The 288,358-nt window shown below is 42.7% G+C and overlaps 1 protein-coding gene across 5 annotated transcripts; it reads right to left on the minus strand.

Annotated features, from left to right (window-relative positions):
• Positions 1-589: 589 nt before the first annotated feature.
• CDC42BPB (CDC42 binding protein kinase beta) lies at positions 590-162,104 on the minus strand. Of its 5 annotated transcripts, none has more exons than XM_061612226.1 (38): positions 161,205-162,096; positions 118,246-118,337; positions 105,741-105,824; positions 102,865-102,960; positions 99,766-99,914; positions 84,404-84,497; positions 78,543-78,743; positions 74,545-74,793; positions 72,106-72,185; positions 69,785-69,951; positions 69,563-69,682; positions 62,431-62,564; positions 59,342-59,584; positions 58,479-58,589; positions 56,086-56,333; positions 55,809-55,914; positions 55,230-55,354; positions 53,264-53,369; positions 46,473-46,621; positions 44,459-44,553; positions 42,083-42,162; positions 35,946-35,996; positions 31,303-31,395; positions 30,797-30,871; positions 28,950-29,055; positions 26,737-26,873; positions 22,480-22,619; positions 21,672-21,753; positions 20,400-20,616; positions 19,388-19,450; positions 13,075-13,674; positions 9,497-9,594; positions 9,301-9,385; positions 8,179-8,296; positions 7,958-8,075; positions 6,309-6,414; positions 6,153-6,223; positions 590-2,485 (listed from the first exon to the last, which is right to left on the minus strand). In XM_061612226.1, exons 1-38 carry the CDS (start codon positions 161,380-161,382, stop codon positions 2,354-2,356), a joined length of 5,199 nt encoding a protein of 1,732 aa, XP_061468210.1. In that variant the 5' UTR covers positions 161,383-162,096; the 3' UTR covers positions 590-2,353. The 5 variants fall into 5 exon arrangements, 4 of the variants coding, with proteins under 4 accessions (XP_061468210.1, XP_061468209.1, XP_061468212.1 ...); XM_061612225.1 differs by having other exon boundaries at positions 8,179-8,299; XM_061612228.1 differs by lacking the exon at positions 35,946-35,996 and having other exon boundaries at positions 161,205-162,095.
• Positions 162,105-288,358: the final 126,254 nt, after the last annotated feature.

Raw genomic sequence — 288,358 nt, forward strand, 5'->3', positions numbered from 1 at the left:
TTCTTCCATCCACCCACCCTACACCTCGCACCACCTTGATTTTTCTGGACCACTTAAAATATATTACAACAAATCAGTCAAGAAAAAAGAGTAAGCAGTCCTTAAAAGCTGCTACAATTCCAGGGCAAAATTCTATAAATATTTTTTCTGTGGTCTACTCAAAGCAAGAACGCATAATACTGACAATGCCACAATGCCCCCAAACTTGAAAAGAGTTTTTCATTTGCACTGGGGAAAACAAAAAGGTTAATCAGGACTAATATTTCCAAGAAACTGCCTGTGGGTTTACTGCACTGGCTTGCCCTGTTCCATTGGAAGACCCTTGGCTCCATGCCACAGGAAGCAACATACCACATTTCTCCAACTTCAGCTGCTGATACATTTCTCCTCCTCCAAAGAGCCACTTACGAGTTGCTGGTTGTATTCAGGTTATGCACTTGGTTGTTTGAAAACAAACTTAGAACACATGAATATGCAGTTATTCTTCTCTTTTTCAGAGGGGAGATCAAATCATGTACTGATGACTTTCAAATGAACCAGGCAAGTTTCAGAGACTAAGGCGTGCCTAAGACAGGACAAGACCACTGGGTTCACTTTTTAAAACCTTCCTCTTCCGCTTTATTGACAATTAAATCGTTCAAAAATGTTCTCACAATTCAATAATTACAAAGACTTTAGACTTACATTAAAAAAAGAGTAAAAACCAGAAAACCCCCAAAGCAGTAGTGTCCAGCTCAAATTGAGCTTCATTGATCAAGAATCTGAGAAAGAGCAAATATTGTCAAACACTTAATGTAACAGGATTAAATGTTGACAAGAGACACTTGGTTCAAACTAGAGATAAGTGCATGTCCTATACAGTGTTTCAGGAAAGAGTATTAGCCATTGGTATAGCATTAGCCCATAGAAACCAGATTTTTAAAACAACTGACATCCAACTGTCATCAAATTGGCACAGAAGGCACACTAGTGTGACAATGACAAACTGGATATGCCAGCCACAGAATTAATTACACACGCTTTTAAATGAAACATGATCACAATTTTGGGGGGGTGGTAGTGGTGGTTGGGGGGGAGAGGGAAAATTACTAAATGTATAATACATGGAAGCATGAGATTAAATATACACACAATATGTCACCGCTGCACATGGGCCGTAGCAAAATATACAGGAGTGTGCTGTGCATTTCTCTCTCTCTACACAATCAATACTTTTGATTAGCAATCATGGGGTCTTCATGCAGGTGAGAATACAATGAAGTGGGGAAAGAGAGGAAAAGAAGACGAGGCACCCTCATATACACATCCTTCAATGTTTCCACTTTGGTTAGCAATAAAGATAGACTGATGGTTTAAGTACTACACAACCCCTTCGTACAAGCAGCCTTCAAGGGAGCGATCCCAAGAGAACGCTAGTTAGCATTTGTTTTTTAATGTAGTGTATCTTTTACACTGAAAAGGAACAAAACAAAACAAAAAGAGAAATTAACAAGAATGTCCAAGAAAATGTTTGCAGGAAAATAAGAGTAAAACCTGTTTCACAGCAGTTTTTATATATATATATATATAAAAGCCCTGCCCTGGCTAATGACTGAAGAGATCTTAAAAAGCAGGGTAAGAATAAAATGTTAACGGTAATAGTTTTATGTACATGACTAAAAAGTTGGGAGAAGAACATTTACAAAGCTGAGAATGTATGTAATGGCTAAATAAGTTAAAAGGCCACAAACTAGAACCTCAATTTTCAACTTCCTGACATATTCTACAGATGCTGGGAATGGCCCTACAGCTTCCTATCATTCTCCTAATGTGGAAAAAAACAGAATATATATAGAATATATTTAGCCAAAATGCAACTAGCCTGCTTTCATAGCCTGCTTTTACTTCCCACTCAAAGGACTCATTTTTTTCCTAAAAGGATTTCCTGCTAACGAGACATTACATCATCCTATAGAAAAATAATATTCCTGACACAGTGTAGTAGTAAAAACTACTATCACCTCTTTTCTATTTCCCCCCCAGCTTAAGTATGAAGACCATTTACCGAAAGCCTATAGTGTATGCCACGTTAATATCATATATGTGCAGAAATTGATCCATCATAGGGTTAAGGACAAACAGTTTTGCATAAAAAAATAACTTGATCACTGTAGTAATAAAGAATTCTCTCATCTTTTTTTATCCCCCCCCCCAAATCTACAATCTAGCTATAGAATTTACTTTTGTGCAACACTAGAAATTCAGTATCAGTCTTGGCACTGTTGGAGACGTCCTGTTCTTGAATACTCCGTGGAGTAGCTGCTCCAGCTGTGGATGATCACAAATGAGAAGGGGGAGAGGGGGAACTGTAGTATTATGCATCACAGGTTGATTGGTCCAATCCATCTAGTGTCAGCTGATTCCTATGGGGAGAGTTGGGACTTGGGGGGCCACTTGGGTTTGAGCTGTTGGAAGGAGTAGAGTGCTTGGTAGAATCTGAATCAGGCTGCAAAAAAGAAAAAGAAAAGAATATCTTCAAGCCAGACTGCACTTCAAGCTCCAAACCCCTCCAATTATGATACATTTGATAGGAGACACAAGGCCTGAAAGAATTACACCTCCCAGAGTGCACTGTGCCCCCTTTGTGAACAACTGCCTTGCAGCATGATGGGGTAATAGAGGGAAGGGGGAGAGAGAAGGGGTTGGAAAGATGAGAAAAGTCTGCCTTTCTTCTCAGTGTACTGCTGCTGCAGCAGCTCCAGCCAAGGGTGGGTGGATGCTTTCAGGGGTTGCAGGGATGACTTAGGGCAAACCTTCCAAACAATTTAGGTAGTCTGGGGAAAAAAATTCCAGAGTTTCAAGATTTGTTGAGGAGGGGGGGGAAAGCCTGAGAAAACCCCAATCCAATCCAAGGAGAGCTTTGAAAGGTTAGCTCATCTCTAGCTGAAGTAGGTGCTTAGTAGGTTTCTATTCAGGACTGGACCTCATCTGTTCCCAAGTTCTTAAAAAGAGAGCAATCAGCTTGTTGTCTTTATAAACATGAAACCCAACCTGGAGAAAAGCATCTAAAGAAGTGGGTGCAGAGGGAAAGACAAATGATGGGGTGAAGTGTGTTCAGCACACACACACCCTCCACAGCCCTTTAATGCTTTACTTTTGCAGCCTTCCTATTTCCGACAAATTTGGAGCAACCCCACTTGAAGATCTTAGATCCTAAGAAAAATTAACTCAAGGAAGTTCATAGAAGGAACATTTTCTGCCCGCTCCTGCCTCAGCAGCTCCCCCCACTTCAGCTCATGTTGTTCAGGAGGGTGCCTTGACCCTCCAGAGAGGCTTTTCAGGGGTCACAGATGGCTGCAGAGGGGAGGATGGGAGGTCTTCCTTCTGTGAATTTCACTTGGGGCCTAGGCCATACAGTTGCCACCATCACATGTAACTTGGGTCTCAGCTTATTATGGAACTGGGATGAGCGTGCGTTCCTTTGTAGTGCAGTAGGAACTTTTCCATCCACAGGGAAAAAGATACCAGGCATATCCCACCCCCTACCCCGGGTGGGAAAGCAGCAGTCAGACAGGATGGGAATGTATTAAAAGCAGCGTCTCCACTCCTCTCCCTTGTAGCCACAGAAGGATGCTTTCCATTAAAAAGAGAATACAACTGCCATCGCCACAAATCCCAGCTGGTGGAAAGGATTGCTCAGTTGTGCATGATGAGTAGTTCAGAACTCAAGTATGATGGAAAAGCAGAGGCAAGCACTGCTATATAAAGCAGATGATTAATTTGTACACTGATTATTTATATTACATCCTTGATAGCACAGAAGAAACTGAAGATTTCTGACTGCAAGATAAACAATCAAATGTTGTCAGGGAAGACAGGAATGTAGTCACAAAATGAAGGATTCACTGGACATCCAGTTAAGTCTATGCAGCCACAGTTATCTTCTAGATATGCTGCTGTTGGCATTGGATGTACAGCCCTTCTCTTTCCTCTTTAGCTGGTTGCTTGGACAGTTTGCCAGTATTTTGGAATGCATTTAACTCTTCATAAAGTACAGCTCCACAGCAGAACTGCTACTGTGCCCGTCCATTTAATTGCGGGAGGAAGAATATATATTTAGCCAACAGATTAAAAGGCGATATCACTGACAGATATGATTGGCAGGATTTTGCTGTGGGTGTGAACAGCAAGTATAGACAATTATTTAGACAAGATCAGCTAAGGAAGAGCTGTGATAAGGTAAGAAGTTACCAAGCAGAAGACCCTAGAGTTTTACTGTGCACTGTTGATATAAACAAAAGCAACAGTTAAGAGGAGAGCATGTAAACTATGTAAGTATAGCAAACTGAAAAGACTACCTAAAAACCTGGCACTGATGATGGATTTGCTGGGCAATTCTCAGGGCTACAGCTGCAGCCTAAGGTTCTTGTTTAGGTGGTCTGGGTGCAGCCTGCAGCCCTGTGATGTTTGCAGTCATCAGGGTCAAAATCCTCGCCTCAGTTATTCACGCTCTGGTAACCTCTAGATTGGATTACTGTAATGCACTCTATGTAGGGTTACCTTTGAAGACGATTCGGAAACTTCAGCTGGTGCAGAATGCTGCGGACAGAGTTCTTACTGGGACGAAGAAATTCGACCATATAACACCTATTCTGGCCCAACTGCACTGGCTACCTATATGTTTCCGGGCCAGATTCAAAGTGTTGGTTCTTACCTATAAAGCCCTTAACGGCATCGGACCGCAATATCTGATGGAACGCCTCTCTCGCTATGTACCTACCCGTTCACTGCGCTCGACATCTAAGGCCCTTCTCCGGGTCCCAACTCATAGGGAGGCCCGGAGAACAACAATTAGATCTAGGGCCTTTTCAGTGGTGGCCCCTGAATTATGGAATGCCCTCCCAGATGAGATACGCCTGGCGCCTTCTTTGTTATCTTTTCGGCTCCAGGTAAAAACCTACCTCTTCGCCCAGGCATTTTAAACTTTTAAACTTAAATTTAATTTTATTTTAAACTTAACTGTAATTGTATTTTTATTTTATTCGCATTTTAATTTTGTTTTTAAATATGTTTTATATTGTATGTTTTAATCCACACTTGTTCGTTTTTTAAATGTGGTTTTATTTTGCTGTACACCGCCCTGAGAGCTCGTTGCTATAGGGCGGTTTAAAAGCGTAATTAAATAAATAAAATAAATAAATAAAATAAAAACAAGACAGAGTGTGTTCTTATGAAATGTTGGTCTGCTGACCACTGTGCAAATGACAGCACTTTAACACACACACACACACACACACACCTGTGACACCACAAAGCCCAAAGGTACTGGATCTTTTCATAGGTGTGGCTCTCTGTAGGCTATCAGTATTCACTGGGAAAGTAACAAGGGCCAATAGAGACTTTGGAAGTTCTCAGTAGTGATGCTTTGATGCCTATCGTTGTTATTGAGTTTTGAGAAAGCATCTAATGCTCACTTTCACAGGCATCTTCCTTGCACATCCTCCCTTCTTCCAATACATCTACCAGTCCTTACTGGTTTAAATATATTTTTATTCCACTTCTCTCAAACCTAAAGTGGCTCATATCTAAAGGACAGTATACTAAAATATTGTAAGAAAAATAAACATAGTAAAACCACATTCACCTCCATTAAGGGAAGGGACAGTTGGGAAGAAATAGGAGAAGGGAGGGAGACAGGCAGGCAAAGACAACCCCAGAGCTTGCTCCAACTGGAATGCTTCTTCCATCAAAGGCCAACACCTACCAACTGGAACATCAAATGCCAGCTCTTGCTCCAGTAGAGCTGGCTGTTTTGTTTCAAGTGTGTCATTCTTGGTGTATCCTGCAGTATATACATACCACTTTGATGACTATAGTTGAAAGCTGATGTATAACTGTACTGAATTAAAAAAATACTATTGGTAGTCCCTGATGGGCTGCCCTTCACTCACAAACAGGATATATTTGCTTCTATGTTTTGTAGTGATGGACACTTGCAGAATCAAGATTCCTGGAGGGCAGGGAATCCTGAGATTTGGCATTCAAGTTATGCAGAGATAAATTCACACAATCAAATAGTTGCTGTGTACATTGATGGATCTTCCCAGACTACATACAGAACTATGCATGAGTATGTGGAAACCAAACTATGTAGATAGATAGACAGATCTCACCTCTTTGTCAAACTCCTGGTCTGGATCAGACATACTTCGCAAGGGCATGGCTGCTGCCAGGTCACTGCCACCTGCAAAGCAAAGATGTTTGAGAATCTCCATTCTTGAGAAGTTTATAAAACTACAGGCTATAAATAGATCCATTTCTGTCCTTACCTGAAGATGGCCATGAAATGTAGCTTTTGTTTCTCTGAGGTGCTTGGCGTGAAATGTTGGCCGTGGGAGGACAAGCCTTTTCATCTTGTGTAGAAGGTAAGACACTCTGCAGCAGAAATGTAGCCACAGTCAATTAGACAAGAAAGTGAAACTTCTAGCAGAGGTTTTAAAAACAGTGAAAGGAATACTGCTTTCAGTGCTATTATATGGTGGTGGTATTTTTTTTTTTACAAACTTGCTTCGCTTAACTAATGAGAGCCATTTCATAAAAAGATGTATCATTTGAAGATTCAGTAAAAGGATAATCCATCCATTTCTCCCCATAGAAAGGCAAGAAAAAAACTGGGTAAGCCTAAGTTCATTCCAACTGCTGGAGGAAGAATAACTGAACTCCTCAGCAAAACAGGGTATCCATGTAAAAGAAAAGAATGGAATTTAAGCGCAGATCATGCCTCCAAGTTTTCCCAGTTACAATAAACTGAGAATTGTTTGTTTTTCAGTGATGGTATATTGGGTACATGTGGCAGTAACCACTGGCAGTTCAGTTACAATGAAAAATGTCAGGGTATTCTCCAATGAGCTCTCCCTTAGTCTCCTGCTGTTGGAAGGACTCACAAACTCTTTTTCTACTCTGGGTAGGGCTTACTAGAGAAGGCATGATTTACGTTTAGCAGCGACAACCTGCTATCTTAAGCGCTGGATTCAGAGCAGCAAGCAGTAGTTTATATATACACAGGTTAGTAATTCCCGGCAAACTATTTGCACCCCTCCCAACTTTTCTTTAATGTTGGCAGAGAGGCACAACGCACACCATCATCATCCAGTTCCTAAAGAGCTGCTCCTACCCTTGCTACAGAAGCAGAGGAGGGACAGGAAGAGAAGGAGGAAAACTGTGAGGAAGAATGGTCACTCTGGAGAAAGATTTCAGCAGAGATAGGGCTCATGTGATAGACGTGCTCAAAGGCTGTTGGAGGTGATATCAGAGCAGAGTGTCGGGAGAATGAAGGGGAAGGAAATTCATTCTGTTATTTTAGACAAGACAAAGAAGAAAAAGGAAGGAGGAGAAAATGGTTATTTAGAAAACACGATTGCACTCTTGGCAGTGATGCTTCCTGACTGTCAGCATCTCGTGTGTGTGTGTGTGTGTGTGTGTGTGTGTGTGTGTGAGTGTGTGAGAGAGAGAGAGAGAGAGAGAGAGAGAGAGAGAGAGAGATGACATTCTTAAGGTAGCTTTTACACAAACTGTTCAGATTTCTTTTCTCTCTCTCTCCCCTGCCACCCAGGATAAGAATAATCACAGGGATTGGATTTGCAGGTTCCTCCCCTACTACCAGCACTGTGCAGAGACCCAGATGGAAAATAAAAGCCCCTTTAAAAGGGTCAGAAGAAATTCTATGTTTGAATAACTGTTTTGTCATTCACTTTACCTCACAGTGAGGGTACAGAAGTGTGCAAGACCAAGGCCTACTCTTGAACTCTTCCTAAAGACATTTTTGACTTGATTAAACACTGCAATTGCCCCTTAGAAAATGAAAAACAATTCTATTCAAACTTTAAAGCTCTTCTGCTCGGTAGTTCCCCAGAATCTGTGGGATGTGGACGAACATAAACCTGCACAACCCTTTCCCCAAGGAACGAAGAAGTTTTACCAATGGGAGATCCATCAGCACTTGCATTCCATCTCCTGGTCCCATATGAGCCACATGGTTGAAATTGGTTGGATTAGAAATCATTTTGGATCTGAGCTCAGGGTCTCGAAGCATCTCTCTAAATCAACAAAGGCATAAAAGAATGGAGTTGCATAAGCAGAGTTTCTTTTACCACCAATTGTGTGGCAGGGGGGAGGGGGAGAGAGAAATGAAAGCCTTACCGTCTTTGTTGTAATCTTTCTTCTTCAGGGACTTTAAAGACAAATCTTCTTTTGCTTCTAGTGCGAAGCATTTGCTTTTTGCTGTTGTCGGACGTTTCTGGCACACTAAGGGCAGCTCCTGCTGTAACAATACATAACGCAGTTACACAGACTTGACATGACCCACCAGAAGGTCTGCACAAGCCCTGCCAAAATGAAGGAGACTCGTGCAGGAAGAGTTCTTTGTGGATTATTTAAACTCTTGACACTGAGGATCTATGAATTTGCAATGCCTAGGGGCATCATGAATCACAGAATGCATCTCCTAACTCTCAACTTCCATTTCTTTTCTACTTGTTTTACTTTCTTTCACAGCTCTTACCTGACTTTAAAATCTGCATCTACAGATTCTAATAAAGTATCTTTTTGTGAAGGTAAAATTAAATGAGCAAAAGCTACCACTTACTTTTATAGAAGGAAAGACCTTCTTCAATGTTTTTCTTTTTACTCCCTGTTAAAGTCTCATGCCAGGATCAAAATAGCCTCAAACAAAAAACCCAAGCAGAACAAAAAGAAATCGGTGGCCTTAACAAGAAGTCCTACCAACTACAACTGGCTGTCCCCCAAAAATCAGTGAAAGCTATTGGTCAACCTACAGTTTAAAGCAGACTTGGTTAATCCCTGGCTGGGGGTGTGCATGATGTGGGCCCCTAATCAATTCTTCCCTCCCCAAACCCCACTGATTTGATGGTGCCCCAAAGAAAAAAAAAGTAGATGCAGTGCCGAGTGGGCAGAGAGTTTCTGTCCCCATGGGGATGCAAACTGCCCCCTCATCTGTCAGCAGATTGATCTTTTGATGAGTGCACAGGTGTGTCCTGTGGGTGTACATGCAAGAGTGTGGGCTAGTCACATCCACTACCGGCATACAGACCCTGAAGGGAAAGCCAAGGGTGAGTGTTAACCTTGGAGCAAAAGAGGTTAGCAAAAGAGAGTTAAAACATGCAGCCCTAATTTTACTCAGACTCTTCTTCTCTTCCCCTCATCCCACATTAGGACACCGGTGCGAAGTGCGTTAGAATGAAATTGCAACTCTCACCCTTCTTTATGCCTTTTTCCTTCTTGCCTCCCCACAAACACACTGACCTGAAAATTTGTTCTTGAAATAGATTAATCGAGGAGGTTCACAGTTAAGGAGATTCAGTGTGCCCATCACATTTAGGGGTCTGATCTGTTACGGATGCAAAGTAAAGGAAACTTAAAATCCATCTTCAACACTCTGCAGGAAATTTTCAGTAAATGGATAAGCCATTATATTTGACACTTCAGGCAAGCTACCTACCTTTCTTAAGCCAATTGTCTGAACCCATTCCATAGTGTTAACGTTAAATACATCAACACCATATTCACTGTAGACCGTTAAATAGAATGGATTGCAACCTAGAGAGAAAGTACAAAATCTGTCATGGCTGCATACATTTGAGATAAAACTGAGTGCCATTATCTCAACTGTTAACTGTTCCTCAAGCCATCTCTTAGGCCTAAGTTCCCACTGATATAGGAAACGAAAAGGCATTGATTCCTACACTCAGACGATTAAGAACTCTTCTCCTTGACATCTAGTTTTTTGTGTGAGAGAAACCTATTGCAAGGGGGGCATTCCATCATGTAAGCCCCCTCCCCTCCTGCAGTGGTACAGCCCAAACAAAGTATCCAAGTATTTGAATTTGAAACTTTTTTTAATACCACCCTCTATTCAATTTAGATTGTACACAATGGTGAAAATCAGTTATATCCAACACAAATACAATAATAAAATAGATAAAACCCTAAATAATAATAATGTTTTAAAAAAAACAATGACAAGTTAAAACAATGTTTTAACTTGGTGCCAAAAGGATTGGAATGTGGGTGCCAGATGAGCCTCTGTAGTTGGCGTGGCCCTGCTGAGAAAGCTCTTTGCTTTGCTGTCGCATACCATGACTCAGACAAAAGCACCTGAAGAAAGGCCTTGAACCAGGCTGTAGACCAGGCCACTAAGGAGTAAACAATTCTGTTGCAGACTTCATTATAGATCATCAGAACTTTTAATGTGCAATGTCCTTGTGTGGGGTGAGGAGAAAAACAAGCGGGGGGAAGAAGAGGAGGAGAGAGTGGCACAATCTCTTGCACTGGCCTTGGAAGTGGGGAAATAGAAGGGTTACGCCACTCAAGTCTCTGAATGGAAAGGATGCGAACTCCAGAAGCAGTGGATTTTTTTCCAAAGGGAAGTGTAGTGTGCTATGGTCCTAGGACAGCCTTTCCCAACTAGTGGGCCACCAGATGTTGTTGGACCACAGTTCCATTCTTTCCTGACCATTGGCAATGCTGGCTGAGGCTGATGGGAGTTGTGGTCCAACAACATCTGGTGGCCCACTAGTTGGGAAAGACTGGCCTAGGAAGTTGCCTACACAAGAAAATCCCTTTCCAACATAGTTTAGAGGAAAAACAGCAGCCAATATCTCCCAACATATGGTTGGAACCCCCGTGGAACAGAACCACCTAAATGGTTCTAATGTGCAAAGGTCTTTACCCACTGTGGTTTTGGAAGGTCTCAAGATCTGGTGCGCCCCATTAAACAAACAAATCAATCAAGCAAATAAAAAAGGTCATGCCAGATCAGACCTTTGGTACATTTTCTTGGCCAGCCTGAGAGCCACAGACCTCCTGTTTCTCCTCTGCATCTGCCTGGTAGTCAGAGCTGTACCGCCTCTGAACATGGAACTTCCATTAGCAATCGCTCCTAATAGCTACTGTAGGGATGCCACTTTTGTTAAGGACAAGTTCCTGTACCTTAAATAGTTGCATGAGAGACACATGCACTAGTTGAAGCAGTTCCCATCACTGAAAAAGGTTCAATTGTTGCAGTTGTATTTGTTATGTAGCTGCTTAAGGCACAGATGCCTGTTGGTTGGACATTCAAAGAAGCTGAATGTTGGAAGATTCAGGACAGACAAAAGGAAGTACTTCTTTACTCAGCGCATAGTTAAACTATGGAATTTGCTCCCACAAGACGCAGTAATGGCCACCAGCTTGGATGGCTTTAAAAGAAGATTAGACAAATTCATGGAGGACAGGGCTATCAATGGCTACTAGCCGTGATGGCTGTGCTCTGCCACCCTAGTCAGAGGCAGCATGCTCTGAAAACCAGTTGCCGGAAGCCTCAGGAGGGGAGAGTGTTCTTGCACTCGGGTCCTGCTTGCGGGCTTCCCCCAGGCCCCTGGTTGGCCACTGTGAGAACAGGATGCTGGACTAGATGGGCCACTGGCCTGATCCAGCAGGCTCTTCTTATGTTCTTAAGAGCATAAAAGAAAGCCAGTGTTAACTCTCTTTCCAAAGCTATCTAAAACTAGTGGCCTTCATATCACTCTATGGCAATGAGTTCCAAAAGTACCTCCTAAGGAAACCCTCAGTATGGGCTCTGAGAAGCACACAACTAGGTACTCACATTTCTTGAAAATGTTTCAGCATTTTGAGTGTTCAAATTTCTCCTGGCATAACTTACATGAAGTTATGCAAGACCAACTACTTTCTTGGAAGTGGTCACTACAGCCCACAGCTGGGAGGGCAAGCAAAACTGCAAGAGAGCAAGCCCAGACAAGACTAAGCATGCTTTGAAAAGGACAAGAGACTCAAGGTTAGCAAAGGTTTGCAAAAAAGGGGGGGAGGGCAGGGAGAACCCCTTCTGTGCATTAGCAATATCAACCAGCCCAATAGGGAAGGGACACAAATTCACACAGTTGGAACAGCGATTAGGAGAAGATGGGTTAACACTTCACCTTTTAGCCCAAGTAAAGGCCAATAGGATTCTCCATCCAGGGAGCCTGGAATTGCACCTTGTTTGAAGCTGACTGAACTAAACAACTGGTCATCAAACTGTGAAGTACGCTGTTTCAGGAGGGTGGCTCAGATCTTACAGCTGCTACACAAGGAGGCAGCACGACTGACTAGGCACTGGTTGTCAGTGCTGAGAGCTTAAGAGCCATCATCTATTCCCCCCTGCCCACCTCCACCCCCCCACTAAAGTATTTTGTTCCAGCTTGTTAAAGCCATATATTTGAACCCCAGAATCTTGCCCCATTCCTTTTCTTTTCATTGGCTTTGTGCCTAAACTGAGAAGCATGGACAATGCAAGCTGAACACACCTACTGCTTATATTTGGTTTGTGGCAGTCACCTTGGGCACCTTTGGGGAGGAAGTGTAGGATATAAATATAATTATAAATATAATAATAAATAAAAATGTTTAAGGTGACTTAGACAATCTGGGGTGGTTTATAATAGCCAAATCATAAAGTTTTACTAGTCTGTTGAAAGGACATGATCTACATGAAGAAAGGGAAGAAAAGCAGATAGAGCTTCCTGTATTTTAAAAGTCAATCTATTGTATCCTGTCGCTTGTACTCACCTTCCTCTAAAAGCTCACGGCTCACTTGCAAGATTCTCAGTATGAAACTAACATAATGAGATAAAGCAAACCTGCAGCCTGGGGAATTGATATGATTAAAACCAAGCAGTGCATGAGAACCAAAGAGCATTCCTGCTGGGTCAAACCGAAGGATCACCTAGCCCACCACAATGGCACGTCAAGATGCTTCTAGGATGCCCACAAGCAGGGCTTGAAGGCCATAAGTTTCCCCCACTGTTGCCCTCCCGCAAAGCCCAGCAACTGGTATGTTAGAGGCATATAGGCTCCATTTAGTGGTCATAACTAGAAGCCATTGAAAGACCGATTAAAGGTGAATATATCTATATTTGCCTCATCAAAAATATTAAATTATGTTGGTATAATGAGATTTAAATCATGATTGTTAAAACACAAAGTTATTTGCCGATTATTTTTCAGACAAGTGAAGCAGCAACAGAAAACATATATACATACTACAGGCAGCAGGAGTTGCAGGCCACATTAATTCTTGCATGCGCGACCTTCGACCTTGTGCATCAACGTACACTCCCAAATGGCTGAAGCAAAGCAGATATTCCTCATTGCTGAGCTCCACAGCACAAAGGGCATCAAAAGGCTGTTGCGAGAGGAATGCAAGCGATGGATCATTGGAATTTACCAGGTTTATAGATTGTCCATCCCCCTGGATGTTCAACAGAGAGTAACCAGATGGATAGCCAACACAAAGCCTGTTGTCTTTAAACACTTCCATCCACTGTATATTGCCAGGAGCCTGGATTTCACTGAACTTTTTATGGTAAGGTTTAGTCCTATGAATCTCATAGCACAGAACCTGCCGTTTGACTGCCACAAACAAACTTGTTGAAGAGCTCTTCTTCAGTGTCCCAGTTGCAATGAACTGGCAGCCTTTAGTTTCAGGAAGCTTTACATCAAAACTGCCTTCAGATCCATCCAGAGAGGACCATGGATACAAGTGAACATGATGATTCCGACCACAAATAAGGATAATGATTTTCTCTTTGGGAGCCAGCTCTATCTGGTAGACCTTCTTGCAGTCAGCAGCTCGGACAATCACTGTGAGAACAACAGGTCAATTTTAGTAAGTAATAGGAGTGCAGACAGGCTGGGTCATATTAAGTGTTAGCAATATGATTACTTAGAATTTATGCATATTTCCATAGTCACAGCAGCCTTCCCCAATCTGGCACCTGACTACTACCCCCATCAGTCCCAGGCAGCATGGCCAATGGTCAGGGATGATGGAAGTTATAGATCACAGCATCTGGAGGGCTACAGGTTGGAAAGGGCTGGCAGTAGTAACAGGCATAGTTTTGATTCAGGAATATTACTAGGGTATCACTCTGAACCATCTCTTAGGGCTATACACAAATACAGCAACAGAACTGAAATTAGGTATTACTAAACTGATATTTGCCTTACTGGATTAGTCCAGCAGTTTTTGTAGGAATCACAGTACTAGGTTATCCACCATAAATTGGTCAGTGGCCTACTGATGGACCACCTGCCCATTCATGCTGCAGAGTGAACAAATGTTTAAGGCAAAACCTTCCTATTTCCTCATACTTGAGGAAAAGCAAGTACATTTTACATTATATTTCAAAGATCCACACAGACCAGGGCTATTATTCTCTATCTTTATAAAGAGTTTTCATTAAATGGAACAGGGAGGAAAGATACTGGAAAATGGTAAGACAGGTGAAAATTATGCCACCTCGTGATAGCAGGTCTGATGGCAGAACACAATACATTCAGTGCAGAAACATTGAATATTGAAAGGTGGATTCTACTAAGAATTTAGGATTACACTGTGCTTTAATTAAAATGAAATAGTCTGCCATGACAATATACAAAATATTAAAGCTGGCCAGATGCAATGAGAATGTGTGAATACAGCACCTTAGGTCTAAACTATTCGTGTAATTCTGAACTCATTTCAACCAGTCTTAACACACTGGGTGTTGTGTATCAGATCAATGCAAACAAGGAAAGCATGTAGCCAAATTGTTCATATGTGGGCAAGTCGTCCCATTTTACAGACTATGGGCATCAACGATATATTGTAAGTGCTATACATGCACACAAAGGATTGTGTATACCCCCCCCAATCCCTGTGCCTATGCAGACAGCATGACCGGTGATGGCGGAATGGTAGGTGCTCCATTTCTACATCCAGTTCTCCGTCTTCCCAATTCACGTTGCTCATGCTTGCTGTATTGGGCATAGCGGAAGGACTGTAGCTGGGCAGGTGGTAAGGAACACAGAGTTCTACTGAGCCCTGAGGAAGTCTTCCACTTGTGGGTGCTACACTCACAGTGCAGGTGGACTGTGCCCTAAGATGGTTGATGTCCGACCTGCCCTAGATGGGGTTACACTCCCCCTAAAGGAGCAGGTCTGTAGTTTGGGGGTCTTATTAGATCCGCTCCTGTCACTGGAGGCGCAAGTAGCCTCGGTGGCACGGAATGCGTTCTACCAGCTTCGGCTGGTAGCCCAACTACGACCCTATCTGGACAGGGAGAACCTCGCCACAGTTATCCATGCTCTGGTAACCTCTAGATTGGACTACTGTAATGCACTCTACGTAGGGCTACCTTTGAAGACGGTTCGGCAACTTCAGCTGGTGCAGAATGCTGTGGCCAGAGTTCTTACTTGGTCTAAAAAATCTGACCATATAACACCTGTCCTGGCCCAGCTGCACTGGCTACCAATATGTTTCCGGGCCAGATTCAAAGTGTTGGTTCTTACCTATAAAGGCCTTAACGGCATCGGACCGCAATACCTGACGGAACGCCTCTCCCGCTATGTACCTACCTGGTCGCTGCGCTCGACGTCGAAGGCCCTTCTCCGGGTTCCAACGCATAGGGAGGCCCGGAGAGCAATAACTAGAGCTAGGGCCTTCTCAGTGGTGGCCCCCGAATTATGGAACGCCCTCCCTGACGAGATACACCTGGCGCCTTCCTTATTATCTTTTCGGCGCCAGGTAAAGACCTACCTCTTTGCCCAGGCATTTTAAATGTTAAATTTTAAATTCTAAATTTAATCTATTTTAATTTTAATTTTTTGTCTTAATTTTGTTTTTAAATATGTTTTCATATTGTATTGTACCCACACCTGTATTTTAATCTGTTTTTATCTTGTTGTACACCGCCCTGAGAGCTTGTCGCTAAAGGGCGGTCTAAAAGTGCAATAAATAAATAAAATAAATAAATAAGAATTCAGGACACAGGTAAACAACTTCATGGATCTGATTAAAAACAACAACAGAATCTCCTGTCAGTACAAAGCAACATGTTGCAGCTTCAGATTCCAGCAAGATGGCTTTTCTCATAAAGATTCTGGAATGTTTGGCTGCCTCAGACATTAACCTCCTTTGTTAACAATTAACAAAATTATAACCACTTCTTCAGTGACTGGACTAAAAGATAACTCTCTCTGGTTTATCTAATTTCTATGTGTAACAGTATAAATACTCCCACAAATTTTCTTCTGCTCTTCTTTGTGCATCTCATTTCCTTGATAACAGACATAAGCCTATACAATTCTATTCCAGCAGCAGCATGACACCATTATTGTTCAATTTAATCACATGTAGAGACGCTAGGAAAGTTCTTCCAGGCTAGGCTCAGAAAAGTATTCTACTTTTCATTGGTAAAGAGAAAAAGGTGATACTGTTTATACTTTGCTACTAATTAGCTTGCTAGAAAACATGGTGTATATGGGATCATGCAATTATTTCCTTCAGGGGCATGTAAGATGCTTACATAGTCATTCTCTTGCAAATAATTCTACAATTCTTAACAAGACTGTTAAAATAAAGACATATGTTGACATGCAGAATGTTACCACAGGATGTGCCAAAAAATAGCCTCTAACCAGAGAAAAATAGGTTCTGATGTCTATTTTTAGTCTATAGAGCAGTTATTCATTTGAGTTTTCTGAAAGCTTGTTGACAACCCATAAAGATTTTTCATTTCCAATGAAATAAATGAGAGCATCAGAAGAGAAATATTTTTCTGAAATCATCACTGCCTTCTAGACAGCCAAGCAAGAGCAAAGATTAATTCCTGTAACCAGGAGAAAATTGTACCTGATTCCAATTACTCAAGTCTATCAAGAGTGTACATGGAGCAAAGGGCCAACAAATTTCCCTGCTCACATTAACATGCTTTCAGAACTCAACGTTTACTCCATGGTGCTAGCAATCAACACTGAGTGTACTCAGCAGAGGAGGCCTGGACAACTTGTGACTTACAAAAACCAACACATAGCTGACATCCATGGTCTCATAAATGGCTCAATAAATCTGGTTTTGCTGCCTGCCTGGGGTTACAAAACAGTGTGTGCATATGTGGTGTGTCTCCGTGAAAAAGAAATACCTGTCAGGCCACAATATGTAGCTGGTAGGTGGTGTTGGGCATGGTTAAAGCCTATTATCACCATCACTTCATTCCCATTCACCAGTGATGCGTGTGTACTCTATTTCCTGTACTAAGCAGTAAAAATGCAGGTCTGCAGACTTTTAAAACTTTCTGTTTCACACACAATAAAACCCTGCATGGCAAACAATACCAGTGGTAGCACAAGACTCAATCACAACTATATACTTAACTTAAACCATATTACACATGGTAGATTCCTGCAGAATTATGTTTTAGTGCCAAAAGGAACATTGAAGTGCAGAGCAAGTCGAAGTAATAGATACCTTTTCTGTCCCTTCTGGATGGTAACTCTTATAGGGTGTCAATTGTCAGGGACAAAGAGTGCTAGTGTCATAGCAGCACCTCTGAGTTTGTGGGGTTTGGAAATGCACTAAAAAGAACTTCTAAGGTCTCTATGGTAAACTGTCCTAAACAGATCTCACTTGAACACCAAAGAGATAATTTAGTAATTAATAATTTAATAATTTAGTAGGGAGTGATGCAAATGTCACACACACACAGAGAGAGAGAGAGAGAGACAGACAGACAGACAGACAGACGTACAGAGACTGTGCATATAAACTGCTTTTTAATCCGGGAGGTAAGAAATGGGATCCTGTGCAAGTTTGCTGAGAATGGATTGATCATTTGCATGCTTACTAAGTTCAGTGGGATTTACTCCCCTGCAATCATGCTTAGGATAGGTGAAACAACCATTGGGGGGGGGAGTGCAGGCCAGAGTGGGCAGAAGAGGAGGATGAAGGGAGGAAAAAGAGAGGAGGAAGGGAGGTCTGATCATTTGCATGCTTATTGAGTTCAATGGGATTTACTCCCATGCAATCATGGTTAGGATAGATAAAACTGACCGGGGGGGGGAGGGGAGGAGGAAGGGAGAGGAAAGGAGGAAGGGAGAGGAAAGGAGGAAGGGAGGGAGAGGAGAGGGAAGTGGGAGGAGGTTGGAAGGGGTGGGAAGGGGCAAAAGGGAGGTGATGGGAGGGAGGAGGAGGGGAGGGCAGGTTTGATCATTTGCATGCTTACTGAGTTCAGTGGGATTTACTCCCGTGCAATCATGCTTAAAATAGGTAAAACTGACCATTGGGGTGGAGGAGGGGGGGATGAGAGGGTGGAGGAGATTGGAAGGGGATGGGGGAGGGCGAGGGTGGGGCAAAGGAAGGAGGAGGGGAGGGAGGGAATAGGGAGGAGGAGGAGGGGAGGGCAGGTTTGATCATTTGCATGCTTTTTGAGTTCATGGGATTTACTCCTGTGCAATCATGCTTAGGATGGGTGAAACTGACCTGGGGGAGGAGGAGGGAGGGGAGGAAGCGGGAGGGCAGGAGGGCAGGAAGGGGAAGCCCCTTTCCTTTCCAAAAGGAAAACACTGTGAACAATATTGTTTTTCAGCATTTCCCCCACCTTTTGATTCTACAGCAGGCATATGTAGCCTCCCACCCACATTTAAACCAAAGCTGTCCCTGGCCACATCCACACCAGGCCTTTATTTCACTTTAGATAGTCATGGCTTCTCCCAAAGGATCCTGGGAAGTGTAGTTAGTGAAGGGTGCTGAGAGTTGCTAGGAGAGGCCCTGTTCCCTTCACAGAGCTTCAATCAGAGTGTCTGACTGTTCAACCACTCTGGCCACTGGAGCTGTCAGGGAAATAGAAGTCTCCTCTCAGCACCCTTCACCATCAACACTTCCCAGGATTCTTTGAGGGAAGTCATGACTGTCTGAAGTGAAATAAAGGTCTGGCACAGTGAATCTGGTCTAGAAGCAAATTAGTGAATAGGTGCTATATGATATCTGCAGCTGGAAGAACCGCTATATTTTGGACCATCTGAATCTTGGAGTGTCTTCAAGAGCAGCTCCACATAGTGCACATTACAGCTGTCAAGTTGATGGTTTATCAGAGGAACCACAATAGCAACAAGGCCCTGAGTCTTCAAGAAAGAGTCACAGCTAACATAACCTATTATGTGCTAGTGTCTTGATTACTGAAGTTACGCACTCTAGAAATTTCAGAGACTGTCATTCTTCCCCATATTGGCAGATAAAAGACAAGATAAAAATCTGGTTGGCCTTGAATGCTTGGGTATTCAATGTCACATGGACAAGTATAGTGCTCCTTACTTGCCTTCAATGGCGAGAGCTTTGTCATTTACAATGCCCAATGAGATGGCTGTTTAATTTCAGACACTCAACTGAACGGAAAGGCAACTGAGAGTGTCCAGCTTTTGTCCGACAAACAAGTTTTCTGTATGGGATGGATTGCTATGTTGCCAACTTTAAAAATAGGACTTTTAAAGTGATGAGGTTCAGTATACAAGTGCTGATTGTAGCAAGAATTTCACTTACCATCACGGGTCACCTCTATGACATAGAGGCCTTCTTCAGAACCAATTGCTATTCTATCTCGATCTAATGGTAGTGGGGATAGAAAAAGAGCTATTAAGCATGGTTGCAAACTGTGAGCTTTTATTGTTCTAAAGGAAGGCACCCATTTGACTCAGAGAGTTGAGCAGGAGGGACCATGCAACTGTACTGGCTCACAATTTATTTCTGGGCACCAACTAAAATGATTCTAACTTTTATAAGCATCAATGGGCCTGGGCCCAGGTTATCCAATTGAACACCTACTTCTGTGTCAGACTCCATGGACATAAGAGATCCCTGGAGGATGTTCTGGTTGCTCTGGTCTAAGTTTTGTTTCTTTAGAAATTGGATGGGTGGGAATAAAGGGCAGTGGGTTTTTTTTTTTAGCAGTAGTGCCCACCCTTTAGAACTTCCCACCAGGCTAATACTCACTTCCTGAAATGGGGAAGTGGTTTCTATTCCCATCAGGCATTCTGAGGATGAAGAGGATTGCTATTTTAATTAACCTGGTAATTTAATTGCTAAAAACATTGTGGTTTTAAACTGCTCTAAATATTGCATTTTATTTATTGTTTTAACATTGTTTTTAATGTGGTGCTATTGTGATAAATTTGGTAGCTGCCCTGAGGGCCATTGTCCATGAGGCAGGCAATAAATATGAAAACAAATAATCCTCCCAAATGAGAAGGCCTGTCAGGAAAATATTCACAATTATATTCTAAAGCATTATTAGCATATGAGCGAGCTATTTTTCCTTAAGCCATAAAGCAATGGGCATAAGAACATTGATTCAAGCAATGCAGATGCCTGCTGCAACTAGAGTTAATCATAATCAGCTTTTAAAAAAATCAATTAGTGAATTTCACACTGCTAAGCTTCTCTGGGCACAGATGCAGATGAGGAAAACACATGAGGATGGCAGTGAAGGCAACATATGCGCTCCATTTGCAGCTGTAATAGCACAGGTTCAAAGGTCTCATTATAGTTAACATACCTATAATAGCAGCAGCTAAACTGGTTTTAATGAGAGGCAGTGTGCTGTCATAGGCTTCTTGTGGAATATGTACAACTTGGTTTTTGAGTTTATTTTTGTGCAGAATAGATTGCAGCCCCTCTAGGATTCCAACCCACTTTCTCTTTTCATTCTCAGTTTCTGTTAGGATCAGCAAAGAGCAGGTCTTTGATGGCAAGCCTAAGAGAGAAGCTGTCACCTTGACAGCAAGAGGAAGCAAAATGAGAACAGTCAAGTGAAATTTGCTCTCTTGCGTGCTATTATAGGAGAAACACATTGGCTAAAGCATTTGGCAAATATATCATTTGCAATAGCTTGGTAAAAGTGACAACTTCAATATGTGCAAACTTTTCCTGTTCCCCTTAAAGCCTTATATGTAAAACACAGTTTCATGAAACCCTCAGTTATCCTAACACTTTTCTTAGTAAATGACTTGGCAATTATTATAGCATCTATTTTAACTAAATTCTCACACTTAAACATTCTTGCAGGTGGATGTTGTCTGCTCACAATGCATTACTTTCAGTGGGATGTGCATCTGGGTGAGTATCCACATTTTGATAATCTCCAACAGGGTTTGAGGAACATGCATATCTCTATAGCTTTTAAGACAGAAATTTAAGTTTGTGGGATGTTAGAAATGTTCTGATATTGAATGAAAGATGAATTCACATTCTCTGACACCACTTCAAAAGCTATGCACATTGCCAATGTCATTTCTTGGCACTGCAATCCAAACCCTGGCAAGGGTGCAGCAGGTCTTAATGGACTAGCAAGGGCATATCTACAGCCAGGCTAGCTGGGGCAAAAACGGAGGCAGGCAAATCGGTTTGGGGTGAGCCAGCCCCACTGCTATCATATGATGGCATCAAGCTGCTCATCTGACTGGGGAACAGCTGTGAGTGGTGAAAAGGAGACTGAACTGCCTTACCCCTTCACCTCTGTCCCATCACCCCCCTTTTTTTGCCAGATGAGAACACTTCAATTTGAGTATCTGAAAGCACAAATTATGCATAAAAATCAAATTGTAAACATTCAAGCTGTCCTTCACAGAGCAGGTGCAGAAAATTTATTCATCTTTAAAAAGCTTCCCTCTACGTGCATGTTAAAGTGATGCTTTTAAACTGTGATTTAGACTAGAGATAGGCAATACAATCATTCGCCAGTCATTCATTGAAGTAAGGCATGAGAATAATAAGTTACAGCACAGTAAAATTCAAACCGTATATGCACAAACAGATGAAATAGTCGTACCCTGAATATACAAGGAATATCTTTGCGGGTTGCGTGTATAACATCCGATGCTAGGACAGAGCTCACACAAAAATCTTCATCTCTGGTAAGGAACCAAATAATTCAAGTCACTGGACTTATTTATTTATTTATTTTATTTGTATCCCGCCCTTCCTCCCAGCAGGAGCCCAGGGCAGCAAACGAAGCACTAAAACACTTTAAAACTTCATAAAAACAGATCTTAAAATATATTAACAAAACAGCATTAAAAACATTTTTTTAAAAAAACTTTAAAAAAGGGTTAAAAACATTAAAAAACACATTAAACTATTCTGACACCGATGCAGGCTGGGATAGGTCTCAACTTAAAAGGCTTGTTGAAAGAGGAAAGTCTTCGAAAGGCGCTAAAAAGATAGCAGAGATGGTGCCTGCCTAATATTCAAAGGGAGAGAATTCCACAGGGTAGGTGCCACCACACTAAAGGTCCGTTTCCTATATTGTGCAGAACGAACCTCCTGATAAGATGGTATCTGCAGGAGGCCCTCACCTGCAGAGCGCAGTGATCGGCTGGGTATATAAGGGGTAAGACGGTCTTTCAGGTATCCTGGTCCCGAGCTGTATAGGGCTCTGTACACCAAAACTAGAACCTTGGACAAATGGTCTTTACATCTATTTAAAAGTATAGCTACAGCACAAGTTATCAGCCTCACACAAGGGGTTGTGTGCCATTTTTGTTTGCCTTAAATGCATCAAGAAGAAAGCCAGCATAAATGTATAATGCAAAGGAAAAATTGTGGTTTATCACTGAAATAGCCATGCCAATACAAACCTCAGATCTAGGACCTGACTTGCCACAACTCCTGGCTGGGTGGATTTCCCTTCAGGTACATCATAGAGGAACAGCTTACAGTCACAGACAACTGCATAGGCCCGCTGCCATCCTTTCTTAACTCCTGTTGGCTTTGGAACCTGTAAATAACACACAGACACTAGTTTCATATTTGCAGATAAAGCAGGAGAAGCACCCAATAAACAATAATTCAACACATTTTCCATCCTACTTTGGATTCTGATTTTTAGCGCTACAATTTCTATGACATACAGTGAACTTCTTGATCTTAGATGCATGTGAAAATGTATCAAGCATCATGTTATGAACATGATGTACTTCCTGAAGGACCCATGACCTTCAAGTTGAGCTCTGGAGTGCTAAGGATCATGGATTTATAAGAAACCAAACTACATGTGACACTCATTCACTCAGTGTAGTCAAATGTGTAGTCAAGCATGGAAGTTCTAGTGTCTCTGAAAAAAACAGAGGAACTCCTTTAAAGAAGAAAATCCTACTGAAGATAGATTCTAAACAAAAACGATCATTTCCCCTTTAAAAAAAAATTAACTTCAGGATTTGCTCACTTCAGCCTTGCAACTCGAAAATCCAAGGGAGTGTAAGATGGAAAGAGCATTGATCTCTACCATTTAAGCATGGCTACAAACAGAATCTCTTTCATCTTTCCACAAATTATCTTCCAATTTGCAGTCTACAACAATTCAATTGCCAGTTTTCAGAACTCCCTATCAAACTACCCACCATGCTCACTAGTATAAGGATTAGCACTAAAGGGATTACTATGAATTGTAAACAAAGCCTTAGGGCTTTTGATTGTATGATTGATAGCAGAAGATGGAGAAGTACCATACTTTCTGCAAAAACAAGACAAGGAGCAGATTGCGGTACAGATCATGAACTGGTAATATCGAAAATCAGAGTAAAGCTAAAGAAGAAGAACAACACAATCATAACGCCAAAATACAATTTAAATAACATCCCAGAAGAATATAAAGATCAAAAATGGAACAGATTTGAGGCTTTAAACTTACTTGTCAGAGAACTAGAAGCACTATGGAATGAAGTCAGACACATTATCAGGGAAGAATGCAAAAAGACAATACCTCTAGTTAAAAAGAGAAAGACCTCCATGGATGACTGAAGAAACTCTTAAAAGGGTTCAAGATATAAGGAAAGCAAAAGCAAAAGGAGAGAGAAACACGGTTAGAACCCTAAATGCAACAATACAGCGACTAGCATGTAGGGACATAGAGAACTATTACAATAGCTATTGTATAGAAATAGAAGACGACAACAAAAAGGGTAGAACAAGAGCCCTATTCCAAAAGATTAGAGAAATGAAAGGGAAATTTAAACCAAGAGTAGGGATACTGAATAACCAACAGGGGAATACACTGACTGACTGAGATAAAATAAAAGATGGAAGCAATACACTGAAGAACTCTATAAAAGAGATACAAAGATGGCAAATTCATTCATGGAGGAACCGTATGATGAAGAACCAGAAATTTTAGAATGTGAGGTGGAAGCTGCTCTTAAAATACTTGGAAGAAATCAAACACCAGGAACAGATGGAATACCAACAGAGTTGCTGCAAGCTACTGAGACTGAATCTGTCCAAATTTTGACAGAAAATGTCAACAAATATGGAAAAGAAAACAATGGCCTACAGACTGGAAGAGTTCAATATACATCCCAATTCCAAAGAAAGGGGATCCCAGGGAATGCAGTAATTATCAAACTATTGCCTTAATATCCCACGCAAGTAAAGTAATGCTCAAAAATCTACAACAATTATTAAATTGTTTTTTTGTCTTTTAAAATTTGTATATTTGTTTTTAATGTTTTTAATTGCTGTAAACCGCCCAGAGAGCTTCGGCTATGGGGTGGTAGATAAATGTAATAAACAAACAAACAAACAAAAGCTGTTACCATATATGAAGCAAGAAGTGGCAGATCTCCAAGCCGGATTTAGAAAGGGAAGAGGCACCAGGGATCATATCACAAACATACTTTGGATAATGGAATGGACCAAGGAATTTCAGAAGAAAATTACCCTGTGCTTTATAGATTACAGCAAAGCCTTTGACTGTGTAGATCATGAAAAACTATGCAATGCTTGAAAAGAAATGGGGGTGCCACAGCATCTGTTTGTCCTGATGCACAACCTATACTCTGGACAAGAGGCTATTGTAAGGACAGAATATGGAGAAAACGATTGGTTCCCAATCGGAAAGGGTGTGAGACAGGGGTGTATTTTGTCACCCTATCTAAACGCAAAACATAACATACAGAAAGCGGGACTGGACCAAGATGAAGGAGGTGTGAAAACTGGAGGGAGAAATACCAATAATTTAAGATATGCAGATGATACCATACTACAAGCAGAAACCAGTAATGATGTGAAATGAAAGTTAAAGAGGAAAGCACAAAAGCAGGACTACAGCTGAATGTGAAGAAGACTAAAGTAATGACAACAGAAGATTTATGTAACTTTGAAGTTGAAAACGACGACATTGAACTTGTCAAGGATTATCAATACCTTGGCACAGTCATTAACCAAAATGGAGACAATAGTCAAGAAATTAGAAGAAGACTAGGACTGGGGAAGGCAGCTACGGGAGAACTAGAAAATGTCCTCAAATGCAAAGATGCATCACTGAACACTACAGTCAGGATCACTCAGACCATGGTATTCCCAATCTCTATGTATGGATGTGAAAGTTGGACAGTGAAAAAAGTGGGTAAGAGAAAAATCAACTCCTTTGAAATGTGGTACCACAGACTGCGAAAAAGACAAATAATTGGGTGTTAGAAAAATTAAACCAGAACTGTCACTAGAAGCTAAAATGATGAAACTGAGGTTATCATACTTTGGACACATCATGAGAAGGCATGATTGACTAGAAAAGACAATAATGCTGGGAAAAACAGAAGGGAGTAGAAAAAGAGGAAGGCCAAACTAGAGATGGATTGATTCCATAAAGGAAGCCACAGAGCTGAACTTACAAAATCTTAACAGGGTGGTTCACAACAGATGCTCTTGGAGGTCACTGATTCATAGGGATGCCATTAGTCATAATTGACTTTAAGGCATATAACAACAAAAAAAGAGTACCGGATGGTGGTGTGATAGAAACCAAGCCCCGTGCAGTGGGAAAAATATTTTTGTAATATATTGAGATAATCAAATGCCTTCCAGCTACTGCAGCTGTAAGAAAGTAGTACACGAAAATGACAGAAGGAAAGCATTTTGTTTCCTCGCTTTTGTCCATTTAGCTTCTGCAAAAAAATTGTATTTTCAGCTAGGCTATTTAACTTGGAATTCTGGAACCCCATTTTACATGATACCAAAAGTAAAACAAAATCCTTTTTCATGTCTCTCTGTCTTGCTTATTCCATGGCTTAACACATATACAAAAAAAAAAAGGTAAATTCAAAAGCAACAACCTTGCAACAGATGCTGCAAACCCCACCTCATCACATTTTCATTTTAGCCTACCTGCTCTGTTTCTCACCAATTCTTTCTAAAATGCTGCTGCATCTACCCTTTCCTGTTTCTGTGATCATGCTAAGGGACATATTATGCTCAAGCTTTCTGCACATCTGCCCTTGCGGCTTTCTATACAGTCTCCATGCCTGTTAAGCCATGATGGCTCAGTCAGTGTGTGCAGCAACAACTATTTTTATGCTAGCCTGCTGCTGTTGTGGCAAAACTATTTACATTTTTGCAACTTTCCCTTTAACTCCAATGCAGGGTAGGGATCTGGGTCCATGGAATGCACCACAATTATAGAATATTTTAGGAGATAAAACAGGAACCAGAAGCCTACCTGTCTGCACAAATAAATTTGGCTCACAGTGTTCTGGTACCCTGGCTTCCTGTTTAACTAAACCAAGTCCTTTTTCTAATCTCTGTATCTTGCTGAGTTGGGAGTATGAAACATGAAAAGAGGGGATTTTTTTAAGCAGTTAAGAAAAAATCATTCTGTATTTATGACACAAAGTGCATAGAACAATGACAGTGAAGAATCATTGCACTTAATATACTTTTTAGTGTACACTTCTATGATTGAATATTATTTGATATAGCAGAAAACCAAATTATTTATGTATTTAATAATCTCTACCAATAAAAATACTGGATTTGGGGGTATCAATCAAATCCTGACCAAAAGCACTACTCAGGGGGGTCATAATTCCACCCCACCCCCGCCAGAAGCACCATATTCCTACCTTGACATAGCCTTTGTAGGCTGTTCCTATGCCTCTTTGAACATCTACTCCAAGGGGTCTCTTGGCTTGCTCTGGAGGTATAGGGCAGACCTGTGGTGCGCTGTCCTTGCAGGAAACATGGCATGCAAATGAACACACTAAGAAAGAAAAGGTGAACTTGTCAAAGCTTTTTGCTGTTACATAATGAAGCCTTAAGACTGGTGAGAAACTGATCTTACAAGTGCACTCAGCTTCTCTGTTGTCTACAGTTAATGTGAATATTGGTGAACAGTGAGCAATTTTTTAACTTATTAATGAATGATCTGAAAATAGGAGTCAGCAGGGAGATGGCCAAGTTGGCAGACGGCATCAAATTGTTCAGGGTGGTAAGAGGGCCTGTGAGGATCTCCTAGTGAACAGTGATGCACACTGGGGCAAAAACCCCTAACTTCACATATACACTGATGGGGTATGAGGTGGTGGTGAATGACCGGGGGGGGGGAGGTTGTGGTGGATAGCTTGATGAAATAATCAACCCAGCATGTACCAACTGTGAAAAAGTGAATTCCATGTTGAGGATCATTAGAAAAGGAAGTTACATAGACCATGACTTTTTTGTGTGCGTGTGTGTATATACACACACACACACACATATATGTACCCCAGTGGTGAAACTGTACTTGGAATACTGTGTACAGTTCTGGTCACCACACCTCAAAAAGGATATTGTGGAGTTGGAGAAGGTCAAAAAAGAGCAATCAAAATATCCATGAGGCTGGTGCAACTCCCCACAAGGAAAAGTTACAACATTTGGGGCTTTTTAGTTTAGAAAAAAATGGGAGTACATGATAGACAGGTATAAAATTATGCATGGTGTAGACAAAGCAGACAGAAAGGTTTCTCTTCCCCCCCCCCCACTGATGCTAAAATCTCAGATCCAGAATCCAGTGAAGCTGAAGGGTGGGAGATTCAGGACAGATAAAAGGAAATACTTCTTCGCGTACTTCATGCTCAACTATGGAATTCGCTCCCACAAGTTGTAGTGATGGACGCCAACTTGGATGGCTATATATTACCTTCAGTACTGCAGGCAGAATACTTCTGATTACCAGTTGCTGGGGAGCTTGCGGGCTTTCCATGGGCATCACGCTGGCCAATGAGGGAATGGAATGCTGGACTACGTATGCCTTTGCTCTGATCCAGCTGGGCTCTTCTTTTTATTTATTTGTTTTTCTTAATTTCATTGCTCATAAAATTATACTGCCAATCATGGGGTGGGGGTGGAGTGGAAGTTTTATCAGTCTGTATCAGCAAGTATAACAAAGAGTCTTGTGGTACTAACAAATATATCTTGGCATAAACTTGTGTCAGCAGGAGCCCACTTTATTATATGGTTTATGCCACAATATATTTGTGCAGCCCACCATGTTTTGCTGGATTACAACTGCCACAATGCCTGTTGAATGATGGGACTTGGGAGTCCAACAATATCTGAGGGTCACAGACTCCCCACCCCTACTTTAGACTCTTCATTGTTTTTAAAATGAAGCTATTTTTAAATGAGCAGAGAAATGCCACCTACCTGTCTGCAATTCCAGGTACTTAAGTGTTCTAAACAGCTGTCACTATGGACCATTTTGACCAACTACTTAAATTGTTAACTTCTTTAACAGCTTGTTAAAGATGTCTTTTTCTAACAAGAGGGGAAATTGAACCCATATAGGAGGGCAACATGCTACAGATGACAAAATGCTTTTGTATCATTTTAAGTTAGATCGAATAAGGCTCAGTTTTTTTAAAAAAACCCAGTTTATTTGCTTATGAAATGCTTTTTGAAAACTTTAAAAACGTGAGTCCCACTAATTTTGCCTAGTCAGCCAAAATGTGCGCTTGCTACCAACTTTGCTCTTCACCAAAGTGAGGGAAAGGTAGGGTCTCGTCACTGACATGCTCAGATCTGGAGCCCAGCACAACTGCAGGGACAGGCCCCCACTACCACCCTCAGCCATGAAGGCCCCTAAAGCGTGACTGCAAGGCTGACCCATGCACTCTTCCTCAGCTCCAAGCTGGATTTGACTTCATGCTTGCTAGACGGGGAAAGAGATGCTCACCATGGAGAATGTGGCATGCTAATTTGTATATCCCTATTTAAAAGTATTACTTGAAACCTACAGACATAGGAAGATGCTTGTGTATTAGATCTCTGACTGTTTAGAAGACTTAAATCAACTTACCATCACACGAGTAGCCTTGTCTAATCAATCCCACCATGAGGGATGTGCAATGGCTGCACTGAGTAGGGCTTGAAAAGGATTTGATACTGAGTTGATGAGCTTTAGGCTGAAATATAAATGCAGGGTAAATAACGTTTTTAAAAATTTTAAAAATGGACACAACTAACAATAAAAGTGCCTAAGTTGCCACTTCAATGGATCTTGATTTGAAGTGCAGTAGGTGCCCTGGTGCAATCCTTATTTACTTGCAATGGGACTTGGTCAGGAGCTATTCTTAGAGGTACGTGTACCCAATATAGCCATCATTATTAAGATTACTTAGATATCTTCTCAAAATAATACTCAATGTGTCGTATAAAACATTTAAAATATACAGAAATGTAGAAATCTAAATTCTCCCTTGATGCTAAAACACTTCTAGGAAGTAGCTCGCTGGCTGTGCTAGCAGTACAAAAAGGCACCTACACAGTACAAAAGAACTGTGTGCAAGGAAATTTTCAGGTGGAGAAGAAAAGTATAAAAAGTCAAGCAGTAAATATTTTCCCTACTGTAACTACTTAGAGTAAAGTTCATTTTTGACAGGACTGAAATAAATCCAGTGGTTAAAAAGGTTTGTTTGGCTCCCTCTCTTTCCAGCTTTCAGTGAGCTATTAAGACGATTATTTAGCTGAGCTTTTGGTTTCATGATTTGTTTGGGGGTGGGGAAAGGTCATCCTCTAATAATTTTATTTTTCTCCTTGTTTTTATATTGGCCTGTGTAACACATAATGCTATGCCAAACCATGGCTAAACATGAATGCAAGCGCATGTGGAGACTCACAGTCAAAATCGTGGCTGCTTCGAACCTCCCCCAGTCCTGCTGCCCCTGAGGTACCCAGAGCCAAGCCATGGCTTGGCTTAGGGTTACATCTGAACCTGGGCTTGAGGTTTGGATGCAACACTAAGCAATACCGTGCTTAAGTAAAAACATAATAATAGCCCTGCTGAATCAGGACAAGGGCCGATCTAGCCCAGCATCCTGTTCTCACAGTGGCCAACATGATGCCTAAGAGAAGTCCTATAGGAAGCTCCAGGTTGTGTGGTGACAGAAGGCCTGGGGAAGGAGTGAAGCTGCTGCAATTTTTACTGAGAGTACCCACACAGCCAGATGTAGCCATGGTTTTACATAGTGTTACATACGAATTGAACCACTGTGTTGAAATTGGCTGTATTACGTTTTACTTATTTTACAGGCCCTTTTCAGAGCTGAAAAAGAGTGCGTGTATGTTTGTGTATGTATATTGTTTCTTTAAAAGATTTGTTACCCACTCTTCATTGTTACAAAATAGTCCCAGAGCAAGGTACATAACTATTTTAAAATACAACACCTAAAATAAAAGACAGAAAATATATTATATTAGCATAGAATAAGGCTGCCCATCAAGACTAATTTTAGGTATAGTTTGCCCAAACAGGCAAGAACTGTAATCTAAAGCACTACCCCAACAAAACGAAAGCAATGAATAAGGACATCACATGTAGGAGTGTTTAATGAGACAAGCCTGCACAACTTGCAATCCACCAAGTCAAACGCAGACTATCTACACTATACTGGCCTGCTGAACGCTTAATAACCCCCTTGTTTTTAGTCCCAGGCAGACAGCAGACCTGCCGGCTGCTACACTTGGCAAATGGGTTGCGTTCAGCTTTGTGAACAAGTTGTGCAGGCCCAATTTAAAACAATCCTAAGAAATCAAAATGACAAACTGAGACAAAACCAAACAAACAGATGGCTTATGTTTGGGCTACAATCCTTTTAACCCCCCCAAAAAAGTTCTAAGCAAAACAAGTCAACAAGTCCCCCCTACCTTTGGTACAGCTAGAGAAATGGACTGAATGGTGGGGGAGGGAGCAGCAGGCATCCTCTGAAGTCGAATTGGTTCCTGAATTGCAAAAAACTACAGTTGAGCAATTAAGACTTCCAGGTTCCCATATACATTTGATCTGGCAACATTTGCTGAATATCTTTTAAAAGGTGAATTAAGGGCTGATATTACAAAATGCAGTGTTGTTCCCGATTTACTAGAAGCGGGTTTGGAGATCAGAAAGACTCATAGGAAAGCCTGCACTCTAGCAAGCAGTGCCAGGTAAATGAGAAAATGGAGCTCAGCAATACACAGGGACCCAGAGAAAGGCGAGCAAACTAAAGGGGATTCACAAACCATGTACATTTAAACAGTGACACAGATCAACAAAGAAACATGCTGCGAGGAAAGGAAACCTTTTCTTGAAGACAGAGGATTGTAACATACATTTTTGAACTTAGGGCTCCCCAAAGTGGTCTAATCTGGATAATAAAACATCAACGACTTACTTCTTGCTGCTGTTGCTCTGCAGTCACAACAGACGTTGATGGCGACACCTCTGCTTTAGGACCTTGCACCTCCTGCTCACTAACTGAATTTGTCTGCAGAGCAGGGGCAGGGGAAAGAGACAGTAAAACAAGTTAGCTTCCAGCAACAGATCTTAAGTAGCAGAACAAGATCAAGTTCACCTGGGGCACAAGAGGACTTCCTGCTCAGAAAATGCTCTGCAGAGAGCACTCTTCTGAGCTCAGTAATGTCGAGCTAGTTAACATCTACAGTATAAAGCACCCCCCCAAAGCCATAGCTAAATTATATAGATGGAGCTAGCTGCTGTTGAAAACCCTCACATTGTGAAGTATCAGTTCTTTCTGAGATTAAGTTAAAGCCTTTATACTTGGCCTTCAAAGATTCTTTGAAGGTTACTTCTAATTGACTGCAGAAATAGACAAAATGAAGCTAGATCTGCCTCCATAATGTAGGGATGTGTGTGTGTGTGCTTTCCCCTGCCCTCTCATATATAACGCATCACATCACAAAATGGGACTTGAGAGTATTTATTTTATCCCTTAGTATTAAATACTCTTTAAGGAGCCTCTGAGGTCTTTAATGTAAAAGTTCACAACACAGGTCTTGGGATATGGAGATAATAGTAATAATGTCTATATTTTAAGGCAAAGTTTTAAAATATGACTATTTCTAAATATAAAATAAATAAAAATTGAAGACTTGGGGGGGAAGGGATATATGCAGACACTGACTTGTTTCCCTTAAGTAAAGGAAATAAAATGTTGGAAAATGATTGTTTTGCTTATCTAAATGGCATGCTGGTTTAAGAATTAGAACTGTGTTAGGTAATTCATTTAACGCACAAAACACTCTTCAGTAGATATATGAAATAATACGCAAATTTTATTCAAATTACAAACGGCAAAATAATAGGTATTAGTAGGCACAGAGCTAAGGGGTATTTAGGAATGTCTTTTTGGCATCTTGGATTATGGGTCTTTAGAAAATGTGAATATTGTTAACAAAACAAAATTACATACTTTGGAACTCTGAAATATTACATACACAGACCTGGCCTTTAATAAGAAAGAAAGAAAATAGATATGTTACAATAGAGTACCTGTGCTGTTCATCTTATACAAAGTTTCAATGAAAACAGTAATTTTTTGGTCCTTTAAGTGTATTCTGTCAATGTGTAAACTGCTTTACAAAGCATATAGGGCCTTCAATACACATTGTAATTGAACAGAAAAAATGTTGCTTTTAAATTCATACTATTCATTTTATGTTTGTTGGTTTATTTATTGACTGATCAAAATTAACATTGAAGTTTTCCCAACAGGGGTGAGGAAGCACTTCCTTCCAACAATTTTCATTGCCTCAATTAGGACATCAGGTGCTGGTTTTAACCTATAAAGCCCTACACGGCTTGGGACCACAATACCTGTTGGAACGCCTCTCCTGATATGAACCTACCCGGACACTTTGTTCAACATCGAAGGCCCTCCTCCGGGTGCCTACTCAGAGGGAAGCTCGGAGGATGGCAACAAGAAAAAGGGCCTTCTCAGTGGTGGCCCCCGAACTGTGGAACGATCTCCCTGTTGAGGTACGCCTGGCGCCAACATTACTATCTTTTCGGCGCCAGGTTAAAACCTTCCTCTTCTCCCAGGCATTTTAACATTTTAACATCTATGTTTTAACTTTTTAACATTTTAATTCAGCATTTTAGTATACCAGTATTTTCGTAGTTTAGTATGTTTAAATAGTTTTCTTTGTGCTTATTGTATATTGAAGTTTTACTGTTGTGAACCGCCCAGAGAGCTTCGGCTATGGGGCTGTATAGAAATTTAATAAATAAATAAATAAATAAATAAATAAAATCATGCTAAACCATTTGAGTTCCAGTAGGTAAATCAGGTAAAAACCATGGTTTATAGCTGCCTGCCTTCATTTTTCATCCTCTCAATATCCAGCTTTGTCAGTTCACACCCATTTTCATGGTGTAGCAGTCTTTGGAGGCAAACTGGTGGCTACAATTGTAGTTTAACCATTGAGGCATCAATTCCAAACCACAGTTAGCAAAAACCATGGGTTGCAAATCAATTTCAAACCAAGGTCTCCAATTTTGGTTTTTTGGCCGATTGGGAATCATGGTTCATCAATTCAAACATCGTGCCAAACTACAGTTAAGCTTTTGCAATCATGATTTGATACAATGTCAACTGAATCTTCCTTATCCTGATACTCTGCATTATGGGCAAAGGGTTCTTACCTAATTTAGAACACAATAAGCTGGGAACCACTACTAAAGGCAATTTCTAAACTCATGAAACTCCTTTGACAGAACTATAACATTATAATCTTTTTTCAAAAAATCTAGTTACAAATCTAAGCTACAGATCTGAGAATGTGTATTGGTTGGTCTGGAAGATGCAGCTGGTGCAATATGCAGCAGCACGATGGCTCATTGGGACAGGGTATCACCAACATGTCATACCGCTGCTGAAAGAATTGCACTGGCTGCCAATTAGCTGCTGGACCAATTCAAGGTTCTGGTTTTGGTGTACAAAGCCCAATATAGCTTGGGACCAGGATACCTGAAAGATCATCTTACCCCTTAAATACCCAATTGATCACTATGCTCTGCAAATGAGCACCTCCTGCAGATACCATCTTATGAGGAGGTCCGTTTCACATAAAGGAAGCAGATCTTTAGTGTTGTGGCACCTACCCTTCGGAATTCCCTCCCCTTAAATATTAGACAGGCACCATCTCTGTTATCTTTGCGGCACCTAATGAAAACCTTTCTCTTTCAACAAGCCTTTTAAGTAGAGACCTTATCCCAGTCTGCGCCTCTGTTGGAATTGTTTTTTTAATGTTTTTAAAGCTTTTTTTAAAAAAAGATGTTTAAAGATGTTTTGTTTTAATATGGTTTTAAAGATGTTTTGTTTTAATATATTTTAAAGTCTGTTTTTAAGACTTTAAAATATATGAAAGTAAATGTTAGGACGTTTTAGAGTGCTCTTAGTGTTTTGTTTACCACCCCGGGCTCCTTCTGGGAGGAAGGGTGGAATATAAATTTAATAAATAAATAAAATAAATAAATAGTTTAGTTAATTAATAATCTACCTTGTATCCTATTGCATTTAAAATAAATTTGCACATGCTGTCATTTATTATTTACTTATTTATTACATTTATACCCCGCCGTTCTTTTCATGATTGAAACCCAAGATAAATCCCTCATTAATAGAAGGAACTTTTTTTCTTTTCATTTTGTTATTATCAAAACAGCCTCGTACACAAAGAACCTACTCATTAAAAATTTCCCTTATTAAATCTGCAGCTGACAAATTATTTAGTTAACAGAGCAATCCTGTGCATATTTATTTAGAAATAAGTTTACTCAGAAGTATTATGTTTAGAACTGCAGCCTAAATCTTTATGTGGAATGCACTGTGTGTTTACTTGGAAGTAAGCTGCACAGTGTTTAATGGAGGTTTTTCCAGGAAAGCTAGGACTGCATCTATAGTTGGCAAATTATGCTGCAGGCCCTGATAGTTACTCTTACAAGAGATTAGATAATTGTAAATCATCTAATCATTGCAATTGCAAATATAAAGTTGTATTTGCTACTGCTAAAAACAGCACAAAGTGGTTAGTTACACTTCCACATTAAAGAAGTAGATTGGAGAGGGAAACTACAGGACTATTGCAGGCAAGAGGGTCCTGCAAGAAAGGCTTCAGAAGAGGCTCTTACAAATTTAGTGTGCACCCAAATGGACTCCCTGCTACAATCACCAACAGCATGGTGCAGCATTCAACTGTAGACTATAATAGGGATGGACAAAACTGTCAGTTTTAGTTTCTCTCAATCTGTTCTTAAGATTCGTTCATCCCATTCTGGCATACATTTGCGATTTAAAAAAAAAAACTTAGCAGGAAAATTTGTACATCTTTCTCTCAATATGCAAATATTCACCTACAATTTTGCCTAGTATCTTTGCAAGCAATTTCCCCTTAATTAAATGTATTTTCACTAATATATACATTTGGAAGTACACTTTTCACTACTATATGCATTTTTGTATGCATTCTTTCTATGCAGAAGTGCATCACAAAGTTTGGAGAACTGTGAATTTAGGAGGAGAGCTATGATTTTGATTTGCATATGGATCTGGAAGTATGAATTTGACAGGTTCACATAAAAATGTGAACCAAAAGAATTTCTCCCACATCCTTAAACTGTAATCGTTATCCACAGGGATTGTTACACAAATGGATTTAAGACTTCAGACAGTGCTACATGACTGAAATTAAAGCTTGCTAACACAGGTCAGTTAAACCATGCAATTAGTTTGGTTTCCTGAAATGCAGAGCTGCCCAAAAACGGTAAATTCTGTTTTGGAGACATATAAAATGTATGTTAACCTTCAAATTAAATTTCCTTCTTCACAGCAACTTCTTGTAAGCAGTTTAAAAGAGGACTCTTAGAAAGTAAATTAAGCTACTATTTAGTTGGTTAATCTTCAGTATAATTAAAAAGCATGTATAAAGGAAGCTAAAAAAGGCCACTAGTTTAGGATGGCAATATTACACATACAGGTCACAGATTAGGGAGATAAAGCCATCAGTATAAACTTACTTCTTCCCAAAAGGCTAGCAGAGAAGATGAAGACGAGGAAGAAACATTGTCCTTGTTGTAATAAGATATGAAAGGATACAATTGATCACTTTTACCCAGCAACGTACCATGAGGGGTTATTAGCAAACTAACTAAATAAGTTAGTAGTTGGCAAAGTCTGCAGACAACAAAAGCAACATTCTTCTGATACTCCCAAATCCTACATTACCAAAATTAAGTATTCCTTATAATACACCAGAGTAGTACTTGCTATCAAATACAGCCAGCAAAAGACACCAGTGAAAATAGCAGCTCGGACTGACTGAGTGGCCTTGGGAAAGTTACTACCACTCAACCTCCTTTTGCCATCTGTAATCTTGGAATACAGATCTGTCGCAGAGGCTATGGAGAGGTCAAATGAGGCAAGGAACTTGAGAATAAGTGCAACGTGCAACAATAAACATTTCCTGCAGATGTATGTAAGGAACAGTGATATCTGATCTTCATGAAAAATTCAACTTCTCTCACTATAAAGGGCTTTTAAATCTAATGTAGCAATTATCATTTTACTTCCAAGTTGGTGGTAACACCTAAGACTTTGCAGCAACTTTTTTGCTTTCCATCTAGTTTGTTTTCAAAGAGGCTGCAGCAACAGCAATAAACCAGCACACATTTTCTATGAGAAACAAGCAGCACCAAGTGCTTTTTATACACACAAATACTTGTGACCAATTTATCTTTTCCCTGGCAACCAGCAAACAGTTTAAAAAAGGAAATTAGAAACGCCAGGAAGCGACAAAGAAATGCAGTATGCAAATGCTGCACAGACATACAATGAGAAATGACATCTTTGTATGTTATTTTCACATAGAATCTTTTTTTTTTAACACTCTGCAAGTTTTATAGAACAAGCTCCCAAGTCAATGGAAACCAAGAGGGCTTAAGTGACATGACTAATTCTGTTACTTTGCTTTCCTCAGAGGAAGTATGACTTCTTCACAAGCGCCTAGTCAGTTGCAACTGAAATTCCATAAAGATCAGAGAGGTTCTATGTCACAACCCAGCTAAACCTCCCCCCCGTATCAGTTTATTTTCTAACCGTTCTGCTGAAGCCTCAAATTGGAGCACATAATTTCACATGCAATCACTGTAACTATTTTATCTATTATTATATCTTGCGACCTTCTCGAAGCATTTGGCTTTCAACTGATAATTAGACGATCCCTTGGTCTGACAAAGCAGGGTAATTCTTAGCATTGTTCCTTTATTTGTTTTGTTTGAGATGGCCATTCCATTCCCACTTCAACCAACAGATGAATTTCCATTCCAAATTTTGCCTTACAGTTCACAGTCTAAGTGACCCTAAAACAAACACACTAGATGTTAAATATTGATGGGGATGCTGAATGCAAACCGTGCTCATGTGTGTGTTTGAGGAACAAATTCAGAACTCACTGGTTTAAGTGGAAGCAGTTACCAAGATCAGATTATACTTCTTTTTCATTGTCTAGCTACTGATATTCAGTCACACCATCTAGAAGCTGAACAGAGGACCTCTTTTTTCCTGTCAGGCAAGCCATTACTTTCAGATTTTGCAGTCTGCTTGGGTGTGCTGTATAATCTAGATGAGTAGCATAGCCTTGAGGGTGTGCCTGTGATTTTCTTTGCTCCCTAACCCCTCTGTCTTGTAGTAACACTGTCTTGTATTCCTTTTCCAAAGGAGTGAGAAATAAATGGATACCGTATAGCAGAAGTGGGAAGCATGTGGCCTTCCAGATGTTGTTGGACTAGAACTCTTATTTCTGACCATTGGCTGTGCTGGCTGGGGAGTTGGGAGAAGCAACATTCAGTGGGCTACAGGTTAGCCACCCCTGCTATACTAGATAAAAGATAATGTGGGTCCACCGGTACACAGAAGACAGATATGGGAGGTCAGAATAATGGTCACAGGTGCGCTCTCCTTTTGTGTAGTCATTATAGGAGATGGTTTGGCAGACAATGGTATAAGGAGGATGTGGAAGAATTAAACTAGAAGACAGATGAAGAGAAGGGATCAGAGGCTAACTAAGGACAGAGATCTTAACCCTGGCAGAAGAGATAAGACAGACGAGGGCTACAGAATAGGAAGTTTATCTTAATGGGGAAAATACTTATTCCTTTGTTTCTCTTTTTCCCAGTTGTGCTTTAACTTTAAACAAAAAATAAACTTCCAATTTCTATCATGCTTTATAGTAAAAGGAAAAGAGGCAAGACTCTGCTTTAAGGAACAATCTAGATTGCTTAGAGACAAGGACTTATTTATTAATTATTATTTGATTTATATCCTGTCCTTCCTCCCAGCAGGAGCCCAGCAAACTGCTATTACTTACCTCAGTATCTTAGGATAAGGGAGACGGAGTTGGAAATAGAGAAACCAATTTTCAAATGTAATCAGAAAGACTGCACAAATGCAATTCTGGCTAGCGTAAGAACATAAGATGACTCTGTGGATCAGACCAAAGGCCTACCTAGCCCAGTATCCTGTTCTCATAGTAGCCAACCAGTTGTCAATGGGATGCCTACAAGCAGGACTGAGTGCAACAGCATTTCCTCATATGGGAATTGCTCCATCCCCTTGATAATTTGGCTTACTCTTTTCCAAACCATTTCCAACTCTACAATATCCTTTTGAGGTGAAGCAACCAGAATTATACATTATATTTCAAATGTGGTTGCATCATAGAATTATGTAAAGGCATTATGACATGGGAATTTTATTTTAAATCTCTTTGCTAATGATCCCTAACATGGAATTTGCCTTTTTCACAGCAGCCCCATACTCTGTTGACATTTTCATTGAGCTATCTACCAGCTCATCATCATATATGCAAAATTAGGATTTTTCTCACTACTTGTTTTACACTTGCTAACATTGAATTGGAAGAGCCAGTTTAGCGTAGTGGTTAGAATGTTGGACTATGATCTGAGAGACCAGGGTTCGAATCCCCACACAGCCATGAAGCTCACTGGGTGACTGTCCCGTCCAGAGTCGATACCAGGAACTGAGACGCTGGTGCAAGTAAATCTCGTTTTATTAGAGTAATGGATACATCAAAAGCAGTGCGCTTCATAGAAAACCCTACATTAATTCACTAGGAATCCCTAACTACACTCTTGACATGCTCTGCGACGTAAGAAGAAAGTTGACTCAACACCCCCCTCAATACTCAGCAGACTTATATAGGGAAAGTTTTTGAGCGCAATCTCTCACTCCTTCGCACACCCGCACTCTGCCCAGTACGCTTTTCCTGCCGCCGAGAGCGAGGTGAGGGGGGGCGAGCCTCCATGGGCTCATCAGACGAAACGGGGTCCTTATCAACAGTCCAGGAAGTAGAGGGCTGAGAAGCGTCCGGCGTCTCTAAGTTACTGCGGGACGAAGGGGGGGTTACTGCTAATTCACAGCTTGGTGAAGGAGGAGTTACTGCTTTTTCGGAATCCTCCCCTAACTGATCCGTTGGGATGGTTGAAGGCTGAGCGCTGAAGAAAATAAAAAAGAACACAAACTCTGGCAAAAGAAATGCAAGAAGACAATAAGGGATGCTAAAAAAGAATTTGAGGAGCACATTGCTAAGAACATAAAAACCAACAACAAAAAATTCTATATATACATACAAAGCAGGAGACCATCTAGGGAGATGATTGGACCCTTGGATGATAAGGGAGTCAAAGGTGTACTAAAGAACGATAAGGAGATTGCAGAGAAGCTAAATGAATTCTTTGCATCTGTCTTCACAGTGGAAGATATAGGGCAGATCCCTGAACCTGAACTAACATTTGCAGGAAGGGATTCTGAGGAACTGAGACAAATAGTGGTAATGAGAGAGGAAGTTCTAAGCTTAATGGACAATATAAAAACTGACAAATCACCGGGCCCGGATGGCATCCACCCGAGAGTTCTCAAAGAACTCAAAGGTGAAATTGCTGATCTGCTAACTAAAATATGTAACTTGTCCCTTGGGTCCTCCTCCGTGCCTGAGGACTGGAAAGTGGCAAATGTAATGCCAATATTCAAAAAGGGATCCAGAGGGGATCCCGGAAATTACAGGCCAGTTAGCTTAACTTCTGTCCCTGGAAAACTGGTAGAAAGTAGTATTAAAGCTAGATTAACTAAGCACATAGAAGAACAAGCCTTGCTGAAGCAGAGCCAGCATGGCTTCTGCAAGGGAAAGTCCTGTCTCAGTAACCTATTAGAATTCTTTGAGAGTGTCAACAAGCATACAGATAGAGGTGATCCAGTGGACATAGTGTACTTAGACTTTCAAAAAGCGCTTGACAAGGTACCTCACCAAAGGCTTCTGAGGAAGCTTAGCAGTCATGGAATAAGAGGAGAGGTCCTCTTGTGGATAAGGAATTGGTTAAGAAGCAGAAAGCAGAGAATAGGAATCAACGGACAGTTCTCCCAATGGAGGGCTGTAGAAAGTGGAGTCCCTCAAGGATCGGTATTGGGACCTGTACTTTTCAACTTGTTCATTAATGACCTAGAATTAGGAGTGAGCAGTGAAGTGGCCAAGTTTGCTGACGACACTAAATTGTTCAGGGTTGTTAAAACAAAAAGGGATTGCGAAGAGCTCCAAAAAGACCTCTCCAAACTGAGTGAATGGGCAGAAAAATGGCAAATGCAATTCAATATAAACAAGTGTAAAATTATGCATATTGGAGCAAAAAATCTGAATTTCACATATACGCTCATGGGGTCTGAACTGGCGGTGACCGACCAGGAGAGAGACCTCGGGGTTGTAGTGGACAGCACAATGAAAATGTCGACCCAGTGTGCGGCAGCTGTGAAAAAGGCAAATTCCATGCTAGCGATAATTAGGAAAGGTATTGAAAATAAAACAGCCGATATCATAATGCCGTTGTATAAATCTATGGTGCGGCTGCATTTGGAATACTGTGTACAGTTCTGGTCGCCTCATCTCAAAAAGGATATTCTAGAGTTGGAAAAGGTTCAGAAGAGGGCAACCAGAATGATCAAGGGGATGGAGCGACTCCCTTACGAGGAAAGGTTGCAGCATTTGGGGCTTTTTAGTTTAGAGAAAAGGCGGGTCAGAGGAGACATGATAGAAGTGTATAAAATTATGCATGGCATTGAGAAAGTGGATAGAGAAAAGTTCTCCCTCTCTCATAATACTAGAACTCGTGGACATTCAAAGAAGCTGAATGTTGGAAGATTCAGGACAGACAAAAGGAAGTACTTCTTTACTCAGCGCATAGTTAAACTATGGAATTTGCTCCCACAAGATGCAGTAATGGCCACCAGCTTGGACGGCTTTAAAAGAAGATGAGACAAATTCATGGAGGACAGGGCTATCAATGGCTACTAGCCATGATGGCTGTGCTCTGCCACCCTAGTCAGAGGCAGCATGCTTCTGAAAACCAGTTGCCGGAAGCCTCAGGAGGGGAGAGTGTTCTTGCACTCGGGTCCTGCTTGCGGGCTTCCCCCAGGCACCTGGTTGGCCACTGTGAGAACAGGATGTTGGACTAGATGGGCCACTGGCCTGATCCAGCAGGCTCTTCTTATGTTCTTATGTTCTTATGTCCCCAAGGGGGGCTGGGTCACCCATGGGAATTGGTGGAGCATCTAACACACTCCTTTTCCTAATGTCTGGAATAGACACAACAACAGCTGGATCTTCCGCACCTTCTGGCAGTTGAGGCGTCTGCAACTCATGCCTTCCCCCTCCCTGCCCTTCCACAGAGAGCTGGGGCTCGACAGTGACCTTGGGCCAGTCACCATCTCTCAGCGTCAGAGGAAGGCAATGGTAAACCACCTTTGAATACCGCTTACCATGAAAACTCATTCATAGGGTCGCCATAAGTCGGGATCGACTTGAAGGCAGTCCATTTCCATTTTCAACATTGAATTCCATTTGCCATTTTACTGCCCATTCACTGTGTTTGGAGATATCCTTTTGGAGCTCCTTGCAATTCTTTTTTATTTTAACCACCCTGAACAATTTGGTATCATCAGAAAACCTGGCTACCTCACTGCTCACCCCAACTCAACATCATTTATCATAACTGATCTGTTTGTCCTTAATGGTTCATGTTCATTTGCTACATACCAACTCACTATGTGTAGCCTTAGACAATGTTGTTAACCATACTTGAATACTTACTCTGAAAGTTAGATCGTGAGCAAGAGGTGATGTATTGAAATATTCAAAAATAGAATCTTGGAAGTCTGAAAGTTTGAGACCTGGAAAAAGGAAATCATCATCATCATCATCATACTTTAATGTATTTATTTGCAAAATTTCTTTACTGGCAACATTAAGAAAAGCATCACAGTGTTGAACCCCATAAAATCAATGAAAAAATTACATTTATAAAACAACCACCCGCCACAGATTCATTCACGGAAGAACTGTATGATGAACAAACAAGAAATTTTAGAATGTGAGGTGAAAGCTGCTCTTAAAATACTTGGAAGAAACAAATCACCAGGAACAGATGGCATACCAATAGAGTTGACACAAGTTACTGAGACTGAATCTGTCCAAATTTGACAAAAATTTGTCAACAAATATGGAAAACTAAACAATGGCCCACAGACTGGAAGTGTTCACTATATATCTCAATTCCAAAGAAAGGGGATCCCAGGGAATGCAGTAATTATTGAACTATTGCCTTAATATCCCATGCAAGTAAAGTAATGCTCAAGATTCTACAACAAAGTTTCTAACCATATATGGAGTGAGAAATGCCAGATGTCCAAGCTGGATTTATAAAGGGAAGAGGTACCACAGATCATATCGCAAACATATGTTGGATAATGCAACAGACCAAGGAACTTCAGATGAAAATCACCCTGTGCTTTGTAGATTACAGCAAAGCTTTTGTGTAGATCATGAAAAACTATGGAATGCTTGAAAAGGAATGGGGGTGCCACAGCATCTGATTGTCCTGATGTGCAACCTATAGAGGCTACTGTAAGGACAGAATATGGAGAAACCAATTGGTTCCCAATCCAAAAGGGTGTGAGACAAGGGCATATTTTATCACCCTATTTGTTTAATCTATACGCAGAACATATCATACAGAAAGCGGGATTGGACCAAGATGAAGGAGGTGTGAAAACTAGAGGGAGAAATTCCAATAATTTAAGATATGCAGATGATACCATACCATAGCTAGTACCATAGATTACTAGCAGAAACCAGTAATGATTTGAAACAAATGCTGTTGAAAGTTAAAGAGGAAAGCACAAAAGCAGGATTACAGCTGAATGTCAAGAAGACTAAATTAATGACAACAGAAGAGTTATGTAACTTTAAAGTTGACAATGAGGACATTGAACTTGTCAAGGATTACCAATAGCTTGGCACAGTCATTAACCAAAATGGAGACAACAGTCAAGAAATCAGGAGGTTAGGACTGGGCAGGGCAGCTATGAGAGAACTAGAAAAGGTCCTCAAATGCAAAGGTGTATCACTGAACACCAAAGTCAGGATCATTCAGACCATGGTATTCCTGATCTCTATGTATGGATGTGAAAGTGGGACAGTGAAAGAAGAGGTAAGAGAAAAATCAACTCATTTGAAATGTGGTGTTGGAGGAGAGCTTTGCGGATACCATGGACCATAAAAAAGTTTCATAGGGTCGCCATAAGTCATAATCGACTTGAAGGCACATAATAAAACAACTACAAAATACATCATATCAAAACATCAACATAGCTGGATCACCCTTCAGGAAAAGCCTGGGTGAACAGGTGCGTTTTAAGCAAGCGCTTAAATGCCAATACAGGTCTTAAATGCCTGCAGGTCCTTCCTCACAGGAAGGGTATTCTCAAAGGCAGCCTGCCAGACTAAATGCCCTGGTCTTAGTGGATATAAGACAAAAGTCAGGAGCATACAACACTACTAAGAATCTCTCTTTCTCTAGCATTAAAATGTCCAGGCAGGAATATACTCTGGGGCACTTCCAGAGGTAACCTGTCCCCATGTTGTTTAGGGCTTTGTATGCCAAAAGCAAAACACTGAAATTAGCATGATATATAAAAAACACTTTGAGGATTTAATACAGTCAAGTGGTATATAAATTCTGTTAAATAAAATAAATATGGGCAACTAGTGTAGCTTTTTCAGGGCAGATGTCACACACTATCGATGGGTCACCTCCTTCAATAGAGATGCTGTAGCATTCTGCATGAGGCTGTAGCTTTCAGACCAACCTTATTAGAAGTCATAATAAAGCGCACTACAATATTCCACTGTGGAGGTTACCAGTGCCAAGACTACCACTGCTAAACTATCCCAATCTAGGAACAGTCCTAGCTGTTGCTAGGTGAGAGTGAGATTTCCGCTACCTGTGCTCTAGTTGTCATAGAGCCCATTTCATTGCTGTTTTAGGTCCCCAGAATACCAGGGAACTCCAAAGTGCTGCAGAGGACACTTGGGAGCAACTGTCTCTCTGGCCCTTTGTGCCTCACTATTCCACAGTGGGAATAGGGCCTTGACAGGATTTAGACAGTTATATATTGTCTAAATTACCTGCATCAGTCCTGTATTTTTCTTCCAGCTTCATCTTTAAAGCTTCAACTTCTTCCAAGAGTTCTCGATTTTTTGTTTCGGATTCCTTTAGTTTGCTAAATGGTGAAACAGAAACCTTGAAACATTTGGAACATAACAAAACACATTTCTTTCCCCTGGTTTTTACTTCAGGGGTTCCTCCTTTCAGATTAATTGTATTGTAATCATTTTCATGAAAATGAACTTTTCTAGTGGCCTAGGCTCTATTTATCTAGCATCAAAGTATCTAATGTCTAATTGCGACTTCACACTGCAGGGAAAGATCAGCTGAGATGAGTCTCTACTCTCTTCTGTCTCCGTTTGCCTCATTTAGAAAATCTGATAAGCTTTCAAGAAGTCCCAGAATCCCCCAGAATACAGTTGAACAGAGAACCCTTAGGCAGGATGAAAAACAATATGCACAGAAATGTTAGTTGCCAGTACAAATATTTTGGTCACTTCAGATAACGTGAATATAATCAAGCAATGATCACACCACTCAACAGAACTAGCTAAAAGCACCCTGCAAACGTAAGAATTGGCTAGCTTTATTCTGTACGATTCAAAATGTGCCTATTTGGGTAATCAAAACAAATGACAAGCACCTTTCAAGTTGCTGTTACCTATTTGAGCACGAGGTGTCCCTCAGAAACACTATCTCAGGAAACCGTCTACTGATCACAGTCTTGCACCAATTTTGGCATGCCACAAGGAAAAGCAAATGACATTTCAATAGCCCAAAACATGTTTGAATAAGGGCATATAATTTCTAAATGATCATCAGGAGGCTCCAATAGATGAGGACAGGGATTTATCTAGCCTCTGTAAATTTGTGCTACATTACCCAGTTAGAGGAAGAGAAGTCATGCGTCAAATTTACAAATTCAAATTCAAAAAGGAAGGTCGCCAAAATCCAACACTGAGCATAAAATCATGAAATGTTCTAACAGGACATTTCCAAGTGTGCAGATAATCTTGCACATGATGGAGAGAGGAAGCAACAGACATGTTGCAAGTCTCTACCAAGGACAGAGATGTTCCAGGGCTTGCAGAAAATAAAACTGTGAGCCAATCAACCCTCCACCAATACAAGAGCTCCAGCCTCAGGCTGCCAGAACTGAAACATTTTGGCTCCAGTGGCTAGCCTACAACCTAGGGATATCACGAGGAAGAAAATGACTTTCTGCCTGGCCACCTTTTTCCTCTGTCTCTCACCATCCTGATTCCTCCTCCTTCTCAGGAAATTGGAAGCAGGGCTGCTTCCTCCCTTGATAGAGAAAGCAGCCATTGTGGGGTAGGTGATGATGGAGATGATATGGGAGAGGGGGTTTCAAAATGGCTGACATAAGGTTTAACTACAGAGAGAAGGGCAGGGAGAATTTACTCTGAAGACCACAACTCCACAGACTGCTTTTCAGTTTTGGGTTGTGTGTACACCAGACTTAAGTACATTGGCCAGGTTCCAAAAAATTCATACAAGAGCGTTCCATGCCCAGTGGGATTGTTTTTTACAATGGCTATTTGAGAGGGAGACCACCAATTGTATATCCAAAACTGCATTTCAAAATTTTTCTCAGCTTCGGAAAGTTCCTCAGTTTCCCCTTGGACATGGAGGAATTAGTTGCATGGCTCTTTGGATCTAGGCCAACCTTCCTCAATCTGGTGCCTTCCACATGTTTTGGACTAAAACTCCCATCATCCCTGATGAAAACCACGCTGGCTACAGCTGATGAGAGCTGGTAATCCAAAAAATCTGGAGGATATCAGGCTAGGGAAGGAAAATCCAGGCCATTAAACTTACATTGCAATGCAAAGCAGAGGCTTGGGGTTGTTTATTTGCTTTCTTAGACTCCTAGTATATATTCATACTCTCAAAAATTTCAAAAAATGCACTAAAAAAAGTTTACATAAAAAATTGCTAGTCAGAAATCTACATGTTGTACTCTCGATAAGAACAGCAACGTGAAAGAGGTGAAAGAAAGATATTGAACATTACCTTTCAAAGGACAGGTTGGCATCTTTAACCTTTCTTAATTCTTCCTGGACTAGCTGCTTGGCACGTATTTCAGCATCAAGAGCAGACTGCAACTCCAGCCTTGCTGACATATCCAGCTTCTGACTACGTCTCACTTTCCAGAGTGGGTCCTATTGCAATAAGCAATTATTAATACCACAAATGTTTAAATATTAAAACTACTCAAGAGCTTCACTTGAATTCATCATCATTAGAAAGGTAGGGGAGAGGAAATCTTAAAAGGGAGACTGCATTCAGGAAAGAACATTAGGAACTAAACTCATTCTGACTTGACAATTGGAAAAAAACAAACAGCTGAAACACAAACTGAGCAGAGTTACATTGGAAGTAAAAGGTGACCAAAAAATCCACAGAAGATGAATTGAGGGCCCCTGGTGGGTTGATAGGATGGATGTAAATACAAAAACAAAGCCAAGAAAAACTTTAAAAAAGAATTTGAGGCAAAACTTCTTTCAAAGAGGCAATTATTGATTTGATTATTTGCCAAAATCCGTTTCACTCTGTTACAATCTGCTATTCTTTATAAATAGACAAATCACCACTTTCCCCTTCTAGTCTTACATCTGATACACTTCAGTCATATTCTAATCTTTTACTACAGATTATACTAGAATCTCTAATGAGTAACGGAGGCAGTAAACAACGGCCCTGTCCTAAGACTGTACTAGAAAGGAAACTGGTTTTGGGACTCACCCTTCCCTTGGCTTCCAACAGGAGGAACAATTCCTTTCCCTTGGGCCAATTCAGCTGTAACAATCAGTATGCTGAGAGGAGAGATGGAAATGGGCAAAGGCACCAGCTGTTTAAGCCAATCCATTTCCTGTGAAGGGTTACCTCCTCTCCCTATTGACTGCCAAGGGCACCTCTCTGTCCTCATTTGGGACTTTTCTATGCAGGAATGCCATGCTAGATACAATCCATTCTTGCCTTTCTTCTAGTGTTAGTTGCACATTATGTGATTATTCATTTTCATTCATTCATTTAAATTTTAACATTAAAATTCTTTCCAAATGTTAGCACATATATGGTTCTAAAGCTCCCATCATATATCAAAGACACCGACTTCTTACTTAAAACTGAGTCTTTAAACAAGCAGTATTAATTCCACATTCTGTACTAGTTACTTTAAATGTCACATCTCTGTACAGTAGGGCCCCACTCATATGGCAGGTTACGTTCCAGGCCCCTGCCGAAAAGTGGGGCCCTACCGTATTCCAGCTGCAGCGCTTCAGCTGACAGCGATTAGCTGTAGCACGTGAGCTCCCCGTGCTATAGCTAATCATGCACTCCAGTTGATCAGCTGTAGCACAGGGAGCTCCAGTCACCGCACTCCAGCCGACAGCGATCAGCTGTAGTGTGGGGAGCTGCTATGGGGACTCGCATGGCTCCATTATATGCAAATCTATTTATGGGTAAACTGGAACAAGACATCCTCAAAAAGGTCATTAACAAACTAGTTATATGGTGGCAGTACATTGATGACACCTTTATGGTCTGGACAAATCATAAAGAGAGCTTAGAACAATTTAAAAATTACATCAACTATATCCATCCATCTATTAAGTTTACATTTAATAGTACAAATGATAATATACATATCCCTTTTCTTGATGTCCTTCTCACCAGTGAAAATAGCAAAATAGCCACTGATCTCTACAGCAAACCCACTGATGCCCACACCTATCTAAACTGGAAATCCTGCCATCCTAAGCATATAAAGAACACTGTGTATAGCCTAGCTCTGAGAATCAAACTTAGTTGCAACACTGACAATAAATAACAGAGAAGGATCAATGAACACCTTCTTCTGAGACGATACCCTCCACATATTATCGATTGCACCCTCCACCAAGCCTCCATTCTGTCCAGAGAAAACATCCTCCATTATAATGAGGTGTCAAAGAACAATGGATTCCATTTGTGGTAATTTCCATCCAGCATCTCCTATCACCAAGCAATCAGGGAGAGTTACCCATTGGTAGCAAACTCTGAACACCTTGTTAGAGCCATCAACAAGCCTCCTACATTGCGCAGACTGTTAGTGAGAGCTGTGCTTACGCCACCTATCAGCAATCTTGGGTCTCATCCTTGTCACTACAAATGCTGTATCACCTGTGTGTACCTCATGGAGACAGCTACTTTTAAAAACTTTAGGACAGGTGAAATGAAGACCGCAGGAATAGGGAAAGGTGTACTCCCATGTCTGGAATTGGCAATGTCCAGCTGAAAGGCCAGAAGAGCCTACTAGAGTGATTGGGTATGGTAGCGAGCCCAGGGAACAATGTGAAGGAAGGATAGCAACAGTCCCACTGCTTTGGCTAGGAGCATCACATCCTCCATCCTTCAGGCCATCATATGGCAAGCTGTGGGGATGGTGGCTGCTATCCTCTCTGGGGACAGAAACACCATTGTGCGAGCTGTGTCTAATATGGTGCCAAGGTGCTGAAGATGCTGCATCAGAATAAGGTGGCTCTTCTCTAAGTTTATTTATTTATTTATTATTTGATTTATATTCCCCCTTTCCTCCTGGCAGGAGCCCAGGCCGGTAAGTTCACAAGGAAACAGTGGTCCCTCAAGGTGGTGAGGGTGAGATGTATGTGGGTGGATGCATAAGACATGGAGTGTGCCCGTACAAGCAGATCGCCCAGGTAGGGATAGATGTGGATCCCCTGGAGCTGGAGGTGTACCACTAGAGCAGCAATCGGCTTTGTGAATACTCTCGGAGCTAACGAGAGATCAAACGGTAGAGCCTGGTACTGGAACTGAGCCTGGTTGTATGCGAACCTCAGGAGCCTTCAATGGGATGGCAGGATTGGTACATGCAGGTAAACTTCCTTCAGATTAATAGAAGCCAAAAGGTCCCCTTCCTGAAGTGCCTCCACAATCGATGCCAGAGACTCCATCTTGAAGTGCCGATGCCTGACAAAGGAGGTGACGAATATGAGGTCTAAGATTGTCTTCCACAAATGACCTTTTTGGGGCACTGCGAACAAAATAGAGTAGACACTTGAGTAAAATTCGACAGGATTCACTGGCTGTATTGCACCTATAGAAAGCAAGTGACGTATGGCCTCTGTCATCCCTCTTGCCTCTCAGGAGAGGCGGACAGGGAGGATGGTAGAAACCTGTGAGGAGGAAGCTCCCAGAATTCTATAGAGTAACCATAAATCACAGAATCTTGCACCCAAGCATCCATGGTTACATGCCTCCAAGAGCTGGCAAAGTGAAGAAGTCTGCCACCTATTGGGATGACATCAGTACAGCCACAAAGGCTGAAAGGACTGCTGGTACGGGTAAGATGATGATCTGTGGGAAGCTCTGTGATAATCTCATTTAGTCATGGCTAACACTGGTTTCCTCTTATCCTTGGGATCAACCATCACTGCCTTGAGGGCCTCATCTCCGAACAGCTAGGAGCCCAAAAAGGGGGCTGTGGAAAAGTTGATATAAGCAGTGTTGTCAGCATCCCAAAGGGTCTTGCGAGCTACTACACCTGCGGACCTAGCCCTAGTGGCACACTGTGTTGCATCTAGCGTTGCGTCTGCCACAAACGCTACAATCTTGTGTAGCTTGACCAAGGTCTTCTGGAGTCTAGCTGGGTCTGGCTGAGAATCATCGAGTAACTCATCGAGCCACATCATGGAGGCTCTGGTGATCAATGAGGCAGCGCAAGAGGCTCAGATGGCATATGCTGAGGCATTGTGGTTCTTCGGAGAGTGAAGTCCAGTTTCTGCTCAGATGCTTCTTTGAGAGTCCCCTTCTTTGGGAAGGAGAAACCTGGAAACCAGTCTTGAAACAGGCCCGTCCACTGCAGGCACCTTCAGGAATGTCATGAATTCGGGATCTAATGAATAAAATTTGTTAGCAAAAGCTGTCACATGGCGTGCGTGAAGAGGATGACCCCATTCCTCCTTCGCCATCTTGTCAAGAGGGTCAGGAACTGGGAATGAATGAACTGAAGACCTGGGAGCTTTCAACACCTTAGCCCCCTTGACTAGGGCAGATGAAGGTTCAGACACTGGCATGTCAAGACCCAATGTGGCTAGGAACTTGCGAAATAAGGCGAGATAGTCTGAAGATTGAAACAAACGGTCGTTAGATCAGCCTTAGCCTGTAAAGAGTGTTGAATCCTTCCCCTGGAGAAATCAAAAGGGTTAGGAGACAAGAGCTGTCGCTGCTCCAGACATTCCTCAACCGAGGGTGAAGGTCAGGCCTGACACGCTGAGTCAAGGGAGGGCCTTCACAGCTCAGAGGAGATGGAACCCAGCAGAGCACCTCTGAATTGAGATAGGAAGGTCTGATTCAGAAGAAGATCCTGCAAGGGGGCAAGAGATGTGAGAGGATTTAAGGGCAACTGAGGCTGGGGTGAAGCTACAGATGGTCCAGATTGCTCAGCCAAGGGTAAAGGTGCAGGGGTTGGAGGTTGCATGAAGGAGACCCCCTGGCAAGGAGGTACCACTAGAGGCTGGTCGGGAAAACCCTCAAATTCCTCTTCTGAAGTCTCAGCAGGAGAATGGAAAAGAGCCTCCAGCCTCTGCTGACCCTCTGCGGAATCACCGCGTGAAGAAGGGAGACTGATGTTGCGAACTTGTCTGTTAGCCTTCTGCTTGGCAGAGAGAAGTGACTTCTTAGTAAATTTGGAAGGAATGTGCTTGGAAAGTTTTTGCTTAGACGCCTTGGCTTTAGATGCGGATCAAGATGCCAGTGACTGCAGAGAGGTTTGCAGCTGCATATCACAGATGGGCAGATGTGGCTCTGCCATCAATTCCACGACTGCAGCAAAGGACGGCCTAGCCATGGTAAACATGCACACAATAGAGGAAAGCGGTACCAGGCAAGATATAATGAAGTTCCATATAATAAAGTCCAATCACGCACAGACTGCAGGGTGCGGTGGGGAACCAATCAACACATGCACAGGTAGAGGGGTGCGGTGGATTAAAGGAGGCCAGTAGTAACAACGCACATGGTAGAGGGGAGCAGTTTAATCTCAAATTTAAGTGCCTTTTACGGTTTTAAGGTTGTGCATAGTTTAATTGTATTTTAATTGTATGTTTTTCTATGTTTTTAACTACATGTAGTTCTATTTGTAAGCCGCCCTGAGTTCCAGTTTGGAAAAAGGGCGGGGAAAAAAAAAGTTTCAAAGTTTCAAGTTTCAATTTCAAATGCAGCCAAGGTTCCCCTTCAACTCCTTATTACTTCCCTTTCTTCTCCGCTTGTTCCTATTCCATGTTTCTCCCTTTGGGCAAGACGGGGCATAAGCAATAGGAGACCAGGGACAGATAGGCACTGGTGAGACTGAAGGAGAAAAAGGGTGGGACAAAAGGCAAACCAAAATGGCAGATGGAGGAAAAAGGCAGGAAAAACAGCAACAAAAAATGGTGGACGAAGAAGGACCTAATGATGGGGGTGAAAAAATGGCGGGAACCCCCTAAACGGAGAGAAGCCTGCTCTCCCCAGCCAAGAGAAGGCACAGACGGCAGAGTCGCTAACACCATCGCTACAAACCTCCAGAGACAAGCGGCAGCAGTCAGAGGAGCTCAGGGAACAGAACAGAACAGAGCCGCAACTCTGCAGAGGAGGCAAGAGCAGAGGAACGGAGCCACAGCTGCAAGCTTCAAAAGGCAGCTGGCGGGAGAGAGGATCACAGAGCAGCTCTGAAGCAGAGCAGGAGCTGGGGCCACTTAGGAGCTGGAAACAGGCTACAGTAGTAGACACGTGGCCAGGAGAAGAAAGAACCGGGAGGAGCTTCAGGACCAGAGAAGGCCGCAGTCACAAAAAGCAGAAAAAAGAGGCAGCAGAAGCAAACCTTGGCAAAATGGTGCTTTTTTCAAATAAACACACAAACCACCGAAAGAGAGACAAACAACGAAGAAAACAGAAAGAAATGGTAACAGAATCAACAAGGAACAGAGTCACTGAAAGCGAGCTATGGCTGAAAGGATCCCCCTAGGACAAAGGCAGGAATGGGCTGGGTTCAAGCTGGAAGGAGCTGCTGAAGTCTTGACTCTTGTACATTCCTGTCTTTGGACACCAGGCGGTGCTACTACCCACTTGAAGGCATGCTACCTGGGGAAAACATCACCTGCAGGCCCTGCAATATAATTTATATAATCGAATGCAAAAAACAGGGTATCATATCCAACATGTAGGAAAAACTACAACTGACCTACACACACGCTTCAGAATCCTCAAATCGGCAATCTTGACAAATACAAGTGGAGCAGCCAGTTGCAAAACATTTCAGCGCTGAGGGCCACAGCCTGTTGGACTTTTACATAACAGCTATAGAGATGTGAACAGATCCAGCAGCACTGACTAAGACAGAGAACTTTTGGTTGTACTCTCTGGACACATTGGCACCACATGGCCTTAACCTGGACACCCATTACTACTTAGCTTCTGCAAATGAAGCCCCTCTGAGCATTCCATCCACAAAACTCTATAACTGCCACCTTGGTAGCAGCATTTGTATGTTAGCAGCTGATGAAGGCAGAAGCCAAAATATTTTAATAGTACAATAAAAACCTGTTTTGTTAATCACAAGTGTGTGTGTGTAAGGCTCTTTTTCTGTTCTTATAGAGATGGTGTTTTTTGTATGGTCTGCCTTTTTCATTTTTGAAAGAACTTCTAAGATATACAGATAAGTGAATGACAAAACAGTGCATTGGGGGCACCCTAAATGGGAAAGCTCTCCAATTAATTAATTAAGCTTTTCCAATTAACCAATTATTTAAAACTTGCATGCTTACCAATGTTCTCGATCCCAGACTGGAGCTTCTTAGAGATTCAAGTTCTTCTGTCATCTTAGAAGCTAAAGCCTGAAGATAGCCACGGGCATCTTTCTCATCACTTACCCTAGTATGCAATCATAAAGAGTTACTCCTTTACATAGATAGATACTTGCAAAACTGTCACACACATTCAATAACACGCGAGGCCCAATGTTCAAACGGTGACCTCCCATCTGGACTACTGTAATGCACTGTATGTGGGGCTGCCCTTGTAGATAGTCTGGAGACTGCAGCTAGTGTAGAATGCAGCTGCTCAGCTAGTTCAGTGGGGCAGCCCAGTGGGACCATGTGTCCTGAAAGTGCTGTCCTGACTGCCATGGAGCTACCAGGCCCAATTCAAGGTGTTAGTGATAGCATACAAAGCCCTAAATGGCTTGGGACCCAAGTACTTAAAGAGCACCTTTCCCAATATCAACCATGTTAGACCCTATGATCGGAGATGAGGCCTTGTTGGTGCCGTTAATGATCTGTGACAGAGACTTCTCAGTGGTGTTTCTCATTTATGGAATGCCCTCCTTGGTGGGATGCATTATTGACTTTCAGGAGGAATTAAAAAAATTCCTGCTTACCTAGGCATTTGATGGCTATGAAATACTGTTCCTGGCAATCCTGAAATCATTGGCTGAGAGAATGTGATTGTTTTTAACTGTTTTTAGAATGCAATTAATGTTTTTAAATAACATTTTTAATGATATTGTTACTGATATGTTTACTGCCCTGGGCTCCTTAGGAAGCGTGGTATACAAATTGAAGAAATAATAACAGAATTATTATTACTATTATTGAAAACCATTTGCCCAATTCTGTGGGCCGTTCCAGACTAATTGCTTTCAAGGAGAATAAATGCAATTATCACTCATTTCATCATGTGGGTTCTATACATCAGTTTTCAACTTTATTTCATTTTATAGCCTGCTTTTCTCAGAGCAGCTTACATATAGATACCAAGCAGCTTATAAAGCCAAATTTATGAAGCTTCTGCAGCAGTATCCTATCTTGTGATTTCAGGTCATATTCTGCACTTTTCCTCATGGTTGCACTTCTGATGTGGGGTATTTGCATTTTGACAATACTCAATCAGCTAAGGTTACTGCAAGGAAAATGGGAAGTTTGAACTAACCTGTAAGTTCCCATTTCTATGATTCTAGAGTGGGGCAATTCTGTCTGATGGAAGCAACTCGGTTGACAGACAGGGTCATGAGAAGACCACCGCCAAAGGGAGGGGCTTCCCATTTGACTCATGGGCCATAAGTAAGAACGTGGAAACAGTCCAAAGCAATCATAAAATAACAATTTATAAACTACGAAAGAACTGAACTAAGACTCTGCCAGGCAGGTCTGGTGGGCAAGGGAGAAACTGTTACACTTGATATTCTTTGACAACCAAGGGGAGGAAGCTATTTGCATCAGATATGATTACTTCACCCTTGAACCAAAAGAGAATGCCATTTTTCCGCTCAGTGTGTCTGCTGAGATTGTGTGAAATGTGGTTGTAGGTGCATTACAAACTTCTATTGGAAAGGGATGTGACATCATTTTGACACCCTTCCTGATATATTTGTCATGATGTGATTTAAAAAAAAAAAAAAAACCCTGAAGGACCCACACTGCCTCATGTATAGGTCTAATGTAGAAACCTTCAGGTCACCATTTAAAAAAAAACTGAACAAAGAAATGATGAACAGCCAGCCTGCAACCTTTTCAGCGAACACCAATTAATTTTTAACACATGACTTTGGCATCCTCACTTGGGTGAAATCCGTTGATACAAAAGGATAATAAAGCTCCTGTAATGGTAATAAAAATGAGGGAAGCAGTACATTTCAATCCATATTTGTGGCTGTGTGAGATTTGCGAAGTGTATCATCTGCAAGCTAATAAGGCACCAGTGTTATTTTTCAAAGGATCCTCAAATAGCACATACCACTGAATAATTTCTGCAATCTGAGCTTCCCAGTGGGCAACAGATTCCTTCTTTGCTGCCAAATCCTGAAGTTCATCCTCTAGCTGCCTGTTTTGCGATGTAAGTTTATCCACAAAGGAACAAAGCTGCAATGAGAATATAAGAAGTTTTCAAAAAGTGTAATTTAATGCAAATTTCTGCCCCATGCACCTATGTGCAAGCCTTCCTGCAACAGTTTTGACAAGTAAAGTTAAACGCCCAGATTTTTAGGTTCAGAATCACCCTCCCCCCCCCCCCAAATTAAAACTACTGACCATTTTCAAAAAAATCCTGTAGCCTCTGTTGAGGTGCGGGTGGGGCAGGGTACTCTAAAAACATATTTTAATGATTATAAATAAAACATATTGTATCTCAGGGTAGCCAACATGGTGCCCTATAGACACAATTGGACTATGACTCCCATCACCTCTGACCATTTGCCATGCAGGCTGGAGCTAATGGGAATTGGGAGTCCAAAAATGTCTGGAGGGCACCACATTGGGAATCCATGAGTATCTAATGAAAAAACCTGTACTTCATTCTCAGGTTGTGACAATTTACCTTTTCATTTTCAGTTGTTATTTTCTTGTTATCTTCAAAGAGCATGGTTCGTTCTCGCTCGTATTTCTCTTTCAGAGTTCCCACTGCTTCCTCCATCTCACTGTGTCTACAAGTGAAATAAGATAGTGTAAATGCCATTTCACAGAAGGACAAAGAGAGACTATTGTCACCTTTTTAGGGAGTCAGTATATAAACCTTATTTAGTTCTTGGATTCCACATTCTTTCTGGTAAAAAAATTACAACAGTTTCCAAGAAAGTAGTGCATACAGAACTTACTTCTCCCGTTTTGCCTTATCCAATTTGTCTTTTAATATCATGATCTCTTTCTGCAGTGCTAGCTGATGGCTTTCTAGATCATGAACCTCCTTTTTCACATTTTTTACTTCCAAAACATGGGATGCTTCTCGCCTGACCAGCTCCTCTTCGTAAAACAAGATTTTCTTCTCAAGCTCTGACTTCATTTTGGCCAGTTCCTGCTGATGCTCTTGCATGGCCACGCCGGCAGCACGGCCTCCCTGCTTTACCTGCACAAGAGCAGAAATCAACAGAAAACAGTAACACACATAACAAGACAGTAAAAAATAACATGAGAGACTTGCATATTCTACAGATTAACATACACACATTTCACCTCCCTAATACCAGAATAGTTGATCATGCTCTATAAACACATGTCTATTTCTTGGTCTTTGCATAGCTTAGAGATCACCTCTTTTGCCTCATCATAATCTCTCTGAAAGCCATGAACTGAGAGCAGACTCAAGCATGCAGAAAACATAGTCCACATGAGACTGCAGGAGAGGGAACTGCACATTTCATTTGTTTTGCCTTCATGTAGAAAACTAGTATGCCAAGGAGAAAGGTTTTAATCTAGCCTTCTTTTTTTAAATCGTGGAGAACATACTAACACACACTCTTTGCATTCTGAAGCAGTACAGAGCAAAAACACATACACTATTCCAGAATTTGCCAACCTTTTTGGATCAGAAGGCACGTTTCAATTTTGAGAAAGTGCTGGGGGCACCAGTCACAACATGGCTGCCATGGGGGCATGGTATAACACAAAATGGCTGCCAGGGAGTGTTTAGCGTAACACAATGTTAGAGAGTAGAATGGTGAAGCTTTTCCCATAATTGTATTTCTATACTAGAAAAGGACTGACCTGTTGAATTCCTGTCTAATACACAGCCGCTAAAGGCACAAGAGCCCTGTTCTTCTCCAATGCCAACCCTAAACCAAAGCCTATGCTGCCATACCGTACCCTCTTACCTGGAAATAAGCACTATTAAACACAGACTTACTTCTGAGTAGACATGTATACCATTGTTTTCTAAGTTAACTATACAGTGAATTCTTAATGAGTCCCTGGTCTTTAGCTCCTGCAAAGCAGGAGACATGACTAACACTGCAATCCAACACATGTCTACTCAAATTAAGCTCCACTGGGTTCAATGGGACTTATTCCCAGGTAAGCATTACTGGATTGCAGCTTAAGTCTCTGCAAAGTTTCCACATTTGCCTTTTGGGGGAGAGGATTCTTTAACATTCACCCACACACTTACTGTGTAGCAGTATTTGCAGAAAATAATTTCTAGGCACTACCTGATCTCAGGTGAACCCAACACAGGAAAGACACATCCTAGTTACTATGGAAAAAGGGCAAACTATGGAGATTCCATGGATTAGAAAAAAGACACAACCAGGAAAAGTGCATGGGGGGGGGGAGAACAGCAACTTTTTAGGACCCCAAAGATTCCTACTGCCTGGTGTCCAAACTCTGATTTCGCTCTGTGATGTTGATAGGCAGGAGTAGCTGGCGGGCTCATTTCACAGAAATCACTTGGAAGGATACCTGTACATTTTGCTTACTTTCTAAGAGGGCTAGAGAGTTCTTCTTTTTTTAAATTAAAGCTCACACAGTAGGATACCTGCTGGGGGGTGCCACTGAAGGCCTTCGCAGGTACCATGGTGCCTGCGGGCCATGGGTTGGAGACCCCTATACTATTCAGTCATCATTGTTGCTAGGTGTTCCCCATTTATAGAAATTATTTTCCCCAGTGCCAGCCTTCTGCACAAGTCCCAGTATGAAGATACTCTGAAAGCCAACTTTCTTAGGTGTTTTTTCTTTAAATGCAGTTTTAATTAACATATTGTATCTTGCCCTGCGCTCCTGGGACTGGAAGAAGAAATAGTGAGAATTATCAAGTCTAAGGGAGGAAAACAGTAGAGACCCTGTAGCATCTGAGAATCCATTCATCGTAGTAACAGATATAAGTTCTGGGGGAACAAACCCTGTGTAACAGGATACAGCAAATAAATGTTTGCCTGGGCTCTGTAAGAGACTAATCTGAGATATGCCAATATCAATTGCTGCTTCCCACATCAAAACTTTGAGACGGGGAGCTTTCCTGCCCAGAGTTGAAAACATCTTGTTGGAATGCCCAATACATGCAAGAAGTCGAATGCACATGCTAAGGAACCAATTCTTGGGTCTTTCAATCCACGTCTCGCACTCTGAGCTGCTGACATACATTGAACATTCTGACAAGATGTTTTTAGGGAGGTTGGTAGCTTGCAACTGTATCATGGGACATAATGGTGATCTGAATTTCTTGCCCTTGCCATGAAGTTATTTTCATATGGCTTAGATGTTTTTAAAATACTGTCACCTTTAACGTTTCCAGTTCATTTTCCAGCTGCTTAGAAAAACTCTCACTGTGCTCTCGAAGCTTGCGCTCTTTTGATGCTTCTGCTACTGCATCATCAAGTTGGGCTTCTAGCTATAAAAAGAAAAACAAGCCTGGTTACTGAAACAGCTATAGCTTAGCCATTCTTATTTTTATGTCTAGAGCATCTATAAGAACAAAGTACTGTAAAAAAGAAAGAAAAAAGAAAATAAGACATAGGCCCCATCTTGATAAGACTTGCAGAGAAAGGGCAATGGAAAGTAAAAGTAGATCTGGAAGATCAGATATCATATATTCTCAACCCCAGTAATTTCCAGAACCTTTGAAAGAAAAAACTATGCTTCATTACCTCTCACCCTCATGCTTGTGTGACTTAACCATCTCAAGGAGGCCTAGACTAGAATATTTTTTAGTCCTTCTTTTGAAAAAGTAAATACAGAATCTATGATCAACAAGACCGACCTGGCTTTCTAGGAAATGTCAGTATAAGGAAAGAAAAACAACAGCATTCAGGTATAAAGATAACAACTGACAGAAAAAGGTTAGTGCTTTCGGTGCTTTTCTTGCTTGCTTTCCTTGTCTCCTTTAGACAGAAGAGGGCAAGGAGGGAGAGGAACAGATGAAAAATAGTTAGGCTGCCAAAGTCCAAACTGTGGTCCAGAAAGTGCCACTGTGACAACAAACGCTACAACAAAGTGTATCAACCCCACAGGGCAGAGGGCATCTGGAAGTATTGCATGAAGAAATAAAACAGCTGCTTGTATGTATGGAATCAAGCCACAGTAACTATTTCAGGCTTAAATAGCAGCTGAAATCCATTATCCTCAAGTATCCTGCCGAGCTACCTCTTTTCTCGCTTTCTCAGATTTACGAATTTCCTGTCTCATGGAGTCAATTTTCTGCATGATCACTTCCACTTCTTCCTCTTTGTCACGGAGCTGTCGGGAGAGTTTCTGCTTGTGAGAGCGCAAGTCTGCCATCCTCTCGTTCAGGTCAGAGAACTCTTGCATTGCTAGCTTTCTTTGTTGATGGGCATCCTTTAGTTCTTTGGACTGTGCCTTTAATCTTTCAGATATTTCAATGAGTTGCTGGTGAAAAAGAAAGGCCCAAACAAGTTTTTAGAGCTACACTCTGGTGTTAAATAATATTTACCTACAAGCTCAAACAGAAATTCAGCAAAGTGCGCACACACACACACACTCCAATCACACCTTGGCAATTTATGGGCCCTGTCTCCACCTCTCCACATCCCTGTTCTGAGCACACCAAGGGGCACTTTGAGACAGTATATAAATAGTAGCATTTATACACCACCACCCTGATATCCCAACATGTTTGTTTCCTCTATTCTCTCCCACTTTCTTTCATTCGTTCCCCCTTTCCTCTTGTCTCTTATCTCTCTTCAGTCACTCTTCCAAGCATCATCCCAATACTACTCCTCTTTTTCATCATCTCTCCTTTTCTCCACTTCCCTTCTTTCCTCCTCCTTCCTTTCCTCTCTTTCATGCAATCATACACTCCCTTCTAAAAAAACAAAAGAAAAAAAATCAGGAGAAAAATTGTTTTATTCCTGTTTGTGCTGCTGCTTTTCAGTCTCCTCCTGCATTTCGTGGGGATCCTATCCAATCCAAAGGGCAAACAGGGGTTATAAACTGCTGCTTAAGCTTCTGTTGCAATCCCTGACAGAAAGATACAGTAATTGCTCCTATGAGCCAAAGGGTTAAACACCACAGGGAACAAGAGCTGATTACTGCTGGCGATTACCCTTTCTCTAGAGATTACACCAGAAACTGGAACAGCCCTTTAGGAATTCACTCTTCCTTCAAAAGGAAAAGGACCTAGGAATAGCTTGGGGAACTTGGGTGCATCAGCCATTTGGCCTACTTGCGCAGCACCTAGCCTCTGTGCAGGGTGGAGGAGATAGGGAGAGAGAGATGCTCTTTCCCTCACACCCAATTTTAAAGGAGCCAGAGGTGGCTAGATTATTGCATTCAAAAAAGGGGTCAAAGACCAAGATGCTGGAAAATAGGAACTTTTTAATTTTTGATAAAACCCACCGCGTTTCAGCCTGTTATCTACAGGCCTTCATCAGGGGATAATCGCTTATAAGATTATAAGACAAGCAAATATTGGTACAGTACAGAAAGCGATTTGCTTGTCTTATAATCTTATAAGCGATTATCCCCTGATGAAGGCCTGTAGATAACAGGCTGAAACGCGGTGGGTTTTATCAAAAATTAAAAAGTTCCTATTTTCCAGCATCTTGGTCTTTGACCCCTTTTTTGAATTCTCTTTTGGATGCTAGCCACCCTCTGCTTATTCTAGATTATTGCATTACCAATTCATTATCCAATATAGTTTTTGCCTATGTGAAAGCAGAAGTATGCAAGCAGAAAACATTATATGATGTCTGAATACAGGGTATATATTCAACAGAATGCCCACTGAATCCAAATGGAACTCCAGCACTGACATTCATGGGGGAAGAAAGCAGTGGATGTACTGGTGGAAGCTGGGTGACTGCTTTCACTACATGGTTTGTGCATACACTGCAAATGCACCAAGTACCCTTTTAGCAACACTGGGCCCTTTTGGTTTATACACTGTTTCCTAAGTGACAAATATTAACAGCTTTTCCACTGGACAAGTTTAACATTTTCCTGCCAAATAGCTTTGGGGCAGGGCTGTAGCTCAACGGTAGAACATCAGGTCCCAGGTCCAATCCACAGCATCTCCAGGAGGGGCTGGGAGAATCCTATCTGAAACCCTGAACAGCAGCTGCCAGTCAGTGTATACAATACTGGTCTAGATGAATCAATGGTCTGACTCAGTATAAGACACCTTCCCTATGTTCCTACTACAGCAAGTGATGTGTAGTTGATAAGGAATGTTGGATTTGGATTCTAATTGATTCCATAAAGCTTGGTGGCTCTAACATGTCACTATTTCTGAGGCTAACCTACATCACAAGGTTGATGTAATGATAAAATGGGATAATCCTATGTGTGCTCCACTGAGCTCCATGAAGACAAGATACAAGTATGACAAACTTGAAGGCCCAACTTCTTGTTGTTCAGACTAGAAGACTTAAATCTACAGCAATTGGGAATTGCTGCCAATAAATCGTGTTCTCCATTATTCTATAATAACCCTGCTGATTATGGAATAATCACATTAGCCATTCCAAAGTATAAGAGAGCATTCACTCTTGCTTGCTTTAATGTGCTGTCATCAGCACAGCTAAAAGGACATATAATAAGAGCCTGAGTAATGAACGGATGAGTCTGTGTGGAGCTGCAGCAGTATGGTCTGTCAAACATATTCTTCTACACTATAACCTGTGTAGTGAATGTAGAGGACAGTTATTAATAGCTTTTCCAGAAGGTATTTTGTAAATTCAGTACTGTTTTGTATAAGGATGTGTCATCTTTTGTTACTGAAAGGTTTCAAGTTTTTTTCTGACCTCAATGAAGAAAAAAAACCCCAATTGGTTTCTTGAGTGAAGTAATTGTATAATTTGTACTTGGTTTTTAAGTTGTATTTCCTATTTGTTGTTATGTCGATTACAACGTATGGTGACCCTATGAATCAGTGACCTCCAATAATATAAACAACCCTGTCTAGATCTTGTAAATTCAGGTCTGTGGTTTTCTTTATGGAATCAATCCATCTCTTGTTTGGCCTTCCTCTACTCCCTTCTGTTTTCTATATTTCCTATATTCCTCTATAAATATTCTGTCTCCTGTACTTGTATTGAATTTTGCTGGTCTGTGACAGTAATAAATGACTTGACCTCAGCATGATAAACACCACCTTTCTGTAGTGACCATTCCTATACTGTTCCACATGGCTGTCCATACCACCTGTGTTTTACTCCTATATTCTGTAGCCAACGCACACTTTGTTTGACTGAAGCATCTGCTACACTTAATACCTTATGGAGGTCTTCTCTCTCTTGCCTAAGTATCCTGTATTGTTTTTCAAGGCCTCTTAACTTGTGGGTGGAGTCTTCATGTTCCTGCCGCAGCGTCACTGCATCTTCAAGTTGCCGCTCTAGCCTATTTGAGTCTATAAATTTAAAAAGGGAAGTTTATTTCATAGGGATATTACACAGATTACATATAGAGCAATTCTGCATTCTTTTTTGCTATGAATAACAGTTTAAATGGGCAGTTATCCTTCCCTTTTTCATAACACACAATGGTGAAACCCCGCAAACCCCATTATAGCAGCTCAGTGTACATGGTGTCCATCAATTCAACAAAATCCAAATTCTACCCTAATCCCGGTACCAAAGAATTCCAGATCCTAAAGGCAGAATAAAATATGCAATATAAGCATTTTTGCCATCTGCCTATTTCAACAACACTGATTCTACTTTCAATAACCAAGTTTTCAAAGGATGAGATCCAAAAAACCTACTTTAGATATTCCCCAATATTGTTTTTGCTTGAACAGCAGACCCCATTACCTCTCAAACTGCTTTTGAAAGTCCCCTTACTTTTTGAAAGCAATCTGCTACGTAGCTTAGCGAGTTGCTTTTAAGAGACACAAGTTCAAAGCCCCTTTGTGCATGCAATATTCCAAATATTTCAGTAAGGAAGAGGAAGGGCAAGCATTAAGATTAGGACTGAATGAGCAGTACAGGCCATTTTAAGGAACAAGAAGGTAGGTTAGGCAATGTAGTCATAACCTACTGCTCACACTAGTCCTGCTTTGGTGGTGGTTCCCCATTTGTGCAATGCCCTGCCTAGTGAGGTGTACCAGTCTCCATTATTAATTTTTAGGAGGAATTTAAAAACATTTCTGTTTACCTGGTATTTGATGTCTGGAAAACCTGTCCCTGGCCACCCTGAAATTATTAGTTTTGAGAGTAAATGATTGATTTTAAGAGTTTTTAACTGTTTTTAGAAGTTTTAATTGTATTATTTTAATTGTTGATATGTTGGCAACCCTAGGCTCCTTTGGAGGAAAAGTGGGATGATAATAACAACAACAACAATAAGGCACGTCCCTGTCACAACAAAGATTGCGCCAAACATTGCTTCCTTATTTTCAAACTTGCATGCTAATACAATAGCACTAGAAACTTTACAAGGAAAAAAATTGTAGGGGGGGGGTTAGGGAGAGAGAGAGAATACAAGGTCTTGTGCCAGGAACTCATAGTACAATTCATTTTATCCAGTATAAGAGTGTAGATGGTTTTGGAATAAGCAGAAGCCCTACTGGATTGCTCCTTTGGAAAACAGCTATCTATCCTTGCTCAATTTAAGCTGTTGACTGAAATGAATATTTATTTACATATTTTTTATTTATGTATGTATTCATAATCCACACTTTCATAAGAATAGACTAAGGCTGAATACAACATATAAAAATAAAATCAGTAAAAACAACCATAAAAAATCTTTAAACATCAATAAATACAGATTGGTTAAAAAGAGAAAATTCAAATTGCAAAGTCTTGTAAAAGAATATAGCTTTCAAAAGACATATGAAAGAAGAGAGAGATGGTTCCTGTACTAACAGGAATTCCACAGGAGGGGCTTGATCCCTGGTGAAGGCCAACTGAACCTCAGGGCAGGGGCATGGGGAACCATCCAAAGTACCCCATCGGAAGTTCTCAGTGATTGAGGTGGAACATAAAGAATCAGATGGTCCCTAAGGTACTTTGGGCCCAAGTTGTTTAGGGCTTTGTGAATTAACACAAGTACCTTGAACCTAGCCGGTAGCAAATCAGCAACCAGAGCAGCTCTAGAATAATGGACGGTTGCCAGGTAATCTGCTTCTGTGAACAGTGTGGCTGCTGCATTCTGCATTAGTTTAAGCCTTTGGTCCAGAAGCAAGGGCAGGCCCTCATAAAGCATGTTACAGTAATCAAGTCTTGAAGTTACCAATGCATGGACCACTGAGGTAAGGCTGTTGGGGTATGGTCATAGTTGGCGTACCAGCTGCAGCAGGTAAAAAGTACTCCTGGCCACAGAGGTCACTTGGGCCTCTAGTGACAGAAATGATTCAAGCAGTTCCCCCAGACTGCATACCTGCTCCTTAAGAGGGAGTGCAAACTTATCCAGAACAGACAATTGACCTATCTCCTGTGCAGGGAAACCACCCACTCACAAACTATCCATCTTTCCAAGATTCAAGCTCACATTATTGTCCCTCATCCTGTCCACCATGCATCCAGGCACTGGTCCAGGACTTGCACAGCCTCTCCCGAGTCAGATGTAATGGAGAAAGAGGGTTTGGTACTATCAGTGTACTAATGACACCTTGCTCCTAAACTCCTAATGACTGCTCCAACGGCTTCATATAAATGTTGACTAGCATTGGGGACAGAATAGCATCCTGAGAGAGTCACCACAACACAGTGCTACCAATACCCATCCCGCAGAGTTTGTCCAGAAGGATACCATGGTCGATGGTAAAGAAAGCCACCGAGAGACTGAGCAGAAGGAGGGTTGCACTCCCCACGCTTCTCTCTATAAAGGTTATCCATCAGGGCAACTAAGGCTTGAACCCAGACTGGCATGGATGCAGATAATCAGCCTCATCCAGGAATGTCTGCAGTTGTTCTGTCACAACTCTCTCAATCACCTTTGCCAGAAAGGTAGCATTTGCAACTGGGCAATAGTTGTTACAATCCAAGGGGTCCAGGACTGGTTTTATTCAGTCAGGAACACACCATCATCTTCTTTTAGGCAGCAGGCACCACACCCTAATGCAAGGAAGCTTTCACCATCCCCTGGGCCCACACAATCTATCCCCCTTGGCTCGATTTCACCAGCCATAATGGACAGGAATCAAGAGGACACATAGTTGGACACATGCCCGCAAGTATCCTGTCCACATCATCAGGTACGATCAACTAAAATCAATCCCACAAAGTTGGAGAAGTAGCAGCATTGGACAACTCAGCTGCAATTGTGACCGTGACAGTAGCATCTAAATTGCTGCAGAGTCAAGCAACTTTATCCTCAAAATGATGAACCAGTCACAGCAGCCTCCAGAGGTCCATCCCCACCACAAGGTGAGACCAGATACCAGATGACCCAGAAAAGCTCTGCTAGACGATTACTTGAAGATGCAATAGAGTCCACAAAGTAGGACTTCCTTGCTGCCCTTACTGCCAGAGTAGGTACAATTATGCATTCTAACCAGTGCTCAGTCAGTCTAGGAATGAGATCTATACCACTGGCACTTTAGCAGTCATCCAGCCTGTTTCACTGTACGCAACTCTCTCCAATACCAGGGACCAGAGAGGACACTCAGGAGTGACTGTGTCAATAGCCCTCCACATTCTCATCATTCCACAGGGAGATGAGAGCCACAACAGGATCATCTGCTCTATCCACTGGGAAGTCCCCCAGAGCATTCAGGAATCCATCAGGATCGTCTCCAAAGGCGGACCATCTTAATCAGTCCTCCACCCTTGCAGAGGGGCTGCAGTAAATCCAAACTTCCCCAGGAAGTGGTCTGGCCATGAATAGGGAGTCACAGAGATCTTTGTTTCCAGACAGCTCCTCTCTCAACTTGGAGCAAAGATCAAGTCAAGGGTATACCCTGTTCTGTGTGTTGGACAGATGATAATAATAATAATAATAAATTTTATTTCTAGGCCGCCTATCTGGCCGCACAAGCGGCCACTCTAGGCGGCGTACAAGATCAAGTAAAATACAACATATAATCTGAGATAGTCCCATGGTTGCCATGGAGGTAATGAGATCCTGACTGGGTCCAATGGTAGTCTCGGAATGAATGTTGAAGTGACCCAGAATTATCATCCGGGATTCCTTCAACATGCTCGAGACTACCTCTGCCAGCAATTCCAACACAGACACAAACTGGGATAGGTCTCAACTAAAAAGGCTTGTTGAAAGAGGAAGGTCTTCAAAAGGCGCCGAAAAGATAGCAGAGATGATGCCTGCCTAATATTCAAAGGGAGAGAATTCCATAGGGTAGGTGCTGCCACACTAAAGGTCCGTTTCCTATATTGTACAGAACGAACCTCCTGATAAGATGGTATCTGCAGGAGGCCCTCACCTGCAGAGCGCAGTGATCGACTGGGTATGTAAGGGGTAAGACGGTCTTTCAGGTATCCTGGTCCCGAGCTGTATAGGGCTTTGTACACCAAAACTAGAACCTTGAACTTGGCCCGGTAGCAAATGGGCAGCCAGCCTATCCCTAATCTCTGTTGCTATGACCCAGATGCACACCCTCTGGTCCCATTTCAAGACAGAGAGGTTTCCCAATGAGGGAGAATGAACTCTGGTGAACCATGGCAACCCCACCTCCCTGACCCTCTAGCCTGTGTTGGTGCTGCATCGAGTACTCAGTGGGGCAGAGCTGGGTAAGATATATAAACAAGCTGCAAAGAACAAACACAACACTGGGTCTTGAATAATCAAACTAAAAAGAAAGAGTACAATGGTGCTGGTCCTGCATACAAGTTATTAAAACAAAACTTGCAGGTTTGTGGTAGTTGTAAGAAAACAGTCCCCCCCCCAACCCTCATTTCAAGTAACTGGTGATACTCCAAATTTGAACCATCAGATTTTCACCCAAATTCACAATTATTGCTTTTTCAACACAACCAACTATAAATCAACAAGAAACTGGTTTTTCCCCTCTAAAGTTTAGAGGTATTTTATGGGAACGGAGGGAGATACGTTGAATGCCTCTTTGGAAAAACAAAAACGAATCAGAGAAGCAATAGCTATCCCTTTATTTTCTCAATACCATAATGTAGCTTTTCCAAAAGCAGCTACTTCATGCAGAGAATTCCATGCTGTAAGAAGTCATTTTTACTCCCAGGACAGACTCCTGTTTTTGTGTCCCACTTCCCACACTTTGGAACCAGCACCGGACAGATTCAAAAGAATCTTCTGGGACATCTAGAGTAGTTTGGTACCTAAGAGATAGTTATGGAGCAGGAAGTCCCTGGTATTAACCTTGCCTCTGCTTGCTAGGTGGTTAAGAGGTACACAACTGTCCCTCTGCCTCCCAGTTGCAATATGGAGATGTTATTACAGACAGTACATCAAATATTATATATGCTTAAGTATTATTATAGAAAAAGATAGTGGTAAGTTCTGAGGCAAATTAAGAATGACTGGGGACCTTTAGGATATTGCTGATGAAATTCCAAGTTCTCACTCCTTGCGATAGAATCCTGCTGCTTGCTGCTTGGGTGAGAGGGGGATTAGATAGACAGCCAAAGCAGAGCTTTAAAGCACAACAGCATCTAGGATGGGGATTCACAAACTATGATCTGTGGACCACCAGTGGTCCACGAACTTCATTCAGGTGGCCCGTGGCTTGTCTGTGAAGGACACTTACAATTTGAGTATTACAGAATTCTATGGAATTCAAATTGTAATAAAATGTAAGACATAAAAGTAATAAAAATGCAATTAAAAATCATACAGCATCTAGCACAGCACAAGCAGGAAAAAATCATTAAGTAGTTTGCCAAGACTCTTAGCAGTTTCAAAGCGCTCCAAGGGGAAAAAAGTTTGGGAACCACTCATTTAGGACATACTGCATTGTACACAAGAGGGAGCTGTCGTGTAGGACTTCTGGTGCAAACAATCCTCTTGCTTGCTGCTGCTGCTGCTGCACAAATAGTAGCTGGCCAGAGCCAGAAGTCTCTGATTCTCTGTTCCTCCAACCAGTTAAATTCAAGGACTGGATGAAACTGGCTGTTCAAAAGCAGCAGGACCAAAGCTAATGATAAGGTACAGTGGTGCCACTCTGCCTGGCCAGTGGGTCTGACTAAGCCTGTGAGCAAATTCATATGTAGATTATGACTAAATTATGGCATATTGAACACATCACATACTTTTAATGTGTTGAACAACCTGTGCTCATTTCTGCATCCCTGGTCAGGTTGTGCAGGTTCTCCTACTGCCCCACTCTAGACACACTATTAAAGAGGATTCAAAAGCAAGGGGCTCCATATCTCAAACATGGAACTTTAGATACATAATGTGGATATCTATTTAATAAGACTGCTAAAGGGAGCCACCACTTGCAAAGGCATGACCATATAAGATCAAGGGTTCCCAGAATAGCAAATGTACTCAGGCCCACATAAAATAGCTGTTTTCTCATATTGCCCACATAATTTATGTAGACATCATAAGTGAAATATAATACAGCTTAAAAGTTTTCTTATGAATGACATTTGCAGCAAGTCTTGTAGATGAAGCTTGCTCTTTCCTGGGAAAAAGATTAAGAGAAGAGAATATCCTGGGATTTTTATGGAAAGAAGAGAAGTTAAAAGAATTATCTAAGTGAAGCCATACAAATTGCCTGTATTCTTGGAACCCCAGTGGGAATAATTTGCTATGAAGTAGAGGAAACTTGATAAGAAAGATACGTTTTTGTTCACAAATCTAAATGCTGCTTAAGGTTGCACCCACCACAACTTACCAAAGCTACATTATAATGCAATATTTCATGCATTTACACACTGAACCCTCTTGCTACTCATCAGGGCCGGTCCCTGGCCGAGGGCCCCTGGACCCACAGAGGCCCCTCTCAACAGGATGGGGGAGGAGTAGTGCTCCTTTTCCACAATCCGTGGCAGAGTAGCTGCCATGAATCGCAGAGAGGCAGCATCTTCTGCCCGCCCATCTCTCCTATCTTTTGAGGCTGTGTGGGCAGGACTGCCATTAAGCAAGATGGTGGCCAAGGTTTCCCTAAGGGGATGAAGCCTCCAGCACCATCCTGACTGATGGCAGTGGTGTGCGCACGTAGCAGCCTGCACAGCCAAAAATGACAGGAGAGATGGAGCCAGCGAATGGGCAGGCAGAAGAAGCTCCCTCCCAGAGAGACAGGTGGGTATGCAAGCGTGTGTGCGCCGGGGCCTGGAGCAAGCTGGTACCCAAGGGCCCCAGCATGTCTGGAGCCAGCCCTGCTACTCATACTAACAATCCAGCAGTAAAAAGAATGAGACTCACCTCTAAGAGGGTGCTTTGAGGATAAGAGCTGTACTATGGGAATTATTCTGTCCTTTTTTTCGGGACTAGGAAGAAACATATTAAAATACATCAGACACATACCTGCTATTTTGTTTTTCAAGCGCTCTATTTCCTCATTTAACTTTTTAATTTCTTTATCCCGGTTTGTGTTTGCTGTTATGCGAGAAGAACCATGAAGGGACTGAACAGCCTGGGTAGATTCTTGAAGTTGAAGAAAAGAAAAGAAAAACAATGTTTAGTCCAACTTAATGTATTCTGCTCCTACATCACGAGGCAGCACTAGAGAAAAGCGAAAGTACATACCTTGCAACTTCCTGCTTAGCTCCAGCTTCTCCTGCTCCAATCTTCGTATTCTCCTTTCATATGCCTCTATTTGCAAGCTGTTGTCCAAGTCACGTTGTACATCCTCATCTTTGGTTATGCCACTGGACTGCATTACGCTCTTTAATGAGCCTCTATCAGAAAAACAGCTGGAATCCCAAAACATCAGAACACACATTTTAATCAATTATGTTCAATCCTAAGTAGCATTTTCCTGTTGGAAATTCAACAAAAGCAGAAGTTTGCAAACAGCTGCTAAGATTTTATAACACTGATCCTTACCTATTACTGCTTCAGTATGAGCTGAGCTGGCTTGCCAGTAAAATGGCAGCAATTACACTGAGATCTGCTTTCTCTCACACCAGCCAGCACAGGCAAGCTTATCAGAGAGGAAGCACCAGTAGAAACTTTTAATTCAGCAGGGATTGGAAATGGAACAATGCTGCTTCTGCGACATTTCTTCCTCAAGTTTAAGACTATGGATATGCAGCCTTTCCCAGGAAGGATAGGAGGGCTGCCCTTGGAGGAACCATAGTTCAGAGCACAAGCTTTTCAACCAAAAGTCTCAGGTTCAACTCCCAGAATCTTCTAAGAAAAATATCGCTGCCCCAAACTCTGGAGAGTCACTGCCTTCAGATCAGAGTGCACTGGGCTAGGCAGACTAATTATCTGACTGAGCTTCATATGCCCAGCTTGATAGGCTTATGTGCATCGATGACAGCAACCGGTCAATGCCTTTCACCACTCCATACTCCTTTTGTCCTGGCAAAGAATACACACTCTCCTTAACATTACTTTCACTACAAACACTGGCTTCTTAAAAGTATTCTACATGGCAACTCCAACTATGTGGAAAGCTAGTCTATCACCCTTCCGTCATTATAGCCAGTGTGGTGTAGTGGAAGCAACCCAGACCGGGGAGTCTTGGTTTAAATTCCTGCTTAGCCATGAAGCTCACTTTTAGGTAAGAAGTATGATAATGCTCAATTCACCTTGAAGATGGAGTCTACAGATGATGGGTTCTCTTTGTGGTTAGAGCTACCAGCTGGGGCACTGTTAAGCTGCCACCCTGCATAAGCTGTCAGATGTGTACACCCGATTGCTCAACTCCCTTTGTCTTCATCCCCAATGCAAATGGTGTTTAAATATACATAACAGCACTTACTTTCATTAACCCTTTACCTTGCTTTTCCCATCTTCATTTTCTCCACTGCTAAAGTGTAGATTTCAAGCTCCTTGGCCAAATACCTGTCCCTTTTTTCTCAGGTTGTATTCAGCATAGCACTATGGCAAATGTTCCATCATTGCAAGGATTTATCTTTGTGCAATGGAGCATTCTCCCCGTCTCCTCTCCCTGCACATACCCTAAAATCTGTTCTGGGAGTTCCCCAAGCCTCCAGAGCAGATTTGGGGGCAGTGCAGGGCACGTACAGAGGGAGGAGGCGTGGCAAGTCTGGTTGTTTTCCGGCCCCAATTCAAGCTGTTGGTTCTGACCTTTAAAACCCTATATGGTTTCGGCCCAGTCTATTTGAAAGAGCTCCTCCAGCATCAGCAGCGATGCCGCTCAACAAGTTCAGCCTCAAAAGGCCTTCTCTGTATCCCACCAGTTAAAACAGCTAGACTGGTGAGGACTAGGGAGAGGGCTTTTTCAATTGTGGCCCCACTTTGTGGAATTCTCTCCCAAATTATCTCTGCCATGCCCCCTCTATGATAAGCTTCCGCCGGGCCTTGAAAACGTGGCTCTTCAGGCAGGCTTTTGGGGTGGGCTAGGTTTTATTATTGTTGTTGAGATTTTTAATGTTTTAATGTATTTGTATGTTTTTATTTTGTATGTCGCCCAAAGTGGCTGGACAACCAGCCAGATGGGCGACTAATAAATTTAATAAATAAATAAATAAATATTGCACAAGGAGAACTTGTTCTGCTCGTGCAATTATTTAGCTGGATCTCACCCTCAAATTATTCTGTAAAGCACCATATACAGTGATGGTGCTTGTATAAATAAACCATAAGCAGCAGAAAAGTACAGGATCTCAAGAAACTCATAGTAAGCATTTTAAATTACAATTCAATATATTGCTCTAATGCAGATATGAGGAACCTTTGGCCCTTCAGATGTTGCTGAACTACAACTTCCATCAGTGCTAGCATGCAAAGCCAATGGCCACGGCTGATGGGAGTTGTAGTTCAGCAACATCTGGAGGGCCAAAGGTTCCTCACACCTGCTCTAATAGAAAGGTACGTGTCAAAATCTGAATGCAGCATTTTTCCATATGCCCATACCAGAAAACTTTTTTGTCTACCTTTCAGTTGTGTAAGTAAAGCCAACAAATGGCAAATGCAATCCAGAAAAGCCAGTGTGGGATCCAGGTGGGATCATTTCCTGCACAAAAAGGAGAGCAAGAGGAAAACCAAGTTGAATCAAGAGGGACATGCTGACTTTCCCCCCTTATCTCTAACTCAAATAGAAGATGGATAAAATGAGTATTTCTTCAAGGATTTTGGTTTAAGAAATTGTAGTTTATCAAACTGTATTCTGCATGTATACGTATACACACAATTCATAGTACCCTGATACGGATTCCAAATAACATTATAAGGTAAAAACATAAAACTAAATTCATCTAGACTCAGGTAGCTGTTGAAGATTGGTTCTGATAGCTAATACCTCATAAAGGGGAAACATCTATTTGATTTTTCGAGTGTTTTGGAGAGCACTAAAAAGTGAGCCTTAGGAGCTGCCATACAAAACACCCATCCTCATTGTGAGAAGATGTCTAAAGCTCTTCATATTGTGCATAAAACAAGTGGGGAGGGGACTCAAATACATGTGTTTCCTTATTAAAAGAATATGTGAATCAGCCCTTCAAATCTCTCTGATTGATTGAAACATGGGGCAGTAAAAATTAAAGCTGATCTGCTGCGTAATAAGGTGACAAAATTCTGTACTGTGCAACTTTAGACTGTGGGTTGAGTGTCATACTTTTCAACAGTTCCCCATAAAAACCTTCCCTGGATCAGTTAACCATGCAGCATAACCCTCTCACTGCTACATAAGGTTATTAGAGTGCTGAGAGTATGTACATATTTTTTACTTGGGAGAACACTATATTCCCTTTTATAGTCTGTAGTAGCATAATCCAGAATTCTACTACTTCATTCAAACTACCTCAAATTCATGAGGTATAAAGCTATCAATAGCTACTAGACACATGGCTAAATACTGTCTCCTGTGTTGAAAGCAATATGCTTCTGAATACCAGTCGCTGGGAATCATAAGTGAGGAGAGTGCTGTTGCAGGCAGATCCTGCTTGCAGGCTTCTCATAGGCATGTGGTTGGGCGCTATCAGATCAGGATGTTGGGCTAGATGGGCCTTGGCCTGATCCAGGGCTCTCTCTGTAGAATAACTAAGTCACATTAATGTAATGTATAGAACAATTAAACCACACTTAAATGGGAAGCATTCATAATATACAGGCAAGCAACTTCAACCATAGGTCAACACAGGCTTCCAAACATTACATCTGTCTAAAGATCATGACACTTTGCTTTGTCTGCTCTGTGACATGCAAGCTTCTGACATGCTTGTGTACCTAAAGGACGGAAAGCCACACCCAAGCTCAATGTGACTAAGGGATGGAAGATATCAACAGGCTTTTATGCCTGTCATGATGAAAAAGAGGCCTTTACTGAAATGTACTAGCAAACCTGAAATCCAAAAATTATTCTAAGAAGCAGTGAGCACAACATGGATTGGTATTATTTGAACATCCACAGTCTGGATATAGATTTTCAACAATCTCCCATAAAAATGGTGGTGGTGGGGGATGTTTTATTTTACTCAGAATTCCTAATGCTGCCACTAGGAGCAACAGAAGAAAATTGAGAGAAAATCATCTATCGATTACAGCAGGTGAAGGTTGTGGTTGCTATTAACAAATATGAACACGGAATAGGTAAAAAAATCCAGAATAATTTGAATTCCATTCCCCAATTTTTGCAAGTAACTTTAACCAGGCGAGCCCTATATTCTATATTCACCATGTGTGCAAGATATGCAAAGATAAGGGAGCCCATGTTTGCATCACTGCCCCAGTCCCCTGATGTCTGTGCATTCAACGCAACCCTCCCCAGGAGGGGGCTGTAACAGGGCTAGCAGGACACATGGAGACAGGGCACAGCCCCGCTCTCCTTCATCCGCATTTATTTATTTATTTATTTATTAAATGTGTGTCCTGCTCTTCTTTCAAAATGACCCGAGGGCAGCAAACACATTTATAATTTTTTTTAAAGAAAAATACAATTAAAAATGTACTTTGTCCATCACATGTGAAAAGGTTTACAGTCAGAAGATTAATGATTCAGATTTATTCATTTAAAGTGGGAATACTTCACTCTGGACTTTGTAGCAGTGTTTTTCACTGTGCTCTGAGGAAGCATCAGTGAAAATATCAACAATGGCAGACCAGGTTCTCTGAAACACTACTGATACGTCTCTGAAAATGCACAGCCACAGGAGATTGCTGAAGATGTTCTCAGGGGCACTCAGTTCATGCAGAGCAAAGGAGAGGCCCAAGAAAATTAACTTTCACCTTGTGGAAGCTCAAGTGTGCACACCAGAACTCTCCCCAGAATCCTCTGCAATATACAGGAGTTCTGTGTCAGACATGGAAAGGTTTACTTCTTACAAAGAAGTAAGTTTGAAAATCATTGCCTTAACTAGAAAAAAATGATTACTCACAGGGTTTCTTAAAACATCATCATCTACATCAAAGTTTGATGTATCCGAAGGACTGCTAACTTCTGGAATGTAAGGTGCTTCTAAATTTCGGATATTATCCCAATTTAGCCCAACAAAAAAAGCATGCGCCTTGAAATCTTCTATCCCATTCTGCCCCAGACGACGTTCTCTACTGCAAATAAGCCTCTGGATTAGGTCTTTTGCATCTTCAGACACATCAGTAACATGGGATGGAAACTGGAATCTCTCCTAAACAAAAAATAAAACAGGATTTTTTTTTTACAGATTTCCATAATGAGAAAATGCTAGCTAAGAGACTATTTTTAAATGGGCCTATTGTACATTACACTGCAACATTGCAAAATGTTGTAACAATTTCAACCACCACCATCATCAGGGGTCCACAAATTGTGCCCTAGCTTGGTAGCAAACAATTGTTTATACTTGCTGGCCGGAATAAAACTGTGCCTGAGCACATGCAGTGCACATCCCTTTCAACGGAGGAAATGCAAACTGCCTGTCCCCTCTGGTACAGCTTAGACAGCAGATCAGACAGCAGAAGTCTGTTATAAACATCTCTCTTCAGAAGCTAAACACTCCCTCTACTACCACATTTCTAACATATATTCCATATATCAGGAACAGACAGACCTCAGGCTTGCATGATCTACTTCTGTGTTATTACTAGAACCTAGAGATTCATTAGTCAAAGCAAAACCCAAAGTGATAGCATAGAGGACAGATCAAGACTCAAAATGGTGGCACAGGGGGCAAAGCCAATTACCTACTGCATCCCATAAACCATAGCATAAGAACAAATCTGTGTTACTACAAATAAGGGATTGCAACATGAATTGTCCATCCCTAACAGCCAGCAGATTTGGACAAAGACCAAATGATCTTTGATAGGTGAGGAACATGGGGCTGAAAGATAAGCCCAAGGCTAGCTACTGAGTCCAAGTCAAAGAATTCTCATTTCAGTTGCAGTTTTTAAGGGACAGCAAGTTGTGTCAGCATTCTTAATCATGAAGTCTCATTTCAGAACACCAAGGCTCAGAGATATACAACTTTCCCTAGCAAGTAATTGTGCAAAAAGGATTGCCTCTGAGAAGGGTAATCAATGTGATGCCTCCAGATGTTGTTGGACAACTCCTCCCATCAGTCCCAGTCAGCATGGCCAATGGATAGCCTAAGCAGTTTAAAAAAACCAGCAGTGTTACTGTGAGGCTTCCTATTGTAGATTAAATGTTGCTACCGGCATCACACATCACAATACTCTTATTTTGTTGAAAACGTATTAGTGCTAAGATATTTAAAAACAACAGGAGATCTGACAGAATGGGTGCAAATTTTGTTTCTCTGCCCTTTGGCCAGCAATAAAAATTGGTCAAATTAATTAATTAGAGAGGAAAGAAAATTTAAAACAAAAACAAAATGGTTGCAAAGCAAGATGGAAGAGCAGTGGCAGGAGAACCTTGGGGATGGAAACATACATGGGTTTGGGGGGGGAGCATAAGAGGTAATGGAGAGGAGTAAGGGCTGGAGACAGCCTCAGAGAGATCTGTGTACCCCCAACATTAACAGATGAGAACAAGGATACTCCTGTATATGAGAACCTGTATGGAACTAAGACAGATCAGAGAGTAAGAGAGGCTGAGCATCTTCAGCAGGAAACTACAACCTGCTCCTTCCCCATTCTTAAAATGAAAGAACAGCAGCTCTCTGAACAAATGCAGTGACTTTGACTCCACATATTAGTGAGATTTCCTCCATTGCACATAAAAATCAGGAACAGGGCTAACAAGGTGGCTGCATTCTTACCATACAGATATGCCCCAACACCTCTATTTTTAGAAAGAAGGCACTGCCCCTTCCACCTTTCTGAAACTTTTTTCTGCAACTTTCCCTCTCTCCCACGTGGCTTTCTTGTCACAGGCAACAAACACTTAGAATTAAGGAAAGAGGTGTCTGTCAGCTCAGCCTAGGAATCTGTTTTCAAGGTCATAGCTAAACACATAGTTCTTCCAATCTACAAAAATATCCACTCCTGGCTTTCTGCACAAGTAATTTATAAAGCAAATCTTCTTTCTTAAAAATCGACCAGCAATTGGAATGAAGTGGTAGGGTTGACTAGGAGGTATTTGGAAAATATTCTCGGGCAGGAGCTAGAGGCTGGGGTTGCAAATATTTTTGAGTAACTGCTACTGAGTTCCAGAAGAATATTATTATTGTTGTTGTTGTTATTATTGTTATCTTTATTTATACCCCACCATTTTTCCAAAGCTGGAACTCATGGCGGCTTCCAGATAAAAAATACAAATAATTAAAAACATACAAAGTCTACATTAAAATAAGATTAAACTATTTCCAATATTGCTGAGTGAAGAGCGGGAAAGAAACTAAGCATGATATTGAGTACCTGAATAGAAAAAGAGAAAGTGAAAATGGTGCAGCCAAGCTGTCCCCTCCCTCAGCCCAATCAGATATGTAATGCACTCTACGTAGGGTTACCTCTGAAGACGGTTCGGAAACTTCAGCTAGTGCAGAATGCTGCGGACAGAGTTCTTACTGGGACTAAAAAATATGATCATATAACTCCTGTCCTGGCCCAGCTGCACTGGCTACCAATATGTTTCCGGGCCAGATTCAAAGTGTTGGTTCTTACCTATAAAGCCCTTAACGGCATTGGACCGCAATACCTGGTGGAACGCCTCTCCCGCTATGTACCAGCCCGTTCACTGCGCCTGACGTCGAAGGCCCTTCTCCGGGTTCCAACGTATATGGAGGCCCGGAGAGTAATAACTAGAGCTAGGTCCTTCTCGGTGGTGGCCCCCAAGTTATGGAACGCCCTCCCTGACGAGATACGCCTGGCGCCTTCTTTGTTATCTTTTTGGCACCAGGTAAAGACCTACCTCTTTGCCCAGGCATTTTAAATTCTACTTTAATTTGTCTTTGTCTTAATTTTGTTTATATATTTTTTATACTGTATTGTTTTCATGTTTGTGTTTTAACCTGTTTTTATCTTTTGTACACCGCCCTGAGAGCTTGTTGCTATAGGGCGGTTTAAAAATGTAATTAAATAAATAAAATAATAAATATGCAATATTCCAAGAAAGGGAAGCACAAACCCTTGCTGTTCCCATTAAGAACTACAAAACACAAAAATCCACTTAAGACTTTTTTGACAGCCTGATGTAATGGAACCTGCCTCTGGTCATCTGGCTTCTTGTCATTTCACCAGCCATGATCAAATACTTTAAAAACTATCACCTCTGGTGTGGTTTTTCTTGAGAATAATAATCACCACAATACTTAATCCTTTCAAGTGCTGAAAAAGCTGCACATGCACTATATACCTGTAATCCCTGCAGCAACTCTGTAAAGGCAATTCAGTATATTTCCTATATGGAACATGCGGGGCCTGAGGCTGAGAGCGGCTTGCCCAAAGCCACACAGTGAGCAAGATTCAAACCAGGGACTTCCCAATTCATAGTCTCTAAACTGCTATGCTGAGTGGCTAATGGTAAAATCCAAGAGCCACAAAGCAAAAATCACAGAACTGTAGAGATAACTGAGATTAATGTAAAAAATGCAACTCTAGTTTACTATAACAGCTCTTTAAAGTGTCTATTAAAGTAATTGTGCATTTAAATCAAGAAAAAAAGGATCTACAGAACAGAAGAATTCCCTCATCTCCACTGGTGACATCTGATCATTTCATACCTCCATGTTCTGTAAGGATGGATGCAACAGCTTGAATAAACGGACTTCTGCAATTAAAAAATATTTCCAGTATACTACTGCAAAGCCCTGACAAGACTACATGGATCAATACTGAACATTACTCACTGAATTGTTGGTGACTTGCAAGATTTAACATCCCACTGGGAAATGCACCACCCAAAACCTTCCCAAAACCATGTTTCATATTTTAAAGATTAAATTTCAAACTAAGAGGAATAAGCATTTTAGTAAACGCAGAATTTAATAGCTCTTACTTCATGATTCATAATCTTCCCATAGGTTTCCACCAATGACTCTGCATAAAAAGGTGTTTCACCATACAACATTTCGTACATGCAGACACCCAGAGACCACCAGTCGCATTCTGGTCCGTATTTCCCCATGCCATCCTCCATGGCTTGCAGTATCTCAGGGGAAATATAATCTGGTGTGCCCACTGCAACTGAAGATTGCACCTTCAAAGTAAAACAAAATACTTAAGTCTTAAGGTTAATTCCTCCTCACACACTACATTAACTATTATTGAGATACTAACTATCAGGCTATGCTTTCTCATATGTACATTGCACAAAATGTAATGGATTGAATCCTGAGAACCATGAGAAATCCTCTCCTCCACCCAGCAGGCCCATGTACCTCTGGAAAACTTCTACGATGGATCAGGAACTCTCCTGAGCATTGTGGGATCATGGCTTGGGCAAAGGTACTTTGCATGAGTGCACAGAGGGCTGCAGTGGGGAGGAAGGGATAGGAAATCCCCCTTCTGGGAAATTTCTTTGGTTTGCAGTTTTCAGGATCCAAACCAACGTTTCTGAAGTTCTTACAATGTCATTTTGAGTGAAGATCTTAACACAAATCTCATTGAAATAGAAATTTTACAATTTCTAGTTTTATCAGTTTGGGGTATCAGGTCCCCCCCCAGGAAAATCTGTGGATTGTTTTCAGACCTCTAACCAATATGCAAAACTTGCAGTAACATTATTTTTAAAATTTATTATTAAATCTATTCACTAATAGGCAAAAAACCTTGCGGTTTAAGAACGTATCTAGAGCAAACATATATTTCTATCGAACTTTAAAGGCAGGGAAATTGGGCAGCTAGAGTAAATGCACCGGGGAGCAGGAGACCTGACCTCCTCTCTTGAGATATTGTACTGCCCTACAAAGTTGTCAAAATGCAAACACAATTTGGGTTGGTCTTTCACAGTCCAATCCACTTCCTGTGTAGCTTGGAAGAATTTGGTAACATGTGCCTTTGAGCATATGGTGAATGGTGGCAATACCTACCATCTCCAAAGACGGAGAATTACATTTTTGTATTTTGTTGTTCTTCTTACTTTGCTTCTTTCCTGTGTTACTGTTTCTACAGAGCATCTAACCTAAAAAAATATATTTCTCTCATTATTTATCCTAGAAATCTGTGTCAAATGTATTTTTATTAATTTCAAAGCCTTTTTATTGGTCACTGTCATGTGATGGTGAAGACAGCCTTTTGTGTTTTATATTGGAGGTTATGTTCTACTTCTATTTTGGGTGCATTAACAGTTGAATCTGAAACTGCAGTTTGATATAAAATCAGACTGATTACAATATGTTGCTACTTAAGCAATGAATCTAGCTGTTGGAAAAAATAAAATTGGCCTGCCCAAGGTGCATGTTTTCAGCCTGCTATGCTTAAACCACTCCACTTACAGAAAGGTGGGCATGGTCAATTAAAAACACAGAGCACACCTAGAATTTTGCTAGAATATATTTCACCTCCCACTGTTTCATCTTGTGCAAATTGAGACCTCATGTCCATTGGAAACTATTCTGCAGAAAAGTCAGTACCATTATTCCACAATTGTTTTTGGAGATTTTTTTAGTGCGGCTGCACTTCACATATTCACAGAAACAGAAGCAAAAAGAAAATGATTTACTATAGGAAACGTCTCTAAAATTGCAAAGCTAACACAAAGCTCGCTGTGACGAATTTGCCAACCACTTCCAGAATAAAATCTCTTGCATCCGTCAGGACTTAGACTCCAATGTTATAGCAGTGGAATCAAATGAGGTCTCCGGAGCACAGTCTGGTCATATTTTATTGGATGAGTTTCAATTGGTGCAGATTGAGGACGTTGACAAGGTGCTTGGACAGGTGCGTGCAACCACTTTTGTGTTAGATCCTTGCCCCTCTTGGCTAATAAAAGCTAGCAGGGATGGCACTGCCGGCTGGGCCAGGGAAGTGATTAATGCCTCACTATGTGAGGGAGTGGTCCCGAACTGCCTTAAGGCGGTGGTGGTGAGACCACTTTCGAAGAAATCTTCCCTGGACCCAGATAATTTGAATAACTATAGGCCGGTAGCAAATGTGCCATTCCTGGGCAAGGTTCTGGAAAGGGTGGTTGCATCCCAGCTCCAGGCACTCTTGGATGAGACCGATTATCTGGATCCATTTCAATCGGGTTTCAGACCCGGTTTTGGCACGGAGACGGCCTTGGTCGCCCTGTATGATGACCTTTGTCGGGAGAAAGACAGGGGGAGTGTAACCCTGTTGATTCTCCTTGATCTCTCAGCGGCTTTTGATACCATCGACCATGGCATCCTTCTGGGGAGGCTTGCGGATTTGGGAGTTGGAGGTACTGCTTGGCAGTGGTTCTGCTCCTATCTGGCAGGTCGTCTCCAGAAAGTAGTGCTTGGGGAGCACTACTCGATACCCTGGGCGCTCCAATATGGAGTTCCGCAGGGATCAGTTCTGTCCCCCATGCTCTTTAACATCTATATGAAGCCACTGGGTGCTGTCATCAGGAGTTTTGGAGTGCGTTCTCATCAGTACGCTGATGATACGCAGCTCTACTTCTCCTTTTCATCTTCTTCAGGTGAGGCCGTCAAGGTGCTAAACCGATGCTTGGCCGCGATAATGGACTGGATGAGAGCGAACAAATTGAAGCTCAATCCAGACAAGACTGAGATGCTGTTAGTAAATGGATCCCCTGACCAGATGCTGTTAGTAAATGGATCCCCTGACCAGATGGATGTTCGACCTGTTCTGGATGAGGTTACACTCCCCCTGAAGGAGCAGGTGCGCAGCTTGGGAGTCCTTTTGGACCCGTCCTTGTCACTTGAGGCGCAGGTGGCCTCGGTGGCACGGAGTGCTTTTTACCAACTTAGGCTGGTGGCCCAGCTACGCCCGTATCTGGACAGGGAACATCTTGCTTCAGTTGTTCATGCTCTGGTAACCTCAAAATTGGACTACTGCAATGCACTATACGTGGGGCTGCCCTTGAAGACAGTTCGGAAACTGCAGCTTGTGCAGAATGCAGCAGCCAGATTAATAACTGGGACCAAGCGGTCGGAACATGTGACACCGATTCTGGTCTGCTTGCACTGGCTGCCTATATGTTTCCGGGCTCGATTCAAGGTGCTGGTTTTAACCTATAAAGCCTTACACGGCACGGGCCCGCAATACCTGATGGAACGTCTCTCCCGATATGAACCTACCCATACACTGCGCTCAACATCAAAGGCCCTCCTCAGGGTGCCTACTCAGAAAGACGCCCGGAAGGCGATTACAAGAAAGAGAGCCTTCTCGGTAGCGGCCCCCAAACTATGGAACACTCTTCCTGACGAGGTACGCCTGGCGCCTACATTACTATATTTCGGTGCTAGGTGAAAACCTTCCTCTTTACCCAGGCGTTTTAGTATTTTTAGTATTTTTAGTATTTTAATATTTTAGTATTTTGTATTTAATGTTGTAAAGATAGTTATATGTTCATCTTTTTTTAATTACTTTTTGACTTGTATTTAATGGGTTTAATTATGTTAATCTTAGTTTTTGTTGTATGTTTAAATTGTTGATTTGATGACCAGGTGGTTTTAAATTGAATGTAAAGTGTTTACTTGATGTACACCGCCCAGAGAGCTTTGCTATGGGCGGTATAAAAATTGAATTAAATAAATAAATAAAGCAAATCAAACACATATAAAGTGACTATCTGAACGATATCAACTGTTTTAATATAGTTGCTTCCTTCCTGCTAAAACAAGATCAGCACAACACATGTCTTGTTTCTGTTATTTGGGCTGACTGCATGGTGTTGCCACCACTCACCATATGCTCAGATGCACATGTTATAAGGTTTGATCAGTTGCATGCTTTTTGAATTCAGTGGGATTTACTCTTGTGCAATCATGCTTAGGGTGGATGAAACTGACCTGGGGGAGGAACAGGGAGGGGAGGAGTATGACAGGAGGGGGGAGGGGGAGAGACCTGGTGGGTGGGCACTGGGCAGCCCCTTTCCTTTCCAAAGGGAAAACACTGTGAACATTATTATTGTTTTTCAGTGTTTCCCCCACCTTTTGATTCTACAGCAGGCACATGTAGCCAAATTTAAACCAAAGCTGTCCCAGGCCACATCCACACCAGACCTTTATTTCACTTTAGGCAGGCATGGCTTCCCCCAAAGAATCCTGGGAAGTGTAGTTAGTGAAGAGTGCTGAGAGTTGCTAGGAGACGCCCTGCTCCCCTCACAGAGCTTCAATCAGAGTGGCTGACTGTTAAACCACTCTGGCCACTGGAGCTCTGTCAGGGGAATAGGAGTCTCCTCTCAGAACTCTTCACAAACCACACTTTCCAAATTCTTTGGGGGAAGCCATGACTGTCTAAAGGAAATAAAGGTCTGGTGTGGGTGTGGCCCCGATTAGCCAAGTCAAGCAGCTGTGAGTCTGGCTTTTAGAATACTCACAGTTGGTTCTTAGTGAGCATGCCCGTGCTTATCATTGTCTCCAATGCTAAAATTCTTAAATTAATTAAAAATCAGCCAGGTTTTTTTAAAATTTTTAAACTGCAGAAGATGAAAGTCAGAGTATGAGGCAAGGTCAGTAACAGGATTACAGGTACTCTGACCATGGCTGATTTTTAATGAATTTCAACAAATTATGAGAACTCTGACAGAAAAAAGTCCAACAGGGGTCTGGTTTATCTCTCTCTCTTTTTACACTTCGAACTCTCGATTCTCTCTGACTGTTTTGTGTATCACCATGAAAATGTAGAGGGTTATTAAGCAAGCATTTCTGAGTTGAACTACAAGTTTTGTAAGGTTTTGTTTTGAAATGAGTTTATGGGAAGCATCAGAATGACATGGGGAGGTATTTTCAATTTAACATTGCAGAATGTGAAAAATCCATGCTAGCTATAGTATACAGCCACTCTTGCGGCTGTATAATATCATCTCACCCTTCCTCCCTATTTCATGGTATAGGCTTCCTTGCTCATGAAATGATACAAACACCCATTTTCAGCTGCCCCATTCTGTTATCCCTAGTGAGCTCTATGACTTATTTTGAAACTTGCCAGAAAATAGTGGATACGCTATTATGACACAAACCAGGGTTACAGAGACATGGTTCTGGGCTTCAAGGAAATTGCAAAATTTATAGGGGCGTGAGAAAATAGAAACATAGGGTAAATACCTTCTCCCACTTCCTAGAACAGTGATAACTTACTTAGACAGCATATACTTTGCATGCAAAATTCTAAGTGCAATCCATGACATCAAGTAAGGCTGGGAAACACCCCTAGAGAGTCAGGGTAGACAATAACTGTGCTACATGGATTCAATTCAAAATTGTTTCCTACATTCCTAAAAGACCCAAAGTTCTTCCTTAAGGGTAAATAACTACTAGAGCTCTAGAATAATTTAATTCAAACGAGCAGTTGAAGCAACCCACAGCATTCTATGCTATGCTGATGGACAAGTAAAACTTCAGCTTTAGCGGATGCTACAACAGCCTGCTGTTTGGTGAAGCCAATTCCTTCTTCCAAACACACACACACAGTAATTTCTTATGGGTTTTAACTTGTAAAAGACTAACACAACTACAATAAGATATCTTACATTCCTTGTATACAAAGGCAAGTTGATTTAATTGGCCTGTGAATTGTTTGCATATGAAGAGGAAAGGCATGAGAAGGTTATATGATGCTCTGTTCATAAAGTAACACAAGCTGCTTCTATAGGCCAACAGTACATACTGTATCTTCCACAAATATACAGGTTAACACAAAGCAACTGTGCCACAATAATATAAAAAGCTCCATTTTAAAGAACAAATCTACCACTTTATTGATACGTACAGTGCCGTCTTCGCTCATCTTCAAACACGATCCAAAATCTGCCAGGCGTATATGGCCGTTCACATCCAACAAAACATTATCAGGTTTTATATCTCTGATTTGAAAAGAAATTATATTATTTTCACAGTACACACATTAGGTCAAACCATTGGCTTTACTTAGCCGTTTCTTCACATTTGCTACTCAAAAACAAACCCAGAATAGGTATAAGGGCAAATTGGAGCATTCAGATAGTCAAAAGAATAACATGCCAGCAAAACAGCAAATTAAATTTTCAACACTGATAAAGTACAAAAGATTATGGGAGAAGCATCACCACTCTGACATTAAACTGGTTAAGTAGTTTGTTCCCCATGCATTTATTACTGCTTCTACAGATTTATACTCTGCCCTTCCTTCCAAAGGGAGTCCAGAGCAGCTAACAAATGTATAATTTATTTATTATTTACTTATTTATTTATTTAATATGTATCCCGCCCTTCCTCCCAGCAGGAGCCCAGGGCGGCAAACAAAGCACTAAAACACTTTAAAACATCATAAAAACAGATCTTAAAATACATTAAAACAAAACAGCATTAAAACATTTTAAAAGGGTTTAAAACATTATTAAAAACATTATTAAAAACATATTAAACAATTCTGACACACATGCAGACTGGGATACGTCTCAATTTAAAAGGCTTGTTGAAAGAAGAAAGTCTTCAAAAGGCGCTGAAAAGATAGCAGAGATGGCGCCTGCCTAATATTCAAAGGGAGGGAATTCCACAGGGTAAGTGCTGCCACACTAAAAGTCTGTTTCCTATATTGTTTAGAATGAACCTCCTGATAGGATGGTATCTGCAGGAGGCCCTCACCTGCAGAGCACAGTGATCGACTGTGTATATAAGGGTATCCTGGTCCCAAGCTGTATAGGGCTTTGTACACCAAAACTAGAATACTCTGCCCCAGTGAGCAGTCATGCAGCTGCATTTTGCACCAGCTGCAGCTTCCGGACCAACCTCAAGGGCAGCCCCACATAGAGCGCATTACAGTAATCCAGCCTAGAGGTTACCAGTGCATGGACAACAGTGGTCAGGCTATCCCAATCCAGAAACGGCCACAGCTACCTCACCAGTCGAAACTGGTAAAAGGCACTCCTAGCCACTGAGGTCACCTGGGCCTCTAGCGACAAAGATGGATCCAGGAGCTTTCAGAGGGAGTATGACCTCATCCAAAGCAGGCAACTGACCAATTATTCGAACTTGGGAACCACCAACCCACAGTGCCTCCGTCTTGCTAGGATTCGGATTCAGATTCAGTTTATTGGCCCTCATCCAGCCCACCACTGAGTCCAGGCAGCAGTCCAGGGCTTGCGCGGCCTTTCCTGATTCAGATGTTACCAAGAAATAGAGCTGGGTATCATCAGCATACTGCTGACACCTTGCCCCAAAGCTCCTGATGACCGCTCCCAAGGGCTTCATATAGATGTTAAACAGCATGGGGGACAAGATGGTACCCTGTGGCACCCCACAGCACAGCTGCCAGGGGGCCGAAAGACAGTCACCCAATGCTATTCTCTGAGAACGACCCTGGAGATAGGATTAGAACCACTGTAAAACAGTGCCTCCAATACCCATCTCACCAAGTCGGCCCAGAAGGATACCATGGTCAATGGTATCAAAAGCCACTGAGAGATCAAGTAAGAACAACAGGGTTGCACTACCCCTGTCCTTCTCCCGATAAAGGTCATCCATCAGGGCGACCAAGGCCGATTCAGTCCCATAACCAGGCCTGAACCCAGAATGGAATGGGTCAAGATAATCTGTTTCATCCAAGAGTACTAAGAAGAGGGTATTTGCAACCGGTTGGTAGTTGTCACAAACCAATTGGTCCAGGGTGGCCTTTTTCAGGAGTGGTCGAATCACCACCTCTTTCAAGGTGGCTGGAACCACTCCCTCTCGCAATGATGGGTTGACCACCCCCTGGATCCACTCAGTCAGACCCCCTCAGCAAGCTTTAATAAGCCAAGAAGGGCAAGGGTTGAGAGGACACGCTGCTGGCAGCATTATCGCAAGCACCTTGTCCACATCATCAGGCCGCATCAACTGAAACCGTTCCCAAGAAGTTGCAGCAGACATTGCACTGGACACCTCATTGGGGACTACAGTAGATGTGGAGAGGGCATCAAAACTGCTATGGAGGTGAGCAACTTTAGCCTCAAAGTGCCTTGCAAACAATTCACAGTGGGCCTCCGAAGGGTCTAAGTCTCCATTTCCTGGAGTTGATGTCAACAGACCCCTGACAATACGGAAATGCTCCACCGGACGGCTACTTGAGGATGCGATGGAGGCAGAGAAGTGGGCCTTCTTCATCGCCCTCACAGCCATACAGTAGGCATGGTTATGATGTTTTACTCGTGCCCGATCAGCCTCACAGCACGTCTTTCGCCACTTGCGCTCTAGCCATCATCCAGCCTGTTTCATTGCCCTCAGCTCACTGGTGTACCAAGGTGCAACCTGGGCTCCACAATGCCAGAGAGGGCACTCGGGGGCAACCGTGCTGAGAGCCCGATGCGCCTTGCTGTTCCACAGCGTGACAAGGGCTTCAACAGGGTCACCTGCTCTATCTACTGGGAACTCCTCCAGGGCATTCAGGAATCCAGTGGATTCCATTAGGCTCCGGGGGCGGACCATCTTAATCTGTCCACCACCCCTGCAGGGAAGGATCGGAGCCATAAGTCTAAACTGCACCAGGAAGTGATCTGACCATGACAATGGGGTGACATCCAACCCCGCTATCTCCAGACCACCCCTTCCTCCATCTGGAGCAAAAACCAAGTCGAGGGTGTGCCCTGCCCTATGTGTTGGGCCAGTAACAAGTTGAGACAGCCCCACGGTTGTCATGGAGGCCATGAAATCCCGAGCCAGAACACCGGAGGCAGCCTCAGCATGGACACTGAAATCACCCAGCACTATTGTTCTGGGCTCCTCCAACACCACAGCCGAGATGACCTCCATCAGCTCGGTCAGAGAAGCTGCCGGGCAGCAGGGTGGACGGTACACCAGCAGCATCCCTAGTTTACTGTCTCTTCGGCCCAATACCAGGTGCAGGCCCTCACAGCCAGCTCCAAGACAGAGTGGTTTCCTGGTGACAGAGACGGGAGTTCTGTAGACCACAGCAACTCCTTTTCCCCGTCCCTGCAGCCTGTGCTGGTGCTGCAGCAAGTATCCAGGTGGGCAAAGCTGCGTCATATCAACCTCTCCAAGCTCACCCACCCAGGTCTCGGTAATACACACCAAATCGGCACCTTCATCCACAATCAAGTCATGGATGAGAGTGGTCTTATGTACCGATCTGGCGTTAAACAACACACACAGGCCAGTGGGCACAGCAGATGAGCAACGAGGAACCAATCCATGAGAGGAGTGGCAGCAAGGAACAAGGGGCAGATAGCCTTGCCTTCTTGGGTAATTCACCACTTCCCCATGGCTATATTTCCCTCTGCCCGTAATCACTGAAATTGGGGTGGCATCACCCATGTTCCTCCGTACTAAGACTCCTCCTAAACACATAATATGGGCCCAACACGAGCCCACCAACAAAGCCTGCCAGAGCGAATTATCCCAGTAGGCCTCTGCGAGGATTGGGAACAGTCATACCCATTCAAACGTTTTCACACAGGGCCCATCTACTCCCCCTCCTGTCTCACACCCAGGGAGGGCCAGCCTTCTGCCAGTTACAGACTCTCATTCTGAAGGCATCTGGCGACTTTCTCCTCTCATTCAGTTTACTGCACAGGCTCACACCCTGTGCAGGAACTACACATGCACCACACGCCCTCCCCACCACCAATCTCCTCTAGACTGGTTTAACAGAAAATAAATTTAAACAACAACAAGAAAAAGTAATAGAAAAAGTAATAGAAGGGGTAGCACCCTCGCCGTCGGGACTCCCTAAGGGGCTCCCCAAGGGCAGCTGGGCTTTTATGCCTCGTGGCCCAGCCAGCAGCTGTTGCAAGGTGCTGCGCGATTAACTGCAGCCTCTCTCTGGAGCAAGGGCCAGGCAGGGGGTCCCAGTCCTTGCAGCCCTTACCAGGGACTTCAGCTGTCTGGACAGACAGCAGCCCAAAGGAGCTAGTAGCAGGCACTCAGATGCCAGATACTCACTCCCAGGGCAGGTCTTCCTCAGTCCCCTCGTGCTGCAGGTATTTTAATCATAAAATACAACACCAAAAACTTCCATTAAAATACCAATAAAACATACAAAATTACCATAATAAAACAGAAAAAACAGCAACAACATCAGTGGAAAACTTCTTACATTCCAAAGACCTGGAGGAACAAAAATGTTTTTCACAGTGGTTCCAAAAGTAGCCAGTGTGGGGGACAATTGAACAGAAATCATGAGGGAGAGCCATAATCTTAGGGATTGCTATTAAGAATGCCAAGTCACATGTTATCGCCACTAGCAAAAGCTACTAGTGGGATAGCAAACAAGGTACCCCCAGCTGAGCTTAATAATTCAGGCAGGGCAATACTGGAGAAGGTGTTCCTTCAAGTACTTGGATCCCTGGTCTGTCAGAGATTTGTATACTAACACCAAAAACTTGAACTGGGCCCGGTAGTTCACAGACAGCCAAAGAGATTGAAAGATTGTAGTAATATGTTCCCCCCACTGCCCCTGATAACAAACGGGCAGCATCATTCTGCACCATCTGCAGCTTCCAGACAGGATTCAAGGAAAGCCCCATGTAGAGCACATTGCAGTAACCTATACAGGACATTAGCACATGGGCAACTCCAGCCAGGCTGTCTTGATCCAGGGATGGCTGGTGTATAGCTGCTTTTTGCCAATGAAATCAACTGGGCTTCCAGCAACAACTTGGAATCACAAGTTTGTTGCATCCACAAGGCACAAACCTGCTCCTCCAGGAGGAGTGCTACCCTGTCCAGAATAGGCTGTCTTCCTAATTCCTAAATTTGAGAACCAATGACCCACAGTATCTCCATCACTGGGATCCAGCTTCAGTTTGTTGGGCTTCACTGATTCCAGGCACTGGTCCAACACATCAACAGCCTCTTCTGATTCAGATGGAATGGAGAGATAGAGCTGGGTGTGATCTGCATATTGGTGACACTGCACTCTAAATCTCCAGATGACTCCCCCCAGCAGCTTCATGAAGATATTAAACAGCACTGGGGACAGAGCGAAACCTCCTACACTATTCTCTGGTCAATTATTCTGAATGCTGCGAAGAAGTCAAAGAGACTCAACAAGGTAGCACTCCCCCATCTCTCACATGATAAAAGTCATCAATCAGGGTGACAATCCTGACACCGTGATGCACAATATATATATATATTAAAAAAATAGATAGTAAACTTTTCAAAAGCAAAATATAAAGTTAACCAGCGTCTCACTGGATGAACTTGGGCCAGTCACACTCTCTTGGCCTAACCTACCTCACAGGGTTGTCGTGAGGATAAAATGTTCACTGCATTAAAATCCTTGGAGGAAAGGTAGAATATAAATTTAGTGAATGAATGAATCCTTCACATTCAAGCTATTCCCTAGAGTTGATACCACATGGGAAAAAAATTTCAGGTTTTGGTTTACAATTCTAATGTGCTGTTTGTCACTTAGATTGGCTGAATCACAGCAATGTGCTCTGGTAACCTCACGTTTGGATTACTGTAATGCGCTTTACGTAGGGCTACCTTTGAAGACAGTTCGGAAGCTACAACTAGTGCAAAATGCGGCGGCCAGATTGCTGACAAGAACCAAGCGGTCCGAGCATATAACACCTGTTCTGGCCAGCTTGCACTGGTTGCCAATATGTTTCCGGGCTAGATTCAAAGTGTTGGTATTAACCTATAAAGCCTTATACGGTGCGGGACCACAATACCTTGCGGAACGCCTCTTCCGATATGAACCGGCCCGTGCACTACGTTCTGTTACGAAGGCCCTCCTCCGGGTTCCAACTCACAGGGAGGCCCGGAGGGTGATGACAAGATCTAGGGCCTTCTCAGTGGTGGCCCCCGAACTATAGAACAGTCTCCCCGAGGAAGTACGCCTGGCGCCGACTCTGCTCTCCTTCCGGCGCCAGGTCAAAACCTTCCTATTCTCTGAAGCATTTTAAGTTACACTGATTTACTTTTAAAAATGTTTATTGTATTGGATTGTTGATTGTATTTTAGTATTATTTTGTTATTCATTGTATTTTTATGCTATTTTATGTTCACCGCCCAGAGAGCTATTGCTAGTCGGGCGGTATATAAATAAATAAATAAATAAATAAATAAATAAAGATTCTGTATCAAGTTTTGTTAATTTTCTGTTCTAACTTGGGTTGGAAATATACCCAACTTGCCAATTTCAGGGAAATATGTCAAGAATGTTTAACAAAATATGCAAATATGTAGACTAACTATTATTATATGTTTTTGATACATCTTCAACATTGAAAAAATTGTCTTTCCTGGTCTTAGATGTGTATCCTTGTCCATATTTCATGACTATACATAAGGTAACCATTATTACTGTTGTTCATAGTAATCTGAAGTGGAAGGTCAGAGCAGAAATTACAGTATAAATTTCCTGTATTAAACCACTTTTATTTCAGATTAAAGACACAGCACAATTATAGTGTGGAGAAAAAATAGTGTCACAATGCAAATCTTCAGTTTTCATATTATACTCAGGGGTACATTTATCATGTGTTTCGCCTAACACTTCTGTTTACCAAAGATACTTCTGGAACATGCATTTCTAACAGCAATCCAACAATAAAAGTGTACAACGCGTCCTGTGCCTTCCATTTCCTTCCAACAGGAAGGAAGGTGATTAACTATTGGAGAACATCAAAATAGGAATACTTTTTAAGCTTTGCTTGTACATACATACATTGCCTTTCACAACTATCATGCAAACACAAATTAAGGACCAGTATAAGATTATTTTCAGTAAAATTTAAAACAATCAAGCAACCATAACCTTAGACAGCTGCGCTAATACATCACGCATTTTCCAATGGCATTTTACACTTGTTTACTCAGAAAAGTTGGTTTAAATGCCAATTTTCTAGATAGATCAACCCAAGACAAAGTCCTCAAGTGATTTCCTGAAGTAACAGTAATTTAGAAAGGTCATTCAAAGTCATGTTATGTTTAGCAAGATAAACATTACTTTAAAGAGAAAATTATTGGCATGCTAAATTACAAATAGATGCCAACACAACTGCCAAAAATGATTTTAAAAGAGGATTAGACAAATTCATGGAGGATAAGGCTATCCAATGACTACTAGTCAAGATGACTATTATACTACCAGGATCAGAGGCAATGTGCCTCCAAATGCCATTTGCTGGGAAACTTTATTGGAAGAGGGCATATTCTGCTTCTGGGAAATGGTCCCCATGGTATCCTAAACTGCAATTTAAATCCTTCCAATATATTTGGAATTCAGGATTCTCATAGGCATCTGGTTGACCACTGTGGAAAATAGGATGCTGGAATAGATAGGCCTTTTTTTCTGATCAAGCAGGGCTCTTTCCACATCTTTCACATCCCATGTCAAAGTGATTTTTTGTAATTGCTTCATATAGACAGCAATGTTGAAATCTGTCCTATAAAATTAATCCAAAATGGGGGTAACTATGGAATGGCAGACTAGGGTTTTGATGGCTGCCATTTCACACTGTAACACAGAGACCAATGCATGTTGAGGCACTTCCCAAGAAGAAATTCCATATCCCTACAAATGGTGCAAAAGAATACACAACTGTGTAATCACCCCAAAAACAAAGGTAATTGAAATTAATCCCTATTAATTGGCCTGATATTCTTAAAGTGTAATCAAGCATACTAACATGGAAGCAATCAATGGAGCTTACTTACAGGTAAATATCGCTGGATTTAAGCTATGACGCCATAATGCACAGGAGTGCATATTCTTTGTATAGATGGACAGGCAATTCAGATGAGTTTAACCCTTTAGTTGATTTTGCAGTAATCCCAAATTATGTTTTAAATAATAACACAAGAGGTTTGGGAATTAAATTACATTCAAAAAGCTGACCACAGAGCCTGTGTAGGCTTCTATTAATACAAAATATTTGCAGATCTGTAGTTCTAGGTTTCTTGCTCACTAATTATGTATTGACACACATTAAGAGATTGCTAGATGAGGTCCTCAAATGCAAAGATGTATCACTGAACACTAAAGTCAGGATCATTCAGACCATGGTATTCCCAGTCTCTATGTATGGATGTGAAAGTTGGACAGTGAAAACAGTGGAAAAGAGAAAAATCAACTCATTTGAAATGTGGTGTTGGAGGAGAGCTTTGCGCATACCATGGACTGCGAAAAAGACAAAGAATTGGGTGTTAGAACAAATTAAACCAGAACTATCACTAGAAGCTAAAATGATGAAACTGAGGTTATCATACTTTGGACACATCATGAGAAGACATGATTCACTAGAAAAGACAATAATGCTGGGGAAAACAGAAGGGAGTAGAAAAAGAGGAAGACCAAACAAGAGATGGATTGATTCCATAAAGGAAGCCACAGACCTGAACTTACAAGATCTGAACAGGGTGGTTCATGACAGATGCTCTTGGAGGTCACTGATTCATAATCGTCTTGCTGCAGGAGAGAGAAGGCACCAGACATCCAGTGGCGTATCTGAGTCGCAAGCTGACGCCGAGAGAGAAAAACTATTCGTCGGTCCAAAAGGAGTGCCTAGCGGTCGTGTGGGGACTGAATAAGTTGCGCCCATACGTGTGGGGACGAAGATTCACGGTAACAACGGATCATCGGGCCTTGTTATGGTTACAGACTATGAAAAACCATAATACTATGCTGCAGAGGTGGTCCTGGGCCCTACAAGACTATCAAGTGGACTTCCAGTTCATCAAAGGCAAGGACAATGTATTGGCCGATGGACTGTCAAGGCAGGTGGCTGGGACTGCAGTGATGTGACCACACGGAGGAACAAAGAAAGACATTTTCGTAATCGACTTGACGGCACATAACAACAAAACAAAGATGAGACAACGTGATATTTCTGATGCCACGCTGTTGGATTTCTTTTATTTCTGCATTGATTCTGTTCCTAATGCTATTATTTGCTATTGTAAGCTGTCAAAGTGGATTAACAGTGACATACCAACCAAGTTCAAGAGCACTCTAGCAATCCCTTGTGGTTCACATATTTAAGCTTCTTTCATACTACATGCAATTTAACGTTCAGGGAATGGGCCCATGACTAAAGTTCTTTTCTTATAAGTGCATTTTACAGTTTTATTTATTATTTATTTATTATTTAATTTGTATCCTGCCCTTCCTTCCAGCAGGAGCCCAGGGCGGCAAACAAAGCGCTAAGAACACTTTAAAACGTCATAAAAACAGATCTTAAAATACTTTAAAACAAAACAGTGTTAAAAACATTATTAAAAAACATATTAAGCAATTCTAACACAGATGCAGACTAGGATAGGTCTCAACCTAAAAGGCTTGTTGAAAGAGGAACATTTTCAAAAGGCGCCGAAAAGATAGCAGAGATGATGCCTGCCTAATATTCAAAGGGAGAGAATTCCACAGAAGATGCAATAGAGTCGACTTCCGGGAAGGGTGACTTCGCTTGTGCCTGCTTTTGAGACGGGCTCCCGCCTCAAAAGAAGCTTATTCAGATATAAATCAGTCAGAACAATTTTTTTTTTGACTGATGAAATTTCTCCCGGGCAGGGAGAAACGTAGAGATCAACCTCAAAAGCCTGTTTTTGTTGGGAGGACTGGATTTCATTAATTTATGAGAAAAGGTCCAGCCAGCAATGCCGGACGGACTTCCGAACAAGCTCTATCTGATTAATGCGATACGTTTATCTTTTCTTCAAAGAGAAAACGGACTAACAGGCAAGCACCCTTCTTTCTATTATTTTTTTTACTTGGTTTAAATTGTTGCAGCAAAAAGAGATTTGTCAAATGAATCAGCTTTAAAGAACTTCTGGGTGAGCTATAACTCTTCTCTGTTATTCATGAAATTAACAGCTTATCTCTGTTTCTATTGCAAAAAGCTGTCCTGGAAGTGCATTCTAAAGATATAAACAGAAGAGGGATTTCTATTTCGAGGAACATTATATTGTCTGGGACTATTCTCTTTTTGGTCTATTTTATTTTGACGAATCTGCTCCTTCACGACGCCACTAACTGTTTTGATGCTGGGAACTAAATTTGTTTTGTATTCTTGAACATAGAGAGATAAGGCAGGCTGCTCTGTTTATACTGTGATGTCATCAAGCCTGGAATATTAACCCAATTGTTGCTGAAATAAGAAGTGGTTCTTCTTTATTTTTGTTTTGTTTTGTTTTCGTGGTTTTAAAAATGGCAATCAAGAAAGTGGATGAGAATCTGGAAGTAATTATGTTTCAGAAAATAATGGATGAGATTGAGATAACGAAACAAACCCTGCGACAGGGCAGTAAGGAGCTGAAAATTGAACTGAGCAAAATGACGCAGGAGCTTAAAGAAATAGGGGATCCTGTGAGAGAGGAGAATGAGATCAGAGATGAGAAAAGAAAAAATAAAGGGAAGATACAAGCCCTGGAGATTGGAACAAATGTGGAATTGGAAAAAGATCTGGAGTTTATGGATATTAGAAATAAAATCTACTGTTTGGAATTTAACGTTATCTCTGAAGAAATTAATGAAGATATTAGAGATAAAGTTATCAATGGCTTGGATAATCTTCTGGACTGGAATGACGTGATGGAGCTTGATATAGAGAAAATCTATGGAATTAACTGCAGCCATGTGACAATGGAAAAACTCAAGAGATGAGCCAGTGCATTTTGTAAAAAAGAACAGAGATATGACTTTACAACAATATTTCAGCAACTTATTCAGAATTGATGGCAAGAAAAATTTAGGATAGAGGAAATTCCCATCAGACTCTTATTATATGACTATGGTTATGACAGCAAGATTATTATGTAATACTGATAATGGAAGATTGGACACTGAAATTACTGGACTTAACAGGACTATTGAAGATGGAAGATGGAATTAATATGGATAATGGAATAATGGCTATTGAAATTATTGGACCTAACAGATTTTGATGAGATGGATTAATCGATATGTTTATTTGGACTATGGTTGTGACAATAAGATTATTATTATTATTAACGAGATGGATTAATCGACATGTTTATTAGGAGAAACATTGATAGATATATTTCTTAAAGAATTGAAACCTCTCTTTGACTTTTTGTGGAAAGAATAAAGTAATGTTTATGAGATTTGATGATTAATTAAGATAACTACTGGAGGAAAGTGATTTTATAATATAATTTAAGAGACAGGATTGTTATATATTGTAGACCTATAACTGATTTGATCTGCGACAAATGGGAAGTCAACATTTTATTTTTTTGTTTAATCATTCTTGTTTTGTTTTGTTTTTTGTCTTTGAATGTTTTATGATTTTGTTTTGTATGTTTTATGAAAATTTGAATAAAAATTATTGTAAAAAAAAAGAAGATGCAATAGAGTCCACAAAGTAGGACTTCGTTGCTGCCCTTATTGCCAGAATAGGTACAATTATGCATTCTAACCAGTGCTCAGTCAGTCTAGGAATGAGATCTATACCACTGGCACTTTAGCAGTCATCCAGCTGTTTCACTGTACGCAACTCTCTCCAATACCAGGGACCAGAGAGGACACTCAGGAGTGACTGTGTCAATAGCCCTCCACATTCTCGTCATTCCACAGGGAGATGAGAGCCACAACAGGATCACCTGCTCTATCCACTGGAAAGTCCCCCAGAGCATTCAGGAATCCATCAGGATCGTCTCCAAGGGCGGACCATCTTAATCAGTCCTCCACCCTTGCAGAGGGGCTGCAGTAAATCCAAACTTCCCCAGGAAGTGGTCTGGCCATGACAAGGGAGTCACAGAGATCACCCCCTTATTTCCAGACAGCTCCTCTCTCAACTTGGAGCAAAGATCAAGTCAAGGGTATACGCTGTTCTGTGTGTTGGACAGATGATAATCTGAGATAATCCCATGGTTGCCATGGAGGTAATGAGATCCTGACTGGGTCCAATGGTAGTCTCGGAATGAATGTTGAAGTGACCCAGAATTATCATCCGGGATTCCTTCAACAACATGCTCGAGACTACCTCTGCCAGCAATTCCAACACAGACGCAAACTGGGATAGGTCTCAACTTAAAAGGCTTGTTGAAAGAGGAAGGTCTTCAAAAGGCACCGAAAAGATAGCAGAGATGATGCCTGCCTAATATTCAAAGGGAGAGAATTCCACAGGGTAGGTGCTGCCACACTAAAGGTCCATTTCCTATATTGTGCAGAACGAACCTTCTGTTAAGATGGTATCTGCAGGAGGCCCTCACCTGCAGAGCGCAGTGATCGATTGGGTATATAAGGGTAAGACAGTCTTTCAGGTATCCTCGTCCCAAGCTGTATAGGGCTTTGTACACCAAAACTAGAACCTTGAACTTGGCCCGGCAGCAAATAGGAAGCCAGTGCAATTCTTTCAGCAGCAGGGTGACATGTTGGCGATACCCTGCCCCAGTGAGCAGTCTTGCCGCTGCATTTTGCACCAGCTGCAGCTTCTGGACCAACCTCAAGGGCAGCCCACATAGAGCGCATTACAGTAATCCAGCCTGGAGGTTACCAGTGCGTGGACAGTTGTGACTATGCATGATACTCTCGCACACTGTATTTGTGGCAAGTGCACACTGTTTATACTTCTACACAATGTTATACTTCAACAAAATGCTGGCCCTAGCAATACACTTCTTGATGTTGAGTGCTGCTCTGAGCATGGTGTACATTGGAAAGCAGCATACAACTAAACAATGCTGATATAATTACTTTGCTGCTTATTATTAATCAGGAGTAGAAATATTTATTTAGAGGTACATAAAATGCATACAGAGTTGCAATCTGGAAATGAATATACCATGCTCTAGACAGGCATTTCTAGAATTGTTTTCAGGATCAGAACACCAGTTCTGCTGGATCACAGCAGCTGTGCACACCACTGATTGGCTTGCATCTATATCACATCACAAAGCTCCCTCCTCTGGATAAGTTGTGCACCATTTAAAAATTTGATGGTGTGTATTTTTTTTAAGTAATTTAACAAACTATCTTTTGACTGTTTAAACATACAAGCAATGTTTTAAAAAGCTGAAAACAAAAGAGCATGAAAGGAAAGTCAAGTCTGACAACAGAATCAGTGGTAGAAGCACTGCTATGTATGTCTGGAACAGTTGCTAAGTATATATATATTTGTGATGACAGGAAGGAAACCAAGATCATCCCCCAGGAGGAGGAAAACTCACAGCAATTCCTGTTTTTATGTGCATGCTACCTAAGGTAACCTTTCACTACATTATTCTATTCTATTTCCAACTTTCAGATGAAAGCATCTGCACTCATGTAGCCAGAACAGTCAGGGCCAGATTTATGTACAAGCTAAACAAGCTACAGCTTAGGGCCTCACATTACGAGGGGCCTCGCATTAGAAAGAAAGAAAGAAAGAAAGAAAGAAAGAAAGAAAGAAAGAAAGAAAGAAAGAAAGAAAGAAAGAAAGAAAGAAAGAAAGAAAGAAAGAAAGAAAGAAAGAAAGAAAGAAAGAAAGAAAGAAAGAAAGAAAGAAAGAAAGTTTACAACATTGCTACCGGGAAACCATATACATCATACAAAATGAAGATAATTTTTGGTAGGTATCGCTTGCCAACAACAGTAAACAATTCTATAGAACATCATACACATGCAGCCTTTTGGATTTTTTCAGAAAACAGACCGTGTGTAATTATATTATAGCTAATTTATATATTATAACATATTATATTGTTTACTTGTGTTATGTGTTTGACAACTAGAATATGCACACATATAACTTGCATTTTTAATACCTACATTACATGACTATCAAATTCCATTTAATTGTACAGCCCATATTTTGCATTTAAAAAGTTTATTATTTGTTGAAGAGGAAAGGGCCTCACTCATGTTATAGCTTAGGGCCACAGCAAGTTTTTATCCGGCCCTGAGAACAGTACCACTCAAACACAAGAGGAATGTATCAGCAGACTCTGTATAACTGCAATGTTTGGAGATGAGAACCATTTTCTTTTAGAAAGATTGTCTGCCCCTGGTTGTAAGGGTTTCCTCCACACTCATTATGCTGGGTTGTTTTTTTTGGGGGGGGGGCAGGAAACCCAAGGTATGCCAAAGTAAACATCCTTTTAAAAGAAACCCCCAAATGAAGTAAAACAACAACAACAAAAAGTAGCTGAAGAACATGCATGTGTAGGCTCATATAGGGGAGGAAGCAAACTTACAGCCCAGTGCTACCTGCCCATAAGCCTTACTGGATTTCCAACTCTTCCTCCTCGTCATTATCTATCCATTATCTTTCTCACCCACCCAGCATAACATCCCAATCCCATAACATCCCAATCCCATCCACATCCAGCATAACATCCCAATCTTCTTTCATCCATCCATTCCATGGGTCCTCCCACTTTCCCCTCTCCAGCACTGGCCCTTTGAAGAAGCATTCAAGACATTGCCCTTTTAAGAAACCTGGTTGGTGTGCCAGCTGCTAGATTGAGGAACTGAAGGCAGCTTCAGAGACTGGACCAGTTGCTGCTATCCTGTTCTCCATCATTATCATCTGCATGTTTGCATCTGAAGAGGTGGCTTATGTCTGAGCCACATGTGCATTGTTGTTTCTTACAGTCTAATTATATGCAAAATTATACACACACAAATGTATATTATGCATACAATACATATAAAATATTCAAGGCCCATGCAGTACTATATGTCTCCAGCATAATTCTGTAAGTATTGATACATAAAACATTTTCATGGAGTGATATGGATTATTTCATATATCTGTTTGTGTGCTGGTTACTTTAGGAAACCTGGAGTTATATATCAATACAATATGAATATATTTTACATATAATAATGCATGTAATATGTGAGAATTGTTTGTTATTTTTAGCAGAACCGCCTCACTTCTCGTCAAGAGCAAGGAGCAAGATGGGAATTAGAAAAAATCAGTGCAGATAAGCTAGACATTGAGTTTCAAAAAATCCATCCGCACTTTAGGCCTTCCTTCCCTTGAGATCTCTCCACTGCTCAGCTGCTGCAGGAAAGATGCAGTGAGGCTGAGGCTAAGGAGCCCAGGAAAGGCCTGTTAAGAGAAGTCAGCAGGATGGATAGGGTTTCCCAAAGGGTTGAGATAAACTGCACATTTTGTTGCAGGTCCCACTTGTTTTCACTATTTTCAAAATATGTGCCTTCATTTTATTTACTTACAACCAATAAGACAGAATCCTTACCTGTGCACATAATGTAGCTGATGAATGGAATGTATAGCCAGCACCATTTCACCAATGTAGAACCTTGCCATATCTTCAGGAAGCTTGTCTTCAAACTTGCTAAGTAATGTCAACAGATCACCACCCACATAGTAGTCCATTACCAAGTACTAAAAAAACAAAAACAAAAACAGAAAAGCAGTACAAGTAAGAATTGATGCACAATACAGTTAAATCGTTTAAATACAGCAACTGCAGGACCTTAGAAGAAAAGGTGCAACTGCAAAAAGTGGAGTCAAACAGGTTGGATTTTATGGACCTGATGTCTTTAAATGCACATTTTTTAAAAAAGCTATTAAGTAATTCAGTTATGGTAAAGACGGAAAGATGGCTGCCTTTGAAGACTGTTCGGAAACTTAACCTGGTACAAAGAGCTGCAGCCAGAGTGTTAACAGGGGCTGGTTATAGGGACCATACAACTCCCTTGTTACAACAGCTCCACTGGCTGCCAGTTTGTTTCCGGTCACAATTCAAAGTGCTGGTTTTGACCTTTAAAGCCCTATACGGCCCAGGTCCAGGCTATCTGTCAGACCATATCTCCCTATACGAGCCTGCCCGGGCCCTGAGATCTTCAGGAGAGGCCCTTCTCTCAGTCCCAACACCTTCGCAAGTGCGATTGGTGGGGACGGGAGATAGGGCCTTCTTGGTGGCTGCTACTAGGTTCTGGAACTCCCTTCTTAGAGAGGCACAAATGGCCCCCTCCTTGCCATCCTTCCGTTGGCAAGTAAAGACTTTTTTATTCCGACAGGCTTTTGGGATAGAAGGTGTTTAGGATTGGGCTTTACAAGGCTTGTTTTATTGTTTTATATTATTATTTGTATTATTTTAAATTGTTTTTAGATTTTTAAGTGCCTTTTAAGGTTTTAAGGTTGTGCATAGTTTAACTGTATTTTAATTGTATGTTTTTTTAATGTTTTTAACTACATGTAGTTCTATTTGTAAGCCGCCCTGAGTTCCAGTTTGGAAAAAGGGCGGGGTAAAAATAAAGTTTCAATAAAGTTTCAAAGTTTCAATCAACATTTCTCCTATACAAGTTGCAGTGAAATATGGGGATGTGTGAGTGTCATGGTCTAAAGGCACATGAAGCAGAAACCCTGCTGAAGCCAAGGTAAGCAGCTGTAAATCTGGTCAGTGCTAGAAACCCTATATACATGCTACCTTGAATGCTACAGAAGAAAGGTGAGCTGAATGAAATGCAGCTGAATAAATTGTTCAAGTAATTGAATCATAATGTAAGTGGCTGACTTGACTGCGCTTACTGAATACAGTATCTCCTATTTATTAACTCATTCTAGCTAACTGAATAGCTTGCCGGATTTAATTTTTTTTAGAGCAGTGAAAATTGAGTGGGAATATTTTGCTATGAAAATAGATTCCAAGAGCTATGGTTATATAGTTGTCCTTAGGTTCAAGAAATGATGCCTTTGAGACAATCTGCTAGGTCAGAGGTTTGGTGTCATCAGTTCTTGACAGGAAGTTAACTCAAAAGAAAACTGCTTGAGAATGTAGATCAGTCAACAGTCATGGATACTGACTGCTTGTTGTGGAAGAATTCTGCATCTCCCTTTCAGTCAGTATTGACAAGAATGCTTTCTGGAATTTAAATGATTTTATTTAAATATTCAATTTAAATGCATTATTCCCCCCTGTGCTTTCCTGTCTCCAAGCCATAGGCTGATCAGCAAAGCAAGATATTGAAAAGCTAAACTTACTTTCTATTTATCATCATCATCATCATTAAATTTATATCCTGCCCTTCCTCCTAGAAGAACCCCAGGGTGGAAAACAACCAACAAAACATTAAAAACATCCATGGAGCATCTTAAAAATAAAACATCCTAAAAAAAATTAAAATTTTTGAAAGCATCTTTAAAAATATCTTATACACAATTCCAACACAGCTGCAGGCAGGGACAAGGTTTTTATGGAAAAAGCTCAGTGAAAGAGTAAGGTTTTCAACAGGCGCTGAAAAGATAGAGACAGTGCCTGTCTAATATTTTAAGGGAAGTGAATTCAAAGGGGTGCCACAACACTAAAGACGCACTTCCTAAGTTGTGCAGAATGGACCCCCTGATAGAAGGCCCTCACCTACAGAACACAGTGATTGATTGGGTATATAAGGGATACAATGATCTTTCAGGTATCTTGGTCCCAAGCTATGTATTTATAGACCAGTTACATAATATAAAATTAAAATATTTAGGATTAAAAAGCTAAATTACATCAAAGGAGAGAATGGGTAATCAAATTAATTTGGTCTGGAAAACGTAACTGAAAAAAGTCCAAGAAAACAAAAGCCAATTTTCAGTCATTTGGCTACTGCAACTTTCGCCAAAGTACCTGAGAACTGCATCCATTTCATATGGTTGAAGTCCCCTCTTCCGTGCCTGTCTCTTCCCCAAGAATTCTCTTCAAAGACACAAATCAATCCATATATCCCAAGACACTTCTTGCTGCAATTTCTCTGCAATAGCCCTTACACAGTACAGCTGCCTCCTGTTGGGCCCAAGCCCTTCAGGGACCTCCAAACAATGGCACTGTAGACGTATACCTATTTACTAAGGGGAAATCCCTTTGAAATAAGTGAGGTTTATTCCCAGAGAAACATGCAAATGATTGCATAGTAAAGTTGGTTTCTTTGAATTCTGAGTTCCCATTTTTCTGCAAATAATTCAGAACAGTAACTCAACATTATAGAAGCCACAGGTGGCCCACAAATCAGTCTGGCCACCCCTGGATTTTAGCAGCAGTCTTGGGATCTTGTGTATAAAATGACACATAATGCAACTGTGCCAATGTAAATAACCAGAGAAAAAGCATTTAACTGAACAAAAATCCATTTAATTAAATTCACTCTAGCTCATTACAATTAATGGCAAGATATCAAGAGAGGAAAATAAAGTGAGCAACTTGTATATGAATGATGCTGGGAATTTGTGTTTCCTCCACAATGAAGAAACAAGCAGGCAGGCTGGTAATGCTCTAGATTCAAAAAAGGTATCCAGCTGAGAAACTAAATAACAGGGAATTGACTCCTAAAGGCTTGCAGCTCACACATACCAAATAGTTTTCATCCTGAAAGGCATAGTGCAATGTAGTAATCCACTGGCAGTCTCCATTCACCAAAACGTTTCTCTCTTCTCGAAAACAAGCAGTCTAAAAGGGAATCAGGAGGAGTTTTACATCTTTACAGAAAGCACAGATATAAACATTTTATGTGACTTTTTATTACTTAAACAACATATTTACACTAACACTGCAATAAACCTATATCCAAAGCAAGGAAAAAACAATTTACTTACAATTCATGAAAATAATATTTCAAGCTAATAAATTCAGAATCTCCCATAATATATTTATTTATAAGAACATTTATAAGCCCCTAACTAAAAAAAATACCACATTGGTGTACAATTTAATTTTTTTTTACAAAATCAAATAATCCTTGGATCATTAACGATTCCCAACTGAACAATTTACAGGAATACCCCGCATTAATGTACGCAATGGGTCCAGAGCAAGTACGTAAACCGAAAATGTACTTAAAGTGAAGCACTACCTTTTTTCACTTGAGCCGCCACTGTGCTACCTCTCCTTCACGCAGAGCCTCAACGCCCTGCACTAAAGCCTCTGCTGCTGTGCTGCGGCGCTACTCCCAGCTGATTGCGATCGTGCCTCCCAGCTGATTCGCGGTCGCGTGATCGCGTCTCTTTCCACCCCCCCATGCACCGAAAGAACAGGCCACAACCAAAGGTTAAGTGTCTGTTCTTGTGAAGCAAACGTACATAAACAGGGGAATGGTGCTACTGTAAGTATGTCCATATTCACGAGTGTCCTTAAAGTGAAGGTCCGTATAGCGGGGTATTCCTGTATATAATGGGTCTGATATCTCTTCTAAACTAGCCCTGAAATTACTGCCCCTCAATTGGCATACAAACTCAGTGAAACCATATATTATCAAAAGTGTGGGTTTGGATCCAGACTGACAGTGCAAATCCTATAAGCCTGGGGTGGGCAATTTATAGCACTTGGCCTAATTTCATATGGATGGGGGAGTCTGGAGGAAGAGGGCAGACGGGGAAAACATCAGGTGAGGAAGCAACGTTTATTCAGAAGTAAACTCCACTGAGTTCAATGCGACTTAAACTCAGGTAAGTGTGTATAGGACTATAGCCAGAGCTTGTTCAATTTATTTCCCATGGAAAACACTTAATTTAGGCTGCAATCCCAGCCATGTGTACCTAAATTTAAGTGAATTCAGTGGGGCTACTCTACGGTAAGTGGGATCAGAATTATAGCCTTAGTCTGAATCCAATCCAATAAATTTAGAAGGGGAATTTAGAACGTATCCAAGCATTATGCAAAACAGAAAAACTATTAAGATAGCTCTAGTTTCTCTATATATCAGATCAAATCTGAATCCTGGACTGATTTTATCTGCCTGTCTTATTTCTGCTAAGAAATGCCCCAACCTCTCAAGAGGACAAAATTCCTATGATGCAGCTATCTTGCTGAAGCCACACAGGTCTGGGTCTGATCAGTGCTTGGATGATAAACCTCCTGAGTAACCCATGTTCAAGTTGTTGTTGTCGTTAAGTGCCTTCAAGTCGATTACGACTTATGGCGACCCTATGAATCAGTGACCTCCAAAAGCATCTGTCATGAGCCACCCTGTTCAGATCTTGTAAGTTCAGGTCTGTGGCTTCCTTTACGCAATCAATCCGTCTCTTGTTCGGCCTTTCTCTTTTTCTACCCCCTTCTGTTTTCCCCAGCATTATTGTCTTTTCTAGTGAATCATGTCTTCTCATGATGTGTCCAAAGTATGATAACCTCAGTTTCATCATTTTGGCTAGCCAACACACCTCAACAGAGAGCAAGCCAAGCCATACATAGTAGGGAAGGAAGCTGCAATGTCTTCCTTAGACATCTGAACAAGCCTTGAAGTAGGAAAGGGGTAGACTTTGGTGACACCCAAGCATGCATCTAAGTTTGCGGAATAGAAACTATTTCCTAATTCTTTTTTCATAAGAAAAAATAAAAATGTCTCTAAAGAACTGGAGACCTATAAAACTCTTAGATTAACAGAGGTTGTACTATACTGGAGATTGGCAGATTATATTCATATTGTGCAATTCAGCATCAAGTCAAATATGCCACTGTCCAGTGAAAACTAGGCATTAGGCCAGTGTGTGAACTTCATGTCCAAAATTCCTTTATACTTTTGAGAGTTCTTGCTGAATACCATATATGTTTTGTTATAAATTATCATGATTTCTTTTTGCCAATGCATTCTTCACTGATGCATACCATATTAATATGTTTTCTTCAGCCTATTATGTACTGATCTTTTTAAGGTATATAAAAGGTATTTATAATACTTCTGAACTATCACATTTATTAATGAATCAGCATCACTTTAGTGCTTTCCTAAAATACTTTAATATTCCCTTTCACAATACTTTTTGTCTTTCCCCCCAAAGAGCTAAATTCTCTCTCCTCCTCCTTAATTAACTGTTCCTCTTGAAGACTTGACTTTCCAAATGAACAAACATCTATTCTTTGTCTTGAATAATGTATTTTGCATGTGGCTCTGTATGTCATAGCAACTGAAATCTGAAGCCTCCATGTAGTCTTTAATTTGGTTTTATAGTAAACAAAAATCTGGCCAATATAATTCATAGTAAAAAAAACTAGGGCAGACTGTCTGGTAAACGAATACACAGTATTGCTGAGAACAACAGATGCCTCGAAGGGACTGTCAGACTTGATTGCATTAAAACAGCTGACCTGGGGGTGAGGGAGGCGTACAGAGGGGTGAGGGAAAGGAAGCTTCTATATGCCCATGCAGTAATTCTTTCTAATCTGGCAGAGGTTCGCTGTGATTTTCTTTAATGCCATTAAAAAAAATATCTCTGAATTGGAAAGGCTGAACTTACCTCTGCCCTTTTAAGCATTTCCCATTTATTTAGAATTTTCATTGCATAAATACGCTCTGTGCACTTCATTTTAACAACCGCAACCTAGAATTAAAAAGAAATAAATAAAGTCAATGACATTTTAACATTTTGAATGGATTGCTGGTTGCTGAAACTAAACAGATTTTCTGATGAAGAAAGCATATCACTATATGAATATCAGCTAACATTACACTCTGCTGTAAAATGAACAAATTATTCAATATACTATTGATCATGCATTTTATATTTTAAAAAAGAGTACTAATGAGGGAAATACACATGCAAGCCTGCACATCCTATGGGCGAACAATGGATCATGTGTCTTCAAATATTGATGAACAAAGAAATGGAAAACTTTTATAGGAAGATGTGTGGGGAAATATATATTATTTACTAAGAACACGGCTTAGAAATGTGAATGACCACTTAGAAATGTGAATGATTAAGCAGTACATAAATGCCTTACATAAATAAAATCTGAAATAAAAGAGCAATAGTTGTATACTGTGGGTTGTATATGATTGTGTCCTTCCATTTGTTGAAGAGTCTTTGATTTAGCAGGCGTGCCCACTAAACAGAAGATACAGTTCTGGTTGAAAATTTTTTTTAAAAAAAAATATTTGTAACTGTTCTGTTTTTGTAACTGATTATTATATTGTTGTAATCAGAACTTGGAAAAGTTACTTTTTTGAACTACAGCTCCCATCAGCCTAATCCAGTGGCCATGTTGCCTAGGGATGATGGGAGTTGTAGTTCAAAAAAGTAACTTTTCCAAGCTCTGGTTGTAATCTGCCCTGGGGTCTTACAGTAAAAAGCAGATAAGAAATCTCATAAATATATAATAGGGAGAGTTTTGTTTATTCTCACTTTCCCCCACAACCTTCTACCCTGTTATGGGAAGGTCTTTCGACCTCTGAAGCAGTTTTCAGGGGTGCAGGAGGATGCTATGGCAAGGAGGAACTAGTGAAAATCAACTTCTCCCACTTTTCCATTAGTAGAGGCATCTGCTCAATCAAAAGCCTTTCTTCAAACGGAATGGCACAACTGGATTCAACCTTATGTTTCTAGGCGAAGGGCAGGGAACTGGATCTGGCTGCCAGATCAGATCAGATCAGATCAGTATCTCCATCATCGTCTGTAGGACAGTTGTAAATCACCTGATGCCAAAAAAATATGAAGTGACCCATTTTTGCATGCAGTTTGAAATCAACCCACATGTGCAAAGGCACAGCCCACAAAGCAATGATCAACTGATTATTGGATCTTGTGAAGCCCCGTGAATACATAGCTGTTCCATAAGAGCCAATGATCAGCTGATTGTTGGAGCTTTTGAAGGCAGATGCACAGTGGTTTATACAGGGCTTTATAGCTTGCAAACCTCCCTCTGGCTCAGCTGCATCTTTACCTGTGCCATTCCCGATGTCACATATGACTTCAGGTGTAGGGCAAATGGACATGGCTTGGCCGAAATAGCCTCAGGGCCAAGTGGGGAGGTCTGCCAGACCTAATTAGGCCCACAGGCTGGAGGTTCCACACCGCTGCTCTCACCACTGAGAGCTTTATGCAGAGTAACCATACCAAAAATAAGAACTGAAAGGGACCAAATTAATTGAGATCTGAAAGATATTCATAATGAACTATATGTGGGTATTCAGTAGCAACATTATTTTACTACAAGACTAGTGCAAAAGGTCTGTCCAAGCTTAGGGTGCATACTCTTAATACTGTTTAGCTACCTTATCATACTAACTTCTCTATCAGTGGTTCCCAACTTGCAGGCCATGATCCCCACAGGGGCCGTGAAGTAGTCCAGGGACGGCCACAAACATTACAAAAATGAATTATTTATTATTTTTTTTAAAAAGTCTTCACTTGCTGGATGTTGTCTGCAGCTGCAGACGACACCTCCCCCTTGCTCCAAATGAGAGGGGAGGACTGAAGTGGCAGAATGTCTTTCAGGAGCACCAAGGGCAGGCACCTGCCTATAAAACACATGGCAGATGCCAAAGGAAACTGAGAGCGGAGCTACCAGGAAGAAGAGGGGATTACTATCGCCATTTCCCATCTCCTTGCACTGCCACTGCTGAGGACGACCTTGCTCAGAATGAAAGGGCTTTTTGTGAAGCAAAAAGAAGCAATGATTCAAGGAAAGGCTGCTTTCCTGCTTCCTTCCTGCTAGCCAGCCTACCTGCCTTTCTTGTCTCCTGCTCCACTGCCCCTCCTTTAAAAAATTATTCTTATTTGCAAGGTCTCCCAGATCTTGCCTTTGGCTCAGATGGACCCAAGGAGCAGGGAGAAATCTCAGGACTTGCTCACCCCATGATGCTGGATGTGCCAGCATCCCCCCTTTTCCCACCTACATTGTGCCCCCCAATCTCTCTCTGTCCAAGTTGCTGTGGCAGGTGAAGGCTTCCCCCCTCCCACGTGCCCGAATACATACACACCTGCAGATCCTTGCAGGAGGGGCAGGCGTGTTTGTGTGCACACTGATCTGTCTTTTGCTCCGCTCTCATTCCCAAAGTGCACACTAACCAAGTCATCAGTTCTGATGATCATCCCAAGGCCTAAAAGCATTAAACCCTCTTTAATCTATCCACCTTGTTGTCTGCAGTGCACAATCTGGCAACCCCACCACCACCACCACCACCACCACCACCACCACCACCACCACCACCTCCTCCTCCTCCTCCTCATAGCTCAGCAGGTTGGCTGAGGTTGGGATCCTGGTATTGCAGCCGAAATGTGTTTAATTATTGCAACGAGCTCAAGGTGGTGCACATGGTTCCCCCCCCTTCCATTTTATCCTTACACCAACCCTGTGAGGACGGTCAGAATGAGAGACTGTGACAGGTCCAAGGTCACCCAGTGGGCTTCATGGCTGAGTTGGGATTTGAACTTGGGTCTTAGTCCAACAATGATGTTGGGAAACAGGACTGTACATCTTCAGACTATATGTGTGGGTGCAGAGGGGAGATACCAATTTGACTGGACCCTTACATTAAAAAAAGCAACAACTCCCTGTAAATAGAAGATTAGCACATCAGGGAGTTTCTAATGCAGCTCATGATTCTGGGTTTCTATCCACAGGGAGCTTTTAATGGAAAAGGACATTTGGAGATGTGATTTTGCCATGCACCATCTGAAGGAGTATGCTTCATTTCTACCATTTTACATCTGAACTAAGAACAAAATCATAGTAGAAAACATAAGAAAGACTAAAGAAGAAGGCTCAGTGAATGTAGGATGACTTCAGGAAAAGGCAAGACTGAAAATCAAAAGTGGTAGGAAGTCATAAAGAGGGAAGATAGTCAGGTACAGAGGTAAAAGCACTAACCCCCTTCTCAATCTATCCATCCTTTTGTCTTCACAATCTAGCTTCCTCCCCTACTAACACATTGCTGCTGCTTCATGATGATGATTTTTAAAAAGCTCAGCAGGTTGGCTGAGGCTGGGGTCCACACACTGCAGCTGAAATGTATTTATTTATTTATACTTGCATTTTTATCCCAACTTTCCTCCAAGTTGTTCAAGGTGGTACACATAGTCCCACCCTTTCTATTTTATCCTTACACTAACCCTGTGAAATAAGGTCAGGCTGAGAGTCTCTGTTTGGTCCAAGGTCACCCAGTGGGCTTCATGACTGGGTGGGGATTTGTACCTGGTTCTTAGTCCAACACTGTAACCCCGGGGAGTTTGGAGACAGGACTGTACATCTTCAGACTGTGTGTGGAGGGGAAGGGGATACCAGTTTGATTGGACCTTTGCATTAAGAAAAGAAAGCAACACCTCCCTGTCTGCAGGAAGCTTTTAATGGAAAGGGGTATTTGGAGATGTGATTTTGCCACGCACCATTTTTTCAATTAACAGACACTAAAATTATAATTAGCTTGGGGGTATCACAAAAAAAATTGATCTTACAAAGGGGGTCCCGTACTCGTAAAGGGAATCACTGTTCTATATGCAGTGGCTAAAAGAACTGTAAAGATGATGAGTCTGTCCCCTTCCTTCAGCATATGCAGAATTGGTAAACCATTGCAACTTCCTAGATCCTAGACCAGCAACAAATTTTTAAATGCCCAAGACTTTTCCCCAGCTCCATGTTTGTGTGGAGCATACATGGTATTCAGCACTAATGATTGGAGCACAAACACAGGGAAGTTATCCTATATTAATTCAACTATAAAGTGATCACACACACACACACACACACTCAAAAATGAGCAAAGCAGACAAAAGGATGTGACCCAAGGATTCAAGTTTGACTCTAAGCACAAACCTTGCATGCTCCACATTAAGCATCTTGGTTTCTTTCTAGGATGTCCACCAGCACCATCTTGTGGAACAGCCTCTCCAGAAAAGAATAGTTTTGTTGTTGTTATGTGCCTTCAAGTCGACCATGACTCATGGCGACCCCATGAATCAGTGACCTAACAAGAGCATCTGTCGTGAACCACCCTGTTCAGATCTTGTAAGTTCAGGTCTGTGGCTTCCTTTATGGAATCAATCCTTCTCTTGTTTGGCCTTTGATCTTCCCCAGTAGCTCGGTGAGTACCTTCTGACCTGGGGGTCTCATCCAGCACTATCTCCTGTTGCATTTTGGATACTCTGTTCATAGGGTTTTCTTGGTAAGAGGTATTCAGAGGTGGTTTACCATTGCCTTCCTCTGAGTTTGGATGCATCTTAGCCTGGTGTCTCAGCTTTGACCATTCCGCCTTGGGTGCCCCTGCTAGGAGTCTAGCCTCTTGGTCTAGACTTCTGATGACTTTGCTCTCAGCTTCTTCAACACTCTCAAACCCCCTCACCACGTTAAGATGTGCATCCTAAAGGGGGAGAAGGTCTGGCATTGGCAAGAAGACAGCTTTGGTTGTCATGCTTGATGACCTATGCCAGAAACATTCCCCTGCCCAGTTTCTGGCATAGGTCATCAGGCATGACAACCAAAGCTGTCTCCTTGCCAATGCCAGACCTAAAGCTAGATTGAAATGAGTCCACATGTGACCATGTCTCACTATTTCTCTATTTTATATTCTTTAAACATTTGTTCCTGTTGTGTTGTCATGTTACAGCCAAGTATGGTGTACTGTCTAGCTTGCATCAGTGCATGCAGAGGATTAATAGTGGAATCTTAATTCAATCCTATGGCCAGGCTGTTACACAAATTTCAGCTAAGGAAGCAAGAGGGGAAGCAACAGTAACAAAAAGAGGGGGAAACCCTCAAAAGTGCCAAGTCAGTAAAAAAACCCAGTATATATTCTATAGAGATTGCCCTTGACAAAGGGTGAAAGATTCCACCAACGCTGCCTCCAGAAAATTCTGCAAATTACTTGGGAAGACAGATGGACTAATGTTAACATTTTGGCAGAAGCAAAGACTACCAGTGTTGAAACAATGATCCTTCAACATCAACTTCTCTGGACCAGCCATGTTGTTCAAATGCCTAATCACTGTCTTCCAAAGCAGCTACTTTACTCCCAACTTAAGCATGGAAAACGGAACATCGGTGGACAGTAAAAGAGGTTTAAAGATGTTCTTAAAGCAAATCTAAAAAAAAGTAACATGAACATCGACAACTGGGAAGTCTTGGCCCATGAATGCCCCAAATGGAGGTCGGCTATTATCAAAGGTGCTGTGGACTTTGAAGAAGCATGAATACAGGGTGAACGGGACAAACGAGCTAAGTGGAAGGCATGTCAAACAAATCCTCATCACAACCATCTTCCATCTGGAAGCCTATGTCCTCACTGTGGGAGGCTGTGTGGATCCAGAATTGGCCTCCACAGTCACTTACAGACCCACTGTTAAACACCTTATCTTGGAAGACAATCTTACTCGGCCACGGGTGATCGCCAATGAATGAATGAATGTACCCGAAACGCGTTGGGCATTTATTAAAAACATTCCTGTTTCCACTACTGGTTTTTTTTACTGGTTTGACACTTTGAGGGTTTTCCCCTATACAAATTCCAACCCCAAAAGTTTGGGAGTTGTCCCCAGACAACTCACACACTTTGTTAGGTGACATTATCTACCTGGATAAGGAGGAAATCCATTATATTAAGATTTTTGCTTAAAAACCATCTAAGGAACAGGGGATAATACCCCTCCTCTCTCACACACATATACCACCCTTTGCTTCTTCTGGAAGGAAGGGCAGGATATACATTTAATACATAAATAGTAATAGAATCATTCAATCAGAAGGGGCTTATAAGGTCATCATGTCCAACCCCCTGCTCAATGCAGGAATCCAAATTAAAGCATACATGACAGGTGGCTGTCTAGCTGCCTCTTGAACGCCTCTTGAATGTTGGAGAGCTCACCACCTTCCTAGGGAATTGGTTCCACTGTTGTACCACTCTAACAGTTAGGAAGTTTTTCCTATGGTTTCTTTTTCCTATGTGTAGAACTTTGCACTTACCCTGTTAAATTTCATTCTATTGTTTTCAGCCCAATGCTCCAGCCTATCAAGATCCCTTTGAATTTTGTTCTTCTTCCAAGGTAATAGCTATCCCTCCCAATTTTGTATCATCTGCAAATTTGTTAAGCATTCCCTGCACCTCCTCATCCAAGTCATTAATAAAAATGTTAAAGAGCACTGGGCCCAGGATTGAGCCATCAGTACCCTGCTCATTACCTCCCCCCACTTTGAGAAGGAACCCTCGATAAGCACTCTTTGAGTACAATTCTGGAGCCAACTGTGGATCCACTTGATAGTTGTCTCATCCAGCCCACATTTAGCTAGCTTGCTAATCAGAATATCACGGAGCACTTTATCAAAAGCATTGCTGAAGTAGAGATACATTATGTCCACAGCATTCCCACAGTCTACAAGGGAGGTTACCTGATAAAAACCGAGACAAGATAGTCTGGCAAGATTTGTTCTTAATAAATCCATGTTGGCTTCTAGTAATCACTGCATTGTTTTCAAGGTGTTTACTGATTAACCGCTTTATAGTCTGCTCCAGAATTTTCCCAGGGATCGATGACAGGCTGACTGGTCTGGAGTTCCCAGGTTCCTCCTTTTTGCCCTTTTTGAAGATAGGGACAACATTAGCCCTCCTACAGCACTTCACTCATCCTCCACATTTTCGCAAATATAATAGACAGTGGTTCCGAGAGTTCTTCAGCAAGTTCCTTCAATACTCTAGGATGCAGTTCATCAGGTCCTGGAGATTTGAACTCATTCAAAGTGATTAGGTATTCCTTGACCATTTGTCTAACAATCTCAAGCTGCAATCCTGCCCCTTCAATTTCATGTTTCCCAGGAAGGTCATAGACACTCTTTTGGGAGAAGACTGAGCCAAAGTAGGAATTGAGCACTTCTGCCTTTTGTCATATGTTATCATTTAGCCATCCTTGTTGAGTAGCTTATACCACCATTTATTTTCTCTGTCTTTTACTAGATATACCACACAAGAATAATATATCTCACAAGAAGCTTAAGATATAAAATTTACAGAGGGGAAACAGAAGAAAGGGAAGGAGATGGAAATGAAGAATATGCATTTATTTCAGTAACACATTCTTAGACTTAGTTATTGCAAAGGGCTGGAATAATGGGATTAGGTATTGCAACTAAGAGGTTAAAACAAAACAGCAATTGATAGATGCCCCTATGCTTGCTTCAGCAACAACAATAAGTATAGCACTACATCTTCTATGGCCACTGTCTAGTTCAGCCACTCATTTTGTTTTGATTACATGAGGCATTTTCATTGGCATCTCATCCATTGTTTTTCACATATTCAAGTCATGAAAATTTTAACCTGACAACCAAGCTGCTGCCTGTACTCTGAATCAAATTCACTGTCTAGACTAAAATGTGCAAACTACAGATACTCAGTGCCCTCACTTGCCTACAAAGGATATAAGAGCTTTTTGGGGGAGATGAAGGTCACATTATTCTGCTCTTTGTTCTATGGGGTAAAAATATCAGACTTAAAGTCATCTTTTTTATACTCCTATCCTTTTTGTGTGACACAATGGACTTGCCAATACAAAGTGGGTGTGAATGGGGTTATGACTTCACCTACATCACCAAGCATGTCCAGCAGCACATAATCCAAAACCCAAATCCTCTGCACAGCAGAAAACAATGTTTAGAAATAATGGGACCAATCCCAAATACAAGGTGTAAACTGACCACTCCTGCTTTAACACAAAGATCAGGCTGCATCGTTTAACGTGGTCTAGCAAGGAGAGGGGAGAAGGCTTTGTTACAACAAACTTTTGAGTCATGAAACACTCAACAAATTTATCATGGCATAAACCAGGGGTGGAGAACTTCTAGCCCGTGGGCCAAAAGCTGCCCACCAGGTCTCTCTATCTGGCCTGAGGAACTCTCCCCAGGCCACACCCTCTCCCTCCTGGCCACACTCCTCACTGGCCTTGCTTTGTAATGTACCCTTGAATTCTGATAAAGTCTCTTGCTTGCCTGACAGAGAGGGGTGTGAGCATGTGCGCAGAAACTAGCCTACTGTACAAAGGTAAGATTAACATTCATTGCTCTGTCTACTTTTTTGTCTGGCCCTGTCCACCACTTTCATGTGGCCCTCAAAAGGTTACCCAGAAGAGAGTGTGGCCCTGGGGATGAAAAAGGTTCCCCATCCTGGCATAACAATAAACTGAAAATTCGCTACAGTGTCCTATTTATATAAGATATCCTTCTGAAAGATTTCTTGTGGATGAGGGGTGATTACAGTTTATAACATTAGCAACTGAAAAAGTCAATATGGACACATTAAGCTTTTCATAAAATGCATAGTAATTTTCAGCCTTTTCAAACAAGCTTATTTAATTAACAATGCTAGATAATATATACTAACACTTGCTTAGTCTAAAACTGGTGTCTGTGTTTTCATGTACATGATTTACTGTTCTACTACATTTATTTATTATTAAATTTATATTCAAAAGGAGTCCAGACTTCAGAATACATCTAACTTGTATGCGCTATGTTCCGGCGGGGGGATCTTTAAAATACTTCTCAAGCTGAAGAAATTTCTAACAAACTAAAACTGTTTAAGATTCCATAGATTATAGATGTTAAAACAGCTTTCCAGATTAAAGTACACAAAGTAAGCCCATCTTCCTGTGTTTGTAGACAGAACTTAAGTCCAGGGTGTTACTACACAGAATCTCTTCAAATCAAGGGGAGGGATGGGTTAGAGGGCTGTTTGTCCCCTGGGCTAGGGAAGATACATTAAAATTGTCTATTCTGCTATGAAAAGTAACAAACAACAATGACATACACCCAATTTATTAATGGAAACAAGAAAACACCCATTTTTTAAAAAGAGTAGAACAGAACATTTTTCACCATTCCTATTTCCTTACATGGGAAGTTACTGAGAGAAAACACAAGGAGAAAAAGAATATAATCTGTTGCAGCTACTACCTGGCAAATGAACATATATGCCGTAAACAGGCTAGAAGCTAGTTAAGCTCCAAAATAGGATACAGGGATTCCTTCATATCAGAACGGCCAGCAGTATCAGGTGCAAAAAACTGATCACGTACTTCGATCTTCAACAGTTAAAGAAGCAGGGCAGCTCATTGATGGGCTCCTGTTTAAATGCATATCAGGCAAATCCTCTCTTTCCACGATACATTCTACCATACAGCACTGTAGAAATAGACTATGTGATTGTACGCAGAACTAAAATAAATCTGATAGCATGCATAACCATGATCTCCTCGTAATTTTTTCTCCTTTTTCTACTTCTCTCATCCAAAACCAACAAACTATCACACACTTCCCCTTCTACAGAGGACTCAGTGGGGTCTATTCTAAAAACACTATTCTACAACCCTAAGGTTTAAGTGAACACATGTGCATGGGGCAAACAGAGACCACTTTCTTATTGACCAATCAGAGGTAAAAGCTGCACATCACTACCTGCATCTGTTCCTAAACATGTAGCGGGCATGCACCTGGGAGCTGCACCTAATCAGGGCTTTCAAGAGCCCCACATATTTACAAGATATGCATCTGTCCTTTCCACTTTACATGTTTGATGTGGACAACACCAAAGTAACATCAATGTCACCATAGCAAACATGATTGCTGGGGTAGGATAACATACATACTATGTAATCACACCATATTAAGTATCAACGTTCCACAATCCAGAGTGCAATTTCTAAAAATGCTACAGTGCAGTATGCAATGGTTTTTATTAAGCAAAGGCTGGGCTTCCAGTTGGAAGACTACGTTAACATTTTATCTCATAAAATACAATATGATGGTCTGGATTAACACAAGATAGTAATAGCTTATTCAAAACAATACCACTGCAGCAGGTTAGATGTTCTGTTCTAAATTTGAAAAATCCTGTACAAGAAGGAGATCAAAAATAGTATTTCTAGAATACTAATGCATAGTAGGGCAGGACCTCTGAAAAGTAAAAGGATCCCTCCTCCAGGCCATTAGAAGTAATAGTCCTGGAGGATTGGAAATTTATATTTATAAAAAAAGATCTGATTTGTTGGGAACCAAGACCATACAGTAAACGAAGTCTGTTAACCAAAGACTGGGCTTCAAATACAGGATCTAGGGCTAGAAATATCTGCTATACCGTCCTGTTCACACTGGGCTCCTTAAAGAGGTGAGAGACTCCCCAGCAGAAACATGAATGAAGGCAGAGCACAAGGGCAAAATCTAGAATCAGTCCAAAGTCAGAGCTCAAAGTCTACCTCAAAACCAAGGGAGCCAGGCAAGAATCAGGGTCAGAAGTCGAGCAGTCTGTAAGCAATGCAGGTAAGAGGCAAGGCAAGAGACAGGTCCAGCATCCTCAGGTAATGTTTAGACAGGACAGGTACAGAGCTGGTGTATAGGCATTGTCTCAGAAGCCCTTCCAGCCTAGCACTGGGTTTTTTATGCTGGAGCTGCTGAACCACACCCCAATTCTCAGCTGAGTGCCATTGATCATCTGCAGCCATGTGGCTGTAGCCAGGATCTGCTGATAAATCCATAGAACAACCTGAACTTTTTCACTATGCAACATCTCCTGAGATCCAACACAATTAGATAAGTGCTGTGTCTTTAAAGGCAGAAGTACTGTCTGCTATGAGACAGCCCCTTTACCTAAATACATCTCATAGCATTGTATATGATTGAACAAGCTCTTAAAACATTTATTCCACTCTCATCTATCATTGAAGACTATATTTCTTTGGACTGAACAGGTTTATATCTTCATTATCCAAAAATTCTCCATTACGTCCCTTTAGCATCGTTTGCTACTGTCTTTGGATGTGATATCCAAATTCATGCCCCACATTTTCCACACAATTACACCATCAATAAAAGCTGATATTTTTTCTGTGTCTATGAATTCAGTTTACCAGCCATTATAGACATTGTGCCTCATGCTGGCCTAGCCAGTATTCCTACATATTATGGGTTGTCTTCAATGATGCCCTTCCTTCACCCTATGCCACCTTACATGCCAGCCCTCAACTCTCTAGAGCAGAGTTTTGGGGCTGCAGGGCTAATCAGTGTAAATTGCCTCCCCTTTTCTTCTGTTATTAGAGGCATCCACTGGATTAAAGGCCATCCACAAACTGTAGGGCACAACTGGATTCAGCCCCACATGTATGAACTGTTTATCCCTAGGCTAGGACAACTATTGTTGTTTTTGTTATGTGCCTTCAAGTCAATTACGACTTATGGTGACCCTATGAATCAGCAATTTGTTCTAACACCCAATTATTTGTCCTTTTCGCAGTCCATGGTATCCGCAAAGCTCTACTCCGACACCACATTTCAAATGATTTTTCTCTTATTTGCTTTTTTCACTGTACAACTTTCACATCCATATATAGAGATCGGAAATACCATGGTCTGAATGATCCTGATTTTAGTGTTCAGTGATATATCTTTGCATTTGAGGACCTTTTCTAGTTCTCTCATAGCTGCCCTCCCTAGTCCTAGCCTTCTTCTGATTTTTTGACTATTGTCTCCATTTTGGTTAATGACTGTCTCAAGATATTCATAATCCTTGACAAGTTCAATGTCCTCGTTGTCAACATTAAAGTTACATAAATCTTCTGTTGTCATTACTTTCGTCTTCCTGACGTTCAGCTGTAGTCTTGGTTTTGGGCTTTCCTCTTAAACTTTTATCAGTATTCGTTTCAAATCATTACCGGTTTCTGCTAAAAGTATGGTATCATCTGCATATCTTAAATGATTGATATTTCTCCCTCCAATTTTTACACCTCCTTCAGAGTAATTACAAATTCTAAAAGGGTGGATGTATTAGTTTACTTTAGCAAATAAAATAAAGAATCATGAAGAACCTTAAAACCAAGTCATTTAACTGTGTCATAAGCTTTTATGAACTAGAGTCCACTTGGTCCAATGAACAACGAGCAAGTAAAAAGAAACAGTTTGAAAATAAAGTATGCAGTTCATTTACTAACAGCCTACAATAGACAACAATCTACAATAGATTTCTAAAATCGAGCTCCAAAGGCATCTTACCTCACCAAATGCACCTCTCCCAATTACTTTTATGATTTCAAAGTCATCTCGATGAAGCTGCATTTCCTTCACCAGCTGAGTAAATGGTTTTGCTGTTGAAAAGAAGAGAAAATCACAAATTAAAAGTCTATGTATTATCCCACCCTTGCAAATAAGTACACAGAAGTTACTAGCATGGCATCCCACACTTACCTATATGAGTTACCAATGGCATGTTATCCCCAGGAAAACAGGACATCCATTCTCTTCCTATTTATAAAAGTTCCACACCTGATCATCATATTACCCAATAGAAGTAACCAGCCAAGCAGCTCTTTACAAACTAACATTAGCCACTTTCAAACTACCATTTTTGTTTGGTATCTTACGCTGGAAACAGCAACAGGAGGCTGCAGGGCCAAAACCAGCCCTCTGAAGAATATCGCTTCCCCATCCCACCCCTAGTGGCCAACAGCATGTATTCCGCAAGTGGTCACCACCAAACAGTTTGCTATTAGTTCATGGGGAGTACAGGGAAGGGCAAACCTGACTTCGGCTATGGGGCGGTATACAAATGCAATAAATAAATAAATAAATAAATAAAAATACTATCTTCTTTTACAAAGACAAGTCAGTATCCAGAAAAATAGCCTTAAAGCACTATGTTAATCACATGAAGGAGATTTTTTAGGGCATTTCAGTTTGTCCCTACGGGAAAGGACGTGAGCCTATTCCTATTACAAACATGTAATGTATATTTCAGAGTGCAGTTTCACTCCCCCTACAAAGACACAAAAATAAAGAGCTAACTCAAGTCTCAAAAGTAAGGCAATTAACTACTCCTGGGTGTAACAGAAGTCAGCAGCTTACTCAACAGGCCTAGCATTGTCTGTGTGCCCTGTCAAAGTCCTTAAGACAAAAGCAATCACACCACTGCTAATGACAATTGAACTTTTGCACTAAGTACAGCCCACCGTTTCTACAACAATGGCATCTGCCAAGAATTTTGCAATACAGACAATTAAAAAATAACAGGTGGATGTTAGGACCCAGCAATTGCTGCCACCTGGGAATATTCCTCTCCCTGGCCTAATAGCCTAGAGAGAAATTCTCTCCTAAAGAATGACAGTGAAGTTGAAAACAATATTATACAAATAATACGTTCTCTCTTTCCAATAATCTCTTATTCTTATAACACACTTTTTTTAAAAAAAATCCAACCAAGGAAATAGGGGGCAAAAGCAAAACAGTGGATATACCTCTCCCTGCTTCAAAATCAGGGTGAACATAGCAAGATGGTTCACCCATCACATTAAACCATAGATGATTATGATTACCACCACCACCATCATTTATCACCTTCCTTCACCCATAGGTCCCAGGGCAGGTTACAACAATTTTAAAATACAGCATTAAAATAATTAAAAACAACCTAAAATCACAAAATAGGATGGGTCCTAAAAATATATATGTCTCAGGTGTAAAAGGCAGGGTAAAGAGGTGCGTCTTCAGCATTCATCTAAAACTGTACAATGAAGTTGCCAGATGCACCTTGGTGGGCAGGGAGCTCTATAACTTAGGGACCACCACAGAGACTGCCTCTCCTGAACCACCACCACCTGAATTTCTGAGGATGGTGGAACTATCAAAAAAGCCCCCTCCGCTGATCTCAACACCTCAGAGGGTCTGTAGGGAAGGAGGCAATCTTTCAGATACAAGTCATTGCGGGCTTTAAACACTAGTGTGAGCACCATGAATTGGGCAACCAATGCAGCTGTTTTAAAACAGGGATATATGAGATCTAAAGGCAACCCCAGCCAGTAATCTGGTTGCTGCATTTTGGACCAGTTGAAGTTTCCAAGTTGTACCCAAGGGCAGCCCCACATAGAGTGGACTGTACTAATCTGATCTGGATTAAGCGATGGTTTCAAGCAAATGAGCAGTGTACTAGTGGCTACTGTTTATGGTTTGTATTAAGAGAAACAAACTATGAGCCTCGGTATGAACAACACAAAAAGCCACATTTTTTTATCTGTTGCTCCTGACAGCACAGCCAGGAGTAGGGTACAAGTGAAGTGGGAGTTTTGAACAACATGCACAAGCACACTTCTCATTTGCATTAAACCATAGCTTTGCGTTAACTATTAACATGATGTGAGAACCAGGCCTGTGTATCTCTATCACTTCTGAGATGATTTTGGAGTAAAGGCTTACTTCATAAAAATAAAATTTAAAAACCTTGACTTTGTGTTTAGCTTTTGGGATATGTATGTGTAAAACTTCAGAATTTAGCTACCATTGGAATGCAAAAGGTTTTTTTTACAGTTAGTGTTACTGTTTTGCAATCTAATGATTTTTTATTTTAACCATTTTTATCCCACTTTATTTTATCAAAGATCATTCAAAGGCACTAGTGAACAAAATGCTGAAACAGCCAAACATAAAAAGCACAATGAAAAACAAAAACACTGAAGCAGAACAGTACCCCTCTCACACATACAATTAATACTTATACTTTACTATTATTTGACCACCTAACTGGTCAACTCCTTTTGCCTGGTCAAATACCTAAAACTGTGCTTAACTACAAATCATAATCCAAAATCATGGCTTAATACTGGTTTGAACTAACCACAGTTAGAATAATTCCCTGATAGAAAGCCTGCTGTGGCTCATGGCTTAGCAGTACAGCTGAAGCACATCACTCTGACTTGGTTCGCAGTTAGAAAAATGACTTTTCCTAAAATGATTTTGAGTGCATTCTTAACAATCTAGGACAACACACACCCCTTTCAGCCCAAAACAATTAGTATAAAGGGATGGTCTTCAGACTTACATTTAGAATGGAGGAAAAACTCATGCCTCTCAACATGATTACAACACAATTTCAAAAGGTCAGGTCTTCTTGTGAACCAGAAGAGTGCTACTGAAATCAATTTAATTGCACAGATAAATATGCAGTGCACAATCACTTCCTCTTGCATTAAATATAGCCAGGAACAGCATATTCTCACACAATGTATGACCTATCTTGAGGCTCACACAATAAACGTGGTGTTTGCATCTACCCACACATAGAATTGCTGCATGTAGACTGAACCCCAAATATTCAGTTATCCTAACAAAGAATGGGCTTCCCAGGTAACTTTTTAAACAAGTTTTCCAGCCAGGCTACAGCTACATGCAAGACCTGAGGAACTAGCGTGGGAACATTAAGATTTTCGTTGTGAAAACTATGCTGTAAGAGAAGACTCTGGAGGCCGATAAGAATGCTGAACAGATACGGAGGCAGTGGAATTAATTAATACTGGGAAGAACACCTAACGTTTCAAGAGAGTTCAGGGGAAAGTATGTTCTCCTTTAAAAACCAAAGAACAAAATGCTGCTTTATGCTTTGATTTCTACTATTACTCCTTCAGGATACTTGAAATCATTTGTCAAGCCTCTTATTTACATCATATAGTGAGCTTTCTTTTTTTTAAGGATGTGAAACAGCAACTCACACGATGCAACATTAAATAATTGGGTAGGTCCTAATGGGCCAGCTACCTCTCCAGCAAATCATGCTTACACATCATATTTCAGTGGATGAAGTAATATGGCTGGTTGTAAGAGCTGAGTGTTGAATGACTGTGTTTTGGAGGAGGGGAGGTGTAGATTAGATTTTGTGTACTGTGAATGATTTTTGTGACTTTATTATGATGTGTGTTTCTTACTGTAATGCAATTTTTATAATATCTACTGTATTTATGTTACATTTTGTTGTTGCATCTTCATTTATTTTGATATTTTGTATATGATTTGCTTTTGTGGTTCTTAGTTGTTTAGTGTATGTACATTGTTCAAAGATAACATTTAATTATGTTATATAAAACGTGTAATTAATAATAACAGAAATAGCAGTATTGGTCACTTTTGAATGTAGATTTGTACTGTTTTTAAATATTGATTCTATTTGACAAGGTATGTAAATCACTTAGAGATTTCTGTTGAAATATAAGCAGTATATAAATTAAATAATTAATAAATAAAATAAATATTTGTTTTATTACATTGTAGTTAATAATCTCCACATCTACACATTTCACAGACCCATGAGCCTAAATGTCCCCAAATCCAACTGTACCTTCTTGCATATGCAGTATCTTCGACACAGTAACTGTACAAAAGAACACAGAAAGAGCCTGCACATCATGCCAATTGCCCAACTAGTCCAGCATCCTGTTCTCACAGTGGCCAACCAGATGCTTACGTGAAATGTGCAAGCAGGACCTGAGCACAAGAGCACTGTTACCCCCTGTTGTTTCCAGCAACTGTTATTCAGAAGCAGAACTGCCTCTAATTATCCTAGTCTAAATCTATACATGCAGAAGAGTGAGATGGTAGGCTCCTGAAATTGTAGTACTATATCACTTCAAAGCACAAGATGGAGGCATCATTTTTAATGCATCACAACACAAAAGACTCCCTTCAAGTATTATTATTAAATTTACATCCCACCCTTCCTCCCAGCAGGAGCCCAGAGTGGCAAACAAAACACTAAAACTCTCTAAATGTAAATGTACTGCCTTCAAGACAATTCTGACTTATGGCAACCCTATGAATACAGTTTTCATGAGGCTGAGAGGCAGTGACTGGCCCAAGGTCACCCAGTGAGCTTCAAGGCTATGTGGGGATTCGAACCCTGGTCTCCCAGGTCGTAGTCCAATACCTTAACCACTACACCACACTGGCTCCTAAAACATCTTAAAAACAGACATTAAAATACATTAAAACAAAACATCTTTAAAAACATTTTTAAAAGCTTTAAAAACATCTTAAAAAGCAATTCTGACACACACAGACTAGGATAAGGTCTCAACTTAAAAGGCTTGGTAGTTTCAAGGAAGGTCTTCAGTAGGCACCGAAAAGATTACAGAGATGGCACCTGTCTAATATTTAAGAGGAGTGAATTCCAAAGGATAGGTGCCACAGCACTAAAGATACACTTCCTATGTTGTGCGGAACAGACCTCCTGATAAGATGGTATTTGCAAGAGGTCCTCACCTGCAGAGTGTAGTGATCAACTGAGTATATAAGAGGTACAATGATCTTTCAGATATCCTGGTCCCAAGCTGGCTAGGACTTTGTACACCAAAACTAGAACCTTGAACTTAGCCCGGTAGCTAATGAGCAGCCAGTGCAATTCTTTCAGCAGCAGGGTGACATGCTAGTGATACCCTGCCCAGAGAGCAATTGTGCAGCTGCATTTTGCACCAGCTGCAGCTTCTGGATCAACCTCGAGGCAGCCCCATATAGAGTGCTTTACAGTAATCCATCCTGGAGATTACAAGTGCATGGACAACAGTGGTCGGGCTATCCCAGTTCAGAAACAGCCGTAGCTGTCTCACCAGCCAAAGCTGGTAAAAGGCACTCCTAGCCACTGAGGTCACCTGGGCCTCTAGCGACAAAGACGGATCCAGGAGCACCCCAAGGCTATGGACCTGCTCTTTCAGAGGGAGTACGACCCCGTCCAAAGCAGGCTACTGACCAATTATCCGAACTCGGGAACCACCAACCCACAGTGCCTCCGTCTTGCTAGGATTCAAACTCAGTTTATTGCCCTCATCCAGCCCACCACCAAGTCCAGGCAGAGGTCCAGGGCTTGCATGGCCTCTCCCAATTCAGATGTTACCAAGAAATAGAGCTGGATGTCATCAGCATACTGCTGACACCTCGCCCCGAGTCTCCTGATGACCACTCCCAAGGGCTTCATATAGATGTTAAACAGCACGGGAGACAAGATGGTACCCTGCGGCACCCCACTGCACAACTGCCAGGGGGCTGAAAGACAATCACCCAATGCTATTCTCTGAAAACAACCCTGGAGGTAGGATTGGAACCACAGTAAAACAGTGCCTCCAAAACCCGGCTCAGAAGGATACCATATCAAAAGCCACTGAGAGATCAAGTAAGAATAACAGGGTCACACTCCTCCATCCTTCTTCTGATAAAGGTCATCCATCAGGGACTCAGCCCTATAACCAGGCCTGAATCCAGATTGGAATGGGTCAAGATAATCCGTTTCATCCACGAGAACTTGCAAGTGCTGCACCACAACCCTCTCAATCACCTTCCCTAAGAAGGGGGTATTTGTGACCGGGCGATAGTTGTCACACACCAATGGATCCAGGGTGGGCTTCTTCAGGAGCAGTCAGATCACCGCCTCTTTCAGGGAGGCTGGAGCCACCCCCTCCCGCAAAGACGTGTTGACCACACCCTGGATAAACTTGGTCAAACCCTCTCAGCAAGCTTTAATAAGCCAAGAAGGGCAAGGGTTGAGAGGACACATTGCTGGCCGCATTATCGCAAGCACCTTGTCCACATCATCGGGCCGCATCAACTAAAACCATTCCCAAGAAGTTGCAGCAGACGTTGCACTGGACACTTCACTGGAGCCTATAGTATATGTGGATGAGGCATCAAGATTGCTATGGAGGCAAGCAACTTCACCCTCAAAGTGCCTTGCAAACAATTCACAGTGAGCCTCCAAAGGGTCTAAAACTCCATTTCCTGGAGTTGATATCAACAGACCCCTGATAATATGGAAAACCTCCACTGGACGGCTACTTGAGGATGCGATGGAGGCAGAGAACTGGGCCTTCTTCACCACCCTAACCGCCACACAGTAGATAAAAGATCAAAGTTTTTCAAACTGTTCCGAACTTGATCTGTCTTCCAAATCATACCATTTCTGTTAACTTTGGCACTGTGGTAATATACCACACTTCATTGAATCATTTGTGCTCAGTCAGAATCATGCAAACTCAACATTTAGCTATTATTAAAATCTAAATGTTGATGTTCCAATTGCACATCATTTTTAAGGTAACCCAAAAGAATTTGTAGGGGACTCATTAGCATATAAAAGAGATATTTACTTTTTATTTTTGCTGTTTTAGAAAGAGTGAAATGAGAGCACACTACAGAATGTATGCTATGAGGAAGTATTACGGAAGCTAAATCAGAACAAATGGCCTTTACCTTTCATCCGAGTCTCCGGATAAAAAAAATTCTCTTCATGACAATGTGAAAACTGAACCAGGATTTCCTGGCTCTCTCATTACATCAGTGTTTACCAGTTACGTCCAAGCAACAAACATGCCTACCTTCAACAAACTTCATACTTAAAGCAATACTTCAACAGTAATTGAAAATAAAGTGAGAGATAAGCAACAGAGGACAATATGAACTGTCCATCTGTAATTATAGATACTGCTTAACAACCACTGAATGTCTTCAGTGTAAACCACAGACACGTCCAGTATGTTCAGTTCTCTCTTAGTTGTTTACAGGAAGCTGTGCTATACCAGATAAGGCTAACTGGACAACTATGCTACTACTGTCTATTCTGACTCGCAGAAGTAACTCTGGTTTCTCCTGTCATCTGTTACCTGATCCTTTGAACTGGAGATGCTAGGGGCTGCATGCAGAAGGGCCACGTTTCAAACAAGATGCTCTACCACTGAGCTTTGCACTCTCTCTAATGGGTAACTTTTTAAAACTCACATATCTAAGGAGAAAAATACTTATATTGTGACATCAGAGCTGCCAAACCCTTAAATTAGTTGCATTTTGTAGATATTAGAGGTGTTCCATAATCTGAAAATATGCCTACTGTGTCGTAATTTGCCACAATCTATTTTAGATACCTATCTGACAAGCTGTACATTGATACACATACACTACTAGTAGTTTTCAAAATTGTAGGACAGGCAGCTCTCCCTATGGAGGCACAGAGAGCCACCAAGAAAGGCTTAAGCTCCTATGTATGTCAAAACACAAATCCTTATGTTGATTTACATGCTAGGGTGCAGCAGGACACTCATGTATTTTTAAAAGCTTTCAGTTTAGTTCTTTAAAGCATGTTGTGAGCCTGTATATTTCTTCACTTTTCATGACAAGAGAAAACACTGAAAACTGAACCCTCAGTTGTCTCTAGGCAGGGCTACCTATCACTGTTTGCTTTCTGTGGTGAGTTTCCCACAGGGCTGTGGAGTCAGGGAAGCAATTTTGGGTGGAGTCAGAGTAGGTAGAAATGTACCGACTCCGACTTCAAAATAAATTTTGATTGACAAATTGTTTAAAATATAAATTCAAAATGTCAAAGAAGCTTCCCATGAAGTCAGCTGTAGTTGAGCATTTCACCATAACTAAGGATGGAAAACATTTGTGTCAGTGTATGACACAGGACCCAGATGAAGACAAATGCTGTGATGCCAAGATCAGCGCATATTCAGGCAGCGATAAAAATGCTCCTATGAGAGCTTCCAATTTAAAAAGACATTTACAGCCCTTTCCAGGGCTGTGGAGTTGGAAGCAATTTTGGGTGGAGTCGGAGTCGGACAGTAGAAAAATAGAGGAGTCGGAGTCTAAGCTTTGGCGTACCGAGTCCACAGCCCTGGTTTCCCATCCCTGCAGTTGCATCCTTTAATAAAACCTGCAGTGTGAGTCCTAGCCACCATATAACCAGCTCCCCAGATCAGGTCATTGATGCAGACTGTGAAACTCACTACACAATAGCCCTGGACCACACAGGACGGCAGGGTGGGAAACCTTTCTCTAAAGACTTTGGCGCTGACATTATATGCAGCCCAGGATTTATTTAAAAAATGAATAATATGAAATAAATATTAAGACATCTGGCATTCCTTCTGGACTGAACTGATAAGAAATCTTACATTTTTATATTTTTGTGAAATAAAAATTTAAATGAAAAACAAATTTAAGAATGATTTTTTATAAAGGAAAAAATGAACTAAAAATTGCTAAACACATTTTCTATTATAGTCAATAATACATTACCACTATGCTATGCAGTAAATATAACAGTGATTTTCTGAACAGATACTTTACATTTATAATTCAGTAACATCTGAAAGTAGAAGTAAACATGATTTGAGAAAATTCATCCTTAATGGAGAAGTTTTCTTAAGAATGCCTGTCAAAAGTTAAAGCAGTTTTAAGTTGTGTTTACTGCTGGGACACTGTCTAAAGATTTATACAGAACATATTGCCACCTAAAGATAACTCCCAAAGTTTATGATTAGTGAACACACAGGTGTGGCACACCTTTCTGTTCATTCTACTTCCTCTTAATAAATGGCAATATACAACCTGCCATCTTCAACTCTGTCCCACACCCTGTTTTATTTCCTTAGAGATGGAGCTCTAACTGAAAGGTCAGTGAAAGTCAAACCTTTGCCTTAGGCAAAAATCCATGAAAACACGGGAGAGTTTCTCACTGCTGCTATTAGCTATAATAGTTGCAGTGAGGAAAACTATCCAAAGACTACAACTGAGGACCTTTAAATTTGCAAACAATGTTGGCAAAACAAAAACAAAGAGACTTTTTGTTTGTTTGTTTTGCAAACTGCAAGTTCTGCAAATGATAGTGTCTCTTCCAAAGAGTGCCTGTTTGTCCACCATTCTCTGGCTTTTCATGCTGGCCTATCCTTCAGAAGAATTTGCACACAATTATTGTAGAAGCCAAGAGACATAGTACAAAATACTCCACTAGAAGCAGCAGGTACAAAATGGGCTTGAGACAAGACTCTCAGAAAGCTCAACAAAAAATTCCCCCTATTCCAGTGTTGGCATTCTTTGATGATGCAGCAGATAAAATATTGCGTAACAGTCTAGTGCAGTTGTTCCAAGACCTCCCTCCCCCAGACCACGTGAAAATTGCTGAGGGTCTTGACAGACCACTAAGTGATTTTTCTACCTGTTGTACCCTTTATGATTTCATAAATTCAAAGAGTTTGTTATGTGCCTTCAAGTCAATTATGACTTATGGTGACCCTGTGAATCAGCAACCTCCAATAGCATCTGTCATGGACCACCCTGTTCAGATCTCGTAAGTTCAGGTCTGTGGCTTCCTTTGTGGAATCAATCCATCTCTTGTTGGCCTTCCTCTTTTTCTACTCCCTTCTGTTTTTCCAAGCTTTATTGTCTTTTCTAGTGAATCATGTCTTCTCATGATGTGTCCAAAGTATGATAACCTCAGTTTCATCATTTTAGCTTCTAGTGACAGTTTTGGTTTAATTTGTTCTAACACCCAATTCTTTGTCTTTTTTGCAGTCCATGATATGCACAAAGCTCTCTTCCAACACCACATTTCAAATGAGTTGATTTTTCTCTTACCCGCTTTTTTCACTGTCCAACTTTCACATCCATACATAGAGACAGGGAATACCATGGTCTGAATGATCCTGACTTTAGTGTTCAGTGATACATCTTTGCATTTGAGGCCCTTTTCTAATTCTCTCATAGCAGCCCTCCCCAGTCCTAGCCTTCTTCTGATTAATTAAAAAGTAGCAATAAAAATACAATTAAAAATCAGTATGAATATTTAAATGCAATGGATGTGCCATCCCCATCTCCAACAAATCCAGACATGCCATGGACCACCTAAATGAGGCTTGCAGACCACTGTTTGGGAACTCGTGGTCTTTGTCTTATCAGTGGTGATAGAGACTGCATTGGAAAAATAAATATTTCATGCTATAGGAATGGTATTCCAGAATATAGTGTATTGCCCTTTCACACATACACACACACACCAAAAACCATTACACACTACAGCTGATGGACAAGGGTCTTAGCTAAACAAAACATTTGATTCCCATTCCTGGCTTTTGCCAACAAAAGTAGGGAGAGGGTGAAACTACCATTGACACAAACCTTGTCTTGGAGAGACACTATCTGTTATAAATCGAACTGTACCTTTTTTAACACAACGCTGGAACTCATAACATCAACACAGATGCATGTTGTAAGAAATGTTTATTGAATAAGTTACTCCGTACACTCGAGGGTGTTCTTGGTTCTTATTTATTGTGGGAATGCAATAAAAATATAAATAATAATGTGGAGCCAAACAAACCTTTTTAATGGGCCCATAATGTACATATCTACTCCACTAGCTGATCTCCTCCTGATGAACAAAATTGTCTTAAAAAAAATGAAAGTAGTGATGGCAACTCCAACACATTTCACCACTCACAATCTTTAATGGCTACAGCAGCCATCTGCAAGATTTACTAAATTATCAAGTGATGAAGCAAGCTTAGAAACGCAGCTGCAGTTGTTGCTCATGCATGTTCATGCAGAAGAAAGGAAAGACAGAGAGACTAAGGACCTGATGAGGTGCGCCTGGCGCCAACACTGTTATCGTTTGGGCTCCAGGTCAAGACTTTCCTCTTCTCCCAGGCATTTTAGCATGTGTTTTTAAATTGCTTTTTAAACATGTGTTTTTAAATTTGTATATTTGTTTTTAATGTTTTAATTGTTGTAAACTGTCCAGAGAGTTTCGGCTATGGGGCAGTATACAAATGCAATAAATAAATGAATAAATAAAGGTCCAGTGCAGATATGCTGTTCAGGGTTTGAAGTGATTTGCAAACCCCAGTTAAGAGGGAATCATGGTTAGCACTGGCACAGAATGTTAACAATAAACAATGGTTAAGAAGAAAAAGAGAAGGAACGCTCCTAATCTCTTAACCATGGGGAAGAAATCAAGAATATTGTGTTTTCACTAGTTCTTTGAATGGGTAGCGAAGGGGATTGTTCCATAATATACCTCTTGTGGGAATCTTGCCAAAATTCAAATATTTTCAGGAAACAATGTATGATTTTTCTATTTCAGCAGTTTAATAGCTACGATTAAGCCAGCAAAATGATGTGAGTTCACAAGTTCTAGATTCAGTTGGATTTTGATTGGATTTCAATGGGATATAATTACATGTTTAATCTATTTTAAAATTACAATCAGAGAGGGAGAACCAATAATTTCCTTTTCTTCTCTTTTCTGCAATGCCTTCTCTACACACAATCAGAAGGAAGAAAGGGCATGCAGGTATCATTTGCTCGCACGCACACACACAGTTCTGCACCAGTGTCTTTTAGAGCATCCCAAAGACTAACACTTGGTCTTAGCACACTCAATCCATCCCAGAAAAAGACACTAAGGAACTGGAACACAGCAGAGCCATTCCAAACTTCTTAGCCCTATGTCCTAGAAAAGTGTTCACGTTAAATTGCATTTCTGCACTCCTGTCTATGGCCTTCAAGGAGATAACTGACAAAAGGAACTGACCCACATGCCTAAACAAAATGAGTGCTGCTCCAAGTGCAGAAGCATAGAAAAATGAAAACAGTGTGTCAAAAATCTAGTGCCACTGGAACCAAATGTCAGACAACGAATGAAGAAAATTGAGCACCTGAGGTTTTGTTATGATCAGGAAGTTACCCATCACCAAAAACAGGAATCTAGATTATAACTGAAATGAATAAAGTTTGAAAAGGTTAGATGAACAGACAGATGTTAAAAGTGCTACAACTATTTGCCTACTTAAAACAAATATATCTTCTTACAATGCCGTTTTGAATACAATTTCCAGTGACATCAGACATAGCATTAGTCAACAGGTCAACAACGAGTTAGTTGACATTTCAATAGTGAATTTAATACTCTATGAAAAGAGGAATATGAGCAGTTCACACCTTTGAGCAGTCTAGCTGCTAAGCGAAATAATGGGCAGTTTCTAAATCAGACTTCTTCAGACTGAAATCATAGTACCTATACAGTTCTTACCTACAATTTCAAAAACAAGAAATGAACTTTCCAAAAATTTAATTAAGGATACACGATACTCTTACACTAACGGGGTGTAACAAAATGATAGTGAATATTTGCCCATGGACTTAGTTTCTCATGTCTTTGCTTTAGTGAGTTCATGAAAAGTGCATTACCTAACAAATACCAGGGATTGAAGCTGCAACATTCTGAATGCAAAGCATGTGCTCTACCACTGAGCTGTGGTCAAATGAGTACCTATACTGCTGATAGAAAAAAGGCAGAAAAGAATTTCTGACTAATTAGCTAATCAGCACTTGCAAGAGTAACTGAACAAGAACCTTAAACATTGGTTTCATGGATTTTGCTGCATTTTTCTAAAAATATAAACAATAGGCAGCTTTAGGGAAGATATTCCAGAGAGTGCTATAGTGTCACTCAGTAACAACAACAACAACATCCTGCCCTTCCTCCTAGGAGCCCAGGGAGGCATGTTTCCAATCTCTGTGATAAGCCAATGATATGTTGTCTTGGCTAGTGAATCAATAAGAACTTATTTCCAGGTTGGGCTGAGGAAGACTCCTATCTAAAACTATGCAAAGCTGCAGGCAGCCAATGTAGACAATAATGAGCATGATGGACTAATTGTCTTGACTTGGTGTAAGAAAGGTTCCCACGTTCCTGTTCACATAACCAGTGCTATTCACCTGTCCATTCAAGGAGTTCTTTAGTCTGAGGCTGCACAATGATGGAACAAGCTCTTCCTAGCATTTCTTGCGGAATGGGTAGTACATTAAAAAAGGTAGGAAGAGTATTTTGCATTTATTGGAGGGCAGAATCAGGTGTTGTGTTGGCAGCAGCACAGAGGATATGTGTTATTTGTCTTATGAGCCTTTGTCCAAAATCATCATTAGTTGCTGCCTCCCACACGGTAAATACAAAAGGGTGTCCATATACACTTTGCAGAACCAAAAGCCTTTTGTTGTTATGACTTCTTTAAAATGGACTTTCATTCCAAATACCCACTGGAAAACAAGTGCTGAAGATGTTACAACAAAATTTCCTGTTCTCATGTAATGATATTTTCAAGTTTTTAGTCTAAGGGCTTTGGATTAATGTATTATCTAATTTTATTTCAATTACATTTTTCTTAGAAGAGTGTCCCCAAAAGTTGGCTATACATTTATCACAAAGAAAACAGACGAGTTTCAGTTTTCTGTAAGAGGTAATGAAGCAGCTATATTTCCAAACATAGTATATTAACACTATCTGCAGCATTACAGTCAGTGATAGAAGGCTCAGATGTGGGTGAAAAAAACTATTTTTAGACAATATATATTATTAGAGTAGAATTCACTCAATTTCTCCTTCTGTGAACTGTTATATCTAGTGAATATATCATGTCTATTCATTGTATCTAATGAAGCTTTAAAGAGAAAATTGTATAATTTTTCCATATCTTTCCTGCTTAAGAACCAGGAAGAGTATCTATCCACATGGTTTACAAGAGGCTGAGAGGGAGGAGGCTCAAGTTAAAAAGAGGGCACATCCGCCCCTCTTCCCTCATCTAAGAAATAATCCATTATCTTCTACCAGCTGTCACCCGCTTTAGTCTTCACCAGATCTGCAGCAGCCCCAGAGACCTAAAGGGTGGAATTATAATACCTTTCTCCTCAGTGCTTTCATTTTAACATGTACTTTGCAGGTCTTAAACACACCTCTCAACTTAACACTGGCACTTTGAGAATGAGAGTGCATGCAATTTAGAGATTTATAGTATTAGAAAATGGAATTGACTTTTTGGAATAAAAGCAGCAGGAGAAGTGCTAATAGGCTTACTGTCCTCAAATAACTGTAACCAGAAAGAAACTAAATGTAAGCAAGCTACAAAGTGAATCGTTGTTGTTGTTGTTGTTGTTAAATTTCTTACCTGCTCTCCACTATAAGGTCCCAGGGTGGGTTATAACAATTTAAAAATATAAAATTAATAACAGCTTAAAACAAGCCATCTGAGACAGGGACCCTTGAAAACTCAAGTACAAACAGTATGAAACTGATCTCAAAATTTAAGTGGCATAGCAAGGGATACCACAGCTGGTATAGCACAGTGGGGAGGAGAGCCTGGCTGCGAGTCCAGAGTCTGAGTTCAAATCCCTGCTCGTGTCTCCTGGGTGTCAAGGGGCAGCTAAAGATCACCCCCACAGTGAGTGGCTCAGGGGTTACATGCCCTGCCACCTGTGCAGCCGTGGGCAAGATGCATAGTCCCAAGGAGCCCAGTTGCTCCCCAGCTGGCAGTTGCGGACAAGGAAAGGCTTGTGCAGCTATGGCAAGCTGAGCCGGCCCTAGCCAGCTGGGGAGGACTAGCCTCAGAGGGAGGCAATGGTAAACCCCCTCTGAATACCGCTTACCATGAAAACCCATTTCCATTCAGTAAGGGATACAACCTAATAAATCAAAATAGTCATGAACTTTAACAACATCAAAATATTATAAAATTGAATTATTGGGTTTAATAGATAATTGAATGGCAGAAGGAAAAGGAAAGGTCCTGATTGCTGTTTTATGACCTTGCTCCCCACACACAAGCATGAAAAAACAAGAAGAGCACAGCAACATTAACACCTGCAAGTTCCAACATGACAGGCTATTCTGCACCCATTCCATTTATGGTCTGAAAAAATGATTAAACTGATTTACGCAAATATGGAATTAGACTACTGTGCTTCCTTAAGAGTGCCGAGTTCCACAGGAAAACAACAGAACAGGTACAATGGCAATTAAAACACATGCTTGTATTTTAAATAAGTTGATCAGTACTAGGTTTTAACTTCCTATCTAGAAGAATAGATTATTCCTTTATTTCTGCATGTGTGTAAGAAAGTTTTTTCAAGCCTAATTTAAACATGACAGAGGAAAACACTACTTGTACATGGAAAAATTATCTAAGGGAAAAATGTACTTATGCAGCATTCAATATATCTATCACCTCATTTACTCTGGATTGCCTCATCTGCATCTGCAGTATAGCATACTATAAATTAGTGGCCTAGGAAAGTGTCATACTGAAATGTGAATCCTGGGCCCATAGTCACTGTGTTTGTAATGTAAATGTTAAAACTGGCCACGCTGGAACAGCACCACATACAGTAGGTCAGGTTTTTGTTAGCTCAGCATTACATTTAAAGGGCCAAAAGGGAGCAAGCCACTGTACATATTTGAACAAAAAAGAATAAGCAGTACGAAAATGTCTTTTAGAAGTCTGTATCAGCTGTTAGAAAGAAATAATATAGGGAAGGTGCAGGAAATAAATTGATATAACTGCCTAAATGTAATCATTACATCAAACTATATCAGGGCTTCCTTCACAGAATTCTCATGATAGGTAATCACTACTATTTTACAAGTGGAATTAGCAAATACAAGGAAAAGTGAATACCATTATTTATACTTCTAGTCTTTTAACAAGCCCAACACACAACCTTTGCCTGAATTCAGAAATAAATATTAGTTCTACTTTATTAACAGAAGTTCTACTTTATTAACAGTGGTTTAGATCCAGAGTTTCATGAGTGGGATTTATCCTCCTGGAAGGGGGGGGGAGTAATTTTCACCAATTGACTCCTCTGTTTATTCTCATTGTGTGACAAACTTCTTATTTAACTATTCATCCATTTTAACACTTCAATGTTGAAAGTCTCTTGCCATCAGAGAAATGTTCCTTTATGAACAGCCCATCCACAAATCTGAAATCTCCTACAGACCCATTTTGCTTATTTTAGAGCAAAATTAAATTAAATTAAAAATGTGAAATATAGAAGAATTTAACACTAAGGTTCCACAAGAAAGGATTTGGTAGTATCATGCTTTAATCCATTCACGATATATAATATAATTATGTTTTCTGTAAAAATAAATCAGGTATTTTTAATTAGATCTTTAACATATGATTTAAAATTAAATGTTTATTTTGGAGAATATTATATGGATATATGACTTGATATTCTGAGCTGCTTTATCAGGCATAAGTTTAAGATACTGCTAGTACTATCCTAACGTACCTTCTTTCTGTCCACGTTAGTCCAGGGATTTCCTTCCTTATGGACTACACATGTATTAGGCTCCAAATTCATCATGATTAGGTGATGCTATGCTTTCATTGGTGCCTATTACAAGAATGTTAGATTTCCATAAGACATGGAAGCAACTATTCCTAATGTAGCTTGAAATTAATTTATCATTTTGTTCACATTTACATACCATCACAATAATCATCTTAGCCAGATACAAAAACAAAACTCTGGATAATACTACGGAGACAATAACTAGATTGCTGTATGCAAGTAAGAAAATATTGTCCACCATATTGAGTTACAAGGTAATTTATTTTCAGTTTCCTAAGTTCATTAATAACAATAAGTGGATGCTAAGTGCAAATACAATATAAAGCAAGCTTGGCGGTTTTGAAGTTTTTACTTTGTTTTACTACGTACAAATAAAAACAAATGCTAAATTAGATCATCCTCTAGGTCTAGGACATCGAATTTCTAAGGCAAACTAAGCATTTTCTGATGCAAATATTTTGGGAAAACTCATATCACTGGCAATATGTTTCACCCCGTAATTCGTACCACTTCATTGTTGAAGAAATGTCCTTGAAATTGTATCTAAAACATATACCAATGCAAAGATAGCCATGTACATTTCTGAGCACCTTAAAGAAATTTAATGCAAGGAAGTACAACTGCCCTCATTCATAAAACAACATAGCATAGATTCAAAATCTGGATTTGCAGGGCAGGGCACTTTTCTACCACCTAACATAACTGTTAAGTTCTGGCTGAGCCTCAGGTAATGCAACAAACACCTTACTATGGAAGAGTGAAGGTTTGTGAGAAAAGGGATCTCTGTATAAAAAGAGGTCTAGATTCTTTTTCTGAGAAACAAATCCAGAGTTCCAATTTATGGAACGCTAGAGCCAGTGTGGTATAGTGGTTAAGGTGCTGGACTACAACCTGGGAGACCAGGGTTTGAAACCGCACACAGCCATGAAGCTCACTGGGTGACTTGGGCCAGTCACTGCTTCTCAACCTCAGAGGGAGGCAATGGTAAACCCCCTTTGAATACCGCTTACCATGAAAACCCTATTCATAGGGTCATCGTAAGTCGGAATCGACTTGAAGGCCAACCATTTCCATTTTTACTCAATGAAATATTTCCCACATCATCCAAAAGGATTCCATAAGAGGAAAATGTGCAGTAATGAGACTGTACTAAATGACAACTAAGAAATGTATTAAATTATAACAGATTGACAAAAGAAAATGGAAAGCTAGCAAACTTTACAATACCGGGTCATAAAAGCCTTATTTTTAGTGTTTAGCCACCAAATATTCAAATCAACAACACTGAGGTTTCTGTACTCAGTTTACAGATTTCTATAGTTAAAAATAACCAAAACCTTTACAATACACCATAATTTGTTTCTGCAGCCTCAGCAGTGTGCATTAGGTATCTTTTCAGGCTTGCAAGACACATTACTATTTGATTTATATTGTACATTTCAAGTGTTCCAGGCATATACAGTATCTTAGTAATCCTTATACAAGTAAAGACAGACCAGCATTATTTCCATTTACAGATGGAGCAGGGGGGAGGTGAAGCTGAATGAAACCCAGAAACTTCCTTAAGGCCACCTGGTAACTTTGTGGCCAAAGTGAGACTTGAATCAGTTATGTTCTGACTCACACTCTTAGCCATTGAATGTGATGAATGATATGAAACAGGAACTAAAAAATCCTTCAATTCCCAGACTAAAAAGGACCCCACAAAACAGCTAAGCATCTGCTTAGCCATTAGCTACTACATTACCCACACCCTTGACCTAACATATATTAAGTGGCAACACTGTGTTAGGTTCAGAACAGAGGAAAACATGAGAAACTAATGAGATATAGCCATATTTCATTGCAAATGGTAAACAGTCATAACTTTACATGTTCAGTTTGAATTGTTTATTGTTGCTGATATAAAAAACAATTAAAATGTAACAAAAAAGAAGAAATGACACATTCCTTGTCCTTATGATACACCTGCCTTCTTCAATGTAGCATCCTCCAGTTTGGAAGGAGTGCTCCTGTTCTCTTAAACATGGTGTAGAAATTGCTACATCTATTCTGCATCTTTAGATTGCTGTCCTATAATTTTTGTAACAAGCAAAATAAACAGCAGGCTGATTTGGAGAAGTATATGCTATCCATATCTTTATGGGGCAGCGGGGGGGGGGATAGCCAGGGCCTAGAGAGTGAGTGAGTCATCAGCAGCAGCAGAACAGAAGAAGCAGCAAGGCCATAAGGGTAAGTGGGGATGGGGGTGGCTTGGAGACCCGTGGGAGATGAGGGGGGGCACTGAATTTCTCCCCCCCAAAAATTCTAACATAAATCACAGTGTTCTATCATCCTTTTGTCTTACAGCAGGGGTAGGAAACCCCAGCCTATTGGTCAGATGCAGTGTGCAGCCCAATTTTATCTAGTCCACAGCATCATTTGGCTCTTTATTTATTAGATTTATATCCTGCCCTTCCTCCCAGTAGGAGCCCAGGGCGGCACTATGGGATCTCCCCTCTCTCCATATCACAACTTCCATTTTGTATGTATGATGACAGAGGCAGAAACTGGTCACCCAACAATACGTGTTCCCCTCCAACTAGTCTTTCCCTTGGAGATTCAAAGGGGTGGTGGCAGAGACAAGCCTCTGCCATCCCCTACCAGGTCAGAGATCACTCTGAGCTGGAGGGAGAAAGCAGAGGTGCATACAATAGTGGACAGAGTGGTGGGGCTGTGCCACTCACCCAACCTCCCTCAGGCTGAGTCGCTGCATACTGAGAGGGAGGGGCAAGGTGCAAACTACCAGCAGAACCAATCTAGCATATTTGCACCACACCAACATCACTTTCTCGGCAGCCTCTCCCTCTCTTTGCAGCAGCGACTCAACCAGAGGGAAACTAGGTGAGTGGTGCAACCCACCACGCTGTCAGCTACTGGGTGTACAGAGGCTTGTTTCTGTGTCTACCAGGCAACCGGAGAGCCAACTGCCTGGCAGGAGCAGAGACCAAGCCTCAGCAATTCTCCTTCATTCTGACCCTGGTCCCGTTCTTGGTCAAGGGCCTTCTGCAGTGGTCTCTCTTGCTGCCACCTATGCAGCCTGCCTGCCCCTGTCTCTCCAGGCTGTGGCTGGTACCAGCTCCAGCTCCTCCAAGGAGGTAGATGTAGCCCCAGGCCAGTTCCTCTCACTTCACCAGTTCATGAGGTGGCTTTGGGGGAACTGCTGTCATCAGTTCCACTTCCCAGGCTGAGTTCCAGTTCCTCCTCCTTTCTTAAGCATTGCTGAAGGTAAGCTGAGGATGTGGCAGGAGCTGCTGAGTGAGCCTGCCAGTTCCAGCAGGTGGCCACATGGCAGACAGTCAAACCAAGGGCCCTTGGAGAAAATGTATTATTTAATTTATTTATTTATTGCATTTGTATACCACCCCATAGCCAAAGCTCTCTGGGTGGTTTACAACAATTAAAAAAATTAAAAACAAATATACAAATTTAAAAACACATTTTTTAAAAGCCATTTAAAAACACATGCGAAAACACCTGGGAGAAGAGGAAAGTCTTGACCTGGCGCTGAAAAGATACGTGTTGGCACCAGACACACCTCATCAGGGAAATCATTCCATAATTTGGGGGCCACCACCTCTCCCTTGTTGCCATCCTCCCAGCTTCCCTCACAGTAGGCACCCGGAGGAAGGCCTTGGATGTGGAGCACAGTGTATGGGTGGGTTCGTGTTGGGAGAGGCGTTCCATCAGGTATGGTGGTCCTAAGCCATGTAAGGCTTTATAGGTTAAAACCAGCACCTTGAATCGAGCTCGGAAGCATACAGGCAGCCAGTGCAAGTGGGCCAGAATCTGTTTTATATTTTCGGACTGTCTGGTCCCTGTTACCAATCTGGCCGCTGCATTTTGCACAAGCTGCAGTTTCCAAACCGTCTTCAAAGGCAGCCCCACATAGAGTGCACTGCAGTAATCTAACTTGGAGGTTACCAGAGCATGGACAACTGAAGCCAGGTTATCCCTGTCCAAATAGGAGCATAGCTGGGCCACCAACTGAAGTTGGTAGAAGGCGCTTCGTGCCACCAAGGCTAACTGAGCCTCAAGTGACAGAGATGGTTATAGGAGAACCCCCAAGCTACGAACCTGCTCCTTCAGGGGGAGTGCAACACCATCCAGGACAGGTTGGACATCCACCATCCGGTCAGAAGAACCACCCACTAGCAGCATCTCAGTCTTGTCTAGATTGAGCCTCAGTTTATTAGCCCTCATCCAGTCCATTGTCGCAGCCAGGCACATTGACAGCCTCACCTGAAGAAGATGAAAAGGAGAAACAGAGCTGCGTGTCATCAGCATACTGATGGCAGCGCACTCCAAAGCTCCGGATGACTGCACCCAATGGTTTCATGTAGATGTTGAACAGCATGGGGGACAGAACTGACCCCTGTGGAATCCCATACTGGAGAGTCCAGGGTGCCCAGCAATGTTCATAAGAACATAAGAAGAGCCTGCTGGATCAGGCCAATGGCCCATCTAGTCCAGCATCCTGTTCTCACAGTGGCCAACCAGGTGCCTGGGGGAAGCCCGCAAGCAGGACCCGAGTGCAAGAACACTCTCCCCTCCTGAGGCTTCCGGCAACTGGTTTTCAGAAGCATGCTGCCTCTGACTAGGGTGGCAGAGCACAGCCATCAAGGCTAGTAGCCATTGATAGCCCTGTCCTCCATGAATTTGTCTAATCTTCTTTTAAAGCCGTCCAAGCTGGTGGCCATTACTGCATCTTGTGGGAGCAAATTCCATAGTTTAACTATGCGCTGAGTAAAGAAGTACTTCCTTTTGTCTGTCCTGAATCTTGCAACATTCAGCTTCTTTGAATGTCCACGAGTTCTAGTATTATGAGAGAGGGAGAAGAACTTTTCTCTATCCACTTTCTCAATGCCATGCATAATTTTATACACTTCTATCATGTCTCCTCTGACCCGCCTTTTCTCTAAACTAAAAAGCCCCAAATGCTGCAACCTTTCCTCGTAAGGGAGTCGCTCCATCCCCTTGATCATTCTGGTTGCCCTCTTCTGAACCTTTTCCAACTCTAGAATATCCTTTTTGAGATGAGGCGACCAGAACTGTACACAGTATTCCAAATGCGGCCGCACCATAGATTTATACAACGGCATTATGATATCGGCTGTTTTATTTTCAATACCTTTCCTAATTATTGCTAGCATGGAATTTGCCTTTTTCACAGCTGCCGCACACTGGGTCGACATTTTCATCGTGCTGTCCACTACAACCCGAGGTCTCTCTCCTGGTCGGTCACCGCCAGTTCAGACCCCATGAGCGTATATGTGAAATTCAGATTTTTTGCTCCAATATATGCATAATTTTACACTTGTTTATATTGAATTGCATTTGCCATTTTTCCGCCCATTCACTCAGTTTGGAGAAGTCTTTTTGGAGCTCTTCGCAATCCCTTTTTGTTTTAACAGCCCTGAACAATTTAGTGTTGTCAGCAAACTTGGCCACTTCACTGCTCACTCCTAATTCTAGGTCATTAATGAACAAGTTGAAAAGTACAGGTCCCAATACCGATCCTTGAGGGACTCCACTTTCTACAGCCCTCCATTGGGAGAACTGTCCGTTGATTCCTACTCTCTGCTTTCTGCTTCTTAACCAATTCCTTATCCACAAGAGGACCTCTCCTCTTATTCCATGACTGCTAAGCTTCCTCAGAAGCCTTTGGTGAGGTACCTTGTCAAACGCTTTTTGAAAGTCTAAGTACACTATGTCCACTGGATCACCTCTATCTATATGCTTGTTGACACTCTCAAAGAATTCTAATAGGTTACTGAGACAGGACTTTCCCTTGCAGAAGCCATGCTGGCTCTGCTTCAGCAAGGCTTGTTCTTCTATGTGCTCAGTTAATCTAGCTTTAATAATACTTTCTACCAGTTTTCCAGGGACAGAAGTTAAGCTAACTGGCCTGTAATTTCCGGGATCCCCTCTGGATCCCTTTTTGAAGATTGGCGTTACATTTGCCACTTTCCAGTCCTCAGGCACGGAGGAGGACCCGAGGGACAAATTACATATTTTAGTTAACAGATCAGCAATTTCACCTTTGAGTTCTTTGAGAACTCTCGGGTGGATGCCATCTGGGCCCGGTGATTTGTCAGTTTTTATATTGTCCATTAAGCTTAGAACTTCCTCTCTCGTTACCACTATTTGTCTTAGTTCCTCAGAATCCCTTCCTGCAAATGTTAGTTCAGGTTCAGGGATCTGCCCTATATCTTCCACTGTGAAGACAGATGCAAAGAATTCATTTAGCTTCTCTGCAATCTCCTTATCGTTCTTTAGTACACCTTTGACTCCCTTATCATCCAAGGGTCCAATTGTCTCCCTAGATGGTCTCCTGCTTTGAATGTATTTATAGAATTTTTTGTTGTTGGTTTTTATGTTCTTAGCAATGTGCTCCTCAAATTCTTTTTTAGCATCCCTTATTGTCTTCTTGCATTTCTTTTGCCAGAGTTTGTGTTCTTTTTTATTTTCTTCATTCGGACAAGACTTCCATTTTCTGAAGGAAGACTGTTTGCCTCTAAGAGCTTCCTTGACTTTGCTCGTTAACCATGCTGGCATCTTCTTGGCCCTGGCGGTACCTTTTCTGATCTGCGGTATGCACTCCAGTTGAGCTTCTAATATAGTGTTTTTAAACAACTTCCAAGCATTTTCGAGTGATGTGACCCTCTGGACTTTGTTTTTCAGCTTTCTTTTTACCAATCCCCTCATTTTTGTGAAGTTTCCTCTTTTGAAGTCAAATGTGACCGTGTTGGATTTTCGTGGCAATTGGCCAGTTACATGTATGTTTAATTTAATAGCACTGTGGTCACTGCTCCCAATCGGTTCAACAACACTTACATCTCGCACCAGGTCCCGGTCCCCACTGAGGATTAAGCCCAGGGTTGCCGTCCCTCTGGTCGGTTCCATGACCAACTGATCTAGGGAATAGTCATTTAGAATATCTAGAAACTTTGCTTCTTTGTCATGACTGGAACACATATGCAGCCAGTCTATGTCCGGGTAGTTGAAGTCACCCATTACTACCACCTTTCCTAGTTTGGATGCTTCCTCAATTTCATATCTCATCTCAAGGTCTCCCTGAGCACTTTGATCAGGGGGACGATAGATCGTTCCCAGTATTAAGTCCCTCCTGGGGCACGGTATCACCACCCACAACGATTCTGTGGAGGAGTCTGCCTCTTTTGCGGTTTCGACCTTGCTGGATTCAATGCCTTCTTTCATGTATAGAGCGACTCTGCCACCAATATGTCCTTCCCTGTCCTTCCAATATAGTTTATATCCAGGGATAACCGTATCCCACTGGTTTTCTCCATTCCACCAGGTCTCCGTTATGCTCACTATATCAATGCTCTCCTCTAAGACCAAGCACTCCAGTTCTCCCATCTTGGTTCGCAGGCTCCTAGCATTAGTGTACAGGCACTTGTAAGCAGTGTCTCTCTTCAAGTGTCTTTGGCACTTGTGGTTAGGCCTGTGGTAATTTTGCTCTTCTGAATTTATATCCTGTGCCCCTGCTCTCACAATGCCTACTTCTAGGCCTACTCCTTTTAAAATTTCATCATTTCTTTGGTTCCCCAAGCACCACCTTCTGGAGCCGACCTGCCAAGTAGGAGAGGAACCACTGCCATGCAGTCCCTCCCACTCCCAACTCAGCCAGTCGTCCCAGAAGGATACCATGGTTGATGGTATCGAAAGCCGCTGAGAGATCAAGGAGAATCAACAGAGTCACACTCCCCCTGTCTCTCTCCCAACAGAGGTCATCATACAGGGCGACCAAGGCTGTTTCCCTGCCAAAACCAGGCCTGAAACCCAACTGAAATGGATCCAGACAATCGGTCTCATCCAAGAGTGTCTGGAGCTGGCCTGCCACCACTCGTTCAAGGACCTTGCCCAGGAATGGAACATTTGCTACCGGCCTATAGTTATTAAGATTTTCTGGGTCCTGGGAGGGTCTCTTCAGGAGTGGTCTCACTACCGCCTCTTTCAAGCAGCCAGGGACCACCCCCTCTCGCAGAGGCATTAATCACTTTCCTGGCCCAGCCAGCTGTTCCATCCCTGCTAGCTTTTATTAGCCAAGAAGGGCAAGGATCCAACACAGAATTGGTTGCACAGAAGTGTCCAAGCACCTTGTTAACGTCCTCAAGCTGTACCAACTGAAACTCATCCAAGAAATCGGGACAAGGCTGTGCTCTGGATACCCCGCTTGATTCACCTGCTATAACACTGGATTCTAAGTCCTGGCGGATGCTAAAGGTTTCATCCTGGAAGTGCCTAGCAAATTCATTACAGCAGGCCTCAGATGGTCCTACCATGTCCCTGGGGCCAGCGTGTAATAGCCTCCAGACAATTTTGAAGAGCTCCGCTGGGCGGCAGATTGATGATTTGATAGTGGCAGCAAAATATTGGTTTTTTGCTGCCCTCACTGTCCCTAAATAAAGCTTACCATAGGCACTTACCAGTGTGTAATTGCATCCACCAGGCGTGCCTCTCCATCTACACTCAAGCCGTCTCCTATACAGTTTCATCGCTCTCAGCTCTGCGGTATACCATGGAGCTGTAGAAGCTCTACACAGGAGAGGGCACTCAGGAGCTATCATGTCAACTGCCCAGGTCATTTCTGTATTCCACAGTTCAACCAGGGTTTCAACAGGAGCGCCAGCCCTATCAGCCGGAAAACTCCCCAGAGCCCTTTGGAAATCATCCGGATCCATTAGTCTCTGGGGGCAGACCAACTTAATAGGTCCCCCACCCTTGCAGAGGGGAAGAGCCGCTGTAAATCTAAACTTCAGCAAGCAGTGATCTGTCCATGACAGAGGGACTAATGTAAGGCCCCCCACATTCAGATCACCATCTCCATGTCCCGTTACAAAAACCAAGTCTAGAGTATGCCCTGCTACATGTGTTGGGCCAATGGCATACTGGGACAGTCCCATGGTTGTCATGGAGACCATGAAATCCTGAGCCGCCCCGGAAAGGTGGCCTCGGAATGGATGTTGACAGCTGCTTCTCTTTGAACACTGCTAAGAGGAGAGATGCTCAACTATCCTGGTAACAGGTTGCTGCTTGGTTTTGTTTCCCAGTCATGCTGAGGTCTATATGCTTTTTCCTATTCCAGCACTTAAATCTCTTCTCCTCAATCCAGTAGGTATAACAAAAGCCCTCCCCTGGTCAAGGGAGGGGGGACTGGTTGTTCCATAAAACTTGGGAATGTTCTTGCTATTCCAATAGAGTCAGCATCAAGCAGCATTAACCCGGTGGGAAGAGCGAAAAAAGGTTGGCTGTGCCACCCTGGGTCCAGCCTGATTGACCCACAGGAAAATTATGGTTATTAATTGGATTTCTTACCCGCCTTCACCAAAAGATCCCTGAGCAGGTTACAACAATACAAAAATATAAGTTTAAAATCTGTTAAAAAGTATTTTAAAAAATCAATGGCCCTTCTTAGAAAAAAGGTTCTCCCCCGCAAAAAAAATCTTTGTGGTGAACATCAGAAAGAGTTTGAAAAGCATGAGGTACAAAGTAAGACTTGTTCTCAAATATTTCCTTTCAGCTGAAATTCCTGTGCTTCAGAAAATATTTTGTGGCACTCCTTTGTATAACCTTTCATACCAATGTTCATGTCAGTGGAGAGACAGCAGACTAAGAGTAGCAGCAGAAGAAATGTGTGGTGCTTGGTTACTTTCCCTAATACTTCACCCTGCAAAAGAGCCATTACTTCAGTGACAAGCTAAAACTGCATAATTGTGATGAGGCAGTCACAGAGCAACTGGCCTAAACAAGATAACTGGAAGGTTTGTGCCTTTGACCAGAATCATAAAACAAAACAACTAGAAATTACAAAGTGGAACTCCCAAATCATAACTCTCAGCATCATCCTAATTTCTTAACTACTTGACCGTCCTTTGTATTCTATACTGCAGAGGACCGATTAAACTCTTAACATCATCTCATAACATCAAGATGAGACAACTCCTACAAGCTATGGCCTGGAAGAGTTATAAAATATTCCTCAGAAGTCACTAATATTACAATGAATCTAGTACTTATATAAGCCTTTGGCAAAACGGACAGTACTTCTACTATAGGGACAAACATGTAAGAAGGCGGGAGTTGAAAGATGATTTAAGATGTTATCCAACTATTATAGAGCAAATCATGAACATTATGTCCCTGTGTCAAATACTGTAGTCCTGTGTCTCCCATTTTGATTGTTGCATGTCCTATCTAGCAGTTACTCATAACCAGGAGCAGGTTTACAAATGTTGGCAGTCCTTCAGATACTAAACTTCATTTGATGATTTGGGGTTCTATTTTAAATACAAAGAAACATTTGAGGGACAATATAACAAAGGAGACACTGCCATGTACACAGGAGTGAAGATACAGAATACAATGAAGGGAAATAGCTAAAAGGATGCAGGTTTGATAGACAAAAGTAGGGGATATAAATACAGATCAGCTGAAGCAGTGAGAAACCAGAAAAGGTCTTTAATGTAAACAAATGAAATGTAAGCTAAGTCTCAATGGTTTAACATGATGAATAAAAAAGTCAAAGCATTCAAACTGGATTTTTTTCTTAGTTTTAGGCATGTTAAATGTTCCTTTAAAATAAATGGTTTAAAATGAAACATGAATGTTTCACATTGGGTGAGATCCACTGTTACGATTTACACAAGAAGCGACACATAAGCACATAAGAAGAGTTCTGCTGGATCAGGCCAAAGACCCATCCAGTCCAGCATCCAGTTCTCACAGTGGCCACCCAGATGCCTAATGGAAGCACACAAGGACATGAGTGCATCAGTATTCTCCCCAATTGTTTTCATATGTTTTAAATATGTTGTTTTATTTTTAATGGTACTGTTTTAACGTTGATGTGCTTGCTGCCCTGGGCTCCTTTGGGAGGAAGGACAGGATATATTTCATAAAACATAGCCATTGTGGCTAGTAGCCACCGATACCCCTTATCCTCTATTCATTTGTGTACTCCACTTTTAAAGCCATCCAAGTTGGTGGCCATCACTGCCTCTTGTGAAAGCCAATTCCATAGTTTAACTATGCTCTCTAAGAAGGAATAAATTCTTTTGAACTATGGAATTCACTCTTACAAGAGGCAGTGATGGCCACCAACTTGAATGGATTTAAAAGAGGATTAGACAAATTCATGGAGGAAAAGGCTATCAATGGCTACAAGCCATGATGGCTATGCTCTGCCTCCACAGATGGAGGCAGCATGCTTTCAAATACCAGTTGATGGAAGCCACAGGAGGGGAGACTGCTCTTGGCACTCAGGTCCTGCTTGCGGGCTTCCCACAGGCAACTGGTTGTCCACTGTGAAAACAGGATGCTGGACTAGTTGGGCTATTGGCCTGATCCAGCAGGCTCTTATGTATTTTCATTGCCCAGTAAGAAGTAGTGTAACAGTAAAACACAGTATACAATATGTTAACACTATGCAATACTTCCACTAGCCCAAGCCACCCACCACATTGGAACAAGGGGCAAAAATATGATTTCAGGTCAAGCACTGCAAGTATAACAGATCATTTATTTACTGTTGTAGAAATTATGTTTTATTTACTTATTTATTTAACTAAATATATACTGCTTAGCTGTAAACAAAACTTCTAAGTGTTATATAAAGAATGTTAAAATATATTGTCCTAGCCTACCCTGTTGGAATCAGACTCAGAATCACTGACATATGTTTCTCTGTTGTGTTTAATACTAAAGCAATTCACAGATCAGCTTACAGGTAACATGGGTCTCCACGACATTACAAGGGATTACTAGGCATGGCTACTCAAGTGATGACATTGTTGCAGCAACCTGACACATCCCCTGGACCACTTAAATAGCATCAGGATGAGCTCACTACTTGTGCGGGAACTATCTCTCAGATCAGGACTGGGAAGTGGGAGTTCCATTGCATGGGCAGAGGAGCAACCTGTCTGTTTGCGTAGGTACAACTTCCAGCATGACAACAGGGGAGGAGACACAGTGGCCAGTTTTTCCTCAGTCCCTTCTTCTGGTATTGCGGCCTGTTTCTCTCTCCCTGGAAGCAGAGCCGGAGGCAATTCAGAAGAATGACATGCTGGAAGCATGGTGGGAGGAGGCTGGTAGGCCTGCCCTATCTCTTCAACAGCCTCCAGTGACTCAGGGGTAGAGCTGTCGCAGACCAGACTACTGAAGTCTTCACTGTTTTCAGCCCGCCCCACTGCAATCCCCTAGAGACCCCCCCAGGATCCCAGTCCTCCTCCTCCTCTTGCTCACTTTGCCAGGAGTTCTCTATAGGGCCCATGACATATACATTAAAGTTGTCAATAAAAATTGAAGTTACAAACAAGTTTAAAAAATCAAAATATGAATAAAATGAACTGTTAAAAATATATCTGATAAGCTAAAATTACAGATTAAAATATATGTTAACTTTTCTGTTTAGGCAAGCCTACCCAGACATGTATAAGATCTTCCATGGCGCAGAGTGGTAAGCGGCGGTAACGCAGCCGAAGCTCTGCTCATGGCCGGAGTTCGATTCCAACAGAAGGAGGAAGTCAAATCTCCGGTAAAAGGGGTCGAGGTCCACTCAGCCTTCCATCCATCCGTGGTCAGTAAAATGAGTACCCAGCATATGCTGGGGGGTAAAGAAAGGCCGGGGACAGAACTGGCAATCCCACCCCATATATACGTCTGCCCAGTAAACATCGCAAGACGTCACCCTAAGAGTCGGAAACGACTCGCACTACAAGTGTGGGGACACCTTTACCTTTTTTACCCAGACATGTAAAGTGGATGTGTATTTTAGTACATGCTTTTGGCAGGCACCAAATAGAATACAGTGAAAATGCCTGCCTAATATCAACGGGTAGTGCAGGAGCTGCCACACTAAAAGATTGATTCTGTACAAGTGCAGAACGAACATTATGTGGCATTTGTTAAATTGCCAGTTCTGCAGATCGACATAGTCAAGTGGGCACATAAAAGAGGAAGGCGATCCTTCAAGTAAACTGGTCCCAAACTGTTAAGATCTTTATATATGAACACCTTGAACTTGTCCTAGTAACAAATCAGCAACCAGCACAGATCTCTGAGCAGGAATGTTATATGGTGACAGGAACTTACTCCTGTCAATAACCATTCTGCAGCATTTTGAGCTATCTGCAAGCTGCCATACCAAGCACAAGGGAAGCCCAACAGTGTACATAGTCATTCAATATCAAAGTCATCAATGCACGCAGTACTGTGGTCAGGCTCTCCCAGTCCACAAATGGCTGCAGTTGTCGTAACAGCCAGAGCTGATAGAAGGCACTTCTACCACTAAGGCTATCTGGGCCGCGCCAGGTCCATATGCATTCTCAAAGTGTACCTGTTCCTTCAAGAGGAGTGTAACCCTGTCCAGGACAGGCAACTAGCCACTCACCCACAGCACTTCTGTCTTGCTGGGATTCAAACTCTGCTAATTTTCCCTCAACCATCCCACTGCTGCATTCAGGCACAGAGCCTTTCCTGATTCAGAAGTTATGGAGAAACAGAGCTGAGTATCATCAGCATACTTATGACACCTTGCCCCAAATCTAATGACCACCCCTAGTGGCTTCATATAGATATTAAATAGCACTGAAGATGAAACTGAGCCCTGTGGCATAGCTATTAAAATAGCAACACAGAAACTTAATTTTAAGCTAAGGCCAATAAAATATTTCCAACTGCATGCTTTAAATATTATAAATAGTATTTATTTATATCCAACTTAATAGCCCCAAGAGGCTTTCAAAACAGCTTACAAAAGATTATCAAAATAATATCACACTCAAATCAAATGACATGTATAGCCATATTTATTTAAATTACAAAGGGCATCACAGTGCTCACCTAAGAACAACTGCTGATTGCCATCGGTGAATACTAAATTACAAGGCTATACAAAGAAGCTATAGGACAAAAGGGTGCTTCCTCAGCTGTAAGAATAAATATAAAAGGGGACTTCTAGGTCTATCTTCAACACAGAAAACACTGTTTTAAGACACTTGCCTTGCCAGGAAATCTTCTATGGACATACTTAATACTTGCTTTTATTTGCTTTGCTATGGCTGATAAATTTATTGATGTATTTCCAGTCAAGTATGGAAGAATTTGAAATGGCCATTCAAATTTATACTCTACTTTTTTTAATTATAAGTTTGAAAGCCCAACCCAATGCTTTTGAAGAGTCCAACACTCCAAAACATAATATTCCTACATAAGTTCCAACACAGATACAAGTCTGTATACATCTGAAGGTAAACTTGGCTACATATTTTGCTATGCATTACAGTCAGCCCCCTCCTCTAGGATGCTCACCTTAACGTGGTGAGGGGGCTTGAGAATGTCGAAGAAGCTGAGAGCAATTACGTCAGGAATCTAGACCAAGATACTAGACTCCTAGCTGGGTCACCCAAGGTGGAATGAATGGTCAAAGGTGAGACAACAGACTAAGATGCATCCAGACTCAGAGGAAGGCAACGGTAAACCAATTCTGAACACCTCTTACTATGAAAACCCTATGAACAGAGTATCCAAAATGCATCACGAGATAGTGCCAGAAGATGAGACCCCCAGGTCAGAAGGCACTCAACGAACTACTGGGGAAGAACAAGGGACAAGCATGAGTAGCACTGTAACTAATGATGCAACTGGGTCAAAGCCAAAAGGAAGCCCAGAGGCTGATATGCACAAATGCGAAAGGAGAGTCCAGAGTTGTACAACGTACACAATAGGAACATGGAATATGAGAAGCATGAACCAGGGAAAGTTAGAAATTGTCAAGCAAGAAATGGAACGTTATCAACATTACAATACTTGGTGTGAGTGAATTAAAATGGAAGGGAATGGGACATTTTCAGTCAGGCAACTACAAAATATTTTATACAAGAAATGAGAAATTAAGAAGAAACAGGGTTGCTTTAATAGTGAGAAGTGATGTAGCAAAAGCAATTAGGAGCTATAATGCAAGGTCTGAGGGAGTAATATCAATGAGATTAAACAGGAAATCTATTAATATAACCATCATCCAAGTCTACGCTCCATCAACAAATCCAGAAGAAGAGGAATTGGAGAGATTTTACGCAAAAGTACAGGAAGAAATTGATCACACACCAAAGCAAGATGTGCTGATAATCATGGGGGACTGGAATGCAAAAGTAGGGAACAGAGAAGAACTAGGAATTGTGGGGAAATGGGGCTTAGGAGACAGAAATGAAGTAGGAGAAAGATCACCAAATGGTCAATATAGGAATCAAAGTGATTATATAATTGGTAGCAGAAGATGGAGAAGTTCCATACTTACTGTGTAAACAAGACAAGGAGCAGAGTGCAGTACAGATCATGAACTGGTCATATCAAAAATCGGAGTAAAGCTAAAGAAGAAGAACAAAGCAATCATAATGCCAAAATACAATTTAAATAACAGAAGAATATAAAGATCAAATAAGGAACAGATTTGAGGCTTTAAACTTAGCTGATAAAGAACCAGAAGAACTATGGATTGAAGTCAGAGACATTATCAGGGAAGAATGCAAAAAGACAAGACCTCTAGTTAAAAAGAGAGAAAGACCTCAATGGATGACTGACAAAACTCTTAAAATGGTTCAAGAAAGAAGGAAAGCAAAAGCAAAAGGAGACAGAAACACGGTCAGAACCCTAAATGCAATAATACAGCAACTAGTACATAGGGACAAAGAGAACTATTACAATACTGTAGTTATTGTATGGAAAGGTAGAACAAGAGTCCTATTCCAAAAGATTGGAGAAATTAAAGGGAAATGCAAACCAAGAGTAGGGATGTTGAATAATCAACAGGGGAACACACTGTTTGACCGAGATGAAATAAAAGGAAGATGGAAGCAATACACTGAAGAACTCTATAAAAAAGATGCAAGGATGACAGATTCATTCATGGAGGAACCGTATGATGAAGAACCAGAAATTTTAGAATGTGAGGTGAAAGCTGCTCTTAAAATACTTAGAAGGAACAAATCACCAGGAACAGATGGCATACCAACAGAGTTGCTACAAGTTACTGAGACTGTATCTGTCCAATTTTGACAAAAAAATTGTCAACAATTATGGAAAACTAAACAATGGCCCACAGACTGGAAGGGTTCAATATACATCCCAATACCAAAGAAGCGGGATCCCAGGGAATGCAGTAATTATCAAACTATTGACGTAATACCCCATGATATGATTATTAAATGCATTGGTTACTTATTAATTTCAGAGTGCAGGTACTTATTTTCAAACTATTAAATGGTCCAGAACTAGGTTACCGCTAAGGACTGCCTTCACCTATCTACACCTACCTACCCAAGCCTTAAATATGCCCTGCTCTCTATCCCATCAACTGGCAAACACTGGGGACAGGGCCTTCTTAGTAATGGCACCACAATTCATATCACATTCCTATATTAGGGGCTTCTACCCCTGCATGCTTTGCACACCAAGCTCACCACCCAACCTCAACAACAGGAATTCCAGATAACTCTTTGTACTGCCTTGGGTGCTCATCAAGCCTCACCCACCGGCCTCAACAGAAAAATTATGAAAGAATAGTTTTTTTCCCACCACCCCTTTCCCCCCGCAAAAAACACTGGAAGCTTTTTGACTTAAGATATGTAAAAGGGGCAGAAGCTTGTTTAAATCAATTTTTCAAAGGGAAAGTAAAGGAAGGATGAGATATAAATTTAATAGTAAATATGAAGAATCAGAAACTGATAGTGATAGCTCAGAAATTGAGACTGATTACATTTCATGAAGCATAAATTGAGTCTTGTTCTCCCCCTCCTTTATTTCTCAGTTCTTTCTATGGAAATGAGTGTTGATGCCTGCTTGACACTGTGGTGGACAGAGGAGACATAATAATTTTCAGAATACATAATTTTCTTTTTTAACTATAACTATAATATTAATGGTTTTTCCTGTTTTTGTTTTTTGCCTGCTCCTCTTAAACTAGCAAAATCAAAGAAATGCTAGGTTCCTTACAGTTCTGCAGCTTGTAGCTCCATTTGTAACAAAAAAATTAAATATTAAACTCAATTTGTAACTGTTGCCTGAATAAACTGTACTTTTAATATACCAAACATGATAAAGATAAACCAAGTTATACATAATACATTTTATGTTCCTAAAATAACGAAGTGGCTTTCAATATGCAAAGAGTGCTAAAAAGTGGATTGGACTGTGAAAGACTAACCCAAATTGTGTTTGCTTTTTTACAAATCTGTAGGGCAGCATAATATCTCAGAGAGGAGGTCAGGTCTCCTGCTCCCCTGGTGCATTCACTCTAGCTGCCCAATTTCCCCACTTTTTAAAGTTTGATAGAAATATCTGTTGACTATAGGTACGTTCTTAAACCGCAAGGTTTTTTGCCTATTACTGAATTTCTTTGCTTTTTAATCCAGGAGGTAAGAAATGGGATCCTGTGCAAGTTTGCTGAGAATGGATTGATCATTTGCATGCTTATTGAGTTCAGTGGGATTTACTCCCCTGCGATCATGCTTAGAATAGGTGAAAGACCACAGGGGATGGGGAGGATGGGGATGAGAGCAGGAAGGAGGGGGAGGAGGAAGGCAGGCTTGATCATCTGCATGCTCATGCTTAGGATAGGTAAAACTGACCATGGGGAGGTAAGCCTAGAATGGGCAGGGGAGGAGAAAGAAGGAGAAGGGGAGGAGTTCAATGGGATTTACTCCCATGCAATCATGCTTAGGATAGGTAAAACTGACCACGGGGGAGAAGGGGGAGGGAAGAGTAGAGGGAGAGGGGAGCAGAAGGAGTGGGAGGGGGAAGGAAGGGATTGGAAGGGGATGGGTAAGGAGGGAATTGGAAGAGGAGGGGGAGGGAAGGGGCAAAGGGAGGTGATGGGAGGGAGGAGGTTTGATCATTTGCATACTTATTGAGTTCAATGGGATTTACTCCTGTGCAATCATGCTTGAAAATAAACTGAACTGCCTTCAAGTTGATTCTGACTTATGGCGACCCTATGAATAGGGTTTTCACGCTAAGCACTATTCAGATGTGGTTTACCATTGTCTTCCTCAGAGGGTGAGAGGCACTGACTGGCCCAGGGTCACCCAGTGAGCTTCATGGCTGTGTGGGGATTTGAACCCTGGTCTCCCAGGTCATAGTCCTACGATAGGTAAAACTGGCCATGGGGGGAGGATGAGGGGGGAGGACGCAGCGGAGGGAAAGAAGGAGGGGGAAGGGAGAGGTGAAGGAAGGGGACGGAAGGGGCAAGAGGGAGGAAGAGGGGAGGGCAGGTTTGATTATTTGCATGCTTTTTGAGTTCAGGGGGATTTACTCCTGTGCAATCATGCTTAGGATAGGTGAAACTCACCTGGGGCGGGGGGGAGGGCAGGAAGGGGAGGGAGAGGGAGGAAGGGGAAGTGGGGAGACTGAATGGGTGGGCACTGGGTAGAGAGGAAACATTGTGAACAGCATCATTTTTTTCAGGATTTCCCCCACCTTTTATTCTACAGCAGGCACATGTAGCCTCCCACCCACATTTAAACCAAAACTGTCCCTGGCCACATCCACACCAGACCTTTATTTCACTTTAGACAGTCATGGCTTCTCCCATGGGAAGTGTAGTTAGTGAAGGGTGCTGAGAGTTGCTAGGAGAGACCCTGTTCCCCTTACAGAGCTTCAATCAGAGCTGACTCAAGTGAAATCAAAGTAAGGTGTGGGTGTGGCCCCCTGATTAGGCAAGCCCAGCAGCTGTGAGTCTGACTTTTAGAACACTGACAGCTGGTTCCTACTGAGCATGCCCGACATTATCATTCAGTTCAATGCAAAATTTCTTTAATTAAAAATCAGCCAGGCATTTTTTTTAACTTTTAAACTGCAGAAGATGAAGGTCAGAGAATGGGGCAAGGTCAGCAACAGGATTACAGGTACTCTGTGAACATGGCTGATTTTTAATGAATTTCAACAGATTATGAGAACCGACAGAAAAAAGTCCAAAAGGTGTCTGTTTTTTCTCTCTTTTTACACTTTGAACTCTCTATTCTCTCTGACTGTTTTCTGTATCACCATAAAAATTTAGAGGGCTGTTAAGCAAGCGTTTCTGAGTTCAGGGCTATCTGTTTTGTATGGTTTTGTTTTGAAATGAGCTTATGGGAAGCATCAGAATGGCATGGGGGTATTTTCAATTTCACATTGCAGAATGCGAAAAATTCATGCTGACTATAGTATACAGCCACTCTTGTGGCTGTATAATAATGTGTAAGAGGGAACAAGACAGATGAGGGTGCACGTAAGTGCATAACATACTCCCAATCCTCCAAACCACGGTTGGAAATCAGAATGCAAGGTCAAAACAGGCCAATGTATATGATAACAATAAAATCCCAACATATTTTGTCTTTCCTTGCTTTTTGTAGGTCAGAATTTTGAAAAATAGTCTTTAAATACTTAGCACATAAATTGCTGTTGATTTCTAAATACTCTTAACTGTTATGCTTAAATAGCAGTTGAACTTTCTATGCAAAGCAGAAGCTAAATAATTATGCTACATTGAGCTGTATCTTCACAAAGTAACGGGGTGCAAATAATTCATCCCATCAAACCATTTTCTGTCATCCTACGATCGTCATCCATGAGTATGCCAGTCCTACCTCTTCTTAACTTCCATCAAGCCCTTGTGGGTTTTTTTGCCACAATGGTGGCACTATGATGTGCAATAGTTGGAACATGCTTGGAATTACCTGTAGTAGCCTGAAAGGGCCAAGATCAAATGTAAACTTTATTAATTAATTTTGCTGAGCTTTTTCAGCCTGGCACCCTGACATTCCTTTTTCCAGGTTTACTTCATTACCATGATGAAAGTCTCTAACTCTTGCAAGAGCAACTCCAACCTCAACTGACAAATGCAGAGGAACAATTCAAATACGATCTGATAAAAATAGCTATTCCGAGTTAATACATTTCAGTCATACCTCTGAGTAAATGAAGTTGTCTAATATTGAATTAGACTATTTATTTAGTCCAATATTGACTATTCTAACTAGCAGCAGCTCTTCAAGGTCACAGGAAAAAATCTTTTCCAGTCCTGCTTCCTGAGAACCCTTTAGCTGTAAGATACCAGGGATTGAACCTGGAATCTTCTAAATGTGAAGTATGCATGTTTCCACTAAGCTATAGCCATTCTCGATTTGAAGTATCTTGGCCACACAACAGCAAACATTGGAATTAAACAGGTGAATTAATGTTCAACTAGCTGCTAACTCTGCCAGGGTGCAACTAAAATTATATGCACCATTTAATCATTAAGTAATAGTTTTTCTATTATGTATTTCTTCTTAAAAGGTAGAAGGGATTTTCTAAGGATATGAAGTCTGACACTAATAATTGCCCATCGTTGACAAAGTTCAGGATGTTCAGCAACTTGGCATTTCCTTGTTGTTTCCTTATTAGCACTAATGGCCTAATGGGAAATCACAAGCCACAGAAATGACTTGGGCCTTTAATGGAAGTTTTTGTATAGGTATTAGAAGTACATTTCAGACTATTTTCCTATCTAAATGGCTTTAAACACATCCAGTTATATATCCCCATAGCACCAGATGGTGGTTCACGCATGTATTTCAATTACTATTTTTTAAAAAAAATACTTCGATGCTACAGTCTGCTATACAAGGGAAAAGTAGGTAGAATTAGGTGCCAAGGGTTACAGCATGGTTACAGTCACTGCACTACTTCAGAATTGAATCAGGATGTTGTATCAATGCAACAATTCAAGACCGTGTTAATTACACACTAGAACACCAACTGTGAAAAGCTTTGCACAAGTCATATGTAGACAGAGATACAGTGGTAAGGCCAAGAGTGTTTGTGCACATGCAGTACAGACAGAAAAAGATGGCATTAAGCACATTGTTGCACGTGTCAACAGGGCCAGGACTGATGAACAGGTAGACACGCATACCTCACTGGTATGTAATATGATCTCAAAATGTAAGTATTAATGTCAGGACAGGAGTACTAAGTGTCAAGACTGATAAACATAAAAAGCCTAACACTTTGTAATTATCTAAGTGTTAGTAAAGCAGCATATTTTTTCCTGCAATCACAGGATTCTGTTGCCAATTTTAATAGGGTGACTTGGAAGCCTATAATGTAAATAGTCATTTTAAAATCTGTGTGGAAAGACAGATATAGACATTTTAAATAAATAAAATATTCCACTGCTAGGCTTGGGCATTTGATAGATCAAAAGAAATTTGGTCAACTGAGGCAGCAAATGTTTTTATAGCATTAATTTCATTAGAACAAAGGTACTTCAACCAGTACCTCCAATTCTTTAAACATTTGCTTTCTTTCTAGACTGAAGTTAAATTCCTCACAAAAGCTCTACAGAGCAGCCAGCCAGATTACATAGAGGGGGTTCTTCGTGGTTCCTGCAGCAAGCAAGATGGAGTTAAGGCAGAGTTATGGATGGGTCCTAGGTAGTCCTTATGCTTGTGTTCAGAGATCACTGCAGAAATGGCAGGTGGCAAGTAGGTTTGTTATGCTGCTAGATTTGCTTCAGACTGCTGCAGATTAGGAGGCAAGGAACCCTCACTCCTATCCTTGCTGACAAATGACAACATGATGTAACAAAACACAAATTAAATTGTCACTTAGCATTCTGGGCTTAATGGCTTATTTAACTATCCTTGTATTTAAGCGCTAGCCTGATAGTTATAGGTAACTAGAAATTCCACGCTGATGAGTGAACTGGCAAAGGAGGGAAGCTTCTCTGCAGTCCACCACCACCAGCCAGCTCTGTTTCCATGCTGGCTGTGGAGGAAGGGAAGCCTACCCTTGAGCTCTGTCCCTCCTCCACCAGCCTGTTTGGTAGAAGGCTTTATTTGTTTTAAAAAAACTGCCTGCAAAGAGGCTAATGTCCTGTGTTTGCATGCTGATCATGAAGGAGGAAAGTTCCTTTCCTATCTGGCTAGCTGACATGGGGCTAGTAACTTTTGTGGGCTTAGTTACACAACAGCATTTGACTGCAGTAAAATATGTAGTTAACTGACAGTATTTGACCAGTCAATTGAAGACAGTGCCAATACTAACCATAACAGAATGAAACCACTACAATATTTTGACTCACATTGGCTTTTTGTGGCCTAGAATGGGATTCAATAGGGCAAGATCAGTGTAATTAATGTAACTAGTTTTGTGAATTAACACTTATCATGGTCCCTGAGCCTTTAGAATGTGACAGGCCATGCATGAACTAAAATTAGTTAGCTAACTTTTTATTCAAAAAGTTACTGCTTTTTGAATTGTAATAATTACTTTAAAGATAGTTGCTGTAAGCGTTTTTCTTTTACTTTTAACATTTGTCATTCCTAAAATGATGACATGGAAGTTACTTCACTGCGATCACAATCCAGAAGAGTTTTCTTCCAGAAACACACCTGTCAATTTCCTCCATCAGCCAGTATATAAAAATGGCCTGCACAAACAATACAAACTATACCTTCACGCAACTTCATTACAGCAATTTATCCACATCAGCTGGCTTACACAATACACAGAATCCATTTTGATGGAGGTGTACCATATTTCTGCCACAAAACAAGTAATCAATGCTGTTGGCTTCCAAAGCAGATGCTGGACAGTGTTTAATAATTCAGTTGGCAATTACTGACTTCAATATAGATGACTCCAGGAAGTGAATTGTCTTAGCTGGTTAATGTATAACAAAGAGCAATGGTCCCTGCAGAAATTGAGAGCCGGCTGTTCTCACATTTTAGTACCCTAAAAGCAGGCAAGACATACCTCTCATTAAAAATTACATGCTGCTCTTTATAGGGAAGTTCTGAAACTTTTTAAAAGACATCTTCCAACAAAGAAGCTAAAACAACGACAGCCATTTGGGAGGAAAGGAATACATTTCAAAAGAAGCAAAATGGATACTGATATTCTTAAATGTTGTTTCCTCACCTGACAACTTCATACTCCGTGGATATTAGTTGTCCTTGCCAATAAATCTTGTTAAAAAACAAGCTATTTCAAATTTCCTTTGACCAGTCTATTTTTACAGAAATAGCTAAGTACACCAGGAATCAAGAACGGTAAAAAGACCAGCATTTAAGAATAATATATTAACTGATGTATATTTCCATTTTTATTACTAAGCCATTTAAAAAAATTATCTGAGCCCTTTTTTCCTGTTTCAGTCTATTTAATTGCTGCATGTTTCCCATTGTCTGTATACTTAACACTGCAATCACAAAATGTAATTGTGTATTCTGTAAAAAACTAAAAAAGTTATCACAAAACATCGTGAAAATTGTCTAAAATTGATTTACTCATTTCAACATTTGCTCACAAACATACCCCTAACAAGAGATCTGACAGAATAGGATACTAAGTACTGCTGAAAGAGTGGAACTTGAGTGCCTGCTTCTTCTTTCCTCTCCTCCACCCATTCTAGGTAGAACAGGCTAAGAAAGGTCATGGGATTAACTTGGCATTTCAGTCTAAGCTTAGCCTGGCACCAAGCCAAGAATACTTCAGTGCCATATTTTCTACATACATTTATTTATCTTCATTTTTCTTTTCCACCTGGTATAGAACGTTCTAAGCGCTGTTAAGTGACATACAGTATCATCAAAACAACACACTGTCAAACCACTGAAAAAAGAGCTCATCTGAAAGCATGTCTAAACAGATTTTTTAAAAAATTTCTACAACATCTATAGGTTTGCTGTACAGTGCCTCAGATGAACCTATGCTTTAGAATTGGCTTACAATCAGCACCACCGAGTAACATACCCTGGAAGTTCCCAAGGAACTCTATGAAGTTCTTCTTTCCTTTCCTGCCTAATCCTAGAAAGCAGGCAGGCTCATCCTTGCTTCCAGGCAGGTCAGCTGATGGAAGAAATCATGTGCCATGTGATCATCATAATGCATGGGAGCTCTTCCCATTTGGAGAGTCTGTCATGTACTCCTCCAGATATATAGCCAGTCAACTGCTACTATGCTCCCAGAATTATTCGGAAAACCAGGAAATCACAGAGTATGGCCAGATGTGTTCCAAAACAGCAGACAAGACTGTACACAGTTATGTAAAATGTAAATGTAAAATGTCCACATTGAATCAGAACTGGGCATGTTTAGCCTTGAGAAGAAAAGACTGAGGGGAGATATGACAGCACTGTTCAAGTACTTGAAAGGTTGTCACACAGAGGAGGGCCAGGATCTCTTCTCAATCATCCCAGAGTGCAGGACACCGAATAATGGGCTCAAGTTAGAAGAAGCCAGATTTTGGCTGAACATCAGGAAAAACTTCCTGTTAGAGCAGTTCAACAATGGAAACTAATTGCCTAATGAGGTAGTGGGTTCTCTAGCACTGGAGGCACTCAAGAAACAGCTGTACAGCCACCTGCCTGGTGTGCTTTTAACTTGGATTCCTGCACTGAGCATGGGGGTGGTTTGGACTTGATAGTCTTAAAGGCCCCTTCCAACTCTACTACTGTATTCTATGAAAATTTATAAATACATTGATTACTCAGTAATGCAGCTATTCTATGACTTTACACATATATTGTTAAGAAAAATAATAGAAATGAGTTCCCAAATGTATAGCAACTCTTACTACAACCAGCAGTCAGAGGGATTTTTCTCCCCCAATGCGGGGGAGCAAAACCTTCATCTAGACTACCAATATGAAGGTTAGTCCTGGACTCAGTCTACATTGCTCACAATATCCCTCCCCCACTCTGCTATGACAGAATCAGGTTCCTCCATCCCTCCAACACCGTACTGGCAAGGAAGTAAAAATCTTCCCAGAGCCTTGACTATGAAAAGAAGCCCTTCCTGTACTTCAGTACCACTATAGAACAGAACTATCTTGCCGCTTTGAGCTGCCTCTGCTATGTAATAACATCAATTAGTCCCAATACAACATTAATCCAAATGACCACCAATGTGCAGCATTTTCAAAGTTTCTAACACAAGTCCTCAGAAGACAAGGTTGATCTTCTCCCTTCCTGATCATGGTCTTGGCTAGTCCTTTCTTCTGCCTTATTGTTCCAGATCTGAACATAATTCCAGCCCTCTGCACCCCAGCAAAGTTTCTGTTCTGATCTTGTATAAGCAACTTTATCTTTCTTCCATGTCCTTGCTACTTCTCTTCATGAGTCACTGTTCTGCCTACCCCACCCAACCTTTCACAAAAACCCATTACCAGTCAGCTCACCAACTGAGCTCTATTACTTGGAGGCTCACCCTAACTTACCAATGTTTGCTATATAATATAGTACTTGCCATGTCCTGAATAATGTTGCCTCTCATTTCCCATTCCAATTTGCAGGGGGCTGCTTGTCCCTCAGCTGCTGCTAGCCCCACTTCCACATCGAAGTTTCTTACACTTATTCCCAACCTGCCTACCACCTCAGCTTTCCCTTCCCTTATGTACTCTCAAGCTTTATAACTTGAAACAATCCCTACGTTCTAACCACCATGAACCACTTTTTCCCTCACCCTCATTGTTGCCACCACTCCCAGAGCCTCATAATGGAGCACGATTCAACAAGATGCAACACCCCCTCCACACCAATACCTGTGCTTGGTTCTATCCTAGGCCCTGCAAGAGCAACAGATCTCCCTGCTCAACCACAGGCAACACTTCCTTCATGCAATCACCATACAGGCCCTGTTGTTATACTATGCCATTGCCCCTCAACATCAGCATTAGAGCCCTCTTTCTTCCCACTCCCTAAAAAGTGAAAACTATTCCTGCCAGCAGGCAGGATTATCCACCTCTCACCCCAGTATTATTAAGTCACCTACTTAATGTGCTCCCCTTCACGTCAGCACCCTTAACTATCCTGCAATGCGAGTCTCCTCCAAATACTAGTGATAGCTTGGCCAACCTCTGCTGACAGGTCCACACAAACTCATCTCTAAACAGATTGGGACTACCTGTCCCTCAGTCGAAGGCTCCCATAAGCAAAGCCCCGTTCCCCCTCCCCATCAGAAAAACACACCTATTTTCCCACTCCAGCAGTAGATTCAGTGGCCGGCCCTATCCATGCCTACTCGGAAGCAAGTCCCACTGAGGTTTCCGAGGCTCGCGTGCTACAGGATGCCATCCTCTACCCAGGTGATATCAAGCCGCCTTTCAGCAGCTCCGGCTCCCACCGCCCACTTCTGCCTCCATTCCCGGTCCTCACCCCACTCGAGGAAGTCCGAGACGAGCCTGTCTCTCCGGAGCGGCGAGTCGCGGCTGAACTCGGTATAGAGGCCGACCAGGAGATCCAGCAGCGCCTCCACGCTCAGGACGTTTTCGTTGCGCCGCGGCCCGTCCGCCAGCAGCTGCTCCAGCTTCTTCAGCCGCACCTTGGCCGACATGGTGGCGGTGGCTGAAGAAAGCGAGGGGAGCGCTTAGTCGGTTCACACAGGAGGGAGAGGCCAAGGCTGAGAGAGAGAGAAAGCCGGGGAGGAGGAGGGAAGAGGGCGAGAGAAAGACGGAGGAAAGGGAAGAGGCGCCGCCTCAGGCTCTGGGCAGCGGCGGCGGCTGCATCCGGCTGTCCGGCCGCTCCTCCCTCAGCGCTCTCCGACGGGCGGCGAAGGGCCCCCGGTCCAGGTGGAGGAGCAGCGGTGGCAACAGCGACGTCGGCTCCACGCTACGCCCGCATTTCCACGGGCCTCCCCGAACAACACCAGCAGTTCCTCCGGACTCAGCTCCAGGCCCGGCTGGTCCATGGGCCGGTCCCTCCCCTTCGGACCCGCCCTCTCGCTTCGCCTGGCAACGGCTGAGGAGGGGGGGAGGGGTGTGTATGTATCTGTGGGTGTGGAGGAGGAGGAAAAGAAGCCCCAGTAAGCAGCAATGGTGGCGGTTTGTGGTTGCTGGCGGCGAACGCAGTGAGGACGTCCCTTTCCCACTGGTCAGAGTTGTGCCCGCTGCCACTAATACCGGCAGCGGCAGCGACTGACTAACTGACTCTCTCTCTCTCTCTCTCTCTCTCTCTCTCTGCCCCCTCCCCCCTCTCTCGCGCATGGGCGTCTGGGATCGGGATGGGATGATGGGCGGCCAAGTGGGAGGATTGGAGAGTGGTCTGAGGAGCCCCCGGAAAGGATTGGACCTTGCCGGTTGCCGTAGTAGTTTCTACGGGGGTAGGGGAGGGAAAGCTCGCGCTGGCTGTGACCATCCGGGCAACGGGAAAAAGGGGCTGCAGGGAGGGGGTAGCAAAAGGAAGTCTTCGGCAGATTCGCGAGTTGCGCAACCTGGAAGCGCGGGAGCGGGCGCCAGGAAGGAAGGGGAATGGAGAAGGGAAACCAAGTTATAGCCTTCGTTTCCCAACCACCAAGCACCCTTTCCAAATGGATTAGTAAATCAGGGCGTTGGAATTCCCATCAGCACATTCGTGACTTCCACGCCCCGCATCAGTCAGATTTATTGTTGGAAATAGTGTTCCTCTTACTGCTGCTGTTAATGTTTGAATTGCTTACGTGCCCTTTACCGCAAGGTCCCATAGCGGGTGACAATATAAAATGCAATATTAAAATCGGTTTAAACATTTTAGTGGTAGTAACAATTTACTGCTACTACTTTTAACATTTGCGTACTGCGTTCAAGTGCCCTTTACGTGTGTTATCTTTATTTGTATGATGAAAAAGGCCTCTATTTTATTAAAACGATACATGGTGTAAAGTTGTCACCTCTTTCCCACTTCCTGTGACTTGAACAACTGTTTCAGTGGTGGAAATTTAACTGGTGCAGCCTTTCCCATCATAGGCATATCACTTCCCTGTTGAATATCTGCCTGTCATACAGTTGTTCAAGGCAAAGGGTTTTTCGCCCCTCAGAAATGTGGGCACTTTTGGGGCAACTGCTACATTTACTGGGGATGGATCTTGGAGCACAGTCAGAGATTCAGGCTGCAATCCTATCCACATTTACAAGACCTGTTGAATCTGGTGACATTAACATCTGAATAAGCATGCATATACCAGGTATATCTGTTATTCATATCCAATACCATACTCTTACACTACTTATCAGTCATGGCTTCCCACCTCCTCAAGAATCCTGGGAACTGTAGTTTATTAAGGATGCTGGAAATTGTAGCTCTGTGAGGGGCCTCCTAACAACTCCCAGCATCCTTAACAAACTACAGAGCAAAATAACCCTGATCATTTTCCTTAGTGAAAAGAGCACACCTTGAATTGTTTGAGTAAGCCCCAAATCCCAGGGAATAAAGTATAGTTTGATTTTCAAAAATGTATTCAGAAAAGGAATAATGCCAGAAGAATCTGCATCTAGAATTCTCCACAGGAGCCTAATGCCTCTTGCATCTGTAGTAAGACTAGTACATGGTCTATATGTAACATGTATATCTCTAAAGTGTATTATTTAGAGATTATCTTATTGGAAAATAACTCTTGAACGTGAATCAGCTAAAGTTAAGTACTTTTCAGGGTCGCTGATTTCAGTGGGAGCATGCAGTTAAGGCTGCCGTTTTGTATAAGCACTTACCTGGGAGTTAAGCCCCATTAAATAAGCCCAATGCATTGTGTATATATCCCAATGAAATCAGCAACCTTGAAAAGTGCATAACTGACTAGATTGTTACTAGCTAGGTTAAATGATAAATAGCAGATGGCCAAAGTTAAGCCTTGCAGCAGCATTTCTGGATTTTCATATGGTCAAGAGCTTCTGTTTTTAGTTATTCAGTTATAACTCTTAAAGTTTATATCCACTGTGGCTCAAGACATATAAACAATCCCATAAGACTAAAAAAAAAACCCAACAAATAATAATAATTTTTTTAAATTAAAAATGCTACTGAAAGCTCTTTTGTTATCCCTGGCCACTAGATATATACCAAATCAAAGATTTCTTGCACCACCCCCAAAAAGTGCTCAGGCTTCAGCTGTGATGAACCTCTGGGCTGGGGATATTGGTGTATTACCCATATCTCCTGCTAAGACCCACCATATTGTTCACTGTGTATTTCTTTCCTTCTTCAACAATGAGGGTGCCAGGGCAAGTATATTGCACCCCAAGAACATTCAGGCGGTTTAGTGCCACACTTTGATCATTCTTGTATTGCAGAATGGTCAGGATTTATTTATTTACAGAAAGTAGAGAGACTATCTCAGGCTTTCCACAATAAATAAATGCGTTAAGTATGCTGTAATTAAGAGTCAGCAGCTGGTGATATACCTAGAACAAATGTGGTTCTGTGTGTAGTAGGCTATGATTGGATCTTCTCCATACAATGCATGTGTTGTGCCACCGAACTATGGCCCATCCTGTACTGCCTCAAATGTGAAAGTGCCTGGAATCGTTTAAATAATGTGGCTTTTGGAGGCTCTTCAAAAGGAAAATGGGAGCTGTCATTTTGGGAGAAATTGGAGAACTTGTGAGAATGAGAGTTCCCAGGACTCCTTAGCTGCAAGTTGTGGTTATGAAACAAGTTTTAATTTAAAAGGCGGATGTACCTCTTGTCTTTTATATACTAGGAAAAAAAACAAAGATCCATTTTGCTCATCACACTAACATTGGAAAAGCAGAAGCAGGAGCAAGTCCCCTTCTGTTTCCCCCATTGGTACCATAATGTCCAAAATGGGATGTAAATCTTCCTTTGGCAAGTTCTGTGAGCTCTAGAGTAATAAATGTGAACACAATTTAATTAAAGAAAAGTAACAGAGAAGATATGTTGAAATATGGTTTTAAAATTATGTTCAAGTCTGACAACTCTCCATTAAAAGCTGCAGCAATAGTTGTTCCTTTGCACATCACCAGCATAAGCCACTACTTTGATTCCATCAACATTATAACTGGTAGCACCACCTGATAAGTGGCATATTTGTCATTTACTATTTAAAAGTAGCATAATTTCTGTGTTCCATATAAAGTAGTTATCTGACTAAACATAAGGTCAAGAAATCATTGCCTTGGAGCTATATGTAGGTTGCACGCTAAAACACAATGTAGGGATTAATGGCCATACAGTTGTTGTTGAACTTCAACTCCCATCTTCCCTGACCCCTAGGCATGCTGGAATCCAACAACATCTGGAGGGCCATAGGTTCCGTAGCCCTCAGGTAATGGATCATACCTTGTAGGCCTGACCTTTTACTTATCCAGTCACGTTGGCACACCACGAGGCAGGAGGTAGAAGCTTACGTCAACATCATGCCCAGATCATGCGCTATACTTATGATTATCACCCCATGTATTTGAACCAATCATAATGTTACATGCTTAATTATCAACCAATCATAATGAAGTAAACAAGTGACTTATGTAAGCCTTAATAATAAAAGGAGCGTTTCGGATAACATCGGGACGCCTGGTATGAAACTCTCTGTGTGTTCATGTTATTCCTTCAGCTGGTGACCCCGACGTGATCCGTGTGTGGACGGACCGCACCCTCATCTCACGACCCCGGAGAAAGGTCTGCGCGCTCGCCGTTTCGTTCCAGCGGCTACGTGAGTATGGGGAGTGAACTATCATCGGAACAGAAAAAGCATATTCAGGAGTTATATCAGATAGTTCAACGAATAGGAGGGAAGCATGTTACAAAAACAGAGATTGAGAGTCTTATGAAAGAAATTGCTTGTCAATGCCCATGGTATCCAGAAAAAGGGAAACTAGATAAAGAGGCATGGGAAAAGTTAGGGAGTTTTCTTAAAGAAGAACCCCGGGCTGAGCCACAACACTTGGTTGCCTGGCAAGCAGTATATCAGGCGGTGCAGCAGTTGGGTTCTCAGGTGTCACCCACTGCGCCATCGTTCTCCCTTATGGATACAGAACCTAGGGTAACATACCCTACGATCCTTCCGCCTGCCCCAGAGGTATCTCTTCTGAAAGGTGAGAAGAGCCCACCTGCATATGATCTTAAAGCGCAAAAAGCTTTGGGAGCCGTTCGGGCTGGGATAGAAGAAGCCAGGAAAAAAGGGGAGGATATGTGGGATGATAATCTATGGGAACTTGATCATCATCCTGCTTTATTTCCCGTCACTTATGAGCAAGATAGGAATGGTGATAATCTTGCTACATGGAAGCCTTTACCTTTTTCGCTGATGCGAGAACTACGAAAGGCTATAACTGAGACTGGTATTAAGTCCACTTTTGTAGCTGGCATGTTGGAAGGGATTTCTGGGTATACAATGACACCTATAGATTGGAAAGATTTATTTTGAATGATCTTGTCACCTTCGCAGTATGTGGTATGGGATAGTGAATACCGTAGTGCTGCCCAATTACTTCAGGCTGATGGCATCATACCTGATGCTGTGTATGGCAGTGGTCAATTTGCAGACATTGCCGTTCAAACAGCTCAAGAAGCGCGGGTTTTCCAAGCTATAGCAGTTTGTGTGTTGAGGGCGTTTAAAAGAGTGCCTGAATTAGGCAAACCCACAAAATCATTTTCTACAATTAAACAACAACATTCAGAACCTTATACTCAATTTATAGATAGGTTGAAAGAAGCTATTAACAGACAAATTGATAATGTTGAAGCACAGGTTGAGTTATTAAAGAAAATGGCATTTGAAAATGCTAATTCAGACTGTAAGCGAGCTTTACAAAGCGTAATTCATAAACATGATCATACATTGGCTGATATGATCCAAGCATGTGCAGATGTTGGTAGCCAGACGTATTCTATGAATCTTCTGGCTTCAGCAATTAGACAAACAGGACGACCTACAGGGAATTGTTTTAATTGCCAAAAACCGGGTCATTTTAAGAAAGATTGTAAAGCCCCAGGAGGAGGAGCATATCGTGGTTCAAATAACAATCAGAGAAAGCCTTCGAAAAAATGTCCTAAATGCGGCAAAGGATTTCATTGGGCTAATCAATGTCGTTCGGGAAACTTGTTGATGGGCCAGCCCCAGGCCCAAGCATAAAAAACGGGGAACAATTCCAAACGGTTTCGCCTGCAACTAAAGGCAGTGCTGGCATTGATCTAATTTCTGTGGAAGAAACTTCTCAGATTTTACCTGGGGATGTTCTTATATATGATACCCAATTGCATGGACCTTTACCAATTAACACAATGGGACTCATTTTGCCTCGTTCCTCTGCCAGTAAAAAAGGCATACATGTGATCCCTGGTGTTGTTGATTCAGACTATCAAGGTGTTATAAAGGTACAAGTTTGGAGTTTTCTTCCTCTGAGTATTAAAAAAGGGGATTCATGGGCACAACTAATTACTTTGCCTTATGTTAAACCTCCAACAGCAAGTGCACAGCATCGTACAGGAGGCTTTGGATCAACTCGCTGTGACGCTATTATTTGGCCAACATCGAGCTCTCGACCAGTGGAGAAGTTTTGGATTGGATCGAAGGAGTTTCAGGGTATCATTGACACCGGTGCAGATATTACTGTAATTTCTAATGATCATTGGCCAAAAGAGTGGCCTGTCATTCCCAGTCCTATGGTTCAAGGTGTTGGTGGAACTCAGGAAACATTGCAAAGTGCCACTTATCTGTCCGTTCGTCGACATCAAACTGGGCCAGATTTAGGTCACATTAAGCCTTGTATTTTAGCTCTTCCTTTTAATTTGTGGGGAAGGGATGTTTTGGAATTAGCAGGGGCAAAGTTGGATATTCCTGATTAGATCAATGGCTAAACCCATTTGCTTGTCTTGGAAAACAGATAAGCCAGTGTGGGTGGATCAATGGGCTCTATCTAAAGATAAACTGGAAGCCCTTGAACAGCTGGTAGCTGAACAGGTTGCCCAAGGACATTTGGAGCCAACTGTCAGCCCCTATAATACACCAGTATTTGTCATAAAGAAGAAGTCAGGAAAGTGGCGATTTTTACATGATTTAAGGGAAATTAATAAAATCATAGAACCAATGGGAGCGCTTCAATGTGGTTTGCCTAATCCAAATTTATTGCCATGGGATTATCAATTAGCAGTAATTGATTTAAAAGATTGTTTTTTTTCTATTCCCTTAGTACCCATGGATTGGAAATATTTTGCCTTCACAATTCCAGTTTTACATAATCACAAACCCACTCAAAGGTTTCAATGGACCGTGCTACCCCAAGGAATGCTTAATAGCCCAACCATTTGTCAGACTTATGTTGATACAGCTTTGCATCCTTTTCGGGTTAAATACTCGCACTTATTGGTGTATCATTACATGGATGATATTTTGATTGCAGGGAAAAAATTACCTGATCAATGGTTGTCTAATTTAGCTGACATATTAAAGCAAAGTGGATTGACGATTGCTCCTGAAAAGGTACAGCAAATAGAACCTTTTAATTATCTTGGTCATAAAGTTTATCAAAGCTATTCAGTACCAATGACACCAGAAATTTGTTTATCAGACCCTTTAACATATGTTCAGCTGCAAGAAATCTTGGGTCATCTAAATTGGCTACGACCTTTTGTTCGATTACCAACAGAATTTTTACAGCCATTGTTTTCTGCACTCCGCGGCCATTCCTCCCCAGGAGAGCATGTAACACTTACATCAGAACAAAAACATATTGTGACCTCAGTTAATGAATTGCTTGCTACACATTGGACAGACCGTGTATTAGATCACGTTCAATTACAATTGGCAATTTTAAGTGCTCGTTCAAATAAACGTTTCTCAGCCATTCTTTATCAACCAAAGGATTCTAAATCAATTTGTATTGTAGAGTGGTTATATTTATCTAATTCCATGAGCTCTACCATCACCACTGTTGGACAACAATTGGCTATGATTATTCATAAAGGACGTCAGAGAGCAATTCAGTTAATTGGTTGTGATGTTGGAACAATAATTGTTCCCTTACAATTGACGTCCTGGGAGTTAACGTTAGCAAAGTCCCTAGAATTACAGTTATCTTTAGAAAATTTTGTAGGGTCTATTGACTGTCACCTACCATCAGATTATCGGCTTCGAATTTTCCAGTTGTTACCTATCAAACTTCATTCCATTTTAACAGATACCCCACTTCCTGAGGCCTTGCTTGTATTTACTGATGGAGGACCTTGTCGAGGGGTCGTCATTTGGCAAGAGAGAACTCAATGGAAACTTTATTTGACAACACCTCAAAAAAGTGCTCAAAGGGCTGAATTAGCAGCCATAATTAAAGCCGTTCGTACGTTACCAACCACCCCTTTCAATTTAATTGTTGATAGTCAATATTGTGTTGGTCTTTTAAATCGTATTGAAAACAGCTATGTATCTCCACATATGGATGAGAACTTGTGGGGTTTGCTGTTAACTTTCCAATGTTGTATGCATGCACGAAAGCATCCTTTATATGTTGCACATATGAGAAGCCATCAACCTTTTCCTGGGACGCTATCAGAAGGCAATCAGCGAGCTGATCAAGCTGTTCGTTGTCTAGCCACTTTATACGAGCAGGCTCTTTCTAGCCATGCTTTTCATCATCAAAACACTAAAGCCTTGATGAAACAATTTGCTTTATCTTCAGAGGAAGCTCATGCCATTGTGCAACAATGTCCTTCTTGTTCTCAACAACATTCAGTCCCACAAACAGGGGTTAATCCCCGAGGTTTACAAGCTAATCAGCTTTGGCAAATGGATGTTACTCATTTCCTTCCATTTGGTTGTTGGTCTAAAATACATGTTTGTGTTGATACTTTTTCCGGATACATTTGGGCCACTGCTCAAAAGGGAGAGTGTTTCACCCACTGCCGTAATCATCTGGTTCGAACCTTTGCTGTCATGGGTGTACCTGCTGCTCTCAAAACTGACAATGGTCCTGCTTATTGTTCCACGGACATGGCTCAGTTTTTATTAACGTGGGGTATTACCCATACGTTTGGTATTCCTTACAATTCTACTGGCCAAGCCATCGTTGAACGTGCCAATCGCACATTGAAGGATGCATTAACCCTTCAAAACAAAAAAGGGGGAATTATTTGCCCTTTAGCTGCTAGTCAATGCGATGAATATCTGGCAAAAGCTTTGTATACTCTCAATCATCTTAATCTTATTTTCAACTTTCAGGATCGTCCTCTGTCTGCTACCAGAGTGGAACGTCACTTTCGTACTAGTAAACCATTACCAAGGCCATTGGTAACTTACCGACTTCTTCCAAGTAAAATCTGGAGCCATCCTGTCCCTTTAATCACCTGGGGACGTGGATACGCTGCAGTGCAGACAGAGAAAGGACCGCTTTGGGTTCCAGCTAAACACGTTCGAGTTCATGTCGTGGCACCAAGGACTGAAGAATCCGATACCTGAGTTCAATATGCATCTTCATGATTTTCGCTCAGAAAGGAAGAGAGGTGCTGGGCCAAATCAGCCTGTGACTTGGGGACAGATTAAATCTTTAAGTGCACAAGCCAATCAAACCTTACAAAAAGCTGGAATGGAAAAAACAGATGAAACATTTTTGACCGCTGTAATTGCAGCTTTAAATGCTAATAGTATAACTATTTTGTTAATAATGGGATTATGTTATGGAGTTGTAACGACGCAAGCAAATACAGATTTATCCAAGCGCATGTCATATAATATTTGGATGCATTTAGCAAATATTTTGAATCAATCTGATTTTTGTGTATATAGTAATGACAATTTACAGGATTTAATAGGGACTTGTTTTATACCAGTGTGTAAAGCTCCAGGTAGTATTGGAAATGAGACAGGGTTGTCCAGATTTATAAATGAAACAGAGATTGAATATAAAACTATGCCCAATTGGGGAACTCCTTCATTTTTTTGAAATGGGATGCAGTTCATATGTATACGCCAATAGTAGCGAATCATGAAAATAATACTTGTGCTCGAATGGTTAATTGTACTAAACACAAACCTCCACATGGTTGTTTAAGAACAGGTAAAGTAGGATGGAACTGTACTAATTTTGAAAATGTGACTAGCAATTATGGCCATATTCCTTTGCCATTGGGATGGTTTTTTACTTGTAATGAACATACTTTTAATTATGTTCCTGCTAATATTTCAGAATCTCAATGCTGCCTTAGTCGTCTTGTACCTTTTCTCCCAAGCCGACAAACTTTAGAGTCCCCTCATCGAACGGCGCGTTCAGCGCAGCCATTAACAGAAGACTGTGATGAACATGTAAAATTGCTCTCTAAAGCAGAACATGTCTCATTGGCCACTAGTTTGGTTGGGGTACCTGGATTAGCCGTAGGCCTAGCCCAAAATATGGAAGAATTGGCGTGCTCTTTAGCGAAAACCATCAATAGTACTTCTCATGCAATTGCACTTTTAAATCAGGAACAAAAAGAATTGCGACATGCTATTTTAGATAATAGGGCAGCCATAGATTTTTTACTGTTAGAAAAGCATTTAGGATGTGAAGCCATCAAAGAAATGTGTTGTTTTAATTTAACAGATAATAGTAATCGTATTCAGGAACAGATAAATCAGTTAAAGTCTTATGCAGCTGCCATTCAACAGAATACCGTACCTGACTGGTGGAATAATCTGTGGTCTTGGATTCCCACTGGCTGGCTTAAAACACTGGTGCAATATGTTTTATTATTTATCCTTCTATTGGTTACAATTTGTTGCTTTATACAATGTATTCCTAGCTTGTTGCAGATGATGTGTACTATAATACGGGGGTCAAGAAATGATAAAAGGTATATTAATATAGCATATAAAATGATCAAAACAAAAAAGGGGGAGATGTAGGCCTGACCTTTTACTTATCCAGTCACGTTGGCACACCACGAGGCAGGAGGTAGAAGCTTACGTCAACATCATGCCCAGATCACGCGCTATACTTATGATTATCACCCCATGTATTTGAACCAATCATAATGTTACATGCTTAATTATCAACCAATCATAATGAAGTAACAAGTGACTTATGTAAGCCTTAATAATAAAAGGAGCGTTTCGGATAACATCGGGACGCCTGGTATGAAACTCTCTGTGTGTTCATGTTATTCCTTCATACCTTTTATTACAGATGTTCCACAAATACATAATCTGGCCCCAAGAAGTGTTTTATTGTGATTTCCATCCCATGCAATCTGCACAATTTAAAGCAATAACCAGTTTTGTAAGCAGGGCATTCCTGTACAGTTTGTGACCCACCAATCCAATTATTATTAATTAATTAATTAATTTCTATTCCATCTTTTGGCCAAAAGGCCCTCAAGGCCGCTTACAAAAAACACAAATATAAAAATACATCAATAAAAACAATACAATTTACAATAAGCAATACATAAATAAATAAATGTGAGTGAGAAGAAGGATGGGCACAGGAGAAGTCCGAAGGAATGGATCTTGAGGGGAAAGACCTGGAATAATAATATTCCTGGTTGACTGTGCCCTATGGTTACTTAAAGCATAAATACAGGTTATTATGTAGGACAGCCCATTAATATTTTGCTTTTGCTGCTAGCCTGGGACTGAATAAAATAATGGAGTTCTTAAGCCTCTGGTAGGCCACAAGACATGAACAACTAGTGGCCTGCATTCAACCTGGTGGGTCACAAATTGTGCAGGCCTGGAGTAGGTGTTGTGGGTATTGAGGCACATGCTAAAAATAAAAATGACTTGGCTCTAGAGGAAGAAAACGTGTCCTAACAGTTCCTTTTTCCTGCCGGATGTGGAAAAATACAGACCTATCTTCTGTACTCTAGCCCTATGAAATTGTTTTCAAATCTTGCTTTTGTCAAACCAGTGAAAGTGAATTGGCTCCTTCTGCAGTGTTTTTCCTGAAATGGCCCTTAATGTGCAACATTTATACGAAGTAAATCTGTTAAAGGGGAGGGAATTCTAAACCAAGATACAGGCCCAAGTTTTTTGTTCTTGGCTTTACTCCGAGAAATGGTGTAGATAGCACAAGAGAAATATCCTGTGTTAGATTTTGATGGCAACAGGAAATGACTGTGTCACTGCTTTAGGAAAATCCACCCAGAGAGATCAGGGGTTTTGCACCAAGTGTAAGGTAACCAACAGGAAGACAGAGGAGCACTGATTCTCAAAATGCTGGAAAAGTTTGTGTTGTAGAGGCTGCATGAAGTGTTGCAGTGAATTCACATGGGTCACTGAATCATTCCCAGAATTCAGGAACAATCCTGGTTCCAAGATTTGGGGAGCCTCTGTGAGATCCCCTCACCTGGGAGAGAAGGGGCACGCAAGAATTCTGTTATGTCTGAGCTTCTTGGGTGCTCAGTGCCAAATAGGAATGGTAGCATTATTATGGCAGTGGGCCCTCTGTTTGGCTTGGGGGACCTGGCAAATGCCCAAACTTGCCATCCTCTGGAGCTGCCCCTGCTCGAGTCGGGAATGAGCTCCTGAATGAGACCTGGCAGGGGAAGACACAGGGCTGATTTAAATATGTATCATGAGTAGGGCCTCAACATATAATTCAAGTGGTTCAGTGAATCAGTTTAAAACCTTTTGATCAGCAAAATGGTGATTCACATTAACCAGGCAGTATATTTCTTTAAGAATTGTTGTTTATTGTTATTTGTTTAGTTTTTTATAGCATTTGTGTGTCAACCCCAATAACAGTTTTCTCTGGATGGATCACAACAATATGGATCACTGAAATGCAGTAACAATTGGCAATCAATAAAAAGCAGCATTAAAAAGATCAGTGGCAGCAGGTAAAAGAGTACAATTAGACACACAGCGTCACTAAAAGCAGATCTAAAATTCAGTGGATTAAAAGTGCACAGATCTAAAAAAAGGGGGGGTTGCACCTGCCAAAAAAAAACCATGAGGAAGGTGCCAGGTGAGACTCTCCATGACTAAAGGGCCACCACTGAAAAGGCCATTTCCCCAATTCCCTACCTATTGCATTTCACTTGGTGGAGTCACCCAGAGAAGGGCTTCTAAAATGATTTCAGAGTCCAGGGAGATACATGTGGGAGGAGATGGTCCTTCAGGTAACCCGGTCCCAAGTTGTTAATACAGGTACTTTCCAAAACTATGGGTGACTAACATGGCCCTAGAAGTCACATTCCTAGGGTGGCTGTGAAGTAGAATGTTTGAAGTTACCCTCTATTTGAAAGGTGGGCTAGTCCAAGTCTAGTTTAGATAAATCACTGTAAGAAGGGAGGGGGGGAGGGGCTTTGAAGCAGCTCATCAACAATTGGCTCCTGGACAGCGGACTGAGCAGGCACACAGCTCACCAGATTGCAGTCTTCCCCCACCATGGTGAGATGTACTATATTTCTATTTAAATTATAGTAATCCTGAATAGTGAATTCTTTCACTATTTGCACCTATGGATTGATAGATTTATATATGCACATTTTATGCAAATCTGTACCCTCTTTTGCCCTCCTTTTTGATGATGTGTCAGTGGCCACATTAGGGTTGTAGCCAATGGTAGACCTTCTCAGCGTAGATCCATTGGAATTAATGGATATGAGCCATTTAGGTTCATTAATTTTAGTGGGTCTACTCTGAGCAGGACTGAGTTGCATACATCCCTACAATATTCTCCATGCTATCTCACATGGGAGAGAATGCCTCTTCTCTTATAAGAAGGTGCTTTATGCAATCATCTAAAAATAAAAGATGCTTCTATTGGTATGCAAATGTATGCCCTATCGAATCAGTTAAGACTCTTTCACCTAAAGCCCTTTTCAGTCATTGGACCACATGGAATGAAAGCATGGAGGAAGCAGGCAGAAAACTCTATCCCCAGCCTATGTGCCATGTTGACGCAGCCCTCTGCATGTGTTCATTCCACATGGGAGAATGACGGAAAGGGACTTTAAATTCTTTCTTTCTTTCTTTTTTTTTCTTTCTTTCTTTCAAAGCATTTTGACCAGAAAAGCTCCCCCACCACCACTCGCTACCCCCGAGTGGCTTACAGATCAATAACTTAGCCTTACAATCTAAAAAGCATGACACAAAGAGAAAAAAGGGATGATGAAAGATGAGGGTGGAAAGCAAACTCAGGCACCCAGATCCCCAAGTTACCCAGTTCTTAGAATGACAAGCAGGGGTGGAAACAGTTCAGCCTCCTGGAATAGCTGCTGCGAGGTGGGTGACAGCTGCGAGAGTGGCAGCAAGAGCAGCTGGGCTCTCAGCAGAGCCAACGGAATGGCCCCATTTGCCCTTCTCTCTCTCTGCTTTGCAGCCTCCAATAATGCAACTGAGCGAGAGCTCCAAATAAGGAGAGGGTAAATTCCTCAGCAAGACTACCATCTCGAGTTTGGCTGGAGGTACATTTCATTCAAAGCTCATCTCGAAACCCGTCTTTTTGAATGAAGCCTTTGGCCCATCACCCTAGGTCCCATTCCCTTCTGTAACTACACCTAAGTATGTATAAATGAAATAACCACACACTCTTCTCCTGGGTCAGAGTTTAGATTGTAAGTTCTTCAGGGCAGAGGCCTGCCCTTTCCTACTCCGTAAAATGCCATGCACGCTGACGGTGCTGTATCTGACAAAGTTCATGAAAGTTTATGCCATAATAAATTTGTTAGTTTTGAAGGTGCTACATCAGGCTCCTTGTAGGTTTAGCAAATAAGAGGCTTCAGTTGTCAACACAATTACAATGATACTGGTGATTCCGATGTCATAGTGAGGCACAAGATTTTTCAACAACAGAGTTCCCGGTTGCAGTTCACTGAAGCCTTCTTCGTTGGAAAACAGTGAGAGCCATTTTCTATGGGAGACAGAGAGGGTGGATTGTATGCGGAGACACAAACCCACTGCTCCATCCAGTTGTGGTCACACTGATCTCATGGGCTTTGTGCCATTGTTGCTCACCTCCCCCCACCAAAAAGAGCATATTAGACTGGGCGTTCTGCCCAAGAGGCACACACACATCTGGGATTTTATCTATATGATTAATATGTATTGGTGTGAAACCTCTAATGGGGATGTCTATGAAGTATGAAAGAATGACGTCCTCCTTAGAATGAAGCAATGCTTACTTTAGAACCAAAATGAGGAACAGATATATGAGTACTTCAGTCTTATCATCTCACATGCTTCTTAATCACAATTTTCTGACTTCACGCTGTTAAGTGGCCTTCGGTAAACTACTGACACAGGAGTCATTTTTATATGGAGGTACTTTTGAACCATTCACTCATATGGCACCATCAGCGTGTGTTTTGCTTTGCGGAGCGGTTTGCAGAGTGGACAGTATTGTCTACACCGACTGCTAGCAGCTCTCCAGGGTTTCAGGCAGGAGCCTCTCCTAGCTCTACCAGGGATCGAACCTGGGACCATCTGTAGATGCTCTGCCACTGGGCTAGAGCCCTTCCTTAGCAGATGTTAAACATTTGTCCTGTTCTCACAAAGCTGGCACTGTCATCTCTCAGGAAAGAGCCTGCCTGACTTTGCAGCTGTGATGGAGGCTGAAAGGTTATGTGGCAATACTCTAATCAGCCCAGAGCCCTTGGACTAGAAGTTCAAACAAACACACACACACGATTGTGACAAGGGTATAGGAAGGATGACAGAAACCAAACTGTGCCCTTTTACAGCCTCCATCCCTCCCAACTTTTCTCAGATATTAATTTTAGCAGTGGGGGCTCTCCTGGTAGTTCTGCCATCCTTAGACATGCAGGGAATGGCCACTCAGGAGAGGGCGTTCCCTGTAGCAGCTCCTAAATTGTGCAACGCCCACCCCATAGGGATGCATCTAGCATCTTTGTTGCACAGCATATGCTGAAGATGCGCCTCTTTAACCTGTCCTTTAACAGTTACGGGTTTTTGTTTTGGGGGACCCATCTCTTTTGTTGAATCTGTATTGTTCTCTTCTGGTTGGAACTGTTTTACTGTTTTCTTTGTTTTTATAATTGTATGATTATGTTGTTATAATATGCCCTGGGATCTTATGGTGAACGACTGGTAAGAAATCTTGTAAATAAAATGTATTCCTACAGATTGCATAATCCTGACCTCCTTCTCACAAGTCCAAAATGAACGGATGTAAGATTTTATAGAGGAGACATGGTGGAAGGAGATATGAACCATGTATGTACAATTGCACTCTTGGGAATGTTCACCTTGAGATACGTAATGTAACCTTTTGAAAACTTTGTTAGCATGCAGGCCACCTGATTAAGACACACACTGTACGATACTCTATTCCGCTCCTGAAGCTTTTATTGTAACAGAGGAACCCTAGATAAGCTTTAATTCTAATGATAAGCTTGAATCAGGAAAGGTTCTAGCACATTTAGAAGGTTGCTTTTTTCTTTTCTTTAGTTTCATCCATCTGAGTTGGAGATGGTGGTTGTGGGAAATAAACTATTGTTACTTTAGCCAAAACACACACACACACACAGAGTGGGAGATGCTGTATGGAATCTACTATTGCTTGTTCAATTGGCCGCCTGTTGTGTACTGGCATAGGACCATCCATTGTTGTTGAAAGCGCATAAAACACATTTTGGCGTTAAAGGAAATACTCAGCAATGTAGCAGGCAGCAAGAGGTGACTGTCTTTGACTGTGGTGTTATGCAAGAGCAAATGGATAACATTGTTTTTCCCACACCAGATGAGACTGAGTTCACTTTTAACATGACTATTCAAACAGGCCTGCCAACCTCATTTATTTATTTACTAACATCTGTATCATACCTTTCCTTCAAGGAGCTCAACACAGCATAGATCATTGTCCCTGGCCCATTTTATCCTCACAACAATCCTGTGAGGTAGGTTTGGCTTGAAAGATGGGGACTGGCTCAGGGTTACTCAGTGTGTAGCACAGTTTAGTGGGGATTTGAACCTGGGCCTCTCCGGTCCTAGTCAGGCATGCTAACCATGACACCACACTTGCTATTCTTCTGGCAAATGTGGCATATCAGTCGTGTACTGTGTGTTGCTCTGTAAGGCACTTCATAAGCATAAGAACAATTTAGTTTGCATTAGTACACATGAAGAGCCACTTCTCATGTACAATGAACATGCAAGCAGTGGGGTGTGGAGCGCCACTGCAAGCACTAAGTTTGTATACGGACTCCTCTTTCTTTGTTTTTCTTCCCTTTCCTACAGGGCCAGCCCAAAAGGGCAAAGGGCAAGATGGCACCCCCAATTCCATGTACAGAAGCTGAATGGACTGTCCGTTAATATTCCCTTTATTTATTTATTTATTTATTTATTAAATTTATTAGTCGCCCATCTGGCTGGCAATCCTGCCACTCTGGGTGCTGTACAAAATTAAAACATATAGTTACATTAAAATATTAGGCAGGCACCATCCCTGCTATCTTTTCAGCGCCTTTTGAAGTCTTTCCTCTTTCAACAAGCCTTTTAAGTTGAGACCTATCCCAGTCTGCATCTGTGTCAGAATTGTTTAATATGTTTTTTAATAATGTTTTTAACCCTTTTTAAGGTTTTTTTTTAAATGTTTTTAATGCTGTTTTGTTTTAATGTATTTTAAGATCTGTTTTAATGATGTTTTAAAGTGTTTTGGTGCTTTGTTTGCCACCCTGGGCTCCTGCTGGGAGGAAGGGTGGGATACAAATTAATTAAATAAATAAAATAATATTAAAATCTCAACCAATAATAATAAAACCTAACCCTTCAACACTGGTGACAGGGCAGTATCTTCCATCACACCTTAAGTGAGTGTAGGGCAGGGCATGCACCTCTCTGTCCTCCAGCTCCTCACTGTCACCCTTTAGCATCTGCTCCTGAGGTAGCTGCCTCACTCTGAGTAATGTTAGGGCTGGCTCTGCTTTCCTGGTTAATGCAAACCATTGTTTTCTCTGACAGAATGGGGCAAACTATAGTTACCAATAAGCAGACACTGCTTCCAAAGCACGATTTTGCTCACCGTGGATTGGAGGTTTCTTGGTTAGCAGGGAGCATAGTCTCCCTATTGGACATAATGGCAAACTATATTTAGGCAAACTAGGAAATGGAGGAGGAAATCTGTGTGGGAGTGGACAGGAGGGAGCATATGAGTTCACAGACTGCTCCCAATAGCCTGACCATGGTTTGCCCATGATGTCTGAACGAGGCCGTGTGTTTGTCACAATACAAAACAGCCTTATGTCCTTAAGGACATGAAATCTAAACCCAGACAGCTTCTTGGTATTGCAGTTTCTGTTGGCATCGAAGGGGGAAAAATATGTCTTTTCTGGCTGGATGGCTTTTATTTCTGATTAAGGAGAACAACAACAACAAAAGACACCAAAGAAAAAGCAACCATAAATCTCTAGAAGAAAGGAGAGAAGACAGCAACAAAGACTTCCCTTCCAATGGCCATCTGTGTGCACAAGATTCTCGTAAGAGTTGCCTTCTGCTTGCTCCCACCAGAGTAGCCGCAAAGCAAGTTTTATGATTCCTAAAGGTATTGAATGGAAAAGAGCTGCTCTCCAGTAGTCTCCATTACATTCAGAGTGGTATATATATATATAGTTTGTAGCCTTCACCACAAAGATGGATGGACGGACGGACGGACGGACGGATGGACGGAAAGATAGGTATTGAACAAAGGATTCCAGTATTGTTGGACACCCCTACTCTTAAAGGCTTTCAACATGGGTATTGCTTACTGGAGACTTGTTAAAGGCCAATTGGTATAATCATGTTTATTTATTACATGTTGATCCTGTTTTTCATTCAAGGAGTGTAGGACAATGCACGTCTTTCCCTGCTACTCCCGTTTTACAGGAAGCTGCCTTATACCAAGTCAGACTACTCTAGCTCAATATTGTCTACACTGGCAGCAGCTTCTCCAGGATTTCAGACAGGATTCTACCTGGAGATGGCGGGGTATGAAGCATGGACTTTCTGCATGCAAAGCAGATGCTCTATCACTGAGTTATGGCCCTTCATCACAATAATCCTATAAGGTAGGCTTGGCTGAAAGATAGTCCAAGGTCACCCAGTGACTTTCAGGGCTGCATGTCAAATGTCCAGCTCACCCATAACTTCAGGAAGTCAGAAAGAGGAGTGGGAGTCTGCAGATGTACCCAGTGCCACCAGGGATCCTGAAAAGCCTGCTGTTAGAGTCGAGCAGCCTGAGTTACCAGCTCCAAATACACCGTCTGCCACCCCTGACTATACACGCTGCACCTGGACAGCTGCCTGGACCCACACGCTCCCCCTTCATCGCTACTCCCCCAGGAGTCAAGGCAGAATCAGGGCTAAATAGGCATGGGGGAGAAATTTGATTCAGTTTCTGTTGGAAGGCAAACCTGCCTAAGTGTCAGCTCTACACTGCATCAGCAGTGTCAGGGGGGGCTGGAAATTCCTGGGTCTCTGGCAGGGAAGGAAAGTCCTTAGCCAGCAGTCGGGCTGTAAATCTGCCAGGCCTATCCGAAGCGTACTTGCCGAGTCAGAAGTCCAGAAGCGAGGTCAGTGGAGGTCCGGGATCAATTGCCAAGGAGATCAGTCAAAGAGATGCTGCAGGGAAACTAGGTCTACACAAAGCCACATCTGACATTGCAGTCAGCAACAAGCTGCAGCCAAGGTGTGCCTTATAAAGAGCAGGATGGACAGCAGGTGTGAGCCCTCAGCGTTTGGGCCTTAAGGAGACAGGCCTGCCTCTCTTCTGCCTGACCTTCTGCTGTCTCCGTTCTGCAGGTGAGGGGGGAGTATCCTGTTCACTGTCTGTGTCTGGCTGCAGGGCCTCTGCTGTCCCTGGGGTGCTCTGCAGCTGAGGGGCAGAAGGAGCTGGATTCTCAGGAGGCTCCTCCGTGTCTCCTGCTGCTCCTGAGTCTGCTGCTGTTACTCCCGAGTCATCCTCATCTGAGGAGTCCTCTGACGGGGCCATGACACTAAGTTGCATTGAGCAAGGGATTGGACTCGATGGCTTTATAGGCACTCCCAGCTCTACTATTCTATGAAACACAACCATTTTTCAAAATGTGACATTCTCCATATTTTAAAGTGCAGTTCTCCAGACAAGTAACATGTACAAAAATGCGTATATTGGGGTCAAGAGCGCATAAGAATGCCTATATAAGTGAAGCTAACATACAGAAATACTTTATATTAGGGAAAATTGCTCTGCAATAATGTGTACATCAAGCAAAATAGCATACAAATGTATTTATTAGGAGAAACGTGGATGAACTTTCATGAGGACTTTTTAAAAACAAAAATCACAAAATGATGTAGAAAAGTGACCTTAAAAATGAGTTCATTGAAAAAATGAGAAAAGAAGAGAACCCTAGGCTTAGCCATGGGCACCATCGGAAGGAAGGGCAGGATATAAATTGAATGAATGAATGAATAAGTCCAGAACCAACAGAGGGATGGTAACCTGGCAGCCAGAGGGTTTCAGTGTTAGGGGTCTACTCAGAAGGAGGGAAAAGCTAGAGAAGGACCAGGTGTGCACTGGAACCCATCAGCAGATAATCATGAAGGAGAAGGTGTTACCCAAGAGGAGATAAACTTCCCACATTCTCTTGGGCCTTTACTGCAATTATAGCTCCTGAATGGGCTCCTATAGGTAACGGGGGAGGGGGACTATACAACATCACGTCAAGAAGTTGTTACCCCACACTTTCCAGTACATGTCCCCATTGCTTTCCTTACTGCTTAAAATCTTAATGTTTTTGGAAGCGGGGTTTATTACACAAGCGCTCCCAATCTACTTTAATTCTGCAACCTGAACAATTCCGCAACCTGAAAGTATGTGACTGAACCCTACCCACAAATTAGCAACAAGTCCGGAAGTGGCTGTACTCATTTTAACCCTGTTGATGCCAGAAATTGTTTCCCTGTCCATTGTTTTCCAGAAGGAAGGGGGTTACCTTTTTTACCTCCAGTTATAATTATTATTAGTTATCAGTGGCAATTTTGAAAAGACTAGAGCAGTTTGTAACTTTGCAGGCCCAATGACATTTTAATCCATGCTGCTGTTCCACCCCTTGGCCCTGAATCTGAGTGAATGTTGAATGGAATGGATTAACTGAAGGGGGATGGGGGGGCAATCCCATGACAGATGTGTGAATGGTTAGAATTTTGCCCTAGCCCTGTAAGCATCCAGCAAAGAACAGGCAAAAGGGGGTTCCCACATATTATACTGCTTTTAAACTGGGGGTGGGGGTACTGAGAAGCATACGTTCCGCAGACTGAAAAGGGAGGGATTCTTTTATGTTGTTTCAAGGACAGGGTTGTTTCCGGGGCACTTGAAGCATCTTTGGCTGAGTGCATATAATAAGGCTAATTCACAGAGGGTGGCTTGGGGGGGGGGGTGAAGAAAGAGACAGAAGATAAACACTTTGGCAATGCGATGCCTACTAGTTTGCCTGCTGAAGCCAACAGGACGATTGTACATAATGCAATGTGATGTGACCAACGGAAAATCATTAGGATATTATTATTATTTCATTCCCTCTGAAGGCACTCGTTAACATTTCTTGATGACATTGAAGGAGCTAATTCGATAAATACCAGTGCCAATTAGTGACAATGGCTGGACAGCTGGCATGTGGGGAGAGCAGCTTACAAAGCTCATCATAATTGCCTGGCTGTTACCTTGTGGTCCTCTGAACTCTTTGTTCCGTCCATCTGTTGTCTCTCCTCAGCAACCACAAGGCTTTTGGGGAAGTGACCTCACTTCTATTCATGTACAGTGCCTAGCACAATGGAGACTCTGGCTGGGCCTTTCAGGTGGCAAACACAGGTCAATCTGATCACTCGCCTTTTGGTCCCAAACCGGCAAGGTTGCTCACAACTCATTAGAAAATAAAACATAAAAACAAAAGCAGTCTTTTAACAAGAGGACGTCATACAACCAGCAGATTTTAAAAAAAAGAAGAAAAAGTGCCAAAAACCACAGGTGCCAAAGACACTTGAAGAGAGACACTGCTTACAAGTGCCTGTACGCTAATGCTAGGAGCCTCCGAACCAAGATGGGAGAACTGGAGTGCTTGGTCTTAGAGGAGAGCATTGATATAGTGAGCATAACGGAGACCTGGTGGAATGGAGAAAACCAGTGGGATACGGTTATCCCTGGATATAAACTATATCGGAAAGACAGGGAAGGACGTATTGGTGGCGGAGTCGCTCTATACATGAAAGAAGGCATTGAATCCAGCAAGGTCGAAACCGCAAAAGAGGCAGACTCCTCCACAGAATCGTTGTGGGTGGTGATACTGTGCCCCAGGAGGGACTTAATACTGGGAACGATCTATCGTCCCCCTGATCAAAATGCTCAGGGAGACCTTGAGATGAGATATGAAATTGAGGAAGCATCCAAACTAGGAAAGGTGGTAGTAATGGGTGACTTCAACTACCCGGACATAGACTGGCTGCATATGTGTTCCAGTCATGACAAAGAAGCAAAGTTCCTAGATATTCTAAATGACTATTCCCTAGATCAGTTGGTCATGGAACCGACCAGAGGGACGGCAACCCTGGACTTAATCCTCAGTGGGGACCGGGACCTGGTGTGAGATGTAAGTGTTGTTGAACCGATTGGGAGCAGTGACCACAGTGCTATTAAATTAAACATACATGTAACTGGCCAATTGCCAAGAAAATCCAACACGGTCACATTTGACTTCAAAAGAGGAAACTTCACAAAAATGAGGGGATTGGTAAAAAGAAAGCTGAAAAGCAAAGTCCAGAGGGTCACATCACTCGAAAATGCTTGGAAGTTGTTTAAAAACACTATATTAGAAGCTCAACTGGAGTGCATACCGCACATCAGAAAAGGTACCGCCAGGGCCAAGAAGATGCCAGCATGGTTAACGAGCAAAGTCAAGGAAGCTCTTAGAGGCAAAAAGTCTTCCTTCAGAAAATGGAAGTCTTGTCCGAATGAAGAAAATAAAAAAGAACACAAACTCTGGCAAAAGAAATGCAAGAAGACAATAAGGGATGCTAAAAAAGAATTTGAGGAGCACATTGCTAAGAACATAAAAACCAACAACAAAAAATTCTATAAATACATTCAAAGCAGGAGACCATCTAGGGAGACAATTGGACCCTTGGATGATAAGGGAGTCAAAGGTGTACTAAAGAATGATAAGGAGATTGCAGAGAAGCTAAATGAATTCTTTGCATCTGTCTTCACAGTGGAAGATATAGGGCAGATCCCTGAACCTGAACTAACATTTGCAGGAAGGCATTCTGAGCTACTGAGACAAATAGTGGTAACGAGAGAGGAAGTTCTAAGCTTAATGGACAATATAAAAACTGACAAATCACCGGGCCCGGATGGCATCCACCCGAGAGTTCTCAAAGAACTCAAAGGTGAAATTGCTGATCTGCTAACTAAAATATGTAACTTGTCCCTTGGGTCCTCCTCCGTGCCTGAGGACTAGAAAGTGGCAAATGTAACGCCAATCTTCAAAAAGGGATCCAGAGAGGATCCTGGAAATTACAGGCCAGTTAGCTTAACTTCTGTCCCTGGAAAACTGGTAGAAAGTATTATTAAAGCTAGATTAACTAAGCACATAGAAGAACAAGCCTTGCTGAAGCAGAGCCAGCATGGCTTCTGCAAGGGAAAGTCCTGTCTCAGTAACCTATTAGAATTCTTTGAGAGTGTCAACAAGCATATAGATAGAGGTGATCCAGTGGACATAGTGTACTTAGACTTTCAAAAAGCGTTTGACAAGGTACCTCACCAAAGACTTCTGAGGAAGCTTAGCAGTCATGGAATAAGAGGAGAGGTCCTCTTGTGGATAAGGAATTGGTTAAGAAGCAGAAAGCAGAGAGTAGGAATCAACGGACAGTTCTCCCAATGGAGGGCTGTAGAAAGTGGAGTCCCTCAAGGATCGGTATTGGGACCTGTACTTTTCAACTTGTTCATTAATGACCTAGAATTAGGAGTGAGCAGTGAAGTGGCCAAGTTTGCTGACGACACTAAATTGTTCAGGGTTGTTAAAACAAAAAGGGATTGCGAAGAGCTCCAAAAAGACCTCTCCAAACTGAGTGAATGGGCGGAAAAATGGCAAATGCAATTCAATATAAACACGTGTAAAATTATGCATATTGGAGCAAAAAATCTGAATTTCACATATACGCTCATGGGGTCTGAACTGGCGGTGACCGACCAGGAGAGAGACCTCGGGGTTGTAGTGGACAGCACGATGAAAATGTCGACCCAGTGTGTGGCAGCTGTGAAAAAGGCAAATTCCATGCTAGCGATAATTAGGAAAGGTATTGAAAATAAAACAGCCGATATCATAATGCCGTTGTATAAATCTATGGTGCGGCCGCATTTGGAATACTGTGTACAGTTCTGGTCGCCTCATCTCAAAAAGGATATTCTAGAGTTGGAAAAGGTTCAGAAGAGGGCAACCAGAATGATCAAGGGGATGGAGCGACTCCCTTACGAGGAAAGGTTGCAGCATTTAGGGCTTTTTAGTTTAGAGAAAAGGCGGGTCAGAGGAGACATGATAGAAGTGTATAAAATTATGCATGGCATGGAGAAAGTGGATAGAGAAAAGTTCTTCTCCCTCTCTCATAATACTAGAACTCGTGGACATTCAAAGAAGCTGAATGTTGGAAGATTCAGGACAGACAAAAGGAAGTACTTCTTTACTCAGCGTATAGTTAAACTATGGAATTTGCTCCCACAAGATGCAGTAATGGCCACCAGCTTGGATGGCTTTAAAAGAAGATTAGACAAATTCATGGAGGACAGGGCTATCAATGGCTACTAGCCATGATGGCTGTGCTCTGCCACCCTAGTCAGAGGCAGCATGCTTCTGAAAACCAGTTGCCAGAAGCCTCAGGAGGGGAGAGTGTTCTTGCACTCGGGCAGCTTGCGGGCTTCCCCCAGGCCCCTGGTTGGCCACTGTGAGAACAGGATGCTGGACTAGATGGGCCACTGGCCTGATCCAGCAGGCTCTTCTTATGTTCTTATGTTGTTAAAAAGCCCAGTTAAAAACCTACAGCACAACGAATTGTTCCAAATTATCCAACCAGACCCCAGCAAGGTCCAAAGATTCTCTGAAAGAGAACTGACTGCCTGACACTGGAATATTTATTTTATTTAACAAAATGTATATTTTGTATTGTAAAAAAGACATTAAAATTATTGATAAAACAGTTAAAACAAGCAATTAAAACATTTAAAAAACAATTAAAACAGCAACAGACTAAAAATATTAAAACACATCAACATCTACAGGGGTGTGTCTGGATAGGCTTACCTAAACAAAAAAGTTTTAAGCAGGCCCCAAAAAGAATACAGCAAAAGCACCTGCCTGATGTCATTAGGCAAGGAGTCCCAAAAAGGGAGGTGCTGCCACACTGAAAAAAACAATTTCTTACAAGTGCGGAACGAGTGTTATGTGGCATCTGTAACAGGGCCAGTTCTGCAGATCAAAGTGCTTGAGTGAGCTCATATGGGGTAAGGCAGCCCCACAAGTCAACAGGTCCCAAGCTGTTAAAGGCTTTATATGTTTTGTTTTTATATGTTTTTAAAGATGTTTTGTTTAAATATATTTTTACAGATGTTTTAATATATTTTGACGTCTTTTGTTCTTAAGATGTTTTAAAGAGCATTTCGTGTTTTTGTTTGCCACCCTAGGCTCCCTCTGGAGCTCTATCTGGGGCTACCCTTGAGGTTGGTCCAGAAGCTGCAGCTGGTGCAAAACGCGGTGGCGAGACTGCTCACTGAGACAGAGTTTTGCCAACAAGTCACCCCACTGCTGAAAAAATTGCATTGGCTACCTATTAGCTACCAGGCTAAGTTCAAGGTTCTAGTTTTGGTGTACAAAGCCCTATACAGCTTGGGGCCAGGATACCTGAAAGATTGCCTAAACCCTTATATACCGGGCTGATAATTTCTCTCTGCGGGTAAGGGCCTCCTGCAGATGCCATCTTATCAGGAGGTCCATTCTGCACAACATAGGAAAAGGAGCTTTAGTGTAGTGGCGCCTACCCTTTGGAATTCCCTCCCTTTAAATATTAGACAGGCGCCATCTCTGTTATCTTTTCAGCGCCTACTGAAGACCTTCCTCTTTCAACAAGCCTTTTATGAAGAGACCTTATCCCAGTCTAAGACTGTGTTGGAATTGCTTTTTAATATGTTTTTAAACCCTTCTTTTTTAAAAAGATGTTTTCAAAGCTTTAAAAACGCTTTTAAATATGTTTTGTTTTAATATGTTTTTAATGGTTGTTTTGTTTTAATATATTTTAAAGTCTGTTTTTATTATGTGTTAAAGTGTTTTTAGTGCTTTTATTTGCCGCCCTGGGCTCCTACCAGGAGAAAGGGCAGGATATAAATCAAATAAATAATTAAATAATTAAATTGAATAAATAGCTAACTAAATAAAAACCAATAGTACTACTTTGAATTTGGCCCAGTAACAAATTGTCAACCAGTGCAGATCCCTGAGTAGAGGTGTTATATGCTGACAGGGTCTCACTCTGTCCTGTCAGCAATCTAGCTGCAGAATTCTGCACTAACTGCAGTTTCTGGGTCAAGTGCAAGCAGGGGTGTAGTCATCTAGGGTCTTGGGGGGTCTTAGACCCCTTACTTTTGGGGGGAGCAGGGTCCCAATGTCTCCAGCATCCTATGAGCCAATCAGCATGAAAGAGGAGTATGTTAGCCACTGAGAAGTGTCTTCTAACATGCTTCCTTGCCTTTTCCTGCTGATTGGAGTCAAGCAGAGTGAAAGGAGGTGAGTGCAAGGGAACTCATTGCATAAAGTGCATTGCAGTAATCCAGTCTTGAAGCTCCAGTGTTGGGGGGATGGTAAAAGGGGGGGCTTTAGGGAAAAACCTCAAATTTTCTTGATTTTTTCCTCATTTTTTCCAGGCCTTCTCATCTCTACCTATAAGGCAAACACAAAAGCAATAAAAGAATACAATTAAAGACATCTAAAACAGTTAGATGTCTTTAATTGTGTATATAAAACAATCACATAGTCTTGCACCTAATAATTTCAGGGCTATAGGAAACCATGTCATGGGCCCTGTTGAGAACTCCTGGCAAAATGGGCAGCAGGAGGAAAAGGAGGAGGACGAGGAGGAGGACTGGGATCTGAAGGAGGGGCTCAGTGGTCTGCCATGGGAGGGGGTTGACACGGGAGAAGATTTTATTAGTCTGGCTAGTGATAGTCCTGCCCATGAGGTGCCACCAGCAATAGACAAGACAGCAGCTGATAGTGAACCTTCCATCTCCACACCTTCCGACCCAGCTCTGCCTCTAGAGCTGCCTCCTGCCCCACCCTTGGGACAGGAGTTGGAGTTGTGGCTGGAGGAGAAAACTGGGGAAGAACTGGCCAAGGCATCTCTTCCCCATCACCAAGGATGTGCCACCAGCTGAGAAGGTGCAAACAAGACTGTGCCCGCTTACCAGCCCATCCATTGGAGTGCCTGTTTGCTGGTCCCATGCAGGTAGAAGGCACACCCAGAGTCTACGTGAGTAGCCTCAGGGAGCATGTCAAATTATTGCTACAATGACTTAGCTTAGTAGCCATACAATCAATCATTTATTATGGTCAAAGACCAGCACTACATTAGTAGCCATACCTAGCCATGCCATGCAGAGACCTGGAGACCATTGACATCTGTAACCTGATCTGTGTAACACTCTAGAGTGAAGTTTTGCATTAAAAATAATGGAGAAAAGCACATCTTTGATCCCAAGTCTGATTCCAAGGGGTTGAGCCAGGACAAAATAATATATTTCAGCCATCAAATGTCCAAGTAAACAGGAATGTTTTTAAATTCCTCCTGAAAGTTAATGATGAGAGAAACAGATGCAGCTCAGCAAGGAGTACATTCCACAAATGAGGAACCACTACTCAGAAGGCCCTGTCACGGGTCAGAAGGCCTGTCTTAGGTCAATTACAACACTGGGCAGCATCCAGTGACAGCACAACTGACAGTGCCTCCCCTGCTGATCATAGGGCCCAAGATGGCTGACACTGTTATTTTAGCTCTTTGTATGCTATTACCAACACCTTGAATTGGGCCCAGTAGCTCACTGGCAGCCAGTGCAGTACTTTCAGGACTGGTGATGCACGGACTCTATGGGTTGCCCCACGTGCCAACCTAGCAGCTGCATTCTGCACTAGCTGAAGACTCCAAACTGTCTTCAAGGGCAGCCCCACATAGAGTGCACAACAATAGTCCAGACAGGAGATCACCAGAGCATGGGCAACTGAAGCCAGGCTATCCTGATCCAGGAATGGCCATAGCTGGCAAACCAGTCAAAGTTGGGCATGAGCACTCCTACCCGCAGAAGAAATTTCCTTCAGAGGGAGTGCAACTCCTCCCAGAACAGGTTGTCGACCTAACTCCCGGACACAGGATCTGCCCACCCAACCATGCTTCCATCTTATCAGGATTGAGCCTCAGTTTATTGGCCCCTATCCAGCACATCATTGCTTCCAGATGCCGGTCCAACACTTTCACGGCTTCTTCTGATTCAACTTTTCCATTTTTTGGCAACCTCTTTCATAAAGAGGTGGTTTTGATGAGACCAGAACTGTGGTTTGCATATCTATTTTCTTCCATTCATGTTCCTGTGCAATGCATACACATATTGCCAAAGAAAACAGTTCTGAAAGAACCCTCCTCGTGACTGCAAGTAATGCACTCATAGAGCATAGTAGTGACTTAGCAATGAATGGAGGAAAGAGGGGAAAAAATAACCTCAGAGTGCCCTCTAGTGACACCCTAAAACAGGCCAGGTTCTGTTCTATAGCGGTTCTATAGCTGTTGCTACTAGTACTTGCCTCCAGGACTGCAAACCATAGAGACAAAGTAAGCAACTTCCTGCGGTGCCCGTATTCCAGGCGTGCCTGACCTCATCGATGCGAATGTCTTGAAGAAAACATAAGCCCTGCAGTTTTGTTTGTTTGTTTCTGAGGAGGCACACAGAGGCAGCTGGGCAGCTTTTGGTGTTGAGTTCCAGGATACTCTGGAGCTTGCTCTGTCTCCCTTAGCATGTTCCCAACAGCTTACAGATTTTAAATTTTTTAAAGTAGTTTATAAATTCTTTCAACTATAAAGAATTAAACATGCTTAGTGGTCGATGTCAGTGGCCAGTAAGAAATGGAGCACATGGATGTTATTCATTTATTTATTAAACTCACTCACCTAGCAACATGATCAATGTGCATGGTGCTTTCCAAAGTGTAAGAGGGCAGCCCCCTGCCCCAAGATGCTTACAATAAGATATCACTTGCTTAGGGTTGGTTCACACCCTGGCATGTAGAGGAGGTGTGTGCCACCCCCCTGCCCTTTGCATATAAACTGTAATGTTTGTTTGGTTTTGCCTCATACACCCAAATATCTATAGCCACCTCCAACATGAATGACATGTACAAACACAGGAAATGTAACTCCTGGAACAAATGTGGTTTATTTCTGCTGCACATATATCTGGCTCCAACTCCAAAAGATATTTTTGTCTTGATGCTGGAGACAGGCTTCGGGATGAAATAGCCTCCCCCCACTCCCAGCACTTGCCATGTTGCTTATTCTTTTGTATGTTTAGTTGATGATGTGACATTCCTATGGTCCTTTTGATAGCCCTTGCACTCGCCTTACAATGACATCCAGGAAGTCATAATAACTCTGATTAGATAGGTGTTGCGGTGCTGCAGTTGGGACTAGTTCCACTCTAAAACACCCAAAAACTCAATGTCATGGCCCTGTGAGCTAAAGAGTAGCAAAACACTTAAGCATTATGGGGCGGTGGTGGGTGGTCTAATTAGACTGTCAAGTAGGGATGAGGAAGAAATTTGATTCACTTCGCTTTTAAAGGCGAACCTAACTAATTTGCACTTTCCAAAATTATATGCAATCCAAAACACAGCTGTCATTCAAAATCTGCACTTCTCCAAATTTTTGCAATGCAGTTCGTCTTGTTTCTGTTATTTGGGCTGATTGCAGGTGTTGCAACCATTCACCATATGCTCAGAGGCACATGTTACCAAATTCTTCCAAGCTACTTAGGAAGTGGATTGGACTGTGAAAGACCAACCCAGATTGTGTTTGCATTTTTACAAATTAGTAGGGCAGTACAATATCTCAGAGAGAAGGTCAGGTCTCCTGCTCCCCTTGTGCATTCACTATAGCTGCCCAATTTCCCTGCAGTGAAGGAAATAGATAGAGAATTGGTTCTAGCATCTAATATGCACCCCACCTGATACAATTGTCAGGTAAGCTATATCTTTTGTAGCTGCAGAAGATCTAGAACAGGAAGCAACACCTGAGCCAGAAATAAAAAATCTCTGTCTACTAGGAATGAAAGAAATTAGATTCAGTTCACTTTTAACGTGGAATATATCCAATTTGAACTTTACAGAACAATATGAGAAGCGAAGCACAGTCATCCTTTGAAATTCATACTTATCTGAATTTTGCAATGCAGTTCTCCATCCAAACAATGTTAACAGAAACGCATGTATTAGGGGAAAGTGTGGATAAGGATGGCTATATCAGTGAAAATAACATAGAAAGTTGCATTATATTAGGATAAATTGCTTGCAAAAATATGTGCACCACTGAAAGCTGTCATAAAAATTTGTTTATTAGAAATTTACACTAAAATGCTGGTGAATTTTCATGAGGATTTAAAAATAACGTAAATTGCTGCAGGTGTGGAGAACTGTATTTAAGTTTAGAAAAATGAGAAACTGACAGAACCTCAATTGGCAGATCCTTCCACCCCTGCCCTAGTGTTTACCCTCAAGAAGAAAGACGCATGGACAGAAGGGAGAAAGATTTCTGATACCTCCAAACTAAAGACCCTAACCGTAAGACTTGGTTATATATTTATAGGAACTTGCCTGTGAAACTGATGGAATGGCATGATTAGCTTTAGGATACCAGGCAGGAGTCAAATCATGGTCCAGCCAGTTGTAGCAGCATGCACTCTTACCCTTTAGAAAGGAAGGCAGGCAGGTTGGGGATCTGGGTGAAACAGAAGTCAAGCAATTGTACAAGAAGCACTTTACCCCCTTAGGAAGAAGGTGGGTTGGGCACTGGGAAAGAAACAAAGTTCAGGTAAAAACATTACAAAGTATACACAATGTATGCAATTTAATCTTTGCATCTCTAACTCTACAGGATAGACACCTGTTGTTATTTTAAAGGCCAATCTGTTTGTGTGTTTTAGATTTAAAACAACTGCTCAGGGAGCGGGTTGTTGCTTTGTGGCTGCCGCAAGAGCAGCTCATCAGCATTCTGCACAGCCAGATCCTCTGTGTAACAGGAAGAATAGCTTTTGAGCTCCCAAAAAGTTTCTACGCCTGTTCAAAAAGAGGTGGCTGCAGATCCTTAGCATGTCCACCACTTGTGATATGTCTGTCTGCCTCCACCCTCACTTGCACTTGTATTTACAAGACTTATTTAACAAGATTTATATGCCACTTAATCAACAAAAACCTCTAAGCAGAAATATTCATTAAAATACCAATTAAAATCAAACTTTAAAAACAAATAGGCACAAAATCTGTCATACGTAAAACCAGCACTTTAAAATAAATATGCATAATAAAATGTCATGTCTTGGGTAGGCTTACCTAAACACGAAGGTTTTGTGCTGAAAACAAAACGGCAGAGAGGCCTGCCTGGCATTAATGGGCCTGCCTGGTATTAACTGTCCATAGCTAAAAATCTCCTTTGACAATATGAACAACAAAAAACTGTGCTTACATGAATAGTCTTAAAAGAGCCAATTCCTTAATCAGTTAGATGCAGACTTTGGATCCCTGTGTGCAGTTTGGTGTGGCCAGTAAAGTCTCGATGAAGGAGAAATAAATGCAGCTCTCAAGCTTTTTCAAGAATCCTGACATGCCTAATATCAGGCAATAGACAGTTAAAACATTCAGAGTCATTCCCTGGAAATTATTTCACCTTTGAGCATTACAGCACATTTGTTGCATTTCATTTTACGATACTTTCAGGGCTGCTGCATGAAATTATCTAGAGCATTGAATCCATGAGTCAGCCAGTATTCATTCATTCACTCACTCTCATGATGAAAACACCAAATGAATGGGGTTCCCAAGTTCTGTGGACTCTGAAGCCCTTGAAATACAAAACTGTTGCTTCAGCAAATACCAGGTCATTGACATTTATGAGCCTTACATAAGCTAGCGGGTAGCACAAGCACTGCACTTTTTCTTTACATACAAAGTTCTAATGTAGGGGTTAGGGCACAGGCCTTCAAAATGTAAAGTATTTGAACTCCAGACCCCAGGGAGCTTCATCTTTTATGAAGCTCAAAATCCTGCACTTACTGAAGTCAATGGGAATATTTTTGCTGGGTTCCACAAAAGTTCAGAGAATAAAGAAAGTTCAGAGCCCTTTATTCTCTGAACTTTTGTGGAACCCAGCAAAAATATTCCCATTGACTTCTTTGGCCCTTCTGGCAAGCCAAAAGTTCAAGTGCAGCTGCCAAACTCTGGATAAAATCCAGCATGTAAAAAGCAAGCAGGTAAGTAGCTTATATTTGTAGTACATTCGTAAGTAGCTTATATTTGTGGTACACTGTACTTGTGGTACAGCAATGCCTCTGTGCCAGGAAATGTAAGTTGTAAATATCTGAAGACCATCAGGCATAAGAAACATAAGAAGAGCCTGTTGGATCAGGCCAGTGGCCCATCCAGTCTAGCAAGCTGTTCTCATGGTGGCCAACCAGATGCCGATGGGAAGTCCAAAAGCAGAACCTGAAGCGCAAGAGCACTCTCCCCACTTGCAATTTCCAGCAGCTGGCATTCAAAGGCACACTGCCTCCAACAGTGGAGGTAGAACATAGCCATCATCATGGCTAGAAGCCAGTGATAGCCTTATCCTCCATGGATTTGTCTAATTCTCTTTTAAAGCCATCCGCATGGGTGACCATCACTACCTCTTGTGGGAGCGAATTCCATCGTTTAAAGAAGAAGTACTTCCTTTTGTCCAACGAATCAGAAACTTCACCCGATACAAAATGCAGCAGACAGATTACTGGCTGGGTTTCATTGGGAACCCACATGACCCCTGTATTAAAGCAGCTGCTCTGGTTGTCAGTGGCAGCCAGCAGGGCTATGAGGGTGGGGCTGTGCGGCGGTCCTGACTTCCACATGCCACATGTCTCTGCTGGTCACCGAGGCGAGAACAAGGTAACAGGGAACTTGGCATGACACTCACACAGGCCACCAGCTGTTACTGCTGGTTGCCAGTTCATTTCCGGGCCCAAATCAAGGCGCTGGAAGTAGCGTTTAAAGCCCTCAACGACTTCAGCCCCAAATATCTGAAACACTGCTTCCCTACAGACCCTCTTGGGTGTTAAGATCAGCAGAGGGGTGCTTCTCAGTAGTTCCTGATTATAATGTTTTTAAAACACCTCTTCACATTTTTTTTGGTCCTGCTTTAATAATATTCACATGCCTACAAGTGGTAAGACAGAGGCTGAAATGCACATTTAGTATAATCTGCAAATGTAGGAGCCTTTAAACTGCCTTATACCGAGACAAAGCATTGGTCCATCTAGCTCAGTATCGTCCACACTGACTGGTAGTACCCCTCCAAGGTTTTGGTCAGGGCAGATTCCCACCAGCCCTACCTGGAGAAACCAAGAATTAAACCTGTGACCTTCCTCATGCAAAGGAGATGCTCTCCCCTTTGAACCACAGTCCTTTTCCCAAGGATCCAGGCACTTTGTTCTCTGCCATTGGTTCCACCAGCTCTACACCGAGTATCCTAATTAAGCATGTCTTCCCTGACAGGGTCAGCTTCTTCCGTCAGGACAGGAATATGAGCCGACAGTGTGATGTGACTGCAAAAAAGGCAAATGCTAGTTTAGGTTGCATTAACAGAAGTATAATTTCCAAATTGCATGAAGTATTGATTCCCCTCTGTCCGGCACTGGTTAGGCCTCATGTTGACTACTGTGTCCAGTTCTGGACACCACACTTTAAGAAGGATGCAGACAAACATGAACAGGTTCAGAGGAGGGCAGCAAGGATTATTAGGGGACAGGAAACAAAGTCCTGTGAGGAGAGACTGAAAGAACTGGGCATGTTTAGCCTTGAGAAGAGAAGCCTGAGGGGGGAGGCATGATAGCACTGTTCAAGTACTTGAAAGGTTGCCACATAAAGGAGAGCCAGGATCTCTTCTCGATCATCCGAGAGTGCAGACATGGAATAATGGGCTCAAGTTACAGGAAGCCAGATTTTGGTTGAACATCAGGAAAAATTTCCTGACTGTTACAGCAGTACAACAATCGAACCAGTGACCTGGGGGTGGGTGGGCTTTCCAACACTGGAGGCATTCAAGAGGCAGCTGGACAGCCACCTGTTGGGTATGCTTTAATTTGGATTCCTGCATGGAGCAGGGGATTGGACTTGATGGCCTTATAGGCCCCTTCCAACTCTACGATTCTATGCTTTGCATGCAGAAGGTTCCAGGTTCGATCCCTGGGATCTCTGGGTAGCGCTGAAAAAGAAGGCTCCTGTCTGAAACTCTGGAGAGACACTGCCAGTCAACGTTGACAGTGCTGATCTAGATGGACGAATGGGTCTGACTCTGTACAAGGCCTCATCCTATGTTCCTGTGTAGCTCTACACACTGACTACAGTTCTTCTGTAGCCCGCTGTTGCTCCCGGAATTGTCAGGCTGTCAGTTTCAAAGAAGCTTCAAAGAGACTGGCATTGTCAGTGTACAGAGGAGATTAAATAAATGCTTTGCTTTGCTTGGTGCATGGACAGATTTTTACATGTTGCAGTTCAGGTGTCTGTCCCTCGTAGCCCATAATGACAGCTCCGGTGACTGCCCTGCTTTCAGCCTGTGCACTGAACAGACAGGTTCCCACCAATCTCCTAATTATACCGCTCTCTGTTTTCCAACATTCTCTTCGGGTTCCTGCTGGCAGAAATGTTGCTCCTGCTGGATGCTAAATCTCCTCCCACTTCAAGAAAATCTTGTTCTCTGTCAAATGCAGGTCTTTGGAGATGACGCATGGAGACTTTGCCAGCAGAAACCTCAGGAATGTAAGAAGATTGGATTTCAGAGCCAGAGAGTGAACAGAGTGAATGGCGCTTTTACAATGGGGTGGGGAACCTCAGGCCAGGGGGCCAAATGTGGCCCTCTGAACCTCTCTGTCTGGCCCTCAGGACTCTCCCCATGTCATTCCCCCTCTCCAGCTATACCTCCTTGCCAGCCCTGCTTCACATCCTTTGTGCCCCACTGAAATGTGTTCTTGAACTCTGATAATGCCCTTTCTTTGCCTGGATGGTGGAGAACAGAGAGGGGGCTGTGAGTGTGAAACTACCCTGTTGTACAAAGGAAAAATATACATTTGCTGCTCCATTCACTTTTACCTCTGGCCCCACCCACCACTGTTAGGTTGCCCAGAAAAGAATGTGGCCCTTGGGTTGGAAAAGATCCTCTGCCCGCGTTCTAGAACTTTGCAAATACGTGTGAACATGTTGAAAGAGTTTATTTCTCTCGTCACCGGGTGATCACCAACAACCGTTTTTTTACTGGAAACAGGCAAATTCTGAACTGTAGGCGCTCTTCATGCAGGCCACGCATCTTGTAAGGCCATACAACAAAAAGGATTTTTTGACCAAGACATATTTTTTCCTAACTCCACCCTTCCTCCTTTGCTTAAGATCCAGTCTGATGCAACTACTGGTAGAAGCTTGCTCACTCTTTTGTGACATTTTGTTTGGTCATAACAAAGCGATTTTATTATGTCCTATTGTACCGTTTTATTTAATCATGTCTTTTAATACTGCTGGGGGCCTTTCACTGAAAAGTGATCTACATATTTTATAAAATAATAAAATAACTCCCATCATCCTTGATTAGGGTTGCCAGGTTCATGGCCTGAGAGTGATCCTGTATCTTTAGGAGAAGAGAAAGTCAGCCAAGTGCAGGTGTTCTTGCAACCCTGTAATGAGATGTTGTTGGACCACAACTCCCATCTTTCCTGACCATTGGCAATGCTGGCCGAGGCTGATGGGAGTTGTGGTCCAACAACATCTGGAGGCACACTGGTTGGGAAAGGCTGTCCTAAAGATACAGGATCACTCTCAGGCCATGAACCTGGCAACCCTATCCTTGATCATTGGCCATGTTGGCTGGGGCTGATGGGAGTCAGAGTCCAACAACTTCTAGAGAGCCACAGATTCCCAATCCCTGACAGAATACAGATCAAGGGTATGATCCAAAGGTAAATAAAGCAGCAACCTTGCTGAACTATTCAAGTTTAGATCTGGTCAGAGTGCTTGGGCCTTGTTTATTTATTTATTTTATTTTATTTATTTATTTAATGTGTATCCCGCCCTTCCTCCCAGCAGGAGCCCAGGGCGGCAAACAAAGCACCAAAACACTTTAAAACATCACAAAAACAGATCAAAAAATACATTAACAAAACAGCATTAAAAACATTTTAAAAAACTTTTAAAAAGGGTTAAAACATTATTAAAAACACATTAAACAATTCTGACATAGATGCAGACTGGGATAGGTCTCAACTTAAAAGGCTTGTTGAAAGAGGAAAGTCTTCAAAAGGCGCTGAAAAGATAGCAGAGATGACGCCTGCCTAATATTCAAAGGGAGGGAATTCCACAGGGTAGGTGCCGCCACACTAAAGGTCCGTTTCCTATATTGTGCAGAACGAACCTCCTGATAAGATGGTATCTGCAGGAGGCCCTCACCTGCAGAGCGCAGTGATCGACTGGGCATATAAGAGGTAAGACGGTCTTTCAGGTATCCTGGTCCCAAGTTGTATAGGGCTTTGTACTCCAAAACTAGAACCTTGAACTTGGCCCAGTAGCAAATGGGCAGCCAGTGCAATTCTTTCAGCGGCGGGGTGACATGTTGGTGATACCCTGCTCCAATGAGCAGTCTCGCCGCCATATTTTGCACCAGCTGCAGCTTCCGGACCAACCTCAAGGGCAACCCCACATAGAGCGCATTACAGTAATCCAGCCTAGAGGTTACCAGTGCATGGACAACAGTGGTCAGGCTATCCCAGTCCAGAAACGGCCGCAGCTGTCTCACCAGCTGAAGCTGGTAAAAGGCACTCCTAGCCACTGAGGTCACCTGGGCCTCTAGCGACAAAGATGGATCCAGGAGCTCCTCAAGGCTATGGACCTGCTCTTTCAGAGGGAGTACAACCCTGTCCAAAGCAGGCTACTGACCAATTATCCAAACTCAGGAACCACCAACCCACAGTGCCTCCGTCTTGCTAGCATTCAGACTCAGTTTATTGGCCCTCACCCAGCCCACCACTGAGTCCAGGCAGCGGTCCAGGGCTTGCACAGCCTCTCCTGATTCAGATGTTACAGAGAAATAGAACTGGGTATCATCAACATACTGCTGACACCTCGCCCCAAAGCTCCTGATGACTGCTCCCAAGGGCTTCATATAGATGTTAAACAGCATGGGGGACAAGATGGTACCCTGTGGCACCCCACAGCACAGCTGCCAGGGGCCCAAAAGACAGTCCCCCAATGCTATTCTCTGAGAACAACCCTGGAGATAAGATTGGAACCAGTGTAAAACAGTGCCTCCAATACTCATCTCACCAAGTGGGCCCAGAAAGATACCATGGTCAATGGTATCAAAAGCCACTGAGAGATCAAGTAAGAACAACAGGGTTGCACTCCCCTTGTCCTCCCGATAAAGGTCATCCATCAGGGCAACCAACGCCAATTCAGTCCCATAACCAGGCCTGAACCCAGAATGGGATGAGTCAAGATAATCTGTTTCATCCAAGAGTACTTGCAGTTGCTGCACCACAACCCTCTCAATCACCTTCCCTAAGAAGGGGGTATTTGCAACCAGTTGGTAGTTGTCACAAACCAATGGGTCCAGGGTGGGCTTTTTCAGGAGTGGTCGAATCACCACCTCTTTCAAGGTGGCTGGAACCACTCCCTCTCGCAATGATGCATTGACCACCCCCTGGATCCACTCAGTCAGACCCCCTCAGCAAGCTTTAATAAGCCAAGAAGGGCAAGGATCAAGAGGACACGTTGCTGGCCATATCATCACAAGTACCTTGTCGACATCATCAGGCCGCATCAACTGAAACAGTTCCCAAGAAGTTGCAGCAGACGTTGTACTGGACACCTCATTGGGGACTACAGTAGATGTGGATGGGGCATTAAGACTGCTACAGAGGCGAGCAACTTTACCCTCAAAGTGCCTTGCAAACAATTCACAGTGGGCCTCTGAAGGGTCTAAGACTCTATTTCCTGGAGTTGATGTCAACAGACCCCTGACAATATGGAAAAGCTCCACCAGATGGCTACTTGAGGATGCGATGGAGAAAGAGAAGTGGGCCTTCTTCGCCACCCTCACCGCCACACAGTAGGCATGGTTATGATGTTTTACTCGTGCCCGATCAGCCTCACAGCAGGTCTTTCGCCACTTGCGCTCTAGCCATCATCCAGCCTGTTTCATTGCCCTTAGCTCACTGATGTTTGAAGGGGGCCCAGGACAAAGGACCCTCTGGTGGGGTCCCTTCTACCTTAGTGGACCCTGGTGATAGCAGCAGATAGCAGCAGCACTCTTGAGTAAGCACCAGACACCATTTTAACTTCCCAGAATGCCCTGGCCCCAACATAGTGCTCTGGTGCATTGTGGGAAATTATAATGGTCGTGCTCCATGGAGCTGCCATTTTGTTTGTTTGTTTTATAAGATTTCTTAGCTAGGGTTACCAGGTCTCCAGTTTTCACCCAGAAACTCCAGGTTTTTGGGGTCCTCTCCGGGTGAGTCACCTGAATCTCCAGAATCTCAGCTTTCATTTAAAAATATATAAATTTCTAGGTGGTCTGGTTCATGAGATATACACCAAAGCATCAGCTGTCCCCCCACAACTTCTGTTAAATGAGCTCGTAGCTGGTTGCTCTAACCTTGCCCTTTCAGGTTTGTACCCAATAAGTGAAGTCAGGGTTATGATTGACAAAGGATTTGTTGACCTCCAGGCAAGAAAACTGTTTTTTCCTGCTTGTCTGAACATCTCAGTCTGTTTACAGATTTAATCAATAGCAAAAGTTTTTCTCTCTTGTGTGCAGGAGATCTTAATGCCATTGCAATGTGTTATGCTTTTCTAACTATGAGGGTTCAATTTTTTCTGGGCTGTTGAAGAGGGAAGTGTTTTGAAAACCTTTCCAATAGGAAGTTTTAATCCTATATTCACTTTTCTGGAAGTAAAACTGCAATGCTAATCCCACATATTTATTTATTTATTTGATTTCTATCCCGTCCTTCCTCCTGGTAGGAGCCCAGGGCAGCAAGCAACACTAAAAACACTTTAAAACATCATAAAAACAGAGCTTAAAATGTATTAAAACAAAACAACCATTAAAATATATATTAAAACAAAACATCTTTAAAAGCATTTTTAAAAAAGCTTTAAAACATCTACTTTAAAAAAAATAAGATTTAACAACATAGTAAAAAGCAATTCCAACACAGTCGCAGGCTGGGATAAGGTCTCTACATAAAAGGCTTGTTGAAAGAGAAAGGTCTTCAGTAGGTGCTGAAAAGATAACAGAGATGGCATCTGTCTAATATTTAAGGGGAAGGAATTCCAAAGGGTAGGTGCCACTACACTAAAGTTCTGTTTCCTGTGTTATGCAGAACGGACCTCCTAATAAGATGGTATCTGCAGGAGGCCCTCACCTGCAGAGCACAGTTATCGACTAGGTATATAAGGGGTAGGACGGTCTTTCAGGTATTCTGGTTCCAAGCTGTATAAGGCTTTGTACACCAAAACCAGAACCTTGAACTTAGCCTGGTAGCTAATAGGTAGCCAGTGCAATTCTCTCAGCACCTGGTGACATGTTGGTGATACCCTGTCCCAGTGAGCAGTCTCGCTGCAGCATTTTGCACCAGCTGCAGCTTCTGAACCAACATACAGTGCATTTCAGTAATCCAGCCTGGAGGTTACCAGTGCACAGACAACAGTGGTCAAGCTATCCCGGTCCAGAAATGGCCACAGCTGGCTTACTAACCAAAGCTGTTAAAAGGCACTCCTAGCCACGGAGATCACCTGGGCCTCTAGCAACAAAGATGAATCCAGGAGCACCCCCAGACTACAGACCTGCTCTTTCAGAGGGAGTACAACCCCATCCAAAGCAGGCAACTGACCAATTATCCAAACTTGGGAACCACCAACCCACAGCATCTCCATCTTGCTAGGATTAAGACTCAGTTTACTGGCGCTCATCCAGCCCACCACGTCCAGGAAGAGGTCCAGGGCTTGCATGGCCTCTCCCGATTCAGATGTTACAGAGAAATAGAGCTGGGTATCATCAGCATACTAACACCTCATCCATCAGGGCGACCAAGGCCAATTAAGTCCCATAACCAGGCCCGAACCCAGATTGGAATGGGTCAAGTTTTATCCAAGAGTACTTGCAATTGCTGTGCCACAACCCTCTCAATCACCTTCCCTAAAAAGGGGGTATTTGCGACTGGGCGGTAGTTGTTGCAAAACAATGGGTCCAGGGTGGGCTTTTTCAGGAGTGGTTGGATCACTGCCTCTTTCAGGGTGACTAGAACCACTCCCTCCCACAATGACACATTGACCACACCCTGGATCCACTCGGTCAAACCACTTTGGCAAGCTTTAATAAGCCAAGAAGGGCAAGGGTCAAGGGGACACATTGCTGGTTGCATTATCGCAAGCACCTACATCATCAGGCCACATCAACTGAAACCTTTCCTAAGAAGTTGCAGCAGACATTGCACTGGACACCTCACTGGGGACTACAGCAGATGTAGATGGGGCATCAAGATTGCCACGGAGGTGAGCAACTTTACCCTCAAAATGCCTTGCAAGCATACTGGCAGTAAACCCCACTGAATTCCATTGCACTTACTTTTGAGTAGACATGGTTAGGACTGTGCTGTAAATTAGTGGGACTTTTGAGTGAACATAGCAAAGGATTGTGTTGCAAATCTTCCCTCCCCCTCCAAACCTATTTTTTTAAAGCAATTAGGCAGGGCTTACTTAGGTGTCACTGCTTTTATTACATAAGAAAGTAATAATAGAATCGTAGAGTTGGAAGGGACCTATAAGGCCATCAAGTCCAACCCCCTGCTCAATGCAGGAATCCAATAGTGCTGCTTGTAGGTCAAAACTGCAACTCAGAACTGAAACAAAACTGCCACAGCCCTGGGCAGACTCAGCAGTTCCTGGTATGGCAAGCGTGGAGGGCCAATACACAACACTCTTGAACCCACTGATGATATACCTTGTTGGTTGCATGACGATTTGTTTCTTGCCCAATAGTGGTAAAAGAGAATCCACATATTGGGAAGTGTGGCTGCAGTTGTTGTTCCCAAGCTGCTGCCTGTGAAGGTAGACCAAACCATGTGTGCTTTCTCTCTGTCAATTATTACTCACTGGAATTGGGTTGGCTTTCAAAGTGAGTTTATAGCAGCCCACAAGGTAGACAGAAAGGGTAGAGAATCTTCTTACTCCTACTCATTTCTCACACCTCTTTCTGAAGTGAAGGGTCAAATCTGTAAAGAATTTTGGAGCAGCCATGTTAAAAGATAGGGGCAGGGCATTCTAGGGAGGGGGTTGCCAACCCTACTTGGATATGGATGTCTTTGCAGAGGATCGCTAGTCAAGCTTTACCAACAGCACAATCCAAACTATATCTACTCAGACGTCCTGTTGAGTTCTATGGGGCTTAGTCCCTTAGTAAGTGTGTTTAGAATTGTAGCCTTCAGGGGCATCCATCCTTACTCCTGCGTGCTCCCATCTAACATCTCCACAACACTAGGCTCCTTTCTTCCTACATGCATGGATAGAAAACAGGTAAAACCCAGGTAACCGGGCAATATGGCAACCCTAGTTTAGGGGCCACCACAGACAAAGGCCTCTCCCAGGCCACCATTCCCCACACTTCTGAGGGTGGTGAATAGGGTGCCAGGTTGGAACCATCCAAAAACCTGAGAAAATGGGGGCGGGCCCTAGTGACGTCACGGGGCGGGCCCTAGTGACATCACGGGGGCCTAGTGATGTCACAGGGTGGGCCCTAGTGACATCACAGTGCGGGCCCTAGTGACGTCACGGGGCAGGCCCTAGTGACATCATTAAACGTGATACATTGTATCAACCACAGTTTCTTGGAGCATACCATTAAAAAAATAAATCTCTGATTGGAGATTAAAATAGAAATCTTACCTAAAATAGGGTGTTCCCAGGTCCATCTGAAGTGACGAGGTCATTCCTTCTCACAAGCTTAGGGAGCATGGATGCAAAATGGAAATGGACTGCCTTCAACTTGATCCCAGATAGGGTCTTCATGATAAGCAGTATTTAGACAGAGGTGGTTTACTATTGCCTTCCTCTGAGTCTGAGAGGCAGTGAATGGCCCAAGATCACCCAGGGAGCTTCATGGCTGTGTGGGGATTCAAACCCTGGTCTGCCAGGTCACAGTTCAACGCCTTTAGGGAACATTTAATCTAGCTTACTTGCTTCTGGCAAGAAGGGTTTATGTGCCCTCAGGCCAGGCCATTATTGGAAGAAAGAAGCTTAGTGTTGCAGAGATGTTAGATGGGAGCACAGATAGATGCCCCTGAAGGCAGCAACTGTAAACATGCTTATTAAGGAACTAAGCCGCATAGAACTCAACACGACTTACTTCTGAGTAGATATGGTTGCAGCCATGTTAAGGACAAGGGAGGGCATTCTAGGCAAAACAGACAAATAATTGGGTGTCAGAACAAATTAAACCAGAACTATCACTAGAAGCTAAAATGATGAAACTGAGGTTATCATACTTTGGACACATCATGAGAAGACATGATTCACTAGAAAAGACAATAATGCTGGGGAAAACAGCAGGGAGTAGAAAAAGAGGAAGGCCAAACAAGGGATGGATTGATTCCATAAAGGAAGCCACAGACCTGAACTTACAAGATCCGAACAGGGTGGTTCATGACAGATGCTCCTGGAGGTCACTGATTCATAGGGCCGCCATAAGTCGTAATCGACTTGAAGGCACATAACAACAACAGAATTTTTTGCTTTTTAAAGACCAGCAGGGACAAGGTCCTATGCATCTCCCCAGGGAGGGAGTTCCAGAGGTATGGGGCCACCATAAAAGAAGCCCTGTCCCTAGTACCCACCAGCCTAGCGGCTCTGAGGATTATGCTATCCAAAGTAAGAGTCTGCCGAGCCAGAGAGCTGATGGTTGAGAGGCTACAGACCACACTGTTTTTGTGCCCTTTCTTCCATGCAGAGGGCCACAAGACTGAGGAAAGCACAGAGCAGACGAACACAGGAAGTTGTCATATGCCAGGTCAGGCTGTGTGTCCATCTATCTAGTCCAAGGCAAGGAGTCTGTGATCCTCCAGATGTTCTCAGGCTCCCATAAGCTCCCATAAGCCCCAGCCAGAATGGCCAATGGTCAGGGATGATAGGAGTTGTAGCCCAGGAAACCTTTGAAAGGCAACAGGTTCTCCATCCCTGATCTAGCCCAATATAGTCTGCTCTGACAGGCAGCTTTCTAACTGGTGATGTCAGGGACTGAACCTGGGTTCTTCTCCATGCAACACACGCCCTCTGCCTCCTAGTTACGGCTCCTCTTTATGAAAATGAACACAGGAAGAAGCTGCTCGATTCTGAGTCAGACCACTATCAGCGGCTACTAACCCTGACGGCTACATTCTCCCTTCGCTGTCAGAGGCAGCGAGCCTCTGGATGCCAACTGCTTGAAACCACAAGTGGAGACTGTGCCATTGCACTCAGATCCTGCTTGTGGGCTTCCCACAGGCATCTGGGTGGCCAGTGTGAGAACAGGATGCTGGCCTAGACGGGCTACTGACCTGACCCAGCAGGGCTCTTCTGATGTTCTGAGTGCAGGGAGGCGGCTTTCTCTCCCCCACCCCCCATTCCCTGGCTGCACCCCCCCCAAAACGTAGGGCTCTTCTGATATTCTTATGCCTTCCTTAGCACTGTTACTTGGCCAATCATCATCATCATCCATCATCAATCATCATCATCTATGGAGAGATGCCAGCGATTGAACCTGGGGCTTCCTGCTGGCAAAGTACGCGCTTTGCCGCTGAGCTATCCTGGTCTCGCAAAAACAACAGGATGCTAAGAAGTGTGGGGAAGGGGGTCTAATTGGGGGTGGTGGGCAGCGACCGCAGCCTCCGGCAACTCAGCAGCAGCAGCAGCAACAAAGCTGCACAGCGTCCGCCCACCCAAGGGGGGCGGGTGCCTGCTGGTGGAGGTCAAGGAACAGGCTAGGGACCTGGAGGAAGCCTCCGATTCTGCAATGGGGCGCTGGGCAATCCGATCCGCTCCCCAAATGCCCCCACCCGTTCTTTTCTTTCCCTTTTCCTCCAGAAGGAACGCCAACAGCAAAAAAAAAGAGTGAGAGGAGGAGGAGGAGGAAAGCAAGCGAAGGAGGCCTCCCCACTTCCTGCAGCAGCAAAGCAGGAGCCGACACAAAAGAAAAAGGACGCGTGCACACAACCAGCCCCACGACCCGGAACACACGCGCGCGCGCCGGGGACAGCAAGAAAATGCCTGCCGCAAATGGCAAAAGGCATCGGGAGCTGGCCAGCGGCATCTGGCGGGTAGCCGGGCGGGCGTCTCTCCATCGCTGCCGCCGCCTCCTGGCACGTCTAAAGCAGGCCAGAGGCTTGCACAAGGGAGAGAGGACAGCCCAGCCAGCCAGCCAGCCTGGCGCCCTCCCCTCTCGCTCAGCTTGCAATCCCCACTCACCCGCCTCTGCGTGTGATCCCGGAGCGCAAGGACCCGCTGCACAATGCGCGTCTGGAGGAAAGTTGCCAACACATTCATGACTCTCGCCTCGCCTTCCCCAGCACCGGGGGGGGGGAGGCTGCCGTCTGCTGCTGCTGCTGCTGCTGCTGCTACTACTACGACCCAGAGGCAGGGCCGGCTGGAAAGTTGATAGACGGCCGGGGAGAGCCAATGAGAAGTCTCTGGCTGGGGGGCCCATCGCGGCTGCTGCCGCCCAGCGGTGCCCACAGCCGGAGGGGTGAAGTGGCCAGCTGTCCTTTCCGGAGCAGGGGAACTGGCTCCGGGCCGGGGCTAAGAAGGAGCCGGCCCAGCCTGGCCTCCGCTGCCACCGCCTCTTCACACCTCCTGCTCAGGCTGCCAGGCTGCGTGGGCCCCATCTCGGCAGCGGTTGCTGGGAGACAGCATCCAAGCGGCCTGCCAGCCTCAGCAGGAGTGGAGGCTGGGTAGGGCCGGCTCCTTCTTAGTCCCGGAGCTGGTTCCCCTGCTCCGGAAAGGATGGCCGGCCGCTTCACCCCTCATGCTGTGGGCGCCGCTGGGCGGCAGTGGCCGCGATGGGCCCCCCCAGCCAGAGACTGCTGAGCCCCATCGCGGCCGCTGCTGCCCAGTGGCGCCCACAGTATGAGGGGTGAAGTGGCCAGCCATCCTTTCCGGAGCAGGGGAACTGGCTCCAGGCCGGGGCTAAGAAGGAGCCAGCCCAGCCTGGCCTCCACTGCCACCGCCTCTTCACGGCTCTTGCTGAGGCTGCCAGGCCACTCAGACACCGTCTTCTAGCAACCGCTCCCACGGGGGCTGCTGCTGGAAAGGGTCCCTGCAGGGGCGGCGGCTAGACGTGCTCTATGATGGGCCTCAAGCACAGGACTGAGAAAGGGCGGGAAGGCGGCCAGCCACAGCCCAACGTATGCGTGTGTCAATCACGCATGCGTGGCTGAGGGGGCCGCTGAAAAGCCGGAGATCCACCTATTTACCTAAAGTATGGCCGGAGACCAGAGACGGCCCCATTTTGCCGGAGACTCCGGCAGAAAACCGGAGATCTGGCAACCCTAGTGGTGAACTACCAAGAGAGCGTCCTCTGCTGATGGGAACACCTGAGAAGGCTGGTAGGGATGGAGGTATTCTTGGGGCCTAAATTGTTTAGGGCTTGAAACACTAATTTGAATTCCCAACAATGCTCCATACTGATGTTACAACAAAGCCAGTGTATTGAAGAAAGTTAAAATGGCCACCCAGACTAGAAGGCCCAGGGCATGTGTCAGTGCAGTGATTGGCCTTGCTTAGGCTCCAAGGATGCTGCATGTTGATGCCAGGCCTCCGGCCTTCAGTTCCGAGGAAGAAGGTTCCAGGCAACTCCACTGGGCAGAGAATAAATATAACAGATAAATAAGATCACCTATAATTTCAAGTGGCAGCAAAAGAACCCACTGTGGTTGTAACTGATGATTAGATATGACTTTAAATGCATGTGCTGCCTTTCCACAAAGGAAATTGTTCTGCAAATGAACATAGGAAGCTGTCTTATACTGAGTCAGACCATTGTTCCATCTAGCTCAATATTGTCTACACAGACTGGCAGCACCTTTCCAGGGTTTTGGGCAGGATCTCTAGTCCCAGCTCTACTTGCTGATGCTGGGGATTGAACTTGTGACCTTCTACATGCAAAGCAAATGCTCTGCCACTCAGCAATGGCCCTTCCCCAAAGATTCACAATATACCACCAAACAAAAATCAACAAGATTTCAATAACAATGACCAACAATAATACATTTCAAACATAATATCATGTGTAGTATCCAAACTAATATAATATTGCTTCTGAACTGGAGAAAAAGTCACAATTGCAATGAAAGCCTCTTTAAAATAGCCACAAGATGGAGCTAAAGGTAATTCAAACACTTGTTACTGCCTTTTCAACATGCAGAAGATTGAACACAGCTTATTTCCATAAGTTGTACAGAAAGAAGCCAGGTGCTGAAGCAATGACTTAGACCCCCTAGTCTTTGGTGTCCTGTAAATTTGCATGACATCAAAGGAAGACATAAGAACATAAGAAGAGCCTGCTGGATAAGGCCAGTGGACTATCTAGTCCAGCATCCTGTTCTCACAGTGGCCAACCAGGTGCCTGGGGGAAGCCTGCAAGCAGGACCCGAGTGCAAGAACACTCTCCCCTCCTGAGGCTTCTGGCAACTGGTTTTCAGAAGCATGCTGCCTCTGACTAGGGTGGCAGAGCACAGCCATCACGGCTAGTAGCCATTGATAGCCCTGTCCTCCATGAATTTGTCTAATCTTCTTTTAAAGCCATCCAAGCTGGTGGCCATTACTACGTCTTGTGGGAGCAAATTCCATAGGTTAACTATGCACTGAGTAAAGAAGTACTTCCTTTTGTCTGTCCTGAATCTTCCAACATTCAGCTTCTTTGAATGTCCACAAGTTCTAGTATTATGAGAAAGGGAGAAAAACTTTTCTCTATCCACTTTCTCAATGCCATGCATAATTTTATACACTTCTATCATGTCTCCTCTGACTCGTCTTTTCTCTAAACTAAAAAGCCCCCAATTCTGCAACCTTTCCTCATAAGGGAGTCGCTCCATCCCCTTGATCATTCTGGTTGCCCTCTTCTGAACCTTTTCCAACTCTATAATATCCTTTTTGAGATGAGGTGACCAGAACTGTACACAGTATTCCAAATGCGGCCGCACCATAGATTTATACAATGGCATTATGATATCGGCTGTTTTATTTTCAATACCTTTCCTAATTATTGTTAGCATGGAATTTGCTTTTTTCACAGCTGCCGCACACTGGGTCGACATTTTCATTGCGCTGTCCACTACAACCCTGAGGTCTCTCTCCTGGTCGGTCACCGCCAGTTCAGACCCCATGAGCGTATATGTGAAATTCAGATTTTTTGCTCCAATATGCATAATTTTACACTTGTTTATATTGAATTGCATTTGCCATTTTTCCGCCCATTCTCTCAGTTTGGAGAGGTCTTTTTGGAGCTCTTTGCAATCCCTTTTTGTTTTAACGACTCTGAACAATTTAGTATCGTCAGCAAACTTGGCCACTTCACTGCTCACTCCTAATTCTAGGTCATTAATGAACAAGTTGAAAAGTACAGGTCCCAATACTGATCCTTGAGGGACTCCACTTTCTACAGCCCTCCATTGGGAGAACTGTCCGTTTATTCCTATTCTCTACTTTCTGCTTCTTAACCAATTCCTTATCCACAAGAGGACCTCTTCTCTTATTCCATGACTACTAAGCTTCCTCAGACATCTTTGGTGAGGTACCTTGTCAAATGCTTTTTGAAAGTCTAAATACATTATGTCCACTGGATCACCTCTATCTATATGCTTCAGCAAGGCTTGTTCTTCTATGTGCGTAGTTAATCTAGCTTTAATAATACTTTCTACCAGTTTTCCAGGGACAGAAGCTAACTGGCCTGTAATTTTGGGATCCCTCCTGTATCCCTTTTTGAAGATTGGCGTTACATTTCCCACTTTCCAGTCCTCAGGCATGGAGGAGGACCTGAGGGACAAGTTACATATTTTAGTTAGCAGATCAGCAATTTCACATTTGAGTTCTTTGAGAACTCTCGGGTGGATGCCATCCGGGCCCGGTGATTTGTCAGTTTTTATATTGTCTATTAAGCCTAGAACTTCCTCTCTCGTTACCACTATTTGTCTCAGTTCCTCAGAATCCCTTCCTGCAAATGTTAGTTCAGGTTCAGGGATCTGCCCTATATCTTCCACTGTGAAGACAGATGCAAAAAATTCATTTAGCTTCTCTGCAATCTCCTTATCATTTTTTAGTACACCTTTGACTCCCTTATCATCTAAGGGTCCAATCGCCTCCCTAGATGGTCTCCTGCTTTGAATGTATTTATAGAATTTTTTGTTGTTGGTTTTTATGTTCTTAGCAATGTGCTCCTCACATTCTTTTTTGGCATCCCTTATTGTCTTCTTGCATTTCTTTTGCCAGAGTTTGTGTTCCTTTTTATTTTCTTCATTCGGACAAGACTTCCATTTTCTGAAGGAAGACTTTTTGCCTCTAAGAGCTTCCTTGACTTTGCTCGTTAACCATGCTGGCATCTTCTTGGCCCTGGTGATACCTTTTCTGATGTGCGGTATGCACTCCAGTTGAGCTTCTAATATAGTGTTTTTAAACAACTTCCAAGCATTTTCAAGTGATGTGACCCTCTGGACTTTGCTATAAACAAAGGTTTATAGCAACTGTGAAATCAAAAATGGAGTATTAATATCCCCTGCTATTAGATGCCAGGTCTTCAGCAAGGTCTTGGTTATGCAGGTGATGATCTTTTCTGTATTCTGTACAGCACCGATCATCCTATGTAAATTTTAATCAGTGGAAGGATTAATGCCATTACTAAAAGAGATTAACTTCAGATTTTACAATGGATGTGACCCAGAATAATTGTCTTAAAAATGTGCATTGGAAGTGGGCATGTAAGAACATAAGAATAGCCTGCTGGATCAGGCCAATGGCCCATTTAGTCCAGCATCCTGTTCTCACAGTGGCCAACCAGATAACTATAGGAAGCCTATCAGCAGGACCTGGGCCCAACAGCACTCTCCCCTTCTGTGGCTTCCAGCAACTAGTATTCAAAGGCATGCTGCCTCCAAATGAGGAAGTAGAACATAGCCATCAGGGTTAGTAGCTACATCCTCCATGAATTTGTCTAACCTCTTTTAAAGCCATCCTATTTGTGAGTATATAGATGTAATACATCAGTTTATTTCTGATGTTCAGGCTGTGAGTGCTGTTGGTTCTGCAGCCAAAATGACACCACCCCTACACAAAAGGCTGTTGTTAGTGGGCTGGGGCAGACGACACACACACCATGTTTTTGCAGAAATACCGAAAATCTGTTGAGAAAAAAATCTCTAAGGGAGGACGAACCCCAAAACAGCATATTCGGGACAGCGTGTGCCCAGTGTCCACAGAATGCTGATTCACTGTTGGGAGGGGGGAAATGCAAACTGGATGGAAAGTTGTGTATATTGTATGTATACAATACAAGTGGGCAGGGTCGAGCTGGTACCAGATAGAAGCCACCCCACTCTCACTCACGTACCTCACATATTTATTTTATTTATTGCATCACATTCATATCCTGACCTTCCTCCTACAAGGCAGCAGAGGGTGGCTGGCAATAGAAAAACAATCCAATTATCCTAAAAACATTTGGGCAGTGGAGGCTGGCCTATCAGGCACAGTCCCAGCCACCTCCGTCTGCCCTCAGCCAGCCTGCACCTGCCTGCCTGCTGACTTACAAGCAGGCCAGAGGGTGGCTCAGCCTGTCAGCTTCCTCTTCCTATGTCTCAGTATTGCTCCTTGCAAAACTCAGCAGTAGAGATAGGTGAGAATTTTGGTTCAGTTCACATTTCAAGCAGAATTTATCAAATTCGCACTTTCCAAATCAATGTGAGAACCAAAAACACAGCCATCCTTGGAAATTCGCGTGTATTAGAATGTTGTGATGCAGTCTGTCAACAAAACAATATTCACAAAAAGTCATATATTAGGGGAAAATGTGCATAAAAATGAATATATGAGTGAAAACAACATGTAAAAATGCATTATCAGATGACGAGAAATGGCTTGCAAAAATGTGTACCTTTGTCAAAACTGCCTACAAAAATGTGTTTATTAGGAGAAAATTTGCAGTAAAATGCTGGAGAATTTTCATGAGGTTTTTTTTTTTTTTAATTGGAAGTTGCTGCAGAAATGGGAAAAACTGCATTTAAGATTGGAAAAAGGAGAAACTGAGAGAACCGAAATGGACAGATATTTCCATCCCTACTCAGCAGGGAGGAGGATGTGGGGCAAAACTAGAATTAGGTGGCTCGGACTGACATTGGCTCTGGCTCCACCTACTTTGGTCTCCCAGCCTTCCGCCCCACCAGTCCCAATGGCTGCCAGCTACCACTGCATTTGAAACAGCACCCACTCAATATTAAAAACTCCACTATGGAGCCTAAAAACTATCTAAGCTGTTGACAAATAAACACATTTTAACATTTCACCTAAATACAACCAGGGGGAGGGAGTTATGTGCATCTTTAAATAAATAAATGTGCACAGTGGCCACATTTGCACATAACACTATGCTAAACCATGCCTTGGCATGAATGTGCGAAAGTGCAGGCTCCTGGAGAGGAGAGCACAGATGATTTGCTCCTCCCTGGTCCTTTTGGCTCAGCTCAGCACAGCACCTAAGCCAAGGTTAGATTAAGCATGTTGTCCGATCCTGGGATTGTGCTCTCTCTGTCTTAACCAGATCTGCAGCCAAGGTGCAAGCTCTTCTATGGGAGCATGTTTGCCTGGTCCTGGTAAGCCATAGTTTACTGTGATGTGTGAACCAGGCCAAAGACTCATCCAGTGAACTTCACAGCTGAGGAACTGAGGTTGAACCTGAATCTCCTGCTCTGATCAGGTACACTTACCACTATGACACACTGACTCTCAAACGTGAGCGATGGCTGATAGGCTGTGTTCAGCCTGGTTAGGCAAGAATGAATGGCAGAGGTTTAATGGTACCAGGCCAGTGTGCACCCTAAAACCATTTTGATTAAGCAATATGTGACTAATATGATGCTAAAAGCCTGCTGGGAAAGAAGTCATCAGCTTGTCAAAAATGTGTGGAGATTTTTAAAACTCTGGAACAGTAACATGATGCACAAATAAAAACCACTGAGTGTATGTGAAATTTGCACTGGCCTTTTCAAGCACTAATGGATCTGCTGAAGGAACATTGTCAGGGCAGGAAGACATTTGGATTCCAAAGCAACCACAAACTGTCAGCAGATAAAGCAAAGCGATGATTGGGGTTAAGGCTTGCACTGGCGATAATTGCAGTGGGTTCTAAAAAATAATAGTAACGGCATAAAACAGCATCTTCAGAGAAGGAGGAGGAAGAAATATGCCGTCTTTTTCTCTCCCCCTTACTCTAAACAACCCACATGGAAGGCTGCTCCCCTTCTCTCCACAGTTCCTGCCTTTTCTGGTTGTGAGTTGGCTTCTGAAAAATTCCAGAGCTGTAGTTAAGGGATAAGTGGATTTGTATCACACTGAAACATTCCCACACTGTGTTCCTGTGGGCGTTACAAATTGCTAAGCAGATTTCAAGTGTTCTTTTGAGTTGTGAGCTGCAGATTTTCTGCACATACTGATTATGCTCCCCCCCTTTTTTTTTTACAAAGCACCATGGGCATGATCCTACAATTGTTGGCCCTATTAAAAAATCAGGAGTAGGGAAACTTTGTTTCTCTTCTGGCTAAGGGTTGTAGGATTAGCCCCAATTAGTAGAGTTATAGGATATAATTTGATGAATCTACTCTGTGCAGCCACTCTTGCTTGCATAAGGATCAGGCAACAGGGCACAGAATCAGACAATAGAGTCTTCCATTCACGCAGCCCACACAGTACGCACTCAATACAAGCCAATGAATGCCAAGGGAAATTGTGCATTTAAGCATAATAGTGATGTGTAGCTTAAGTGGAGATGGCAACACTAATTCTGTTATAGCACCTGTTTACGCTGCCATGAAAACATCACCAAGCTGATTACAGCATAGAAACAGAATTTCATCATTAGCTTCTCTGATCCCACCCACACGGTGTGTTGGGGTCCCACGTTCCACTGAGAGCGAGCTGAGCTCAGAGCAAAGGGGTGGGCTCGCTGTCATTGTGGGATCCAATTTGAAAGAAGGCAGGGATCCTGTATCCTTGAATTAGTTTGTACCATATAGTTCATCCCCCCAGCAACCCACTTTATAATGTAGCCAACATGATTCACACTGTGTAGGCCTGCTTTGAAGCTAGTTCTAGACTGACAAGACTAATTTTATGTGCATTTACTCAGAAGTAAATCTCGTGGAGTTTAGCAGGACCTACTCCCAAGTAAGCATGCACAGGATTGCAACATTGCTCAGCACAAAGTAGGGGGGCCCACTTGCGCATTGCCAAAAAGGGAGGGGGGAAGGGACCTGCATCATCAAAACAAAGCGGACATAGATTTTATTCAAAAACTAGGGCCAGAATTGGGAGCCTTTGGCACTCTTGGCAGCTGATCAATATGGTAAGCTACCATATCTTCTGTTCGGAGCCTCTTCTTGGCAATGAAGTATTTTCGGGTTTGGGATTGGCCCCACCCACCTTGGCTGGCCATTGGGTAGTCCTAGACAGGAAGGGCTTTAAAAGGTATCCCAGCTCGGCGGATACTTTGCCCAAACAATAATGGTCTTCCCGGCTTTGGTGTGTTTTCAGGACCATCCCAACCATTAGGCAGAGTGAGGCAGCTGCCACAGGCAAGAGAAGCTGGGGGTTGCAGCAAGATGTCGGACGGCTGCCCATCCCCGCCTCGAAGCTAGCCAGCTGCCTTCAGGTGTAAGAAATTGTACATTTAGTGCGGCAGCACCTACACTTCAGAGCTCCCTGCCTATTGACATCAGGCAGCGGCCTCCGCTGTGTTCTTTTTGGCACCTGCTTAAAACGTTAGGCAAGCCTGTCCAGATGCTGATGTGTGTCTAATCTCTTTTCAGTTTACTGCTGTATTACTCGTTTTTAAAAATGCTTTTAATTACTTATTTGTAACTGGTTTTACTGATAATTTTAATGTTTCCTGTAAACCACATAGAGGGTTTTTTTTTAAATGATCAAGCAGTACATACATTTTGATAAATAAATAACTGTCAATCCAATCGACTTCTGGATGTGCAATGGAGGATTTTGTTTTATGCCTCAGGCAGCAAAATATCTTTGACTGGTCCTGCATATTTCTGGTCTCAAGGCACAACTTTTGCCTCTCCTCTTGACGGTACTCTATGGCAGACTTCCCCAACCTTTGGATCCCTAGATGTTGCTGGACTGCAATTCTCATCATTCCTGACCATTGGCCATGCTGTCTGGGGCTGATGGGAGATATAGTTCAGCAACATCTGGGGACCCAAAGGTTGGGAAAGGCTGCCTAGGGCTCAATCCTGGTGCTGTTGAAAGGTACTATTTGAAAAGGGTTAGTAGGATCTCTAACCAATATGACTGTAAGAACAAGTCAATGTGCCTTCTTTTGTTATGTTTCCCTCCAAGAGAGTACCTATAGATGATAATTTTACTACTTTTCCTTGCCCAGGCCAACTTTAAAAACAGCTGGCAGGCTGAAGGTAGACACACTTACTGTTGTGCTGGTTCCAGTGCATCTCCACCTTGAAAATGGGTACACACAACGCTAATCAAACTCTGCCCCATTTTGCTTGAAAACCTTGTCGCATCAGCTCCGGGTTTTGTTTTTTTTAAAACAGCTTCAGATAGATTTCGCAGCTGATTGGTAGATCAACCCATTGCCCCTCCAGGTGTGGTCAATGGAAATGCTTTGCTGTAGGCTCAGGCAGAAACAGTAATTGCCCAACAGTTAGCTGTGGACAGTCCTGAAAGGACTGAAGTCAGTTGTGGGGAAGAGAGATGTGTCCAGCAGAAGGCAGAGTCATTCTTGTTGCTTTTGAAGCAACTAGTGTGCCCACAGCCTGAAACTTGACTGGAGATAAAATTGATGAAATACTGCCTTGTAACTCAGTTCAACTGCTAGGCAGTTTTGGAGCTGTATGATACGTCACAAAAATGAAAAGCAGAACTGCTTGTAATCAAAGGCCAGGGTGGGGTAGTGGTTAGAGCAGGAATAGCCAATGTGCTGCCCTCCAGATGTTGTTGGACTACAGCTCTCATCTTCCCTGACCATTGGCCATGCTGGCTGGGGCTGATAGGAGCTGTAGTCCAACAACATCTGGACTGCACCATGCTGGCTACTTCTGTTAGAGTGCCAAACTAGGATTTCGGTGTTCTGGGTTCACATCTCCATGGAGTAATAGAGCTCACTGAGTAACCTTGGGCCAGTCACAATCTCTTTGCCTAACCTACCTTATGGGGTTGTTGTGAGGATAAAATGCGTGTAGGAAATGCCTTGTATTCCCTGGAGAAAACAGGTAGGACAATAATGTTTTCAGGTCTCAAGCAAAAAGGGGGAAATTATACAATCCAAGAAGAAGAAGAAAAACGGAGCTCAGTTTTGCATAATTGAGATTGATTAAATGTTATTGCTATATCCTAGATGGATACATTCATACCCACATATTCATATATCCCTCTCGACTGAAGGACTACTTGGGAACAAAGGTTGGAACAGATGTCAAGTTGCCCCAAATGAATCTGTGGGCCCAAAGGGTAAGGCTTTTCAAAAGGAAAACATTAGTTGCATGTAGAAATAATGACCCAACCCTTTCAAGATAATAGCTTGCCATCACTTATATATCATGTTGAGAAGTGAGGTGAAGGTCTGCAGAAGAAACAATATTTTTAGTTAAATGCTTGTTCTGTGCTTGACGTGAAAGACCAGGATGAAGGAGCTGAATTCTCTTTCTGTTACTAAGGAGCTATCACACAATATTGAATGGTAAGGGAAGGTGATCCAGTCACGCACTTGAGAGAGAAAGAAAGCCAATCACGGTAGGGGTCAGGAAACTTGTTTCTCTCCTGTCTTGCACCACGTACACTGTTGCAGAACAGGCTGGAGGAACAAAGAGACTGTTTCTCTTTCCTCAGAGATATTAGGTAATATTGCAAGCACAATCCCTGCAAGAAATCCTACTTGTAACAGGGATGGAAAGATCTGTCATTTTCCCATTTGTCCAATCTTAAATTCAGTTCTCCGCATTTCTGCAGCAGTTTTTTTTAAATCCTTATGAAAATTCTCCAGCATTTTAATGCAAATTTCTCCTAATAACCACATTGTTGCAGGCAGTTTTCATTAATGTACATTTTTGCAAGCAATTTCTTGTCATACCATGCATCTTTGTATGTTGTTTTCACTCACACATTCATTTTTAACGCACACTTTCCCCTAACATGTGCATTTTTGTAAACATTGTTTAGTTGGTGAACAGCATCACAAAATTCAGGTAAGTGTGACTTTTGAAGGGTGGCTGTGTTTGGTTTCAGAAAGTGAGAATCTGATTGATTCAGCTTGAAATGTGAACTGAATCTAATTTCTCACTCATCCCTACTTGTAAAAAAAATTGTTGTTATATTCCCTCAAGTCGATTACAACTTATGGTGATCCTATGAATCTTTTTGGATATATTCATAAGGTTTTCATGGTAAGACATATTCAGAGGTACTTTACCATTGCCTTCCTCTAACCCGGTAACAAGTAGCCATGTTTCATCCATGGTGGGGAGGGAGGAATCCAAAGTTAATTGTAGGGTAATATTAAAAAATCACCAAAAAAGTGAGTTTAAACCAATCAAAACTCTATGACCTGGATCATACATGACCTGGTAAGCTTACCCCAACTGTGCAAATGTGTGGGCACCTGGAAAGAATCCTGTTTACTGTTGGGCTGCACTGAGGTAAACCAAGGTTTGACTTAGTGTGTTGTCCGTACCCAGGCTTGTGGTTAAGCTGTCTCCTCCTTATCAACGATCTGTAGCTAGAGATGGGAGAGAAATTCAATTTAGTTTGCATTTAAAGCTGAATCTATCAAATTTGCACTTTCCAAAACAATATGAACTGAAACACAGCCCTCCTTCGACATCTTCACTTTTCTGAATTTTTGCAATGGAGTTCTCCAATGAAAGAATGCTTTTTTTGGGTGAAAGTGTGCATAAAAATGAATATATTAGGGAAAATAACATACAAATAAGGCATAATATTAGAGAATTTGCTGCAAAAATGTGTACGCTAGTCAAAACTGCATACAAAAATGGGTTTGTTAAGATAAATTTTCACCAAATTGTTGAAGAATTTTCATAAGGTTTTGAAAAAAATTGCATGAGGCTACACCTCATGTTGGTTAGTGAAGAGGAGTGCATTTAACCAGAGTCCCAGTTCAGATGACACATTAAGCCAAACATTTGCTCAGCTTAGTGCAGTGGAACACAGCAGGCAAAAGTCATGGGAGGTGCAAAGTGGCTGTGAGCTTCTCTCCAGCAGTCCACACATTTGCACATTTATGGTAAGCCATAGTTTGGCTTATCATGTCATAAGAAGATAAGAAGAACCTGGTGGATTGGGCCAGTGGCCCATCTGGTCCAGCATCCTCTTCGCATAGTGGCCAGCCAGATCCCTATGCAAAGCCCGCAAGCAGGGCCTAAGTGCAGGAACACTCTGCCCTCCTGCGGTTTCCAGAAACTGGTATTCAGAAGCATACTGCTGACCAACTATGTCATGTGAACCACGCCTATAACAGTTCAGATGTTAAGCAAAACAAAAAAACGGGAAAGGGGAGTGGAGAAAAGGATTTCTCTTGATGAAAGGGGAGAAAACGGTGTACTCTACTGCAAGTATTAAGAGAAATGGTGGAGGTGTCACACTGACAAAGATTGCTTCCACACCAACCCTTTTTTCTGGAATTGTCATTCTTTATTCACTCACTTTTAACAGAGTTTCCATACAACATGATCATCAATTTGTTGCAGTCCAGTGCGTTCTGTGCCCCCCCCCCCGGCCTTATTACTTTGTTTGCTGTAGAACAAAAATAGAACTGCAGCAGCACCCTGTCCATGGTGTATGCCATCCAGCAAAATACTATTAAGGTTTTTTAGGGCTCTGCTGCCTTTAATTAAGTTTCCTGTTTGCAGACCCCACCTGTTTAATTGCTTCTTGTTGACCTCCTCAGTCAAGATCAGTGATGAATAGCCTTTTAATAATTCCTTGAATAGCTTCTGTTAATTGTTCCAGTTTCTGCTGGTCCCTGGGAGGGGTGGGGGAGGTAGACTTTTGTTATTGATTTCCTGTGGTGATTTAAAATATCAACATTGCACTTTTGCTATTCAAATGAAAAGAAAAAATAATCTAAAGAAAGGTAGGTGTGGGGGAGAAATTTAATCATTTAAAGCTAAATCTATCAGATTTGCACTTTCCAAAATAATATGAGAAGCAAAACACAGCTGCCATGCCCTGCAGGACCAGGTCCCAGGTACTCAGCCAGCTGTGGCTAACCTTTTCCACCTGTCCCTCCTTGGAGGGATATATAGGCTGGCTGGCTGAGAGGCCTGGGAGACCTTCTGCCTGCAGGAAGAGGAACATTGAGCTGCCAAGGAGGGAGAGCCCCTTGTCATCTGCTGCTGCTGTGCTGCTTCCCCTGGTGGTCACCACCACCACCACCACCCTTCCTGCTGGACTGTTGCTATTGTATTTTAATGTATTTTAATGCTATTTAATTACTTGTTCTGTTGAGTTTGCTATTTATTTCTATGTTTTTGTATTTTATGCTGTTTTACTTTTATGTACACTGCCCAGAGAGCCTTTTGGCTTTGGGCGGTATAGAAATTAAATTAAATAATAAATAAATTAAATAAATAAACAGCATCTCTTGGAAATTTGTATTTATCTGAACTTTGTGATGCAATTCTCCAATCAATGTCTATAAAAATGCATATATTAAGGAAAGGTGTATGTAAGAATGAATGTATTAGTGAAAATAACATACAAAAATGTATTATATTGGGGGGAAGCGTTTGCAAAAATCTGTACATTAGTCAAAACTGCACACAAAAATGTGTTTATTAGGAAAAATTGGCACTAAAATGTTGAAGAAGTGTCATGAGGATTTTTTTTAAAAAAAAGCCCCGCAAATTCCAGCAGAATTGTGAAGAAGTGAATTTAAGACTGTAAGAATGAGAAACAGAGAGAACCAAAACTGACAGATCCATTACTAGAACCTGCTAATTAAAGCTTTTCCCCTGCAGGAACAGAAACTGACACTAAGCCAATTAAGAGAGGCTATTCAAGGGGTACTCAAAGAGGCTATTAATCATTAATCACCACAGGAATAAAATGGACAGGATGTGTACACCGGAAATTTTTTAATTAACACTGGAAAGGAGCTTTGCTGAATGAGACTTACAGGACCACCACTGAAGGTTGACTGAAAGAGGCTAGGTTGGAGTGGAACAGCCCCCCTGTCCCTTAGGAAGAGCTTTGCTGGTGGAGCAGCTCCACCCACCTGTAAAATCTGGTCCATGAGGCTAGGATCTGATAAGAATCTGGCCTGCGGAACTAAAAAGGGTTGCTAATACCTATAAACATCACTTTTCATAAGGAAATGCTTGACAGCATGTCACACAGGAACGATGCGTGTCTCTGAACTACAGGTGCTAGAATTAACTGTACAAGGACATGATCTCTGTTCTACAGAAGGCCCTGGGCCAGTCAGCTAACGTGGTTTCTGATGGCTCTACCAGCAAATCTCACACACCCTATTTTGGCAGTATATAAGTTCACATGAGAAAAAGTTAAATAAGGTGAATTCTTGATAATGATAATTTGCACCATTGGGTGGAGGTCTAAAACTGTTGCAACTGAGGCTCTAGCCACATTATACTCATCAAACCCATTTTGAACTAGAACCAGCTTGAAAGGATTGAAAGGATATATTTTTCAACTTTTAAAAACAAACTAGGGAAGAAATGCCCCCCAGACATGCACGCACACACACACTACAGGGGAGGGGGAGATGCTCTGCAGTGCATAGCAGTTCTGTCCATTCTGCCTTTCCTTCCTCTAATTGCAAACCCTTCGGTTTGCCAACTCATCCCTCCATCCATCAAGATTTGTGTTCATTTCATTCACATATTTAACATTTGCTATGTTTGCATTCCCTTGGCAACTTTGCCCTGCCCCTCCTAAGCTGTTCTTCTAAAAGCTTAACTAATGTTTTAAGTTACTGCAATGCTAGAAATTTGGGGACTGAAGGAAAAAATCATTTTGGGGGGAATTATAATTTAGGGGGCAATGTCCTTAATTGCCCTCTTGTCACTACACCACTGGGAATACCTAATTACTTTGAACAAGTTCAAATCTTCAGGCTCTGATGAACTGCATCCTAGGGAATTGAAGGAACTGGCTGAAGATCTCGCAGAACCGCTATTATCTATGCAAAATCATGGAGGATGGGTGAAGTGCCAGATGACTGAAGGAGGACTAATGTCCCTATCTTTAACAGGGGCAAAAAGGAGGAGCCTGGGAACTATAGACCAGTCAGTCTGACATTGATCCTTGGGAAAATTCTGGAGGATATTATAAAGCGGTCGATCTGTAAGCATCTTGAAAACAATGCAGTGATTACAAGAAGCCAACATGGATTTATCAAGAACAAATCCTGCCACACTAATCTTATCTCATGTTTTGATTAGGTAACCTCCCTGGTAGACCGTGGGAATGCTGTGGACATAACATATCTCGACTTCAGCAAAGCTTTTGACAAAGTGACCCATGATATTCTGATTAGCAAGCTAGCTAGATGTGGGTTGGATGGAACAACTACCAGATGGATCCACAGTTGGCTACAGAATCATATTGGATGAGTGCTTATCAATGGTTTCTTCTCAAACTAGGGGGAGGTAACGAGCAGGGTACCACAGAGCTTGGTTCTGGGCCCAGTACTCTTCAATATTTTTATTAATGACTTCTATGTGCAGATGAAGGAAAAGCATACCAAATCTTCAGATGATACAGAATTGAAAGAGATAGCTAATACCCTGGAGGAGAGAAACAAAATTCAAAATGATCTTGATAGGCTGGAGCATTGGGCTGAAAACAACAGAATGAAATTTAACAGGGATAAGTGCAAAGTTCTATGCCTAGGAAAAAGAAACCAAATGCACAGTTATAAGATGGGGAATACTTGGCTCAGCAATACCACATCTGAGAAGGATCTTGGAATTGTTGTTCATCACAAGCTGAATAGGAGCCACCAGTGCAATGTGGCTGCAAAAAAGGCAAATGCTACTTTAGGCTGCATTATCAGAATTATAGTTTCCAAATTGCATGAAGTAGTTCCCTTCTGTTTGGCACTGGTTAGGCCTCATCTTGAGTACTGCATCTAATTCTTGCCACCACACTTGAAGAAGGATGCAGACAAACTGGAAGGTTCAGAGGAGGGCAATAAGGATGATCAGAAGACTGGAAACAAAGCCCTGTGAGGAGAGACTGAAAGAACTGGGCATGTTTAGCCTTGAGAAGAGAAGTCTGAGGGGAAGTATGATAGCACTCTTCAAGTACTTGAAAGGTTGTCACACAGAGGGGGGCCAGGAACTCTTCCCGATCATCCCAGAGTGCAGGACACAGAATAATGGGTTCAAGTTACAGAAAGCATGATTTCGTCTGAACATCACGACTTCCTGTTAGAGTGATACGACAATGGAATCAGTTACTTAGGGAGGGGGTGGGCTCTCCAATACTGGAGGCATTCAAGAGGCAGCTGGACAGCCATCTGTTGGGTATGCTTTAAGTTGGATTCCTGCATTGAGCAGGGGGTTGGACTCGATGGCCTTATAGGCCCCTTCCAACTCTGCTATTCTCTTATTCTATGACACTGTCTCAGAGCCCAAACAAGTTCATACAGATCTAAGTGGTCTCTCACCCCCATGTCACTTTTTTGTTGGAGACTGTAACCTGGGTGGCTGTTTTTTCGAAAGGACATGGCAGGGGGGAAGGGGAAAACAGGTTAGGGATGGATGCTACCTATAATGTGAACCTTAGGACTTAAAAAAAAAAGGTTGGGATTTATTTATTTTTAGGATGCCAAAACCTGTGCCAATGCCACTTTCTGCCTTTGTGTGGCATGACTGCTACTCAGTGCACATCAGCCCGAATGTAGCCAATGGCATCATTGAATCTTGCCAGTGAAGGAAGCAGGAGTAAAGCTGGGTCCGACATGCCTCTGAATGGGGAAGTGCATGGGGAAAAGAACAGATCATTCTCCCTCAAGGTTAACATAACCACCCTGTCCCTATTCAGTAGCGTTCTGCAGTGTAAATATTCACCCATTCAGTAGTGTACATAGGAACAGCTTGCCCATTTAACTGGCATGGTGTACCCACACAATTGGTACAATTTCCTTTCCATGACTATGGGCGTTGTAAGACACTATGCCAAATTTCAACAAAGCAGAGAACTCTTTGCTGACTTGCCTGATCATCCATTTTCTACTTAGGGAGAGTCTCTTCATTTTGTTGTCTGGCGGGGGAGATTAATGGGGGAAGGGGCCAAACAATATAAAGTGGAGTAATGGGAGCCTGCACATTTGTTTGTTTTTATCTATTTTAAAAGCATTCTCTTGCAGTTGTGGGGCAGACTTTCCCATATTTGCAAACGAGTGAGTTTTCAAGCAGGAATACTGTTTCCCACAACAGGTAATTGTGCAGGAAGCATAGGCATGTAGGAAGCTGCCTTATAACAAGTCAGGCCCTTGGTCCAGCTAGCTCAGTATAGTCTACACTGACTGGCAGGGGCTCTCCAGGATTTCAGGCACAGTTTTCTCCCAGCCCTATCTAGAGATGCAGGGGATTGAGCCTGGCACCTTCTGCATGTGAAGACACCAAAAAGCAAATTTTGATGTAGCTGTTACAGAGTGCCAGACTAGATCCATGGAAACCAGGGTTCAAATCCCCACTCAGTCATGAAACTCACTGGGTGACCTTAGGTAGTCACTGTCTCTCAGCCTAACCTACCTCACAGGGTTGTTGTGAGGAGGAGGACCATGTGTGCCACCTTGAACTCCTTGGAGGAAAGGTGGGATATAAATATAATAAATAAATATAACTGATTCCAGGGATTGCACCTGGACAGTTAAAAGGAGATGCTTGATAGAGCAAAAGTTACATCTCCGTTACGGTGCTGGCTGAGTGAAGAGGTTTAAATCATCCCACCCCCATGTGCTTTCCCCCCCTTTTTGCTGCCCCTGTCAAAATCAACAAGTATTGAGGTCCAGAAAAATTGCTTGGGGGACTGGATAAAAAGCCCACACAGGTCACTCGTTTCAGTCTTCCCTGTGATGGAGAGATGTATTGTATTTCCATATAAATTACCGTATTTTCCCCTAAATTTATATCTAGACATATAAATTAGCATATGCCAATATTATTCCAGTCTGTATCCTCTTTTTTGGTGGTGCAAAAGCACCCAGTGTAGGTTGGCAGGTGCTAACCCTAATGAAGTTGTTCTGCCCTTAGGCAAGCACTGCGGTGATGACTCCATCCCTTCTTCCTCAGGTGGCAAATGACAGGTGCTTCCAAGGGTGTTCCAAGGTTAATCCGAAGAGCAAAGAGAACTAATAACAGTGATTCACCTAAATGTTTTCCCACATGAGCTTCAGGCCATGGAGAAATGTCTCTCTCTTTGAGCTAGCTTTGATTCACTTATCTCCAAAGCCAAGCACACTTCTGTAGCCTGTTAAAAAGTGCTGGAGGTATCCAGGCAACATTCTTCCTTTCAAGCTCAGAGAAGAGGAAGCATAGCAAGAAATATCTGCTAAGTGGCAAAGATTTCAAATCTTTTCCTTTGCCTGGACTGGCCTATCTGAAATCCCAGTTTAAGGTAGCAGTGGTTGTGGAAGATTTAAACTGGGGGTGCTTCCAGAACAGTGAGGATTCAATTACCGATCAGCAAATTCAGGTTGCACCATTAAAGTTGATTTGGAAGTCTTGTGCAAAAAAACTGCTTCTCCCAAACTCAGGCCATAGCTCAGTGGTTGAGCATCTGCTTTATATGCAGAAGGTCCCAAATTCAATCCCCGGCATGTCCAGGTAGGGTGTGAGACTCCTGCCTAAAACCCTGGAGAGCCACTTCCAGTCAGTGTAGACAACACTGAGCTAGATGGACCAATGGTCTGACTCATCATAAGGCGGCTTTCTATATTCCTATGAAAGTGACATTTGCTTAATGCCACATCATCTAACCTCCCTGCAAACAAATCAGAATGAATGTTCAGTAAATAGCTGACATCATCTAGCCCCCCTGCAAATATATCAGGATGAATGCTCAATAAACAGGTTGTCTGGAATGGATGTTGTCCTGGCCAACTCTGTTGGATTCATACTCGGACTCCCTGGCATGTTTATTTCCATTATGTTCAGTGGGGATTTAAGCTTAGAGCATTTTACAGGTCAGTGTACAGGCATCACAGGTCACTGCAACGCTACAAGGCATGGCTCGGTGAAAACGTTGTCACAGCAATTCGACACACCCCCAGAGACCACTTAAGGGAGCTCTGGACAGGCTCACTACTTGAATGGGAATGGTTTCCCTGACTGGGACTGAGCCAACAGATGAGCACTCCTATGGAGAGGTTGAAGAGTGGGCTCCATCCACTCACGCTGGTGCAGAGGGCATTGTGTCTTTGGCGGCAAGGGAGGAATTATCTTCAGCCTGTTCCCCTGATCACGCCCCTGACTCCTCCTCCCCAGGAAATAAGGCAGAGTCTGGAGGCGGGGTGATGGCCTGTTTGCTTTCAGGCACCGCCTCGCCAGGCGTAACTGGAGCCACGGGGAAGAGGCTGTCACTGTTCAGCCTATCTTCTCCTCTTTTCAGCCCCCTCCCTCACTAGGCCCCACCCCAGGATCCCAGCCCCCCTCCTGATCGCTCCGCCAGGAGTTCTTTATGGAATTCATGTTAGAGGTGACTTCTGCGGCATAACTGGGGCGGGGGAGGACCTGTGGCCTTTCAGATGTTGCCGTACGGCAACTCCCATCATCCTTGACCACTGGCCAGGATGGCTGGGGCTGATGGGAGTTGAAGTCCATCTGGAAGGCCACAGGTCCCCCACCCCTGTTTTAAATAAGAAATTAATTAATTCATGAGCCTCTGTTTGAAAGAAGGTCAGAATCCTCCCCCCCCATCCCCTGCCCATGATAACAAAAACAATTATCTGGAAGGGCTCCCTCCCTCCCTATCCCTACCCCCACTTTCCAGAATCATTTGAAGTCTATTGGATCTGCTTTTGTATGCAGTGAATTTGGAGGAAGGACTTAAAGTGCTATTTAAGAGGGCAAAGAAAAACAGTTTGAAAACCGCTGTTGTTTCCAAAGTGGCCTATTAGAGAGGCATTAAGCGGCAAGACAAAAAGGCAAAGCTTGCATCTGTTCTTTTGTAAGCTGAAAATCACTTGGCCTCCTCCAGTGATTGGCAGAGTTCGTTGTTGGTTGGGTAATTATTATCCTCTGTTAGAAGCTAAGCTGCTAAACAGTATATATATTTTTTTTAAAAAAAGGAAAAAATAACATGCACACACAGACCCATGCCATTGACAGTGGGCAGCTAGAGAGCCGTCACAGATGAGTTGTTTAGAAAAATAAAACTAATTGATTCTATAACAGTAATTTAGTGCCAGCTTAATAAGGAAACTAAGGATCTTTAGGAACATAGGAAACTGCCTTATACCGAATCAGACCAGTGGTCCATCTAGCTCAATATTGTCTATACTGACTAGCAGTGGCTTTCCAAGGTTTCAGGCAGGGGACTCTTCCTGCCTTACCTGGTAATGCCTGGGATGATGATTTATTTCATTTATAAGTCGCTTTGCACGATTAAAAAGTCTCAAAGTGACTTGACAAAGTAAAATACAATACATAAAAAAATTAAGAATAACAATTTGAACAGCATCACAATACAAAAACCATAAAGGGCTCATCCAGCAGCTATAGAGGAAGGGCCATCACACAACGGTAGAGCATTTGCCTTGCATTCAAAAGGTCCCAGGTTCAATCCCCGGCATCTCCAGGTAGGGCTGGGAGAGAGTCCCTGCCTGAAATCCTGGACAGCTGCTGCCAGTCAGTGTAGACAATACTGAGCTAGATGAACCAATGGTCTGACTAGGTATAAGGCAGCTTCAATGTCCATATAGTAATAAGGACCAAGTTGTACCCACCCCACTGGAAGATGAGCATCAATGTAAGAGGCAACATTCACCAAAGACTGGGTGAATAAAAAGGTCTTAGCCCGGTACCTAAAAAGTGATAATGATGGCACCAGGCATGTCTTCCTGTGGAAAGCATTCCACAGACAGGGACGGGATCACCACTGAGAAGGCCTTGTGTGGTCACGCTCCGCACCTCCCTCAGGTGGGCACACAGAGAACCTAGGACCTCCTGCATGCAAAGCAGATGGTCTGCCCCTGAGCTATGGCCCTTCCGTCTCTTGCTGGCTGCTGAGCACAGCTTTGTGGTTTCATCAAGAATAAGTGGCTCAAAGGTAGGGTGGCCACTTACACACTGTCAAAACAAGAGGAAACACATTCCCCAAAAGTGGGCAAAGAGTGGCATCACATTTGTACATGCTATTTTGTATGTATAGATGCAAACTGAGAAGCGATTACTATACTGCAAACAGAAATAAAACCCAACGCTCCAGAGTGGGGGGAAAAGACTGTATACCTGCGCAGTCTGCTGTCTGGGTGCTAACTGCTGATGGGCAACTTCAAGGCCCCTGCTGGTCTCTCTTCTTAGGGCTCTTGAACTTGAAAACAGAACTGAACTGAGCATCTGTCCCAGTAGAGGACATTTTGAAATAGAGGACAGTCCTCTGCATTGAGCAGGGGGTTGGACCTGATGGCCTTATAGGCCCCTTCCAACTCTACTATTCTATGACTCTGTGACTCTGTAACCCTAGTCATAGACCAGTGCCATGAACCGCCATGCTTAGAATAGAGATATATAATATTAATAGACAGATATATATTTTAATATATTAAGCAGTATAGAATTAAGCAGTATAGTGTCCGGAGTTGTACAACATACACAATATTCATTCATTTCTTGGGCAAGGTGCTGGAATGGGTGGTTGCCGGCCAGCTCCAGGGGCTCTTGGATGACACTGATTATCTTGATCCATTTCAATCTGGTTTTAGGCCCGGTTTCGGCACTGAAACAGCCTTGGTCGCCCTGTATGATGACCTTTGTCGGGAGAGGGACAGGGGGAGTGTGACTCTGTTGATTCTCCTTGATCTCTCAGCTGCTTTTGATACCATCGACCATGGTATCCTTCTGGGAAGACTCACGGAGTTGGGAGTTGGGGGTACTGCTTGGCAGTGGCTCCGCTCCTACTTGGTGGGTCGTCACCAGAGGGTAGTGCTTGGGGAACATTGCTCGATACCCTGGAGTCTCCATTGTGGAGTCCCGCAGGGATCAGTACTGTCCCCCATGCTTTTTAACATCTACATGAAGCTGCTGGGTGCGGTCATCAGTAGTTTTGGGGTGCGTTGTCATCAGTATGCTGATGACACGCAGCTCTATTTCTCCTTCTCATCTTCTTCAGGTGAGGCTGTTAACGTGCTAAACCGTTGCCTGGCCGCGATAATGGACTGGATGGGAGCTAACAGACTGAAGCTCAATCCAGACAAGACTGAGACACTGCTGCTGAGTGCCTTCTCTGCCCAGATGGTGGATGTTCATCCTGTTCTTGATGGGGTTACACTCCCCTTGAAGGAACAGGTTCGTAGCTTGGGAGTTCTTTTCGATCCTTCCTTGTCTCTTGAGGCCCAGGTGGCCTCGGTGGCACGGAATGCTTTTTACCATCTTCGATTGGTAGCCCAGCTACGTCCCTATCTGGACGGCGACGACCTCGCCTCAGTTGTTCATGCTCTGGTAACTTCTAGATTGGACTACTGCAATGCGCTCTACGTTGGGCTGCCCTTGAAGACTGTTCGGAAACTACAGCTAGTCCAGAATGCAGCGGCCAGATTGCTGACGCATACCAGAAGGTCCGCTCACATAACACCTGTTCTGGCCCGACTGCACTGGCTTCCTATTTGTTTCCGGGCTAGATTCAAAGTGCTGGTTTTGACCTATAAAGCCCTACACGGCATGGGACCGCAATACCTGGTGGAACGCCTCTCCCAATATGAACCTACCCGTACACTGCGCTCAACATCTAAGGCCCTCCTCCGAGTGCCATCCCATCGAGAAGCTCGGAGGGTGGTGACCAGAACCAGGGCCTTTTCAGTGGTGGCCCCCGAACTGTGGAACAGTCTCTCCGATGAGGTGCGCCTGGCGCCGACGTTACTATCTTTTCGGCGCCAGGTGAAAACCTTTTTATACTCCCAGGCATTTTAAAGTGTATTTTAACTGTATTTCACTATTATTTTGCATTTTGGACGTTGTTTGGTTCTTTTTTGTTTATTTGTTTTTGTTTTTTGATTTATTGTATTTTTACACTGCGCTTGTTTTATCTTTTATGTACACCGCCCAGAGAGCCTTCGGGCTTAGGGCGGTATATAAATTAAATAAAATAAATAAATAAATTTATTTATTTATTGCATTTGTATACCACCCCATAGCCGAAGCTGTCTGGGCGGTTTACAACCATGAAAAACATTAAAAACAAATATACAAATTTAAAAACACATTTTAAAAAAGCAATTTAACAATAGGAATGTGGAATGTGAGAAGCACGAACCAGGGAAAGTTAGAAACTGTCAAGAAAGAAATGGAATGTGTCAACATTACAATACTTGGCGTGAGTGGATTAAAATGGATGGGAATGGGACATTTTCAATCAGGCAACTACAAAATATTTTATGCAAGAAATGAGAAATTAAGAAGAAACGGGGTTGCTTTAATAGTGAGAAGTGATGTAGCAAAACAATTAGGAGCTATAACGCAAGGTCTGAGTGAGTGATATCAATGAGATTTAATGGGAAACCTATCAACATAACCATCATCCAAGTCTACGCTCCAACAGCAAACACAGAAGAAGAGGAACTGGAGAGATCTTATGCAAAAGTACAGGAAGAAATTGTTCACATATCAAAACAAGATGTGCTGATAATCATGGGGGACTGGAATGCAAAAGTAGGGAACAGAGAAGAACTAGGAATTGTGGGGAAATGGGGCTTAGGAGATAGAAATGAAGCAGAAGAAAGACTTAATGAATTCTGTGAAGCCAATATTTGTTTCTTGAAAACACATTTTTTTAGTGAATCAGCAACCTCCAATAGCATCTGTCATGAACCACCCTGTTTAGATCTTGTAAGTTCAGGTCTGTGGCTTCCTTTATGGAATCACTCCATCTCTTATTTGGTCTTCCTCTTTTTCTACTCCCTTCTGTCTTTCTGTTGAGCCCCAGCTCCCTCAGGTAGACCAGGGAGAGGTGTCGGAGGAGGAGGAGGCTTTCGAGGGCATTGAGGAAGGGGGAGATGCCAACAGCCCGCAAGTTTCCACGGACAGCCCTCCCGTCAACACGGATCCTGCTCCATCTGCAAGCGCTCCAACAGAGCCGTTGGGAAGTGACCTCACACGTGCGCCAACTCCACCCCCTGGGATTCCCCATCTAGCACTTCAAACACTTCCCCACCAACCTGCTCCCCGCCCCCTGAGATCAACTCAGCACCTAGCGAGCCTGTGCTGTCAGATGTACAGCCGGAGGATTGTCCCCCCTTGTCCCGCATGAGACGACGCAAGAAGTGGAACAGTCAGAAGGTGATATTTTGGAGGAGTCAGAGATTACGAGCGAAGACCTTTCCTATTTAAGGCGGCGCCCCCCTGATTGGGGTGCTGAGTGAACTTATTTATTTATTTATTTATTTAATTTATACCCTGCCCTTCTTTCCAGCAGGTAAATACATTAAAACAAAACAACGTTAAAAACATTTTTTAAAAAAGCTTTTAAAACATCTTTTCAAAAAGGGTTAAAAACATATTAAAAGACATATTAAAAGCAATTCTAACACAGACGCAGACTGGGGTAGGTCTCAACTTAAAAGGCTTGTTGGAAGAGGAAAGTCTTCAAAAGGCACCGAAAAGATAGCAGAGATGGCGCCTGTCTAATATTTAAGGGGAGGGAATTCCATGTTGGAATGTATGAGGTTCAACTCCAACTTGGTGGGTTGAGGCTGCATGGGGTTCAGGAACTTATTCCACACGCTGCAGAGCATGCCTAGGTAGCTCAGGTAGAGACATTAGTGAGTTAGCATAGACTGGTATATGAAGCGCACTGCTTTTGATGTAACTGTTACTCTAATAAAGCAAGAATTAATTCCAGCCTTGCCTCCGTCCCGTGATTTGTGCTCTGTGCAGGACACTTTCCCAGCATTATTGTCTTTTCTAGTGAATCATGTCTTCTCATTATGTGTGCAAAGTATGATAACCTCAGTTTCATCATTTTAGCTTCTAGTGATAGTTCTGGTTTAATTTGATCTAACACTCAATTATTTGTCTTTTTTGCAGTCCATGGTATGCACAAAGCTCTTCTCCAATACCACATTTCAAATGAATTTATTTTTCTCTTATCCGTTTTTTTCACTGTCCAGCTTTCACATCCATACACAGAGATCGGGAATACCGTGGTCTGAATGATCCTCCCAGGTCCGGTTCTAAAGGGTGGCCAGGTGGGGCACTGGTCCAAGGGCCCCTGGAGCTACAGGGGGCCCCTCAGCAGCCCCTCCGCTCCCCTTCTGCGATCCACAGTGATCAGCACCCCCCACGTCCCCCTACTTACCTGTCTCCTGTCTTTTAGTATTGCCCTTAATGAAGATGGCAGCCGCGATTTCCCTAAAGTACTGAAGCCCCTGCCGCCATCTTAGTTGATGGCAGAGATGCGCGCACGTAGCACGCATGCGTACCATCAACAAAGATGGCAGTGGAGGCTTCATCCCCTTAGGGAAACCGCAGCCGCCATCTTGGTTAATGGCAATAGTAAAAGACAGGATACAGGTAGGTGGGGGCATGGGGGGCGCATGCGCAAACCGGGGCCCAGGGCAAGCTGATGCCCATGGGCCCAGGCATGCCTGGAGCCGGCCCTGACTTACTTTAGTGTTCAGTGATACATCTTTGCATTTGAGGACCTTTTCTAGTTCTCTCATAGCTGCCCTCCCCAAGTCAAGCCTTCTGCTGAGTTCTTGAGTATTGTCTCCATTTTAGTTAATGACTGTGCCAAGATATTGATAATCCCTGATAAATTCAATGTCCTTGTTTTCAACTTTAAAGTTACATAAATCTTCTGTTGTCATTACTTTAGTCTTCTTGACGTTCAGCTGTAGTCCTGCTTTTGTGCTTTCCTCTTTAACTTTCATCAGCATTCGTTTCAAATCGTTACTGGTTTCTGCTAGTAGTATGGTATCGCCTGCGTATCTTAAATTATTGATATTTCTCCCTCCAATTTTCACACCTCCTTCATCTTCGTCCAATCCCGCTTTCCATATGATATGTTCTACATATAGATTAATCAAACAGGGTGATAAAATACACCCCTGTCTCACACCCTTTCTGATGGGGAACCAATCGGTTTCTCCATATTCTGTCCTTACAGTAGCCTCTTGTCCAGCGTATAGGTTGTGCATCAAGACAATTAGATGCTGTGGCACCCCCATTTTTTTTAAAGCATTCCATGCTGTCATCCATAAAGCACAGGGTGAGTTTCTTCTGAAATTCCTTGGTCCGTTCCATTATCCAATGTATGTTTGCGATATGATCTCTAGTGCCTCTTCCCTTTCTAAATCCAGGTTGGACATCTGGCATTTCTTGCTCCATATATAGTAAGAGCCTTGGTTGTAGAATCCTGAGCATTACTTTACTTGCATGGGATATTAAGGCAATAGTACGATAATTACTGCATTCCCTGGGATTCCCTTTCTTTGGAATTGGGATGTATATTGAACGCTTCCAGTCTGTGGGCCATTGTTGAGTTTTCCATATTTGTTTACATTTTTTTTGTCAAAATTTGGACATATTCAGTCTCAGTAGCTTGTAGCAACTCTATTGGTATGCCATCTGTTCCTGGTGCTTTGTTTCTTCCAAGTATTTTAAAAGCAGCCCCTTTCTCGCTTGCTGTGCATTGCAGATCTCACCCAGAGTGGCCGCCCAGTTTGCAGGCTGGCAAAAAATAAAATGCATCTGCGCAGTAGTTGCAGATTCCCCCCCTCAACACCCCACCATTGCGATGATTAGTTCAATTTTCCCAGGCTTATTCCCGCACATGCGCAAAAGTGCAGATACGTGATTGGCTGGAATGAGAAGGGGCAAAGGGAAACGCCCAAGAACCACCCATCAGCTGTAAAGTCCGCGGTATTGCATCCTACCTCCTGAAGGCACAGCGGATGATTCCCGATTTTAAACAGCAAATCGCATTTTTGCCGGTATTGCAAGAAGCAGATTTAACCCACGAAAATGCGTAACAGCGCAAGATGTCATTTGGACGACCGAAAAATAATGAACACACATAGCGGGCATGTCACACATTTTGCAGTCGTCTGGATGAGCCCTTGGTCACATGCACATCATACATTTAAAGCTCATGCCTTCCCCCAAAGAATCCTGGGAATGGCAGTTTATTAAGGGTGCTAGGAATTATAGCTCTGTAAGGGGTAACTACAGTTCTCATGATTCTTTTGGGGAAGCCATGTGCTTTAAAAGTGCTTTACATTTATGGTGTGGATGTGACCTGAATTCCTATATTGTACGGAGGACCTCCTGATAAGATGGTGTCTGTGTGAGGCCCTCTCCTGCAGAGCACAGCGATCTATTGGGTATATAGGGGGTGAGATTATCTTGTAGATATCCTGGTCCAAAGCTGTATAGGAACATAGGAAGCTGACTTACACTGAGTCAGACCCTTGGTCCATCTAGCTCAGTACTGCCTACACAGACTGGCAGCAGATCACCAAGTTTTCAGGCAGGGGACATTCCCTGGAGATGCCAGGGATTCTGCATGCAAAGCAGACACTCTACCACTGAGTACGGCCCTGAATGCCAGGACTAACACCTTGAATGTAGCTCTGTAGCTAATTGGCAACCAGTGCAATTCTTTCTGCAGCGGCATGACATGGTGGTGGTCGTTGAGCCACTTCATTTTGTGCTAGCTGCAGCTACCAGACCAACCTCAAGGGCAGCCCCACATAGAACATATTGCAGCAATCCAGCCTGGAGGATGCCAGGTTTCTCTCACTCAAACAGAAGGACATTGTTCTCTATTCACAGCTGGCTTTTCCTCTACCCCTGGTGGGGCGGGGGTCATCAGGATGAGGTTGACAATCAGCCTAGACTTTCTGGGCCATGTAGTTTCTATAACAAAGGAAGTTGTGTCAGAGAATTAGACCTCTTGGCCCAGTATTGTCTGTTGCGGTGGCCTTCCAGGGAATCAGACAGGAGCCTTTCCCAGCCCCCTTCCCCATGAGCCTTTTAATCAGAGCTGCCGAAGATTCAACACCACATGAACAAAAGGAAATGCTTCCCCAGATACCATGGTGACGCCAGGTGATTGACAGATGGGAGGCCTCCCCCACTTGTCAGAATGGTATGCGGGGACTGGGGGAAGTTAGGATCCTGTCCACTGGCTGGATCCACTTCCCCACCCCTGATCTAAGGACAGGAAAGCACTAGACTGCACTTCAAACGAATTTGTTCTGATTGCTGAATACAGTTCTTCACAAGAACGGTATATTGATTAAATCAGCTAACAAAACAGAGACATTCACATTTTAAAGTGAGATGCTTTGAACTGGAGCAGCTGGAACATGTTGCTTTTAAACTTTAATATCTCTTTGTTAGTCACTGTAATTATATACAGGCTGGGCCTGGAAACCAAGAGGTCTTCCGTATCTTTAAAAGTTGTGCAGGGGGAAGGGAGAATTCCACCTTGTGATTTTTCTCATTACAGTGTTGCAAGGACACCTGCACTTGGCTGACTTTCTCTTCTCCTAAAGATACAGGATCAGTCTCAGGCCCTGAACCTGGCAACCCTCAACCTGTTTTCCCAACTAAATCTGGTCCCTATATGGTACCTGTATTGTTTTTCCCTGTGAGACAATGGCACCTTTTTTTGGGGGGGGGGGTAGGATTGGGACTTTTATTAAGGTAGCAAAGGATACCCTCTTCCCTCAATAGCACAGCTCTGATTTTAACTGTGTTAAAAAAACCAAAGCAGGAACATAGGAAGCTGCCTTACACCAAGTCAAACCACTGTTCCGTCTAGTTTAATATTGTCTTACACTGACCAGCAGCAGCTTTTCAGCGTTTCAGGCAGAAGCGTTACTGAGAGCCCTACTGAGAGACGCCAGGGACTCAACCCTGCATGCAAAGCTGTCGCTCTTCCACCAAGCTATGGCAACACAGATTCATATCACAGATTTCCTGTATCACATCTAGTTGAACCTTAAGCTGTTAACAGTTGCAGTCAGAACAGACTCGAATAGCTGCGCTAGTACAAGCAGCAACAAGAACAGGACTGTGTGAAGATAACATCAGATGTCATCTAGATTTGTCAAAATTCTGCGTCTCTCGCTATACATGTGCCCAGAAAGTGTGTTTGTGTGGGGAGGAGAAGAACAGGAAAGTTTAAATAAGTCACTTCTAAATTTTTTTTGCAGAACAGTAATCACATTAGCCTTGAATCATCTGCAAGAAGGCAAAAACGAGCATTGTCACAATAAACCAGATAAGCCTATTTTGTACATTCAGAAGGGACCTAGAGGTAAAACTTTCTTAAATACCACAATTTCAGGCTATAGGTGGTACAACGAATGCTAGAATGTTCCTCCGCTTAAAGCAGGCAAGCAAACAGCCTATAAATTCTGGCATTTAAAGAAACAGGAACAGCTTTTCCTTCTCCCTGCCATGTTAATTTTCTACATGCAAGGTGGAGAGTTCTTTTGCCACAGAAGTGCAGATATGCAACCCTTCCCATCCTGCCCCATTTGTTCAAGAAAAACTTTTTCTGCTTAATCCAGCCAACTCTATAAAGTGATCCTTATAGTCTAAGATGGACTATAGTCTAAGTTTAACTCTCGCAGAACTACAATTCCCAGCATGCTTAACACACTAGTTCCCAGGACTGTTGGGGTGGTGCTGTTTGTCCTTTAATTGTATGATGTGTATACAGTCTAACGCTCTCAATCACTTTTTGTATTCATATTCATGTATATATATATGTACACATACACAAGCATAAACACACTGAGAAAAAACACACCCCAAACACATACGCGTTTGTGTGTGTGTGTGTGTGTGTATATATATATATATATATATATATATATATATATATATATATATATATATATATATATATATATATATATATATATATATATATGTCTGTGTATGTGTGTGCATGTTGGGTGTGTTTTTTCCTCAGTATTTGCAAGCTGGTAGAAAAGGTCAACAGCCCCTGCCCCCCGCCAGTGCATTTGCCAGCACTGAATTATAAGCTGTTGGGATGCAGCACGATTGCAAGCACATTATCCCCAGCCCCCATCACCACCACCTACAAGGAAATGGGCTGGCAGTGGGAGCGGTACAGATTGCTTCGAGAACTGTACGGCTAAAAAAGTCACATTGATTTGCTGCAAGCTACAAGGTGACGCCCACATCCGCTGCCAGAGTAAGCTCAGCTTGGCTCCCTGTGGTCCAGAAGGCCAGAACAATGCTGCCCTGTCTCCCTCTCCCCCACACCTTCTCTCTCCCTCCACTCTCACCACCCCAGATGCAGCTTTATTAAAAGGTTGAAGCCAGAGAGATGTCAAATCTTAAAGAGTTTTCAGAGCTTGTGCTAACAAAACCATTTTGCTCCAGGAAGGAAGAAGAGAATGTTGGGAAAACTTGCAAGGACCAGCTCACACGACACATGATGTTAGGACAGAGAGAAGCCATATTACACTGAGTCAGGCCACAGATCTATTGAGCTCAGTATTGTTTCCACAGAGGGGTAGGGGAGAAATCTGATTCAGTTTGCACTTAAAGGCGAATCTAGCTCATTTGCACTACCTGAAACAATATGTGAACTGGAACAAAGCCATTTTTTGAAATTTGCACTTCTCAGAATTGAGCAATGCAGTTCTCCAGCTAACTAAACTGAACAAAAATACATACTGTACATTAGGGTAAAGAGCAGGCTGGCACCAAAGGGCAGCCTGGTGGGGCCCTAGCCAAGGGCCCCTCAGTAGGGTGAGAGAGTAGCACTCCCCTTCTGCAATCCGTGCACAGGAAGGGAGTTTCCAGGCCACCTGTCCGTCTGTTTGCTCGCTCCACCTACCTCTCTCCTTTCTTCACTGCTGCGTGTGCAGGGTTGCCATCAACCAAGATGGCGGTGGAGGCTTCTTTAAGGGGCTGATGCCCCTACCACCATCTTGGTTGATGGCAGGGTTACCTATTCTAAGCATGACTGCATGGGAGTAAATCCCATTGAACTCAATAAGCATGCAAATGATCAGATCTGCCTTTCCCCTTCCCGTCCCCCTCTCTCCTCTCCTTCCCTCCTCTCCTGCCCACTCCAGCCCTCCCTCCCTCTTCTTCTCCTCCCCCATAGTCAGTTTCACCTATCCTAAGCATGATTGCACGGGAGGAAATCCCACTGAATAAGCATGCAAATGATCAAACCTGCCCTCCTCCTTCCCTACCCCTGCCCTTTCTTTTCCTCCCCTCCCGCTTGCTCGTGGACAGTTTCACCTATACTAAGCATGATTTCAGGGAAGTAAATCCTATTGAACTCAATAAGCATGCAAATGATCAATCCATTCTCAGCAAACTTGCACAGGATCCCATTTCTTACCTCCCAGATCAAAAAGCAGAGAATTTCATTAATAGGCAAAAAAACCCTTGCAGTTTAAGAACATACCTATAGCCAACAGATATTTCTATCAAACTTTAAAACGCAGGGAAATTGGGCAGCTATAGTGAATGCACCAGGGGAGCAGGAGACCTGTCCTCTCTCTGAGATATTATACTGCCCTACAAATCTGTCAAAATGCAAACACAATTTGGGTTGGTCTTTCACAGTCCAATCCACTTCCTGTGTAGCTTGGAAGAATTTGGTAACATGTGCCTCTGAGCATATGGTGAGTGTGGCAACACCTGCAGTCAGCCAAAATAACAAAAACAAGACATGTGCTGTGCTGATCTTGTTTTAGCAGGGAGGAAGCAACAATATTAAGACATTTGATAGAGTTCAGATAGTCACTTCAAATATGTTTGATTTTCTTTGCAATTTTAGTGAAGTTTCCTATTGTAAATCATTTTTCTTTTGCTTCTGTTTCTGTGAATATATGTACAGCAACACTTTGCAAAATTTACACTAAAAAACCTACAAAAACAATTGTGGAATAAGGTACTGACTATTCTGCAGAATAATAATAATAATAATAATTTAATTTTTAGGGCGCCTATCTGGCCAAAGCCACTCTAGGCGGCGTACATATTAAATTCAATAAAATACAAAATACAGTAAATACAATAAAATACAAATAATCAACAGTGACAGAATAGCAGCAATTGTAATACATAGCAACGGGCATTGAGTATATAATTAGCCCATCCCGATAGTCCCAAAGGCCTGTCCAAACAGCCACGTTTTTAAGGCTCGGCGGAAGGTATCCAGGGAAGGGGCATGTCGAAGATCGAACGGGAGGGAATTCCAGAGAGTGGGGGCCGCCACCGAAAAAGCCCTCTCTCTAGTCCCCACCAACCTAGCTGCTTTTGTTGGTGGGATTGAGAGAAGGCCCTGCGTGGCGGATCTTGTCGGGCGGCATAGTTGGTGACGCTGGAGGTGCTCCTTCAGATAAACCGGGCCGAAACCGTATAGGGATTTAAAGGTTAACACCAACACCTTGAATTGGGCCCGGAAAACTACTGGAAGCCAGTGTAGATTAAATAATACTGGTGTAATATGATCACGGCAACGGCTGTTTGTAAGTAAACGAGCCGCCGCATTCTGTACCAGTTGAAGTTTCCAGACCGTTTTCAAGGGTAACCCCACGTAGAGCGCATTGCAGTAGTCTAATCAAGAGGTGACCAGGGCATGTACTACCAGTGGGAGCTGATGAACAGGGAGGTAGGGTTGCAGCCTGCGTATGAGGTGTAGTTGGTACCAGGCTGCCCGGCTCACTGCCGAAATCTGAGCCTCCATGGACAGCCTGGAATCAAGAACAACCCCCAGGATGCGGACCTGGTCCTTCAGGGGCAATTGTACCCCATTAAACCTCAGGTCAACAGGACCCAGCCTACCCCTGTCTCCCACAAGCAGTACCTCGGTCTTGTCAGGATTTAGCTTCAGCCTATTCCTTCCCATCCATCCACTCACGGATTCCAGGCACTTGGACATGGTCTCCACAGCCAACTCTGGTGAAGCCTTAAACGAGAGATAGAGCTGTGTGTCATCCGCATATTGGTGACACCGCAGCCCAAATCTCCTGATGATAGATCCCAGTGGCTTCATATAGATGTTAAATAGCATGGGAGAGAGGATAGAACCCTGTGGCACTCCACAAGTGAGGGGCCAAGGGTCTGAAACCTCATCTCCCAATGCTACCTGTTGGTGCCTGTCAGAGAGAAAGGAACGGAACCACTGTAAAACAGTGCCTCCAATTCCCAGTCCTTCCAGGCGATCCATCAGGATACCGTGGTCAATGGTATCAAAAGCCGCTGAAAGATCTAGGAGGACAAGAAAGGTGAATTCTCCCCTATCTAATGCCCTCCTCATATCATCCACCAGAGCGACCAAGGCTGTTTCAGTTCCATGTCCAGTCCTGAAACCCGATTGGTATGGATCCAGATAATCCGTTTCATCCAAGTGTGCTGACAATTGGTTAGCCACCACTCGCTCAATGATCTTGCCCAAAAATGGTAAATTCGAAACAGGGCGGAAGTTGTTCAGAACTTGGGGATCCAGGGAGGACTTTAATTATAGGTCTTATAATTGCCTCCTTGAGGGCCAGTGGCATCACACCCTCCACTAAGGATGCGTTTACCACCGCCCTAATCCCTTCGCCCAGTTTCTCCTTGCATTTCACAAGGAGCCATGATGGGCAAGGATCAATCAGACAAGTGGTAGGCTTCACAGATGAAAGCACCTTGTCCACTTCCTCAGAAGGGAGAGGCCAAAACCGATCCCACTGGACCGGATTGCAAATGGTCAACTCTGGTTCATTCACTGCATCCACGGCGTATGGAATCGAGCTCCTTAGGTGTTCGATTTTATCAGCAAAGTGTTTTGCCAATTTGTCACAGGAGGTCTTAGAATGTTCCAGGAGTACCTGAGCAACTGGACCGACCAGGCTTCGGACCACCTGGAACAACCTCCCGGGACAACACTCTGCGGATGCAATAGAGGCAGCAAAGAAATCCTTCTTTGCTGCCTTCACTGCCACCTGGTAGGCAGCTACTGCTGCTCTGACCTGTGTCCGAGCACCTTCGGAGCGAGATTTCCGCCACCGGCGTTCTAGTCGTCTCACCTCCCGCCTCAGATTGCGCAACCGTGGTGAATACCATGGCGCTATCTGAGTTCTGTTCAGGGGGAGAGGACGTTTCGGGGCAACTCGGTCCAATGCCCCGGTGATCCCCTCATTCCACTCCATCACCAGGGTTTCGACCGAGCGACCTTCAGCAGGTTCCAATTCCCCAAGCGCAGTCAGGAATCCATCTGGATCCATCAAGCGCCTGGGGCGGACCATTCTAATAGGTCCTTTGCCCCTGCGGAGGGCGTGTGGCAACGAGAAATCTATATTCACCAGATAGTGATCTGACCATGACTAACCTCCAACAGACGTATGTTCTTAAACTGCAAGGTTTTCTTTGCCTATTAGTGAATATATAGTAAATATCTGTATTTAGAATCCAGGTGTTGATCTGGGACAAACAACAATGATCTGGAAGGCACAGTCAAGTGCTGAAGCAAGTTTATAAACTGCTTTCTGGGCACACTAACCCCATGCAATTTAGGAAGCTCATTCTTAGGGGGCTCCCTGGTTTTGTGACTTCCACCTCCTTTGGCCTTCATGATTTACACTTCTAGAAATTGATGCTGGTTAATAGTAGGTAATTTGCCTGCTGGATTACCTGTTTGCAGTTTCAAGGTACTGCTTGAACTACTGCTACTCTAGTCTACAGTTATTTAGCTCCAATGATGGGACAAGTCCAGGGGTGATAAAATTCTTGTTTATCATTTTTGTTTTTAAAAAGTATTTGCTTTTTCCTATTAACCCTATTTTTTAAATGGCACTGTTGTAAAATTAGCAATAAATTGGTTAAGGCACAAAGATCAGCACCAGGTAAGTCAGACAACAGCAGGAAATTGCCCCATTAAAAGTCACTCAGATAAAAAACAGTTAAGCAGGCCCTAACAACAGAATCTTCCTGTTTTGTCATGGTGGTAAATGAGAAGCTCCCAGGTGAAAGAAACAATGCTATTTTTTATTTCAACAAAGTCTTGTGACACCTTACAGCAGCCTTCACCAACCTGGTGCCCTCCAGATGTTTTGTGCTGTCTGGGGCTGATGGATGCTGCAGTCCAAAACATCTGCAGGGCATCAGGCTGGCGAAGGCCGCCCTAAAGACATCCAGATTAGCTCTAACATAAAATTTTGTGGATGAGAGCCTATTTTATCAGGAATATGAATGGAGGGTCTATGCCTAGAAGGGGCAAAATTATGTATGGGAGAAAACACAATGAAAAGCAAGAGGTACCGTTCGGGACAATTCAATGTAAAGCTTAAATGTATGCAAGATAAGCATAGTGATTGTTTGGGAAAGGGCTGCAGCTCAGTGGTAGAGCATCTGCTTTGTATATAGAAGGTCCCAGGTTCAGTTTCTGGCATCTTCAGGCAGGGCAGGGATAGACTCATAGAATAGAATCATAGAATCATAGAGTTGGAAGGGGCCTTGTAGGCCATCGAGTCCAACCCCCTGCTCACAGCATGAAATCCACAGCTAGAGCATCTCCCGCAGATAGCTGTCCAGCCTCTGCTTGAAGACATCCAGTGAAGGGGATCCCATCACCTCCCTAGGCAGTCGGTTCCATTGCCGAACCGCCCTTACTGTCAAGAAGTTCCTTCTAATGTCCAATCTGAATCTACGCTCCTGCAACTTAAAACCATTAGACCTAGTCCTACCCTCTGGGGCAGCAGAGAACAAATCTGTACCCTCCTCTATGTGACAGCCCTTCAGGTACTTAAAGAGTGTAATCATGTCACCCCTCAGCCTTCTCTTCACCAGACTGAACATGCCAAGTTCCTTCAACCTTTCCTCATAAGACTACCGGCTATCATCCTCGTCACCCTCTTCTGGACCCGCTCTAACTTGTCTATAGCTTTCTTAAAATGAGGCGCCCAGAACTGAACGCAGTATTCCAGATGAGGCCTGACCAATGCAGAATATAGTGGGACTATTACTTCCCTCGACCTGGAAACTATAGCTCTGTTTATGCAGCCCAAAACCGCGTTTGCCTTTTTTGCCGCAGCATCACACTGCTTGCCTGAAGCCCCAGAGAGCCCCTGCCAGTCAGTGTAGACAATACTGAGCTACATGGACCAATGGTTTGACTCAGTCTAAGGCAGCTTCCTATGTTCATACCTAGCAGTTGTAGTCAACACCTGTTGGGGAGAGGAAGCTGTTGTCTTGATTTCAAGCCTAAACAAATTGGATCAGGCTTCATGTTAAGTTTTTAATTCAGCGGTTCCACAATGGAATTTCCCTTTGAAGGAATACACTAACATACCTGTGGACAGGCCTAGCGTCAAAGGGTGGCCAGGTTGGGCCCTGGCTGAGGGCCCCTGCAGCCCAGAAGGGCCCCTCCTTAGGTGGGAGGGTGGTGCTTTGATTCCTCAGTCCATGGCAGTGTCAGGTCCTACAACCTGATGCTGCCATAGATTGCGGAGAAGGAGCTTCCAAGCACCTCCCCCCAGAGGCAGCGCGGGCTTCAATAAGTCCGCCTGTGTGCTCCACCTCCTCTCTCTTCAGTGTGAACACTGTGCGCACTGTGTACGCATGCTTGCTATCACCCAAGATGGCGGCAGGAGCTTCCCTAAGGGGCTGATGACCCTACCGCCTTCTTGGTTGATGGCAGGTGCACCCAACCCAAGAGGTAGTTGGGGTGTGTGAAGGGGCTTATTAGCCCTGTGCCACCTATATGGGGGGGTGTTGGGCTACAGCACTATGGGTCAGGGGCAGGCTGGTGTCCAAGGGCCCATTCACACCTGGGCCAGCCCTGCCCATGGATGTTATTTCAAGGATTTATAACTCGCTTTTCAATTTTCAGTTAAAAATTTCCAGTGTGGCATACAATTTATAAAACAACAACAATAATAATGCAACAACAAAAACATTGCCAGCTGACAGAATATTCCATCAGTCCTGATTTTAGACATATAAATAAATACAGACAGACCACTCTAAGATTGTAGCTCTGTAACAGGAACAGAGGAACCCTCAGCACCTTTCACAAACTACAGTTCCCAGGGATCTTTTGGGGGAAGCCATGACTGTTTAAAAGTGGTATGAAATTGCTTTAAATGTATAGTGCAGATGGAGCCCAAGTCAGACCACTGGTCCATCTAGTTTAGTACTGTCTACACTGTCTAGCAGTGGTTCTCCAAGATTTCAGACCAGGGTCTCTCCCAGCCCTCCTGGAAATGCCAGGAAGTGAACATGGGACCTTTTACAAGCAAAGCAGATACTCTACCAACGGCATCATGGCCCTTCCCTGTACTCACAAAATGAGCTTTGACTGGCAGTTCTGGAGCTGACTTCTTCCTCTTGCAACAGTATAGGGAGTTGCTTCATAATAATGGGTTTGTTTGGATGTATACAAACGTCCAATTTACAAACATTGTTAACAATACTGTAATCCTCTTCAGTTATCTTATATACTTTAATAAACAGGAAGGAAGGCTGCTATCTTTGGTGGAAATGTCATGGTATTCTAGCAAAATGTCTCCGAAATCCTTCTAGTCTCTTAGGATCCTTAGTCAAGCTGAAAAGAAATCATCTTGCCCTGGGAGGTTTTCTGTTTCAAAGGATATCCGGTGTATTTCGAATGTTGGAGATTTCACTCTGAAGGAGTGGTTTTCAAACTTTACTGCTTTAGTTCAGGGAACCAGTACCACATCTGTTTATCTGCCAAGTACATCTGCAATGAAACCGCCACGTACTTGCAGAGGATTCTGGGACGTTTTCTAAAACAGAGTTGTTCAACCTTGGGTCCTATGAGTCAGGATGAAGGCTGCAACCCAAAGTATACTTGCCGTGTAATTCTATGCATCTTTACTCAAAAATAAGCTGTGGGGTTTACTCCCAAGTAAACATTCACAGGATCAGAACTCTAGAACATTTTCACAATAGTCTGCAGGCATGTCTACACAGAAGAAAGCCCCACTGAGTTCAATGGGACTTACTCCCCGAGTAGAATATAGGATATATACCATATATACCAGGGATGGGGAACCTTTTTAAACCTGAGGACCACACTGCCTTCTGGGCAAATATGAAGGGGCCACATGTCAGAGGTGGATGGGTCCACAGGCAAAACTAGGCAAAGCAATCAATGTGCATTTTCCCTTTGTTCTAACTCCATTGTTGGAGGCAGTGGTCCTCTGAATGCAGATCAGTGGGGAGAATGCTGTTGTATTTAGGTCCTGCTTGCCGGCTTCCCATAAGCCAGTGGCATGTCAGTGGGGCAGTGGAATCTGCTCCAGGTTTTAGTCTTTCAAGGAGCTGTCCAAGGTGCTTCAGAATGAATGGGAGCTTTCCTCCTGGCAGATTTAGGAAGGGGATTCTTGCTGGGACCCTGAAGGGACAGAGGGTTACAGCCTCCCTCTTCTTCCCACAACCAGCTATTGGATGAACAAACAGAAACAGACAGTCCCAAACGGTGTGTCAATTCTCCTTAAGGTTGTGCTGCATGTCCTGCAATTCTAATGGATTCTAGTGCTCAGGCCTGGCTTATCAGTTTAGCCCACTTTGGCATAAGCACTATTAATATTACTAGTTTCTCTGCTTAAGTGTTCCGAAGTGTTTTTAGATTAATTCTCTCCTTGATCACAACAACTCGGTGGAAGTAGGTCCTTAAAATTGAGTTTGAATTCATGCTTCTACAGTGGGAGCAGGGTGGTGTGTCCTGCGGAATCACCCCGAGGATGTGGAATGAATTTCAGTGGTAAGACTCAGACCTATCCCTCTCCTTTAGCCTTTTGGAGAGGAAGAAAGACTTGGTCGGATTTGACTGCTCCTCTAAACTTCATGGGTTTTGTTTGAAACGATTACATGTTTATTTAGATAATTTATATACCGCCCTTTGCCCAAGCCACAGGGTGGTTTACAACAGGCCAACAGACTAAAAGAGTCCATAAAATGACACAATCCTTTAAAGCACATCACAAATCACTAAAGAACAATTACTCATAGCAGCAGCAATCAGGTCTCTTCTCCTCCAAACACCTGCTGAAAATGTTGCATCTTAACTAGCCACCTAAAACTATATAGAGATGGGGCCAGATGCACCTAAGTAGGGAGGGAGTTCCATATACGAGCAGCCAACACTGAAAAGGCCCTTTCCTAGGGCTCCGTACCTCATCCTGAGGAGGGACCACAAGGAGCGACTCATCTGCTGACCTTAGAGCACTGCCACGTCAGCATGGAAGAAGGCATTGTTGCAGATACTGGGTCCCAAATATAGTTTGAATTCTTGTTGTGGCCCAACTCTAGCACATTGGAGAGAGGGTATAAATATTGTAAAGAAATAATATTCCCAGATTTATTTTCCTGATGAAGAAATGGGCTCCTGAGAGGGAGTTGCTTGCCCCAATCAGGGCCAGTTGAAGACTTGCTGGGAGCAGGGCAGGTCCTACCACAGTGCCCTGCTAGTAGTGGCCACCCAGCAGCCACCACAAGCTTTCTCTGTGGCCACTACTGCTTTCAGGGCGGCACCACTCACTGCCCTCCTCCTGGAAACGCTTTAGCAAAGGATGGGTGATGGTGTTTTTGAATGGGTGCTAAACTTGCTCCCACTTGTGGTGACCACCCACAATCTGAAGTTACCCAAAATGCAGTACCCCAGCACATAGCCCTATCCTGACTACAGACTTATGAAAAGCAATACATTTAATAGATCTAAGGGCTAGGGCATTACGTTTGGGGAAACTTAAAATCATTGGGGGCCACCATGGATGGGCACTGACTTTGGCTCTCGTGTGTATTGTTTTTAAAGATTTTAGGTTGCTGTACCCCACCCTGATGTTTTGCGAGAGGGCGGTATATAAATATACGTTTGTAAATAAATAAAGCAGTGCTGCTGCCCACTGCTGAAAAGCATACAGGGGCCAGTGGGGATAGTGGTGAATCGGCCTGTGGCTGGATTAGGCTGGTGAGGGCCCTTCTAAGCCCTTGGGGCCCATGTCCAGGTGCCTCACATGGCCAACCACTGGGCCCAGGCTTCGAAGAAAGTCCTTTGGTGCATTGAGATTTGAACCCAATGCATTTATCCCACTTTTAAGAATGTAAGTTTGAGGACAAGGACCATATTTATTTATTTATTTATTTAAAATATTTCTATCCTGTCCTTCTGCCCTACAATAGGGCACTCAGGGTGGCTACAATAAAATTGCACACATATATAATACACAATAAAAACAAACATCACAGTAAATTAAAATACATAGAATACAATTAAAATACATAAAATGCATTATCCATACGCATACACACACATACAAACATACGTATGTGTATATATGTGCATACACATATCAGGGAGTGAGAATAAAAGAACTTAAAAGATAAAAAGAAAAAACTTAAAACAGTGTCAGGCTGACCCATCAGTCCCAACCAAAGGCTCTCCAGAACAAAATAGTTTTTACAAGTTTCCGGAAGACCATCAGGGAGGGAGCAAAGCGGGCTTCTTGGGGCAGGGAATTCCAACATCTGGGAGCCACAATTGAAAAGGTTCTCTCCTGCGTGCCTGACAATCTAACTTCTTTCATTCCAGGCATGCAGAGGAGACCAGAGGGAGATGATCTTAAATCCAGGGTTGGTACATATGGACGTAAGCGGTCTCTTAGGTACACTGTTTTTATCGATCCGTCAGCTGCTCTAGGAGTTTTTGTCTGCTTGTGGGCTTACTGGAGGCATCTGATTGGCTATGGTGATCTAGAAGGGCTCTTTTAAAATGATTATAAATACCCACAGTCTGTTGTCCAATGGCCTTAACGCCCTTGCTACATTTAAACATACTTTTTATTTTTTAAATTCATTTTCAAAACTACCTGACAACTTATTAAAATTTATTGTTGTTATGTGCCTTCCAGTTGATTTCGACTTATGGCGGGCCTATGAATCAGCAACCTCCATTAGCATCTGTTATAAACCACCCTGTTCAGATCCTGTAAGTTCAGGTCTGTGGCTTGCTTTATGGAATCAATCCATCTCTTGTTTGGCCTTCCCCTTTTTCTGCTCCCTTGTTTTTTTCCAGCATTATTGTCTTTTTACAGAATACAAATTCCAACATCAACAACATGGTCAAACATTACAAAAGAGGTCAAAATAATAAAAACAACCACAGAGGGTTCAGATGAATGTATTTTTTTATAGACACCAACTCTGCCTGGATATCTAACGGGACATTCAGATGGCATATATCACTCTGTGTGTGCAAGCGACGATGGATGTACTGATGTTTATTGTGTTGTTAATATGTTGACAGATTATGTTGTTTTTCTTGTGTTTATTTTTTCCTCTTCCCCCCTTTTCTTTTTATTTATTTTCCTCCTTTGCTTTTTCTTCCTTCTTGAATAAACTTGCATGATTAAAAAAAAATGAACCAAAAAGGACGATTATAGACAAAATCCGTGCTCTGTCCGCAGCTGTGGGCCAAGGCCGGGGGCAATTTCATGCCACCCGTCGGGCAATGGTTCAGTTCAGTTAGGTCATTTTAAACTCCGGCCTGAAAAGCCTCATCCCGCCCTTTCGCGTCCGGCTTCCCTGCCTTCGAAATGTACCTGCGGCGTGGAGTGCTCCCCCAAAGGCCTGCCCTGACGCGGCCGGGACCACACCACGCGCGGGGCGGGGGCCGGACGGTCGTTGCCGTCGAGTCTCCGAGCCGGAGTTTGGAAACTTCGCACGCCCCGCCCCCTTCCGCGAGCCGGAACAGAAGCGCCGTCCAAGAAAGGGCGAAGGCGAGCCGGGAGCGCGAAGAAACCCAACTCCGGCCGCGCAGAACTCCCCGCCGAGCCCGGAGGAGGGGTTTGCTATCTCCTCGCCTCCCGCCCCGAGCTCTCCCGTCCGCCCCCTTTCCTGGAAGGAGCCGAGCTGCTTTGCGTGTCAGGAGCGCGTGAGGTGGAGCGGCAGGAGCAGCGTGATGCCAGCACCAGCCACGCCAGTCCTGCCTGGTGCCCGATGATGCCGCCGTGCCGCTGCTGCTGCTGAGCCGTCTCTCTCCGCCGCCTCCCCGGCTCGGCGCATGGGCGCCAGAAGGCAGCGCGCCCGCTTGGCTCTCCGCCCCGCGTCTCCTTCGCTGTTGCGCCTCGAGGCTTCCCGCCCGGGCTAGGCGCGCGGACAAGAAGCAGGAGCAGCGCCTCCGCGGGTTTTTGCGCCGCCGGCAGGTAAGCGCGAGAGCCGCGGGGCTTGCGCGGGCATGGGAGCTGAGCGGATTTCCCGCCGCCCGAGGAAAGGGGACCGCGGCGGTGGCGGGGTGGCAGGCGGGTGTCCTCGTCCAGGCAGCCGAGGGATCCGGAAGAAGGGGGAGCAGCGGGTCGGGCGAGAGGGGCCGGCGCGGGTAGGGGGGAGGGGCAAGGGATGGGGGGCTGGGGAGGCCGGAAGGGAAAGGAGGCTGGGACAGAAGCAGGCAGGGGGAGTCAAGAGGCAGGGAGGGACCCGGGGGTACGTCGAGGGGGACGCTGTGGGGCACGGAGGAAAGGGGGGCAGAAGACGGAGGAAGGAAGGGGGGGGTAAGAGTTGAGGGACTGGGAAGTTCAATCCCTAATTGCATCTCCAGGTTATGGCTTAGAATGGCCCCGTCTGAAAACCGAGAGAGCCGCTGGCAGGCAGAGTAGACCATCCGGAGCTAGCCGGACCAGTAATCTGTCTCTGGCTAAAGCCGCTTCCTAGGCTAGAATAAGTTCTCCACCATTTGCTCCTGGGAAGCTTGCAGGATATGAGGGCAAGTGCTGTTTCCCTGTAGCCTGCCTTCATCTGAGGCATCCTTCCTCTAAATATTGAGGCCCTTGTTGATCTGCCATTGCTAACAGTGGACAGAAACCTGCGTGAGTTTGTCTGACCCTTTTAAAACAGCAGCAGCAGCAGCAACGACAGCCCTGCACTGTTGGCCATCTCTGGCAGTGGTCATCACAACAGGGGTGCTGAACTGTGAGGGTGTTGTGGAGAAAAAAGGTGACTGCAGGAACAAGTGAGAGCATGTCAGCCTGATCCTAGCCATATTTACTCAAAAGTAAAAGCCTCAGTGATTCCAGTGGGACTTTCTTCCAGGGAAGCATGCTTTGGATTGTAGCTTGGAGGGATGGAAGGAAGGAAAGAAAGGACAGGTAGTGGAAAGGAAGAGGCAGAAGTGCAAGCACGGAGGCGGATGACTGGGGAGCAAAAGGGAAGAGCAGAGGCTGAGGTGATGTAAGAGAAGACTTCAGAAAATTGGAGGACGGTGTAGAGAAATATGCCTAGGTACAGGAGAACCAAACTGAAGAAGTGGAGGGTGACAGAAGCCTCCTCCTCGAATGTCTTTAAACCCAAGCAAGCCCTTAAAGTAGTCTCTTCTCTAGGGACAATCTACTGGTCTCTGAGCGATTTGCAGTAGGTTGGCAAGGGTTTCTGACTCAGTTGATTTACAGGGGCAACAACAAAAAAGTGCCTTTTCCTTTTTAAAGAAACAATTGGCGCTCACAGACTCTCACTGTTTTGGGGAGGGATTTAGTCACATACTGGAAAAACCAGGTTGTGCAATTGTGGTCGATTAGAAGGTCTTGTGCAACAAACCCATTTTTCTCAAGAGATCAGACTTTTTGTAATAAGGAAAATGACGGTGGGGCAGGGGGTGTATGCTTTGGAAAGTGTGGCATAACACTTGCTTTGACACAAGGGTGCCTAACCTCCCTGCAAACAAGTCAGGATGAATGCTCCTTAAATAACTAATATTCTTCGGGAAGTGCCCAAAGAAACCAACCAGGAGTAAACTTTTGTGTGAAAGGACTGTGAGCTCCGTTCAGATCTGTTACTGAAAAAGCATCCTAGGCTCAGAAGGTGCACAGAGGCACTCTGTTCTTTAATTCTAATTATATGCCTTTTGCACCTGCCTCTAGCTGGTAGATCTTGGGGTTCTACTAAAAACAAAACAGAAACAAAAAAAGGTTGTGTACGCTCCATGCATTTAAAGTACATCCCATCCCTAAGAACCCTGGAAATGGTAACTGTATGATGGGTAAACAACAGTTCCCAGGATTGGGGGGGGTGTTCTTTAAATGTATTGTGCACACACAGCCAGACCTTGCCTGATCCTAAGACATAATATTCTATAGCCCGGAGACTCAAAAACATATCATTTGGGAAGTACTGATTGGTGGAAAAGGTGTTGCCACAGAAAGCTGGGTGGTAAGACTGGGGGAGGAAAGTGTGTGTGGTGGTGGGGAAGTTTTGAAGGAAATTGGAAATGATCAAGGCTAAGAGTGAATGGCAGAGTGCGGAATCAGGGCTATTCTGACTGTTTAATCTGTTTGTTAGTACCATTTCTAATGGCTGGGGTTTTTTTTCCTTTGGGAGTTACATGAGAGGATCTTCTTCTGGGAGTAAAATCCCCCTTTTCCCAACCTCTTTACCTTTCCCAAAATTAAAACAGCATGGTGCCCTCCTCTGGTGAAACCTTGGCTTTTGTGCCCCTGTGCCTCTTTGCCATGTAGAACAATGTGTACTCAAAGCTGTTAGCAACGAGTTAAACTTTCAGCATGAAATCCCTTTTGCCTCTTGGCATTTTCAGTAGGGAACTGGCAGCGCAATCCAATACATGTCTACTCAGAAGTAGGTGCGGTTGAGTTCGACGGGGCTTGCTTCCAGAAAAGTATGTTTTGGATTGCCATCTGAAGCACAGAAGAGCTACCATAGGAAGCTGCCTTATACTGATTCAGGCCATTGGTCTGTCTAGCTCAGTATTGTCTACACTGACTGGCAGTAGGTCTCTGGGATTTCAGGCATGGAGTCTCTGCCAGCCCTGCTTGGAGATGCCGGGGATTGAACCTGGGACCTTCAGCATGCAAGGCAGATGCTCTGCCACTGAGCCACAGCTCTTTACCGAAGGAAAACCTGTGTGAGGAGGAGACAGAGAAAGAAAACAGGATATAGTAGATCATACAGAAAACACTTGTGGCTCCCAGCTGTTGGGTGCAACCTTTCATTTGCGGAAATAAAATGGACCAATTTGCCTTGGGTGCATAGTGGTTTTATGGATCCAAGTCTTCTCCATTGGCATGCTGTTCAAACATAGCTTAAGTTAATATTAGCCAAATCTACAGCCTGCAGCTTTTCACTCTCACTCGTGAAACATCCTGCGAATTCTACGAAGTGGAAAAGAATGGTAAAGATTTAAACATTTCACCGGACAATGCTAAAGAGAACCAAATCACAATGGCAATATTGAAAGGGCCTGTATAAGTGTAGGAGTAAGCAACTGCTGTCTCTATGAATGTCAATGAAATAGTTGTATGTCTCCAGTTTGCTATTACTCATAACTTGTATAGTACTTGGAAACTAAGCATAGAGACGTTATCAGCTTGTCTTATGTATCCCAGCTCATGAGTTCCATCAGGTAATCGCTGCCCCCACTTTACAGAAGACTAACTAAGGCTCACAGAGGAGTTGTTAACTGAGCCGTTGCACATATTACACAATTGCAAACCCAGGTTTGTCACTGAATGTACACCTAAAAGGGATCCCTCCCCAGCCAACCCTCATTCTCTGATAAATGTACTTGTATGATGCACATACAAAAACAGAAGGGGCTAGAAAAAGAGGAAGGCCAAACAAGAGATGGATTGATTCCATCAAGAAAGCCACAGACCTGAACTTACAAGATCTGAACAGGGTGGTTCATGACAGATGCTCTTGGGGGTCGCTGATGCATAGGGTCGCCATAAGTCGTAGTCGACTTGAAGGCACATAACAACAACAAATGATGCACATGTTTGTAAGTGAGTATTTCACTGTCATGCATATTATGTTTTAATGTGTGCATCTAAAAATGTAATGACTGAAGCAGCATCTAGTGTGGTGGCTGATTCTAGCACCACATTCTCAAGGCCAACACTCTGTTCACTGGAACAACCACTAGGATGAAGATTAGGGAACATGTGACACAGCCTTCCCCAGCCTCCTGCCCTCCAATGCGGTGGAGTTCAACTCCCGTCAACGCCATGAGCACATCCGTGGGAGTGTTGAATCCAAAATATCTGGGGGAAGGGGACCAGGTTGGTGGAGGCTGATGTAAAAATTAGGGATGCTGATAGTAGCATCCTTATAGACACATTTCCTTTGAGCCATTGCTTAACACTGGCTGTCTCATTTAGCCCAGTGAAAGCAAAAAAGAGGGAGTATAGATCCTTTTGTGTTATATTGTGGTTGCTTAGCAAATGCATTGTACTTCTTGCAAGTGGTTAGGCATATACAGAGCATTGAAAGAACATATATGAACACATGAAGCTGCCATGTACTGTGCCAGGCCACTAGTCCATCTAGTTTGGTTTTGTCTACTCTGACAGCAGTTCTCCAGGGTTTCAGGCAGCATTTCTTCAGGAGGGCTTTAAACTGAATCCTAAGGGGGAGGGAGACGTAAACTTGAAGGTAACGACTGGCGAAGGCTTCTGCACAGTAAGAGGAATTGAGAGAACAGCTCTAATGGGGCCCAGTAATAGTCTTCATAAAAATGTAGGAAGGAAGCCAGACTGTAAATCTGTATACTAATGCCCAGAGTATGGGAAGCAAACAGGCGAACTTGAACTCTTAATACAGGAAGGTAAATACAACTTGATAGGTATAACTGAAACTTGGTGGGATGACTCCCATGACTGGAATACAGCGATTGAAGGATATAGCTTGTTCAAAAAGAGCAGAAGGAATAGAAAGGGAGGTGGAGTTGTGCTATATGTTACAAATATATATCCCTGCGCAGAAATACAGGAGGATGAGCTTGGGATAAGAAGAAGAGGATGAAACTTTTGAAAGGCAAATTGTCAGTGTTTCAAGGAGGCATGATGTCGTCGTCATGGGGAACTTCAATTACCCTGATATGTGTTGGGAGACAAATCTGCCAAGCACAGCCCCTCCAACAAATTCCTGACTTGTGTTGCTGATAACCTACAGAAAGTGGAGGAAGGAACTAGAGGATCAGCTAACCTTGACTTGATTCTAACGCGTAGGGATAACTTAGTGATGAAGTGGCAGTTACAGGAACTCTGGGGGGAAATGACCATGTTATGAGTTCTCGATTTTAATGGAAGCAAAAGTTGAGAGTGGACTACAGGAAAGCCAATTTTAATAAACTCAGAACAGTGTTAAGTAAGGTCCTATGGCAAGCAACCCTATTAAGAAAAGGAGTCCAAGATGGGTGGGAGTTTCTAAAAAAGGAAATTCTAAAGGCCCAATTGCAAATAATTCCAACAAGAAAAAAATGGTGGAAGACAGCTGAACAAGTCAATGTGGCTTCACAAAAAGCTTAGAGAAGATCTGAAAAGAAAAAAGGACGCATACAGGAAGTGGAAGGAAAGCCAGGCCACAGTGGAAGAGTACAGACAGAGCACAGAATTGCAAGGATGGCTAAAGCTGAGAATGAACTAAGGTTAGTGAGGGATGCTGAAAGCAACAAAAAAACTTTCTTCAGGTACATCCATGGTAAAAGACCGAGAAAGAAATGGTGGTACAGCTACTCAATGAGGATGGCAAAATGCTGACAGATGACAAAGAAAAGGCAGAAATACTCAATTCCTACTTTGGCTCAGTCTTCTCCCAGAAGAGGATCTATGACCCTCCTGGGAAACATGAAGTTGAAGGGGCAGGATTTCAGCTTGAGATTGATAGACAAATGGTCAAGGAATACCTAATCACTTTGAATGAGTTTAAGTCTCCGGCGTCCGATGAACTGCATCCTAGAGTTAAAAGAACTGTCTATTTGTGAAATTGTGGAGGATGGGTGAAGTGCCAGATGACTGGAGGAGGGCTAATATTGTCCCTAACTTCAAAAAAAGGGCAAAAAGGACGAAGCTGGAAACTAACATCAATTCCTGGGAAAATTCTGGAGCAGAATATAAAGCGGTCCATCTGTAAGCACCTTGGAAACAATGCAGTAATTACTGTAAGAACAAATCCTGCCAGACTAATCTTAGCTAAATTTTTGATCAGGTAACCTCCCTGGTAGACTGTGGGAATACTGTGGACATAATATATCACAACTTCAGCAAAGCTTTTGACAAAGGGACCCATGATATTCTGATTAGCAAGCTAGCTAAATGTGGGCTGGATGGAACAACTATCAGGCGGATCCACAGTTTGCTCCAGAATCATACTCAAAGGGTGATTATCAATGGTTCCTTCTCAAACTGGGCAGAAGTAACAAGTGGGGTACCACAGGGCTCAGTCCTGGGCCCAGTGCCATTCAGCATTTTTTTTAATGACTTGGATGAGGAGGTGCAGGGAATGCTTATCAGATTTGCAGATGATATGAAATTTGAAAGGATAACTAACACCCTGGAAGACAGAAACAAAATCCAAAGTGATCTTGATAGGCTGGAGCATTGGGCTGAAAACAACAGAATAAAAAATAACAGGGATAAGTGCAAAACTCTACACCTAAGAAAAAGAAACCAAATGCACAGCTATAAGATAGGGGATACTTGGCTCAGCAGTACTACATGCGAGAAGGATCTTGAAATTTTTGTTGATCACAAGCTGAATATGAGCCAGTTGTGCGATGTGACTACAAAAAAGGCAAATGCTATTTTAGGCTGCATTAACAGAAGTATAGTTTCCAAATTGGGTAAAGTACTAGTTCCCCTGTATTCGGCACTGGTTATGCCTCATCTTGATTACTGTGTCCAGTTCCGGACACCACACTTTAAGAAGGTTGCAGAGAAACTGGAACAGGTTCAGAAGAGGGCAACGAGTCTGTTCAGGGGACTGGAAACAAAGCTCTAAGAGGAGAGACTGAAATAGCTGGACATGTTTAGCTTTGAGAAGAGAGCATTGAGGGCAGATATGATAGCACTCTTCAAGTGCTTGACAGGTTGCTACACAGAGGAGGGCAAGGATCTCTTTTCGATTATCTCAGAGTGCAGGACACTGAGTAACGGGCTCAAGTTACAGGAAGCCAGATTTTGGCTGAACATCAGGAAAAACTTCCTCAGTGTTAGAGCAGTATGACAATGGAACCAACTACCTGGTGGCCTTCAAGAGGCAGCTGGACCGCCACCTGTCGCTTATGCTTTAAGTTTTATTCCTGTATTGAGCAGGCGGTTGGGTTCAATGGCCTTATAGGCCTCTTCCAATTCTACTAGACTATAATTCTTTGATTCCATGAGCCCTTCCTTCTGTATGCAAAGAATGTGCTCCACCACTGAGCTATGGCCACTTTCCAGAAAATGATAAGAATTACATTTGTCATATTCTTTGGAATGTACTGCCAGCAAGGAATGTTGTGGAAGAGGATTTTTTGTTGTTGTTAAGGTGAGGGGAGAAGAGAATCTTAAGCAAAGTGTTTGGCATTAATAGTGGTTGCTTTGAAGGGGGAAAAAGACTAATTTCTCATATGAAGAATCTCTGTGCCAAAATGATAACAGTGTTTAAAAGATGGCGTCTTTGAATATAAGGAATATGAGAAACTTGTACCTTTTATTATTTCTATCAAGTTTCCTGCTTTGCCTGTCACCATGCATTCAGTTAAGTCTCCTCAGAAACCTCGCAGAGCATCTCAGATATTTTTGCTTTTCTGAACAACTTCTGAGCATGCAGGCTTCTTGCCTTCACTCCCTCTGAATACGCAGTTGCACAAACTGATATGCACCATAGCAGTGGACTGGTGCATGTGTGAACTGTGCAAGGTGTGCGTAGGAATGTACATCAGAATGCACATTCGCCTTGAAAGCAGTGTAGTGTCGAGATGCATCTGCACTTCTAATGCACATTCTGCCTTTGCTCTTCTCATCTGTGTAAGAGTCTATACATTTAGCTGCTGATTCCTCCCACAATGGAAAGGAAACTGGATAGAACTGGGTATAAGAAAGCTTTGGGAAAATGTTTCACATCTGGAACACCACCACAACTGTGTCACAAATAGATCCTGATGAATTACCATAGTGTCTATGTTTAGAGTTCATTTATTTCACCTTTTCTCAATTCTTCAGAAACTTCAAGGGGTCCAAATTTAGTCACATATCTAACTTCAGCATAGCAGTGTTCTCTTTGTCCTTTGCAGTTAACCTGGTGGTGTGAAAAAGCAAGCCTCTTTTTTTTTCTCTTTTGACATTTTCCCATCAGGTTGGCAAATGTTACACCTACAATTACATTTATAGAAATGATGAATCCACTATTCCCTGTAAAAACTGGCAGCGTGTACATGTCGAGCTTAAGGTGCAAACTTTCCCCCTCTGAATCCTGGAGACTGATTGCCATCCAACAAGCACCATAAGAATTTTCATGTTGATTTGTACCGAGATTTGCTTGCATTGTTACCTCCTTATGCAAGGAAAAAAGCTAGCATTTTCCCTGTATGATCAGAGACTTGCGTGGGCAGGGGATTAAAGCTTAATTCCTTGAATTGCAATAGTTTCGTTCTGTTGGACATGAGCGGCCACAACCCATTTTCTATTTTTAGGGTGATTTTAGGAATTGTTTTTTCATGCCATTGAAGGTGGTGTGGTTGAGCCGTTGCTGGCTACGTGAGCAAACTTGTTTCTTTTTGTCCCACTGTTGTCTCTGATTGGTTGGCATATTTTTGTAACAGTACCGAAATGTGCACAACTTTGTGAACAAAGAAATGATAGTTGATTTTTTATTTTCCAGAGAGTTGTGATTGGTATGACACAACCATCATTAAGACATAGGAAGCCACCTCACATGCTGTGTTTGCATGTAATACTAAGCCAAGGTGCGTGGTTTGTTTAAACCATAATGGGCATGAAGTTGCATTCTGGTGCATGCAGCTCTCGTGCTAGCATTGCCCTTCCCCCTTTGTCCAGCTGGAAGAATAAACCATGAGCTTTGGCTTAGGATGGTATCTGAACCAGCGTTTGTGGTTTGGTTCTCCCAGAAAACCACAACTAGAAAGCTAAGAACAAACCCTTGGATTCACATCATGGTTTGGAGAGTAATAAACCATCAGTGCTGATTTGTATGTCATGCTAAGCCAAGGGTTCGGCTTTTTGCTCCTGGATGGATTAAGGGAGGAGTGAAATTGGAGCACTTAAGAGCTCATGCATGTGACATTAATCAACATGGTGCTGTCTCGATGTTGTTGGACTGCAGCTCCCATCTACCCCAGCCAGCATGGCCAATGGTCAGGGATGATGGTAGTTTGCATCCAACAAAATATTTATGGGCTGTATCTAATGTTATTCCTACTTGGAGCAGACCCATTGGAATTAATGGACCTAAATTAGTCATATCTTTAATTTCATTCAGGTCTACTCTGATTAGGACTAGCATTGGATACAACGCTATATTTTGTAGTTTGTAATATTCTGTTTGTATGTTTAGATAGAGGATATTTTGTTTAATTAATTATGTCTAAAATGTGAGAATTTTCATTGTATTCTTGTTGCTGTTTTTCATATATAATGTTTATTTTCATGCTTAATAGGATGTCCTGATTTATGTGTTTTACAATGTGGGATTGTTCACATTTGATCTTTATTTATGATGTTTTCAAATATGTTGTAAACCATAAGAACATAAGAACATAAGAAGAGCCTGCCAGATCAGGCCAGTGGCCCATCTAGTCCAGCATCCTGTTCTCACAGTGGCCAACCAGGTGCCTGGGGGAAGCCCGCAAGCAGGACCCGAGTGCAAGAACACTCTCCCCTCCTGAGGCTTCCGGCAACTGGTTTTCAGAAGCATGCTGCCTCTGACTAGGGTGGCACAGCACAGCCATCATGGCTAGTAGCCATTGATAGCCCTGTCCTCCATGAATTTGTCTAATCTTCTTTTAAAGCCATCCAAGCTGGTGGCCATTACTGCATCTTGTGGGAGCAAATTCCATAGTTTAACTATGCGCTGAGTAAAGAAGTACTTCCTTTTGTCTGTCCTGAATCTTCCAACATTCAGCTTCTTTGAATGTCCACGAGTTCTAGTATTGTGAGAGAGGGAGAAGAACTTTTCTCTATCCACTTTCTCAATGCCATGCATAATTTTATACACTTCTATCATGTCTCCTCTGACCCGCCTTTTCTCTAAACTAAAAAGCCCCAAATGCTGCAACCTTTCCTCGTAAGGGAGTCGCTCCATCCCCTTGATCATTCTGGTTGCCCTCTTCTGAACCTTTTCTAACTCTATAATATCCTTTTTGAGATGAGGCGACCAGAACTGTACACAGTATTCCAAATGCGGCCGCACCATAGATTTATACAACGGCATTATGATATCGGCTGTTTTATTTTCAATACCTTTCCTAATTATCGCTAGCATGGAATTTGCCTTTTTCACAGCTGCCGCACACTGGGTCGACATTTTCATTGTGCTGTCCACTACAACCCGAGGTCTCTCTCCTGGTCGGTCACCGCCAGTTCAGACCCCATGAGCGTATATGTGAAATTCAGATTTTTTGCTCCAATATGCATAATTTTACACGTGTTTATATTGAATTGCATTTGCCATTTTTCCGCCCATTCACTCAGTTTGGAGAGGTCTTTTTGGAGCTCTTCGCAATCCCTTTTTGTTTTAACAACCCTGAACAATTTAGTGTTGTCAGCAAACTTGGCCACTTCACTGCTCACTCCTAATTCTAGGTCATTAATGAACAAGTTGAAAAGTACAGGTCCCAATACCGATCCTTGAGGGACTCCACTTTCTACAGCCCTCCATTGGGAGAACTGTCCGTTGATTCCTACTCTCTGCTTTCTGCTTCTTAACTAATTCCTTATCCGCAAGAGGACCTCTCCTCTTATTCCATGACTGCTAAGCTTCCTCAGAAGCCTTTGGTGAGGTACCTTGTCAAACACTTTTTGAAAGTCTAAGTACACTATGTCCACTGGATCACCTCTATCTATATGCTTGTTGACACTCTCAAAGAATTCTAATAGGTTACTGAGACAGGACTTTCCCTTGCAGAAGCCATGCTGGCTCTGCTTCAGCAAGGCTTGTTCTTCTATGTGCTTAGTTAATCTAGCTTTAATAATACTTTCTACCAGTTTTCCAGGGACAGAAGTTAAGCTAACTGGCCTGTAATTTCCAGGATCCCCTCTGGATCCCTTTTTGAAGATTGGCGTTACATTTGCCACTTTCCAGTCCTCAGGCACGGAGGAGGACCCAAGGGACAAGTTACATATTTTAGTTAGCAGATCAGCAATTTCACCTTTGAGTTCTTTGAGAACTCTCGGGTGGATGCCAACCGGGCCCGGTGATTTGTCAGTTTTTATATTGTCCATTAAGCTTAGAACTTCCTCTCTCGTTACCACTATTTGTCTCAGTTCCTCAGAATCCCTTCCTGCAAATGTTAGTTCAGGTTCAGGGATCTGCCCTATATCTTCCACTGTGAAGACAGATGCAAAGAATTCATTTAGCTTCTCTGCAATCTCCTTATCGTTCTTTAGTACACCTTTGACTCCCTTATCATCCAAGGGTCCAATCGTCTCCCTAGATGGTCTCCTGCTTTGAATGTATTTATAGAATTTTTTGTTGTTGGTTTTTATGTTCTTAGCAATGTGCTCCTCAAATTCTTTTTTAGCATCCCTTATTGTCTTCTTGCATTTCTTTTGCCAGAGTTTGTGTTCTTTTTTATTTTCTTCATTCGGACACTTTGAGATCCTCCCCTCCAATGTAAGGGATATATAAATTGTCTACAGAATAAAAAACAACAACTAGAAGGCTTTCCCTAGTTTAAGCAAACCATGCACCATGCCTTACGGTTATGTGTGAATGCAGCCACAGAGTCAGGCCATTAGTCTGTCTAGCTCAGTATTGTCTACAGTAGTAGTTCCCAAACCTTTCCCCACATAGATCACTTGAAAATTGCTTAGAGGCTTGGCAGTCCACTTAATAATTTTTCTGACTTGTAATGCATGAGGTTAGATGCTGCACAATTTTAAATCACATTTTTGTTCCTTGTTTTATTTCTTATTTATTGTACTTTATTGTATTCCGTAGAATTCAAATTGTAAAACAATAAAATGCAATTCAAGAAATAAAAAGAAGCAGTTAAAAGACAATTAAAAATCAGTACGAATATTTCATGCGATGGATGCGGCATCTCCCACCTGTAGCCACAATTCCTCTCACAACCCACAGACCTGAATGAAGCTGGCAGACCACTAGTGGGCTGCAGCCCACAGTTTGGGAACCCCTGGTCTACAGTGACTGGCCAGACTCTTTCCCAGCCTTCCCGGAAGATGTCAGAGATTGGATCTGGGACCTTCTGCATGTAAAGAAGATGCTCTACCACTGTAGGGAATCACTCAGCTTGTTGACATCTGCTTCCAGCCTTACAATATCCCTGGGGTACAGAGAATCCCTACTCTTATGTCCAGGGGTGTAGTTGTCCAGGGTCTCAGAGGGTCTTAGACCCCTTACTTTCTTGGGAGCAGGGTCCCAGCAGGGTCCCTATGACTCCAGGGTCCTACAAGCCAAACAGCATGAAAGTATGCTAGCCACTGAAAAGAGTCTTCTAACATTCTTCTTTGTCCTTTCCTGCTGATTGGAGCCAATCAGTGAAAAGAGGTGAATCAGCCACAGAGAGGTCTCTTCTCAGCAGCTAACACACTCCCCTATTAAGCTGATTGGCTCCTACAGACATCTATTGTTGTGGGAGAAGGCATGCACAGGAAGGACTGAGGAGTGTGGTGATGACGATGGAGAGCAAGCAAGCAAATGAGGGGGCATGACTGTCATAAAGAGACCCTGCACTTCTGAATTTGCCACTACACTACTCCCTAGTGATACAAATCCACCCCTTAATTTGCCGCTATTAAGTGGCAGTTGTTTGACGGAAACCAGGGACTGAAATAACAGTTTCCTTGACTGAAATGCCTTGGGGGAAGAGAGATGGCGGAAGGGAGCAAGGAAGTTTGTGCATTGCCCGCCCACACATAACCCGGACAAAGGGAGCATTTTATGTCCCTGAGCTTGGTAAGCAACACATTTAATGCTTGGTGAAAGGAAGGAAAAAATGCCGCACAGCACAACCTTTTGATAGTGGATTTCTTCCCCTATCTAAGGGCTGGCTTTGGAGTCAATATTATGGGCACAGAGTAAGCTGCCAGTGGATTGTGTTAAGCAGCAGTTGTTTTGCACACACACATCATGCAGCTGTACTATTTAACATGTGCAGGCATTCAAATGGATTGATGTGCAACTGTGGTGAGTCCACTTTTTATTTTTTTTACTTAAATTTATGAAGCTGCCTTTATACTGAGTCTGACCATACTTTAAGCAGATTATATAGACTTTCATATTATCATGGCCAGTATTGCCTTCTCTGACTTGCAATATTCTTTTAAGCAAGGGTTTTCAAAACTGTCGACAGCGAGGTTCATTCAGGTGGCCAGAGCGTGCCTGTGGACTGGTGGTTGAAGATGGCTCGTCCATTGCAAGGAATATTCATATTGATTTTTAATTATATTTTAATTGCTTCTTTTATTTCTTATATATTGTTTTTTATTGTATTACATTTGAATTTCATAATTCAAACCGTAATACAATAATATGCAATGTGTAAGAAGCAATAAAAAGACAATGTTAAAAAATCATACTGTGCCTAGCAGAGCACATTGCAATTGCTACAACAGGCAGAAAAATAATTAAGTGGTCTGCCAAGACCCTCAGCAATTTCCAAGTGGTCCTTGAGAAAAAAAGTTGGGGAACCACTTGAAAATTGCTGATGCTCTTGACCACTTAATCATTTTTCTGCACGTTGTAGCCACTTGCTGTGCTGTGCTAGATTATTTATTTATTTATTTATTATTATGAGATTTGTTAGTCGCCCATCTGGCTGGTTGGCCAGCCACTCTGGGCGACGTACAAGATAAAACAGTATATAAAACAGTTAAAAATTTAAAAACACAGTAAAACTAACCCGTTCCAAAAGCCTGCCTAAAAAGCCAGGTCTTCAGGGTCCGGCGGAAGCTCATTATAGATGGGGCATGGCGTAGATCATTTGGGAGAAAATTCCATAGGGTGGGGGCCACTATTGAGAAGGCCCTCTCTCGAGTCCTCACCGGTCTAGCTGTTTTGACTGGTGGGATCCAGAGAAGGTCCTCTGAGGCTGATCTTGTTGAGCGGCATCCCTGTCGATGCTGGAGGCGCTTCTTCAGATATGCTGGGCCACAACCGTATAGGGTTTTAAAGGTTAAGACCAACACCTTGAATTGGGCTCGGTACACAACTGGTAACCAATGCAACTCTTTCAACACAGGAGTGATGTGATCTCTACGGCGGCCACCTGCAATCAGACGCACCACTGCATTCTGTACCGGCTGTAACTTCCGAACCGTTTTCAAGGGTAACCCCACATAGAGCTCATTACAGTAGTCTAGGTGAGTGGTGATCAGGGCATGTACCACTGGTGGGAGCAGATGATTGGGAAGGTAGGGGCGTAGCGTCCGTATCAGATGGAGTTGATACAGAGCTGCCCGGCTCACAGCCGAAACTTGAGCCTCCATGGACAGCTGGGAGTCAAGAATGACCCCCAGGCTACGGACCTGGTCTTTCAGGGGCAGTCATACCCCGTTAAGCACCAGGTCTATATCTCCCAACCTTCCCTTGTCTCCCACAAACAGCACCTCGGTTTTGTCAGGATTCAGCTTCAGCTTATTCCTTCCCATCCAGCCACTCACCGACTCCAGACACTTGGACAAGGTTTCCACAGCCAACCTTGGTGAAGATTTAAATGAGAGATAGAGCTGCGTGTCATCCGCATACTGATGACACTGCAGCCCAAATCTCCTGATGATTGCTCCCAGCGGCTTTATATAGATGTTAAAAAGCATTGGAGAGAGGATAGAACCCTGTGGCCCCCCACAAGTGAGGGGCCAGGGATCTGAAACCTCCTCCTCCAGTGCTACTCTTTGGTACCTCCCAGAGACGAAGGAATGGAACCACTGCAATACAGTGCCCCCAATACCTAACCTCTGCAGGTGGTCCAAGAGGATACTGTGGTCAACGGTATCAAAAGCCGCTGAGAGATCGAGAAGGACAAGGAAGGTGCATTCGCCTCTATCCCACGCCCTTCTCATATCATCTACCAAGGCGACCAAGGCTGTTTCAGTCCCATGTCCCGGTCTGTATCATTCTGAATTTTATTGGTATTGCTTCTTTTATTTCTTATATTGCTTTGTTTGTTTGTTTGTTTGTTTATATATATCCTGCCCTTCCTCTCAGTAGGAGCCCATTTACAATTTGCACAGCAGGGAATTCCAACTTGAATACAATAAAATATACAAGATAAGGAATAAAAGAAGCAATGCAAATGCAATTAAAAATCAATACATATTTTTAATGAGGACATGCCTGGACTGCTGGAATGAAGGTCATGGACTACTGGTGGTCCACAAACAACAGTTTGGGAACCTCTGTATTAGGTATTTTAAAATATGTTGCAGTTGGGTTTGTGAGGGTTTTTGTTCAGAAAAGTGATCCAGAAATCTATAATAGAAATAATAAAGTTGCCAGCTGAATTCTGCAACTTGCAAATTAAACAATTTGCTTGATTTCTCGTATTGTACATAATCTATTTTCCATACTTTCCCCATCTATTTTCCATAGTTATGTATAGGGAGCTGGGAGCTGTCCAAAGCACTGAAACCTCATCTCCTGGATCAGCAGAAATCTGTTCTATGAGCCCTTAACTGAATCAGGCATTGCCTTGACATTTTGCAGAATACCTTTGCTATGACAAAACTGGTTGTTTTTCTGGGTATGAGTGTTTATTTTTTAAATGAAACCTGAATTTTGTATGATCTTTTCTACTTTTTTCTGTGCTTATACCAAATCAAGATACATGCATAGAGCTTTGTCTAATTTGCTCTGGTTTCCTTGCTTTCCTGGTCTGGTTTGACAACAGCTAAATTTGGATTTCACAGTAACCATTGTTTGTTGTGACAGGATTGAGCCTCGGTGAGCCTCTGGCACTTGCACTCCTCCCCACCCTTCTTCTATGGCCCAATCATGAGGAGCTTTCATTTCCATTTTAGTTTCACCTCAACTTACTGTGTTATTCAAACCAAACAGATTATGGTTAATTATAACCATAGTTAATCAAACCAAGGGTTATGAAGTTGGCTTGTTCCAATAAACCATAGCTAGGATTAACCACTGTTTTCGGTTTGGACATAACACCAAACGATGGTTAATCAGAAATGTAAGTAAAAACTTCCAGTCTCCTCACAACTGTGCCAGAGGAGGAGCAGGGAGCATGTTTGCTCAAGGCTAATCTTTGCTTGCTCCCATTACAATAAACCAGCCTTTCCCAACCGGTGTGCCTCCAGATGTTGTTGGACTACAACTTCCATCTTCCTGACCATTGGCAATGCTAGCTGAGGATGATGGGAGTTGTGGTCCAACAACATCTGGAGGCACACTGGTTGGGAAAGGCTGCAATAAAAAGTAGTTTATTAGAATTTCCAAACACAGGCATTGTGTCAGTGTATATTACAGTAAAGTGCCGTGGCAAGGTTGTCATTGGATTGCTTCATCATGTGACCAGAGTGGGATGTTTGAATCCTTTAGTTAAACCAGGTTCTGAAACTCCAGTTCTTGATTTGTTTGAACTTGCCACAATTGGAATAAATCACAGTTTCATGAGTTTGGACAGCATTATGGTTATTATGATAAATCACTAGTGTTTATCTCCCCTCCTTACACAAAAAAGGGAGAGGAGAGCATGCATTCTGATAATGGGAGGCCCAGTTATCTGTTATGTCTGAACCAGGCCTGAGTATGATGCTTGGGTGGTAGAGCGAAGAACGTATTGGAACCTGAGAGACCTAAACCAAAATCTCTGCTCATCCATCAAGGTCACTTAATGACCTTGGCCTATTTATCGGGTAGTATTCAGTGCTAGACCCATTGAAGTGAATAGACATAACTAACTTTGCCACCCTGGGCTCCTGCTGGGAGGAAGGGTGAGATATAAATAAAATAATAAATAAATTTAGGGCCATTAATTCCAATGGGTCTACTTTGAGTAGGATTTAGTTAAATACAATCCCAAATCTTTTAGTCTAATCCACTTTTCAGGATTATTGTGAGGATAAAACGAGGGGTCATGTGTACTATTCTGAGCTCTTTGGAGGAAGGGTACAGTGATATGAAACAAATAAATACTTTATCTGTTGTCATGAATCATAAAATAGTAGAGTTGGAAGGGGCCTATAAGGCCATCAAGTCCAACCCCCTGCTCAATGCATGAATCCAAATCAAAGCATTGTCATGAGATGATATAAAAATAGTACAACCATCCATGGTACACGTGTGTGTGTGTGTGTGTGTGTGTGTGTGTACTAAATCTTGTCATTTGGAATTATCAGGAAAAACTATGACCTACAGAGAAGTAGTAGCAGCATTGATACTGGCTTCATGACATGTTCATTGGGGCTAAAAATATACTCTCACTCAGCCATTTTTGTGTTACCTTAAAATAAATACAGAATCTCTGCATGCGAGAATCTTCCCTGAGGCTTTGTGATTACTGTCTTCACTTGAGCAAATGTTTGCTCTATAACTCATGTGAGACATACCTTCCCACAAGCTCAGGTGATTTGTAGCCCTCTTCAGAAGTTCATCTCACATGTGATTAGAATCCCTGAAGCAGGAGATCCGAGACAAGCCTGTTGGCCCTGTCCGGTCCATTCCCCTCACAGAGCCACAATTCTGGGAACTCTGGGAATTGTAGCTCTGTGAGGGGAATAGGGGTCTCCTAACATCTCTCAGCACCCTTAACAAATTACAGTTCCCAGAATTCTTTGGGGAAGCCACAGCTGTTTAAGGTGGTACGATACCACTTTAAATGCATAGTGCATATGGGGCCATACTGATACAGATTTAGAATTCTGATCTTACAGGATTCTAAGCTGCACGTGGAATCTATATGAGTAGAAAAGCCTCCCCATTGAACAAGTTCAGCCCCCAACACATGGGAGGATGTGGAACTAAGTAACGAGAACAATGCATGTTCTTCCTCTAACACAGTTCTGTGGGGAGTTGGGCTTGAATTTCTGAAGAGGGCTTGTGTTCACCCACTATTTTTACCTTATGTTCCTCCTGTAGATGCTTTCCTCGGTTAAGCACTACAGGAAACTGGCACGGAATGATGCCTGGAATGAATTGGAAAATAAGCGATACTGCCAATTTTGTCTAATTACGTGTTATCTGCCTCCCTCACCTTTTGCTCCTTTCACTTGAGAGCTGGGGCAGTTTGTTGTTTCATACTTCGCCTGGGATGTAAGACTCTTGGGTCCAGGTCAGGGCAAACCCAGCTCTCTTGGGGATACAAGTTGCCCCCCTCCCTAGAGAAGGAGAAGTGGGGTGGGGAGGGAGGGAACACACCCCAGGCGTGCAGGCTCATTTGCATGTGCTAATTGAGTTATATATATTCAATTATCTGTTGACTTGCAGTGAAACTGACTTAAAAGAAATGTGCAAGATGTGGGGGCAGGGGGGAAGGGAAAGCTCTTGGAATAAAGATAAAACAGGCCAGTGGCAACTCAGCAGGTCTGTTTTTTCAAAAACTGCTTTGTGGGGATGATTCCTAAAGTTGTTTCTGATGTTTAAAGCCCTAGCGCGGTTTGGGATCAGGGTACCTTATGGAATGCCTACTCCTACATCAAACACCCTGGATATTAAGATCTTCTACTGAGGTCCTTCTCCAGGACCCCTGCCTGCTATCAGAATACTTACACATGGGGGGCACAGCGTCTCTAGCTCTTCCTCCCATCCCTGTTCTCCATCACCCTCTGTGAGTTGCAGAAAGCCAGCTTTCACTCATGGAGGATCCCCGCATTACGTTGTACAGGGAGCATCCTGAGTACTACAGGATCTGTGCTTCAGACACAGCCTTCAACTCATGGAGGGCAACGGGGGTTATGGGGGGTGAGGCTAGCACGCTCATCCCTGAGCCCCCCTTGCGTGTGCCATTCCTGGATTAGAAGAGGGCTAGAGATAAAGTTAGTGGTGACCGGAGAGAGGTCTTTTCCAGCAACAGAGCCCTGCTGGATCAGGCCAGTGGCCCATCTCGTCCAGCATCCTGTTCTCACAGTGGCCAACCAGGTGCTTGTGGGAAGTCTGCAAGCAGGACTTGTTATGGAACCTAGTGCACATTATGGTATATTTTCATCACCAGGCCAAAGCTTTTCATTCTCCCACTTACTTTTTACAGAATTTTTAAACATGGGTAGTTTTATTGTGTGAGGTGACTCTGTTGTGTTTATAGGCACTTCTAGTATTTTTGTTGGTTTATTGTATCTTATTGCTTACTGCAACCTACCCAGGGATAGAAGGGCAATATATAAATTCTCTAAATAAATAAAAGATAAAGATAAGCAAATAAATAACTCCTGTTGCTTTTCCATGGAAGATAGGAGCATGAGTGCCAGTCCTCTGTGTGGCAGTACTTTGTCCTGTTACCATAGCAACCACTGAGTCTCCTTTGCATAAGACCTCTAAGTTCTGTGCCATTCAATACTGTTGGCATTATATCTCGGCAAGGCCATTCAGGATTAAGCAAATCAAGCCGGATATGCGTTGTCATATTTAACATGTGCTGTTGGACTGGTTTGAATTTGGGAAAGTTAGGTGTCTTGTCTGAGCATCTGTCTTTGCCTACAGACAGTAAACAGAAGGCCACACTGGGATACCACCTTTCTTTTAAGGTTGAACATTTGGAATACTGTGTACAGTTCTGGTCGCCTCATCTCAAAAAGGATATTATAGAGTTGGAAAAGGTTCAGAAGAGGGGAACCAGAATGATCAAGGGGATGGAGCGACTCCCTTACGAGGAAAGGTTGCAGCATTTGGGGCTTTTTAGTTTAGAGAAAAGGCGGGTCAGAGGAGACATGATAGAAGTGTATAAAATTATGCATGGCATTGAGAAAGTGGATAGAGAAAAGTTCTTCTCCCTCTCTCATAATACTAGAACTTGTGGACATTCAAAGAAGCTGAATGTTGGAAGATTCAGGACAGACAAAAGGAAGTACTTCTTTACTCAGCGCATAGTTAAACTATGGAATTTGCTCCCACAAGATGCAGTAATGGCCACCAGCTTGGACGGCTTTAAAAGAAGATTAGACAAATTCATGGAGGACAGGGCTATCAATGGCTACTAGCCATGATGGCTGTGCTGTGCCACCCTAGTCAGAGGCAGCATGCTTCTGAAAACCAGTTGCCGGAAGCCTCAGGAGGGGAGAGTGTTCTTGCACTCGGGTCCTGCTTGCGGGCTTCCCCCAGGCACCTGGTTGGCCACTGTGAGAACAGGATGCTGGACTAGATGGGCCACTGGCCTGATCCAGCAGGCTCTTCTTATGTTCTTATGTTCTAACCAGCAGCTTGAGAAGTGAGGGGCTGGGACTGGCTGGCGAGGGAAGAACAATTTGTTCATGCTCAGAGACTCTTCTCTCTTGCACCCAGGGTCTTTGGGTAAGCTCAACATCACTTAATCAATTTCTCAAATTAATTTCAATTGCACACACATTTTTTATACAAATATATATATGTATACACACACACTGCCCACTCACATAAAATATCAAGGTGGTGCAGAGCATAAAATTCCGTTACACAAATCAAAATAATCACAAGAACATGCCAAGTGAGTCTCCTAATTCGGGCCTGCCTGTGTGGTTTTTGTGCAGGGGTCACCAACCTTTTTAGGGCCTTGGGCTAATCTGCAAAACTGAGAAACTCGTGGGCACACACACACACCGCAACAAAGCACACCCTGCAACCAATTTTCTTGGTGATAAAAGAATGCTTGTTCCATACCTAGTTTTTCAAAGGGAGGAGAAATGGGAAAGGGGACCCTGTGGACACCAGGGTATGCCCCATGTGGGCACATATGCACTTGCTAGTGCCACACTGGCAATCCCTATATTAGTATGTCAAAACTTTCCAGAGCCACTGGGGTGCAATTGTCAGAGTGTTGGACTGTGGCCTCGGAGACCAGGATTTGAATTCCCACTCAGCCATGAAAGTCACTGGGTGATCTTGGGGCAGTTACCATCTCTCATCCTAACCTACGTCGCAGGGTTATTGTGGGGATTAAACTGGGTGACCTTGGGGCAGTTACCATCTCTCATCCTAAATGGTGGTGGTGGGGAACCATGTACGCCACCTTGAACTCCTTGGAGAAAAGGTGGGATATAAATGCAATAACTAACTAAACCAATAAGTAGTAATAATTCTGCAGCATGGATTGGGCCCTAGCCAGCACGTATGGCTGAAAAGAAAAAGCATGGGGGCCATGGCAAGTTACACAGTATGCGCAAATCACCCCTTGTATACCCGGTAGATCGCTGCGCTCTTCACCTGAGGGCCTCCTGCAGATACCATCTTATAAAGAGGTCCATTCCGTATGACATTGGAATCCGGCCTTTAGTGTGGTGGCACCTACCCTTTTGGAATTCCCTGCCATTACGTATTAGATAGGTGCCGTCCTTGTTGATCTTTTAGGCACCTATTGAAGACCTTCCTCTCTGGCCTTTTGGCCAAAAAGTATATACATAAGCTCTAAACTAAACTAAACAAGCCTTTAAGCGGAGATCACTTTCAGCTTGACATTCCTGATGAGGCAGTTTTGTGAGTCAGTAAATCTTTTGCAGTGAAGGGCCGTCACTCAGTGGCCGAGCACCTGCTTTGCGTGCAGAAAGTCCCTGGCTGAATCCCCAGCATCTCCAGGTAGGGCTGGGGGAAACTCCTTGCACGAATCCGCTGCCAAGCAGTGTAGACAATACTGACAGATGGACCAATGGTCTGGTTCAGCATAAGGCCGCTTCCCATGTTCCTGTATTTTGCCTACCACCAATAGCCTGCTTTTCAGGAAACCCAGAAGTCTGCCACCCAATGCAGTGCAATGTGTAGAAAGTCCTTTACCTTTTTCACCATTGGAGGCAAAAAGGCTAAGCGTCCATCCCATTCCCTGGTCATCAAAGTTCAGATGTGGGAGCATTTCCAAGATGGCACCGGGCAAATACGTTTGCATGCACACCCTGTAGAGCAGGCCATGCCCAGGGAGCAACCATAGCTCCGCGGCAGAGCACATGCTTTGAGAACATAAGAAGAACCCTGCTGGATCAGAACAAAGGCCTCTCTGGACAGCATTCTGCCCTCACGGTGGTCAGCCATTGGAGTCTCACAGTCAGGTCCTGAATGTAACAGCACTGTCCACACCGGTTTGTTGTTCTTATGTGCCTTCAAGTCGATTATGACTTATGGTGGCCCTATGATTCGGTGACCTGCAACAGCATCTGTTATAAATCACCCTGTTCAGATCTTGCTTAGGATAGGTGAAACTCATCTGGGGGAGGGGCAGGGAGGGGAGGAGGGCAGGAAAGGGAGGGAGAGGGAGGAAGGGGGAGGGGAGGAGATTGGTTGCATGAGCACTGGCCAGAGGGGAAGCCCTTTTCCTTTCCAAAAGGAAAACATTGGGAACAGTATTCTTTTTCAGTGTTTCCCCCACTTTTTAATTCTAAACCAGGAACATGTAGCCTCCCACCCAAATTTAAACCAAAGCTGTCCCTGGCCACATCCACACCAGGCTTTTATTTCACTTTAGATGGTGTGGCCCCCTGATTAGGCAAGCCCAGCAGCTGTGAGTCTGGCTTTTAGAACACTGACAGTTGGTTCTTACTGAGCATGCCCGACATTATCGAGTTCAATGCTTTGTTGTTGTTATGTGCCTTCAAGTCGACTACGACTTATGGTGACCCTATGAATCAGCAACCTCCAATAGCATCTGCCTTGAACCACTCTGTTCAGATCTTGTAAGTTCAGGTCTGCGGCTTCCTTTATGGAATCAATCCATCTCTTGTTTGGCCTTCCTCTTTTTCTACTCCCTTCTGTTTTTCCCAGCATTATTGTCGTTTCTAGTGATTCATGTCTTCTCATTATATGTCCAAAGTATGATAACCTCAGTTTCATCATTTTAGCTTCTAGTGATAGTTGTATTCAGCTGGTATTCAGAGGCATGCTGCCTCTGACATTGGAGGTAATACAGCCATAATGACTCCAAGCCACTGATAGCCTTATCTCCCTAGTTGATAGGGAGACTCATGTTCCAACCCCTGTTCAGCTATGTAACCCACAAGGTGACCTTGGGTCAATTACTACCTCTCAGCCTAACACAGCTTTCCTCAGCCTGGTGACCTCCAGATACTGTGGACTACAACTCTCATCGTCCCTGTCCATGGGTTATGCTGCTTGGGGCTGATGGGAGTTGTAGTTTAAAACATTGGGTTGGGGAAGGCTGCTCTAAGGTATGCAGCAGGCCTTTGCCTGCAGAAGGTCCCAGGTTCAGTTCTTGACATCTCCAGTTATGTAAATGTAAATGTAAATTTAATTTTTAGGTCGCCTATCTGGCCGAAGCCACTCTAGGCGACGTACATATTAAATTTCAATAAAATACAATAAAATACAATAATTACAATAAAATACAATATAATCAGCAGTAACAAAAATAACAACATATGCAGCATTCAGTATGTAATTAGCCCATCCCGGCGGTCCCAAAGGCCTGTCCAAACAGCCACGTTTTTAAGGCTCGGCGGAAGGTATCCAGGGAAGGGGCATGCCGAAGATCGAACGGGAGGGAATTCCAGAGAGTGGGGGCCGCCACCGAAAAAGCCCTCTCTCTAGTCCCCACCAACCTAGCTGCTTTTGTTGGTGGGATTGAGAGAAGGCCCTGCGTGGATCAGGATCAGGTTGCAAGTGATGGGAAAGTCCCTGCAAAGTTGCTTCCAGTTGGAGTAGACTGGGCTGGGCTCAACTGCTCCCTCTCAGAGGCAACCTTTGAAAACTATTTTTTTTTTTTTAAATTGTACCAAACAAACTAAAAAGGCACATGGCTTTGTTTCATGATAAAGCCACACCTGCAAGTCCTGCCACTTTCTTTTTTTCCAAAGCCCTGCTTGCCTTTCACCAGGACTTCTCTTGCTTTCTCAATGCCAAGTGAGGAGCAGGCTAAGTTTCTGCACTGTCCTTAAAACTGTGCATCAAGCTGGAGGCCTGTCATCTTCAGTTCGTTCGGTCTTGCTTTTTCGTTCCTCAAAACAAATAAAAAATAAACAACCCTTCCGTACATTTGGCTCTAATGTCTTCCTCCGAAACCTACAGACTGGTTTTCATTCTTTAACAATTTACTTTCTTTAAACCCCCCCACCACCACCATGTTGCTTTTTCTGTGTTACTTGACCAATTCTTCTGGGATACTACATTGCATTTCTCAGTGACAATTCTGGAAACTCAGTTTTACTTAATCAGTTTTACTTAATTGTAGCTCTTTGCAAAAAAGAAGCAAGACACCTACCAATACCCCGTTGCTTATTGATGGTAATGCTATGATTCTAAACATACCTACTGTATTTGACGTATGCCCCATAGAACAGAGTATAAATATTAAAATTGTAATCTGTTGGTGCAATCTTTGGATAATTGCCATAATTGACAGATGTGCCATTCAGTTTAGGGGATTGCACTCTAACTGTCTGTCTTTTTGTGTTACTGCTAGAGCTGAACTGATATTACTCTCCCCCGTATTCAATTTTGGTTTTGGCATTGCGAAAAAAATCTCTCTTTTTGGCATTTTTTTGTCAGTTGACTCACAATATTTGTCCATGTTGGTCTGCATTCTGAATTGCACGCACAGTCAACATTGTCATCATGATGTAATTATACAATGATGCAATGCCACCCTGGAGTCCGTGTATCATACCATGCGCCGTCTTGACCCATGCGACTTACTTTCTGGTGCTCACCGACTTAATGAAGTTCTGCATCTTCATGCAACTTCATGATGCTTCTTATGTCTTGCCTGTGTAGATGGAAGTAAATGGAGTGAAGGGGATCCTGTGCCCCACTTGACAGAGTACCAGGTCTGATAAAGCACAAAGTGTTTTGGTTGAATCCAAAGGGAATAAATTAGAGTGTCATCTGAGTATGAGGCCAAAGTTAAGACTCGTTATCATCACAGAATATTATGCATGTTTACTGAGAAATGAGCGGCTGGCAGAGAGAGATTTCTGGCTGTGGTGTGCCTGCCCCATACTCGGATGGTGGGGCGAGACAGTGGTTCAGCCAAGGTGCTTCAGCCAAGGTGCTTCAGCCACCAATATGGCACTCCTGCCGGTGCTTCCAAATTGTCCTGACCTCGCTGCTGCATTGTTCTGTCCATCCCTTCACTATTCTAGTGAACAGCAGTTATGCCCCTGCTAGGAGGCTACATATTTATTATTATTATTTTATTACATTTATACTCTGCCTTTCTTTTCATGATTGAAACCCAAGGCAGCTTACATATGGTTCCCAGGCAGTCTCCCATCCAGGCACCGACCAGACCAGACCCTGCTTAGCTTCAGCAGGGAGCTGGCCTTATGGGCCTTCAGACCATAGCCTGGGATGTATGCCCCATGTATGCAGCACTGTCCGCTCTCGCTGAGAAGTAAGCTTCATGGGGCTTGTTCCCAAGTAGGGATGGAAAGATCTGTCCATTTCTCTCAGTTTCTCATTTTTCCCATCTTAAATTCAGTTCTCCACTTTTCTGCCTCAATTCGCAGTTTAAAAAAGCCTAATGAAAATTCTCCAGCAGTTTAGTATGAATTTCTCCCAATAAACAGATTTTTGTATGCAGTTTTGACTAATGTGCACATTTTTACAAGCCATTTCTCCTCATTTTGGTATGTTATTTTTACAGATATAGTCATTTTTGTGCACTCTTTTCCCTAATATATGCATTTTTAAACGCAGCTTGGTTTGCTGTGTTTCAGTTCTCATATTGTTTTGGAAAGTGTGAATTTGATAGATTTGGTTTTAAATGTGAACTGAACTGAATTTTTTCTTCATTCTTATTCCCAAGTGTGCATTGGGTTACAGCCTTGCGATGCAATCCCTGCACTTATAATGCAAAGGCGGGCTTTTTGATTATAGAATTCACTCCCTGCTGAAATGAAAGAGACCCCACCTGTAAGGTGTTCCACCACCTTTTGGAAATGCACCTGTTTGCACAGGCATTATCTTGATTCCTTGACCCAAGTCTCCTCTTTTAATGGGATTGTTTTACTGCCTTTTAAGAATTAAGGATGTTTAAATTTCCATGTTTGTGTAATTGGTTTTTATACTCTGAAACCACTTAGAAGCCTATTTTGCCATTAAGCAGTATAACATCATCATCATCATCACAATAATATTGCACTGCCCATAATTGTAGATACAGTAGGACATAATCCAGCCAAAGATAAGCACTTTCAGGTCCCATTGATTTAAGCGGGGGGGGGGGGGGTAGAAGCACTAACTTTGGTTAGTTTGTGCCCTACATTGTTAGGAGTTTGTATCACTTAATTTGCTCTTTATGTACCATAAATCATTTGCCTTTGTAAATGAACTGTATGTGAGATGAACAAACTGTAACATTCCTTTCTGGGGATGGGGAAAGGGTGGGGGGGGAAAAGGCAGACCTTTTGGAATTTCTCTTGTACTCCTTTTTCTTCTCACCCCCCTTTTCCCCTTTTAATTTCCCTCCACTCTCTTGACAATTGTCTGCTCCTTGCTCATGTTCCGAAAGATTTGCCCACACATCCTTCTGTTAGGGGGAAACCATGTACAGACATTTGGTAGTTGCTCTTCATGCTCAGTAAAGAACAGTGGGCAGCATGCTTCTCTGTTTGATGGATTGGGAACATTCAAATCTAAAAGCTGTGTACAAAAAGTAAAATTAAAAAAAGGAAGAAGAGATGAGGGTAGAAGAACTAGGATCATGCCTGCCATCAGCTCCCAAAGCTACTGAAAAATTCAACACAATCCAAACATAATGGATCAGTTCGCACATAATGCTAAGCCAAACCATGGCTTAGGCCAAATGTGCAAGTGTGTGGCTGTTTTACTACTACTACGGTCCTGCTGCTGCTGCATTGTCTTGAGCTAAGCCATGGTTTGGCTTAGTGTGTCATTCGAACCAGACCTTGTGGTTAGCCTCCTCCAGGCAAACCATGAGCTGTAAACCAAGAAGAAACCTTGGTTAGAGCTCCTGGTTTATCTGAAATGAGACAAATTGCCAGTGACGACATGCTAAGCCAAACCATGGCTTTGCTTACAGCAGCACAGCAGCTGTAGGGCTGAAGGAGGAGTAAAGCGGCATGATCTCCTCTGGAAGCTCACATACTTGTGCGACCATGCATAACCATGGTTTGCCTTAGCAACACATTGCATACAAACCAGGACAGTGGAAGACAGGGGATGGTGTTGGTGCAGACCTTATAATGGATGGGGAGACTATTGTGATGCAAACCTCCACAAATAAATCTGTGGAAAGGAGAACTGTATTTATTGGAGACTGCATAAGCCTGTGGCCAGGTTCGTTGTTGGCTTACAAATTCTGGCTTCTTTACTCGCTCTTATCAAGGGAGGAGTGAAGGGGGAGCAATTGGGCAGTATGCACTGGAATGCAGCTCATGGATGATACGACAATAATAATGATATTTATTACCTGCCCTTTACCAGCAGGTCCCAGGGTGGGTTACAACAGTTTAAAACTAAGTATTAAAAACAATTAAAACAAATTCCAATAAACAGGAATAGGGTTTATTAAGCCAGGTTTCTTGGCTTATTTTTATGTGCAAATGTGGCCACTCATACATTCCGTGAATCTGTTTTAAAGCCATGGACTCTGGTTGCAGATTCCGAATTCCCTTATTTTATCTCTACATTTGTCATTACGGTCCAATAAGCTGCAGTAGGTATCTTATCATATCCAAGTCACAGGAAAGCAAAGCTCCCAGTGTCATTCACTGGGAGAGCCTTTGGGAGGGACAGAAGGTACAGCCTGACACTGATTTTATGCCTTCTACGTTAAATTTTACCTTTGCAGTCCCTTTAGTACCAATCCCTATATATGTGTGTGTGTGTGTGTGTGTGTGTGTGTAGTATTTTATGTATTTTAATTGTATTTTATGTATTTTAATTTATTTTAATGTTTTTGTGATTTTACTGCTTACAATTTTATCATGTACATGTTTGATTTTATTCTTGTAAGCCGCCCTGAGTGCCCTATTATAGGGTAGAAGGGCAGGATAGAAATATTTTAAATAAATAAATAATAAATAAAATTCAGTTACTGTAACCATCTTAATATAGTGGACTACACTTTGGGACACACACACAAAAAGGAGGGGGGGTCTTGTATCACTTAAAAAATGAATCGAACTACTGTGGCGCAAATCATACATCAATCCCGCCAAGAGAGTGTCCTTAACAAGAAGACCTTGAATTGCTTCCTGCCTGATGTCTCACTTGGGTGCCAGATACTGTCAAGCATGGCGCCCTAATGCCAATAATGGGCAAAATATGTATAAATGAATAAAGAACTGTGGGTGTGCACCCACAATAAGATTTAGACCACCTGAAAGCACACACCGTCACCTCTAGGATACCTCTAAATGATACAGCATAGATTTGCATCCATCTCGTTGTTGGTTTTGAGCTCATGATACTGAGCTGGTTTGGACAACATGCTAAGCCAAACCCAAACGTGAGAGTTCCCAGAAAGGAGATGACAGTTGATGCACTCTTCCCTCAGTCCTGTGCTGCTGTGAGCTAAGCCATGGTTTGGCTTAGCATCTTGTTCAAACCCAGGCTCATGGTTTGTCTCCTCCAGACAAACCACAAGCTATAAACCCAAGAACAAACCTTTGTTACATCTCCTGGTTTGGAGCAAGACAAATGATAAAACTGGGTTTGGACAACACACTAGGCCAAGCCAGCTCACAGCAGTTCAGCAGCAGCAGGACCAGGGCGAAGAATCATAGAATAGCAGAGTTGGAAGGGGCCTATAAGGCCATCAAGTCCAACCCCTTGCTCAATGCAGGAATCCAAATCAAAGCATTCCTGACAGATGGCTGTCCAGCTGCCTCTTCAATGCCTCCAGTGTCAGAGAGCCCACTACCTCTCTAGGTAATTGGTTCCAATGTCGTATTGCTCTAACAGTTAGGAAGTGTTTCCTGATGTCCAGTCGAAATCTGGCTTTCTGCAACTTGAAAAAAGTACAGATGGTGGTCAAAGAACAATTGGTAGTAGAGGAAAAAGAGGGTTTTGCTGTAAAACCATAAATATCATACATCAAAAATAATGAACGTTGTTGTATTTTCTTTTCTTTTATTTATTTCTTCATAAAAAAAAAACTTTTTCTTCATAAAACTGCCCAACGCGTTTCGGCTTTGGTTAATAGCCTTCGTCAGGGGCTACGACATAAACATATTTACGCATATCATTTTTTAAATTTTTTTACACATTATAACATTATACATTAATGACAAAATATTTTTCACTTTAAAATTACTTACACTTCACTTCTCCTAGTGACGTCTCTTTCTTACTGTTATTCACTTCGTTCTTACTATTCTATTATCTGAAGATCTCTTATAAAAGGCTTCGTTTTGCATACGAATCACTACTCAGCTGTTTTGTGTATTCCTTGACCATTGCTTGCGTTTCTCTAAAAGGGAGCGTCTCCCAATTCATTTATGTTTACAAAAGAGGAAGAAAGTCTATACCTTTGTTTAAGCCTGAAGGGGATAAAGTTTGTAAAGTTAAAATCCACCACATTTCCCTTTTTAAAAGTAGTTTGTTGTCTTGTTTTCGTATTTTTTCTACACCCCAAAAACTAAAGTCTTTTACTGTGTGGTTATACTCTGAAAAATGTTCAGCCAACGAAGATCCCTGTCTTTTACATCTTATATTACTTAGATGTTCTCCTATTCTTGTTTTTAAAGACCTTGATGTCTGTCCTACATATAATTTGGGGCAACTGCATTTTATGATGTATATAACTTTTGTTAGCATCTCGTTCAAACCCAGGCTCATGGTTTGTCTCCTCCAGACAAACCACAAGCTATAAACCCAAGAACAAACCTTTGTTACATCTCCTGGTTTGGAGCAAGACAAATGATAAAACTGGGTTTGGACAACACACTAGGCCAAGCCAGCTCACAGCAGTTCAGCAGCAGCAGGACCAGAGCGAAGAATCATAGAATAGCAGAGTTGGAAGGGGCCTATAAGGCCATCAAGTCCAACCCCTTGCTCAATGCAGGAATCCAAATCAAAGCATTCCTGACAGATGGCTGTCCAGCTGCCTCTTCAATGCCTCCAGTGTCAGAGAGCCCACTACCTCTCTAGGTAATTGGTTCCAATGTCGTATTGCTCTAACAGTTAGGAAGTGTTTCCTGATGTCCAGTCGAAATCTGGCTTTCTGCAACTTGAGCCCATTATTCCATGTCCCGCACTCTGGAATGATCGAGAAGAGATCCCGGCCCTCCTCTATGTGACAACCTTTCATGTACTTGAAGAGTGCTATCATATCTCCCCTCAGTCTTCTCTTCTCCAGGCTAAACATGCCCAGTTCTTTCAGTCTCTCCTCATAGGGCTTTGTTTCCATTCCCCTGATCATCCTTGTTGCCCTCCTCTGAACCTGTTCCAGTTTGTCTGTATCCTTCTTGAAGTGCGGAGACCAGAACTGGACGCAGTACTCAAGATGAGGCCTAACCAGCGCTGAATAGAGGGGAACTAATACTTCACATGATTTGGAAACTATACTGTTAATGCAGCCTAATATAATATTTGCCTTTCTTGCAGCCGCATCACACTGTTGGCTCATATTCAACTTGTGATCAGCGACAATTCCAAGATCCTTCTCACATGTATTGCTGAGCCAAGTATCCCCCATCTTATAACTGTGCATTTGGTTTCTTTTTCCTAAGTGTAAAAGTTTGCATTTATCCCTGTTAAATTTTATTCTGTTGTTTTCAGCCCAATGCTCCAGCCTATCAAGGTCCCTTTGAATTTTGTTTCTGTCTTCCATGGTATTAGCTATGCCCCCAATTTTGTATCATCTGCAAATTTGATAAGCATGGTTTGTATCTCCTCATCCAAGTTGTTAATAAAAATGTTGAAGAGCACTGGACCCAGGACTGAGCCCTGTGGTACACCACTTGTTACTTCCGCCCAGTTTGAAAAGGAACCATTGATAAGCACTTTTTGAGTACGGTTCTGGAGCCAACCGTGGATCCACCTGATAGTTGTTCCATCCAGCCCACATTTAGCTATCTTGCTAATCAGAATATCATGGGTCCCTTTGTCAAAAGCTTTGCTGAAGTAAAGATATATTATGTCCACAGCATTCCCACAGTCTACCAGGGATGGTACCTGATCAAAAAACGAGATAAGATTAGTTTGGCAGGATTTGTTCTTCATAAATCCATGTTGGCTCCAATAATCACTGCATTGTTTTCAAGGTGCTTATAGATTGACTGCTTTATAATCTGCTCCAGAGTTTTTCCAGGGATTGATGTTAGGCTGACTGGCCTGTAGTTCCCCGGTTCCTTCTTTTTGCCCTTTTTGAAGATAGGGACAACATTAGCTCTCCTCCAGTCATCCGGTACTTCACCAGTCCTCCATGATTTTGCAAAGATAATCGACAGCGGTTCTGAGAGTTCTTCAGCCAGTTCCTTCAATACTCTAGGATGCAGTTTATCGGGCCCTGCCAATTTGAACTCGTTCAAAGTAATTAGGTATTCCTTGACCATTTGTCTATCAATCTCAAGCTCCAGTCTTGCCCCTTCAACTTCATGTCTCCCGCGAGGGTCATAGACCCTTTTTTGAGAGAAGACTGAGCCAAAGTAGGAATTGAGCACTTCTGCCTTTTCTTTGTTGTCTGTTATCATTTTGCCATCGTCACTGAGTAGCTGTGCCACCATTTCCTTTCTGTGTCTTTTACTGTGGACGTACCTGAAGAAAGCTTTTTTGTTGCTTTTAGCATCTCTTGCTAACCTCAGTTCATTCTCAGCTTTAGCCTTCCTGATGCCATCCCTGCAATTCTGTGATACCTGCCTGTACTCTTCCTTTGTGGCCTGGCTTTCCTTCTTTCCACTTCCTGTATGTGTCCTTTTTTGTTTTCAGGTCATCTCTAAGCTTTTTGTGAAGCCACATTGGCTTCTTCAGCTGTTTTCCCCCTTTTTTCCTTGTTGGAATTGCTTGCCATTGCACTTTTAGAATTTCCTTTTTTAGAAACTCCCACCCATCTTGGACTCCTTTTCTCATTAGGGTGGCTTGCCATGGAACTGTACTTACAATTGTTCTGCGTTTATTAAAATTGGCATTCCTGAAGTCCAGGTTGTGCGTATGGCTACTCTCAGCTTTCGCTTCTGTTAAAATCAAGAATTCAAGTATGGTGTGGTCACTTTCCCCCAGAGTTCCCATAACTGCCACTTCATCCACCAAATCATCTCTATTGGTTAGCATCAAGTCCAGGATAGCTGATCCTCTAGTTGCTTCCTCCACTTTCTGTAGGAGAAAGTTATCTCCAATACAAGTCAGAAATTTCCTGGAGGGGCCGTGTTTGGCAGAATTTGTCTCCCTGCGCAACTGTGAGCAAAGCAACTGTGAACTCCAGGAGCCTGCATGCTTGTGCATATGTGCATTGCCGTAATTTGACTTAGCAGTATGTGTGAATTAACTCACAGTCAAGCGTTTAGCATGGCCCAAAACTTATTGTGGAGTGTACATAAGAAGAGCCTTGCTGGTTCAGGCCAAAGGCCCATCTGGTCCAGCATCCTGTTACAGTGGCCAACCAGATGCCTGTGGGGAGCCCCAAAGTTCATTTCTACTCACATGGGCTGTTCATTGACATGAGGGCTGCATATTTGACTGTGTCTTATGCCCAAACAAAGCCTTGAGCCGGATTCGACTCTGTGCTGGAAGACTATGAGAGTGACAGTTAACATCAACAGGAGTTAATGCTGATATAGCAAAAGAAATCTACGAGATTAGCTTTAAACATTATTAGGTTTTTTACTATTATTGTCCTGATAAGAAAAAGAGACAAATGGCCTTGTTGACAAGGTTAAATGTTAGGAAAACTAATTTACAAAGAAAAAAAAAAGGCAGATACTCACCCCAAAGAAGTTAAGATATTGCAGTGTCAAATGATGGGTACTTTTCAGCCAAAGATGAAAAGACAGTTTTGCATTAAACTGGACACTGCAACTTTTAGTATGTATGCTAGTCCATACTATGAGAGCTAGGGTGGTGTAATGGTTAGGGTGTTGCACTATGACCTTGGGCCAGTCACAGTCTGTCAGCCTGATCTGCCTCACAGGGTTGTTGTGTGGATAAAATTGGAGAGGGGAGAACCATGTACACCACTTTGATCTCCTTGTAGGAAAGACTGGATGTAAATGTAATAAACAAATAAATAAAATTAAATAGTCCAGGGTTGGGCAGAAGGTTGTTCTAGTTTCTGGTTGATCTCTGGGCAATTTGCAGTATATCTGCAAGGGTTTCTGAATTTCCAGATGAGCAGGAGCAAAAAGGCTTTTCACCCCCCTCCCCCACTAGGATGCTAAAATGAAGAAACCTTGTGGAGAGGGGCTGAAAACTAGGAGTGGATTTCTTTGATACTGAAAACACATCCTCTGTCTGAGCTACCCTGTTCCTTATTTTATTATTTAGAAAAAAATATAGACTGTTTTCTAAAGCAACAATGACTCTAGGTACTATACATAATAAAATAACACTCTGGGGTATGTCTACCCTTCTGAGCCACTATTTCTTACCTGGCTTCAGTTGGTGAACCTTGAGGTTGTGACATGAGCCAACCAGGGAGGGGGCAGATAGATGAGAGCGAAACAGGATGAGGAATTGGACTGGGAACCTGGGGAGGGGGCAGATAGCGAGAGGGACTCACAGGGCACCCCAGCCCCTGTCTTGGCCAGCTCAGACCCCTCGGCTCCTGACCCCCCCTGTAGAAGTGCTGCCCCTGCTGCCACCACCAGAGAATCAATCTTGCACGCCTGACATTCCACAACTGAGTGCTGTTCCACTTCACCCACTTGAACTGTCAGTTAGCAGCCCTCCTCCATTGGAGTCTGAAGCTGAAATCAAACCACCTTCGCCCCACGCTCGGAGGTGTGAGAAGCGGGAAATTCAACATACTGAATTGAGGAGGAGCTTGCGTGTGCGTGTGAGATCCAAGCCTACTTAAGGGGGAGGGGGACCCAGTTGCTGAGTCAACGTCTTAGTGCCGCGTTAGCATGCTTAGTCAGCGTTAGCTTAGGGCCAAAGCTTCTAGCAAGCATAGTTAGGTTAATGAGGTACACTACTTTTGATGGATCTATAACTTTAATAAAAAGAGAAAAAACCACAGACACGTCTGCGACTGGGTCCTTCGACAATGGGCAGAACAGATTGTAGCAGAAAGCAAGCAAGACCTCGTAAGCCTGCTGACCTGTGTGGTGGTCTGATTGTTTTCTCAGAATCTAATTTCAACCTTCTTTTGTACTGAACTAATTTTACCTTGCAAGGATCTGTGGTTTTCCATTGCAGCTCTCATAGTCTTTGAAACACCCCTCGTTCTTTTCTCGTATATACAGCTTGTTGTCTCAGAATAATGACTGGAATAAAACATCTTCACTAAAGAACCTCTTGATCTTTATTATGCAAGCAAGTTCTTAGGTTGCCCTTCATTTTAAAGTCCTGAAGTTAAGAGTGCTACAACCAGGTGGTTGTTGTTTTGCAGCATGAAAGGAGATGAGCAGGAATGACAAATGAGTTATTTTGCAGATCTAGTTAGTTTTGCCTCAGAGTGATCAGTTCATGTAGTCTCCTAACAGCATTTGTTGGTTATTTTGAAGCAATATGCAAACAGTGCAGTTTTAAAAATTAATATTGAATTCATTCCATTTAATGTTTAATTTTCAAATGGAAATGTGTCATAGTGGTTGGAGTGTTGGACTATGACTTGGGAGACTAGAGTTCAACCCCCCATTTTGCCACAAAGATCAATGAGTGACCTTGGGACAGTCATTGCCTTTCAACCTAGCTTACCTCACAGGGTTGTTGTGAGGGTAACATGGAAAGGGGGAGAGAACTATGTATGCCACCTTGAGCATCTTGGAAGAAAGGTGGGATAAAAATGCAATAATAAATAAACAAACTCAGAATGGAATAAGGATAAAATGTGAGGATAAAATGAAGAGGGAGGAGACCTTGGAGGAAGGATGCAATATAAATATAATAAATTAAAAAAATATGCTTAACACAGTGGCTCTCAAACTTTTTTAAGAGCCAGCATGGTATAACGGTTAGAGTCAAATCCCCGCTCAACCATGAAGCTCACTGGATCTACACCTTGGGTCAGTCACTGTCTCTCAGCCTAACCTACCTCACAAGGTTGTTGTGAGGATAAAATTAGGAGGGAGAGAACCATGTTTGTACACCATCTTGAGCTCCTTGGAAGAAAGGTGGGATATAAATGTATGTATGTATAAATAAATAGGGCTACTTGTGATGTGCAAGCAGCATTCTTTCCAGGAAAAAGAACACAAAGTGGGAAATGAGCTACTTGGTTTAAAACATGTAGTATTTATATCTGTATTTACGAAGTGTGTAACAGAAAGCCTAATCTGTTTTCTTTACTGCAGAAAAGATGGCTTTTCCTGTTAAAAGGCATTTTCAACCTCCAGAAGATTTGTAGATCACTGCCGATTTTTCTCCCCTCCTTGCATGTATTCCAGAAAGAGCAGCCTCCCACTCCTTTTCACTCTCCAGAGCCACATGCTGCGCTTTCATTCGGAGGTGTCTGAAGCTTCACATCAATAAGACACTTTATCTCATTGTCTTTGGAGAGAAATCAGCATCCTAATCTATACATCTGTGAAGTGGAAGGCAGCTCTGGCCCTGTGGAACAGTGGAGAACTTGAGTGCGGCGTGGGTGGGAAGAGAGCGACAAGAGCAGCTTCTGGAAAGAGAGAATAGAAAACAACTCTCTAATTTGTAGTCCCTGACATGTCTTGCTTTCCTCAGTTGCTTAGGAGAGAAGGGGCGGGGGGAGAGAGAAGAGATTTAAATCCCAAAAGGAGTGGGAGGTTTTAAGCAGGATCCCTGCACACGAGATAATTTCTCTTTAGTGGATCGTGTTTGAAAAATAATTTATACATTTTATAACATTGCCACCATAGATTTCAAAAACCTTCCAAAGCCCTACACATTCATATCTGCCCACCCATCCCTCCTGAGAGTGCAACCAGCAGAAAAGCACTCAACAATGTGTATCAGTGGAGGCTGGTGACTATATGAGTTGCCACACTGGATCAGATCAAAAGCCAAACTAGTCCAGTGCTGTGTTGCAAGAGCCACTGTGGTGTAGAGGCAAAAGTGTTGGACTGGTAATAGGGAGTCCTGTATTCACTTTGCTCTGAAACTCACTTGGAGACCCTATTCAGCTTCACCTACCATACAAAGCTGGTGTAAAGGTGAAATTAGGTAACATAGCTGTGTTTCAGTTCTCATATTGTTTCGGAAAGTGCAAATGTGATAGATTCGGCTTTAAATGCAAACTGAATTGAATTTCTCCCCTGTCCTTATTTGGGACCTTCTGCGTGAAAAGTATGTGTACTACCATTGAGCAACAGTCCTTCTATTATTTATTTATTATTTATTTGTTAAATTTATATCCCGCCCTTTGCCCAGAAGGAGCCCAGAGCGGCACCAGAGAGAGGTGCCAGAAAATAATGGGCTGCTGCAACATAACTAAATACAGTGTGCAAAGTGGCCCTGAACTCCATGGCAAGCAATAATGTGCTGTTTGTCTGGGAGAAAAAAAAAACCATAACCTGCTCTGGTCCTCTGATACCAGATCAGCTTTTAACATTTACAAAATGCCAATTTGTAAGTTTAAACAATTGCCCCAAGGCACTGGCCTCTATAATAAAAATATTTGTCACAAGGTAAATTCCCTTTCATTGAAATGATTGCTAGGCTATTATGCTGATGTTTCCTTGTGATAACATAGAGGAATTATTAGCTTGAGGCATATGAGCTGTGAGTCAGATTGGTGGTGTTCTTGTCGTTGAATTTGCTGGAAGATCAGATGTTCCTAGAGTTGAGCAGGGCACTTGGAGTAATTTTTTTCTAGCGACTATAGTAAGTGGCAGGTTGGTGAAGGTGGTCATATACCTCAGTGGTGGGGAACCTTTTCTGGCCCGCAAGCCAGATTTTTAATTCTCTGATGCCTGGTGGGCCAAATTTCACAGGCGGGTTGTCAGTTGATACGTTTTGAAGCCCTGATTGCTGGGACTTCAAAGTGTGCTCGGGTCTGTTTGAAAGCCTTTTGCAAGCAGGTCTGTGCTGCTCCTTAAACCTATAATTTTTGGAGGTTTAAAGAGCAGCATGAGATTGGAGGTTTAAGGAGCAGCACGGGGGATGTTTACAAAGGGCTTTCAAGCAGCAGTGCATTGCTCTTTGAACTTCTGGTTTTTGGAGGTTCAAAGAGCAGCAATGAGAAGGGAAGCAGTTTGGAAACTGCTTGCCTTTCCTTGAGCAAGACACGCTCCCATCATCCATCAGCTGGATAGGTGGATGGAAGCATGCCTTGTTCTAGCAAAGGAACAAACAAGACCTCACTTTAAGCTCCCAAGTATTCCTTTGAAGCCATGCTCTTACCTGCCCACACTTAGAATCATAGAATAGTAGAGTTGGAAGGGGCCTATGAGACCATCAAGTCCAACCCCCTGCTAAGTGCAGGAATCCATTAGATGATGCTAGGTACAGGGCAGGTGGGCATGGTTTCCCAAAAACGGCCTCATGGGCCAAATGAGGAGGTCTGGCGGGCCAGGTTTAGCTCACAGGCTGGACGTTCCCCACCCCGATATGCTTAATTGGAAACCAAGGCCTATTTATACAGTCAGGAGAATAAAGTGGAGAAGCTTTTTCTTGAATGTCCTTGCCCTAACCTTTTTTCTGGAATGTACTCATCCTGACCTTAGGCAGGAACCCAACTTACATTGTGTGTAGTTTATGGAACTCCCTGCTGCAAGTTGTGGTGATGGCCTCTAGCTTTAAAAGGGGATAAGAGAATTTCATGGGGGACAAGTCTGTGAATGGGTACTAGACTGGGTACCAGCTGTGATGGCTATGTTCACTGTCCAAGTTCCTAGGTAGTATGTCATTGAATACCAGTGCTGGGAAAATGCTTCCCTTTGTGTCCTCTTTGTGGACTTGCTAGGCCTGGGAAGACCCAGGTTCATATCCTTACTCAGCCATGAAGCTCACCTTGGGCTAGCCATTAACTTCCAGCCTAACCTACTTTACAGGGTTGTTGTGAAAATAAAGGAGGGGTGGACCATGTATGCTGCCTTGAGCTCTTTGGAGAAAAAGTGGGACATAAATGTAATAAATAAAATAGACAGGATGCTGGACTATGATGTCTACCATACAAAAAGCAAGATCAGTTTTATTTCCTGGACCAATATAACACTGGTTGTTTGACACCCATGAGTGAAAGAAAATGTCCAAAAATTCAGATACTAATACTGCCCTTATTTATTAGGAGCTGAAATGAAAATAAACCCCCAATATCGTAATGCCATAATACAAATCTATGGTGTGACTGCACTTGGAATACTATATACAGTTCTGGTTGGCTTGCCTCAGAAAAATGTCTGGAGAGTTGGAGAAAGTTCTGAAGAGGGCAACCAAAATGATCAACGGGGTGGCGCGACTCCCCTCTGAGGAAATGTTATGACATTTGGAGCTTTTCAGTTTAGAGAAAAGGCGAGTAAGAGGTGACATGACAGGGGTGTTAAAAATAATGCAAGGTGTGGAGAAAGTGGACAAAGAAAAGTTTTTCTCCCTCTCTCAGTACCCGAGAGCTTGAGGACATCCAGTGAAGCTGAACGTTGGAAGATTCAGGATTGACAAAAGGAAGTAGTTCTTCACACAGCGCATAATTAAACTATGGAATTCACCCCCAAGAGAGGCAGTGATGGCCATCAACTGGAATGGCTTTGAAAGAGAATTAGACAAATCTGTGGAGGATAAGGTTACTAGCCACAATGGCTATGTTCTACTTTGACTGTCAGAGGTGGTATGACCCTGAATGCCAGTTGCTGGGAATCAGAAGTTCTTTTGCGCTCAGGTGGGTCCTGTTTCTGGGCTTCCCACAGGCCTCTGGTTGGCCAGTGTGAGGACAGCTTGCTGGACTGAATGGGCCATTGGCCTGATCCAGCAGAGCTCTTCTTATTTAGCCTCATCCATGTTAGTTTTTTAAAGGAACCACTGGTCTGTTTTCCTCAAAAAGCAGTGTAAGGTCAACTGGTTCAGGCAGAATTTTACTGGACGTTGATATCATGGGCAGAAGGCAAAGCACAGCTCTTCTTCCCAGGCACTCCTAACACTCAGTGTTTTGTCTCGGCCCATTTTCAAAATAAATGTAAGCAAATTGAACTGGGCGATGAATTTCACAAAGAGGAACAATGTCATAGTCTTTGATTTGATAATTGGAGATGAGGGTGAAATTGCCTAGAGCTTTCAGCTGAATTCTGGAAGAGGATTGGGGGCGGGGGGGTTGGGAGGAACAATATTAACATTAGCTTGGAAATGCGGAGGCAATTGCTGTGCGCTAGAATGACCCTAATGCTGCCTGTGTGCACTCCCTTTAATAGTAATAGGCCTGGTGCCTGGTCAGAGAATAGGCGTTAGAATTTTGCCTAATCACCCTTTCTGAATGAAATCAGTGTGTCGCTAATCTACTATTATGAATTCTGGCAGAAAGGGTTCCTAAACGAGAAGGTTTGTTTAATCGCTTGGGCTGGGATCCAAGTCACCAGAGGACATGCAAGCACGCATATACTGCTGCTGTTCACTGTGGTGAAAACGCCTTTTTCATGTCTGAGGAAATAACTGTGGCTGGCATAAAAATATTTTTTGGCAAAAGATTCCATAGGGGTGGGGAAAAGCAAGCTTGTGCTGTGCCCAGACAATTATCGGCTTGCTTGACTGCGACTTTTCAAGCGCTTTGGTAATACGGAGATGCTGATGAAGCAAGACTATGCCGCAGTTGTACTAGACAAATTGGGCACTTTCAGTTCCCTGGGGCAGGGACAGCCCGTTTGGTGCCCCTCATGTATGGGGATGCCCAGCTGCCAACTCTTGGAGAGAGAGCAATGGCAGGGATGATTTGGAGGGAATCAATTAGGGCAATAGTTCCCAAACTCTTTTAGGCCGGTGGGCACATTTGGAAGTGTTAAATAACCATGGACCCAGAGGTGTTAAATAACTATCACCCAGTGGCAAATAGCCCCCTTTTGGGCAAGGTGCTTGAAAGGGTGGTGGCATGCTTTTGGGCATGCTTGGAGGAGGCTGAATCTCAATCCATTTCAATTTGGCTTCAAATTGGTCTTGGTCGCCTTGGTTGACAACATTTGATGGACAGAGATAGGGGGAGTGCAACCCTGCTTGTTCTCCTTGACCTCTCAGTGGCTTTTGATACCATTCACAACAGTCTTCTTCTGGAGCAGCTCAGAGAGGTGGGGGTTGGGGCACTGTATTGTTGGAGGCACTGTAGTTTTCCTGTGGTGTCCCGCAGGGTTCCATCCTGTCCCCCATTTTATTTAACATCTACATGAAACCACTGGGAGATTTGGAGTGAAGTGTCCAGTGACTGATTTGTTTTAACTGTTTTTAATACTGAATTTTAATTTGTTGTAACTTGTCCTGGGACCTGCTGGTGAAGGGTGAGTTGTTGTTGTTGTTGGTAGTAGTAGTAGTAGTAGTAGTAGTAGTAGTAGTAGTAGTAATAATAATAATGTGCCAAAGGTCCAATTCACAAAATGGCAGGCAAAAGCAAAACCACCACTGTGTTCCTTCAGAGAAAGAAGCTCTTTACATCTCAACTCAGAATAGATGACGGGTGTCCAATCCTGGCATTCCATAAAATGTGGGCATGTTTAGGGAGCATGTTCATAGTAAGAGAGGCTGAGCCAGTACAAACAGAAACTGAGCAGGAAGAGCAAATAGCCTCTTGTGTACTGTGGATTTTTGGGAATATTTAGTGAGACCTTT

The sequence above is a fragment of the Rhineura floridana genome, chromosome 2 (assembly GCF_030035675.1).
Source record: "Rhineura floridana isolate rRhiFlo1 chromosome 2, rRhiFlo1.hap2, whole genome shotgun sequence".
Taxonomy (NCBI): domain Eukaryota; kingdom Metazoa; phylum Chordata; class Lepidosauria; order Squamata; family Rhineuridae; genus Rhineura; species Rhineura floridana.

Coding starts and splice junctions, on each gene's coding strand:
- CDC42BPB (XM_061612225.1), bottom strand. CDS start 161,382: ATGTCGGCCAAGGTGCGGCTGAAGAAGCTGGAGCAGCTGCTGGCGGAC. Junction 105,825..118,245: donor GGAGAGGTGCATTTGGTGAG/GTAAGATGCCTT, acceptor TTTTAATTCTAG/GTTGCGGTTGTTAAAATGAA. Junction 2,486..6,152: donor ACCAGGAGTTTGACAAAGAG/GTGAGATCTGTC, acceptor TCTTTTTTGCAG/CCTGATTCAGATTCTACCAA.